Source organism: Hordeum vulgare, chromosome 6H (genome assembly GCF_904849725.1).
Source record: "Hordeum vulgare subsp. vulgare chromosome 6H, MorexV3_pseudomolecules_assembly, whole genome shotgun sequence".
NCBI lineage: Eukaryota > Viridiplantae > Streptophyta > Magnoliopsida > Poales > Poaceae > Hordeum > Hordeum vulgare.
Window position 1 is genome coordinate 526,434,604 of NC_058523.1, and position 288,358 is coordinate 526,722,961.

The 288,358-nt window shown below is 44.5% G+C and overlaps 3 protein-coding genes, 2 long non-coding RNA genes and 2 pseudogenes across 6 annotated transcripts; all 7 read right to left on the reverse strand.

Moving 5' to 3' along the window:
• Positions 1–71,734: 71,734 nt before the first annotated feature.
• Positions 71,735–75,304, reverse strand: LOC123401853 (replication protein A 70 kDa DNA-binding subunit A-like). The gene is made up of 2 exons (XM_045095710.1): positions 74,909–75,304; positions 71,735–73,719 (listed from the first exon to the last, which is right to left on the reverse strand). Exons 1-2 carry the CDS (start codon positions 75,187–75,189, stop codon positions 72,036–72,038), a joined length of 1,965 nt encoding a protein of 654 aa, XP_044951645.1. The 5' UTR covers positions 75,190–75,304; the 3' UTR covers positions 71,735–72,035.
• Positions 75,305–79,148: 3,844 nt separating this feature from the next.
• Positions 79,149–80,703, reverse strand: LOC123405751 (annotated as a pseudogene).
• A 12,453-nt stretch (positions 80,704–93,156) lies between these two features.
• On the reverse strand, positions 93,157–93,962 carry LOC123401720. The gene is made up of 3 exons (XR_006611173.1): positions 93,836–93,962; positions 93,642–93,706; positions 93,157–93,204 (listed from the first exon to the last, which is right to left on the reverse strand). It is a non-coding gene; the product is annotated as an uncharacterized LOC123401720 (long non-coding RNA).
• Positions 93,963–96,242: 2,280 nt separating this feature from the next.
• LOC123401722 lies at positions 96,243–101,301 on the reverse strand. Of its 2 annotated transcripts, none has more exons than XR_006611175.1 (9): positions 101,070–101,301; positions 100,139–100,331; positions 99,721–99,933; positions 98,932–99,623; positions 98,131–98,385; positions 97,788–98,032; positions 97,387–97,609; positions 97,131–97,294; positions 96,243–96,794 (listed from the first exon to the last, which is right to left on the reverse strand). It is a non-coding gene; the product is annotated as an uncharacterized LOC123401722 (long non-coding RNA). The 2 variants fall into 2 exon arrangements; XR_006611174.1 differs by having other exon boundaries at positions 97,183–97,294; positions 101,070–101,292.
• Positions 101,302–102,015: 714 nt separating this feature from the next.
• LOC123401721 (ubiquitin-like protein ATG12) lies at positions 102,016–103,893 on the reverse strand. The gene is made up of 5 exons (XM_045095577.1): positions 103,730–103,893; positions 103,579–103,637; positions 102,944–103,012; positions 102,794–102,856; positions 102,016–102,278 (listed from the first exon to the last, which is right to left on the reverse strand). Exons 1-5 carry the CDS (start codon positions 103,755–103,757, stop codon positions 102,219–102,221), a joined length of 279 nt encoding a protein of 92 aa, XP_044951512.1. The 5' UTR covers positions 103,758–103,893; the 3' UTR covers positions 102,016–102,218.
• An 8,512-nt stretch (positions 103,894–112,405) lies between these two features.
• Positions 112,406–173,281, reverse strand: LOC123405752 (annotated as a pseudogene).
• A 1,607-nt stretch (positions 173,282–174,888) lies between these two features.
• Positions 174,889–176,847, reverse strand: LOC123403172 (growth-regulating factor 1-like). The gene is made up of 3 exons (XM_045097129.1): positions 176,449–176,847; positions 175,361–176,362; positions 174,889–175,276 (listed from the first exon to the last, which is right to left on the reverse strand). The coding sequence occupies exons 1-3, from the start codon at positions 176,678–176,680 to the stop codon at positions 175,269–175,271; spliced, it is 1,242 nt and encodes a 413-aa protein (XP_044953064.1). The 5' UTR covers positions 176,681–176,847; the 3' UTR covers positions 174,889–175,268.
• Between the last annotated feature and the right edge of the window lie 111,511 nt (positions 176,848–288,358).

A 288,358-nucleotide genomic window follows, 5' to 3' on the forward strand; every position in this document is an offset into this window, starting at 1 on the left:
ATATTTTGTAGAAATAAAAACTCTCGACTTCACTTATATCATTTTGAGAGTGCTCTCTCTAAGTAACTTGGTAATTGGCGTATGTTATGAAATTAGTCCTAAATATGATAGGCATCCAAATAGGATATAATAGAAACTTTCATATTCAAGTGCATTGATTAGTAAGAGAAGTTTGATTCCTCACAATTAGTTTTTAGATATGGATATGGTAATATTAGAGTTATATTAGTAGGGTGTTGTGTTTCTAGAAATACTTGTGTTGAGGTTAGTGATTCCCGTAGCATGCACGTATGGTGAACCGCTATGTTAGGAAGTTGGAGCATAATTGATTTATTGATTGTCATCCTTTGTGTGGCGGTCGGGAACGCGCGATGGTTAACACCTACCAACCCTTCCCCTAGGAGTATGCGTTTAGTACTTTGTTTTGATTACTAATAAAACTTTCGTAATAAGTATATGAGTTGTTCATGACTAATGTGAGTCCATGGTATAGATGCACTCTCACCTTCCACCATTGCTAGCCTCTCTAGTGCCGCGCAACTTTCGCCGGTGCACAAACCCACCATATACCTTCCTCAAAACAGCCACCATACCTACCTATTATGGCATTTTCATAGCCATTCCGAGATATATTGCCATGCAACTTCCACCGTTCCGTCTCATGACATGTGTCTTCATTTTCATATTGCCATTGCATGATCGTAAGATAGCTAGCAAGATGTTTCAACGTCAAACGCTAAGCTAGATTGTTGCACATCCCGGTACACTGCCGGAGGCATTTCATATAGAGTCATTATTGTTTTAAGTATTGAGTTGTAAGTAAATAAAAGTGTGATGATCATCATTATTAGAGCATTGTCCCATGTGAGGAAATAAAAAAGGCCAAAGATGCCCACCAAAAAAAAGAAAAAAAAGAGGCCAAAGAGCCCAAACAGAAAAATGATGAGAGAAAAAGAGAGAAGGGACAATGCTACTATCTTTTTTCACACTTGTGCTTCAAAATAGCACCATGTTCTTCATGATAGAGAGTCTCTTGTTTTGTCACTTCCTTATACTAGTGGGAATTTTCATTAGATAACTTGGCTTGTATATTCCAATGATGGGCTTCCTCAAAATTGCCCTAGGTATTCGTGAGCAAGCAAGTTGGGTGCACACCCACTAGTTTTCTTTTTTAGGTTTCACACTTATAGCTCTAGTGCATCCGTTGCATGGCAATCCCTACTCATTCACATGGATATCTATTGATGGACATCTCCATAACCCATTGATACGCCGAGTCGATGTGACCAGCTCCTCCTTTTTGCCTCACAACCTCCACCACACTCTATTCCACCTATAGTGCTATATCCATGGTTCACGCTCAAGTAAGAGTGTGAAAACAATTACTTAGCCAATACCGGGGTTGTGCATGATTTAAATTCTTTGTGTGCGGATGATGGAGCATAGCCAGACTATATGATTTTGTAGGGATAACTTTCTTTGGCCTTGTTATTTCAAAAGTTCATGATTACTTTGCTAGTATGCTTGAAGTATTATTGTTTTCATGTCAATACTAAACTATTGTTTTGAATCTTATGGATCTGAACATTCATGCCGCAATAAAGAAGTTACAAGGACCAAATATGTTAAGTAGCATTCCACATCAAAATTTCGGTCTTTATCACTTCCCTACTCGAGGACGAGCAAGAGTTAAGCTTGGGGATGCTTGATACGTCTCCAACGTATCTATAATTTTTGATTGTTCCATGCTATTTTACTATAAACTTGGGATGTCTTATATGCATTTATATGCCATTTTATATCATTTTTGGGACTAGCCTATTAACTCAGTGCTTAGTGCCAGTTTCTGTTTTTTCCGTGTTTTTGGCCTTTTTCAGAAAAGAATATTAAACGGAGTCCAAATGGAATAAAATTGCGGGATGATTTTTTCCATAACAGAAGATACGCACAGGACTTGAGAACCAAGGCAGGAGGTCTTGGGGGAAGTCACGAGCCCCCTAGGCGCGCCCTAGGGGGGCCGTGCCTAGCAGGCTCGTGGCCCCCCATGGCTCCTTTGCCCTACCTCTTTCGCCTATAAATTCCCAAAAATCCCGAAACCACCAGGAAGAGCCATGAAAATACTTTTTCGCCGCCGCAAGCTTCTATCTCTACGAGATCCCATCTGGGGACCGTTCTGGTGCCCTGACGGAGGGGGATTCGGACACGGAGGGCTTCTTCATCAACACCATTGCCTCTCTGATGATGCGTGAGTAGTTCACCACAGACCTATGGGTCCATAGCTAGTAGCTAGATGGCTTCTTCTCTCTCTTGGATCTTCAATACAAAGTTCTCCATGATCTTCATGGAGATCTATCCGATGTAACTTTCTTTTGCGGTGTGTTTGTCGAGATTCAATGAATTGTGGATTTATGATCAGATTATCTATGAATATTATTTGAGTCTCCTCTGATTTCTTATATGCATGATTTCGTTTCCTTGTAATTCTCTTTGACTTATGGGTTTCATTTGGCCAACTTGATCTATAATTCTTGCAATGGGAGAAGTGCTTGGTTTTGGGTTCATACCGTGCGGTGTCCTCACCCAGTGACAGAAAGGGTAGCGAGGCATGCATCGTGTTGTTGCCATCAAGGCTAAAAATATGGGGTTTATATCATATTGCATGAATTTATCCCTCTACATCATGTCATCCTGCTTAAGGCGTTACTCTGTTTGTTATGAACTTAATACACTAGATGCAGACAATATCGGTCTACTTGTCTTGGACGTGATGCCTATATGTATGATCATTGCCTTAGATATCGTCATGACTTTGCGCGATTCTATCAATTGCTCGACAGTAATTCGTTCACCCACCGTAATACTTGCTATCATGAGAGAAGCCTCTAGTGAACACTATGGCCCCCGAGTCTATTTTACACATCATATATTCATATCTACAAAAATACCCAAAATACTTTGCTGCACCTTTATCTTTTTACCTTTCATCACTATCACATCTCACCTTGCAAGTAATCGCGAAGGGATTGACAACCCCTTTATTGCGTTGGGTGCAAGTTTGTTTGTTTTTGCGCAGGTTCATTGGTGCCTCATCTTGATAGTCCTACTGAATTGATACCTTGGTTCTCAAACTGAGGGAAATACTTATCGCTACTTTGCTGCATCACCCTTTCCTCTTCAAGGGAAAAACCAACGCAAGCTCCAGAAGTAGCAGGGACATGGATGCCCATATTGGATCCTACATATTCTCCGAAGATCTTATCGGTTGAACCTCAGTGCCAAGGATTCATATAATCCCATATGACATTCCCTTTGTCCTTCGGTTTGTTACTTGCCTGAGATTCGATCGTCGGTATCCGCATACCTATTTCAATCTTGTTACCGCCAAGTCTCTTTACTCGTTCCATAATACACGCTCACGTGACTTACACTTAGTCACATTGCTTGCAAGGCTTGTGTGTGATGTTGTATTACCGAGTGGGCCCCGAGATACCTCTCCCTCACACGGAGTGACAAATCCCAGTCTTGATCCATACTAACTCAACGGACACCTTCGGAGATACCTATAGAGCACTTTTATAGTCACCCAGTTACGTTGCGACGTTTGATGCACACAAGGTATTCCTCTGGTGCTAGTGAGTTATATGATTTCATGGTCATAGGAATAAATACTTGACACGCAGAAAACAATAGCAATAAAACAACACGATCAATATGGTATGTTCATAGTTTGGGTCTAGTCGATCACATGATTCTCCTAATGATGTGATCCAGTTATCAAGCGCCAACACTTGCACATAGTCAGAAAATCTTTACTATCATTAATCAACTGGCTAGCCAACTAGAGGCTTGCTAGGGACATTGTTTTGTCTATGTATCCACACATGTATCTATGTTTTCATTCAATACAATTATAGCATGGATAATAAACGATTATCTTTTAACAGGAAATATAATAATAACTCTTTATCATTGCCTCTAGGGCATATTTCCAACAAGAGGTTTTTATTATATCCCTCTTGTATACCTATCCTCTTTCGATTAAACATATAACAAGTGCAAAATACTGATATGTCTCCAATGTATCGACAATTTATGAAGTATTCATGCCATGATTGCCTATGTTTACAATACTTTTATATGGTTTTGTTGCATTTTATATGATTTATTTAGAACTAACCTGTACTAACGTTGTTTTGAGCAGAATTACCGTGGTGTTGTTTTTGTGCAGAAAATAAAAGTTCTCGCAATCGACCGATACTTCTTTATGATTTTTATAGAGGAAATGATAAATACCGGAGCGAAGAACCACCGGAGGGGATCCAACTGTGGGCCACAATCCAACAAGGAGCGCCCACCCCCTGGGCGCGCCCTGATGGCTTGTGGGCCCACCTAGCTCCGTTTAGCATGATTCCAACGCCAAAAAATCATATATATACAGAAACCCTTACTAATAAAGAGAATTTTTTTGCTCTGCCGCCACAACTCTTTGTATCAATGAAAAACCCCAAGTGGGGCCTTTTCAGTACCGTGTCATAGGGGGGAATCATCTCCAGTGGCCATCTTCATCATCCCGGTGGAGGTCATAACGAGGAGGGAGTAGTTCACCCTCAGGGTTGATGGTATGTACCACTAACTATGTGTTTGATCTCTCTCTCTCTCTCTCGTGTTCTTGAGATGGCACGATCTTGATGTATCGCGGGCTTTGTTAATATAGTGGGATCATATGGTGTTCGTCCCTTGCTATCTTGTTGTGATGAATTGAATCTTTTCCTTTGAGATCTCGTTATGTTGGATTGAATATTGGGTTTGGGAACACTTGATGTATGTCTTGCATGTGGGTACCCGTGGTGACAATGGGGTATTGATTCACTTGATATATGTTATGGCATCAACTTGCGGATTCCAGTGACCTTGGGTATCTATGCATAGGGGTTGATTGCACGTTTTCATACTACGTTCTCTGATAGAAATCTTGGGATACTCTTTGAAGTTCTTTGTGTTGGATTGAATCTGATGAATCTGAAATTGTTTGATGCATGTCATATAGTTAGCCCACGGATACTTGCGGTGACATTGTAGTATCTAGGTGACATTAGGACTTGTTGTTATGTAGCATGAGTGTTATTATAATACAAACTCTAGGGTTGTTTGTGACACTTATAGGAATAACTCAAAAGATTGATCGAAAAGAATAACTTTGAGGCGATTCTACTACCTACACCAATTTCATCTTATGTTCTCTGCTACTTATGAACTTTGGAGTGATTGTTTGTTGCGCCTTGAGGGATGATCATATGATCCTAGTATGTTAGCATTGTTGAGAGACTCCACTAATGAAGGTATGAACCCTAGGCCTTATTTCCAAGCATTTATACAATGTTTTGCTCGTTGTTTTCTACTTGCTACCTTGCTATTTTTTAATTTTCAGATTACGAAAACCTATATCTACTATCCATACTACACTTGTATCACCATCTCTTCGCCGAACTAGTACACCTATACAATTTGCCATTGTATTGGGTGTGTTGGGGGCACAAGAATTTCTTGTATTTGATTGCAGGATTGTTTGAGAGAGACCAACTTCATCCTACACCTCCCATGGATTGATAAACCTTAAGTCATCCACTTGAGGGAAATTTGTTGTTGTCCTACAAAACTCTGCACTTGGAGGCCCAACAACATCTACAAGAATAAAGTTGTTAGTAGACATCAATTACCACTTCCTATTTCAGAGACTCTCAAAAATATTTAAGTGAAGAATGATACTAGTAAGGATTTCTACAAATTATGATTTCCGCCGTGTTCTAAAGATATAAGCGAAGCACATGAGCATAATTGCCTTAACTCAAAAGATATAAACGAAGCATAAAGAGCATTATAATAAATGGTGATGTGTGTGCATGTCTATCAATAGATGTATCCAGCAAGCAATGATTGTGGCAAACTAAAAAGCAACAAACTATAATACACGATAGTCCAAGCAAAACTCATATCATGTGATGAATAAAAATATAGCTCCAAGTAACATATCGATGGACTGTAGACAAAAGAGGGGATGTTTAGACGCTTGGGTCTTCCTTGAATATTACCTTGGGGTGCATTAGGCATCCCCAAGATTAGGGTCTTCATGCTTCTTATTCCTTTATCCATCGTGATCTCACCCAAAACTTCCTATGTAAAAGAAACATGTTGTTGGTTGGTGACCCCCCTCGATGATAAAAGGAGAAAGGAAGACGCCACATCAGTTGTCACCAATGGTTATATTTTTGAGTCATAGGTATGTCGTACTATTAAGAGGTGATGAGCTCTGGATCTTGTGTGGATTTTTGAACTCAAAGCTGAATACCACCACACCACATGTGAGAAAAGAGTACCCAACAATCCTTCTATGCCCCCCTAGTCCGAGGTATTATCTTACTTGTGTCTAGTGTCATCTGGACTAAGTCGGATGCTACCTTGGATTATTAGTTAGAACATCCGACTTGTTCGACTATCCATCTTGGGTTGAAATATCTAACGCTACCGCGTAGGCTCAACGTGTAGATTCTAGGGTTGAGTATAAATAGGGTATTCTTCCACCTTTGGCGGTTGACAAACACAGCTCAACTCCCACCATTGATCCAAAAGTTTCAACCTTAGATTCATGCATCTCTAGCCAACCAATCCACCTCATATTTTAGGTAGAACAAGAGGAGCATCTAATCTTGTGTGGAATCTTCGAACTCGAAATTGAATACCACCACACCGCATGTGAGAGAAGAGTACCCAATATTCCTTCTATTTCCCCCTGGTCTGAGGTATTATCTTACTTCAGTCTAGTGTCATCTGGACTAAGTTGGATGCTACCTTGTAGTATTAGTCAGAACATCCGACGTGTCAGATGCTACCTCTTGAGCTTGCGTTGGTTTTTCCCTTGAAGAGGAAAGGGTGATGCAGCACAGTAGCGATAAGTATTTCCCTCAGTTTGAGAACCAAGGTATCAATCCAGTAGGAGTATCAAGATGAGGCACCAATGTACCTGCGCAAAAACAAACAAACTTGCACCCAACGCTATAAAGGGGTTGTCAATCCCTTCACGATTATTTGCAAGGTGAGATCTAAAGGCGAAAAGTGCAACAAAGTAAGTTTGAGGATGTAAATAAATGATGTGAAGTAGACCCGGGGGCCATAATGTTCACTAGAGGCTTCTCTCATGATAGCAAGTATTACGGTGGGTGAACGAATTACTGTCGAGCAATTGATAAAATTGCGCAAAGTCATGATGATATCTAAGGCAATGATCATACATATAGGCATCACGTCCGAGACAAGTAGACAGATACTTTCTGCATCTACTAGTATTACTCCACACAGCGACCGCTATCCAGCATGCATCTAGTGTATTGAGTTCATGACAAACAGAGTAACGCCTTAAGCAAGATGACATGATGTAAAGGGATAGCTTCATGCAATATGATATAACCCCATCTTTTTACCCTTGATGGCAACAACACAATGCGTGCCTCGCTACCCCTTCTATCACTAGGTGAGGACACCGCACGGTATGAACCCAAAACCAAGCATTTCTCCCATTTTAAGAATTATAGATCAAGTTGGCCAAACGAAACCCACAACTCGAAGAGAATTACAAGGATACGAAATCATGCATATAAGAGATCAGAGGAGACTCAAATAATATTCATAGATAATCTGCTAATAAATCCACAATTCATCAGATCTCGACAAACACACCGCAAAAGAAAGTTACATGAGATAGATCTCCATGAAGATCATGGAGAACTTTGTATTGAATATCCAAGAGATAGAAGAAGCCATCTAGCTACTAGGTATGGACCCGAAGGTCTGTGGTGAACTACTCACGCATCATCGGAGAGGTAATGGTGTTGTTGAAGAAGCCCTCCGTGTCCGGATCCCCCTCCGGCAGGGCACCAGAACATGCCCTAGATGGGATCTTGCGGAGAAAGAAGCTTGCGGCGGCAGAAAAGTATTTTCGTAGCTCTCTCTAGTGGTTTTGGATTTTTAGTGAATTTATAGGCGAAAGAGGTAGGGCAAAGGAGCCACGTGGGGCCCACAAGCCTGCCAGGCGCCCCCCCAGGCCGCGGCTAGGGGGCTTGTGACCTCACACGAGGTCTCCTGCCTTGGTTCTCAATTCCCATGCATATCTTCTATTATGGAAAAAATCATCCCGCAGGTTTTATTCCATTTGGACTCCGTTTAATATTCTTCTCTGGAAAAGGTCAAAAACACGGAAAAAACAGAAACTGGCACTTGGCGCTGAGTTAATAGGTTAGTCCCAAAAAAGATATAAAATAACATATTCATGCATATAAAACATCCAAAGTTAACAAGATAATAGGAGGGAACCATCAAAAATTATAGATACGTTCGAGACGTATCAAGCATCCCCAAGCTTAACTCCTGCTCGTCCTCGAGTAGGGAAGTGATAAAGACCGAATTTTTGATGTGGAATGCTACCTAACATATTTGTCCTTTGTAAGTTATTTCTTGTGGCATGAATGTTCAGATCCGTAAGATTCAAAACAATGGTTTACTATTGACATGCAAACAATAATACTTCAAGCATACTAGCAAAGTAATCATGAACTTTTGAAATAACAAGGCCAAAGAAAGTTATCCCTACAAAATCATATAGTCTGGCTATGCTCCATCATCCCCACACAACGAATTTAAATCATGCACAACCCCGGTATTGGCCAAGTAATTGTTTTCGCACTCTTACGTTCTCAAACTTTTTCAACTCTCACGCAATACATGAGTGTGAGCCATGGATATAGCACTATAGGTGGAATAGAGTGTGGTGGAGGTTGTGAGGCAAAAAGGAGGACATGGTCACATCGACTCGGTGTATCAACGGGCTATGGAGATGCCCATCAATAGATATCAATATGAATGAGTAGAGATTGCCATGCAACGGATGCACTAGAGCTATAAGTATGTGAAAGCTCAAAAAGAAAACTAGTGGGTGTGCACCCAACTTGCTTGCTCACGAAGACCTAGGGTAATTTTGAGGAAGCCCATCATTGGAATATACAAGCCAAGTTATATAATGAAAATTTCCAATAGTATAAGGAAGTGACAAAACAAGAGACTCTCTATCATGAAGAACATGGTGCTATTTTGAAGCACAAGTGTGGAAAAAGATAGTAGCATTGTCCCTTCTCTCTTTTCCTCTCATTTTTTTGTTTGGGATCTTTGGTCTATTTTTTTTTGGTGGGCATCTTTGGACTCTTTTTTTTATTTCCTCACATGGGACAATGCTCTAAGAATGATGATCATCACACTTTTATTTACTTACAACTCAATACTTAGAACAATGATGACTCTATAGGAAATGCCTCCGACGGTGTACCGGGATGTGCAATGATCTAGCTTAGCGTATGACATTGAAACATCTTGCTAGCTATCTTACTATCATGCAATGGCAATATGAAAGTGATGGCACATGTCATGAGATGGAACGGTGGGAGTTGCATGGCAATATTGTCGGTGAATACTCACAACATATGCCATAGGTAGGCTAAAGTCGGTGAGAACCGAAGGGACAAAGGTGGGCGCTGGGAACGAGGTTGGTACACGCATGGGACGCACGATGTACCCAGGTTCAGGGCTCTCCGTAGAGATAATACCCCTAATCCTGCTGGTGTGTTTGATGTATGGGAACAGAGTACAATGTCGCTCCTCGAGCTGTGTTGGGAGGAGGAAGAGGGGAGCAGTCGGCTCGTCTCAACCTCTCTCTATGCGGTTGGTGAGTGTGTAGTGTATAATGACTGGTGAATGATCGAACCCTCTGCATGGGGGGCGACGGGGGGGTTTTATAGACGAACCCGCCAGCCTACAATATGGATAAAGGGTACAGGCGTGGGACTCGGCTGGCCAGGAGCCCACAAGGGTCTTGTCTTGTCGAGGAGGGGCCCGTCGGCTGCATGGTCTCGATTGGTTGTGGGACCCGCCGGCTGGCCAATGGGACTCTCGCGTAAGGCTAACGCTGAGCACGCATTGTACGTCCAGCGTCGCCCCGCGAGATTCTTCATGGGCAGGTAGTACGACTGCCTCCAATGTTCCCCACGCTGAGTGTAGTAATGGAGTGGGAGTATGACGGTTCAACACTATGCTAGGTGATGGATCAGAGCCGGGGTAGGTCAGCGGCGTGGCCGCCGACGCTCGTACCTGTCGGGCGCCCTGATCCCATACCTTTGTTGACGCGTAGCTACCTTTAATCGAGAGGTCTCTTCCTGACCTACGATCTGATGTGACTTGTGATCCTCGGCCGGCTAGCCTGCTTGGTCAGCCGGCTTGAGTGTGGCCGGCTCCTCCTCAGCCCGGCTGGCAGGACCAGGCCGGCTCTGAAGGGGAGGCCGCCTGGATTCTAGCCGGCAGGGGTTGCCTGGCTGGCCAGAAAGGTGGCCGCCTCGTCTTCCAGCCGGCAGGTGATGCCTAGCCGGTCAGAAGACTTGGGCCTTGGGAATCTTCATACGTTCATGTCCATTGGGCCGGAAATGAAGGAACAAGCTTGATGAGCCTACCCCGGGGTTATCCCCCCGACAGTAGTCCCTGAAGCTGGCGAGGTCTGCCGCCTGCGGGCGGCCGGCCTCACCGGCTTGTTGATTTGTCTTGATATTTTGGTTGTTGTTCGCGGCGAAGGACGCCGGCTTCGGAACCGGGTAGCTTCGAAGCGACGCCTCGGTCCAGTCGTAACCTGCCCGGAGAACGCCACGTGCTAGGTCCCGCCTGGCGTAATGATGGCGATTACTGCTGACGGGACCGGGCCTGGGCCCTGGTCCCCGCCACGACGCCCCCTCGGCCTCCGCGTGGGAGATCCTCTGCGGATTTACTCCGCGACGGTTGGGCTTAGGGGAGCGTTACCGCCTGTAATACATGGAATTAATGGGGCTCGGCGCGCACCGGATCCCCTCCCCACGACGCTTCGTGGGGTTTAAATGGGATGCGAGGGTTTCGAGGAGGCCATTCGCCCCCTCTTCTCGCCCTGCTCCGTGCTCTCCTCCTCCTTGTGTCCTCAGAAAGAAGAGCTCGCGCCCTTCATCTTCTTCGTCTTCGCCGTCGAGACCTCCGTCGACCGCTTCGAGCTCTCGCCACCCGCAGCCATGGCCGGCGGATCTTCCTCGAAGAAGTCGTCGGCGCAGCAGGCGTCCTCGCAGGGGGCCTGGCTGGGCAGCGACGTCGACGAGGGGCACATCGATGCGCTTCGTCACCAGACTGCTGCCCCGGGCCTCCCAAGTGTCGGTGCGCCTTCCTAGCTCCAAGACCGCTCCCGCACCCGCCGCGGGAGAGGTTGTGGTCTTCGTCGAGCACTTCTACCAGGGCTTCGGGCTCCCGGCTAGCTCCTTTTTCACCGAATGGCTCCAGTTCTTCGGCTTGCAGCCGCATCATCTGGCGCCGAACGGCATACTGCAGCTGGCCGCCTTCGTGGTCCTATGCGAGGGCTTCGTGGGGATCGAGCCTTGCGTCGATCTATGGCGCAGCCTATTCTTCTTCAAGCAGCAATCCATCGCCATGGAGAAATTCGAGGTGGAGAAGCTCAAGGGGCCGCGCCCCATGACGTCGTGCGGGGCCGCGCTGGTGCATCGCCGCCTGAAGTCCGTCTTCCCCCAGATGCCTCTGCAAGACTCCATCAAGCATTGGCAGAAGGGTTTCTTCTACGTGAAGAGCGCCGACCCGGCCTAGGACGCCCTCAACATGCCCCCGTTCGCCATCGCTCCTCCGACGCGGCGGAACTGGGATGCGAAGACTCCCAGGCCGCATCCTGAGGTGGCGCTTATCTGCGCCCACCTCGATATCTTGGGGAAGAGTGGCCTCCTCGGCCGCAACCTTCGCGCCACCATGGTGGTCCACCGGATTCTGCCTCTGGAGAGGCGGCCGCATCTGGTGTGCCAGATGAGCGGCCGACTTGATCCATGCCGACTGTCCACCAAGAGGTTCACCCCGGGCGCTATAGCACGACGGGTGAACCTGATCTCCACCGCCCGCATGGATGAGGGCGGGGAATGGACATGGGGGATGCCCCCGTTCAACCGGGCTCACCCGCCTCCGATGGTAGCCTTACTCTGTTCTTCTCTGTTGTTTTGTCTTGGAGCCGGTGGCACTGCTGAGCCTGGTTGAATTCCTTTTTTTGTAGATGTTCAAGACCCTGCAGGGGTCCCTCCGTCAGCCTGCTCCTGACGTGGGGGTGTCTGATGCCTCCGAGATGGAGGACGAGGGTGCGATGGAGCCCTGCTCAGACTACTCCGCCGGCTCGGAAGATCCCCTGGAGTCGGAAGGGACCGAGCCGTTTGGTGAGTACCCGCGGCACGCCGTAGTGGACTGGACGAACGACGATTAGGAAGCCTCATTCTGTTCTGATGCAGCCTTCAAGGAAGACTCCGACGATGTGGAGGAGGTCACCAGCTCACTACTGACGCGTGGCCGGCGTCAAGGTGGCGGAGCGACCGCTACTGACGAGGCAGCCGGGAGGAAGGGCAAGGGTTCCACAGCTTCCCGGACGGCCTCTAAGCGACCGACGCCGGGTCCTCCAGCCGGGCAGTGAGCAGACGGCGCCAAGAGGCACCGTGGCAGTGGCCGGAGGCAGGTCCCGGTAGTTGCAGGGTATGGTTTCCTCCTCTTTTCCCTTCCCCACCTTGAGATGAGCTTTGTTCCTGAGAAGCTTGGCTTGACAGGGAGGCGGAGGATGCGGATGAAGACACCGCCTCCGCAGCCGAGCGGGCCGGCTGGGCAGCAGCTGATGCTGCCGAGAGGGAGCTCGAGATAGAGTCCAAGCGCCGATGGGACACGGCTGCGGGGAAGGCCGCCGTGGGTCAGCCTCGCCCCAGCCGGGTCGAGAGGCCGGCGGAGAAGCGTGCGAAGGCTAGACAGGACCCCTACGCACATGCCCGTGTGGAGGAGCCAGCTAGCGAGGCCGTCTCCAGGCTGGCCCCAAGGACCGAATGGGCCCAGCCATCTGAACCGACAGCCTTGGAGCACGTGGACCTGGAGACGATCCCTGTTTCTCCCAGGGCCGAAGCGACTCCTGACGCGCCGGTGTTGGACCTGACAGCGCCGAACGCGGCCCGTGATGCCCCAGGGGAGACCATGGATGCGCCGGACGCGGCTCATCTGCCTCCTGCGGGGGAGGTAGGGCCGGTCGGGACGGCGCCTGAGCCGGCTGTCGAGCCGACACCAGGAGCCGGTGCCATCGTCGTTCCCCAGCACGGCCCTGTTGCGCCAAGGGCCGGGGGCCGGGCTGGGAGCCGGCCCATGAAGACATGGTGGGCGGCGAACTTGGCCCGCCTGCGACTGCCCGTCGGTACCGTTCTTTCCGGCGTACCGGAGCTGGTGACGTTGTTTAGTAGCAGCCGGTCGAAGGTGGAGCAGGCGGCCCGCGTGGTATGCGGTGACATGGAGTGCCTGGAAGCCTGCACCCAGGTAGGCACTGCCTTCTTTGGTTTTTCTTTGTACTTTTTTCTCTTCTCTTGGCGTCAGTGGGGGCGCGACAGCGCACCCATTGGGTGTAGCCCCCGAGAATCGGGCGGGTTGATTGCCAACCGGTCCGAGTCTCTTGGAGGCCTTTTCCCTGCACATTTTTCTTCAGTGGGGGCGTGCAAGCGCACCAATGGGTGTAGCCCCCGAGAATCGGGCTGGTTAGGCTTCTAACCAGGTCGAATCTTAATCCTATTCCCTTTCTCTCCCCTTTGGCAGGCACTTTATGATGCTCGGGTATAGGCGTACAACAAGCTACGGGACCAGCACGTGGGGGCTGATAGCCGGATTGCCGAGCTTGAAGCCCGGCTGGGTGAGGCTGCCACGAAGCGTGATGCCCTGCGCGACACCGGCGGCCGGCTCCAAGAGCAGCTGGACCTTCTTCGGGCAGAGAAGAAGGAGCTCGAGGCGGCTGGCCGGGTCGAGTTGGAGCGGCTGCGGGCCATGCTGCAGGAGAAGGAGGCCTCCTACTCTGTCGACGTGGACCGCCTCGCGTCGCTTCACCTCAAGGAGATGGACCTCAAGGACGCCGCCTTGAGGGAGAAGGATGAAGCCCTTACCCAGAAGCAAACACAGCTGGCCAAGGCGCTGGAGTCTGCCGTGACCCTCCAGGAGGAAATCGCCCGCCTTACTCATGCGAGTAAGGTGCGGGAGCGCGAGGTCCTCGAGGTCTCTCATGAGACCGACGACGCCTTCCAGCGTGGGTCTCTTTTCCTTGTTTTGTGTTTGGTCTTTTTGCCGTCTCCTCCTCTTGCTGTGTTCTTACGTCCTGGTTGCCGTTACTCCAGATCTCTTCCCCGAGACCCAGGTCGCAGCCGACACCGCCATTGAGGTGTGCCGTGAGGAGCGTCGCGCGGCCGGGTAGGAGGTAGATACTACCTCCAGCTGGAGCGTGGAGGAGATCGGGGTGGGCTTTCGGGCCCGCCTGCATGCCCTAGGCGAGGTTGTGGCTCAGCTCTAGGTTGCAGGTTCGTTGATGGTGGCGGCCCTGTGGCCGGAGGGCGTGGAGCCGGCGTCCATGAGCCGGCTTTCCCACTGGCTCGCAGTGGGTGGAGAGCGCCTGGATGCCTGGCGTGCATCCGCAACACGGTCTGGGGCTTATATGGCCCTGCGCTTCGCCAAGTCATGGTATCGGAACCTGAACTTGGGCAAGCTGGCTGCCTAGCGCGACGGCTCAGAGGCGGAGCTACAAGGCTTGGAGGAGGAGCTCCGTGTGAGAGACAGCACCGTCGCCGAGTATGCAGCCTGGGATGACTTCGTCTTGGAGCGGGGTGAAGATGGCGGTGTGATCGCTGAAGATCTGCACGGCCTTCAGCCCTATGACGCCGACGGCAGCTCCGACGAGGCGGTCCGGGCTGCGGAATCTACAGCCGCCTCCAACGGTGGGGCGTATGCCGACTCCGGGATCAGCGGAGCCGGGGGCCTCAGCGGGGGAGACGACGCAACCACCTCAGGAGGAGCCGGAGGCGGTGATGCCACCACATCAGGAGCAGCGGCCGAGATGACCACTGAGGCCGTTGTCCCGTAACCGGTGTCCTTCTGTGTTTTTGGTTCTACCCCCGAAGGGATGTAACGAACGTGGGCCGTGGGCCAATGCTTTTGTGAATGTATATATTCAGCATTATATTCGTCACCAAGCGTGTTGTCTTATGATCCCGTCTTTTGATTCCTGGTTGACTTCTCTTATCCGAAGCCATCAAGACATAAAGAACAGGACATAAGCCAATCAGAGGCCGGCTTGAATGAGCCAACTCGAGCCGGTCGTCCCAAGTATAGCCGGACTTTGGATGTATTCGACCTGACCTGGCGTCACTTTGCAAGCCAGGCGACCGGAGCCAGCCCGCAAGCTAGTACGAAGGATGAGGAGTCAGCCGGTACACTATGTGCCCGTCTACAAGGGTGGACCGTCCGAGCGGCTGGCGAGCCCCCGAGCTTGTTTAAAGCTAGCAAGGGGCCGCGCTGCGTAGCCTCCGAGCTTGATTAAGCCAGCAAGAGGTGGTACGCGGTGTAGCCCGTACACTGAGTGAAAACTCTTTAATCAAGAAGAAGCATGGAGCATGCTCTTTTTATCGTATTTGTCGTTCCCGGCAGTCAGAGGCCGTCTTGAGTCTTGAATGAGATCATATATACGATCGAGCCAGCCCGAGCTGGTCGTCCCAAGTATAGCCGGACTGTGCATGTATTCGACCTGACCTGGCGTCACTTCGTGAACCGAGCGACCGGAGCCAGCCCGCAGGCTCGAGCGAAGGACCAGGAGTCAGCTGGTACACTATGTGCCCGTCTACAAGGGTGGACCGTTCAGGCGGCTAGCGATCCCCCTAGCCTGTTTATGGCCAGCAAGGGGCCGCGTTGCGTAGCCTCCGGGCTTGATTTAGCCGGCAAGAGGTGGTACGCGGTGTAGCCCGTACACTGAGTGAAAAAGTCTCAATAAAAAGAAACATGGAGCATGCTCTTTTTATTGCCTTCATTGTTCCCTGAAGAGGGAGGAAGATACATGTGCATGCTCTTTCCTTTGCTTGACTTCTGCCTTTTAGAAATAGAACGGGCGAAGTAACGCCGCATTCCATGGGCGTTCCGTTTCTTGGCCGGAGTCGTCCCTCTTGCGCTTCCTTGGCTTCTGGGCGTCAATCAGGTAGTAAGCGTTGTTGTGCAGCGCCCTACTGATGATGAAGGGTCCCTCCGAGGGGGTGAGAGCTTGTGCTGGCCGGCAGTGCGCTGGATTCTTCTGAGGACCAAGTCTTCCTCCCTAAAAGAGAGAGGCCTGATCTTTTTGCTGTGGTAGTATCTCAGCTTCTGTTGGTAGATGGTCGCCCGGCTCAAAGCCAAGTCCCTTGCTTCTTCGAGGAGATCCACACCGTCTTCTGTGGCCTACTTCGCCTCCGTTTCTGTGTATAGGGTGACCTGAGGCAAGTCGAATTCGACATCCGTGGGGATAATTGCCTCAGACCCATATACCAGAAAGAATGGAGTCAAGCCGGTCGATCGGTTGGGCGTGGTGCGGAGGCTCCATGGCACAGCCGGCAGTTCTTCAATCCAGCAGCCGGCTGACCTGACCAGTGGTGCCACCAGCCTTGGCTTGATGCCGGCTAGAATCAGGTCGTTGGCCCTCTCTGCTTGGCCGTTTGACTGAGGGTGTGCCACTGAGGCCAAGTCGAACTGGATGCCTACCTTGGAACAGTAGAGCGCCAGGGCGCCCTTGGCAAAGTTGGTGCCATTGTCGGTGATGATGCTGTGGGGAACGCCATATCGAACAAAGATGTCTGTGATGAACCTGACAGCAGTGGGGCCGTCAAGCTTCTTGATAGGTCTGGCTTCGATCCACTTGGTGAACTTGTCGACGGCTACCAAAAGATGTGTCATCCCTCCGCGAGCCGTCTTGAAGGGCCCAACCATGTCCAGTCCCCAGACGACGAACGGCCATGATAAGGGAATGGTTTTCAGCACTGAAGGCGGCATATGGCTTTGTGCACTGAAGCGTTGGCAGCCTTCGCATTTGTCCACCAGATCCACGGCCTCCTCGAGGGCCGTGGGCTAGTAGAATCCATGGCGGAATGCTTTGGCCACCAGGGTTCTGGAGGCGGCATGATGCCCACACTCCCCCTGGTGGATGTCTCTGAGGATCTCCTGCTCTTTTTCTGATCCGACACAGCGTTGGAACACGCCGGTCGTGTTGCGTCGCACCAGTTCACGATTGATGATGGCGTAGGCGGCGGACCTGTGCTGGGTCTGTCTCGCCTCCGCCTTGTTCTGAGGAAGTTCGCCGCGAAGAAGGAAGGCCACAATGGCCTGAGCCCATGATGGAGCCGACACAAGGGTCGCCTGTGCTTCATTTTGACTGTTGGAGGCTTCTGCAGCCCCCGAGCTTGATGGTGTGTCCGGTGTTATTACTGCAGCCGGCTCATCGTCTATCTCCATGATGTCCACCCACTGGGAGGATTCGAGCCCGGATAGAGCCGGGGATGTCGTTGTAGCTGGTGCCGCTATTGGAGTCGGTTCGACCAATGGAGCCGGATTAGGATCCGAAGCCGGCGTAGTTGGTGGAGCCAACGGCGCTTGCACCGTAGACTCAGTCGGTGCCGCATTTGGAGCCGGTGTCGTTAGTGCAGCCGGCGTGGGGTCCATAGCCGGCATGACTGGCGGAGCCAGCGGCGCTTGTATCGTAGAGTCGGCCGGTACGAAGATTGATGCCGACTCAGGAGATGGCTTAATAGACGGCTTCTGGAGTTGCTCGAGGGAGACGCCGGCTAGAATGGCCTGTCTCGTGGAGCCAATTTTCGCCAGCGTATCGGCCGCCTCATTTTCCGCCCTGGGAACATGGTGGAACTCACAACCCTCGAAGGGGCCGCCGAGCTGCTGGATGAGGAAGCGGTAGCTCGCCATGTTGGCGTCCCTGGCGTCCCATTCGCCAGAGACCTGCTGCACCACCAAGTATGTATCGCCGAAGCATATGAGCCGCCGGATGCCGATCTCCTTGGCAAGCCGGAGGCCATGAGCCAGTGCTTCGTACTCGGCAACGTTGTTGGAGGCGGCAAAATGGATCTGGAGAGCGTACTTGAGATGGTCCCCTTTCGGAGACGTCAAGATGATGCCAGCTCCCAGCCCTGTCCGCATCTTCGAGCCGTCGAAGTGCATCCGCCAATGCGTGGAGTCTGGAGGGAGTGGCTCGAACTGGGTCTCGGCCCAATCGACTAAGAAGTCGGCCACCACCTGTGATTTGATGGCGGTGCGAGGCCCGTACCGAATGTCATGGTCCGCCATGGCGATGGACCATTTGGCAATTCTGCCCGTGGCATCACGGTTACCCATGATCTCTCAAAGCGGAGCAGTGCTCACCACAGTGATGGCATGTTCTTGGAAGTATTGTTTCAATTTATTTGCAGCAAGGTAAACACCATAACACATTTTCTGATAATGAGGGTAGTTCTGCTTAGAGGCGGACAAGACCTCGCTAAGGTAGTAGACAGGGCGCTGCACTGGCAGGGCCTTGCCTTCCTCTTTGCGCTGAACTACCAACACTACGCTGACCACATGAGTGGTCGCCGCGATGTATATGAGTATGGGTTCCCTTTCAGATGGGGCTGCCAAGATTGACAGGCTCGAGATTACCCGCATGAGGTCGCGGATGGCTTCGTCCGCCTGGTCGTTCCACTCGAACTTCGTCGTCTTCTTCATGAGCTGGTAGAGTGGAAGGGCCTTCTCGCCAAGCCGGTTGACGAACCGGCTGAGGGATGCCAAGCAGCCGGCGAACTTCTGGACGTCGAGGATCCGAGCCGGCCGCACCATCCGCTCGATGGTGCTAATCTTCTCAGGGTTCGCTTCGATGCCGCGGGCGGATACGAAGAACCCCAAGAGTTAGCCGCCTAGGACCCCAAAGACCCACTTCTCAGGGTTGAGCCGGATCTTGTATTCGCGCAGATTGGCGAATGCCTCCCGCAGGTCGTCGAGGAGGCTGAAGTGCTGCTTCGTCTTGACGACGATGTCATCCACATAGACGTGGATGTTTCTGCCAATCTGTGGCAGTAGGCACTGTTGCATGTAGCGTTGGAATGTCACACCTGCGTTCTTCAGACCGAGCGTCATGGTGGTGTAGCAGTAGGCCCCGAAGGGCGTGATGAAGGAGGTCTTCAGGCGATCAGCTAGATCCAGCTTGATTTGATGGTAGCCCGAATAAGCATCCAGAAACGACAGCAGATCGCAGCCTGAAGTGGAGTCGATCACTTGATCTTTCCTAGCAACGCGAAAGGGTCTTTCGGACATGCCTTATTCAGGCTAGTGTAGTCGATACACATTCGCCATGTGTTGTTCTTCTTCAGCACCAGGACTGGGTTCGCCAGCCAGTCCGGGTGGAAAACCTCCATGATGAAGCCGGCTGCAAGGAGCCGGGTGATCTCTTCTCCGATTGTACGCCGCTTCGCCTCGGCGAAGCGGCACAAAGGTTGTTTCACCGGCTTTGCATCCGGTCGCACGTGAAGTTTGTGCTCGGCGTACTTCCTCGGAACACCCGGCATGTCCTTGGAGGACCATGCAAAGATGTCCCGATTCTCACGGAGGAAGTCGACGAGCACGCCTTCCTATTTGGGGCTGAGGCCGGCCCCAATGGTGATGCACTGCTTCGGGTTGGCAGGGTCGAGTGGGACCTGCTTGGTCTCTTTAGCCGGCTTGAAAGAGCCTTCGCCGGCCGAGTGGGACGGAGGAGAAGGAATCGTCGGCTGCTCGGTAGCCTGGGCCATGAGCTGGTCGATCTTCCGCTTCTCCTCAGCAATCACCAAGGCGTCGGCGAGGCGGCTGCTATCTTGGGCACTCTCGAGCGACTTCTTGTAGTCCCCAACAACAGTGATGATGCCCTTGGGACCCGACATCTTCATTTTCAGGTAGGCATAGTGTGGAATAGCCATGAACTTGTCGAGAGCCGGTCTTCCCAACAGCGCGTGATACGGGCTACTAAGGTCCACTACCTCGAACCATATGGACTCTCGGCGGAAGTGGGCCTTGTCGCCGAAGAGGACGTCCAGCTGGATCTTGCTGATGGGCGAGCAGGACTGCCCAGGCACGATGCCATGGAAAACAGTGTTGGTTGGCAGGACGTCCGTCTCCTTGAGCCCGAGCTTGAGGAGAGTGTCGAGGTAGAGGATGTTGATGCTGCTGCCGCCATCGACCAGCACCCGGGAGAATCGGCAGGTGAGCCTTTTGGAGGCGAAGGTGGGGTCGAGGACGAGTGCGTATGACCCCGGGTTGGGCATCACCGCAGGGTGGTCCACCCGGCCCCATGTGATTGGTTTGTCAGACCAATGCATGTACTGAGGAACCGGGGGGACGGTGGTGTTTACATCGCGTCGTCTTTGGCGCAGGTTGTGCTTGTCGTCGCCTTCGCTGGTGAAGACGACGAACGCTCTGTCTTGATGAGGATAATCATCAGGGTGAGGACTGTCATCGCGAGACGGTGGCGGCGGAAGCGGAGCGTGGTTGGGAGCCGGGGCACGGTGCGCCGCCTGCGCACCCGGAGGAGCCGGCAGGCCATCCCCTTGCGACAGCCGGCATGCGATGCTGCACTGTCGAAGGGTATGGGTAGACGGTGTCACCCCAGAATGTATCTTGCAGGGGGTGTCGAGCATCTTCTCGAGGGACTGCCTGGGCAGCCAGTTGGGGTTGCCCCGATTGGGACGCTTTCGTGGAGGGCCGGCTTGAGAAGCCGACGCCTCGCCCTCCACATTGGCCACTAGCTTGTTGTTCGAGTGGGGATCCATCTGATCCGCCTTGCGCTTGTAGTTGTTCTGGCCGCCTCGGTTGTCCCCAGCCGGCTTGGAAGTAGCCGGCGCGGGAACAACCTTGTCCAAGGCGGTCACCTTGATGCGCATTGCAGAGTCCACCGTGGCGTACTTGTCCGCCTTGGCCATAAGCACCGCCAAAGAGGTGGGCTCGGCGCACAAGAGCTTGTGCTTGAGGAGGGTGCCATCTCGGCATCCGTCGATGAAATACTGGATGGCTTGTACCTCATGCACCCCCTTACAGGAGTTGCGGAGCTTAGTCCACCGGGTGACGTAGTCGCGAAGGGGTTCGTCGGCCTTCTGGACGCACATGGCCAGCTCGTGGGGCCGGCCAGGGCGCTAGTATGTGCTAGTGAAGTTGCTGATGAACGCCTCCTCGAAGTGCACCCAGGAGTTGACGCTGCCGGCCGGGAGGGTGTTAAGCCAAGTCCGGGCCGAGCCAGCCAGCATGAGTGGCACGTAGCGAACCTCTACGCGCTTGTTGCCCCTGGCGATGCCTACGGCCCTCGTGTAATCGATCGGCCAGTCTTCTGGCTTGGCCGTGCCGTTGTATTTCGGCGTATCCCCAGGCAGGGTGAAACCTCGGGGGAACGGCTCCCCTCGGATCCGGGGGCCGAAGCATGCCGGACCGACGGGTTCGTCCTCCTCTAGGAGGGCCGCATGGGCCAGTGCGACGATACGCCGGCGGGCGTCCCGCAAATCCTGGGTGACGGGGGCGCCAGCCCTGGTGGCGAGAGGGGAGGCACCTCGGGAGCAGGAGGCGTGAGTTCTTCGCGGGCGAAGATCCCCATACTCCGAATCACCCTCGTCGCCTCCGCAACGCAAGCCCGAAGTGTGCTCGCTCTAGCACTGAGAGCGCCGGTCTTGGCTTCCCTCGCCCCTCCAGCCGGAAGGGCGATGCGAGGAAGATCCTTTGGCATGGTGGTGGCCGCTAGGGTGGCGGCGTGCCCCTGAGTTCGGTCCCGGGGACTCTGATTGAGCCTGACCGGGGTCAAACCGAGCGTGCTGTTGGTTAGCGGCGTCAAGGAGATCCTTGACACGCTTTTCCTGGAAGACGCGCTCCTCGCCTTCCAGGTTTTCCATCTCCTCCATGGCCGCCTGCGCCGCCCGCATGTTGGCCACAGGAGTCTCGTAGGTGGGCAGGTCCCCGCCTAGAACCTCGGCGATGAACCGGCCGCGGCTAAGGACCGATCCAAGCCACCTAGGGGCCTCGGAAATCGGAGTGAGACCGTATGCAGAGTTATACTCGCGCTGCGTAGCCTCCAACAGACGTTTCGCCGAGGCCACGGCGATGCCCTCCTCCAAGATACACTTGCGATCCTCCTCCAGCGAGGCCCGAGCGTCTGCAAGGTCGGCGGAAGCGGTGACCGGTATCTTCAGGCCGGGGATGGCGTCCCGAAGAGTATCAGCGGCGGTCGCAGCGGGCTCGCCGACGCCTGCGGAGGCCTTGCCGGGAGCCGTGCTGGTGCCAACGCCGGTAACCATCACCTCCACGGTATTGGAGACGGCAGCAACGTGGTATGGGGTGAAGAACCCCACTGACGGCGGAGGGCCGTCGAAGATGAGGACGTTACTGGGGTAAACGTCGTGGGCAGGCATCTCAGCGATAGAGAGCCTGCTGAACTGGCGCAGAGCGCCTCAACGTCGTAGTCCTCGCCGAAGTAGCGTGGACCGTCGTTGAGACGAAGGTCGTTGAAGAGGACCCTGAGGTTCTCCCTGGCAGCGACGACGACGCTAGGGAGTGCCTCGTCATCAGAATCGTCGTCCGAATCCGCATGGCGGACGGGGACGTTGATCATCATGGGTGTTGCCTCGTCGAAAGCAGGCTCCACGGGCATGCAGACTGATCCGGACGCGATGCATCCGGTGGTGTAGGTGCGGGGCCCCGCCCAGCGTGTAAAGCCAGCCGATGCCGCGACCGGCCCCAAGGTGGGTGCCAAATGTCGGTGAATACTCACAACATATGCCATAGGTAGGCTAAAGTCGGTGAGAACCGAAGGGACAAAGGTGGGCCTGGGAACGAGGTTGGTACACGCATGGGACGCACGATGTACCCAGGTTCAGGGCTCTCCGTAGAGATAATACCCCTAATCCTGCTGGTGTGTTTGATGTATGGGAACAGAGTACAATGTCGCTCCTGGAGCTGTGTTGGGAGGAAGAAGAGGGGAGAAGCCGGCTCGTCTCTACATCTCTCTATGCGGTTGGTGAGTGTGTTGTGTAGAATGACTGGTGAATGATCGGCCCCTCTGCATGGGGGCGACCGGGGGGTTTTATAGACGAATCCGCCGGCCTACAATATGGATAAAGGGTACAGGTGTGGGACCCGGCTGGCTGCTTCGCCGGCTGGCCAGGGGCCCACAAGGGTCTTGTCTTGTCGATGAGGGGCCCGCCGGCTGCATGGTCTCGATTGCTTGTGGGACCCACCAGCTGGCCAATGGGACTCTCGCGTAAGGCTGACGCTGAGCACGCGTTGTACGTCCAGCGTCGCCCTGCGAGATTCTTCATGGGCAGGTAGTACGACCGCCTCCACTATTCCCCATGCCGAGTGCAGTAATGGAGTGGGAGTGTGACGGTCCAACACTATGCTAGGTGATGGATCAGAGCCGGGGTAGGTCAGCGGCGTGGCCACCGACGCTCGTACCAACCGGGTGCCCTGATCCCATACCTTTGCTGACGCGTAGCTACCTTTAATCGAGAGGTCTCTTCCTGACCTACGATCTGATGTGACTTGTGATCCTCGGCCGGCTAGCCCGCTTGGTCAGCCGGCTTGAGTGTGGCCGGCTCCTCCTCAGTCTGGCTGGCGGGACCAGGCCGGCTCTGAAGGGGAGTCCGCCTGGATTCTAGCCGACAGAGGTTGCCTGGCCGGCCAGAAAAGTGGCCGCCTCGTCTTCCAGCCGGCAGGTGATGCCTAGCCGGTCAGAAGACTTGGGCCTTGGGAATCTTCATACGTTCATGTCCATTGGGCCGGAAATGAAGGAACAGGCTTGATGAGCCTACCCCGGGGTTATCCCCCCGACAAATATATTTCGGAATAGCTATGAAAATGCCATAATAGGTAGGTATGGTGGCTGTTTTGAGGAAGTTATATGGTGGGTTTGTGCACCGGCGAAAGTTGCACGGCACTAGAGAGGCTAGAAATAGTGGAAGGTGAAAGTGCATCTATACCATAGACTCACATTAGTCATGAAGAACTCATATACTTATTGTGAAAGTTCTATTAGTAATCGACACAAAGTGCTAAACGCATACTCCTAGGGGAAGGGTTGGTAGGTGTTAACCATCCCGCGATCCTGACCGCCACACAAAGGATGACAAACAATAAATAAATTATGCTCTGACTTCCTAACATAGCGGTTCACCATACGTGCATGCTATGGGAATCACTAACTTCAACACAACTATTTCTAGATTCACAAGATCCTACAAACATAACTCTAGTATTACCATATCCATATCTCAAAACTAATTGTTAGGAATCAAACTTATCTTACTAATCAATGCACAAGAATATGGAAGTTTTTATTATATCCTCTTTGGATGCCTATCATCTTTAGGACTAATTTCATAGCACACGCCAATTACGAAGTTACTTAGAGAGAGCACTCTCAAAAGGATATAAGTGAAGATCGAGAGTTTTTATTTCTTCAAAATATGACACCGCCGTGCTCTAAAAATATATAAGTGAAGCACTAGAGAAAAATCATCTAGCTCAAAAGATAAAAGTGAAGCACATGCGAGCTAAATTGCCTAACTCAAAAGATATAAGTGAAGCTCATTGAGTATTCTAGCAAATTCACGATGAGTGCATGTCCCTCTCAAAAATGTGTGCAGCAAGGATGATTGTGACAAAAAAACAAAATACTCCTATAATACACGACGTTCCAAGCAAAACACATATCATGTGGTGAATAAAAATATAGCTCCAAGTAACGTTACCGATGGATTGAAGACGAAAGAGGGGATGCCTTCTCGGGGCATCCCCAAGCTTAGGCTTTTTGGTGTCCTTTAATTTTTCTTGGGATGCCTTGGGTTTCCCTAAGCTTAAGCTCTTTTCACACTTTATCCCATTATCCATGAGAACATCACCCAAAACTTGAAAACTTCACAACACAAAACTTAAACAGAAACTCGTGATATCATTAGCATAAGAAAACAAACTACCAACTCTTTAGGTACTGTAGTAAACTTGATTTCCATTCAGATTGATGTTATATTACTGTATTCTCACTTCTCCAGGGCTAGTACCCCCCGATACTAACCATAGTTTCATCAAAATATGCAATCAACACAACAAAAACAGAATCTGTCAAAAACAGACCAGTATGTAACAATCTGTATATTTCGTATACCTCTGGTATCCCAAAAAATCTGAAAAATTATGACAATTAGGGAAATTTGCATATCAATCAGAAGCAAAAAATAATCAACTCATAAGCTCTTTCTGGATAGGAATTAATAATAATTTCATGAGCATGAAGTTTCTGTATTTTTCAGCATGATTAAACAACCATCACCAAAACTAATCATAAAGGTTCTACTTGGCACAAACACTAAAAGAAACATAACAAAACACAATCATAACAGAATTATGATGGTGTGGACACAAAAAAACAGAAAGCAAAAAAGCAAAGATAAATTGATTGGGTTGCCTCCCAACAAACGCTATTGTTTAACGCCCTTAGCTAGGCATTGATAATTCAATGATGCTCACATAAAAGATAGCAATCGGACACGAAGAGAGCATCATGAAACATGTGAAAAACATATCTAAGTCTAACATACTTCCTATGCTTAGGAATTTTATAGGAAAACAAATTATCAAGACAAGCAATAACTACCATATGCAAGGAAGAAGAAAGAGACAATAGCAATCTCAACATAACGAGAGGTGAATTAGTGATATGAAAATTTCTACCACAATATTTTCCTCTCTCATAATAATTACATGTGGGATCATATTCAAATTCAACAATATAACTATCACATAGGATATTCTTTTCATGATCCACATGCATGCAAAGTTGACACTCTTCAAAAATAGTGGGATTATCATCAACTAAAGTCATGAGTTCTCCAAACCCATTTTCAATATTATTGCAAACATTATTATAAATATCATATTCATCATGAGGCTTAAACAAATTTTCAAGATCATAGGAAAAATCATCACCCCAATCATGATCATCGCAACAAGTAGTGGACATAGCAAAACTAGCATCCCCAAGCTTAGGGTTTTGCATATTTTTAGCATGATTGACATTAATAGAATTCATAGTGAAATCATTCAATCATGCTTTTCATTCAAGGAGCCCTCGTGAATCACTTCATAAATTTCTTCATCACAATTTTCAGATTCACGCATCTCAAGCAAAACTTCATAAAGATAATCTAGTGCGCAAAAATCACTAGCAACTGGTTCAACATAATTGGATCTCTTAAAGAGATTAGCAAGTGGGTGAGGATCCATATCAATAGATTTTTAGCAAGCAAAGATGCAATCATATTGAAGGCACATAGCACACACGCAAAGGAAAGGCAAACGAAAAAGGCAAATAAAGTAAATGCAAGAGATGAGTTTGCGATAGTTACTTGGATATGCTTCACTTTGAATACTCCCCCACAACGGCGCCAGAAATCCTTCTTGCTACCTCTTGAGCTTGCGTTGGTTTTCCCCTTGAAGAGGAAAGGGTGATGCAGCACAGTAGCGATAAGTATTTCCCTCAGTTTGAGAACCAAGGTATCAATCCAGTAGGAGTATCAAGATGAGGCACCAATGTACCTGCGCAAAAACAAACAAACTGGCACCCAACGCTATAAAGGGGTTGTCAATCCCTTCACGATTATTTGCAAGGTGAGATCTGAAGGAGAAAAGTGCAACAAAGTAAGTTTGAGGATCTGAATAAATGATGTGAAGTAGACCTGGGGGCCATAATGTTCACTAGAGGCTTCTCTCATGATAGCAAGTATTACGGTGGGTGAACGAATTACTGTCGAGCAATTGATAGAATCGTGCAAAGTCATGATGATATCTAAGGCAATGATCAAACATATAGGCATCATGTCCGAGACAAGTAGACCGATACTTTCTGCATCTACTACTATTACTCCACACATCGACCGCTATCCAGCATGCATCTAATGTATTGAGTTCATAACAAATAGAGTAACGCCTTAAGCAAGATGACATGATGTAGAGGGATAGATTCATGCAATATGATATAAACCCCATCTGTTTACCCTTGATGGCAACAACATGATGCGTGCCTCGCTACCCCTTCTGTCACTAGGTGAGGACACCGCACGGTATGGACCCAAAACCAAGCACTTCTCCCATTGCAAGAATTATAGATCAAGTTGGACAAACGAAACCCACAACTCAAAGAGAATTACAAGGATACAAAATCATGCATATAAGAGATCGGAGGAGACTCACATAATATTCATAGATAATATGATCATAAATCCACAATTCATCCGATCTCGACAAACACACCGCAAAAATAAGTTACACCGGATAGATCTCCATGAAGATCATGGAGAATTTTGTATTGAAGATCCAAGAGAGAGAAGAAGCCATCTAGCTACTAGGTATGGACCCGAAGGTGTGTGGTGAACTACTCACGCATCATCGGAGAGGCAATGGTGTTGATGAAGAAGCCCTCCATGTCCAGATCCCCCTCCGGCAGGGCACCAGAACGCGCCCAGATGGGATTTTACGGAGACAGAAGTTTGCGGCGGCGGAAAAGTATTTTCGTGGCTCTCTCTGGTGGTTTTGGATTTTTAAAGAATTTATAGGCGAAAGAGGTAGGGCAAAGGAGCCACGTGGGGCCCACAAGCCTGCCAGGCGTCCCCCCCCCAGGTCGCGGCTAGGGGGCTTGTGAACTCCCCCGAGGTCTCCTGCCTTGGTTCTCAAGTCCCGTGCGTATCTTCTGTTATGGAAAAAATCATCCCGCGGGTTTTATTCCGTTTGGACTCAGTTTAATATTCTTTTGTGGAAAAGGTCAAACACACGGAAAAAATAGAAACTGGCACTTGGCACTGAGTTAATAGGTTAGTCCCAAAAAAGATATAAAATAGCATATTCATGCATATAAAACATCCAAAGTTGACAAGATAATAGCATGGAACCATCAAAAATTATAGATACGTTGGAGACGTATCATGAGACCATCCTGCTTGGGGTGAAGAAACATCTAACTCTATTGTGTAGCCTCAACGGGCAGATTCTAGGGTTGAGTATAAATAGGGTCTTCTTCCACCTTTGGCAGTTGACGAACATAGCTTAACTCCCACCACTCATCCAAATTTTTCAAACTTCGATTCCTCGATCTCTATCCAACCAATCCACCTCATATTTTAGGGAGAACAAGAGGAACACATGACCTACACGTCCATCCAATTAAAATCTCAGTCCTTTGATTCATTGCAAGATCCTTGTAACTCTTGTTACTCTTGGGTGTTTGGGCATCCTAGATGGTTGAGGTCACTTCAGAGCCACATTTCATTGTGGCGAAACTTTGTGGTGATGTTTGAAGCCTTGAATTAAATTGTGTAGAGAGCCCCAACCTTGTTTGTAAAGGTTCCAACTATTGCCTTCAAGGGCACCACCAGCGGATTCACAACACCTTACATCATGCAAAGGTGTGAGGAGAATAGAGTAAGTCCTTCATATGCTTGGGAAGCATTGTTCCCCCACACCCCTCCGATGGAGATGTACCTCCCCGAAAGGAGGGATCTTCGAAAACCCATCGTTATTTTTAACAACTCCACTTGTGGTTATCTCGTCCCTTTACTTTGTGCAAGTTTATTATCTTGTCATTGTTGTGCTTTTCATATAGGTTGTCCATCCAGTTGCATATCTAGATATATAACCTATTATTTTGTTGAGCCTAAAATTTCCAAAAGAAGTTAAACATGTATTGGTTGCCTAATTACACCCCCTCGGTCTAGTCGACCATAACAATCCTTTCAACCACGCAGATGTCGTCGACCCGGAATGAGCATCGCATTGTACGGACAATCGTGTCAGTTTGGTCTTGGTGTCGCCAGATTTCCTCTCCACATTAAACATCCTCGTTGTCATCGTATTATCTCTATCTATGACCTCATGTTGGTCTCGTTTGTGTGGCGCGCCATTGCAAAGGATCGGGGCTTCTCACACATGTAATGCCTTGGCATTGGCCTTGTGTTGTCCTTGCTCGACATGACCTACTCGATGTCAGTCAATACGAGGCGGCTGGCAGCCGCCAGAGTCGTCCTGAGCATGAACATCATGTGACTCGCGTCGTCTTACGTTGTGCTCGATGTGGTCAGCATCATCGAGTTCTTTTGCAACGAGTCCCCAAAGTCCATGAAGATCATGGGTGCAATGCTGTCCCAACTTGCCATCGTCGGTTATGGGGTGTGGCAGCACACCAGAGTGGATCCCAGATGACCTCAACGAGGGCCACCTCGTGTTGGTCTCACCATGCTCAATCTGTTGCTATTCACTTACTTCTCTATTAGATATAAATGACAGAGATTGTGCGTGTATTCATCCTTTCATCTTGAGGTAATTACAGTAGGGTGCATAAACTTTTGCGGTGGAATCGATTCCTCTAAGAACTTGCAAAGGAAAATGAAGTGTCCCTAAGACTTGTGGTGCATGATTTGACTCATATAAAATCATCAACACATGGCACTTTTTTCTCTTACAAGTATGTGTGTGTTTTTTCTAAACCTATTTTATTTCCCTCATCTTTACCATCGTGGTGAACGTTTAGTTTTTCGATAGATGGTGGATTTTCTTAGAGAAAATGAAGCATCAAGTGGGGGTACAAACACAACGAGCACATACCCAACCTCTATATAATTAGAACACACACGACCAACACAAACGCACACATAAAAAAGATCACAACGGTAGAAAAAACAAATAAAAAAACTTGAAACGGACAAAACAATCTACAAGAGCAACCATATCCGCACAAGCCATCTCCTGACATCACCAATACAATGGGAAGGAATCTTCAATAGCAAAGCCTTCAGGAAGGGAATGACACTCCTATGCAACCATCGCTGGATCCAACCACCAAAGGCCACATCATTGGTTTTCACCCTCAAGAACAAGTCCAAACAATGCATTCAACAAGTAAACCATACAAGAAAGATCGTCATTGCCAAATATAACTAATAAGGGCGAGACCTCAAGTTTTGACCACAGAGCAGCTCGAGGCTGATGCTTGAGAAGAACCATCAAATTGAAGTCATCTTTGGATGTCGCCGCCATTTTTTGTGATCCTAGCATCTTCATGCATAGAATGGTCTTCACGTGAGGTGCCACACAAGTTCGACTATGCTCGCACAAGCAGACAGTCAATCCACACCAAGAAACGGTCGCCGCCAACAACTCTCAATAGTGAAGGTCGTTGTTGCACATTGAAACGAAGATTGAAGGAGCAAGGTCACGTAGCTGTCAGACCTTGTGTTTGTACCACTTTGCTATGCTATGACTTTACAAAAATTTGGACCAAATAAAAAAAATTGTGTGCTTGTGATGCTTGAATTGATTGTTATTTGCTCGTTTGCATATTTGGGTTTTTATTCTCAAAAATTCTCCTTCTCTCAAGCCTCATCTTATTGCTCCAAATCCTTGTCCAATAACAATACCATGTGTATAGGATATAAAAATATTTTTACAATTTTTTTACCATAAAGCATTTATTTAATTTAAACTTTCAAAAAACCCTGAATTGAGGTTTGTACTACAGTTCTCAAATAAGGAACATGTTTTGCCCCAAATATTGTATTTGGATCCTATTATTCAAATGACTTCCCAAAACCACAAAATAATTATTTTAAAAGTTATTTTCTTATTTTATCTATATACCTTTTTCTGAGGCCAGAAATGGTATTTTATAAAGAAAAATTATTCATTGCTTCCAAAATATTCGAGAAAAAATAGGGAAACTCACTCGACATATATTTTCCATATATAAGAGTTTACACACATGGTCATGTTCAAAATATTGGACAAAACCCTTCAAATCCTTTTCTGTCTATTTCAAGTATTTGAAATATTTTTATAGGAAATATTCTCAAATGATTCTAGGAAATTTTTGTAAAGTCACACATGATATATGTGATGATCTTGCCAAGTTTCATATCAATCCAAATTGGTTTTATTCACCAAAATATTCCAAAACCCTCTCTATCTAGAACCAAATTTGAGCAACTTTGCATTGCCAAGTTTGTGCAATTGATCCCAAACTTTTGGGGCATGCTTTAATCACTAAATAATGCCTCCACGCCAAGTGGTGTATTGTGAGGAATTGTTTTGCATGGTTAGATTTACAGAAACCCATTTTCAGTTAATTTTTAGGGTTTTCCAAGTCTACATTGGCAACTATCTTCAAATAGGCTCAAATCATGTGATCAAGCTTATTTTTACTCATCATTAGATCCTATTAAATCTAAATGTAAGTGGGCAAAGTTATCTTTCCCAAAACTACATTTAACACCTCCTGGTGATTTGGTAAAACCCATGTTTTCACCCCTTCCATTGTTCTCCTTCACCCCCAATTTTTACCACAGCTTCATCTAGTCACCATGCACTCTGGGTAACTCTCCCCTAGCCTCTGCTTAATCATTGATGGGGTAAACCCTCATTTCTACCTCTCGACAACCAAGACCATCACCATTTCTACCTCTCCTCCTTTATTACCCCTACTTCTCTTAGCCCGCATAGCCTCTAGAGCATCTCCAGAACCCCCATGTACTAAGGGACAAGTCGGGACACGTACAGGGCACGCAAAGCATGCCATGGCATGCCAAAAGCATGCTCTGGAGCATGCTACAGTTCCTCCTCGCACTATAGCTAGAGCATCCCGAGGCCCTCGACCACATTGGCACGAGGGAGCTTATCCCCTGGCCCTCCTCGATGTCTGCAAATGCCCAACGATCGGCACCCTCCTATCTCCCCCTCTGATGACCTCTGCAGCGCACGCCCACGGTCGCCCGGCTCGGCCAACAGGCTGCTTCACACGCGCGATGCCTCTGACCTCTCCCCGCTCCCTCTCTCTCTTCTCCTAGGCATGGTAGAACCCCACAAACGCCCCTGACCCAACCCAGGCCGTCCCTGAGGCCGTCATGGTCAGTTCCGCGGACGCCCGTGAGCTCAGCTCAAGGTGCACCCCTGGACGCCTATATAAAGCCCCCCGGGCCTCTCCATTGACCTCCTTCCACTCCCTATCCACCTTAATCGCGCCCCTTCCCACCAATTCTTCTCCCCGAGCTCTCTGCGCTCAGGATTGAGCCGAGCACCGCCGTCGCTGGTCGCATGCATTTGCATGGTAAGGGTCTCCTCTGACCCTGCTCTTTCTCGATCTGGAACAGTGGCATCGCGCTGACGCGATTCCTTTGTAACACCCTGGATTTTGCCCATTTCTTTTTCCTTCGATTTTGGTCTGGTTTTGCTTTTCTGTGGCTTGATAGTTTTGAAACCTAAAGGGATCACCCTCGATTTCTTTTTCCTAGTGGCTTGCCAACCTTCAAACCATCCCAAGACCTTGCCATTTCCATCTTGAGCCAATCCCAATATTCTTTTCTCTGGGAATATTCCTTTTTCTTTTAAAGGAATAACCTTCGTTGCCTTGGGTTGTGAAGCAACCCCATTTCTATCATTCCAAGAATTCCCAAATAATTCTCATAAATCTCTTGGGTCATATCTTCCTCAGATATGACAAAATCTTTCTTTGCCATGTTCAAAAATATTCCTCAAATATTCCTTTTCTGATTTTGCCCTATCTGTCAAGTTGTGAAGCAAGTACCCTTTTTATTTGCTTTATTTCTCTAAAAACTTGTGGGCACTCTTTCCTATCCATATAATTGCCTCATGCCAAAATTCAACTCAATTTAGCTAGTGAATATTTCTTGGCAAATTTCCAAAGTTTCTGATCCAGAGGAAGCTTTGTGAAGCAAGTGCTAGCTAGGAGTGTTAAAATGATTTGAAACTTTGCCATCATCTCAATATGCTCAAATTATGCCTCTCCACAAAATTTGAGCATCACTCCTTCAACCATGTGACCATATGTCACGCCCAAGATGCGACCCTATCCTCAATTTGGCACGAGGGCCTCGTCAGGGATAGAAGCGCATCTCGTCGTGTCGCAAGAATGGATATCGTTACAAGTACATGTACTGAAAAGAAGAGATATATAGAGAGTTGGCTTACACTCGCCACAAGCTACATCAGAGTCACATCAGTACATTACATAATCATCAAGAGTAAGAGCAGGGTCCGACTACGGACGAAAACAAACGACAAAAGAAGAACGACGTCCATCCTTGCTATCCCAGGCTGCCGGCCTGGAACCCATCCTAGATCGAAGAAGAAGAAGAAGAAGCAACTCCAAATGAACAATCAACGCGCTCGCTCAAGTGACCTCTACCTGTACCTGCAACTGGTGTTGTAGTAATCTGTGAGCCACAGGGGACTCAGCAATCTCATTTCCAAAGGTATCAAGACTAGCAAAGCTTAATGGGTGAGGTATGGTTAAGTGGTGAGGTTGCAGCAGCGGCTAAGCATATGTTTGGTGGCTAAACTTAAGAGTACAAGAATAAGAGGGGGAAGATCTACGCATAGCGGACGTGAACTACAGATGATCGAATGAATGATCCTGAACACCTACCTACGTCAGACATAACCCCGCTGTGTCCTCGATCGGAGTAAGAACTCGCGAAGGAGACAGTCACGGTTACGCACACAGTTGGCATGTTTTAATTAAGTTAACTTCAAGTTATCTAGAACCAGTGTTAAACAAAGTTTCCATGTTGCCACATAACCGCGGGCACGGCTTTTCGAAAGATTTAACCCTGCAGGGGTGCTCCAACTAGTCCATCACAAATTACCACAAGCCGCATAGAAATCCTCAATCATGAAGCTCGCGATCTCGTCGGATTCCCTAGTGGAAAACCTCAACTCTGAGATTACCCAAAGCATCACCGGAATCCCGATGCACAAGATATCTCGTCAAAGGTAAAACTAATCCAGCAAGGCCGCGCGACGTGTTGACGAACCCGATAGGAGCCGCGTATCTCGTTCTCAGGACACGACGGATGGAACTAGCTACAGGTGCCAAATCTCGAGTTTCCTCGTGGTGGCCCCGCAGGCAGACCGTTTGGGACCAACACCATCAGCACTGGCCCCCCATGTTTATGTAAAATTACTCCTCGGGTAGCGCTAACTCCCTATGCATTTCAATTTATCAAAATTATTATGTTGGGAAAATATAGAACCAAAGTTGGGCCTTGCCAGACCAGCTTTAATCTAAAACGAATTATCAAGGGGGTCCCCATAACAACCCCGATCGTGTTAGGAGCGCTCGTTTATGGAACATAACACCGGTAGCCGATACTAAGGGGGCAAAGGTGGAACAAAACACCAGGCTAGAAAGGCCGAGCCTTCCACCTTTTACCAAGTATATAGGTGCATTAAATTAAATAGCAATTAATATGGTGATATAACAAGGAACCCATGTTTTCACATAGAAGCAACTGCACCTGCAACTAGCAACGCTATCAACAGGGTTAAGCAAGCAGTAACATAGCCAATCAGTGGTTTGCTAGGTCGAACAGGTTGAAGGTTTCATGGCATTGTTGAGAGGCTGATATTTAACATCTGGTAGGAAACGAGACATAACGATAGAGACGGTAAATTTAGCATGGCAATGATAGTAATGGTATCTGGGGAAATGATCATCTTGCCTGAGATCCCGCTTGGAAGAAGAATGCCTCCGTGAAGCAGACGAACCGAGTAGTCGAACGGGTCATCACATCCGACACGCTTGCGGAACTCTATCGAGACGGGGAAAACCGGAAACAAGCATCAACACACGAAATTCACCACACGATGCACAACACAAATGATGCATGAGCAGCTGAAAACATGCAAGTCACGGCATGACAATCCACACAATCAAACACTACACATTAAGTGAAGTTCAATATGCAACGAGTTGCATATTGACGAAACTCCACGCTAATTATTTAGTTCTATCCCGATTAGATACACGGCAATATTAAATGTGGTTAAACATGGCATGAGGTGAAGCGGAAATTAAACTACATATCTAGGCATTTTAAATAAGGTCGGAAATGTCATATAGCATCTCCGAGACGACATCACATGTTAACTTACAATTATGTCCAGATCAGAACTAACACGTTTAATTAGTTGTTAAACAGCAAAACAAATAGGTTCACGTGATTCTACGCATCCAGGCAAGCAATCTACACATAGGAACATCTCCAACGGAGCTACGGAACAAAAGTTACAAGCATCGCAAGATATGATGGCATGAATGCAACATGTGTGCAACGTCGGTCACGAGCACGTCAAAACATACAAACAGCAAGAGAAAATGAAACTACACGAGATTCTAAGCAAGTTTCATCTAGGACACGATCAAATCGGAGCTACGGTTCAACATCTACGAGCAAAACAAGAAAACACTACAATCTGCCAAAATCAGCCACATAGCATATTCTACGCCCCACAACTACGGCTACACAACTCCGATATGCACAAGCAAGGCATGGCACGGAACAGGGCAAGGAGCACTACTACGAACAACTAACAACAACTAGCATGGCAGCAAGGATCACTAGAGAAAGAAGTCACAAAATGGCATCTCACACACTATTTCAGACTTAGTGAAAATTACACCTCATGAAAGTGCAGTTTTCGATCTGAAGCCATATTGACAGCAGCAAAACCTATAGATACAGGACTCCAAATGGCATGAAACTTTACAGCATGCTAGACAAACACAAGGGCTACAACTTACTCCATTGGACCAACCTCAAAAGAGCTACAGATCAAAAGGAAGAAGCAAGACAAGACAGCAACAAAATAATAACAGATTCCAGACTTAGAAATATTTCAGCTCCTCCAAATCAGCACTATTTCTATCAACTTGAGAGCAAGCAAACAACACCTAAACATGCATTTCTATTGCAACTAAAAATACCAGGGGCTAAACAAAACATCCAATATCAACTCTCTAGTTGACAACTCCGTCAAACGACGCACGGAATAAATCCTACGAATTAAACAAAAGGGCAACTTAGCAAAATATCGCACGAACTAACTTCCTCAAAAGCTAAAACTAATTGCACAGAAAAATCCAATGAATTATTCTACCCCGGAAACATATAAAATATGTGGGGTTTGCAACACAAAATAATGCCACACATTAATGCGAGATAAACACCTAGATACGGGAAAATAAACTACCAGCAATCCATACACGCAAAAATACAAATGACTGGTCTAAAATACATGGATAAATAGTCCCTGAAACATAGGCATTTTATCTAAGACACTCGAGCAACCCGGTCTTGCACGAAAAATAAATACGAATCGAAACCTATTAGGACAGCACGCTAAACAAAGCATTTGGCACGTTAAACTACGTCAAATAAATGTGCAAGTTTCAAATTCGGATTCTACGCGAAATTCTACCCCGATTACATATATAAAACGCTCCGATCCGATATACGGGTAAATATCTACGGACGTTCTAAGATATGCCTATTTTCTGGAATTTAGCTAATTCGAAAAGAAACCCTAAAATAAAAATACTACCGGGCCGAAACTACTAACAGGCCGAAAGTCAAAGGCGTAACATTGGCAAAAAAATGCCACGGGCGGGGAATACCTTGGGAAAGGCCACTAGGCCGGAGGTCGGTGGAGCTGAGGCAGGCCTGCTGGAGGAGGCGGCCCACGAGCGGAGGCCGGCCTGGCGCGGCGCTGAGCTGGGCCACGGGGCGCTGGAGGCGAGGTCGGCCCAGGAACGGAGGGGCAGGCCCGCGCGCTGGCGAGGCCCAGCTGGGGCTGGCTCGGTCACGGGAGGGATCTCCTCGTCCTCCCATGCGGGACCCCCTGGCGGCGGCGGCTACCGGGGCGCGGCGGCGCATGGCGGCGCAGAGGCCGGAGGCGGCTGGGAGGCGGCGGCCGGAACCGGGCGGCGGCTCGCCGGATCTGGCGGAAGGCGGGCGCTGCAGGGGCTGGCAGCGAGCGGCTACCACGGGGGGTTCCTGGCCGGCGAGGAAGGCAAGGCGGCTGGGTTGCCGCGGCAAGGTTGCTGGCCAGCGGCGGGGAAAGGAGCTGCGGCTCGGGCTCCTTCGGTGAGCTGCAGGGACGCGGCGGCGGCACTCTGGCTACCGGCGAGGGAGCCGCTCCGGCGAGGGCTGGAGGGAAGCTTCGGGCAGGGAGCCTCGGGCAAGGCGGGGGCGCGATGGTTCCGGGCCCGGCGGGCCCGATCTGGGCTTGCGGGCCCGCGGCGGCTGGGGGAGGAGAGAGGCTGCGGCTAGGGTTTCAGGCGCGGAAAACGAGGCAGGATTAGGGGGAGGCTGTCTGAAAATTAGAAGGGGTCTATATATAGACAAGCGGGGGGGGGGGGGGGGCTCGGTTAACCGGAATCGCGCTCCGGATCCAACCGCGGGGTCGGATTCAGACGATTCCGAACGCGGGTATGGGTACGCGGCCGTGTAGAGGGGATATCCGGGGACGAGAGGGAGAACGGGCGGCGCGGCAACGAATTAAAAACACCGACAGACGTCCAACGGTAGACCGAATACGATGCCGCTACGGTCGACCGTTCGGGTACCAGACGGTCTCCGATCGCGACGAAATTCGACAGGCGGCCTAGCTATATCTAATCGCGACCGCGTGCCAAGTTTCACCTCGATCAGAGAAAGTTTTAAATGCACTTTAAAAACAGGGTTTCGACGGTGCCGCGGGCGCGTGCGAGTGCGGTCTTGCTCAGAACGAACAACGACGAGAACCGGCAACTAACAACGGATGCAAGTTTTGAAAACGGGCGGCAACGGAGACGCCGATGCAATGCAGATGATGCGCATGATGCGATGATGATGCGACAAATAAAATAAATCACACGGCGAAAACGGAAAGAAAAGGGGAATCTTCTGGAACGTCGGCATCGGGCTGTCACAACTCTCCTACACTACAAGAAGATCTCGCCCAGAGATCCAAGAATGAAAGGGGGGAGGATGAGAAAGAACAAGAGGTAAAAACTTAGTCGCTTCTTTGACAACGAGTGAAAACAACAATCCTTGAAGGTTGCAAAGAGATGAGGACTGATATGAGAAAGAAGCAAGAATTCACGAAAAAATTCGGCAGCACTTCGGTAGGAGAATGGGACTAAAAATTCGAAAAGGTAGGAGAAATAGACAATAATCACAACAAACAAGTAAATAGAGCAAGGGGACACCATGATCTTGATAGAACAACAAGATTGACCCAAAAGAGCAACATCACAAAGCCTCCGGAACAATAGAATAGGAACTAGCTCAAGCGGAAGAAGAGAATGAAGAAAAGAATGACAACTACTAACTCCAATGAACTTGACAAGCACCCTTGCGAGAAGAATTGAACGGAGTTGTTGGAAAAACAACAACGAAAAGAACAAGATAGTAGTGGGCTTAAGGAAATCATCTCACATTTATGAGGTGACAACCAACCACTAAAAGGAACAAGGATAGATTGGGAGAAACAAGACATGAACAATTACTTGCACCAAGAGGATACATTGAGAACTTGGATTAATGACAAGCACCATGATAGCACAATCCATAGGAAAAGCTTTAGGTGAAATCCAAACCAAGATAGCTCAAAGAAGAAATCATGGGTTGCAAATATCTCATGATCATAGAATCGATGGATTTAATTATCTAATTCTTGAAAGGAATACTCTTCGAGGCTCCTACACTAACAAGAATGCTATAATACCACCTCAAAGGATAAAGGAGGAACAATTGAGAATGGATTGAAACCTTGATGAATCACCAAGAAGGACCTCCATATACAAATGAATGATGCAAACATATGAAGGTAGAAAAGAATAAGATTAAGACCTTGCCAAGATTTAGATGAAGCAACACGAAAAGATACTTGAGAAAACTTGGAACTCCGGAAAAGAAAGATAAGAACACTAGAGAAAAAGAATTGATATCGAGAGCCACTCCGGACGAAGAATTGAAATCATTTGATGAAACAAGAATAAGAATTATGTTATGCTTATCCTTCATCAAGTTTAATTGATGACAAGCAACGGATTAAGCATACAACTTATTCCTCTAGAAATGAATCTTGGAGAAACAGAGAGAAAAACACCACTGAAGAAAAATTGAAGGAAGCACCGGTAAGAATTCACAATTGAATGCGAAAACCAAGAATTAATGGAGATACAAGAGAATGAGGAGATCATGATCCACCTAAGATAAAAACTTACACAAAACACCGGATAATCGAGAGACGAACGAAGAGACAACAATTGAGAAGAATTGAGGATGAAAGCTGAAAGCTGAGAACGAAGAATCTTCTAAAATGATGGTCTTCGGAGGAACGAGAAATAAAAACAACTCAGAAATGCACCGGATAGCACGAAAGGGATTACTCATTATTGGAAATAATGAGAGGGTAACACGAAGCTGAGATGACAATCTTCACAAGAACGGAGCAAGATTTATGAGGAACACTCCTTCGAATCTTCAAAGGAGAGAATGACGAGAAAAACATCACCAAGAATACTGAGACACTCCGGAATAAAGAAAAATGCAAGGTTGAGCCAATATGAGAATTAATTCAAATAGATCTTCAAGAAGGCATATGACTGATGAAAATCATACTTACATCATAGTTGAAAATAATTAGAGATCTCTGGAAAGATTAGAAGAGACATATAAGATCCTGGGAAAAACCTGTGGGTTATGGGCCCACTCAAAGAACCACTGTTAGAAAAGATTGCTTAGAAGAGAGATATTGCACCGGTATGAAGAGAACTAGATGAGGTTAGCACCCCGAAATAACTGAAGGATCGAGAATCAGGACTTCTGAAATATCTTCAACACTCCGGATAGAAAAAAGAGGAATGAATAGCAAGATAGGCTCATAAGAATTTCCAACGTCGGAAAGAATTTAATGGTTGAAAAGGATGTGATGACCATGGATAACTGAAATGAATTCACCGGAAAAGATGACAAGAATGAATAAAGATGAACACGACGCTCCTGAGAATAATCACAATGAATCACCGGCTACGAAAGGAAGAACAGATAGCGGAAGCACAATGAAATGAATGCGCTTGAATGAAATCCAATCACCGAAGAAAAAGGGCGGGAGGGCGGGGAAAAACAAAGACAACTTAGGACGGATGAGATGAACTCCGGAATAAAATGAGATACTGATCTGCAAGAATTGGGGAGGATTCAATCCACTTGGAGAGAACACACCGGTTGGAAAATAATTAACATGACGACTCCGGTTGACAAAATTGATATGACAATTGATTGAGCAAAAGGATTAGCATTCACATAAAAAATTATGAGAACACCTCTTAGGAAAGATCTGAAATCACCACTTGACATCGAAGCAACTGAATTACCATATTCCAACAAAAAAAAGGGTGCGGCTTGCAATTAGCCAGAACAAACTCATGAGAAAGATTTCGTCCGATATTTTCGTGGACAGGATCGCACGGGCTCGATTTTACAGTAGCCATCAAGTGCAAGGCAGTACACCCGACATCCGAAGCATCCCCGAGTCGTAGCAAGCTACAAGGACTCTTTAAGACATAACGTGTACCGCTATAAGTCGACCGTGAATAAACGAATCCACTAGATGTCGAACCCCAACCTAACATCAAGAATTTGTTGGAAGATTATCCTATAAGCAACTACTTGAATTCCTACTTATAAATTCCCGAAATATCTGGTCATGCAATCTGGTACACGGATACAAGGAGTAATATCACACAACTCCTATACTAACCCGTCACTTGTATCACATCCATCAACACATGACCAGAATCTCGGACCTTCATCTACAACAGATCCTCGTGATCACAACGATACAAAGTATGGCAGTACTCCCGAACAATCTGCACCAGTACTGGGGACATCGGGGTTATCTCACCACTTCTAGTATTGAAGCAATTACGAACATCCTTCGTCCTGAGATACTAAGAAATCTGAATGATAACGATGTGCTCAAGAAACCCCTGGAGCTCAACTCCCCGGAAGAAAATCAAGTCAGACAGGAGGCACCAAGACAGAACTCCGTCACATCGGCATCATATAGATTCCAAAAATATCCACGTGATCCTAAAAAAAATTGAGTGGGAAGAGGAGTAGAGTAAATTATTACGTCAAGATTCCTCACAGAGCATAGAAGAGGAGAAAAAAGAATCCTACTCTCCATATATAACTAGACTCAAATCAGTTTTTTCACTAGACTCGACTCGGCCAAGTTCGATCAATCAAGGGGGCTCCTAGGTCGGTACGGCTCTGATACCAACTTGTCACGCCCAAGATGCGACCCTATCCTCAATTTGGCACGAGGGCCTCGTCAGGGATAGAAGCGCATCTCGTCGTGTCGCAAGAATGGATATCGTTACAAGTACATGTACTGAAAAGAAGAGATATATAGAGAGTTGGCTTACACTCGCCACAAGCTACATCAGAGTCACATCAATACATTACATAATCATCAAGAGTAAGAGCAGGGTCCGACTACGGACGAAAACAAACGACAAAAGAAGAACGACGTCCATCCTTGCTATCCCAGGCTGCCAGCCTGGAACCCATCCTAGATCGAAGAAGAAGAAGAAGAAGCAACTCCAAATGAACAATCAACGCGCTCGCGTCAAGTGACCTCTACCTGTACCTGCAACTGGTGTTGTAGTAATCTGTGAGCCACAAGGGACTCAGCAATCTCATTTCCAAAGGTATCAAGACTAGCAAAGCTTAATGGGTGAGGTATGGTTAAGTGGTGAGGTTGCAGCAACGGCTAAGCATATGTTTGGTGGCTAAACTTACGAGTACAAGAATAAGAGGGGGAAGATCTACGCATAGCGCACGTGAACTACGGATGATCAAATGAATGATCCTGAACACCTACCTACATCAGACATAACCCCGCCGTGTCCTTGATCAGAGTAAGAACTCACGAAGGAGACAGTCACGGTTACGCACACAGTTGGCATGTTTTAATTAAGTTAACTTCAAGTTATCTAGAACCAGTGTTAAACAAAGTTTCCACGTTGCCACATAACCGCGGGCACGGCTTTCCGAAAGATTTAACCCTGCAGGGGTGCTCCAACTAGTCCATCACAAATTACCACAAGCCGCATAGAAATCCTCAGTCACGAAGCTCGCGATCTCGTCGGATTGCCTAGTGGAAAACCTCAACTCTGAGATTACCCAAAGCATCACCGGAATCCCGATGCACAAGATATCTCGTCAAAGGTAAAACTAATCCAGCAAGGCCGCCCGACGTGTCGACGAACCCGATAGGAGCCGCGTATCTCGTTCTCACGACACGACGGATGGAACTAGCTACAGGTGCCAAACCTCGAGTTTCCTCGCGGTGGCCCCGCAGGCAGACCGTTTGGGACCAACACCATCAGCACTGGCCCCCCTGTTTATGTAAAATTACTCCTCGGGTAGCGCTAACTCCCTATGCATTTCAATTTATCAAAATTATTATGTTGGGCAAATGTAGAACCAAAGTTGGGCCTTGCCAGACCAGCTTTAATCTGAAACGAATTATCAAGGGGGTCCCATAACAACCCCGATCGTGTTAGGAGCGCTCGTTTATGGAACATAACACCGGTAGCCGATACTAAGGGGGCAAAGGTGGAACAAAACACCAGGCTAGAAAGGCCGATCCTTCCACCTTTTACCAAGTATATAGGTGCATTAAATTAAATAGCAATTAATATGGTGATATAACAAGGAACCCATGTTTTCACATGGAAGCAACTGCACCTGCAACTAGCAACGCTATCAACAGGGTTAAGCAAGCAGTAACATAGCCAATCAGTGGTTTGCTAGGTCGAACAGGTTGAAGGTTTCATGGCATTGTTGAGAGGCTGATATTTAACATGTGGTAGGCAACGAGACATAACGATAGAGACGGTAAATCTAGCATGGCAATGATAGTAATGGTATCTGGGGAAATGATCATCTTGCCTGAGATCCCGCTTGGAAGAAGAATGCCTTCGTGAAGCAGACGAACCGATGTAGTCGAACGGGTCCTCACATCCGACACGCTTGCGAAACTCTATCGAGACGGGGAAAACCGGAAACAAGCATCAACACACGAAATTCACCACACGATGCACAACACAAATGATGCATGAGCAGCTGAAAACATGCAAGTCACGGCATGACAATCCACACAATCAAACACTACACATTAAGTGAAGTTCAATATGCAACGAGTTGCATATTGACGAAACTCCACGCTAATTATTTAGTTCTATCCCGATTAGATACACGGCAATATGAAATGTGGTTAAACATGGCATGAGGTGAAGCGGAAATTAAACTACATATCTAGGCATTTTAAATGAGGTCGGAGATGTCATATAGCATCTCCGAGACGACCTCACATGTTAACTTACAATTATGTCCAGATCAGAACTAACACGTTTAATTAGTTGTTAAACAGCAAAACAAATAAGTTCACGTGATTCTACGCGTCCAGGCAAGCAATCTACACATAAAGAACATCTCCAACGGAGCTACGGAACAAAAGTTACAAGCATCGCAAGATATGATGGCATGAATGCAACATGTGTGCAACGTCGGTCACGAGCACGTCAAAACATACAAACAGCAAGAGAAAATAAAACTACACGAGATTCTAAGCAAGTTTCATGGAGGACACGATCAAATCGGAGCTACGGTTCAACATCTACGAGCAAAACAAGAAAACACTACAATCTGCCAAAATCAGCCACATAGCATATTCTACGCACCACAACTACGGCTACACAACTCCGATATGCACAAGAAAGGCATGGCACGGAAGAGGACAAGGAGCACTACTACGAACAACTAACAACAACTAGCATGGCAGCAAGGATCACTAGAGAAAGAAGTCATAAAATGGCATCTCACACACTATTTCAGACTTAGTGAAAATTACACCTCATGAAAGTGCAGTTTTCGATCTGAAGCCATATTGACAGCAGCAAAACCTATAGCTACAGGACTCCAAATGGCATGAAACTTTACAGCATGCTAGAGGAACACAAGGGCTACAACTTACTCCATTGGACCAACCTCAAAAGAGCTACAGATCAAAAGGAAGAAGCAAGACAAGACAGCAACAAAATAATAACAGATTTCAGACTTAGAAATATTTCAGCTCCTCCAAATCAGCACTATTTCTATCAACTTGAGAGCAAGAAAACAACACCTAAACATGCATTTCTATTGCAACTAAAAATACCAGGGGCTAAACAAAACATCCAATATCAACTCTCTAGTTGACAACTCCGTCAAACGACGCACGAAATAAATCCTACGAATTAAACAAAAGGGCAACTTAGCAAAATATCGCGCGAACTAACTTCCTCAAAAGCTAAAACTAATTGCACAGAAAAATCCAATGGATTATTCTACCCCGGAAACATATAAAATATGTCGGGTTTGCAACACAAAATAATGCCACACATTAATGCGAGATAAACACCTAGATACGGGAAAATAAACTACCGGTAATCCATACACGCAAAAATACAAATGACTGGTCTAAAATACATGGATAAATAGTCCCTAAAACATAGGCATTTTATCTAAGACACTCGAGCAACCCGGTCTTGCACGAAAAATAAATACGAGTTGAAACCTATTAGGACAGCACGCTAAACAAAGCATTTGGCACGTTAAACTACGTCAAATAAATGTGCAAGTTTCAAATTCGGATTCTACGCAAAATTCTACCCCGATTACATATATAAAACGCTCCGATCCGATATACGGGTAAATATCTACGGACGTTCTAAGATATGCCTATTTTCTGGAATTTAGCTAATTCGAAAAGAAACCCTAAAATAAAAATACTACCGGGCCGAAACTACTAACAGGCCGAAAGTCAAAGGCGCAACATTGGCAAAAAAACGCCACGGGCGGGGAATACCTTGGGAAAGGCCACTGGGCCGGAGGTCGGTGGAGCTGAGGCAGGCCTGCTGGAGGAGGCGGCCCACGAGCGGAGGCCGGCCTGGCGCGGCGCTGAGCTGGGCCACGGGGCGCTGGAGGCGAGGTCGACCCAGGAGCGGAGGGGCAGGCCCGCGCGCTGGCGAGGCCCAGCTGGGGCTGGCTCGGTCACGGGAGGGATCTCCTCGTCCTCCCGTGCGGGACCCCCTGGCGGCGGCGGCTGCCGGGGCGCGGCGGCGCAGAGGCCGGAGGCGGCTGGGAGGCGGCGACCGGATCCGGGCGGCGGCTCGCCGGATCTGGCGGAAGGCGGGCGCTGCACGGGCTGGCAGCGAGCGGCGACCACGGGGGGTTCCTGGCCGGCGAGGAAGGCAAGGCGGCTGGGTTGCCGCGGCAAGGTTGCTGGCCGGCGGCGGGGAAAGGAGTTGCGGCTCGGGCTCCTTCGGTGAGCTGCAAGGACGCGGCGCCGCCACTCCGGCTACCGGCGAGGGAGCCGCTCCGGCGAGGGCTGGAGGGAAGCTTCGGGCAGGGAGCCTCGGGCAAGGCGGGGGCGCGACGGTTCCGGGCCCGGCGGGCCCGATCTGGGCTTGCGGGCCCGCGGCGGCTGGGGGAGGAGAGAGGCTGCGGCTAGGGTTTCGGGCACGGAAAACGAGGCAGGATTAGGGGGAGGCTGTCCGAAAATTAGAAGGGGTCTATATATAGACAAACGGGGGGGCTGGGTTAACCGGAATCGCGCTCCGGATCCAACCGCGGGGTCGGATTCGGACGATTCCGAACGCGGGTATGGGTACGCGGCCGTGTAGAGGGGATATCCGGGGACGAGAGGGAGAACGGCCGGCGCGACAACGAATTAAAAACACCGACACACGTCCGACGGTAGACCGAATACGGTGCCGCTACGGTCGACCGTTCGGGTACCAGACGGTCTCCAATCGCGACGAAATTCGACAGGCGGCCTAGCTATATCTAATCGCGACCGCATGCCAAGTTTCACCTCGATGAGAGAAAGTTTTAAACGCACTTTAAAAACAGGGTTTTGACGGTGCCGCGGGCGCGTGCGAGTGCGGTCGGGCTCAGAACGGACAACGACGAGAACCGGCAACTAACAACGGATGCAAGTTTTGAAAACGGGCGGCAACGGAGACGCCGATGCAATGCAGATGATGCGCATGATGCGATGATGATGCGACAAATAAAATAAATCACACGACGAAAACGGAAAGAAAAGGGGAATCTTCTGGAACGTCGGCATCGGGCTATCACACCAAAGCTTCAAATCTTTGTCTCTGGTCATTATTTTGGATTGTGAAGCAACTATATTTTATGTTTCTCCATAAATTCTGAAATTTTTACGAGGACATTCTCCTGTCTATAAAACCTTGCTAAACCAATTTTCAGCTCATTCTATTTAGCCAATTATTCCCAATAATTCTCCTAAGTTTGTGTCCAGTAGGATATTGTGTGAAGGAAGTGCCACTTTGGCTGATCAAGATGGCATGAAATTTATACAACATCTTCATAAACCCAAAATATTCATCTCCTCCAAGTTTCAGCTCCATCCAAGCCAGAATGTGAGTGCCACATCAAAATCTCTATTCTGGACCAGATTAGCTAGTTCCAAAGCAACCCTATCAAATATTGCTCCTGTGCTCCTCAAATTTCACAGGATCATAGTCCTTACTACCCTAAACCTCCCAGACATGGTGCTTTGCCCTTATCCCTTCTCTGTTGACCTCAGTAATAGGGCCAAGTCTGCAACAGGAAACTTCCAGTGAAGTTTCCCATCAACTCGTGGTATCTTTTAGTGATATATCAGCTTAGTTGGACCCCTCTTTGGATGGTCTATCTGCTAGACATAGTGTACCAGCCTCTCTTGTCCTCTCAGTGCCAGTGCACGCGGTGACCACGCCTTTGGCATGCCAAACGCACGTTGTGTGCATTGGGGCCCTTGATTTTGCCGATTCCCCCTCTCCCTCGAGCTCTAGTCATGTCTAGCAGCTCCGCCTCGTCGTCCCCTTCTTCCTGGAGCCCTCTCCCCCTCCGGATTCTGCCTTGCCGCGCCGTGATGAGCTCCGTCCTGTTTCTGGAGTAGCATCCATGTTGTTTTCTTCTCTCAAGCTCTCCCGAGCCGTCCCCTCCCCTCCTCGAAGCTGCTCGACGCCGCTACCGGCCAGCCACGCCACCCCCATAGCTCCAGTGTTCGACTAAGGTTGTCGTGGCGGCCGTCCTCATCGCCTCCCCATGGCCGGCTATAAATAGCCCGTACGGAGCCCTCCCCGAGCACACCCAACACCGGCAGTAACGCCTCTCTCTCCCAGCTACCACCCTGGCCTCCCATCACCGCTCGTAGCCGCCATGACCGCCACGGCACTCAGCTAAAATTCGAGCTCCGTGGTCTCTCCCTCTCCACCTAACCACCACCGAAGACCCTCACCACCACCACGACGAGACCCCCACCTCCAGTTCGCTCCGGGAAGGCCCATGGCCTCGGGTTCAATCTAGCCAGTGCCGCCGTCCGCCGCCGCCCATGCTCCGCTCAAGTCCGAGCTCCTCGGCACCCGGATCCTACGCCAATGGATGCGCCTCTTCGCGGGGAACCCATCCCTAGGCCGAGCGCCGCCGGAGATGGCCTGTAGCTCCAGCAATCGCCGTCGGGAGCCATCCCTCTTCTCTGCCAGGCAGGCGCGGGAGGAAGACGAAGGCCGTGTGGGCGGGCCCGACCAGGCAGTGGCTCAGTGCCCTCCCTCCGTTTTTTAGCGATAGGGGGTACAGGTGGGCCAGCCCACTGGCAGCAGTAGTAGTGCACAGCATCAGCGGCCGCTTTCGGCCCAGAGCAGCCCAAGAGCATAGTGCTCTTTTTCTTTATCGGTGGAATAACTGGTTAGGACCAGTACGCAAATAAAATAATTGCAGAAAGGCCCCTGGAAGAAAAAACACCATATCTTTTTGCTCGGGACTCCGATTCCAGTGATTCCAAAGCCCACGTCTTCGTATCGTCGAGCCCGTCAATATGGTATCATTTCCACCATGTGATCACACAGTGGAAATGACCATGTTGCCCTTGCCATAAACAGCCCCTCCTCCTCCGAGAGAACTGTTTCCGGCAATTCCTTCCGTGAGCTTCTCGCCCTTCTTCCCGGTGGTTCCATCATCCCAGGCAAGCCACAACTCTCATTTGCTTAATCGCACTTCAATACCATAGCTCAGTTAACTATTTTAATCACAAGTATATTTGTTTATAGTCTGGAGTTTGAGTATGCAACGGTTGAATAGATGACTACCGTGTTGAGTACAAGACTGTTAGTAACTAATATTTTTACCCACTAATTTACACTATATTGTTGAGATTACTGTCTATGATTACTTTGTGAATATGGATCAACAGCAATGGCTTGAGATTATTATTTATCAGATTACTGTAATGTGGGAGCGTCAGCTATAACAGACATATTATTCGGGATAAGATACCTAGTTGGTTGATCAGAGTCACCTGCCCGGTCTCATCAGTGCAACCACATTTGCCGATATGGGATGGCCTTGACTTGGTCTGATCGCGTGATCTTTCACCGGTACCTCCAAAGAGGGAGGGTTATGCACGCGTGCTACCTTGGCCCCGTAGGCGGTGATAACCATGTGATCCCAGTTGAGTTGTTTGGGCCCATCCCCGGTTGGGACAGTTTAGTTTGGCCACGACGGTGGCAGGTGTCAGAAGGACACAGGGCCACCCATGGCAGGACTCCGGGGTAGGATGAATGTCGGGGGTACGATGAAAGAGTCACGGGTCAGGCAAGTTTTGTTGGAGCAACACTGGTCCACCCGAATGGGATCACGAGGTCAGTGCTCCATAGTGTGGGTAAAGTGTGCAACCTCTGTAGAGTGTCAAACCTATTCGAATAGCCGCGTCCACGGTATTGGACAGCCCGACCAGACCTCAGTAGGTGGTCAACCGTAACTATGATAGTAATGATGGAAGAACTCGTCTGAGGATGATAAAAGTTGGGCATCGTGCCGATGATAAGTCTTGGTATCCGTCTTGAGGATACTCGCTAAAGGTTCTTGGTAAGAACACAAGAGTTGGTATCCCCTGAGTATGGTGAGAGTAGCCTGGTATAGTTAGTTATCTACCACTCCCTTAGTAATAACAACCCTTTACTTAATCCTGATTGTTATGATGTTGTCTTGCCTTAATGCTAATGTTTGTTGTGAGCTTGCGAGTACATTCAAAGTACTCACCTGGCTTGCCATGCCAGTTTGCAGGTCATGCCTTGATTGCTTAGTTGTCAAGGATTCCGAATTGCGAGCTAGGATATGTGTTCCAGCCAGAGTCCCTGTGGAGTGGAGTTCATCACATCGGTCATTGTTCCGCTTCTAGTGTAGGATTTACCAAGGCGATGTAATCCATGTATCCTTGTAATCTTTTCGATAGTAATAAAGAGTTGATTTGTTCTATTCCAACGGTTCCGTATTCCAGAAGACTTGTCCTTGGGCTGGAATACGGGGTGTTCCGGTTTCCTCTGAGCCGGGGTGCCACATCCCTCTCCTCCCCGGTCGTTTTGCAGCTCCGGACGGCCCCGTCGTTCACCTCCCGAGCTCCTTCATCACGGCCTCCTCGTTGCCGGCAACCTAGGGCGCCCGGGTGACCAACTCCACCTCCTTCCGGTTGGCGACGTCACCCTGGTTCCATTCCTGCAGTTAGCTCGCCTCACCGTGCCCCAGAGTGTCGCCAGTGAATCCGTGCTCCTCTCTGGTTGCAGGGTTAGGGATGACACCTGGGGCCCACCTGTCATCCTCTCCCCCTCACGTTCCCCTTAGTGTGGCTGGCGTTGGGCCCCACCTGTCAGGTTTAAAACCCATGCAGGCGCGTGCCTCAGCTCGTCTGGCTTGGATGGCCTTTGGGCCGGCCCAGTTGTGGGTCGATCTCGCCCATGCACATAGCCCCTTCTTTTTCTTTTCCTTTTATGTCATTTTCTTCCAAATTTTCTACAAGAATAAATATTCCTCCAAGTCCAATGATTCCAATTTGAAAAATCTTGTAAAAATACCACCTATTTTATTATGCCACTTGTGCAATTTTTTAAAAAAGTTTCATGCACTGTTTTTTAACCCTGTTTTAAATATTCAAAGCCACTGTTAAAATGCTTTCCACCACTTTTTACACCCCAAAGCAAAACCTAATAATTTTCTCAATGCTAGTATTCACTCTAGTATTTTACGAAAATAGTTTGACATTTTCAGGTGTGATTTATTTTTCCTGTTTTTTTCGTGGCCTTATTTTTGCCCGTTATATTGTGACAGATTGCGTTGTTAACGAATAGCTTGGACAAGAAGGATTTGAAGAGCCTGAGAACTTTGTTGAGTCAGGCAAGCAACCCTTTGATCATGTCTAAGAAACCATTTTATACATGGCATATAGCACTTTATTCCGTTGCATTGAATCATGATGAAGTGGTGACCACTTTGATGGGTTTCCCATGTTACTTTATCGTTGATACTTGCATTAGGATAAATCTAATTTCTACTTAGAGTTCTGTGGGTGGGAAGTAGACAGGCTGCTTGGGACGGGAATATGCATGGTGTTGGGAAAGAAATGATTTCAAGAACCTTTCAAAAGCATTGTTAGGTGCCATTAATGCCCGATGAAGATGGTGTTGAGATAACCACTTGAGAAAGAAGTGGTGTACGGAGGCAAGTGAGTGTATTGTTTTCGAAAACAGATTGGTTTAAGTAGCGACCGTTACTCCAACCATGCATGTACAACCACAATATCCATTATGGAATGAGGCTTTGTTGATTACTTTGGTCGATACTAGCAGAGAGCCCGCATTATTAGTGGCGGGAGCAGGGACGGAGCTCCCGTGTAGCCATTGGTTTCAATTGACACCAATGTGTTCTGGTTTTTCAGCTAATAGTATTAACAAAAAGTGTGTCTGATCCCAGCCCAAAAATCTCATTGACCCGAGCCCAGCAGCTAAGGCTGCTAATCCCTAAAGCTTTAGCCCATAATGACCATAAAATTTTAAGAAAAAATAACAACCTGCGGCAGCAAACAATGACACAATGCTTGTCCCATTGCATAGGCACGTTTTTATGGGTGTATCGATTAGTCAATGTACACTGTCGTACGCCCAAGCTGTACCTGTACGTGAACAGACGTACGCCCTCGTAACCTCATCTCTTCGCCTCCTCATCTGGTTCCCTAATCCCGCCGCAGCGAACGCCGGCGAACTCGACGTCGTTTCATCTCGTCTCAAGAATGGTGACATCGGCCGACTGTCTGCCACTGCATAATATTTAATCTGCAAATATTTCGCATCCGAGGTAATTAATCTGCACCCACTTTGATCTCTCGGTCTCTATATTGTCTACAAATCATCGTGTTTTGGTTTCGTAATGGCTGTTGGTAGGTAATTTTGATTAGTTTCTCTTATTTGAATCCCCTAGGATCACGAGGATATGGATATTTTTTTGTTGAAAGGGAAACGAACAACACCAGATAGTAATGTGACAAGGACTTCAAGGCCAGCTAGACCAAGACAAGATCTTGCATCAAATAGGCCAGTACACAAAGAATAGATGAAGTTCCTTCGCCTCCGGTAGAAATTAACTTAGATGAAGTTCCTCATGATCCAGCTGATCGAAAAAGAATAGGCCAGTACACAAAGAATCCTAAGAAGCAAGATGAGATTGGAAGAATGTATATAAACCAAAAGAAGGCTGTAAATATCCTCTAAAAACCATCGGACGAGCTGAACGGAGATTTAATCCGAAATAGTATAAAGACAAGCATTGAATAGAGTATAGTGATAAGGTGCATAAGGCATTTTTCTGTGTTGCTATCTATTTAGAGATTACATCGACGGCCAAGGTGGTAATGATGCATTTGTTGTTAAAGGTTTCTCTTGTTGGAATAAGAGACATAGACTACATACTCATGAGGGTGAAGTTAATAGCTTTCACAATGTAGCGGTTAAAAGATGTGATGCTTTAATGAATCAAAATCAGTCCATTAAGGTTGCCCTCAACAATCAAACCGATATCACAAAGAAGCAAAATCGTATTTGGCTGAATACTTCGGCTGAATCGGATAGATACTTGCTACATCAAGGTTTAGCTTTCCGTGGAAATGATGAATCGAAGGATTCAAAAGATAAGAGGAATTTTCGAGAGTTGGTACAAACATTAGCAAATCAGAATGAGGATGTAAGGAAGGTAGTCCTTCAGAATGCTCCAAAAAATTACAAATGAGTGTCTACAGATATTCAAAAGGAACTTGTGAGTTATTTTGCAAAGGTGAATAACAACCATCACTATTGAGTACTATATATTTATTTCATGTAATTTATCTCTATAAGCACTCATAGTGACATTCTCCCTTGCTTTGCACAGATAATGCTGGATTCTATTCTTGAAGAGATTGGTGGTGATGTTTTCAGTTTATTGATTGATGAGGCTTTAGATGTGTCAGATAAAGAACAAATGGATGTTTTCTTGAGATAAGTTGACAAGCTTGGACTAATCCTGGAACGTTTAGTTGGAATTGTACATGTGAATGAAAGATCTGCAACGTGTTCAAGTCAACCCTTGAAAAATTGCTTGCTAATATTAGATTAAGCTTCAAACAACTCAGAGAGCAATGCTATGACGCTGCAAGCAATATGGGCGATGATTTTAATGGCTTGAAAGCCAAAATTCTAGAAGACAATTGGTCAGCATATTATGTGCATTGTTTTGCTCACCAACTTCAATTGGTTATAGTGGCAATTTCAAAGAAGAATGAAGATACTGCAGATTTCTTTTATATGATCTCTCTTCTATTTAATGTGGTTGGATCTTCTTGCAAAAGAAAAGACATGATCGGAGAGAGTAATCAAAAAATGTAAAAAAGACCATAAGTAGTGGACGAATTAGTACCGGCAGAGGGCTAAATCAAGACCAGTCACTTCAAAGGGCAGGAGACACCCGTTGGGGTTCTCACTATAGAACCCTTTCAAGCTTAATCCAGTTGTTCCCGTCAATTGTTAGTGTCCTGAATTATGTAGCAAAAGAAGGCAAGAAGGATTCCAAGAAAAGTGAAGCACGGGGCCTTCTATCATATTTTGGAACCTTTGATTTTGTGTTCTATTTGCACATGATGTTGTTGGAAATGTTCCCTAGAGGCAATAATAAATTAGTTATTATTATATTTGCGTGTTCATGATAATTGTTTATTATCCATGCTAGAATTGTATTGATTGGAAACTCAAATACATGTGTGGATACATAGACAACACACTGTCCCTAGTGAGCCTTTGAAGGACTAGCTCGTTGATCAAAGATGATCAAGGTTTCATGGCCATAAAGATGAGATATCGTTTGATAACGGGATCACATCATTAGGAGAATGATGTGATGGACAAGACCCAAACTATGAACGAGCATATGATCGTGTTAGTTTATTGCTACTGTTTTCTGTATGTCAAATTATCTGTTCCTATGACCATGAGATCATGCAACTCCCGCACACTTGAGGAATACCTTGTGTGTATCAAACGTCACAACGTAACTGGGTGACTATAAAGGTGCTCTATAGGTATCTCTGAAGGTGTCTGTTGGGTTGGCATGGATCAAGACCGGGATTTGTCACTCCGTATGACGGAAAGGTATCTTAGGGCCCACTCGGTAATGCAACATCACAACAAGCCTTGCAAGCAATGTGACTAAAGAGTTAGTCACATGATTTTGTATTACAGAACGAGTAAAGAGAGTTGCTAGTAACGATATTGAACTAGGTATAGAGATGCCGATGGTCGAATCTCGGGCAAGTAACATACCGATGGACAAAGAGAACAACATACGGGATTAACTCAATCCTTGACATAGAGGTTCAACTGATAAAGATCTTCGCGGAATATGTAGGAGCCAATATGAGCATCCAGGTCCCGCTATTGGTTATTGACCAGAGAGTGTCTCAGGTCATGTCTACATAGTTCTCGAACCTGCAGGGTGTGCACACTTAAGGTTTGGTGACGTTTTGGTATAATTGAGTTATGTATATTGGTGACCGAAGGTTGTTCACAGTCCCGAATGAGATCACAAACATCATGAGGAGCTCAGGAATGATCCGGAGGTAAAGATTGATATATAGGAAAGTGGTTTTTGAACTCCAGAAAAGTTTCGGGCATTTCCGGCAGTGTACCGGGAGTGACGAATGGGTTCTGGGGGTCCACTAGGTGGGCCCACCCACCCCAAAGGGTCTCATGGGCTGTGTGAGGACGTGAACGAGCCCCTAGTGGGCTGGCCAAAACACCCACTAAATCCCAATGTGGCTAGGAGGTGGGAAGGAAGAAACCCAAGTGGCGAAGGGAGATCAAGTCGAATCCTACTAGGAGTAGGATTGGAGGTGGACTTCCACCTCCTCCCACTTTGGCTGAACCCTTGAGGGTTTGAGGTTGCCTCCTCCCCTCCCTTCCTCCTATATACACTAGAGGATTTTAGGGCAGCCCTAACCCGAATAAGCCACGTGCTACCCTTTCTCTCTAGGTCATTTTCTCCTCTAAATTAGTTCAGTAGAGCTTGGCGAAGCCCTGCTGGATTAGTTCACCACCAACACCACCACTCCGTCGTGTTGGAGAACTCATTTACCTCTCCGCCCCTCTTGCTGGATCAAGAAGGCGGAGATCGTCATCGAGCTGTACGTGTGCTGAACGCGGAGGTGTCATCCGTCCGACACTAGATCGGGATGGATCGTGATGGGATCGCGGGACGGATCGTGATGAGATCGCGGAGCGGACTGTGATTTGGATCACAAAGATGTTCCACTATATCAACCGCGTTATATGTTGGGGAACGTCGCATGGGAAACAAAAAATTTCCTACGCGCACGAAGACCTATCATGGTGACGTCCATCTATGAGGGGGGTTTCAAATCTACGTACCCTTGTAGATCGCACAGCAGAAGCGTTAATAAACGCGGTTGATGTAGTCGAACGTCCTCATGTCCCTCGATCCGCCCCGCGAACCGTCCCACGATCCGCTCCGATCTAGTGCCGAACGGACGGCACCTCCGCGTTCAGCACACGTACAGCTCGACGATGATCTCGGCCTTCTTGATCCAGCAAGAGAGACGGAGAGGTAGATGAGTTCTCCGGCAGCATGACGGCGCTCCAGAGGTTGGTGGTGATCTAATCTCAGCGGGGCTCCGCCCGAGCTCCGCAGAAACGCGATCTAGAGGAAAACCCGTGGAGGTATGTGGTCGGGCTGCCGTGGAAAAGTTGTCTCAAATCAGCCCTAAAACCTCCGTATATATAGGTGGGAGGGGAGGGGCCTTGCCTTGGGGCTCAAGGAGCCCCAAGGGGTTCGGCCGAAGGGGGGGAGGAGGAGTCCTCCTCCAATCCTAGTCCAACTATTGCTTCTTCATAATTCGCAGGCTCATTGTTGTCTAACAACATAATTGATAAGACGGGATTACCGTACCACTCTGGAGTAGCACGCGGTCTCGCCGACCTGCGAGGTCCGATAGGAACTTGATCTGGAATTTCATGATCATCATCATTAATTTACTCCTCAACCGGCGTTGCAACGACAGGGGTTTCCCCTTGCCCTGCGCCACCATCCAGAGGGATAAGAGGTTCGACAACCTCATCAAGTTCTATCTTCCTCCCACTCAATTCTCTCGAGAGAAACTCCTTCTCGAGAAAAGCTCCATTCTTAGCAACAAACACTTTGCCCTCGGATTTGAGATAGAAGGTATACCCAATTGTCTCTTTCGGGTAACCTATGAATATGCACTTTTCCGCTTTGGGTTCCGGCTTTTCAGGCTGAAGCTTTTTGACATAAACATCACATCCCCAAACTTTAAGAAATGACAACTTTGGTCTTTTGCCATACCACAGTTCGTATGGTGTCATCTCAACGGATTTTGATGGTGCCCTATTTAAAGTGAATGCAGTTGTTTCTAATGCATAACCACAAAACGATAACGGCAAATCGGTAAGAGACATCATAGATCGCACCATCTCTAATAAAGTACGATTACGACGTTCGGACACACCATTACGCTGTGGTGTTCCAGACGGTGTCAACTGTTAAACAATTCCACATTGTCTTAAGTGAGCACCAAACTCGAAACTCAGATATTCACCCCCACGATCAGACCGTAGGAATTTGATCTTCTTGTTACGATGATTTTCAACTTCACTCTGAAATTGCTTGAACTTTTCAAATGTTTCAGACTTGTGCTTCATCAAGTAGACATAACCATATCTACTCAAATCGTAAGTGAAGGTGAGAAAATAACGATATCCGCCGCGTGCCTCCACGCTCATCGGACCACACACATCGGTATGTATGATTTCCAACAAGTCACTTGCACGCTCCATTGTTCCAGAGAACGGAGTTTTAGTCATCTTGCCCATGAGTCATGGTTCGCACGTGTCAAGTGAATCAAAGTCAAGTGGCTCCAAAAGTCCAACAGTATGGAGTTTCTTCATGCGTTTTACACCAATATGACCTAAGCGGCAGTGCCACAAAAACATGGCGCTATCATTGTTAACTCTAACTCTTTTGGTCTCAATGTTATGTATATGTGTATTATCACTATCAAGATTCAATATGAACAATCCTCTCACATTGGGTGCATGACCATAAAAGATATTACTCATAGAAATAGAACAACCATTATTCTCTGACTTAAACGCGTAACCGTCTCGCAATAAACAAGATCCAAATATAATGTTCATGCTTAACGCAGGCACTAAATAACAATTATTTAAGTTCATAACTAATCCTCATGGTAACTGAAGTGAAACTGTGCCGACGGCGATTGCATCAACCTTGGAACCATTTCCCACGCGCATCGTCACTTCATCCTTGGCCGGCCTTCGCTTATTCCGCAGTTCATGTTCTGAGTTGCAAATATGAGCAACAGAACCGGTATCGAATACCCAGGCACTACTACGAGAGCTGGTTAAGTACACATCAATAACATGTATATCAAATATACCTGATTTTTCTTTGGCCGCCTTCTTATCAGCCAGATACTTGGGGCAGTTGCGCTTCCAGTGACCCATACCCTTGCAATAATAGCACTCCGTTTCACGCTTAGGTCCAGCTTTGGGTTTCTTCGTCGGATTGGCAACAGGCTTGCCGCTCTTCTTTGAATTACCCTTCTTTCCTTTGTCGTTTCTCTTGAAACTAGTGGTCTTATTCACCATCAACACTTGATGCTTTTTACGGAGTTCTGACTCTGCGACTTTCAGCATCGCGAACAACTCCTCGGGTGACTTGTTCATCCCTTGCATGTTGTAGTTCAACACAAAGCCCTTATAGCTTGGCGGCAGTGATTGAAGAATTCTGTCAGTGATAGCTTCTTGCGGGAGTTCAATCCCCAGCTCAGCTAGACGGTTTGAGTACCCCAGACATTTTGAGCACATGTTCACTGACATACGAATTCTCCTCCATCTTGCAAGCATAGAATTTGTCGGAGGTCTCATACCTCTCGATCCGGGCGTTCTTCTGAAAGATAAACTTTAACTCCTGGAACATCTCATATGCTCCATGACGCTCAAAGCGACGTTGAAGTCCCGGCTCTAAGCCATACAAGACTGCACATTGAACTACTGAGTAGTCCTCCTTACGTGTTAACCAAGCGTTCTTAACATCTTGGTCAGCCGCAGCGGGTGGTTCATCTCCTAGCGCAGCATTAAGGACATAATCCTTCTTCCCAGCTTGCAAGAGCAACTTAAGATTACGAGCCCAGTCTACAAAGTTGCTTCCATCATCTTTCAACTTAGCTTTCTCTAGGAACGTATTAAAATTCAGGGTGACTGTCGCGTGAGCCATGATCTACAACAGAAATATATTCAAAGTGGACTTAGACTATGTTCAAGATAATTAGAGTTTAACTTAATCAAATTACTTGCTAAACTCCCACTCATAAAGTACATCTCTCTAGTCATTTGAGTGGTCTATGATCCAATTCCACTAGCTCAAGTCCGATCATCACGTGAGTTGAGGATAGTTTCAGTGGTAAGCATCCCTATGCTAATCATATCAACTATATGATTCATGATCAACCTTTCGGTATCATGTGTTCCGAGGCCATGTCTGCACATGCTAGGCTTCGTCAAGCTTAACCCGAGTGTTCCGCGTGTGCAACTATTTTGCACCCGTTGTATGTGAACGTTGAGTCTATCACGCCCGATCATCACGTGGTGTCTCGAAACGACGAACTATAGCAACGGTGCACAGTCGGGGAGAACACAATTTCGTCTTGAAATTTTAGCGAGAGATCACCTCATAATGCTACCGTCGTTCTAAGCAAAATAAGGTGCAAGAAAGGATTAACTTCACATGCAATTCATAAGTGACATGATATGGCCATCATCACGTGCTTCTTGATCTCCATCACCAAAGCACCGGCACGATCTTCTTTGTCACCGGCGCCACTGTTGGGGAACGTCGCAAGGGAAACAAAAAATTTCCTACACACACGAAGACCTATCATGGTGATGTCCATCTACGAGAGGGGATGAGTGATCTACGTACCCTTGTAGACCGTACAGCAGAAGCGTTAGAGAATGCGGTTGATGTAGTGGAACGTCCTCACGTCCCTCGATCCGCCCCGCGAACAATCCCGCGATCAGTCCCACGATCTAGTACCAAACGGACGGCACCTCCGCGTTCAGCACACGTACAGCTCGACGATGATCTCGGCCTTCTTGATCCAGCAAGAGAGACGGAGAGGTAGAAGAGTTCTCCGGCAGCGTGACGGTGCTCCGGAGGTTGGTGATGACCTTGTCTCAGCAGGGCTCCGCCCGAGCTCCGCAGAAACGCGATCTAGAGGAAAAACCGTGGAGGTATGTGGTCGGGCTGCCGTGGAAAAGTCGTCTCAAATCAGCCCTAAAACCTCCGTATATATAGGTGGGAGGGAGGGGGCCTTGCCTTGGGGCTCAAGAAGCCCCAAGGGGGTCGGCCGAGTCCAAGGGGGAGGACTCTCCCCCCCCCCAAACCGAGTTGGACTAGGTTTGGTGGGAGGGAGTCCCCCTTCCTTCCCACCTCCTCCCTTTTTTTTCTTTCTCTCTTGATTTTCTTCTCCTTGGCGCATAGGGCACTTGTGGGCTGTCCCACCAGCCCACTAAGGGCTGGTGTGTCTCCCCAAAGGCCTATGGGCTTCCCCGGGGTGGGTTTTCCCCCCGGTGAACTCCCGGAACCCATTCGTCATTCCCGGTACATTCCCGGTAACTCCGAAAACCTTCCGGTAATCAAATGAGGTCATCCTATATATCAATCTTCGTTTCCGGACCATTCCGGAAACCCTCGTGACGTCCGTGATCTCATCCGAGACTCCGAACAACATTCGGTAACCAACCATATAACTCAAATACGCATAAAACAACGTCGAACCTTAAGTGTGCAGACCCTGCGGGTTCGAGAACTATGTAGACATGACCCGAGAGACTCCTCGGTCAATATCCAATAGTGGGACCTGGATGCCCATATTGGATCCTACATATTCTACGAAGATCTTATCGTTTGAACCTCAGTGCCAAGGATTCGTATAATCCCGTATGTCATTCCCTTTGTCCTTCGGTATGTTACTTGCCCGAGATTCGATCGTCAGTATCCGCATACCTATTTCAATCTCGTTTACCGGCAAGTCTCTTTACTCGTTCCGTAATACAAGATCCCGCAACTTACACTAAGTTACATTGCTTGCAAGGCTTGTGTGTGATGTTGTATTACCGAGTGGGCCCCGAGATACCTCTCCGTCACACGGAGTGACAAATCCCAGTCTTGATCCATACTAACTCAACTAACACCTTCGGAGATACCTGTAGAGCATCTTTATAGTCACCCAGTTACGTTGCGACGTTTGATACACACAAAGCATTCCTCCGGTGTCTGTGAGTTATATGATCTCATGGTCATAGGAATAAATACTTGACACGCAGAAAACAGTAGCAACAAAATGACACGATCAACATGCTACGTCTATTAGTTTGGGTCTAGTCCATCACGTGATTCTCCCAATGACGTGATCCAGTTATCAAGCAACAACACCTTGTTCATAATCAGAAGACACTGACTATCATCGATCAACTGGCTAGCCAACTAGAGGCATGCTAGGGACGGTGTTTTGTCTATGTATCCACACATGTAAATGAGTCTTCATTCAATACAATTATAGCATGGATAATAAACTATTATCTTGATACAGGAATTATAATAATAACTATATTTATTATTGCCTCTAGGGCATAATTCCAACAGTCTCCCACTTGCACTAGAGTCAATAATCTAGCCCTCACATCACCATGTGAATTACATTGTAATAAATCTAACACCCATACAGTTCTGGTGTCGATCATGTTTTGGCCGTGGAAGAGGTTTAGTCAGCGGGTCTGCTACATTCAGATCCGTGTGCACTTTGCATATATTTACGTTCTCTTCCTCGACGTAGTCGCGGATGAGGTTGAAGCGTCGTTCAATGTGTCTGGTCTTCTTGTGAAACCATGGTTCCTTTGCTAAGGCAATAGCACCAGTGTTGTCACAGAACAAGGTTATTGGATTCAGTGTGCTTGGCACCACTTCCAAGATCCGTCATGAACTGCTTCATCCAGACACCCTCCTTAGCCGCCTCCGAGGCAGCCATGTACTCCGCTTCACATGTAGAATCTGCTACGACGCTTTGCTTGGAACTGCACCAGCTTACTGCACCCCCATTAAGAATAAATACGTATCCGGTTTGCGACTTAGAGTCGTCCGGATCTGTGTCAAAGCTTGCATCGACGTAACCTTTTACGGCGACCTCTTCGTCACCTCCATACACGAGAAACATCTCCTTAGTCCTTTTCAGGTACTTCAGGATATTCTTGACCGCTGTCGAGTGATCCACTCCTGGATTACTCTGGAACCTACCTGCCATACTTATGGCCAGGCTAACATCCGGTCTAGTGCACAGCATTGCATACATGATAGAACCTATGGCTGAAGCATAGGGGACGGAGCGCATATGCTCTCTATCTTCATCAGTTGCTGGGCACTGAGTCTTACTCAATCTCGTACCTTGTAAAACTGGCAAGAACCCTTTCTTGGACTGTTCCATTTTGAACCTCTTCAAAACTTTATCAAGGTATGTGCTTTGTGAAAGTCCTATCAAGCGTTTTGATCTATCCCTATAGATCTTAATGCCTAGAATGTAAGCAGCTTCTCCTAGGTCCTTCATAGAGAAACTTTTAATCAAGTAACCTTTTATGCTCTCCAAAAGCTCTACGTTGTTTCCAATCAGTAATATGTCATCCACATATAATATTAGAAACGCCACAGATCTCCCACTCACCTTCTTGTAAATACAAGATTCTCCAACCACTTGTATAAACCCAAATGCTTTGATCACCTCATCAAAGCGTTTGTTCCAACTCCGAGATGCTTGCACCAGTCCATAAATGGATTGCTGGAGCTTCCACACCTTGTTAGCACTCTTAGGATCGACAAAACCTTCGGGTTGCATCATATACAACTCTTCCTTAAGGAAACCGTTAAGGAACGCCGTTTTGACATCCATCTGCCAGATTTCATAACCGAAAAATGCAGGTATTGCTAACATGATTCTGACGGACTTAAGCATCGCTACGGGTGAGAAAGTCTCATCGTAGTCAACTCCTGGAACTTGTGAAAAACCCTTTGCCACAAGTCGAGCTTTATAAACGGTCACATTACCGTCAGCGTCCGTCTTCTTCTTAAAGATCCATTTGTTCTAAATAGCCTTGCGGCCCTCAGGTAGTATCTCCAAAGTCCACACTTTGTTCTCATACATGGATCCTATCTCGGACTTCATGGCTTCTAGCCATTTGTTGGAATCTGGGCCCACCATTGCTTCTTCATAATTTGCAGGTTCATTGTTGTCTAACAACATGATTGATAAGACGGGATTACCATACCACTCTGGAGCAGCGCGTGATCTCGTCGACCTGCGTGGTTCAACAGAAACTTGAACTGGAGTTTCATGATCATCATCATTAACTTCCTCCTCAACCGGCGTCGCAACGACAGAGGTTTCCCCTTGCCCTGTGCCACCATCCAGAGGGATGAGAGGTTCGACAACCTCGTCAAGTTCTATCTTCCTCCCACTCAATTCTCTCGAGAGAAACTCCTTCTCGAGAAAAGCTCCGTTCTTAGCAACAAACACTTTGCCCTCGGATTTGAGATAGAAGGTGTACCCAACTGTCTCTTTTGGGTAACCTATGAAGACGCACCTTTCCGCTTTGGGTTCCAGCTTTTCAGGCTGAAGCTTTTTGACATAAGCATCACATCCCCAAACTTTAAGAAACGACAACTTTGGCCTTTTGCCATACCACAGTTTGTATGGTGTCGTCTCAACGGATTTTGATGGTGCCCTATTTAAAGTGAATGCAGCTGTTTCTAATGCATAACCCCAAAATGATAACGGCAAATCAGTAAGAAACATCATAGATCGCACCATCTCTAATAAAGTACGATTACGACGTTCGGACACACCATTACGCTGTGGTGTTCCAGGCGGTGTCAACTGTGAAACAATTCCACATTTTCTTAAGTGATCACCAAACTCGAAACTCAGATATTCACCCCCACGATCAGACCGTAGGAACTTGATCTTCTTGTTACGATGATTTTCCACTTCACTCTGAAATTGCTTGAACTTTTCAAATGTTTCAGACTTGTGCTTCATCAAGTAGACATAACCATACCTACTCAAATCGTCAGTGAAGGTGAGAAAATAACGATATCTGCCGCGTGCCTCCACGCTCATTGGACCACACACATCGGTATGTATGATTTCCAATAAGTCACTTGCACGCTCCATTGTTCCGGAGAACGGAGTCTTAGTCATCTTGCCCATGAGGCATAGTTCGCACGTGTCAAGTGAATCAAAGTCAAGTGACTCCAAAAGTCCATCAGCATGGAGTTTCTTCATGCGCTTTACACCAATATGACCCAAGCGGCAGTGCCACAAAAATATGGCGCTATCATTGTTTACTCTAACTCTTTTGGTCTCAATGTTATGTATATGCGTATCGCTATCAAGATTCAATTTGAACAATCCTCTCACTTTCGGTGCATGACCATAAAAGATGTTACTCATAGAAATAGAACAACCATTATTCTCTGACTTAAAAGAGTAACCGTCTCGCAATAAACAAGATCCAGATATAATGTTCATGCTCAACGCAGGCACTAAATAACAATGATTTAAGTTCATCACTAATCCCGACGGTAGCTGAAGTGACACTGTGCCGACGGCGATTGCATCAACCTTGGAACCATTTCCTACGCGCATCGTCACTTCATCTTTCGCCAGCCTTCGTCTATTCCGCAGTTCCTGTTTCGAGTTGCAAATATGAGCAATAGAACCGGTATCGAATACCCAGGCACTACTACGAGAGCCGGTTAAGTACACATCAATAACATGTATATCAAATATACCTGATTTTTCTTTGCCCGCCTTCTTATCTGCCAGATACTTGGGGCAATTGCGCTTCCAGTGACCCATACCCTTGCAATAGTAGCACTCCGTTTCAGGCTTAGGTCCAGCCTTGGGTTTCTTCGGCGGATTGGCAACAGGCTTGCCGCTCTTCTTCGAATTGCCCTTCTTGCCTTTGCCGTTTCTCTTGAAACTAGTGGTCTTATTCACCATCAACACTTGATGCTCTTTACGGAGTTCAGACTCTGCGACTTTCAGCATCGCAAACAACTCGCCGGGAGACTTGTTCATCCCTTGCATGTTGTAGTTCAACACAAAGCCTTTGTAGCTTGGCGGCAGTGATTGAAGGATTCTGTCAGTGATAGCTTCTTGCGGGAGTTCAATCCCCAGCTCAGCTAGACGGTTTGAGTACCCAGACATTTTGAGCACATGTTCACTGACAGACGAGTTTTCCTCCATCTTGCAAGCATAGAATTTATCGGAGGTCTCATACCTCTCGATCCGGGCGTTCTTCTGAAAGATAAACTCCAACTCTTGGAACATCTCAAATGCTCCATGACGCTCAAAGCGACGTTGAAGTCCCGGTTCTAAGCCATACAAGACTGCACATTGAACTATTGAGTAGTCCTCCTTACGTGCTAACCAAGCGTTCTTAACATCCTGATCAGCCGTAGCGGGTGGTTCATCTCCTAGCGCAGCACTAAGGACATAATCCTTCTTCCCAGCTTGTAAGATTAGCTTAAGATTACGAGCCCAGTCTACAAAGTTGCTTCCATCATCTTTCAACTTAGCTTTCTCTAGGAACGTATTAAAATTCAGGATGACTGTCGCGTGAGCCATGATCTACAACACAAATATATTCAAAGTGGACTTAGACTATGTTCAAGATAATTAGAGTTTAACTTAATCAAATTATATGCTAAACTCCCACTCAAAAAGTACATCTCTCTAGTCATTTGAGTGGTTCATGATCCACTTACACTATCCCAAGTCCGATCATCACGTGAGTTGAGTATAGTTTCAGTGGTAAGCATCCCTATGCTAATCATATCATCTATATGATTCATGATCGACCTTTCGGTCTCATGTGTTCCGAGGCCATGTCTGCACATGCTAGGCTCGTCAAGCTTAACCCGAGTGTTCCGTGTGCGCAACTGTTTTGCACCCGTTGTATGTGAACGTTGAGTCTGTCACACCCGATCATCACGTGGTGTCTCGAAACGACGAACTGTAGCAACGGTGCACAGTCGGGGAGAACACAATTTCGTCTTGAAATTTTAGTGAGAGATCACCTCATAATGCTACCGTCATTCTAAGCAAAATAAGGTGCATAAAAGGATTAACATCACATGCAATTCATAAGTGACATGATATGGCCATCATCACGTGCTTCTTGATCTCCATCACCAAAGCACCGGCACGATCTTCTTGTCACCGGCGCCACACCATGATCATCCATCAACGTGTTGCCATCGGGGTTGTCGTGCTACTCATGCTATTACTACTAAAGCTACTTCCTAGCAAAATAGTAAACGCATCTGCAAGCACAAACGTTAGTATAAAGACAACCCTATAGCTCCTGCCGGTTGCCGTACCATCGACGTGCAAGTCGATATTTCTATTACAACATGATCATCTCATACATCCAATATATCACATCACATCGTTGGCCATATCACATCACAATCATACCCTGCAAAAACAAGTTAGACGTCCTCTAATTTTGTTGTTGCATGTTTTACGTGGTGACCATGGGTATCTAGTAGGATCGCATCTTACTTACGCAAACACCACAACGGAGATATATGAGTTGCTATTTAACCTCATCCAAGGACCTCCTCGGTCAAATCCGATTCAACTAAAGTTGGAGAAACCGACACTTGCCAGTCATCTTTGAGCAAAGGGGGTTACTCGTAACGATGAAACCAGTCTCTCGTAAGCGTGCGAGTAATGTCGGTCCAAGCCGCTTCAATCCAACAATACCGCGGAATCAAGAAAAGACTAAGGAGGGCAGCAAAACGCACATCACGCCCACAAAAACTTTTGTGTTCTACTCGAGAAGACATCTACGCATGAACCTAGCTCATGATGCCACTGTTGGGGAACGTCGCAAGGGAAACAAAAAATTTCCTACGCGCACGAAGACCTATCATGGTGATGTCCATCTACGAGAGGGGATGAGTGATCTACGTACCCTTGTAGACCATACAGCAGAAGCGTTAGAGAACGCGGTTGATGTAGTGGAACGTCCTCACGTCCCTCGATCCGCCCCGCGAACAATCCCGCGATCAGTCCCACGATCTAGTACCAAACAGACGGCACCTCCGCGTTTAGCACAAGTACAGCTCGACGATAATCTCGGCCTTCTTGATCCAGCAAGAGAGACGGAGAGGTAGAAGAGTTCTCCGGCAGCGTGACGGCGCTCCGGAGGTTGGTGATGACCTTGTCTCAGCAGGGCTCCGCCCGAGCTCCGCAGAAACGCGATCTAGAGGAAAAACCGTGGAGGTATGTGGTCGGGCTGCCGTGGAAAAGTCGTCTCAAATCAGCCCTAAAACCTCCGTATATATAGGTGGGAGGGAGGGGGCCTTGCCTTGGGGCTCAAGGAGCCCCAAGGGGGTCGGCCGAGTCCAAGGGGGAGGACTCTCCCCCCCCCCCCCAAACCGAGTTGTACTAGGTTTGGTGGGAGGGAGTCCCCCTTCCTTCCCACCTCCTCCCTTTTTTTTCTTTCTCTCTTGATTTTCTTCTCCTTGGCGCATAGGGCACTTGTGGGCTGTCCCACCAGCCCACTAAGGGCTGGTGTGTCTCCCCCAAGGCCTATAGGCTTCCCCGGGGTGGGTTGCCCCCCCGGTGAACTCCCGGAACCCATTCGTCATTCCCGGTACATTCCCGGTAACTCCGAAAACCTTCCGGTAATCAAATGAGGTCATCCTATATATCAATCTTCGTTTCCGGACCATTCCGGAAACCCTCGTGACGTCCGTGATCTCATTCGGGACTCCGAACAACATTTGGTAACCAACCATATAACTCAAATACGCATAAAACAACGTCGAACCTTAAGTGTGCAGACCCTGCGGGTTCGAGAACTATGTAGACATGACCCGAGAGACTCCTCGGTCAATATCCAATAGCGGGACCTGGATGCCCATATTGGATCCTACATATTCTACGAAGATCTTATCGTTTGAACCTCAGTGCCAAGGATTCGTATAATCCCGTATGTCATTCCCTTTGTCCTTCGGTATGTTACTTGCCCGAGATTCGATCGTCAGTATCCGCATACCTATTTCAATCTCGTTTACCGGCAAGTCTCTTTACTCGTTCCGTAATACAAGATCCCGCAACTTACACTAAGTTACATTGCTTGCAAGGCTTGTGTGTGATGTTGTATTACCGAGTGGGCCCCGAGATACCTCTCCGTCACACGGAGTGACAAATCCCAGTCTTGATCCATACTAACTCAAGTAACACCTTCGGAGATACCTGTAGAGCATCTTTATAGTCATCCAGTTACGTTGCGACGTTTGATACACACAAAGCATTCCTCCGGTGTCAGTGAGTTATATGATCTCATGGTCATAGGAATAAATACTTGACACGCAGAAAACAGTAGCAACAAAATGACACGATCAACATGCTACGTCTATTAGTTTGGGTCTAGTCCATCACGTGATTCTCCCAATGACGTGATCCAGTTATCAAGCAACAACACCTTGTTCATAATCAGAAGACACTGACTATCATCGATCAACTGGCTAGCCAACTAGAGGCATGCTAGGGACGGTGTTTTGTCTATGTATTCACACATGTAAATGAGTCTTCATTCAATACAATTATAGCATGGATAATAAACTATTATCTTGATACAGGAATTATAATAATAACTATATTTATTATTGCCTCTAGGGCATAATTCCAACAGCCACACCATGATCTCCATCAACGTGTCGCCATCGGGGTTGTCGTGCTACTCATGCTATTACTACTAAAGCTACATCCTAGCAATATAGTAAACGCATCTGCAAGCACAAACGTTAGTTTAAAGACAACCCTATGGCTCCTGCCGGTTGCCGTACCATCGACGTGCAAGTCGATATTAACTATTACAACATGATCATCTCATACATCCAATATATCACATCACATCGTTGGCCATATCACATCACAAGCATACCCTGCAAAAACAAGTTAGACGTCCTCTAATTGTTGTTGCATGTTTTACGTGGTGACTATGGGTATCTAGTAGGATCGCATCTTACTTACGCAAACACCACAACGGAGATATATGAATTGCTATTTAACCTCATCCAAGGACCTCCTCGGTCAAATCCGATTCAACTAAAGTTGGAGAAACCGACACTCGCCAGTCATCTTTGAGCAACGAAGTTGCTCGTAGCAATGAAACCAGTCTCTCGTAAGCGTACGAGTAATGTCGGTCCGAGCCGCTTCGATCCAACAATACCGCGGAATCAAGAAAAGACTAAGGAGGGCAGCAAATCGCACATCACCGCCCACAAAAACTTTTGTGTTCTACTCGAGAATACATCTACGCATGAACCTAGCTCATGATGCCACTGTTGGGGAACGTCGCATGGGAAACAAATATTTTCCTACCCGCACGAAGACCTATCATGGTGATGTCCATCTACGAGGGGGATTTCAGATCTACATACACTTGTAGATCGCACAGCAGAAGCGTTAATAAACGCGGTTGATGTAGTGGAACGTCCTCACGTCCCTCGATCCGCCCCGCGAACCGTCCCACGAACCGTCTCGCGATCCGTCCCACGATCCGCTCCGATCTAGTGCCGAACAGACGGCACCTCCGCGTTCAGCACACGTACAGCTCGACGATGATCTCGGCCTTCTTGATCCAGCAAGAGAGACAGAGAGGTATATGAGTTCTCCGGCAGCGTGACACCGCTCCGGAGGTTGGTGGTGATCTAATCTCAGCAGGGCTCCGCCCGAGCTCCGCAGAAACGTGATCTAGAGGAAACACTGTGGAGGTATGTGGTTGGGCTGCCGTGGAAAAGTTGTCTCAAATCAGCCCTAAAACCTCTGTATATATAGGTGGGAGGGGAGGGGCCTTGCCTTGGGGCTCAAGGAGCCCCAAGGGGTTCGGCCGAAGGGGGGAGGAGGAGTCCTCCTCCAATCCTAGTCCAACTAGGATTGGAAGGTGGAGTCCTTCCCTTCCTTCCCACTTCCCTTTTTTTCTCTTTGGTTTTCTTATCTCCCTGCGCAGGGGCCTCTCTAGGCTTGCCCACCAGCCCACTAAGGGTTGGTGCGGCACCCTTAAGGCCTATGGGCTTCCCCGGGGTGGGCTGCCCCCCCCCCCCCCGGGTGAACATCCGGAACCCATTCGTCATTCCCGGTACATTCCCAGTAATTCCGAAAACCTTCCGGCAATCAAATGAGGTCATCCTATATATCAATCTTTGTCTTCGGACCATTTCGGAAACCCTCGTGACGTCCGTGATCTCATCCGGGACTCCGAACAACATTCGGTAACCAACCATATAACTCAAATACGCATAAAACAACGTCGAACCTTAAGTGTGCAGACCCTGCGGGTTCGAGAACTATGTAGACATGACCCGAGGGACTCCTCAGTCAATATCCAATAGCGGGACCTGGATGCCCATATTGGATCCTACATATTCTACGAAGATCTTATCGTTTGAACCTCAGTGCCAAGGATTCATATAATCCCGTATGTCATTCCCTTTGTCCTTCGGTATGTTACTTGCCCGAGATTCGATCGTCAGTATCTGCATACCTATTTCAATCTCGTTTACCGGCAAGTCTCTTTACTCGTACCGTAATACAAGATCCCGCAACTTACACTAAGTCACATTGCTTGCAAGGCTTGTGTGTGATGTTGTATTACCGAGTGGGCCCCGAGATACCTCTCCGTCATACGGGGTGACAAATCCCAGTCTTGATCCATACTAACTCAGCGGACGCCTTCGGAGATACCTGTAGAGCATCTTTATAGCCACCCAGTTACGTTGTGACATTTGATACACACAAAGTATTCCTCCGGTGTCAGTGAGTTATATGATCTCATGGTCATAGGAATAAATACTTGACACGCAGAAAACAGTAGCAACAAAATGACACGATCAACATGCTAAGTCTATTAATTTGGGTCTAGTCCATCACATGATTCTCCCAATGATGTGATCCAGTTATCAAGCAACAACACCTTGTACATAGTCAGAAGACCCTGACTATCCTTGATCAACTGGCTAGGCAACTAGAGGCTTGCTAGGGACAGTGTTTTGTCTACGTATCCACACATGTATCTAAGTCTTCATTCAATACAATTATAGCATGGATAATAAACGATTATCTTGATACATGAATTATAATAATAACTTATTTATCATTGCCTCTAGGGCATAATTCCAACATTATATACGCTTTCGCTTAGCGATCTACAAGGGTATGTGGATCCGATCTCTCCTCTGGTAGATGGTCATCACCATGGATAGATCTTATGTATGCGTAGGAATTTTTTTGTTTCCCATGCGACGTTACCCAACAGATGTTCCATATACTAGGGAGTGCATGATGAATATGTTGATCGGCATAAACCAAGAAAAAGAACCAATATTACAGACCTTCATCATTACCAAATAGAGTGCCTTAATTTTGTTATTGATTGGCAACTTAGAGAGTTTGATGATAGATTCAATGAAGTTAATCATGCACTGCTTATCGACATGGCTTATTTCAACCCAAAAAAACTCATTCGCTGCTTTTTACTTGAAGAATTTATTGAAGCTAGCTTAGTTTTATCCCGATGATTTCAATTCAACACAATTGGTGGATCTTGATCATGAATTTCGAATTTTCGTTGACAATGTCTGAGTGGACCAAAGATTCGCCAATTTGGATGGTATTGCTGATCTTGCTAAAGTGTCGGTGGAAACTAAAAAGCACCTTGCTTTTTCTTTGGTGTATCAACTTCTCAAGTTGGTGCTAAGTTTGCCAGATGCCACAGCATCAATGGAGAGATACTTTTCAGCAATGAATATCATCAAGAGTGTTGTGAGGAACAAAATGGGTGACGAGTTCATGAGTGATTGCCTTATTTGCTATGTGGAGAAAGACATATTTTCTACGATAACAAATAATGATGTGATTGGTCTATTAAAGAAGATGAAAGATCGAGAACGAAAGTTACAAAATGTGAGTCTCATTTCACTTTTTTTTGCTTAATGATACTTATTTTCTGCATTATTTGTTTCTTACTATTGTTGTGAATATATTATATTCTTTTGTTCATCCTTTTCACGAAGTTACAAGTGAAACGTTCCAAAGTCATATTTTTGCTTTTTTCCAGAATATGTAAACAAGTGTTGTTTTATGACTTCGCTCAACCAATACTAGGTATGAATGTTTTATGTAGTAATAATACCACTGGCTCATTGCATATTTTTGCTATTTATATCGCTCTCAGTCATTATCTATGTTGTTGCACCACTATAATTTCCCCTAGAGGCCTATTGTGGGCAGCGGTTGACACCAGTGCCCATTTTCTTCTAGCTTCGTTCCTGTGCGGGAGTGATGTGGCCACTCGATACAGAGTCATGCCGGAAAGGACGACCATGGGTTGTTTCTACAGACACCAGGCACAACGTTGCGTGTTCTCATGGATGATACTAGTGATGTACATCATGAGGGATGGCACCAGGAGAGTGCTCCGCGTCCATGGCGGGCGAGTTCAATGTCAGTGTAAAATTGTTTTAACCAGAACAAAAGCTATTTTAACTCTAGTGTAAAATAATTTAAATTAGGACGTAGAGTTGAACTTGCTTAAGAATTAGTTCAACTTTAATGTAAAATTATTTGAATTAGAACTAAGGCTATTGCAACTCTAGAATAAATTTATTTAAACTAGGATAAAATGCTAATTCAACTCTAGTGTACAATCATTTAAATCCTAATGTAAAATTTATTTGAACTAGGACATGAGCAATATCAGTAAAACTATTTCGACAAGTGTATATGAGTTAGTTCAAATCTAACGTAGAACTATCTGAAACAGGACAAATAGGTAGTTCAAGTCTACAATGAAATTATTTTAATCATGACATGAGCTAGTTCACTTCTGCTTTAAAATATTTAAACTGGTGATAAATTCAAATAGCTTAGAACCGCCGAGATGGACACGCTTCTGGATGAAGTTGTGACAGTATTCTCCGCGTTGGATGTTAAATAGTCTCTACGCTTCCACTCCAGTGCCCAGCTGAACATTCCTGCACAGTTGAAGCTACACAGCTGAACATTCCTGCACAGTTGAAGCTACACAGCTGAACAAGTTGTCATGTCTATGCGGTGGATGGTTAGCTGTGTGAGCCGGATGCCTGCAGTGTGGTGCAATCAAGCTGGAAAGAACAATATACAAGACTGAACAAACGAAAGATTAATAAGTACCCATGTTCTTTCATGGACAGATGTATTCAAGCTGGATTAGAGAGCCTTCACAAACTGTGTCCACCAGCTATACTGGAACTGCATTGCTCGGTTGAAAAAAGCAGGGATGCCATAACACAGACATCAATATTATTCAGTAGCTACATCCGAATTGATCCGTTAAAATTAACACAATGACATAGAGTCTGCATAGATCCGTTAAAATTAACACAAGGACATAAGGTCTACATAGGCAGAGACGTTGGCATGCTTACTATTACTATCACATCAAAAACATCGGTATGAACTGAATAGATCCTGAATCTCTAATATGGTAAGTAAACCTTGGGCCTTGTGAGCAAAAGAGAACATGTTATGGACACCGGCACACCTCTTCGGGTGAAACTCGCAGCTCAATATGATGCCATCGACCTTGAAAGTAAATCGAGCAGATGTCTGCTTTCGGCAGCAGGATCAAACCTCTCCACTTTGACTAATGTGTTCTTCACTCTCCGCTCGTCGCTGTACGTTTCTTCTTTGACTTTCAGCCTGAGCAGATAATCCTGGAACAGACAGCTGAGCATGATCTCTGCAAAGCGAGGATCCCCGTTCTCTTTGTATGTAATGAGATCTAGCGCCGAGCAGCCTAGTAACTCTTGCGCGGTCTCCTGAAACGCTGTCACCCAAGCTGTTCCCGAGTGATCTTGAATCTGAAGCTGCAAAAGATACCTGTAATCACACTCTGGAAACTCCTTGTCGCATCTGTCACACACCCACAAGCCAGAAGTCCCCTTTGTCACTTTCTTATTGCACTGCCGGTCACCTTCCTTGGTAGGGCAAGCTGTGTAGCAGAAGTTGTCGCTCTTGAAGAATATAATGGAGGCTTTCACCGTAACCCAATCAGGTTTGTCTCCCATTCCAAGACCTTCATCCTTGATTTTAGCAATTGTCATTCGGACCTCGTTCCTTGATGCTGCAGGAGTGTGATCCCTAGATATGGACTGAGTAGAAGCATCCCTTCCTCCACCGTCGAACCATTGCCTCAGAGTATGAGCTTCAGAGAGATCAGGGTCGATGAGGAGTTGAGAGGAAGAAATTGTGCCGACACACTTGCCATTGAAATCATTCACTCTTCCTGTTTTGACACCCAGCACGGGGAAGACCCCGCGTTCAACCATTTCTTGCAGCTGTGAGCCTTCTCTGTTGCAAAAGTCACCCCACATGGTTAGATCAACACTTCGACCAGACATATCCTTCAGGCCAATAATTCTTTTCAGAGTTTCCGTGCCATTTTTCTTCTGTACTGTGGTGGAAGGGCTGACAGAGATAGCAACACCTATGATGTCAAGTACAGTACCGGTCGGAGTATCCTCAATTTCACTGATCGGTCTGAAGTTAAACTGCTGAGAGGGAATTGAGCTATCCTCATCAGGACAAAGATCCACTGATGAATCTCTCTCCAATGTGATCTCCCACTCACTGTTCAGATGGTTATAGTTCCTCTGTGCAGGTTTCAAGTTTCCTCTTGATACCACATAGACCTTACCAACTTCCACAACTTCATAGAAGCGATCAACGTGAGCGTTGAAACATGCTACCCGTATCTCACCCCCATCAGAATCAAGCAGGTCAAAGTTGAACACTTTGCCGTCACCTTTTGCATTGTGGTACCGCCGGATGTCTCCCTTTGCAGTAACTCTACCCTTGATAGCCCAGCGGCCCTGATAAGGATTTAAAGAAGATATGGGGATTATTCTAGCAGGGGCTTCATTTTTTGCAATTGCTCCTTGATTTTTGTAACTGGGTGCAGGACGATAAGATGGCTGTGCTGTTGGCTGGAAGACTGGAGATTTGTCACTGAGCCTGGTGGGTGTGTTCAAGGAGCTCCCTGCCACCGAAGGTTGGAAGACTGGAACATTGCCATTGGGCCTTGTGGGACTTGGGTTTCCTGCCGCCAAACCATATTGACGTGCTCCGTTAAATTGCTCCACTCTTGGGTTGTTTTGATTAGAGGATTCACTTTCTGGAGTAATCACTGGATTGCCAATGATGTCACACTCCGCGAGAAGAACTGTCAAATTCAGAACGACAATAACCCTACAGATATTCAACCAATCAGCTCAACAACAACAAATAATTTCACATACCCTCAAGACAAAAGAACTAATTTGCATTTGCACTAGTTACTTAGAAACTTGAATCATGGCACATTTCGGTTCACAAACTATGTTCCGGCAGCATTTATTGACGAGCAGATCACAAAAGACACAATGAAACAAAGTCAGTTGGCAGCTAAAATAGGTAAATGACAACTTGCATCATCAAGTATACTGCTGAACCAAGTGTGTAAAGCTGAAAGACACAAACCACTAAATGATTCAACCAGATAAAGACAGCTACATCTGTAAGCATGGCGTAAAGTACAGTGATCAAATAAACCTTCCATGCACCATATGACCCAATCAGTAAACAAGGAACCTAGCTGATGCACAGCATCACGACCAGTCGACTGGAGTATATAGCAACAACTTGCTGCATAACTAACTAAATGAACCAAAGCACACAACAAACTTCTTCTAATCATCAAAACGACCATAATGTCAGTTCTCTTTGCAGGTTTATCTCCAGTCTATTTGACGCTTATCTCTTATATTGAGTGTTTTATGAAATTCAAGGTAGAGGACCTCCGCTCCAGTTCATTCAGAAAATAACATCATTTAACCAGCCAGAAACGCACAGTGCCATAGCCAGATCTACGATTTTGCCACCATTATGAGTACCAGAAATATAATCCAATGAATTAAGTTTTACACAAACACCAAACCGTATCATGCCTCACAACACAACTTAATTACACATCCCAGTTGATACACAGATATCTTCTAGTCCTAAAAAGGAATTACAGAATCCAATTCAATCAGCAGCAGGTCAGTGGAACAAAATTTCGACGCCACTCTGGTTGAGTACTGTTATATCCTAGAGGGAAAAGACCTAGTTCACTTCTACGGATTATACTAGTACCTAAGGAAGCATAACATCTGTATCAGGATCAGCGTACACTGAATTTTCCAAGTATCAATCTAAAGCGAGACCCTCAACCAATTTGAGGGACAGCAACTCGCAGGGACCAATTAGACTACACTTACGCGCAGGAATCGCAGACCGCGACCACACGTGCCGAGCAGCGAGAATCCGCGCGCGGGCACGAACCCTAACCGAAACCGCCCGAATCGCAAGGGCAAACAACCGAGCATCGATCTACGCTAGAGGGATGCGGGAGGCGAACCTTCTTCCGCCGACCATGTTGATGACGTACTCGTCGAGCTGCACGACGGAGCCGCGGCGGATGAGCCCCGAGCGCGCCTGGTCGCTGAGCTGGCCGGCGAACATCGCGGGGCAGGTCTCGGCGCCGTCGGAGACGAGGCCGCGCCACCTGTCGCTCCGGGGCGTCCCCCTGCCGTCGACGTTGACGCAGCGCAGGTTGACGACCTGGACGATGGGCCTGAGGTTCGTGTCCCCCGCCAGCGCCGCCCCCACGCCGTTCGGGGTCAGCCTCGCCGACGCCATCGGTGGGCCGGATTCGCGGCAGGGTGGGGCGGAGAAGGTGGTGCGGATTTGAAAATCTGGGAGGTTTGGGGAGGCGTCGGAAATGGCGACGGGAGTCGAAGTGGGGGGGAAGAGGCGGTTGCGGTTGCTCGGTGGCGTCGCGGGCTCCTTCCCGGGGAAGACTGAGCTCCGATGAATCTGACCGTTGGATCGGGCCCGGATGGGATGATCGAGCGGCGGTGGACAACCCACGTAACGAGAGCGCGCGCGGCATTAACTTGGGCCTGGGCTGGGTGCTGGTGGACCCTGTGAGAACAAATCGATCACTTGCCTGAACGGCGGTGATTTCTTCTATTCTAGCCTCATTCCGAACGGGTCGGCCCATTTTTATTTTTCGTTTTTCTGTTTACTTCTCTCACCCAGTTTTTCAGCTGGTTTTTCGTCCTTTCTTTCATACTAGTAAGCTTGCACGTGCAACGCATGTTTCGATTGCCATCAAATAGTTTTAAGAATAATTGTCTTCGTGCTTTCAATTTTTTTGAAGATCCAGAACGGTTTTTGAAATTTCCAGAACATTATTTGAAAATCCAGAACATTTTTAAAATCCAGAATTTAAAAAAAAACATTTTTAGAATTTGAAGAACATTTTTTGAAAATACAAAAACAAAATTAACATTTTTCATAAATTCAAAACAATTTCTGGATTTTCAAAAGTTCTTCAAATTCGAAAAATGTTTTTTTTTATAAATATGTTCTAAATTTCAAATAGTCGTCGTTTCTCAGAAACATTCATCACTTCAAAAAATGTTCAGGATTTAACAAAAATGTTCGGTTTTTAAAAAAAATGTGCATTATTTTAAGAATATGTTTGGTACTTTCAAAAAATGTTCAGTAATTTCAAAATATGTATGGTATTTGTTTAATTTTTAATTTATGTTCATCTTCGACAATTGTTCTTAAATGTCGAAAAATGTGTTTGATTATAAAATTGTTCTAAATTTCATAAAGTTATCATTTTCCAAAGTTTGTTCATAAATTCAAAAAATGTTTTGGATTTTTTAAAAAAAATTCTTCAAATTAGAAATAAGTTTTGCTTCCAATTCTAAAAGAAAAAACGAACCAAAAAGGAAAAAGAATGGAAATATGCAGAAAAGGAAAAAAAGAAAAAAAAGGAAAAAAGGAAATTATCAGTATTTTTTTAGCCAAAAAGGGCGGACCCAGTTGAGGCGATCCCCTTTACGAGCGAGGGACTCCCTACCGCAGAATGCGGCAGTTAGAAGCTGCCGAGTTGTGTACAGTGACTGCTACAGTTCACACTGCGTTTGGGCCTCATGCCCCGGGCTTGGGCCCTGGATCCGTCCCAGGGCAGTACATCTTAAAATTGATGAAGTAACCACAGGCGCTTTCGTAGTTGACTGAAAACACCTCTCACTGAACAAGCACACCGAGAAATCTAAATAAATTCAGGAAAAGCAACGATGCAAGTCGTCTTTAATCCTGGTGGAAGCTAGTAGCTAACCATCTCAGCACTCCGTTGAGATGATATTAGGATCAAAATTTTGTGAGATGGTCAGTTTGCAGCAATAACTCCAGGTGCACATTATAAATTCTCTATTTCCCTATCTCAAAACAATATTTGCTTATGCAAAATGTGTTTTGTTCACTCTAAAAAGTGGCAATATGATCAATCAAAATATCTTCCTACTCGAGTTTTCTTCCTTGTATGTCAACACACTGAATAATCACCACATCACATAACATCCGGAATAATCATATTTTTTCACATCTGCATAATATAATATTTTTTCAACACAAATTGTCAAAGAGAAATATTTACAGCTAAACCAAGTGTGAATTACATAATCGGATTGCTAACAGAGTCGGTTCACTACCAGTTATACATTATTATGTACACAACATAGCTTTCATGAGTCAGCAGCTCTGATTACGTCTTATAACCAAACAATCACGGAGAGGTGAGAAGGGCAATGTCTGATTACCGTGAAACGTAGCACACCGATACCAACATCTTCTTTTAGTACATTTTCTAACAAAGATCTTTAATTCAGTGAGTACGAGTGTCCGCTACTCAATGCACTCCGAAGGACGTCGACGTTCCACCCAATACATAATCAGAAGAGCTGTGAACACACGTCCAAGGAAAAGGTGTCACCTGAAGATTCAGATAGTGATGAAATAATCCCAACAAATTTGCAGAGACAACTCGGTATCGAAGGAGGTTGTCCACTAAAATAATGAGGTATAAAACTATACGCACATGGGGACCAAAATCTCGTGATTGAATATTTTGTCAGAGATTGGAGGAATATGGTCTTTTTCTCATTGGCGTAGTTAATGATCTGGAAGAGGACACCCGATATTCAGTTACCATGTGTTAAAACAAAAATCCTAAAAAAACATCCCATATCGAAGGAGAGTTAATATATAACTGAACGTGCTACGCACACAGATATACCTCTTGCAATAGATTGCTTGGTCCTCGGTAGATCGACAGAAAGCCTGGGATTATTCTAACAGATCACTAACTCCAAATTCAATAGATGGTCATCCCATGTTTTAGCCGAGAGTTCATTTGTGCTTTTGGTTTTCTCCTTCGATATGGTGACAAGCTTGCATTGCAAGAGGTATATCTCTGCACATAGCACGTTCAACGATATTAACTTATCACCTTTGCAATGGACATCTCACATAACCTTTTTTAAAACCTTCAAGATTAATCTAGCTTATGTTTTGTCTCTCATAGTTATACAAAAATCATGGTGAAATGTTGAGATGTCGGGCTTGAAAGGAGGTTAATTCAATTGTTAGTTCATATGTTGGATCTTTAGTTCTTTACCATTTGTTTTATTCCAATTTGATTGGTCTGATGTTTATACTTTGTTTAGTCAATGCTCTCTCAGATTCATAATGTAGTGCATATTTTAATTTTTGTAAGTCAAACATGTCTACATTTGACCAAGTTTATAGGATAAACTATCGACATATAAAACACTAAATAAATATAAATAAAAGTACACTTCATTATGCATCTAATGATAGTGAATGTTTATATGTTTTCCATTGACCTTAGTCAAAACATAGACATGTTTAACTTTTAGAGAACCAAATATGCACTACATTGTAAAACAAAGGGAGCATATGATTGCCTAAAAAAAGAAGCAAACAAGCTAGCGCACTTAGCATCTGCATTAGGTGATATCATCTTTCTCCAGAAAATCAACAATAAAAATAGATAACCCATCTATTAAGATAAGACTTCGAGCAAAAGTTATTTTATCAACATTTTACATGCCATAAAACTGATGCCATGTATTCAGTACCAAATAAAAAAATACCTATGACTACAATGTTGTAGTACCACACAAGCTATATGAGTACAAGATTTGTCCCAACGAATCAAAACGTTCTTTTTCGTCACTCTTTATTATCTTTTTTATCAATACTTTTACTGAAATAATAGAATACATCATTTTACTGTTTACATTTGCTATTTTTCATTCGCTGATTACAACTAAGGTTCAACACAATGCAGTTTAACAATCGGCAACTGCAACAATACAAACTCAAAAGAGTAAAATGACGACTCGGGACGGATACACAAACCGAGGAGACATAGCTTTAACAGTTAGAACCGTTCAAACCAAATAATCTCATACTAAGGGAGCCCATAGTCCGGACAGAGGCGTGGCCTGAGCAGTTTCAGTCAAAGAGAATGAATTTTCATCAATTTCAGAAACAGAGGAACTCAGGCATATATGCCGGTTCGAAACGAGATTCATTCTTAGTGCTTCATTAGGGGGGTTGACTGGCCTACAACTGAACTACAACACCTAGGTATAGACACAATTCAGTTTGATCGTGACACGAGTTTAAATTGCACACATAGCATGGATCAGAGATCAAGCTGAATTGTTCAAACTACCAAGTCCCAACACAGAGGTCAACAGGCAAGTTCTATGCTAGTCAGCTTCACTTCTTCCCAGTGTCATACTCTCAGATCCACCACCGTAAGTAGTAACTGGTTTCTCATTCGAAATAAGGCTCACATGTCTATCATCTTCTGAAACTGAAACACTGCACGAGTTCACAGATCCCATATCCACTTGATGCTGCTGTCCAATTTCTGATGTGTGAGAACAATAGGAAGATTCTTTACTGGCAGGAACTGAGTCAACTTCATCATTCCCAGCAGCTGAATTCTCATCAGGGCATTCTGTCTTTACAATCTCCAGTCTTATGTCTGAAGAAGGCTCGTCAGGCATACTATTTTCTGTGGTCATGGTTGTTGGAGGAATCTCCACACAGATATCAAAGAGAGATGGAGCTTCTGATCGAGTAGTACTTGCTTCAGCTTAACAATCCATGGAAGCGGACGAATCTAGATTTCCTGCAACTCAAGATCTCCGATCTCTACGATGAGATAACTCTTCATCATCGGCATTCAGTTCCACGTTGTCGTCGTCATCCGAAGCACCATAAAGGCACTCGGTCGGTACAGTTTCCACATCTACTTCCTGTGAAGATCCATGAGGTTCAATTCCACCGGTAGACGCTAGGAGAGTATCCCTTCTGACAACATTGAATAAAATACCATTCTCAATCTTTTCAGGCTGCAGCAAGTCACCTTCAGGGACCATGATACTCGCGGAAAGACCAAATGGAGACCTAGGAACAGGTGTATCATGAGGATCACAGCCTGTATTGCCTGAGGTCCTACCAGGAGTAACATGCCTTGGATGATTATCAACTGGCTCTCTACCAATTGGGTGACCAGCAAACAAGTTACTATTCGGTGTCAAAATATCACCTTCACTTCCCTTTGGTGATATTGTTCTGAATTCTGGGTCAATCTCAAGGTTCTGAACAAAGTTGATGAATTTATTAGCCGAGGTTGTCCTCATGAGAGGGCCACCACTTCTCGTCCATGAGTTCAAGTCTATACTCTCAGATTCACTGTCACTGCTATCATGTATACTATGTTGGAGATGGTGATTTTTGTTAGATGGCCCAGCAGTTCCTCCAACTGCTTGATGGTTTGTAACAGTGGGAGATGTGAGCAACTCCTCATCGAGAGAACCAGTTGAATTTTCTCTTGCTATGAGATTCCATGACGGAATCCTTCTAGATGGACAGAGTCTAATTGTAGCACCGTATCCTTGTGAAGCGGCTGCTCTTTCTGCACTTCTCTTCAGCCTACAGATGTGGTTCAGGAGGGCAACACATTCATCTAATGCAAGCTCAATAGCACAGTTTGCCCTGATGGCAGAGAGCTTTTCCCAAGTGCATCGCCTACCCTGACTTGCTGCTTTCTGAAGCTCAGAATACGAAGGATTCTATATGATCCTCGAATACTGATGATACAGAGAGAAAACGAACATTGGTAAGACTACTGATTAATGTGGTGAAGATTTGAAATGTGCACGAAAGAATGGATTAAGGAACATTCAAAACCTGAGCAAGAGTGGCTGGCATAACAATTGTCACATGACACCTCCGTGCTCCTGAAGCCCACATGCAATGAGTGTTCAGAGAAGTAACCACATGCAAAGTGTGAGAATCCTCTCCCGTTAGCTGTCAACCCATCAGAGAACATACAGTTTGGAGTAGGATTGCCTAGTGACACACTGCAGTGCTAGTTGATAAAAAACAAGATGATAGAAGATTGGATATCACCTTTCAGCAAACGTGCAGAGCTTGATTTAATACTCTCTCTGCATCGTACAAAGCAATAGTTCCAGTAGTAAGTTCTTTGTGAAAATGCTCTATATCACCTCCAAATAGGACATAAGGTACAAGGAACATCTTAAACGTGCATGTGTGAGGTTAATTTACAAGATATTAGATCGGGAAGTAGAAAGAGTGTTGCAATTCAACATAATGAAGGGGACAACAGGGTCACATTAGTATAAAAAACAACAAAATTTTCCTAAGTCAAGACTTTAATAATGATATGCGCTAAAGGGCTATCCAAATGTGTCCCATGTTAAAACATTTTCAGAGACTCCAAATTTGAAAGCACGTCTTGGATTTTAAGTTTTATGATCTCGTAATTACGTAACAAGCAAAATATTGATGTGTAAATAATTTGAGTTGCTTTCTTCTTATACCTGGATGGATGTAACGATAGTAGCTACATCATAAGTTGGAGTACACCGATTCTATAGGATATCTAAAGCATATGCTTCCATCAGCATAAACTACAAAGCATAAGAAAAATGTTAGTGAAAAATTAAACTGAAGAGTATTTAGATTAGTATACATTCTATTGGATTTCAAGCAGCATATTATAGAGAAATAGCAAGAGCTTCGTCAGTTCAAAATCATGAGCAACACATGTACTCAAAATATGATGTAAAGGATGTAGTATCCTTGATCGAGGTAATCAGCAAGTATGTATTAACATCACAAAATTTTATAGAATGGAGGGTAGCGAACCCGAGGTAGAGCCGCACACACACCGTGTCGGGCTCGGCCACACCGGATGAGTAATGTTGTTGTTATGCTGCCAAGCAAGTATAAAATTGGTATCGGTCCTTTGCTTTTAGTTGTTTTACACTACCAGTTTCCAAATTTCGGTCTCGTATGTTCACATTGAAGAGACAAGTAGAAACTACTCAGTATAGAAACATGGCTATGCCAGTGATTAATTCTCTGATCACTAAGTATGCATCTGATCTTTCATAATATATTATCATTAATCTGTTGACTTCAAATCTTGAGAAAAGCATAAATAACCTTAAGGTATGGGGGGTAGTTTAAGGACTCAAGTATGGAATTACCAATAGCCTGGGATAAAAAGTGTTTTAAAAGCATGTATTAGCCATTCAGCTGACTCTTCTTGCATCACATCCTGAGTCACTACAACACCAACATTTTAATAGTAAGGTTGAAAAGACCTCGATGACGCCTAGAGGGGGGTGAATAGGCTATTTAAAAACTTCTTCGGATTTGGCTTGAACCTAATGCGAAAATAAACTAAGAGGGTACTTGTCAAGCACAAATCCTAAATGCACTAGGCACTGCAACGTGTATCAACAACACGATCTACCAAGATGGACACAATACAGTTACTAACAAGCACAAGTAAGTTACACAAACTTACTTGAGCTATATCACATGACAAGTAGGTGAACGACACAAGATACTAGATCACACTATATCACACGATATATCAAAAGCTGCAAGTGTGAACGTGTGGATATAGAGGGTATGCTTGAATGATTAATCTTGTACAAGAAATAGCCAACACAATATAATGAGCACAACCAATATGCAATGTATGTATGCTCAAGTAACACAAGTAAACCACAAGTAAGGAGTTAGGGTTAAGGATAACCAAGGTCACTGAGACGAAGATGTATCCCGATGCTCACTTCCTTGGAGGGAAGCTAGTCACCGTTAGAGAGGTGGATGTTACCACGAAGGCACACCAACGCCACGAAGGCTCACCCTATTCTCCCTTTGAGATAACACCACGAAGGCGTTTCTCAACCACTAGTGGTAAGCCTTTGAGGTGGCTTCCAAACCCTCACAAACTTTTCCGGGGGAAATCACACAGATTGATTCCTCTCCAAAGAACTCCTACCGCCTAGGAGTCTCCAACCTCCAAGAGTAACAAGATCACGGGGAATGCTCAAAACTTGCTCAAATCTCAAATATCTTGGGTTGAGAGGAGGAGAGGGAGACGATCTATCTTTTGATTGGAACAACTCTCAAAGGGGCTCACAAATGCTCTTGTGATCTAAGATTTGGTGTGAGCAAATGTGTGTGAGGTAGAAATGTGTTCTTATGAGGATAAGGCTGTGTTGGGGGCCCTCTCACGAAGTGGGAGGAGGGTATTTATAGTGGGGAGAGAAAAACAGCCGTTGGGGACACTTTAAGTCACACACGGGTCGGACATCCGGCAGTTCACGGATGTCCGGGCGTCCACAAGGGGTCGGACGTCTGACATGGGTCGGACGTCCGAGGGCTGTAAATATATCTGGAACCACTGTGGAGTTGAACAGGGACCGGACGTCCGGAGCAGGCCGGAAGTCCGAGTTATTCGACTCAAACTTCTCTGGTGCAAGATTCCGGATTTCCGAAAGGTGACGGGCGCCCGGCCCTCGGACGTCCGGAGGGAACCGGAAGTCCGAGTTATATGGCTCAAGTTTCTCTGGTGCAAAGCTCCGGATTTCCGAAGCTGGTCGGACGTCCGGCCCTCGGACGTTCGGAGGGAGCCGGAAGTCCGAGTTATATGGCTCAAGTTTCTATGGTGCAAAGCTCCGGATTTCCGAAGCTCGTCGAACGTTCGGCCCTCGGACGTCTGGAGGGAGCCGGAATTCCGAGTTATATGGCTCAAGTTTCTCTGGTGCATAGTTCCGGATTTCCGAAGCTGGTCGGACGTCCGGGCCTCGGACGTCCGGAGGAGGCCGGATGTCCGGGCCTCGGACGTCCGGAGGAGGCCGGATGTCCGAGGCACTGGTCCTGTTTTCTGATAACAGCAGAGCAGTGGAGATGTGGTAAGAGCAGAACAGTGGATATCTAGTTTGAGCAAGTTCATCACAAAACCTGTGATCCCCTCTTAATAGTGCGGGATCCCTAAAGACTCCAGAATTATAAAAGGGGTACCGATGATCCATACTTGAGTGTATACTTTTATTCGCTGATCATCACTCCGCACCACTAATGTCAAAGGAACTTATACCTTTGAGTTAGCCCTTTCACTTGAGCTTGATGTTGTTGTTCCTTCTTGGCTCAAGTTGAAAGCAAGACATGATGAAGTCTTCAAGCAGCTCTCCCATACACAATGTGGAAAGCCTAGCTTATGTATTCATCTTCATTTGTCCACCATGTGAACATCCACAAGAATCAAGCATGTAGTGCTCAGGAATGCTTATCTTGATCTTGTCCTTGTTAGCACATGAGCTTGTCCTTATCAACACATGATCATTAACAATAGTTTCAATGATATATTCGTGCTGATCCACTTGAACTTGCACACCACAATCTTGATGACGATCACCACTTGACGTCATCCTTCATGGGTTGTATGAGATCTTCCTTTTGACGCAAGCCCATGGAAGCACACCTAACCCCCACATAGGACTCTCACAAAGACCATGGGTTAGTACACAAACACGTAATGGACAATGCTTACCATACCATGGGATCACTTGATCCATCTCGGTACATCTTATACGTTTTGTGTGTTGATCATCTTGATTTACTCTTTGTCTGAGATCTTGATCAACCTAGTGTCTCTATGACCATTCTTTGGATAATACCTTGAATACCATCTTGGTCATCATATAAACTCCTTGAACCCAACAGATGGACTTCAAGAAGTGCCTATGGACAAATCCTATAAATATAACTTAAGGCAACCATTAGCCCATAGGAATTGTCATCAATTACCAAAACCACATATGGAGATATATGCTCTAATAATCTCCCCCATTTTGGTAATTGAAGACAACCACTTCAAGAGAGTTTATATAAGGAAATAAGCATAACCAAGCGCACACATACAAGGTAATAATGCATGCGTGCAAGATGTAAATGCTTACGCAATAAAAGCAAAACCCTCTAAACATATCCAAAGTAAACTCTCTAAACTTCTCCCCCATTGGCATCGATTGCCAAAATGGACGGAAAGTTTAGAAAGCCAATATAGTAGGTGGTCCTCTCAAAAAGTGTGTACTTCTCAGCAAATGAGTGCAGAGAAATACACAAATACAATGATAATTAGTTCGAGGAAAACAAACTATATTGAGGACCCAAAGATTGCAAATAAAAGGATCGTATGCCACAAACACATACAAAAATAGAGGCAAGCAATCAAAAGGTTCCAGATGGAACAAACAATCATATGGTCCTTCGAACCACATGAATAAAAGATATTATGATAAAGGCAACAGAGTGTTTTATCAAAAACTAGAGAAGCTCCCCATGATTAGTGCACTAATACGAGATTTTTGTATTTGATACAGGTGCACAAAATAGGATCGTTGCTCCCCAAAAATGAATAAAAACACACAACGAGTGCAAGAAGATAGATGAGACAATAAGCATATCAATTGCACAAAACAAATGGTTGAGCAATATGTAAAAGAAGCAACTTAAGAATAGGCTCAACCAAAGTAATGTGTGTGAGTCATGGCAAAGCACTTGAGAAGACTAATATAAGGATGAGCATTACTCATCAACATAGTCTTGATGAAATGAGATACAAAGTGCAAGACATATCATTCCCACACACACATACTAGAAAATGGGTTCACAAGCTTACTAATAAACAAAATAAGAACCAACGCTTGTGACAACCCATTGTGAAGATAGGAAGTAAGAACCTTGTCAATAGGAGGGATACTAGTTGAAATGGCAAAACCCTCATCAAGACAAGCATGAGAAAAAATAATCTTCACGGCCAAAGAGTGCATCAAGATGTAGGAAAATAAGATACGCACTCAAAACAAATCCTTTCACGAAGCCACCAAACACTGAAAAAGGAAATGCAACGATGGACGTGAAAGAAAAGAGGATATCAATTAGAGATGTAACTTCTCTCATGTGTAAAAGATTCTAAGTAGAAGACAATCATGATGATATATATCCACAAAGAAGGATGTACACACGAAATGGTTACAAGAAGGAACAAACTAGATATCCAAAAGGAAGTCATAAATATATCAATGAGATCGTTTGCTTGGAAGCATAGCACATGGCCTAATATTTTCTTATTGTACAATATGAACTTCCAACATACGAACATCAAAGACATCCCAACTAGTAGTAAGACATCATCGTTCGGATGCTTTGAGAAAGCAAACAAGTACTACAAGAACGAATCAAGAGATTCATGCCATGATGCAACCTGGAAAAGAAAAGACAGGTTGGGGCCTTTGCAAGAAAAGAATGCAAGAAGTGGATACTTGTTACCGAGACAACATTGGATTGATGTAGTAGATAGTTGTTCTTTGATCATCCTAACTTGGCTCCAATAATCACATGGTCTCAACACCTTCCTTATAGGTGAGCCGAGCATCCAATGCATCTCCAGTTGTTCCTGGAATAGCAAAACAAACAATGTGCCCAAACTCATTGGGACCAAAGAGTTAGAAAACCAGCAATACATAGGACAAACTCCACATACATATGTGCATATAGGTATGAATTTGAATTTCATGCACACTTTAGCCAATTTATGACAAGGTGGAGTTTCCCCTATATATTGGGTCAAAGAAGGAAAGCAAGCAAAAGAAGTTGTATATAGTAGATATGCATGCTCAAGACTCTCAAGAATCAACTCAACACAAAGTTGATAAGTCACCAAAAGACAAGGTATCAAGTGATAATAAGATCTTAAACAAAAAAGAACTATCACTTGAAGGATATCAATTAAAAGATACCTCAAGGAATGAGATATCCATTGACACATGCCAAATAAAAGGAAACAAGAAACCAATTGAAGGAAAACAAACATGAGGTATCTAATTTCCAAAAGAGAGCTAGGTTCCAACAAACCAAGCCCTCGACAAATTTTCATGATGGCACAAAGCATCATAAAGAGCAAGACTTGCCTCCCATCAACACACACTTGATGGGGATCAAAAGATTTTATGATGGGTGAATAAAGAGAGTGTTCTAAAGAAAATAGGATAGCTCCCCCAAGGGACGTGCATTATATAGAATTTGCATTTAAATACAAAATGCACACGATGGGATCATCACGTTCTCTATATTTATAAAAACACTAGACATGTTAAAATAGATCCATAAGAGGCAAGGAAGATAAACGAAACACAAAATCCAATGTAAAGACGATTAGCAATTCCTATCACATGATGGGAATACCAATTGTCAAGGACAAGAAGTATTTTGGAAGTGATACTCATTGGTAGATCGCAAATATATCCAAGATCATCTTTACCCATAAAACGCAAGCAAATGACACTTGTAGATCTAACATGCCACCTAGGAACAATATAATTTACAATATCAACACTAAGTGGCAACACCTCGAATGTACACATTTTCTAGGTTTGTAATATGCACATAGAATATTACTCCCGATAATGTGATAAACCAACAATATTAACAAGTGGCAAATTAAAACCAACAAGAGATAATTAATGGTCCATATAGAATTTGAATTTCTCATGAGTAAGACATACCACATAGAAACTAGATAATCTTAAAATATCAAAACCAAGTGGTATTCCCCATGTATACACATTTATAGGATTGTGAGGTGTGCAAAGCACATCACTCCCCCACAATGGAATAATCCATTAATCTCTCTCAAGAGCCAACAAAAATACAAACAAGATGCAAAAAGGCTCAATACAAGACTCACATGTACATGATATGCAAACCAACATACACATACTCGATTACTCAAGATAAGCAAGTTGGAAGCACAACATATACAAATGCATGCAAGGTACAAAACCACAACATGCAAAGGGGCAAGCACCTAACAATGTAAACAGTTTAAGTATAAGTTACCGTAAGGAGGCACATTGGATATAAGATAGAAACTCAATAATCCAAATGACTTGGCTTGAGATAATATGAATGATGAAGACCCCTTAATTCTTCATTATGTATCCAAGTCTCTAATGTCCTCCATAGTCACCTATTGATCAAGTTTGAGCTTGTTGGTCCCCAACTACGTTGGGTCCTAAGAGGTTAATCACAATAGGCTTGGCAACCCAAATGGTTCTTTTCTTGACACCATTTTGAGTACCAAAAAACTTGGCAAACACATTGCCAACCTTATCCTTCCCAAGGGAATAGATATCATCAATAGTGATTGGGTTGGATAAGTTACCTCTTGTGCAAGACGAAGCGACATGACCCTTCTCATGACATAAGTAGCAACATCTACCCTTTGCTTTCTTCCCAGTTGATTTCTCACCTTGAGGAGTGTTGGCTTGGGTCTTATTGGGAAGAGGCCTTCCTTCAACTTGTAGTTGAGTGTGTGATTGAGTTTGTGGCCTCTTCCCTTGTTGCTTGTGACTTTGAGACTTCGTCTTCAATGGGCAAGATCTAACATGGTGCCCTTTAACTTTGCACTTGAAGCAAATGATTTTGGCCGAATTCTTAACTCGTTCTAGGCCACTCTTGTTCTTGTTTGAGTTTACTCCAACATCATTTTTGTCATTCGGAGATGTTTGCTCACACAGGACGTTGTTGAGTGTGGACATCCCTTCATGACACTGTTCCAAGTCTTTCTTCAAAGAAGTGACTTGGGCCTTGAGCCCTTTGATTTCCTCTGCATGGTTAGTTTTAATGCAAATACTAGAGGAAGTGTAAGTTTCATTGTTAGAGCAACAAGGCAAGGAAAGTAATTCATCACACGAGGTAGCAACATTATGAGTAGACGAATTACGAGGACTAACACATGGAAATATAGTACTTTGACTAGAAGTAGTGCCATTGTCCACATGAGGCTTATTTGATGTTACCTTGGTGATGATAGCCTCATGAGCTAACTTTTGCACATTATAGGATGTTAGAAGATCGGCATGAGAGCTTGTGAGCATTACATGGTTTTATTCCAACTTCCCATAATTGCTAGTTAGTAAATCAAGTTGAGCACGTAGCTCAATATTCTCCTTCAATGTTGATACTTCAAATGAGGTAGAGTTAGATGTACAAGTATCATCAACAATATGAGAGGAGTAAGTATAAAATAGAGACTTCTCATGAGTAGATTGAAGCTCCTCATAGATCTTAGAGGTTTTGATGAGCTCTCCCTTGACATTATTGCATTCAAGGAGAAGGACCTCAAAATCCTTTTTAAGTTTATCATGAGCAACTTCAATCTCTCCTTTTGAAGATCTTAAGTCTCTACATGCTTGATGACTCTTCTCAAGTTCATGTTCAAGTTGTTCACTTTTAGCTTGTTCATGATTAAGTGAATCATTACAATTTTCAAAGTAAGCAAGAACATCTTGGAATCTTTGAAGAGCGTTATTTTTAGCTTTATGAAGAATTTTACTGATCACATAGATATTTTCGGTCAAATCATCATCATCATCCTCATCGCAAATATCATCGTTATTGCACAGGGAAGATGATACCTCATTATTACCTCTTGCCATGAGGCACATGTGAACTGGAGGAGTTGATGATGATTCTTTTGGTGAATCAGATTCTTCATTAGTCAAAGGTACTTCATATTACTTTATTTCCCCTAAATGATTAGTCATAGAGCAACTAGGGAGAAACAAGATATTTTGATCAAGAGGACACGAGGAAGCAGGCATATCACCACAGACATTTGTCGAGGGATCTTTAGGTGAAATGCATGACCTATCAACACAATAATTTACACTATGTGTGTTGCTAGATATGCTCGTGTCCATAGAGGCTATGACATTTTCATCAACATATATTTCTCCACTCACCATGTCATTACCTTGTGAGATTGAAGATGCTGAGGTGTGCAAGCAATCGGATATGGAAGTAGTGGTGGACTCTTTAAGATCGAAAAGAGTGAAGAGCTCATGCACCAACTCCTTCATCATAATACCGTCTTCATCAAGATTGGACCCACCATATATGTATTCAAGCTTAGTCCAAACTTCATGAGCTGACTTGCAAGTCGAGATAGACTTAAACACTTCAGGACTTATGGTTCGATCAATGGCAAGAAAAGCCTCACAATCAAGATATATCTCATCCCTACAAGAACAATTCATAAAGTATTTGGGCCCAGGGCCCGAAAGTGATGAAGCATACGAATTCTCCATAGGGTATAATTTGTGCCATCAAAGTCAAAGATGCCATTGTGCACTAATCCAATAGTCGACATCGATACTTTCTAGGTCGTGAAACCTAATTAAAGAGAGACCTAGCTCCGATACCAATTGAAAAGACCTCGATGACGCCTAGAGGGGGGGGGGGGGTGAATAGGCTATTTAAAAAATTCTTCGGATTTGGCTTGAACCTAATGCGGAAATAAACTAAGAGGGTACTTGTCAAGCACAAATCCTAAATGCACTAGGCACTGCAACGTGTATCAACAACACGATCTACCAAGATGGACACAATACAGTTACTAACAAGCACAAGTAAGTTACACAAACTTACTTGAGCTATATCACACGACAAGTAGGTGAATGACACAAGATACTAGATCACACTATATCACACGATATATCAAAAGCTGCAAGTGTGAACGTGTGGATATAGAGGGTATGCTTGAATGATTAATCTTGTACAAGAAATAGCCAACACAATATAATGAGCACAACCAATATGCAATGATGTATGCTCAAGTAACACAAGTAAACCACAAGTAAGGAGTTAGGGTTAAGGATAACCAAGGTCACTGGGACGAAGATGTATCCCGATGTTCACTTCCTTGGAGGGAAGCTAGTCACCGTTAGAGAGGTGGATGTTACCACGAAGGCACACCAACTCCACGAAGGCTCACCCTATTCTCCCTTTGAGATAACACCACGAAGGCGTTTCTCAACCACTAGTGGTAAGCCTTTGAGGTGGCTTCCAAACCCTCACAAACTTTTCCGGGGGAAATCACACAGATTGATTCCTCTCCGAAGAACTCCTACCGCCTAGGAGTCTCCAACCTCCAAGAGTAACAAGATCACGGGGAATGCTCAAAACTTGCTCAAATCTCAAATATCTTGGGTTGAGAGGAGGAGAGGGAGACGATCTATCTTTTGATTGGAACAACTCTCAAAGGGGCTCACAAATGCTCTTGGGATCTAAGATTTGGTGTGAGCAAATGTGTGTGAGGTATAAATGTGTTCTTATGAGGATAAGGCTGTGTTGGGGGCCCTCTCACGAAGTGGGAGGGGGGGTATTTATACTGGGAAGAGAAAAACAGTCGTTGGGGACACTTTAAGTCACACACGGGTCGGACATCCGGCAGTTCACGGATGTCCGGGCGTCCACAAGGGGTCGGACGTCCGACATGGGTCGGACGTCCGAGGGCTGTAAATATATCTGGAACCACTGTGGAGTTGAACAGGGACCGGACGTCCGGAGAAGGCCGGAAGTCTGAGTTATTCGACTCAAACTTCTCTGGTGCAAGATTCCGGATTTCCGAAAGGGGACGGACGTCCGGCCCTCGGACGTCCGGAGGGAACCGGAAGTCCGAGTTATATGGCTCAAGTTTCTCTGGTGCAAAGCTCCAGATTTCCGAAGCTGGTCGGACGTCCGGCCCTCGGACGTTCGGAGGGAGCCGGAAGTCCGAGTTATATGGCTCAAGTTTCTCTGGTGCAAAGCTCCGGATTTCCGAAGCTCGTCGGACGTTCGGCCCTCGGACGTCCGGAGGGAGCCGGAAGTCCGAGTTATATGGCTCAAGTTTCTCTGGTGCATAGTTTCGGATTTCCGAAGCTGGTCGGACGTCCGGAGGAGGCCGGATGTCCGAGGCACTGGTCCTGTTTTCTGATAACAGCAGAGCAGTGGAGATGTGGTAAGAGCAGAACAGTGGATATCTAGTTTGAGCAAGTTCATCACAAAACCTGTGATCCCCTCTTAATAGTGCGGGATCCCTAAAGACTCCAGAATTATAAAAGGGGTACCGATGATCCATACTTGAGTGTATACTTTTATTCGCTGATCATCACTCCGCACCACTAATGTCAAAGGAACTTATACCTTTGAGTTAGCCCTTTCACTTGAGCTTGATGTTGTTGTTCCTTCTTGGCTCAAGTTGAAAGCAAGACATGATGAAGTCTTCAAGCAGCTCTCCCATACACAATGTGGAAAGCCTAGCTTATGTATTCATCTTCATTTGTCCACCATGTGAACATCCACAAGAATCAAGCATGTAGTGCTCAGGAATGCTTATCTTGATCTTGTCCTTGTTAGCACATGAGCTTGTCCTTATCAACACATGATCATTAACAATAGTTTCAATGATATATTCGTGCTGTCCACTTGAACTTGCACACCACAATCTTGATGACGATCACCACTTGACGTCATCCTTCATGGGTTGTATGAGATCTTCCTTTTGACGCAAGCCCATGGAAGCACACCTAACCCCCACATAGGACTCTCACAAAGACCATGGGTTAGTACACAAACACGTAATGGACAATGCTTACCATACCATGGGATCACTTGATCCATCTCGGTACATCTTATACGCTTTGTGTGTTGATCATCTTGATTTACTCTTTGTCTGAGATCTTGATCAACCTAGTGTCTCTATGACCATTCTTTGGATAATACCTTGAATACCATCTTGGTCATCATATAAACTCCTTGAACCCAACAGATGGACTTCAAGAAGTGCCTATGGACAAATCCTATAAATATAACTTAAGGCAACCATTAGCCCATAGGAATTGTCATCAATTACCAAAACCACATATGGATATATATGCTCTAACAAAGGTCAAATACAATTGATATGAATCCCTTGTGCAATGGTAGACACAAAAACAGTAGTATTTTACCAAACAGGAGACATGAATAAGTGAAGTTAATACCATATCCATGTCAGAGAGGTTAGTATATGAAAATTGCAATCTATGAGTAATATCTACTGAGAATGGCTTGTACAAATATGGAGAGCTTAGTTTATCGCTGACAAACATGGAGGTTAGTAGATGAAAATTGCAATCTATGAGTAATATGTACTGTGAAATTTTAACTTTTACCACATAATACATGCAGTGGTAAACTGTCATCCCACATTATTTTCCTTTAATTTGCCACATTATCCCGTTGAGCATTGCGTGAAGATATCTACTAACCTGCACATTCAGAAGAAAAAAAATGTTAAAAGCCAGTATCAAAAATAAATCTTCTAGCCATCTTTTCTAATGAGACGGATTAAACTAACACCCAGAGGAACCGCAAAAGTTTTTCATAGAAAACACTGAGTAAAAAGGGGCAAAAAAATGCTACTAACATGCCCTATGTATAAACTTTGTACAACCTGTCCCCCATGGATCAATACAAGCTGGAACCAATGTCCGGACCAATGGGAACCAATGTCTGGGCTGTCAAGATCTAAATGGTACTACTATATGGGAGGTGGAAGCCCTGAAACAAAAAACATACAAAATGAATTGATTAATCAAGATGTACATCAGAGTCAGTATGAATTTAACTTCTTAACTCGTGCCAAAGAAGAACAAGAAACAACTTATTGTCTCAAGACTAAAACGCCATATTAATTCTCAACAGCTTTGGGTGAACTGGTTCGCGCATGTAAGTTCAGTGCTCTGTGAGAACATGAATGTCAGTATGATTTTGCCCCTTTTTCTGTAGCAATGCCTCCACTTTAATCCTCAATCTAAACAACTACTCGTATTTTGTAATGCCACAGTTCACACGGTAGGCAACATGTCTAGCAATGAGCATCTCGACAAGAAGAACATAGAATGCAAAGCCATACTTCACACAGTAGATAACATTCCTAGCAATGAGCATCTCAACAAGAAGAACATAGAATATTGGAACAGAGAACTGCAAGTCACCTCATGACAATATAACCAGTCCAAGATATATCGATGCACAGAGAAAAATAAATGAGATGAAGCCCCTGAAAGAAAAAGAATATCAATTGTTAATGAATACAAACGCTTTTAGTGTCAGGATTACCTTCATACAATATCATGAAAACATGCTCCCGAAAATGAAAACAAGGAAAAAGCTGAATCGCATAGCATACCATATAACACCCCATCCAACGCCATTGCAAGGACAAGGGCAGATTTCAGCAAATTTCTCAGCATCACTTGAATTAACTCTTCGGGATATGGTGTCATCATAGATATCTAGAAAATTCAACCACATTTAACTTATATATACAGTCTGCAACTCACTGATTATTCTAACATGAAATTACAAGGAAAAGATGAATCCCCACAAAGAAACAAACAGTTTAAAGAACTGAAGGCCATGTTGATCTATTACATGTATATGCTAGAAAATAAAAATTGACAGAATTTAATCAAGAAATCTGTAGGTTAATGTATAACATGAAAGAATGGAGGGGGCAGACCAACCATTACATAGACAAAGAAATTGGATGTTGGGGATGTCTATGACTGCGTCGGGGGCGGAGGGTGGCGGCGTCGGGGCGGCTGTCATCAGGGGTGGAGGATGGCGGCGTCAGGGGCGGCCGCCGTCGAGGGCGGAGGTTAGCGGCGTCGGGCGCGGCCGCCGTCAAGGGCGGAGATTGGAGGCGTCGGGCGCGGCCGCCGTCAAGGGCGGAGGTTGGAGGCGTCATGTGCGGCCGCCGTCAGGGCGGAGGTTGGAGGCGTCGGGCGCGGCCGCCGTCAGGGCGGAGGTTGGCGGCGTCGGGTGTAGCCGCCGTCAGGGGCGAAGGTTGGGGGCGTCAGGGCGAAGGTTGGTGGCGGCGGAGAGTGCGGGCGGGCCGAGCGAGGCAGGACGACGTGGGGTGGCAATTAGCGCTAACGAAAACTGTCAGTTTCGTTAACGACGTTTGTAGACCCTTGATGAGGTAACTAAATGATTTAGATTAAGAGTTGGATATGCCCTCTCGTACTTTTATTAGTAGATATATTTTTTCAGTTTCTGGTTAATTTTTGAATATTATCTTGTAAATGAATATAAAGTTAGTCGTGCATGCATGACCACTTTTCCAAATCATAAAGTTTTTTTCTAAAATTACATGAATATTTGGACAGTTTTTCAAACTACATTGATTTTTTAACACATGGACATTTTTGTAACACGAAGCCAACATTATTTTCAGAACATATGGATATTTCACACCTGCGTGAACACTTTTCTAAGATCTATGAACTTTTTATGAAAACAAATATGAACTTATATAAGAATGTATTATTAATGCATGATGAATATTTTATTTCACACGTATTAACATATATATGTACGCAAATAATTTCACTTTTTGCATCATACTTTTTACCAAATTTAGAAAATTGATTTTTTGACATTATTATTTTCAAACATATTATTACTTTTTTGAAGTAAAAAATCGGGCTTAATGGTTGTGCTCTGGGATCTATGATAGATGTTTATCTGTGTATTTGACACTTAAGGCATTAAGCATCAAACAGGAGGGTTGAGGAGAGGGGGCTCCAATCTTTAAATGCTTGATGTTCTTCATCAGTGTGTAGTGGTAGTCTTGATGTGTTTTTAATGAATTTACTTCAGTTTCTTCTTTGACGGTGTCATGAATGTAGAGAGATTTGTGTCCTTGCATATCAAAATTTTCAGATCTGATGATGAGTTTATGCTATCGTGTCATTTTTTGGGGTTGGTTTTATTCTTTGTGTGAGTTAGAATTTTCATTCGCATTATGGTGAAGAACTTGTTATTCGATGACCTGCAGTTCTAGGGGTTCATCCCAACCCAAGTTCGTTCATCCTTTAATGCTTCCCATCTTATTGGATGGGTGACTCAATGGGCTTTCATAAACCACTATTGGTAATCATGTTTTGTGTGGGTGAAGGCATGGTTGTATCACCGCGCCAATTTAATTACAATGTCTTTACTAAAGTTTTGGAAGTATTTCGTGTTATAGATATTGATACCACAGAGCAAAGTCTTCAAGTGATATTATTGTAGTTCTTAGTGATAGGAGTTTTCTTCTGTTCTCATATTTTTTTCATCAATTTAACTATCGAGCTATGTCCCAGGCATATGCTACCTGCTCCACCGGTTCATGGCAACACACATAAAAAATTCGTAAATATCCATTTTTAAGGGGTCAAAGCGCATTCGATGTGGAAATGCTCCAAGTTGCAGCTTGCATTTTTTCAAGCATAGAAGCACACATATCATAATGGGCAATACACAACCAACAACAGATCATTGGCCCCAAAACTACGGCCCCAAGGAAGTAACGACAATGATATCTGGAACTCTTCCACCCACGGAGGAATTGAGATCAACCGAACGTGAAGTTCATCTAAAACATTAATCACTTATAACTGCCAAAAATAACAATTTATACAATGTTTTATTAGGTTATAAAGAAGATCCATTAATTTAATGACTGGCCGATCAATGGCCATATGTTTTTTCGTTTCTAATGGGATTTTCTAGCATTTTTTTTTCTGGTTAACCCATCACATACTTGTTACTATCTTAGAAAGATCACTGGTATATACTAGTATCATTTTTACAAAATGTTAACAGTCCAAAGAGAGCCTGGTCAGTGCAATGAAACATGAGAGCAAGCGCAAAGGCTGAATTTCAACATATTAGAATAAGTAAACAAGGGCATGAGAAACTAGAACACACTGAGAGCTTCCCTGTTTTGTCCCTGCTTCCAGTATGTGCTTTGAACCATGTGACGGGTTTTGCAGAGATGAAAATGAATGAAACAAACGAACAGACTGTTCTCTAAAATAGTGTCGCGCTGTACCCACAGTTTCTGTTTACTGTAGCGGTAGTGTCCGCGTTCTTTGCTCGTCGCTTCTCAATCGTTACCAAGTACCGTGAAGCCCACACGATTCTTGTTGTGCTTGGGTTCTCTTTTTCTTTCTCTTCTCTTGCTCATATGCTAATGACTTGGTTTCCTTGCTGACTCGGTGTCAATGCACTCCATCACTCGGAGCATATTCGTACTTGTTCCAGTTGTCTGCCTTCCAGTGATCTGTCCAGTCCAATCTATTCCTCCAAATTTTGAGTATCTGTTAAATTGCAACAGTGAGATGTGGGTTAGTGAAAGGACCAACATCTATGTAATCAGTAACTAAGTGTGTAATCTCTTGCATACGAACCCCATAAATATGATGTTAATGTGCAGACCACATAAATTGCTAAATTACAGTATCAAACTAAAAACAATTTTACAAATAGAAATAACTGTAGTATTAAAGAATGTGTTCATTTTACCCCCTTTGCATAACTATAGGTTTACATTACAATAAGTCTGTTGTGTCTTTTGCAGCTAATTTGTGCTTAGGGCTGCTGAGTGTGCTTCCAACAGTATGTAAAAGTAAGAGGCATGACATCAGTAATTAAACCTTTTATCTTTGAAGGGTGATAAAAATTCATACGTAATCAACTTCAAAATACCTCTTCGTCCCCATCAATATCTCCATGATTATTGATATATAGACTAAGATTGTATATGTCTGATCTGAATGTGATTATTCCACTGAGAAAAACTTCTAGCAAATCATATCCCCTGCACGAAATGAAAAGATAATGAATACACAATTTAAAAGCGAACACTGGGAAAAAGAGCTTGAGAGCTTTCGAGAGGCTTAGCTGGCTTACATTGATCCCGTCACTTTTGAAGTAATAACACGGCATTGTTTTTCATCAAAACATCTTGAGATACCGAAGCCAATTATTTTTGGAACCATATTATATTCCATAAGTATATCTGCCGGTTTTAGGTCTAAGTGAACAATATGATTCTAGCGGAGATAATTTAAAGCCTCACAAATTCCTTTGACTATACTATAGCGCTCTCTCTATTCATATCCACCAGAAGCATCTACAAAGGGAAAAGGAGATATTAAAACAGGTTATTGTGTGAGATGTTTCAAGTTCTTAATCTTTAAAAGTTAGATGTAGATGAGAGGATATACTTATATACTACTAATCCAGTTGTGGATGATCAAAAGAAAGAAACACAAAGATGGAAAAGCATGTTATGTGACGTGTGATCCTACCGTAGTCATGAAAACGTCCTTCCGATAGACACTCAAAGCAGAGCAACCTTTGTTGTACATCTGTCATGGAAATTGTTCCCTCATAGGAAGCCATTTCCCCATGTGCATAACCAAAATAACCCAGAAAGTATACTTTTTGTGCTTCGCCTTCATCAAACATTTAACCTCTCACTGGAATTCGCTATCATGAATATAAGACATGAGGAAAACTTCTTCACAGCGATTGCCCCATTTTGAAGAATTCCCTTTAGCCAAAACATGTTTTGTTAGAATAAACTCAACTTTTCTACTAATAAAGTATAAACTCAGCTATCAGACCAAGAGTAGTTGAGAGTTAGCGTACCTTATAAACCACTGCAAATCCACCCGTTGATGAGCTTTGAGAGACTTAACTGGCTTACATTGATCTGACTTTGATTTTCATCATAACGTATTAAGAGACCAAAGTCTGTAATTTAAAAAAAATTGTTGTCCATCGATATATTGACCGCTTTCAGATCTAGGTGAATGATACTTTTTTGGTCAAGGTAATATAAGCCCTCACAAATTCCTTTAATAATTTGATACTGCTTTCTCCATTCAAGTCCACAAGATGCATCTATAATACAGGGAGATGAAAGTATGTTTAGTATTTGAGATACTTAAAATCTGTAAAATAGTAGAGTGTACAACACAACAACTTCTGTTATATGCTGCTGATGCTTGAACCAAATCTCCATTATGATGGTAAAGGAGATAGCAAGAAAATGCAAGGAAAGGACAAAACATTTGACCATGGTGGACCATCTTATAAATTAATGGCCATATGTTGATACAACATTGTGTGTATGTATAGAGCATCATGACTACATTTGAACATGCCGCAAATGATAATAGTTGAACTTATGTCATGTACAATTGTGGGCTCTTTACAAATGGATGAGTGTTCAACTCGTGATCTGAACTTAAATTACACATATTAATCTAAGATCTCATAGAAACAACACATCTGGCTGACGTCTAGTTAATGTTCTTACAAAAGCATGTTGTTACACCACAGTGTCTCAAAAGGATTGAAAATGATTAAAGATATTTCCCACACGGTTACATGAGATAATGTGCTAGTTTTAAATTGATAAAAAGGGAGATGGTATTGTGATCATACCAGCGATATAATCATGAAGACTCCCTTTAGATACATACTCAAAGCAGAGCAATCTTGATATATCACATATGTCATATTAGTATCTCTATGTTTATAACACCCAAACTGTATATGTCTGACTTGAATGTGATAAGTGGTATAATCATATAGACTCCCTTTAGATACATACTCAAAGCAGAGCAATCTTTGGTAGATCCCATATGTCATATTAGTATCTCTATAATTATAACACCCAGACTGTATATGTCTGACTTGAATGTGATCGGTGATATAATCATATAGACTCCCTTTAGGTATATACTCAAAGCAGAGCAATCTTTGGTATATCTCATATGAGATATTAGTATCTCTATGATTATAACGCCCAAACTGTATATGTCTGACTTGAATATGACCAATGATATAATCATAAAGACTCCCTTTAGGTATATACTCAAAGCAAAGCAGTCTTTGGTATATCTCATATGAGGTATTAGTATCTCTATGATTATAACGCCCAAACTGTATATGTCTGACTTGAATATGACCAATGATATAATCATAAAGACTCCCTTTAGGTATATACTCAAAGCAAAGCGGTCTTTGGTAATATCTCATATGACATTAATATCTCTATGATTATAACACCCAAACTATATATGTCTGACTTGAATGTGCTTTTTTCACCGTAGAATTCTGGAGCCAAATAACCCCTGCAAGAAAATTGATGGATGAATACTAAATAAAATGCAGTATGATTCATATAGGCCTAAGAAAAAGATCAAGATTTCCGAGGCTTGGCCAACTTACGATGTTCATCCAAATTTTGAAATGATAATCCGGCACGAAAGTACTTTGAGAGACCAAAGTCAGCTATTTTCGGTACCATATTATCATCCAACAATATATTATCAGGTTTTAGGTCCAAGTGAACAATATGATTACGGTGAAGGTACCCTAAGCCCTTGTGATTTCCTTTGATTATTTGATGGTGCCCTCTCCATTCAACTCCACTGTGTGTATCTATACACGAAGAGAAGAAAGAGGAGTTAGTATTCAAGATAGTTGAAGTACTTAAGTTCCATATGCTATAGAGTACATGTCACTATAGTAATTGTCGTTGTCAAATGGGAACCAACTAGCAACACAGGTTTCATCCACATAGTCATCATCATCATTGATAAACAATAATTAAGACCCCCAAAAAGATGTCATCACATGTTCTTACCTTTGTGACGATACTTAAAACAGAGGAACTGTCTTTGTACATCTGCCATCACAAAGCTTCCCTCAAAGTCTACCACTCTCCCTTGTGCATCTGCACAATATCCTAGAAACCGTATGACGTTTTTGTGCTTCACCTCCATGAGGCATTTCATCTCTTCCTGGAACTTATCCCCCTCCATATGTTCTAGGTCACCCTGCAAACAAAGGTGGAGGAAACATACACGGTTTGTCAGGCTACTAAACCCAACTCCTGAATCACTCAAGTATTATATACTCCTCTGATCTGCACATAGAAGAGATTCCATAACAAAACTCTTTTTTCCACGGGGATGGCCTGGATACACTCAAATACACCTCGATGTGAACCGATAGGCTGATCATATGTTGATCAGAGGCTCAGCTCACCGCCCCACACAAGGCCACAGGCACCGGAGAAAACAGAAAAGAAGCTCCCAGCTCGGCCTACACCGATGGCAGCACAGTCGGCGTATCTAGCCCATATTGTGGGAGCAGCATGAGGTGTTGACCATCTCTGAAGAGAACGATCCCCAAACAAAGCCCTAGATCCTCACAAAGCTAGGCACCTTGCAATAACAAAACAATAAAATCTGAACATCACATCTGCGAAATAGATGGAGCGAGCATATCTCGTCCCCACACCAAGCAACAATTTTCATTTCGTCTGCTATCGCTCCCCACCGCAACTAGATCTGTCGAGGTCCTTGAGGCGTTTGACATCTTATTTGGAGGGGATGACAAAGCAGAGAAACTGGTGGTGACCAGTTCACATAGGGCTAGGAGGCTAGGACAAGGACACAGGCAAAAGCATACGGAGGATTCTACCAAAACATCCTAACTTGATTAACACAGCCTGCAGCAACACCGAACTTGATCTTCTGATATGATCTTAGCAAGGGGAATATCCTAGTTACCTGCAGATGCGCAGCGACGGCGAGCTTCAGATGATGCTGGAGCCCGCGGCGGGATAAGGGATAAGGGATGTGGTTGCTGGAATGAGTTCACCGACGGGAGGAACGGGGCTGTGATATAGGGACGTGCATGCACCTCCACGGAGCTGATTAGATATTTTCTTTTGCTCTGAGCTGATTAGATCTAGACTAGATCGTGCATCCATAGTAGCAGTAATATAATTTAAACGCGTCACGAGATCATTAATTATGCGGGAATCGTGCTGTTGCAAACATTTCAATAACAATAAGCCCACCATTTTCTTTTTTACAGAGAGTGTGACACCCACTCGTCCACACCCGACCGCGACCCAAGATCTACCGAGATGGATGCTTCAGGGCATCTGTCGTATGATCATCGTTGGTAAAATTGTCACATAGATGATTTTAATGACATGACACATAATAAAAAAAAAAATGAAATCGTATGAACTTGAAGCAACGGTTCAGGCACAAGCTTCGAGGCAAGCATGATCATTTCTTTAATATTTAGTAGGCCTGCTTGGTTATTTTAACTATAATTAACATACACTCTATTGAAGAACTTGTATGATGTGCTGTTGGCTGCTGACGTGGACACTTATACCAACGATAAAACATACAGACTATTGGAGATGCTCTCATGGATTTTCTTCTGTCTACTGGTAATATGGACTTATTAATACAACTGTTTGAATTTATGTGAAGATTCATGTAAGTAGATTTTTTTTATTTGAGTTTGCCTCATACTCCGTACATAGTTGGGCTTGGCTCATGAGTACGTTCTTTTCTTGGTGTTTTAAAATTTATTTCCTTTTTGCACAGTTGTCAACTTCATCCTTGTGTACGCAACTACGGTTGCACACACAGCCTGGCTATGCGATATTAAAGCTATATGCAACAAGGGAGGTGAATAGATCATGCGAAAAAATACCACCACCAACACTTGGATACTTCCATGCCGGAAAAAGCAGTCTCGCAAAGCCATGAACCTTTACTTTCATCATCAACATATGTGAGAGCTAGTGCCTCTTTGACTGACCAAAACTACAACTCCAGCTATATACACAGTAAAACAGTCAAATTTCAAACGGCCTTTTCGATCCATTCGATTCTCCCCACAAATCCATTTTTTTAACCCCACGCTGCCGATAAAGCATAGTTTACCACAAGCTTTCCGTCTATTGCAAAATTCTGCAGAGTTAATAACATAAGAACATGATCAGCATTCTTCTTCATTAATATGCCTTCTGAAATAACAGAAAATTAATGGCAACAACAAATGATGCTTGGTAACTCAGGAATAAATGAAAAAAATAGTATATGCATATGAACCATACATTCTTGGGCAGAGATAAATCTTGTTAGCAGGCCTCAAGATCCTAGATTTTGTATGTAAGTTTGCCAAGTAGAGATTTAAGAAAGAATACAGCTAGTGGCTAATTTACCAAGACAGCAATAGACACTCTACGAGTTATAACCCCGTGTCTCATTAACAAAAAGGGTGAGAGTCACACAAAAAGGGTAACAAATCCTAGAGTGTCAATCTTTGAGGTGATTGTAAATACTAAATGATTTCCCGTGGAAGGAATTATTCAGTTGCTAATTGATGACATAAAAGCACATACATGAGTGTACACATTTATGGTCACTAAAGGATGGAGATGTAACAAAATATGTTTATAAGTAGACAGAATCCAGAATCTTACATTATACAAGTCAATTACCAGCTCGTCTGGGCTTGGAGAAAACGAACTGTTGACATAGACAAACTGTAGGCAACATAGAAAACTGTCAGTGAATGGATACCTAGGGTTTCATGGATTAAATTTGCATCAAACCCAGGACTATATTCCTACCAGCGTATCCTGATGAAGTTGTCGGCGAAGAAACTCAATAACCCTCAAGAATTTATCTCGTCCTGAAATCTAGCAGGAGACACGGACACACAGGTTAATGGAGTTCATGCCGTGCAACACAAGGTAAACAGTTCATATTCCAATTCCAAGGACAAACACAAATGATAGCAGGATTTCAGTAAAGCCAACAAATTGAAGTAGTGGTATATCAACGAATTGAACTACTGTAACTCAGGCTAGGTTAACATTGGATACTTAGGACTAGGCGAAGTACTCAATTTCATGTCGAAGTTGCTCTTCTGGTTGGTTACAACCAAATAGCAGGTCCTAGCAAGGCTTCCAGCTTGCGACATTCGTCAAGTACATTATCTTCCAAAACCAGCTAGCAGACCCAAACTGCTGCAGGAAACCGTCAACCAAGGGGTGAAGAATCTGCCCGGTTTCAATGTCCCCATCTACGCAGAGATAGTACCCCAAACATCCGGCGGCTACTAGCCTACCAACTAGAAAAGCTTTCATCAGCCTATCTGAATCCTCTGACAAAATTCACCAGAGAAAACCCCAAGATCCGTGCAGAACCGAAACCTCGATTCCACCAAGCAGGGGCTGTTTGCGGGGAGGAACGAGAGCCGCACCTTGAACTTGTCTTGCTTCAGGATCGGCGCGTTGCCGGTCGAGCGAACGTGCACCACGACTGCAAGATCCCACGCGAACAAGGAGAAATTAAGCCCGCGGAGAAAAGAGCAGCGCCGGAGAGGATGGAACCCATGGGCGGGGGTGGCAAACCTTTCTGCTCAGCCTCGGAGCCGGCCATCGGAGCAGCTGTGAAGGCCGAGGAGGGGGGATTCAGGAGGTCCTGCTCGGCGACGCGACGAACTGTCTGACGAACCACCCGTCTCTTCTCCGTTGGGGTTGGGGATTAGCACACCGGGCGTAAGCAAACCCGGTGCCAGGAGAAGGTATCAATCAGGGCCGACGGGCGCGTCTAGGACACCCGCTTCGGGGAAGCTCCATACTTGGCCGGCCCATTAAAATGTTATATATACGTTCGTTCGTTTCTTTCTTGTTTGTTTTCGATCCATTATTTTTCTGTTTATCTATATATTTAATATTCTAAATATGTGTATTTAGAAATAATTTGAAAATTTAAATATTTAGCATGCATTAAAAAATGTTCATGTAATGTACAAAACGCGCATGTATTTCGCAAAGAATCTTCAAGCCATTAAAAAAGTTGTCCATTGCACTTCAAAAATGTGTACGCATTTTCAAAAATATGTTTGTGACATTGCAAAAAACTAGCAAAAGAAGCTGCGTGTTGTGACGAGAGAAAAGAAATACCATACTCCCCTAACCCCTCTCTCTCTCTGTGCGCGTGCGCGCGCATAAGATAAGAAACATGTTTTCTCTGTAAGGTTTTAGTGAGGCATGCTTAGGTGGTTATGAATGATTTTTTGTCTTCAATCATGATTTTGTTGAGGTGTTCATTTCAAAACTGAATCGGCGCCGGTATGAAAAAAAGACGGACCATGCACTTTTTATTTAGGTTACACGTTTAATAGTATTTTTTTAATGGTTAACAGGTAAAATAAAATCATATTCATATTCTACATATTTATCTAATCAAAATCCATATATAACATGTTAAATTCGAAGTTAGGGTTTAAAAATATGGATGTATTCTTTTAGAGTTGATATATATTGTGAGTTGATTAATTCAATTATCAAGGGTTTCCTACAAAAGCAAAAAAATCTAAGTTCAAACTGGCATGCAGGTTCATTACCAGAAACGGATTCCATGACGCATAATTCATCTGTCCATATATATTCCTAATTTCATATTCATCACCATTTCAAATCGGGCAAGGAGAAGTCGTCGGTTCTAGGATGGAATGATCTTTTGATCCAAAGATGCCGATCAAAGTTTTTTTGTAAAGAAAAAATCTGATTAAAAACTGGATCGTGGGCTGATTACCAGATACAATTACCAGATACAACAAAGGCTTTTCTATAAAATAGCACGACGGATAAAGAATATATATTTCCTTTACAAGTAAGCTTAGTTATTATAGATGTTGATACAATGTAAAATTGCGTTCCCATAGTTTTGCAAAAAATGTTTTGTGCTACTCAAAAGAAAGTTTGTCACATCTAACACATTTACAAGATATTTCGCGTGATTTTAAAAATGTTCACCGCATTTTACGAAAGATAATGAATAAACTTTAAAGGAAACATGTTAAAAAAAACATTAAAAAATAATAACCAATATACTCCCTTCATTCCTAAATATAAGTCTTTTTTTAGAGGTTTTACTAGGGACTATATACGGATGTATATAGACATACTTTAGAATGTAGATTCACACATTTTGCTCTGTATGTAGTCTCTTAGTGAAATCTTTTAAAAAACTTAGAGCATCTCCAACAGCCGCGCTTCGCGCCGCGTCCAAAAAATGTTTTTACAGCGCGCGCGCCGGCTGGTTTAGCGTAGGGATAGGCGCTGGCTCCAACAGCCGCGCTATAATGCAGCGCGCGCGCCGCTCCAGCAGTGCCCAAAAATGCAGCGCTCGCGGCAGGCACAAACCACATATACATTTCAAAAAATAGAAAAAAACGATCAAACAAACAAATAAATCAACAATAAATAGTTATTACAACTCAAACAAATAGTTTATCATTCAGTACAACAAATAATGCAATAAACACAACCAATAGTTCATGAACAATACAATACAAATAATGCAATCAAATCATGCTCTTTGTCGTCCATGCCATGCCCACCACTCTTCAATCAGATCCTTCTGAAGATCATACGACGAACTCATTTACAATGTTCAATACTATACTATAAAAACTACAATTCAAAACATGCACCAAATTCATAAATTTGAAACAATACATACCTTGTAGGCGTTTTGTCGAACACCTTGCGGGCGCGGCACGGCAGCGAGCGCTCGGGCGCTGTTCCTCGGACGTCGGAGGCCGGGGAAGCGCCGGCGGGCGCGGGCGGCGACGGCGGCTTGGGGATAGGCCGGGGCAGCGCCGAACGGTGGCGCGAGCGGCGCGGTCGGATGGGGACGGTCGCGAGAGTGCAGAGCGAGCGCAGAGAGTGCAGAGCCAGCGCAGGAGAGAGCAGGAGAGAGCGCAGAAGAAAGCAGGAGCGAGCGCGGGAGAGTCGCGCGCGCGGGAGCCGGCGCAGCAAATAATGGACGCGGGATTGCGTATCGGCCAGCGCGCTGAATTGGGAACGGCGCGCGTCGTTTTTTCGCATCCGCTGAAGCTGCCGCCGCGTTGCGCGCGCGCTAAAAAACGACTTTTTTTACGGCGCGGCGCTTGTATAACGCGGCTGTTGGAGATGCTCTTATATTTAGGAACCGAGGGAGTAGAAAACACACATAAAAACGTGCTAAAGCTTCTAAAACTGCTCCAACAAACACGCACCTATCGGGCCATTCCGCTAGCAAAAGCATGAAAGGCGAGGCGGTATTCGATCTATTTTCTATCAATACACGAGATACAACCTTGGCGCGTAAGGAAACCCAATGAAAGGAGAAGGTACCGATCAGTGCACTCACGGGTACGTCTAAAGCGGTCCTATCTTGCCCACTAGGGCGTGGAAAGCAACTCGCATTGCAAATGGATTGTCATAAACTACTTTCTCATGAAACCTTTTAGGGGTGCTGAACATTGGTCAATCAACACATTGTCCACTGCTAAGCGATAAGGCCACTTTCAATGCATTGATGTTAAGATGAGGTGCTAAGCATATTAAATAGTTTAGCAACTAAAGTCCCTAATGCATAGTTGCTTAGCTTATTGTAGATAAGCCTCCTTATTTAATGTTTTTGTAACTAAAGTTATGCATGCATTGATGCATTTCCTTCATTTAATTATTTTACCTAGGTTCACGCGCTTAGCATTGTTTCTTTCTGGGGTCATCACACTTATCTCTTTCCTATTAATTAATATGCCACATCAGATTTTTTGTCTATGTGACAGCCTTAGCACCTGTACAAGGTGGAGCATTGGGAGTAGCCTAATGCCCGCTTTGAAACCCACATCCACCCCCACCCCCACCTCCATCCCCACCCCGAGTGCTGGCATGGCATATGGGATAATCCATATTTGGGATTTGTGACGTGTCTTTCTACCTCTGTTTTAGGAAGGTTCTACTACCTTCTTCGAATTGGTTTAATTTTTCTATATTTCCTTCTGTTTTTCTTTTCATTTTTTAATATTTTTCTAATTTTCTTGTTGAGATCATGAATATTTTTTTGAATGTGTGAACATTATTAGAAGTAAGGAATATTCCTTTTAATTCATGTACATCTTATAAAATTCGTGAATAGTTTCTGAAATCTTAGATTTTTATTTTGAGTTCATGCAAAATTTGTGAATTCGCAAACACTTTTCCTATTTCGAGAATATTTTTAAACTCATGAACATTTCCTGAATTCTCTGTCTTTTTTTGAATTCATGGACATTTTATGAATTTGCGACCATTTTTGGAATTTATGGACATTTTTAGAATCATAAGATTTTTTAAATTCTTTGGTACATTGAATTCACATTTTTAAATTCAGGACATTTGTTAAATCATAACCATTTTCCAATCTTTTTTCAAATGAAAAACAGATTTAAAATTCACAAACATTTTTTATTCATTAACATCTTTTTTAATTTTGCAAACATTTTTTGAAAATTGACAAGTATTCTGGAATTCACGAACATTTTCAAACTTATTAGCGGTTTTCATATTCATGACCAATTTTTTGAATTGATTAACATTTTTCAAATTCATCAAACAATTTTCAAATCTTTTACTTTTTAAGAAAATCATTTATTGTCAAAAAGTCTTTCAAAATAAAGAAAAACAAATAGGAACAAACGCGGAAAACCGCTGTGAAAATATTACATATGTTATACAACCGAAGACTGGTCATAGAAGGATAGAACGAACCATAGGCTAGCGAACTAAACCCAACACCGGTCGTGCAGCGTAAGGTGCGTGTTGTTTTCTTTCTATTCCAAGCGTGCTGATTAAGAGCTTCCAAAACTCAATGACCTGAAATGCAATAGATAACGAATATACCTTTCAACGATTACTCTTACCTTCACCGGTTGTGACAAGTGGCGCACTGCATGCGTGCCACTTGTCGTAACCTGGAAGTTTTTTTTTTCGTAGATCTGTATTTTTGAAATGTTTTATCTCCTAAACCGTGTGTTTAAATCTCAACCCGTTTTCACCGTTGGCTTTTTCGCGTCGAGATCTTCAAAACTAGATCCCATGTTGATAGGTTTTGACGAACTTTTTTTCATGAAATAACCGGACAAAAAAACCGTACCTCACGCAATAGAAAAAAACCAAAAAATGCGGTTTTTTTCCTTTTCGAGAGGCACGGGTCGTGCCTCTCGCGAAGGCAAAACCGAGCTTCTCGCAGAAAATAAAGAGAGCACAAAACGCATTTTTTCCCTTTTCAGGAGGGCGTGCCTCTCGCAAAGGCAAAACCGTGCCTTTCGCGGAAGCAAAACCCGTGTCTCTCATAAAAAAACAGAAAACGCGTATTTTCCCTTTCGGGAAGGCAAAACCATGCCTTTCGCGAAAGCAAAACCGTCCCTCTAGTAAAAAACTTAAAACGCGTTTTTTTTTCTTTTCGAGAGACACGGGCATGCCTCTGAAGGCAAAACCGTGCCTTTCGTAAAAGCAAAACCGTGCCTCTCGCAGAAAATGAAAAAACATTTTTTTCTTTTCCGAAAGGCACGGTCGTGCCTCTCGCGAAGGCAAAATTGTGCCTCTTGCTGAAGCAAAACCGTGCCTCTCGCAAAAAAACAGAAAACAAGTTTTTTCGCTTAAAATAAAGAAAACCCAAAAGTTACGAAAGACCGTAAAAAACCATAACATCAAAAAAATCGGAAAAAGCCACTCAAAAAAGGCAAAAACGTCTGTGAAAAATAAAAACAACAAAATCCGAAGGGAACACTCAGAGCACGACACGTGATGACGGCACGTGGGAGCGAACGCTGAAAGGCTCTTCAGGGAGCGCTCGCTAACTAGTTGCTCCCCATGAAAAAGTACAAATGAGTACTCCAACCGAACGGGGCCGATGTGATTGTCTAAAGCGGGCCTCTCGGGCCCACTAAAGCCTGGAAGTAGATACGCATTGCAAATGGCTTGCTATGCGCTACTTCTAGGAGCTCCTATAGGGCGCTGCAGGCGCCTGCCCCCTCGGCCGGCCCATAAAACATCTCCTGTTGTCCTGTTGCAGGCCCTGAAAAAATTCATTGATTTTTAAAACGTGAATTACAAAACGTATATTAAAATTTTATTGTATCAAAAAGCACTAAATCAGATTTGCAAAAAGTTCAATGATTATGAAAAAATATTCACAGATTTTTAGAATATATTCATGGATTTTCAAAAAAAATACAAAATTTGAAAACATCGTCAATTTTGGAAAAACAATTCATAAATTTTTAAAAATAGTTCATTGATTTTTAAAAAAGTTCATGAATTTTAAAATATCTTCACCGATTTTTTTTAAAAGTTCACCGACTTCAAAATAAAGTTCATCAATCTTTCAAAATAGTTCATTGAATTTGATAAAAAAATCAGGAATTTAAAATATGTTCACCGGTTTCCAAAAAATGTTCACCGATTTTAAAAAAAACTTCATACTTTACAAATAGTTCATTGATTTTGAAAAAGTTCACAAATTTTCAAATATGTTCACGATTTTCAGAAAAACGTTCACCGATTTCAGCAAAAAGGTTCATAAATTTTAAAAAATGTTTATTTATTTTTTAAAAAACACTAATTTTAAAATATGTTCATAAAAATTGAAAAAGTTCATAGATTTTGAAAAAAAATTCAGCAAATTTTAAAAAGAGTTCATCGAATTTGAAAAAGAAAAAGAACAAAAACCAAAAAAATGTTCCAAATAAAAAAGAAAAACGAACAAATCAAATAGTAAAAAACAGAACAAAACCCCTCCAAATAAGAAAAGAAAGTCGAAAAAAGAAAATGAAAAAGAAATGAAAAAAAGAAAAAGGCGTGCTAGGAGAAAACATGGAAGAAGTAGTAGTAGAACAACTAATAGTCGATGGTCGGATGGTTGTTGCATCGTGGGGATCTCTGAGAGATCTCAGGATCGAATCCTGGTCGCCCTCTGGAGGTGCCGGTTAGGAAAATTGCACTATAACTGACGCGTGCAGCGTCAAATAGGGTAGAAAAACAAACAAGAGATTGAGATAAAACCAACTAACCTAGGCACGCCCAATCCTTGTTCTGTTAAAGGCTTCCAGTCTGTCACAGCAACAGTGATGGCACTCAAACTATGAGCAAGCCATTGTAGTCACCTCCAATATCTTGTCAAGCTGAAGGGCTCTACCGAGGGCCTAGGCTTTTGGGTTACAAAGTGATTGCCAAAATCAACTACGTCATATCCTTTTTTGCCAGCCAACCAAGAGCATCTTCAATAACAACTTAATATAGCAAATCAAAAAGTTATTTTAGGGTACTATTTTTTCTTGTTAATAATAAGTTTTTGTTGACATATGTATAATCCAAAAGGGGAGCCTTTAGGGCAGCTGTTGGAGCGTTTTCTTTGACAGAAAGTGATGTAAAACAAAAGAAAATGGTAATGCGTGGTTCGCTGCCCTAAAAATTTAAGGCAGACACGCGCAAGAAGTAAATATACCTCATTAGGGGTTATTTTTCGAGCTACCCAAAAATGAGATCACGCAATTTTACATATTGAGCAACGCCTAAAAAGAAGGGACCACAACCGCCGCCCTATTATAGAGCTGTTGTTCGGGATGCTCTAACCCTCATAAGAATTATCCCTCTTTTTTTTCAAAACGAGCTCAAAGCTCATGATTAACAACGAGTACATCATAACTCACACCAAAATAGAAGATCACAAAGCAGAACAAGCAGAACATCACAAACTCAAACTCCAGGGTAACCTGATGGCGTGCAATATCACTATTGCTCTATAGTCAGAGCCAATTTTAGTTGGTGGTATGCTTTAAAAATGCATATCATTGTGCACCGATTTCTCCATGGGCATGCCTTCTTTTATTTTTTGAATTATTTAAAATATGAATTCAACTTCATAATCACATGAATTTCACGTGCATTGTCCGAGACATGTGTTGCATGCGAACCTTCACTAATGAATGACTGAGGTGAGCCAAGTCCGAACTTTAGTTTCGACACACGGACACAACATGTCTTCTTACATACAAAATACTAACCAATAGACTGGCAATTTGAACTTTGCATGTCTTTTTATTTTAGAAAAACACTGTAGATCTAATGAATATATTTAAAGCATAATACATAAGACATAGAGTTAGGCTAGAAGTTGGTACAAATAGTAAAGTAGTGATAATGAACAAGCAAAATAAAAACAATCTAAACAATGAAAACCCTATTGGGTAATCGCGGAAAACCGAAGCCATGTATACCACACTAAGAAACATTCAGTACTACAATATCAGTTCATACAATAGTTTGACTCATGTACATTGGTTCAGATTAAACCCTAAATTTCATTACATCTAACAAGAGCTCTCAAACTTAATTATAATTATAATTATAATTATAATTATAATTATATATATATATATATATATAATATACTATTAAGTCAATTCAATTTCAAGATCCATTAACATAGTTGTTCGCCATACATTTGTATGTAAGAGATTGCTAGTTTTTTCTTGTGAATTAGATATTTAAGAGTTCAAGTACTCCCTCCAATCTGAATTAATTGACGCGTCCTTTATAAATTTCATTTTATATTGTATTGTGGTTTTGTCAATTAATTCAGAGAGGTTTTGTCATTTAATTCGGATTGGAGGGAGTACCTTTTTTGAGTCAAAGGATATGATATGATAATATTTTAGATTTTTGTTGTAACATTTCACTTGGGCAATGACACGCTAAATCTTTATATCTATGCATCTAGGTTTGATTTTGTATAGCCTCAAAAGTTATGTACTTTTACTTCATATAAGAAGTTGAATAACAAAAATAACTGTGAACTAAAATGTTGCCCAAGAACATGTTATTTTAGTTCAAGACAAAGTGAAACTACTCAATGAAAAACTTCAAATTTATAATAGCAAGAGGGAATACATGCCCAATAGGTCCAAGAAGAAACTACTAATTTTGTTGCAAATTTTAGTTAAAAGTTTATGGGCCTATGTGTTTGAGCATCACATGATTTATTTTTACATGTTTGTGATGTATTGGCAGAACTAGATGCCTAATATGGGGGAAGTATGCATTAGATATATTTTGGCACAAGCCATGAACCTTTACTTTCATCAATACATGCAAGGAACTTTACAGTGCCTCTTGGACTGATCAACACTACAACTCCAACTATTCACAACCAGACAAATTTCAAACGTCCTTCTTAATCCACTCAATTATTCCCGCAAGTCCAACTTTTTAACCCCACGCTGCCCATAAAGCATACGATACAACAAGATGATTCCCGTCAATTGCAAAATTCTGCAGAGTTAACACAAAGAACATTAGCAATATCCTTCTCTAATATGCATGCCCCCTCAAATAACATAAAGTCAATGGCAATGACAAATGATGCTCGATGACTAAGAAATCCATTAAAAGATAGTATATATGTACGAAATATATATTCGTAGGCAGATATAAATCTAGTTAGGAGGTCTCAATATTCAAGACTTTGTATCTAATGTTGTCGACTAGAGATTTAAGAAAGAATCCACTATTCACCAATTTAATAACCCATCGAATATGTTTCTCACTGAAATGTGGCTCATTAACACAAAGGGTGACAAGTCCTAGTGTGTCGATTGGGGTGATAAATAAATGATTACCCAAGCAAGGAAATTATCAAGGTGCTAATTGATGGTGTAAACACACATCATATGCAAATGTACACTAAGGATGAGGATGCAAGTGGGAGACTGTTGGAATTATGCCCTAGAGGCAATAATAAATGTATAGTTATTATTATAATTCCTGTATCAAGATAATAGTTTATTATCCATGCTATAATTGTATTGAATGAAGACTCATTTACATGTGTGGATACATAGACAAAACACCGTCCCTAGCATGCCTCTAGTTGGCTAGCCAGTTGGTCGATGATAGTCAGTGTCTTCTGATTATGAACAAGGTGTTGTTGCTTGATAACTGGATCACGTCATTAGGAGAATCACGTGATGGACTAGACCCAAACTAATAGACGTAGCATGTTGGTCGTGTCATTTTGTTGCTACTGTTTTTCTGCGTGTCAAGTATTTATTCCTATGACCATGAGATCATATAACTCACTGACACCGGAGGAATGCTTTGTGTGTATCAAACGTTGCAACGTAACTGGGTGACTATAAAGATGCTCTACAGGTATCTCCGAAGGTGTTAGTTGAGTTAGTATGGATCAAGACTGGGATTTGTCACTCCGTGTGACGGAGAGGTATCTCGGGGCCCACTCGGTAATACAACATCACACACAAGCCTTGCAAGCAATGTAACTTAGTGTAAGTTGCGGGATCTTGTATTACGGAACGAGTAAAGAGACTTGCCGGTAAACGAGATTGAAATAGGTATACGGATACTGACGATCGAATCTCGGGCAAGTAACATACCGAAGGACAAAGGGAATGACATACGGGATTATACGAATCCTTGGCACTGAGGTTCAAACGATAAAGATCTTCGTAGAATATGTAGGATCCAATACGGGCATCCAGGTCCCGCTATTGGATATTGACCGAGGAGTCTCTCGGGTCATGTCTACATAGTTCCCGAACCCGCAGGGTCTGCACACTTAAGGTTCGATGTTGTTTTATGCGTATTTGAGTTATATGGTTGGTTACCGAATGTTGTTCGGAGTCCCGGATGAGATCACGGACGTCACGAGGGTCTCCGGAATGGTCCGGAAACGAAGATTGATATATAGGATGACCTCATTTGATTACCGGAAGGTTTTCGGAGTTACCGGGAATGTACCGGGAATGACGAATGGGTTCCGGGAGTTCACCGGAGGGGGGCAACCCACTCCGGGGAAGCCCATAGGCTTTTGGGGGACACACCAGCCCTTAGTGGGCTGGTGGGACAGCGCCAAGGGAGCCTATGCGCCAAGATAAGAAAATCAAAGGAAAAGAAAAAAAAAGAGGGAAGAAGTGGGAAGGGAGGGGGACTCCTCCCACCAAACCAAGTCCAACTCGGTTTGGGGGGGGGGAGTCCTCCCCCCCTTGGCTCGGCCGACCCCTTGGGAGTCCCTTGGACCCCAAGGCAAGGTCCCCCTCCCTCCTCCTATATATATGGGGCTTTTAGGGCAGATTTGAGACGACTTTCTCACGGCTGCCCGACCACATACCTCCATAGTTTTTCCTCTAGATCGTGTTTCTGCGGAGCTCGGGCGGAGCCCTGCTGAGACAAGATCATCACCAACCTCCGGAGCGCCGTCACGCTGCCGGAGAACTCTTCTACCTCTCCGTCTCTCTTGCTGGATCAAGAAGGCCGAGATCATCGTCGAGCTGTACGTGTGCTGAACGTGGATGTGCCGTCCGTTCGGTACTAGATCGTGGGACTGATCGCGGGATTGTTCGCGGGGCGGATCGAGGGACGTGAGGACGTTCCACTACATCAACCGCGTTCTCTAACGCTTCTGCTGTACGATCTACAAGGGTACGTAGATCACTCATCCCCTCTCGTAGATGGACATCACCATGATAGGTCTTCGTGCGCGTAGGAAAATTTTTGTTTCCCATGCGACGTTCCCCAACAGTGGCATCATGAGCTAGGTTCATGCGTAGATGTCTTCTCGAGTAGAACACAAAAGGTTTTGTGGGCGGTGATGTGCGTTTTTCTGCCCTCCTTAGTCTTTTCTTGATTCCGCGGTATTGTTGGATTGAAGCGGCTTGGACCGACATTACTCGTACGCTTACGAGAGACTGGTTTCATCGTTACGAGTAACCCCCTTTGCTCAAAGATGACTGGCAAGTGACGGTTTCTCCAACTTTAGTTGAATCGGATTTGACCGAGGAGGTCCTTGGATGAGGTTAAATAGCAACTCATATATCTTCGCTGTGGTGTTTGCGTAAGTAAGATGCGATCCTACTAGATACCCTTGGTCACCACGTAAAACTTGCAACAACAAAATTAGAGGACGTCTAACTTGTTTTTGCAGGGTATGATTGTGATGTGATATGGCCAATGATGTGATGTGATATATTGGATGTATGAGATGATCATGTTGTAATAGAAATATCGACTTGCACGTCGATGGTACGGCAACCGGCAGGAGCCATAGGGTTGTCTTTATACTAACATATTTGTGCTTGCAGATGCGTTTACTATTTTGCTAGGATGTAGCTTTAGTAGTAATAGCATAAGTAGCACGACAACCCCGATGGCAACACGTTGATGGATGATCATGGTGTGGCGCCGGTGACAAGAAGATCGTGCCGGTGCTTTGGTGATGGAGATCAAGAAGCACGTGATGATGGCCATATCATGTCACTTATGAATTGCATGTGATGTTAATCCTTTTATGCACCTTATTTTGCTTAGAACGACGGTAGCATTATGAGGTGATCTCTCACTAAAATTTCAAGACGAAATTGTGTTCTCCCCGACTGTGCACCGTTGCTACAGTTCGTCATTTCGAGACAGCACGTGATGATCGGGTGTGATAGACTCAACGTTCACATACAACGGGTGCAAAACAGTTGCGCACGCGGAACACTCGAGTTAAGCTTGACGATCCTAGCATGTGCAGACATGGCCTCGGAACACATGAGACCGAAAGGTCGATCATGAATCATATAGTTGATATGATTAGCATAGGGATGCTTACCACTGAAACTACTCTCGACTCACGTGATGATCGGACTTGGGATAGTGTAAGTGGATCATGAACCACTCAAATGACTAGAGAGATGTACTTTTTGAGTGGGAGTTTAGCATATAATTTGATTAAGTTGAACTCTAATTATCTTGAACATAGTCTAAGTCCACTTTGAATATATTTGTGTTGTAGATCATGGCTCACGCAAGTGTCATCCTGAATTTTAATACGTTCCTAGAGAAAGCTAAGTTGAAAGATGATGGAAGCAACTTTGTAGACTGGGCTCGTAATCTTAAGCTAATATTACAAGCTGGAAAGAAGGATTATGTCCTTAATGCTGCGCTAGGAGATGAACCACCCGCTACGGCTGATCAGGATGTTAAGAACGCTTGGTTAGCACGTAAGGAGGACTACTCAATATTTCAATGTGCAGTCTTGTATGGCTTGGAGCCGGGACTTCAACGTCGCTTTGAGCGTCATGGAGCATTTGAGATGTTCCAGGAGTTGAAGTTTATCTTTCAGAAGAACGCCCGGATCGAGAGGTATGAGACCTCCGATAAATTCTATGCTTGCAAGATGGAGGAAAACTCGTCTGTCAGTGAACATGTGCTCAAAATGTCTGGGTACTCAAACCGTCTGGCTGAACTGGGGATTGAACTCCCGCAAGAAGCTATCACTGACAGAATCCTCCAATCACTGCCGCCAAGCTATAAAGGCTTTGTGTTGAACTACAACATGCAAGGGATGAACAAGTCTCCCGGCGAGTTGTTTGCGATGCTGAAAGTCGCAGAGTCTAAACTCCGTAAAGAGCATCAAGTGTTGATGGTGAGCAAGACCACTAGTTTCAAGAGAAACGGCAAAGGCAAGAAGGGAAATTCGAAGAAGAGCGGCAAGCCTGTTGCCAATCCGCCGAAGAAACCCAAGGCTGGACCTAAGCCTGAAACAGAGTGCTTCTATTGCAAGGGTATGGGTCACTGGAAGCGCAATTGCTCCAAGTATCTGGCAGATAAGAAGGCGGGCAAAGAAAAATCAGGTATATTTGATATACATGTTATTGATGTGTACTTAACCGGCTCTCGTAGTAGTGCCTGGGTATTCGATACCGGTTCTGTTGCTCACATTTGCAACTCGAAGCAGGAACTGCGAAATAGACGAAGGCTGGCAAAAGACGAAGTGACGATGCGCGTAGGAAACGGTTCCAAGGTTGATGCAATCGCCATCGGCACCGTGTCACTTCAACTACCATCGGGATTAGTGATGAACTTAAATCATTGTTATTTAGTGCCTGCGTTGAGCATGAACATTATATCTGGATCTTGTTTATTGCGAGACGGTTACTCTTTTAAGTCTGAGAATAATGGTTGTTCTATTTCTATGAGTAACATCTTTTATGGTCATGCACCGAATGTGAGAGGATTGTTCATATTGAATCTCGATAGCGATACGCATATACATAACATTGAGACCAAAAGAGTTCGAGTAAACAATGATAGCGCCATGTTTTTGTGGCACTGCCGCTTGGGTCATATTGGTGTAAAGCGCATGAAGAAACTCCATGCTGATGGACTTTTGGAGTCACTTGACTTTGATTCACTTGACACGTGCGAACCATGCCTCATGGGCAAGATGACTAAAACTCCGTTCTCCGGAACAATGGAGCGTGCAAGTGACTTGTTGGAAATCATACATACCGATGTGTGTGGTCCAATGAGCGTGGAGGCACGCGGCGAATATCGTTATTTCCTCACCTTCACTGACGATTTAAGTAGATATGGTTATGTCTACTTGATGAAGCACAAGTCTGAAACATTTGAAAAGTTCAAGCAATTTCAGAGTGAAGTGGAAAATCATCGTAACAAGAAGATCAAGTTCCTACGGTGTGATCGTGGGGGTGAATATCTGAGTTTCGAGTTTGGTGCTCACTTAAGACAATGTGGAATTGTTTCACAGTTAACACCGCCTGGAACACCATAGCGTAATGGTGTGTCCGAACGTCGTAATCGTACTTTGTTAGAGATGGTGCGATCTATGATGTCTCTTACTGATTTGCCGTTATCGTTTTGGGGTTATGCATTAGAAACAGCTGCATTCACTTTAAATAGGGCACCATCAAAATCCGTTGAGACGACACCATACGAACTGTGGTATGGCAAAAGGCCAAAGTTGTCGTTTCTTAAAGTTTGGGGATGTGATGCTTATGTCAAAAAGCTTCAGCCTGAAAAGCTGGAACCCAAAGCGGAAAAATGCGTCTTCATAGGTTACCCAAAAGAGACAGTTGGGTACACCTTCTATCTCAAATCCGAGGGCAAAGTGTTTGTTGCTAAGAACGGAACTTTTCTCGAGAAGGAGTTTCTCTCGAGAGAATTGAGTGGGAGGAAGATAGAACTTGACGAGGTTGTCGAACCTCTCATCCCTCTGGATGGTGGCGCAGGGCAAGGGGAAACCTCTGTCGTTGCAACGCCGGTTGAGGAGGAAGTTAATGATGATGATCATGAAACTCCAGTTCAAATTTCTATTGAACCACGCAGGTCGACGAGATCACGCGCTGCTCCAGAGTGGTACGGTAATCCCGTCTTGTCAATCATGTTGTTAGACAACAATGAACCTGCAAATTATGAAGAAGCAATGGTGGGCCCAGATTCCAACAAATGGCTAGAAGCCATGAAATCCGAGATAGGATCCATGTATGAGAACAAAGTGTGGACTTTGGAGATACTACCTGAAGGCCGCAAGGCTATTCATAACAAATGGATCTTTAAGAAGAAGACGGACGCTGACGGTAATGTGACCGTTTATAAAGCTCGACTTGTGGCAAAGGGTTTTTCACAAGTTCCAGGAGTTGACTACGATGAGACTTTCTCTCCCGTAGCGATGCTTAAGTCCGTCAGAATCATGTTAGCAATAGCTGCATTTTTCGATTATGAAATCTAGCAGATGGATGTCAAAACGGCGTTCCTTAACGGTTTCCTTAAGGAAGAGTTGTATATGATGCAACCCGAAGGTTTTGTCGATCCTAAAAATGCTGACAAGGTGTGCAAGCTCCAGCGATCCATTTATGGACTGGTGCAAGCATCTCGGAGTTGGAACAAGCGCTTTGATGAGGTGATCAAAGCATTTGGGTTTATACAAGTGGTTGGAGAATCTTGTATTTACAAGAAAGTGAGTGGGAGCTCTGTGGCGTTTCTAATATTATATGTGGATGACATATTACTGATTGGAAACAACGTAGAGCTTTTGGAGAGCATAAAAGGTTACTTGAATAAAAGTTTCTCTATGAAGGACCTAGGAGAAGCTGCTTACATTCTAGGCATTAAGATCTATAGGGATAGATCAAAACGCCTGATAGGACTTTCACAAAGCACATACCTTGATAAAGTTTTGAAGAGGTTCAAAATGGAACAGTCCAAGAAAGGGTTCTTGCCAGTGTTACAAGGTACGAGATTGAGTAAGACTCAGTGCCCAGCAACTGATGAAGATAGAGAGCATATGCGCTCCGTTCCCTATGCTTCAGCCATAGGTTTTATCATGTATGCGATGTTGTGCACTAGACCGGATGTTAGCCTGGCCATAAGTATGGCAGGCAGGTTCCAGAGTAATCCAGGAGTGGATCACTGGACAGCGGTCAAGAATATCCTGAAGTACCTGAAAAGGACTAAGGAGATGTTTCTCGTGTATGGAGGTGACGAAGAGCTCGTCGTAAAAGGTTACGTCGATGCAAGCTTTGACACAGATACGGACGACTCTAAGTCGCAAACAAGATACGTATTTATTCTTAATGGGGGTGCAGTAAGCTGGTGCAGTTCCAAGCAAAGCGTCGTAGCAGATTCTACATGTGAAGCGGAGTACATGGCTGCCTCGGAGGCGGCTAAGGAGGGTGTCTGGATGAAGCAGTTCATGACGGATCTTGGAGTGGTGCCAAGTGCACTGGATACAATAACCTTGTTCTGTGACAACACTGGCGCCATTGCCTTAGCAAAGGAACCAAGGTTTCACAAGAAGACCAGATACACCAAACGACGCTTCAACCTCATCCGCGACTACGTCGAGGAGGAGGACGTAAATATATGCAAAGTGCACACGGATCTGAATATAGCAGACCCGCTGACTAAACCTCTTCCACGGCCAAAACATGATCGACACCAGAACTGTATGGGTGTTAGATTTATTACAATGTAATTCACATGGTGATGTGAGGGCTAGATTATTGACTCTAGTGCAAGTGGGAGACTGTTGTAATTATGCCCTAGAGGCAATAATAAATGTATAGTTCTTATTATAATTCCTGCATCAAGATAATAGTTTATTATCCATGCTATAATTGTATTGAATGAAGACTCATTTACATGTGTGGATACATAGACAAAACACCGTCCCTAGCATGCCTCTAGTTGGCTAGCCAGTTGATCGATGATAGTCAGTGTCTTCTGATTATGAACAAGGTGTTGTTGCTTGATAACTGGATCACGTCATTAGGAGAATCACGTGATGGACTAGACCCAAACTAATAGACGTAGCATGTTGGTCGTGTCATTTTGTTGCTACTGTTTTTCTGCGTGTCAAGTATTTATTCCTATGACCATGAGATCATATAACTCACTGACACCGGAGGAATGCTTTGTGTGTATCAAACGTCGCAACGTAACTGGGTGACTATAAAGATGCTCTACAGGTATCTCCGAAGGTGTTAGTTGAGTTAGTATGGATCAAGACTGGGATTTGTCACTCCGTGTGACGGAGAGGTATCTCGGGGCCCACTCGGTAATACAACATCACACACAAGCCTTGCAAGCAATGTAACTTAGTGTAAGTTGCGGGATCTTGTATTACGGAACGAGTAAAGAGACTTGCCGGTAAATGAGATTGAAATAGGTATACGGATACTGACGATCGAATCTCGGGCAAGTAACATACCGAAGGACAAAGGGAATGACATACGGGATTATACGAATCCTTGGCACTGAGGTTCAAACGATAAAGATCTTCGTAGAATATGTAGGATCCAATATGGGCATCCAGGTCCCGCTATTGGATATTGACCGAGGAGTCTCTCGGATCATGTCTACATAGTTCTCGAACCCGCAGGGTTTGCACACTTAAGGTTCGATGTTGTTTTATGCGTATTTGAGTTATATGGTTGGTTACCGAATGTTGTTCGGAGTCCCGGATGAGATCACGGACGTCACGAGGGTTTCCGGAATGGTCCGGAAACGAAGATTGATATATAGGATGACCTCATTTGATTACCGGAAGGTTTTCGGAGTTACCGGGAATGTACCGGGAATGACGAATGGGTTCCGGGAGTTCACCGGAGGGGGGCAACCCACTCCGGGGAAGCCCATAGGCTTTTGGGGGACACACCAGCCCTTAGTGGGCTGGTGGGACAGCCCCAAGGGAGCCTATGCACCAAGATAAGAAAATCAAAGGAAAAGAAAAAAAAAGAGGGAAGAAGTGGGAAGGGAGGGGGACTCCTCCCACCAAACCAAGTCCAACTCGGTTTGGGGGGGGGGAGTCCTCCCCCCCTTGGCTCGGCCGACCCCTTGGGAGTCCCTTGGACCCCAAGGAAAGGTCCCCCTCCCTCCTCCTATATATATGGGGCTTTTAGGGCAGATTTGAGACGACTTTCTCACGGCTGCCCGACCACATACCTCCATAGTTTTTCCTCTAGATCGTGTTTCCGCGGAGCTCGGGCGGAGCCCTGCTGAGACAAGATCATCACCAACCTCCGGAGCGCCGTCACGCTGCCGGAGAACTCTTCTACCTCTCCGTCTCTCTTGCTGGATCAAGAAGGCCGAGATCATCGTCGAGCTGTACGTGTGCTGAACGCGGAGGTGCCGTCCGTTCGGTACTAGATCGTGGGACTGATCGCGGGATTGTTCGCGGGGCGGATCGAGGGACGTGAGGACGTTGCACTACATCAACCGCGTTCTCTAACGCTTCTGCTGTACGATCTACAAGGGTACGTAGATCACTCATCCCCTCTCGTAGATGGACATCACCATGATAGGTCTTCGTGCGCGTAGGAAATTTTTTGTTTCCCATGCGACGTTCCCCAACAATGTACACTAAGGATGAGGATGCAAGAACATATTCATAAGTAGCTAGAATGTAGAATCTTACATTATATAAGTCGATTACCAGCTCGTCTGGATTGGTGAAAATGGGATTGATGAAAATGCACTGTTGACATAGACAAACTGTGGGCACCATAGAAAATTGTGAGTGAAAATTCAGTGCTATGGATTCCATCAAACTCGCGACTACGTACCAGTATATCCTTGTGAAGTTGTTTGTGAAGAAATTCGATAATCTTTGAGAATTTCTCTCTTCCTGAAATCTAGCAGTAGATACACATACACAAGCAACAAATTAATGGAAGTTCATTGTGTGCAACACAAGGTAAACAGTTTATAGTCCAATTTGAAAGAGAGCAGAATTTCAGTGAAGCCAGCGAATTGAAGTAGGCTACTAATGAATCCCCGGGACTACTGTATCTCTGGCTAAACATTAGATCCGCTATGAAGTTCATATATCTATGAGTCAGTCTCATGTTAGAGTCGCCATTTTAGTTAGCTACAACCAATTGTAGGTCATAGCAAGGTTTCCAACCTGCGACATTCAGTTCATCGAATAGAATATCTTCCAGGACCAGCAAGCAGACGAGATCGCTACAATTAACAATCAAGGGATGAAAAATATGCCTGGTTTATTGGCCTCCCCCTAGCAAACCTCCCCTGGTACTTTACTACTGCTGAAAAAAGAAACCAACAGACGAAGGAAAACTCACCACTAGGGGGATGGACGACACGGGTCCGCTGCGGGCGACGCCAGAGCATGCCGAGACCGCCATTAATGGCCACCTACCCCCGCACCTACCCACGCGCCATAGTTATTCCGCCCACCGCATCGAGTGCGCAAGGGATTCGCAGTCTCTGCCGCTCCCCACACATCGCAATCCCTCCTCGTGTCGCGCAGATGACGAACTCGCGATGGAGGAGACAAACTCGTCGACTGCGACCACAGGCGCAGGTGGCGTCACCGGTGGCGATCCGGGAAGTGGTGCCGATGCCGGTGGAGATGCGCCCGCAGATCGACTCGCACTCGCCAGAGGCGAGGGAGGAAATCCTGCGGGTGGTGAGGGAGAGGTTCCCGATCCGCGAGGCGTGGCCGGAGATCTGCATCGAGGTCATTAGGAGCAGCTTGTTCGCGGAGCGCTACCGGTTCGCCGGCGATGATGGAGGGATGGATTACGACATCATATTATGGGCCATCCAGGAGGCGGAGTTGTCCGATCCAGTACATGCGAAGAGATGGAGTCGCTTCAAGTCAACAAGGCCGTCCAGGCTCAACATCCGGCCGCCGTCAATCGTGGAGCTGGCCAACATCCCACTGGAGCATCTGCCTCCGGGGGTCAGCCCACCTCGTCTTCCCTGATGGGTGGCGCCCGTGGGCGTGGCCATGGAGCACGTCGCGGGCGTCCTATGGGGGCTCAGATTGGTGAGCCTCCCCATGGATGGGGATTCGGGCTGAGATCTCACTGGAACCAAACAAGGTACACAAATTTTCTGTGAAATATAGTTTTCCTGCTTGTGCAGAAGTTGGGGTTGATGGACTTAGGGTTAGAGATTCGAGGATTGTTCCTCGGGTTCATCTTAGGGGGGCTGAGGAGATGGTTTTGGCATCAGGAGATGGGGATGTTTTTCTTATTCATCCTACAGAAACTCATGGACGTGTGTCCAGTTCCACGTACCTGGTCAACCTACATACGAATTCCAATCCTGTATGTGCAGGGGAATCTAGTAAGGTTTATGGTATTAGAGTTGATCAAGTTGAGAAGGTTAAAGTAGGGGTTCCAGATTCGGGGATTTGTGTGAATTCTCAGACTAATTCTCTGGTTGTTGATGGATGTGTGTCCATTGCTCAACCGTTGGTGAGATCACGTCTAGTTAGTGGTGGGACTTTTTCAAAGGTAAACAGTGAAGATACAGAAAATTTTTGGACACCTTTGAGGGCCCAGGGTAACACTATACCATTGATCTTTGGATCAGTGGTGGAGGGGGAGACGGTATAGAGAAAGATGCCTTCTGGCTCAGTTGACAGAAAAGAAGAAGAGGTGGAGGAGTTTTATGGACAACTGTGGGTTAATCCCTCCCCCAGCCACCGCCAGCCCAGCCACAAATATCGCCCCCCAAAAAAAACCTAGATCGGCCATAGGCAGTCACCTGTTCTGGATCAAGAAATCTCTGCTAAGATGTGGGTGCTTCTCTGTAGAAGAGTGCCACCCTATTGTTCGTCCTGGCCGGTTTGATCCTATCCCCACAAGGTTCTGGATCAGTGAGGAAGGTGGAGCTAGGGGAGCTTATTTTGCATCTGTGGTGAACGGGATCATGGATCCTCAGGGGCAACAGAGACCCAAGAAGACCCCCCCCCTAAGAAAGGTGGTCAGGGAGTCCCTCCTCCACCTCCTAGGGCTCCTGTAGCTAAGGGGACAGTGGCAGTGCCGAAGCAATCAGGTAACACTGTTAAGAGTGCTCCAGTTGTTCAAAATGCAGCCCCTGCTCCAGTTCCAACCCCAAATCCAGTTTCTGTTGTGCAAGCCCTTGACCCAAGATATAAGGACATGATATGCTTCAATTGTAGCTGGCCTGGGCACTATGTGGGCAATTGTGTGGAACCAAAAAGATGTTTTATCTGTTCTGGTACACATAATGTCAATAATTGTATTGCATGGGCACGTCTGCAACCCACTGCTGAGTACTTTGGTAGTGCAGCAGTGGGCCTGTGATTTTATCATATTGATATCCCTGTTGCAGCTGAGTCCAATTGGTTAAATTACAAGAGTTGTGCAGTCCTGAAGGTGCTTAAGGGAGAGGTTTATGCTTCTGATCTGGTAGTGCAACTGAATGGGATATTCTATGAAGGAAAAGAGTGTCCTTGGCAAATTAGTGAGTTAGAAGAGAAGAAGTTTTTGTTGAGATTCCCACCTTGGAAGAAAGTGGAGGATTTCATTGAATTCCCTGCCTTTGACCTTCCCATTGATGGAGTTTATGTTAAGATATGTGAATGGGCTGGGATGTTGGAACCTTATGGTGAGCTGACTGAAGTCTGGATCCAAGTGGAGGGTATCCCACCAAGATCGTGTGCATGGAAGGTGTTTTCCCAAATAGACTCTTGCTTTGGTATCCTGGTTGATGTGGACTGGAATGGAATTTTCAAGAGCTTCTATGAAAAAGTCAGAATCAAGGTAGCTTATAGAGACCCTACCAAAATTCCTTATGAGAGATTGGTGGAGATGAAAAAGAAGTTGTACATCTTGTTCTTTACTGTGGAAGGATTTGATCAAGAGGGAGAAGGTTCTCAGGGAGATGGGGATGACCCTGATTTGGATGTTGAAGATGAAGATAAGGGGGATGAAGAGTTTGATCAAACCAGGGAGTATATGGATGGGGATGCCGATGAACCCATTGATGAACTAGATAAAGAAAATTTCTCCAAAGGCAAATGTGTTGGTTCTGGGAACAAGGTGGAAATGGCTTGCACATCTGCTGCCAGCTTTCATCCTGAGATGATGAAGGATGGGATACATGAACAGTTTTTGGTGGAAGCTGAAGTCAAAACTCATGTTGCTCAAATGGAAGTGTCTGAGGATGATGTTGAGGATATGAACCAATATATGGACATTGGCTCTCATATGGAATACTGTTATGCCGAGCTGAGGAAGATTGAGGTGGCTAATTCTGAAGGTGAAGATGAAATCATCCTTCTTGAGATGGTATGTCTTCTTGAGAATATAGCAACAAGCTTTGGATCAGCTAAGAGATCCCTGCTGGAGTCCTTAGAGATGGAGGAGATGGATAAGAGGAGGAAAGAAGATTCAGATAAAGAGAAGAAATGGGGGCATGTGCTCTCCACCAGACCTACTACAAGGCACCATGGTAATATCAAGATCATGGAAAAAGCTACTGCATACCTACAGAAGAAGAATCTGGAAATTCCTGCTTCCTTCCAAGGTAAATCTTTTGCTACTAATGATACACAAATACTTGTTGATCAAATTGCTAGAGTTGATATATGTGTAGGGGATAGTAATGAGGAACAGGGGAATATCATTCAGGATTTGATTCTTAGAGAGAGTCTTAGGTGTATGGAATTTGCAGATTCCAACTCTGAAATTGTGTTACCTGATAATCTTTACACTCCAACACATAAAAATGATAAGGGTTCTCCCTGTGGTGAAGACATGGTACAAACCAGACCAGTTGGTGTTGATGAATCTGGTAATACATGTCCAAACCTGATTAATCCCACGAGGCTTTGTAGCATGTCCCACCCTTTTAGAATATCATGATAGGGGATTTTTGGAACATACGTGGTCTAGGACAACCTGGAAAAAGTCAACGCCTTCAAGAATTTTTGAGGGTTAATAATGTGGATTTTGTGGGTTTCTTTGAAACCAAGAAGGAGAACATTGATAGTAATATGCTGGATAGGATTGCGGGTAATAAATGTTTTTCGTGGCACCAGCTGCCTGCTCGAGGTATAGCTGGTGGTGTCCTTGTGGGCATTAATGGGGATCTTTTTGAGATTGTTGGTTTTGTGGACCAAGAATTTTGTGTAACAACTAGAGTGAGGAATAAATCTGAAAATTCTATTTTGCAGTTTGTTGCTATTTATGGCACTGCTTATAATGAGCGCAAGATAGATTTTATTGCAGAATTACATGAGGTTATGGAGAAAGCCTCTTATCCAATTATTTTGGGTGGGGACTTTAACCTGATCAGATTTGACTCTGATAAAAGTAGTGCTAATGTGAACCATTCCACTTCTTTCCTGTTTAATGACTAGATCAATAAGTGGGGGCTGATGGAAATCAATGTGGCAAATAGGAAGTACACCTGGTGTAATAATCAGGAGGACCCCATATATTCCACTATTGATAGAGTGTTTGTTTCCCCTTCTTGGGATGCTCTATTTCCTTTATCAATTCTTAGGGCTTTACCTAGAATTGGCACTGACCATACCCCCCTCTTACTCGATACATTGGCTCGGAGGGTTACCTCCCCAAAAATGTTCAGGTTTGAAAAATGGTGGCTGGAGCAACCTGATTTTAAAGGTATGGTTGAAACTGTGTGGAATGCCCCAATTTTGGGTGGATCTGCTATTGATATTTGGATTGCTAAATCTAAACACCTTAGAAAAAAGATTAAGGGTTGGAGTGTGAATATTGAAGCAGCTATTAAAAAGAAAAAGAAGGACCTTATAATGGAATTTGATATCTTAGATGTCTTTGCAGAGTCTAACCGTACTACAAATGTTGATATTAAGCGTATGAGAGATATTAAAGTGGAACTGGAAAATATTATGAGGAAGGAGGAGATTGCCTTGTGGCAAAGATCCAGGGATCGTAGAATTAGGGAGGGGGATAAAAATAATGCTTATTTTCATGTGTTAGCAAACCACCGCCACAAGAAGAATCATCTTTTTGAACTTGTTGGTGAACATGGACCTGTTTATTCTTCTGAGGAGATGTTGGAGGTGGCGACATCCTTTTATAAAAGGTTATTTTGCCATGAAGAAAGACATAATATTCATCTTGGTCCTGCCTTTTGGGAGGAGGTTGAACTAATTACATTATGTGAAAATGAAAATCTCCAGAAAAACTTCTGAGAGTCTGAGGTGAAGGAAGCCATTTTTGGCTCAAATTCCAATGGTGCCCCGGGCCCGGATGGCCTCTCGTTCCCGTTTTACCAAACCTTTTGGGACCTGATCAAAGCTAATTTTATGGCTATGGTTAGGGACTTTGAGGAGGATAAGTTGGACATTCATAGACTAAACTTTGCTTTGATCATTTTAATCCCAAAGGAGCCTGATGCCAATGTTATGAAGAAATTCAGACCAATTAGTCTTAATAACTGTGGTGTTAAGATTTTCTCCAAAGTTTTGACCAATAGGTTGTCCCGTATTAGTGATAGATTTCCTAATCAAACTGCCTTTATTAAAGGTAGGTATATCCTGGAGAGTGTGGTACTGGCGCATGAAGTGATTCATGAGGTGAAGAAAACCAATAATCCTGGGCTTGTGCTCAAACTGGATTATGAAAAAGCATATGATCGGGTTAGTTGGGAATTTTTGTTTGAAATGCTTGAATCCCGAGGCTTTGGCTCTAAATAGATTTCCTGGATTAAAAGACTATTGTTCCAGGGGACCTTTAGTGTCTGGATTAATGATACCACAGGTCCCTACTTTGTAGGAGGGAAAGGTCTCAAACAATGGGGTCCCATATCCCCAATTCTCTTTAACCTAGTGGCTGATGTATTCACTAAGATGCTTACTAAAGCTACCAGCCAGGGGTTGATATCAGGGTTGCTGAATAATGTTATTCCAGGAGGGATTGTCACTCTTCAATATGCAGATGATACTCTCCTCTTTCTAGAGGATTCCTATGAAAAAGCAAAGAATTTTAAATGGATCATGTCATATTTTGAAAGTATATCTCGTATGAAAATCAATTTCCATAAAAGTGATTGTAGCAGTCCCCGACAACGACACTAGAAAAATGTTGTTGATGTGATCCTGACTTGATGCCTCCACGGCAACGGAGACAGAACTCCTCCCAGTTGCTCAACAATTAGCAATTGTCTTGCAATGGCCCACCAGCGCGTGGGTTCGCGGCAGTTTTCGAGGGTAGATTATTCAACCCAAATTTGTTGGTTCGCCCAACAGGAAGTGGAAGGATACTCTCAAGTATTAGCAGTTGAATGTGTCTGATTCAACCACACCTGAAAGATTAGTATCTGGAAACAAAGTATCAGTAGCAAAGTAGTATGATAACAACGGTGCCAGAAACGATCTGTTGATGGCAGACTATTCCTAACGGTTGTATCAATGGCGCCAGAAGCTGCCCGTGGACGGGAAATATTCTTTCCCGGCAACGATGCGAGAAAAAGTATTGTAGCAGGTAGCAGAAGTGTAACGAGTAACAGCAGTGGCAAGGAACAACAGTAGTGACAGCAGTAGCAAGTAGCAACAGTAGCAAGTAACAGCAGTAGCAAGTAACAGCAATAGCAAGTAGCAGCAGAGCAAAGCAAGTAACAGCAGCAGCAACAGTAGTAACAGCAGCAGAGCAAAACAAGTAACAACAGCAGAGCAAAACAAGAACAACAGCAAAGCAAAACAAGTAACAACAGTAGTGGGACAAACTCGTAGGCAATGGGTCGATGATTTGTTTGGATGACATTCATCATGCAACAGTTATAACACAGAGAGATATGTGGCTAGCTCCCGTTCGTCAATGTGATGTAGGCATGCATTTCGTGTGTCGTCATACGTGCTTAGGGAAAAGAACTTGCACGACATCTATTGTCCATCCCTCCCGTGGCAGCGGGGTCCAAAAGGATACTATGGGATATTAAGGTTCTCCTTTTAATAAAGAACCGGAACAACACATTAGCACTTGGTGAACACATGAACTCCTCAAACTATGGTCATCACCGGGAGTGGTTCCGGTTATTGTCACTCCGAGGTTGCCGGGTCATAACACATAGTAGGTAACTACAACTTGCAAGATCGGATCTAAAACACACATATATTGGTGACAACATAATAATTTCAGATCTGAAATCATGGCACTCGAGCCCTAGTGACAAGCATTAAGCATGGCAAAGTAGTAGCAACATCAATCTCAGAACATAGTAGCTACTAGGGATCAATCCCCATCAAAACTAACTCGATTACATGATAGATCTCATCCTACTCATCACCGCCCAGCGAGCCTACGAATAGATTACTCACGAACGATGATGAGCTTCATGGAATTGGAGAGGGAAGAAGGTTGATGATGACGATGGGGACGATTTCCCCTCTCCGGAGCCCAAAACAGACTCCAGATCTGCCCTCCACTTGAAGAACAAGATGTGGCGGCGTCTCCGTATCACAAACGCGATGAAATCTTCTCTCTTGATTTTTTTCGGGACGAAAGTGAATTTGTAGAGCTGAGTTTGGGGGCGGCAGAGCCACGTGGGCCCCACAAGCTTGGTAGCCACCACCAGGGGGGCGGCGGCTATAGGGCTTGTGGCCCACTCGCCCATCCCCTCCGGTGGATCTTTGCGCAGGTATTTTTCATATTTTCCAGAAATATTCTCTGTAAATTTTCAGGACGTTCCGAGAACTTTCATTTCTGCACAAAAACAACACCATGGCAATTCTGCTGAAAACAACGTCAGTCCAGGTTAGTTCCATTCAAATCATGCAAATTAGAGTCCAAAACAAGAGCAAAAGAGTTTGGAAAAGTAGATACGATGGAGGCGTATGAACTCCCCCAAGCTTAAAACCTTGCTTGTCCTCAAGCAACTCAGTTGACAAACTGAAAGAGAAAGAAAAACTTTGACAAACTCTATTTGATCTTGTTGTTGCAACTATGTCTAACTCATAACCAGAATTTTAGCAAGATCACAAGTTAACCACATAAGCAAGTGACACAAGGGTCTCACCGTAAAACTAATATCAATGGCATAATCAGCTAAGGAGCAAATAATAATGAGTTTCAGATACCAACAATTCAATCAAAACAAGCATGAAGCAATATGAATAGGTGGTATCTCGCTAGCTCTTTCTCAGACCGCAAAACATAAATGCAGAGCACTTTCAAAGATCAAGGGCTGACTAAACATTGTAATTCATAGCAACGAAGGTCCAGTCATAGTCATACTCAATATCAATCAAAAGCAAAGCATAAAAATGACAGAGGTGCTCTCTAATTGGTGCTTATACAAGAGGAGGATGACTCAACAGGAAAATAAATAGACAGGCCCTTCGTAGAGGGAAGCATTGATTTGCAGAGGTGCCAGAGCTCAAGCTTTGGAAACAGAGATAATAATTTTGGGTGGCATGCTTCCATTGTCAACGAAATGACCAAGAGTTCTCAATATCTTCCATGCTACTCATGCTATAGGCGGTTCCCAAACAGAAAAGTAAAGTTTTAACTCCCCCACCACCAATCAATCACACTCCACGGCGAGCCGAATCCTCGGGTACCGTCCATACTAACATCAATCCGGGGGGAGTCTTGTTTTAAAGTTATGTTTTCGATTTAAGCGTGGAACTGGGCATTCCAGTTACCGGCCCCTTTCTCGTGAATGATAGTGAATAAACACATGTCGAGGATAACACGCCTAACATGGAAGATATCAATAGCCCCCTGTCACCACATGAGCGGTTCGGGCATGCAAAACAAATTATTTCTTGAAGGTTTAGAGAATGGCACATGCAAATTTACTTGGAATGGCAGGTAGATACCACAAATAGGTAGGTATGGTGGACTCTCATGGAAAAACTTTTGGGTTTATGGAAGTGGATGCACAAGCAGTATTTCACTTAGTACAAGTGAAGGCTAGCAAAAGACTGGGAAGCGACCAACTAGAGAGCGACAACAGTCATCAAGATGCAATGAGTTTGACTAACATTGAGTGCAAGCATGAACAGGATATAAATCACCACGAATACGAACATCATAGAGGCTATGTTGATTTTGTTTCAACTACATGCATGAACATGCGCCAAGTCAAGCCACTTGAATCATTCAAAGGAGAATACCATCCTATCATACTACATCATAGTCATCTCAAAATCTATGTTGGCATTCAAGACAAACCATTATAAGCTCTCAGCTAATTAAGCATGGCATCAGAAACTATGATCTCTAAGTTGTCATTGCAAACATGGTCCTCTCACAACAAAGCTGAATCTGGGACGACAAGCTAGTCATATTTACAAAAACAAAATAGATAGAGTTCATACCAGCTTTTCCAGTCTCAATCACTTCATCATATATCATCATTATTGCCTTTCACTTGCACGATCGAACAATGTGAACAATAATAAAAGTGCTCATGCATTGGATTAAGCTGAATCTGCAGGCAAACACAAAGGAGAAGACAAAGTAATATGGCTCTGCTACGGCAACAAAAGTCCTTCCAATGGCGCCAGAAATAAGCGTGTTGATGGGAGACTATTCAAGCGATCCCCCCCCCCCCGGCAACGGCGCCAGGAATCCTTCTGCTACGGGCTACGCCTTTAGGGACTTCCTTGGCAAATATGCAAATGATTCCCCCGTGGCCTTGGAGCCTTGCGTTGGTGTTCCCTCAAAGCGGAAAGGGTGATGTAGCACAACGGCGGTAAGTATTTCACTCAGTTTTGAGAACCAAGGTATCGATGCAGTGGGAGGATCGCGTCAAGTCACAAGTACCTGCACAAACACAAAGAGCTTGCACCCAACGCTATGAAGGGGTTGTCAATCCCTTATAGATTGTTTGCAAAGTGAGAACTGAAAGCAAAAAAGTAAATGAAGCAAAGTAAAAGTGAAAGTGGAGACGATAGTTGTGAATAGACCCAGGGGCCGTAGTGTTCACTATTGGCTTCTCTCATGAAAGCAAGTAGACGGTGGGTGAACGAATTGTTGGAAATATGCCCTAGAGGCAATAATAAATTAGTTATTATTATATTTCTTTGTTCATGATAATCGTTTATTATCGATGCTATAATTGTATTGATTGGAAACACAGTGCATGTGTGGATACATAGACAAAACACTGTCCCTAGTAAGCCTCCAGTTGACTAGCTCGTTGATCAAAGATGGTCAAGGTTTCCTGACCATAGGCAAGTGTTGTCACTTGATAACGGGATCACATCATTAGGAGAATCATGTGATGGACTAGACCCAAACTAATAGACGTAGCATGTTGATCGTGTCATTTTGTTGCTACTGTTTTCTGCGTGTCAAGTATTTGTTCCTATGACCATGAGATCATATAACTCAATGACACCGGAGGAATGCTTTGTGTGTATCAAACGTTGCAACATAACTGGGTGACTATAAAGATGCTCTACAGGTATCTCCGAAGGTGTTCGTTGAGTTAGTATGGAATCAAGACTGGGATTTGTCACTCCGTATGACGGAGAGGTATCTCGGGGCCCACTCGGTAATACAACATCACACACAATCCTTGCAAGCAATGTGACTTAGTGTAAGTTGCGGGATCTTGTATTACGCAACGAGTAAAGAGACTTGCCGGTAAACAAGATTGAAATAGGTATGCGGATACTGACGATCGAATCTCGGGTAAGTAACATACCGAAGGACAAAGGGAATGACATACGGGATTATATGAATCCTTGGCACTGAGGTTCAAACGACAAGATCTTCGTAGAATATGTAGGATCCAATATGGGCATCCAGGTCCCGCTATTGGATATTGACCGAGGAGTCACTCGGGTCATGTCTACATAGTTCTCGAACCCGCAGGGTCTGCACACTTAAGGTTCGACGTTGTTTTATGCGTATTTGAGTTATATGGTTGGTTACTGAATGTTGTTTGGAGTCCCGGATGGGATCACGAACGTCACGAGGGTTTCCGGAATGGTCCGGAGACGAAGATTGATATATAGGATGACCTCATTTGGTTACCGGAAAGTTTTCGGGCATTACCGGAAAAGTTTCGGGCTCATCGGTAGTGTACCGGGAGTGCCGGGAGGGGTGACGGGGACCATCGAGAGGGGTGTCACGCCCCAAGGGGTCTCATGGGCTATGGGAAGAGATAAACCAACCCCTAGTGGGCTGGAATAAATTCCCACTAAGGCCCATAAGGTTTGAGAAGGGAAAAACACAAGGTGGAAAGAGTTTTCAAGTGGGAAGGTGGAATCCTACTCCAAGTAGGATTGGAGTAGGACTCCTCCACCTCAAATTTCGGCCAAACCTTGAGGGTTTGAGGCTTCCTCCTCCCCTCCCTCCCTCCTATATATACTGAGGTATTAGGGCTGATTTGAGACAACTTTTGCCACGGCAGCCCGACCACATACCTCCACGGTTTTTCCTCTAGATCGCGTTTCTGCGGAGCTCGGGCAGAGCCCTGCTAAGATTAGATCACCACCAACCTCCGGAGCGCCATCACGCTTCCGGAGAACTCATCTACCTCTCCGTGTCTCTTGCTGGATCAAGAAGGCCGAGATCATCATCGTCGAGTTTTTTGTGGTCGGTGATGTGTGTTTTGCTTCCCTCCTTAGTCTTTTCTTGATTCCGCGGTATTGTTGGATCGAAGCGGCTCGGACCAACATTACTCGTACGCTTACGAGAGACTGGTTTCATCGCTACGAGTAACTCCGTTGCTCAAAGATGACCGGCGAGTGTCGGTTTCTCCAACTTTAGATGAATCGGATTTGACCGAGGAGGTCCTTGGATGAGGTTAAATAGCAATTCATATATCTCCGTTGTGGTGTTTGCGTAAGTAAGATGCGATCCTACTAGATACCCATGGTCACCACGTAAAACATGCAACAACAATTAGAGGACGTCTAACTTGTTTTTGCAGGGTATGCTTGTGATGTGATATGGCCAACGATGTGATGTGATATATTGGATGTATGAGATGATCATGTTGTAATAGTTAATATCGACTTGCACGTCGACGGTACGACAACCGGCAGGAGCCATAGGGTTGTCTTTAAACTAACGTTTGTGCTTGCAGATGCGTTTACTATATTGCTAGGACGTAGCTTTAGTAGTAATAGCATGAGTAGCATGACAACCCCGATGGCGACACGTTGATGGAGATCATGGTGTGACGCCGGTGACAAGAAGATCGTGCCGGTGCTTTGGTGATGGAGATCAAGAAGCACATGATGATGGCCATATGATGTCACTTATGAATTGCATGTGATGTTAATCCTTTATGCACCTTATCTTGCTTAGAACGACGGTAGCATTATGAGGTAATCTCTCACTAAAATTTCAAGACGAAATTGTGTTCTCCCCGACTATGCACCGTTGCGACAGTTCTTCGTTTCGAGACACCACGTGATGATCGGGTGTGATAGACTCAACGTTCACATACAACGGGTGCAAAACAGTTGCACACGCGGAACACTCGGGTTAAGCTTGACGAGCCTAGCATGTGCAGACATGGCCTCGGAACACATGAGACCGAAAGGTCGAGCATGAATCGTATAGTTGATATGATTAGCATAGAGATGCTTACCACTGAAACTATTCTCGACTCACGTGATGATCAGACTTGAGATAGTGGATTTGGATCATGTACCACTCAAATGATTAGAGAGATGTACTTTTGAGTGCGAGTTCTTAAGTAATATGATTAATTGAACTAATTGTCATGAACATAGTCTAATGGTCTTTGCGAATTACGATGTAGCTTGCGCTATAGCTCTACTGTTTTTATATGCTCCTAGAGGAAATTAGTTGAAAGTTGATAGTAGCAAACTTTGCAGACTCAGTCTGTAGAACCAAGGATTGTCCTTATTGCTGCGCAGAAGGCTTATGTCCTTAATGCACCACTCGGTGTGCTGCACCTCGAGCGTCGTCTGTAGATGTTGTGAACATCCGACATACACGTTTCTGATGACTACACGATAGTTCAGTACAAAATACTTAATGGCTTAGAAGCAAGGCGCCGAAGATGGTTTGAAACGTCACGGAACATAAGAGATGTTCTAAAGAGATGAAATTGTGATTTCATGCTTGTGCCCTTGTTAAGAGGTATGAGACCTCCGACAAGATTCTTTGTCCACGAAGTAAAGGAGAAAAGCTCAATCGTTGAGCGTGTGCTCAGATTATCTGAGTACGAAAATCGCTTGAATCAAGTGGGAGTTGATCTTCCAGATAAGATAGTGATGGTTCTCCAAAGTCACTGCCACCAAGCTGTGAGAGCTTCGTGATGAACTATAACATATCAAGGGTAGATACAATGATCCTTGAGCGATTCGCGATGTTTGACACTGCGAAAGTAGAAATCAAGAAGGAGCATCAATAGTTGATGGTTAGTAAAACCACTAAGTTTCGAGAAAGGCAAGGGCTAGAAGGGATACTTCGTGAAACGGCAAAGCAGTTGCTGCACTAATGAAGAGACCCCAGATTAAACCCAAGCCCGGGACTAAGTGCTTCTGTTATGAGGGGAACGGTCACTGAGGCGGAGCAACTCTAGATACTTGGTAGATAAGAAGGCTGGCGAAAGTCGAAAGAAGTATATTTGATATACATGATGTTGATGTGTACTTTACTAGTACTCCTAGTAGCACAAGGGTATTAGATACCGGTTCGGTTGCTAAGTGATTAGTGACACGAAATGAAAGCTACACCATAAACGGAGACTAGCTAAAGGCGAGGTGACGATACGTGTTGGAAGTATTTCCAAGGTTGATATGATCAAACGTCGCACACTCCATCTACCATCGGGATTGGTGTTAAAACTAAATAATTGTTATTTGGTACTTGCGTTAAGCATGAACATGATTGGATCGTGTTTATTTTAATACGATTATTCATTTAAAGAGAATAATGGTTACTCTATTTGCTTGAATAAATCACCTTCAATGGTTTATTGAATCTCGATCGTAGTGTTACACATGTTCATAATATTGGTGCCAAAAGATACGAGGTAATGATGATAGTACCACTTACTTGTGGCACTGCCGCTTGAGTCATGTTGGTGTAAATTGCATGAAGAGGCTCCATGCTGATGGATCTTTATACTCACTTGATTTTGAAATCACTAGTGACATGCAAATAATACCACATGAGCAAGGCCTTGTTTTCATTGAGATGAAACAAGATAGTAACTTGTTGGAAGTGATACATTTTGATGTATGCAGTCCAATGGGTGCTGAGGCACGCAGTGGATATCATTATGTTCTTACTTCAATGACGATTTGAGTAGATACTAGAGTATTTACTTAGTGAATCACAAGTCTGAAATATTGAAAAGTTTAATTCTGTTTTGGAGTGAAGTTCGTCGTAACAAGAGGATAAACTGTCTACGATATGATCATAGAAATGAATATCTGAGTTACGAGTTTTGGTACGCAGATAAGACAATGTGGAAATTGTTTCTCAGTTCATGCCACCTGGAACATCATAGTGTGATGATGTGTCTGAACGTCATAGCCACGCACTAATTGGTATGGTGCATGCTATGATGTCTCTTATCGAATTACCACTATCATTTATGGGTTATGCATTAGAGACAACCGCATTCACTTTAAATAGGGCACCGCGTATTTCCGTTGAGATGACACAATATAGACTGAGGTTTAGAGAAATATAAACTGTCGTTTCTTGAAAGTTTGGGGCTTCGACACTTATGTGAAAAAGTTTCAGTCTGATAAGCTCGAACCCAAAGCGGATAAATGCATCTTCATAGGATATCCAAAACAGTTGGGTACATCTCCTATCTCAGATCCTAAAGCAAAGTGTTTGTTTCTAGAAACGGATCCTTTCTCGAGGAAAGGTTTCTCTCGAAAGAATTGAGTGGGAGGGTGGTAGAACTTGATGAGGTTATTGAACCATCACTTCAACCAGTGTGTAGCAGGGCGCAGGAAGTTGTTCCTGTGGCGCCTACACCAATTGAAGTGAAAGATGATGATGGTGATCATCGAGCATCAGATCAAGTTACTACAAATCTCATAGGTTGACAAGGTCGCGTACTGCTGCAGAGTGGTACGGTAACCCTGTCTTGGAGGTCATGTTGTTGAGCAACAGCGAACCTACGAGTTATGGAGAAAGCAATGGTGGGCCCGGATTCCGAAAAATGGATGGAGGCCATGAAATCCGAGAGAGGATCCATGTATGAAAACAAAGTGTAGACTTTGGAAGTACTACTTGATGGTAGTAAGACTATTGAGTAAAGATGGATCTTTAAAAGGAAGACAGACGATGATGGTGATAAGTCACTATTAAGAAAAGCTCAACTTGTCGCAAAGATGTTTCCGACAAGATCAAACAGTTGACTATGATGAGACTTTCTCACTCGTAGCGGTGCTAAAAGTCTGTTAGAATTATGTTAGTAGTTGCTGCATTATTTATGAAATATTGCACATAGGATGTCAAAACATTGTGTCCTCGACGGTTTCCTTGAGCAAACATTGTATGTGATACAACCAGGAGGTTTTGTCGATCCTAAAGATACTAGCAAGTATGCAAGCTCTAGCGATCCTTCAATGGACTGGTGCAAGCATCTCGGAGTTGGAATATACACTTTGATGAGATGATCAAAGATTTTGGGTTTGTACAAGGTTTATGAGAAACTTGTATTTCCAAAGAAGTGAGTGGGAGCACTATAGAATTTCTGATAAGTATATGTGGTTGACATATTGTTGATCAGAAGTAATGTAGAATTTCTGTAAAGCATACAAGGTTGTTTGAAAGGACTTTTCAAAGGAGTACCTGGATTGCGCTACTTGAACGTTGAGCATCAAAGATCTATGGGGATAGATCGAAATCACTTAATAGAAGTTTCAACAAGATGCATGCCTTGACAAGTTTTTGAAGGAGTTCAAAATAGATCAGCGAAGAAGGAGTTCTTGGTTGCGTTGTGAGGTGTGAATTTGAGTAAGACTCAAAACCCGACCCCGGCAGAATAAAGAGAATAGACGAAGGTCATCTTCTATGCCTTAGCCGTAGACTCTAAAGTATGCCATGCTGAGTACCGCACCTGATGTGTGCCTTTCGGCAAGTCTGTTAAGAGGTACACAGAGTGATCCAGGATTGAATCACCCATCAGCGGTCAAAGTTATCCTTAGTAACTAAATAGACTAAGGAATTTTTCACGATTATGGAGGGTGTTAAAGAGTTCGTCGTAAAGGGTTACGTCGATGCACGCTTTGACACTAATCCGAATAACTATGAGTAGTGAAACGGATTTGTATAGTAGAGTAGATATTTGGAGCATTTCCGAATAGCACATAGTAGCAACATGTTGGAAATATGCCCTAGAGGCAATAATAAATTAGTTATTATTATATTTCTTAGTTCATGATAATCGTTTATTATCCATTCTATAATTGTATTGATTGGAAACACAATACTTGTGTGGATACATAGACAAAACATTGTCCCAAGTAAGCCTCTAGTTGACTAGCTCGTTGATCAAAGATGGTCAAGGTTTCCTGGCCATAGGCAAGTGTTGTCACTTGATAACGGGATCACATCATTAGGAGAATCATGTGATGGACTAGACCCAAACTGATAGACGTAGCATGTTGATCGTGTCATTTTGTTGCTACTGTTTTCTACGTGTCAAGTATTTATTCCTATGACCATGAGATCATATAACTCACTGACACCGGAGGAATGCTTTGTGTGTATCAAACGTCGCAACGTAACTGGGTGACTATAAAGATGCTCTACAGGTATCTCCGAAGGTGTTAGTTGAGTTAGTATGGATCAAGACTGGGATTTGTCACTCCGTGTGACGAAGAGGTATCTCGGGGCCCACTCGGTAATACAACATCACACACAAGCCTTGCAAGCAATGTGACTTAGTGTAAGTTACGAGATCTTGTATTACGGAACGAGTAAAGAGACTTGCCGGTAAACGAGATTGAAATAGGTATACGGATACTGACGATCGAATCTCGGGCAAGTAACATACCGAAGGACAAAGGGAATGACATACGGGATTATATGAATCCTTGGCACTGAGGTTCAAACGATAAGATCTTCGTAGAATATGTAGGATCCAATATGGGCATCCAGGTCCCGCTATTGGATATTGACCGAGGAGTCACTCGGGTCATGTCTACATAGTTCTCGAACCCGCAGGGTCTGCACACTTAAGGTTCGACGTTGTTTTATGCGTATTTGAGTTATATGGTTGGTTACCGAATGTTGTTCGGAGTCTCGGATGAGATCCAGGACGTCACGAGGAGCTCCGGAATGGTCCGGAGGTAAAGATTGATATATAGGAAGTCCTGTTTTGGTCACCGGAAAAGTTTCGGGCTCATCGGTAGTGTACCGGGAGTGCCGGGAGGGATGCCGGGGACCATCGGGAGGGGTGTCACGCCCCAAGGGGTCTCATGGGCTATGGGAAGAGATAAACCAGCCCCTAGTGGGCTGGAATAAGTTCCCACTAAGGCCCATAAGGTTTGAGAAGGAAAAAACACAAGGTGGAAAGAGTTTCCAAGGGGGAAGGTGGAATCCTACTCCAACTAGGATTGGAGTAGGACTCCTCCACCTCCAATTTCGGCCAAACCTTGAGGGTTTGAGGCTGCCTCTTCCCTCCCCATCCCACCTATATATACAGAGGTTTTAGGGCTGATTTGAGACGACTTTTCCACGGCAGCCCGACCACATACCTCCACGGTGTTTCCTCTAGATCGCGTTTCTGCGGAGCTCGGGCGGAGCCCTGCTGAGACAAGGTCATCACCAACCTCCGGAGTGCCGTCACGCTGCCGGAGAACTCTTATACCTCTCTGTCTCTCTTGCTGGATCAAGAAGGCCGAGATCATCGTCGAGCTGTACGTGTGCTGAACGCGGAGGTGCCGTCCGTTCGGTACTAGATCGTGGGACTGATCGCGGGATTGTTCGCGGGGCGGATCGAGGGACGTGAGGACGTTTCACTACATCAACCGCGTTCACTAACGCTTCTGCTGTACGGTCTACAAGGGTACGTAGATCACTCATCCCCTCTCGTAGATGGACATCACCATGATAGGTCTTCGTGCGCGTAGGAATTTTTTTTGTTTCCCATGCGTCGTTCCCCAACAGTGGCATCATGAGCTAGGTTCATGCGTAGATGTCTTCTCGAGTAGAACACAAAAGTTTTTGTGGGCGGTGATGTGCGTTTTTCTGCCCTTCTTAGTCTTTTCTTGATTCCACGGTATTGTTGGATCGAAGCGGCTCGGACCGACATTACTCGTACGCTTACGAGAGACTGGTTTCATCGCTACGAGTAACTCCGTTGCTCAAAGATGACTGGCGGGTGTCAGTTTCTCCAACTTTAGTTGAATCGGAATTGACCGAGGAGGTCCTTGGATGAGGTTAAATAGCAATTCATATATCTCCGTTGTGGTGTTTGCGTAAGTAAGATGCGATCCTACTACATACCCATGGTCACCACGTAAAACATGCAACAACAAAATTAGAGGACGTCTAACTTGTTTTTGCAGGGTATGCTTGTGATGTGATATGGCCAACTATGTGATGTGATATATTGGATGTATGAGATGATCATGTTGTAATAGTTAATATCGACTTGCACGTCGATGGTACGGCAACCGGCAGGAGCCATAGGGTTGTCTTTATAACTAACGTTTGTGCTTGCAGATGCGTTTACTATTTTGCTAGGACGTAGCTTTAGTAGTAATAGCATGAGTAGCACGACAACCCCGATGGCGACATGTTGATGGAGATCATGATGATGGAGATCATGGTGTGACGCCGGTGACAAGAAGATCGTGCCTGTGCTTTGGTGATGGAGATCAAGAAGCACGTGATGATGGCCATATCATGTCACTTATGAATTGCATGTGATGTTAATCCTTTTTGCACCTTATCTTGCTTAGAACGACGGTAGCATTATGAGGTGATCTCTCACTAAAATTTCAAGACGAAATTGTGTTCTCCCCGACTGCGCACCGTTGCTACAGTTCGTCGTTTCGAGACACCACGTGATGATCGGGTGTGATAGACTCAACGTTCACATACAACGGGTGCAAAACAGTTTCGCACGCGGAACACTCGGGTTAAGCTTGACGAGCCTAGCATGTGCAGACATGGCCTCGGAACACATGAGACCGAAAGGTCGAGCATGAATCATATAGTTGATATGATTAGCATAGAGATGCTTACCACTGAAACTATTCTCGACTCACGTGATGATCGGACTTGAGATAGTGGATTTGGATCATGTACCACTCAAATGACTAGAGAGATGTACTTTTTGAGTGGGAGTTCTTAAGTAATATGATTAATTGAACTAATTATCATGAACATAGTCTAATGGTCTTTGCGAATTACGATGTAGCTTGCGCTATAGCTCTACTGTTTTTATATGTTCCTAGAGAAAATTTAGTTGAAAGTTGATAGTAGCAAACTTTGCAGACTAAGTCTGTAAACGAGGATAGTCCTTGTTGCTACGCAGAAGGCTTATGTCCTTAATGCACCACTCGGTGTGCTGCACCTCGAGCATCGTCTGTGGATGCTGTGAACATCCGACATACACGTTTCTGATGACTACACGATAGTTCAGTGCAAAATCTTAATGGCTTAGAAGCAAGGCGCCGAAAACGTTTTAAAACGTCGCGGAACATACGTGATGTTCTAAAGAGATGAAATTGTGATTTCATGCTTGTGCCCTTGTTAAGAGGTACGAGACCTCCAACAAGATTCTTTGTCCACAAAGTAAAGGAGAAAAGCTCAATCGTTGAGCGTGTGCTCAGATTGTCTAAGTACGACGATCACTTGAATCAAGTGGGAGTTAATCTTCCAGATGAGATAGTGATGGTTCTCCAAAGTCACTGCCACCAAGCTGTGAGAGCTTCGTGATGAACTATAACATATCAAGGATATATACAATGATCCTTGAGCGATTCGCGATGTTTGACAGTGCGAAAGTAGAAATCAAGAAGGAGCATCAATAGTTGATGGTTTGTAAAACCACTAAGTTTCAAGAAAGGCAAGGGCTAGAAGGGATACTTCGTGAAATGGCAAAACAGTTGCTGCACTAATGAAGAGACCCAAGATTAAACCCAAACCCGAGACTAAGTGCTTCTGTAATGAGGGGAACAGTCACTGAGGCGGAGCAACTCTAGATACTTGGTAGATAAGAAGGCTGGCAAAAGTCGAAAGAAGTGTATTTGATATACATGATGTTGATGTGTACTTTACTAGTACTCCTAGTAGCATGAGGGTATTGGATACCGGTTCGGTTGCTAAGTGATTAGTAACACGAAATGTAAGCTATGGCATAAACGGAGACTAGCTAAAGGCGAGGTGACGATAAGTGTTGGAAGTGTTTCCAAGGTTGATATGATCAAACGTCGCACGCTCCCTCTACCATCGGGATTGGTGTTAAACCTAAATAATTGTTATTTGGTGCTTGCGTTAAGCATGAACATGATTGGATCGTGTTTATTGCAATACGATTATTCATTTAAGGAGAATAATGGTTACTCTATTTTCTTGAATATTCACCTTCAATGGTTTATTGTATCTCGATCGTAGTGTTACACATGTTCATGATATTGGTGCCAAAAGATACGAGTTAATGATGATAGTACCACTTACTTGTGGCACTGCCGCTTGAGTCATGTTAGTATAAATTGCATGAAGAGGCTCCATGCTGATGGATCTTTGTACTCACCTGATTTCGAATCACTAGTGAATTGCATATCATACCACATGAGCAAGGCCTTGTTTTCATTGAGATGAAATAAGATAGTAACTTGTTGGAAGTGATACATTTTGATGTATGCAGTCCAATGGGTGCTGAGGCACGCAGTGGATATCATTATGTTCTTGCTTCAATGACGATTTGAGTAGATACTAGAGTATTTGCTTAATGAATCACAAGTCTGAAATATTGAAAAGTTCAATTCTGTTTCGGAGTGAAGTTTGTCGTAACAAGAGGATAAGTCTATGATATGATCATAGAAATGAATATCTGAGTTACGAGTTTTGGTACGCAGTTAAGACAATGTGGAAATTGTTTCGCAGTTCATGCCACCTAGAACATCATAGTGTGATGATGTGTCTGAACGTCATAGCCACACACTATTTGGTATGGTGCATGCTATGATGTCTCTTACCGAATTACCACTATCGTTTATGGGTTAAGCATTAGAGACAACCGCATTCACTTTAAATAGGGCACCACGTATTTCCGTTGAGATGACACAGTATAGACTGAGGTTTAGAGAAATCTAAACTGTCGTTTCTTGAAAGTTTGGGGTTTCGACACTTATGTGAAAAAGTTTCAGCTGATAAGCTCGAACCCAAAGCGGATAAATACATCTTCATAGGATATCCAAAACAGTTGGGTACATCTCCTATCTCAGATCCGAAAGCAAAGTGTTTGTTTCTAGAAACGGATCCTTTCTCGAGGAAAGGTTTCTCTCGAAAGAATTGAGTGGGAGGGTGGTAGAACTTGATGAGGTTATTGAACCATCACTTCGACCAGTGTGTAGCAGGGCGCAGGAAGTTGTTCCTCTGGCGCCTACACCAATTGAGGTGAAAGCTGATGATGGTGATCATCGAGCATCGGATCAAGTTACTACAAACCTCGTAGGTTGACAAGGTCACGTACTACTGCAGAGTGGTACGGTAACCCTGTCTTGGAGGTCATGTTGTTGAGCAACAGTGAACCTACGAGTTATGAAGAAAGCAATGGTGGGCCCGGATTCCGACAAATGGATGGAGGCCATGAAATCCGAGATAGGATCCATGTATGAAAACAAAGTGTAGACTTTGGAAGAACTACTTGATGGTCATAGGACTATTGAGTAACGATGGATCTTTAAAAGGAAGACAGACGATGATGGTGATAAGTCACTATTAAGAAAAGCTCGACTTGTCGCAAAGATGTTTCCGACAAGATCAAACAGTTGACTATGATGAGACTTTCTCACTCGTAGCGATGCTAAAAGTCTGTTAGAATTATGTTAGTAGTTGCTGCATTATTTATGAAATATTGCACGTAGGATGTCAAAACATTGTTTTCTCGACGGTTTCCTTGAGCAAACATTGTATGTGATACAACCAGAAGGTTTTGTCCATCCTAAAGATACTAGCAAGTATGCAAGCTCCATTGATCCTTCAATGGACTGGTGCAAGCATCTCGGAGTTGGAATATACACTTTGATGAGATGATCAAAGATTTTGGGTGTGTACAAGGTTTATGAGAAACTTGTATTTCCAAAGAAGTGAGTGGGAGCACTATAGAATTTCTGATAAGTATATGTGGTTGACATATTGTTGATGAGAAGTAATGTAGAATTTCTGTAAAGCATACAAGGTTGTTTGAAAGGAGTTTTCAAAGGAATACCTGGATTGCGCTACTTGAACGTTGAGCATCAAAGATCTATGGAGATAGATCAAAAGCGCTTAATGAAAGTTTCAATAAGATGCATGCCTTGACAAGTTTTGAAAGAGTTCAAAATAAGATCAGCAAATAAGGAGTTCTTGGTTGCATTGTGAGGTGTGAATTTGAGTAAGACTCAAAACCCGACCCCGGCAGAATAAAGAGAATAGACGAAGGTCGTCTTCTATGCCTTAGCCGTAGAATCTCAAGTATGCCATGCTGTGTACTGCACCTGATGTGTGCCTTGACTCAAAGTCTGTTGAGAGGTACAGAGAGTGATCCATGATTGAATCACTAGCAGCGGTCAAAATTTATCCTTGGTAACTAATGGACTAAGGAATTTTTCTCGATTATGGAGGTGGTTAAAGAGTTCGTCGTAAAGGGTTACGTCGATGCAAGCTTTGACACTAATCCGAATAACTATGAGTAGTGAAACGGATTCGTATAGTAGAATAGATATTTGGAGTATTTCCGAATAGCACATAGTAGCAGCATCTATAAGATGACATAAAGATTTGTAAAGAACACACGGGTCTGAAAGTTTCAGAACCGTTGACTAAAACCTCTCTCACCAGCAAGACGTGATCAGACCCCATAACTATATGGGTGCTGGATTCGTTGGAATCACATGGTGATGTGAACAAGATTATTGACTCTAGTGCAAGTGGGAGACTGTTGGAAATATGCCCTAGAGGCAATAATAAATTAGTTATTATTATATTCCTTAGTTCATGATAATCGTTTATTATCCATGCTATAATTGTATTGATTGGAAACACAATACTTGTGTGGATACATACACAAAACACTGTCCCTAGTAAGCCTGTAGTTGACTAGCTCGTTGATCAAAGATGGTCAAGGTTTCCTGGCCATAGGCAAGTGTTGTCACTTGAGAACGGGATCACATCATTAGGAGAATCATGTGATGGACTAGACCCAAACTGATAGACGTAGCATGTTGATCGTGTCATTTTGTTGCTACTGTTTTCTGCGTGTCAAGTATTTATTCCTATGACCATGAGATCATATAACTCACTGACACCGGAGGAATGCTTTGTGTGTATCAAACGTCGCAACGTAACTGGGTGACTATAAAGATGCTCTACAGGTATCTCCGAAGGTGTTAGTTGAGTTAGTATGGATCAAGACTGGGATTTGTCACTCCGTGTGACGAAGAGGTATCTCGGGGCCCACTCGGTAATACAACATCACACACAAGCCTTGCAAGCAATGTGACTTAGTGTAAGTTACGAGATCTTGTATTACGGAACGAGTAAAGAGACTTGCCGGTAAACGAGATTGAAATAGGTATACGGATACTGACGATCGAATCTCGGGCAAGTAACATACCGAAGGACAAAGGGAATGACATACGGGATTATATGAATCCTTGGCACTGAGGTTCAAACGATAAGATCTTCGTAGAATATGTAGGATCCAATATGGGCATCCAGGTCCCGCTATTGGATATTGACCGAGGAGTCACTCGGGTCATGTCTACATAGTTCTCGAACCCGCAGGGTCTGCACACTTAAGGTTCGACGTTGTTTTATGCGTATTTGAGTTATATGGTTGGTTACCGAATGTTGTTCGGAGTCCCGGATGAGATCCAGGACATCACGAGGAGCTCCGGAATGGTCCGGAGGTAAAGATTGATATATAGGAAGTCCTGTTTTGGTCACCGGAAAAGTTTCGGGCTCATCGGTAGTGTACGGGGAGTGCCGGGCGGGGTGCCGGGGACCATCGGGAGGGGTGTCACGCCCCAAGGGGTCTCATGGGCTATGGGAAGAGATAAACCAGCCCCTAGTGGGCTGGAATAAGTTCCCACTAAGGCCCATAAGGTTTGAGAAGGAAAAAACACAAGGTGGAAAGAGTTTCCAAGCGGGAAGGTGGAATCCTACTCCAACTAGGATTGGAGTAGGACTCCTCCACCTCCAATTTCGGCCAAACCTTGAGGGTTTGAGGCTGCCTCTTCCCTCCCCCTCCCACCTATATATACGGAGGTTTTAGGGCTGATTTGAGACGACTTTTCCACGGCAGCCCGACCACATACCTCCACGGTTTTTCCTCTAGATCGCGTTTCTGCGGAGCTCGGGCGGAGCCCTGCTGAGACAAGGTCATCACCAACCTCCGGAGCGCCGTCACGCTGCCGGAGAACTCTTCTACCTCTCCGTCTCTCTTGCTGGATCAAGAAGGCCGAGATCATCCTCGAGCTGTACGTGTGCTGAACGCGGAGGTGCCGTCCGTTCGGTACTAGATCGTGGGACTGATCGCGGCATTGTTCGCGGGGCGGATCGAGGGACGTGAGGACGTTCCACTACATCAACCGCGTTCACTAACGCTTCTGCTGTACGGTCTACAAGGGTACGTAGATCACTCATCCCCTCTCGTAGATGGACATCACCATGATAGGTCTTCGTGCGCGTAGGAAATTTTTTTGTTTCCCATGCGTCGTTCCCCAACACAGCATCTATAAGATGACATAAAGATTTGTAAAGAACACACGGATCTGAAAGTTTCATAACCGTTGACTAAAACCTCTCTCACGAGCAAGACATGATCAGACCCCAGAACTATATGGGTGTTGGATTCGTTGAAATCACATGGTGATGTGAACTAGATTATTGACTAGTGCAAGTGGGAGACTGTTGGAAATATGCCCTAGATGCAATAATAAATTAGTTATTATTATATTTCTTTGTTCATGATAATCGTTTATTATCCATGCTATAATTGTATTGATTGGAAACACAGTGCATGTGTGGATACATAGACAAAACACTGTCCCTAGTAAGCCTCTAGTTGACTAGCTCGTTGATCAAAGATGGTCAAGGTTTCCTGACCATAGGCAAGTGTTGTCACTTGATAACGGGATCACATCATTTGGAGAATCATGTGATGGACTAGACCCAAACTAATAGACGTAGCATGTTGATCGTGTCATTTTGTTGCTACTGTTTTCTGCGTGTCAAGTATTTGTTCCTATGACCATGAGATCATATAACTCACTGACACCGGAGGAATGCTTTGTGTGTATCAAACGTCGCAACGTAACTGGGTGACTATAAAGATGCTCTACAGGTATCTCCGAAGGTGTTCGTTGAGTTAGTATGGATCAAGACTGGGATTTGTCACTCCGTATGACGGAGAGGTATCTCGGGGACCACTCGGTAATACAACATCACACACAAGCCTTGAAAGCAATGTGACTTAGTGTAAGTTGCGGTATCTTGTATTATGGAACGAGTAAAGAGACTTTCCGGTAAACGAGATTGAAATAGGTATGCGGATACTGACGATCGAATCTCGGGCAAGTAACATACCGAAGGACAAAGGGAATGACATACATGATTATATGAATACTTGGCACTAAGGTTCAAACGATAAGATCTTCGTAGAATATGTAGGATCCAATATGGGCATCCAGGTCCCGCTATTGGATATTGACCGAGGAGTCACTCGAGTCATGTCTACATAGTTCTCGAACCCGCAGGGTCTGCACACTTAAGGTTCGACGTTGTTTTATGCGTATTTGAGTTATATGGTTGGTTACTGAATGTTGTTCGGAGTCCCGGATGGGATCACGGATGTCACGAGGGTTTCCGGAATGGTCCGGAGACGAAGATTGATATATAGGATGACCTCATTTGGTTACCGGAAAGTTTCCTGGCATTACCGGAAAAGTTTCGGGCTCATCGGTAGTGTACCGGGAGTGCCGGGAGGGGTGACGGGGACCATCGAGAGGGGTGTCACGCCCCAAGGGGTCTCATGGGCTATGGGAAGAGATAAACCAGCCCCTAGTGGGCTGGAATAAGTTCCCACTAAGGCCCATAAGGTTTGAGAAGGGAAAAACACAAGGTGGAAAGAGTTTCCAAGTGGGAAGGTGGAATCCTACTCCAAGTAGGATTGAAGTAGGACTCCTCCACTTCAAATTTCAGCCAAACCTTGAGGGTTTGAGTCTGCCTCCTCCCCTCCCTCCCTCCTATATATACTGAGGTATTAGGGCTGATTGGAGACAACTTTTGCCACGGCAGCCCGACCACATACCTCCACGGTTTTTCCTCTAGATCGCGTTTCTGCGGAGCTCGGGTGGAGCCCTGCTAAGATTAGATCACCACCAACCTCCGGAGCGCCATCACGCTGCCGGAGAACTCATCTACCTCTTCGTCTCTCTTGCTGGATCAAGAAGGCCGAGATCATCGTCGAGCTGTACGTGTGCTGAACGTGGAGGTGCCGTCCGTTCGGCACTAGATCGGAACGGATCGTGGGACGGTTCGTGGGACGGTTCGCGGGGCGGATCGAGGGACGTGAGGACGTTCCACTACATCAACCGCGTTCACTAACGCTTCTGCTGTGCGATCTACAAGGGTACGTAGATCGAATATCCCCTCTCGTAGATGGACATCACCATGACAGGTCTTCATGCGCGTAGGAAATTTTTTGTTTCCCATGCGACGTTCCCCATCACGAATTACTGTCGAGCAATTGATAGAACCACGCAAAGTCGTGACGTTATCTATGGCAATGATTATATCTATAGGCATCACGTCCAAAACAAGTAGACCGATAATTTCTGCATCTACTACTATTACTCCACACGTCGACCGCTATCCAGCATGCATCTAGTGTATTAAGTTCATAAGAACAGAGTAACGCCTTAAGCAAGATGACATGATGTAGATGGACAATCTCATATCTATGATAAAAGCCCATCTTGTTACCCATGATGGCAACAACACGATGCGTGCCTTGCTGCCCCTTCTGTCACTGGGAAAGGTCACCACACGGTATGAACCCAAAACCAAGCACTTCTCCCATTGCAAGAATCATAGATCTAGTTGGCCAAACAACACCCAAGACTCGGAGAGACTTACAAGGATATCAAATCATGCATATAAGGAATCAGCAAAGACTCAAATATAAATCATAGATAATCTGATCACAAATCCACAATTCATCGGATCACGACAAACACACTGCCAAAGAGGATTACATCGGATAGATCTCCATGAAGATCATGGAGAACTTTGTATTGAAGATCCAAGAGAGAGAAGAAGCCATCTAGCTACTAACTACGGACCCGTAGGTCTGAAGTGAACTACTCACGAGTCATTGGAGGGGCGATGATGTTGATGTAGAAGCCCTCCAGCTCCAAAGTCCCCTCCGGCAGGGCACCGGGAAGGGTCTCCAGATGAGATCTCATGGAAACGGAAGCTTGCGGTGGCGGAAAAGTGTTTTCGTGGATGCCCTGAATTTTTTCTGGATTTTAGGGAATATATAGGCGAAAGAGCTAGGGCAGGGGAGCTCTAGGGGGCCACAAGCCTGGTAGCCGCCGCCCCCCTGGTGGCGACTACAGGGCTTGTGTGCCCCCTGTGGCCCTCCTGCATTGGCCCTCAAGTCCCCTAATCTTCTTCTGTTCTGGAAAAATTTATTTTGGGGATTTTATTCCGTTTGGACTCCGTGCCAAAATCAGAACTGAAAAGAGTCAAAAACACAGAAAATATAGGAAGTGGCACTTGGCACTGAATTAATAAGTTAGTCCCAAAAAAGATATAAAAGGTACATAAAACTTCCAAAGTTGACAAGATAACAGCATGAAAGCATAAAAAATTATAGATACGTTTGAGACGTATCAGGCTCTTTGAAAGCTAAACAGGTATGCATGCAAGAGCCACTAAACGTTGTAACCAATATCTTCTACCTTGACCCAAAGAAAAAGAAAACTATTTACACGGGAAAACTCCCAACAAGCAAAAGAAGAAAGGAAAATCTTTTTGGGTTTTCTCAAAAGGACACAAATCAAGAAAATGAAAATAAACTAGCATGGATAATACAGTGGCAAAGTGTAAACACCGACTAACAAAGTGAAAGCATAATCATGAATGCAAGGTCGGTGGGAACACGTACTCCCCCAAGCTTAGGCTTTTGGCCTAGCTTGGTCTACTCCCAAGGCAAGAAATAACCAGCTCCGGGATACTCTGGAGCGGACTGTGGATGCCACTGTTGTGTGAGCTCCTCTGGCTCCCACTGATAAACTGGCGTCTGGTACTCGACTGGCGGCTCGGGCACGGGCACGTGTGGTTGGGCCAAGCCCCAATATGCGTAGATGTCCGAGGGAATAATAATATACCTGCCTGCATGAAGATCGAACAAAGAAGGAGCAGGCAAAGTAATAGTCTCTCGAGTACCCTGACTAAATACCAGGTTATATATCATCCGTCTACTAGCATCTCTATTCAGGAAATCATGGCGAACCATGCTGTCATAATCCAGATATTTCTCAGGAAGAAGCATCTCTCCTTCCTCCCCCAGTCTAACGGGTATCTCAAAGTGTTTGGCAAGACGGGTAGAATAGATACCTCCATAGACGACACCCTTGTTTGTGTTCAACCGCTGAGCTACTATAGCACCTAGGCTATAAGTCTTATCGTTATAAAGGCCTTCGCGCAAAACCGCAAGGTCTGGAGAGCTAAGTGATCCAGCCTCCCCACGGCCAATCAAACATCTTCCCACAAATAATGAGAAGTACCGAAGCACAGGAAAATGTATGCTAGCAATTCTAGCGTGAGACACTACTCTCTCCTCTCCAACAACAATAGTACCTATGAAATCCTCCAAGTCCCGTGCACGAGGGTCATGAATATCCCCAACATAAGGTAATTTGCATACATTGCAAAAATCCTATAGTGTCATGCACTGGGGGATGTCGTATAACATGAACTCAACCATGGGAGGATTCTTCCTCGGATAAAAGTTGAAGCTTTGAACAAAAATATTGGTGAGGAGGAGGTATTGTGAGCACTTATCTTCAACAAACGCGGTAAGACCTGCATTCTCCACCAAGTAATAAAAGTCTTCATAAAGCCCGGCGGCGCGCAAAAATTCATCACTTGCCCACTCGCACGCTCGAATTTCTGTGACTCGAGGAACCACGTACTTGGGGTGATTCTTCTCATCCTCTTTGGAGTTACGGCTTGAAGAGCCTCTCAAGAACCTCCTCATCTTTTTCCTTTTCTAGCTCTGAAAAATTCTGAAATTTTTAGAGACTTCGAAAGAAAAGTGAGTAAGGATTAACCCAACTCGTAGCAACTACTCCTACTAGTGCCTAGAGACCGTATCACGCGCTAAAACTACTTGGGACCAGCTAAAATCAACATTTCAAGCTCAAGAACAGTGTCACCAAGGTAGCAAGAATACGCGAAGGATAAAGCACTAGAGCAAAAACTAATTGGACCAATGGAGGAGTCACTTACCAAGGAGTAATTTCCCCAAAACGGTTCGGAGAATGGTGCTTTGAGCAAGGAGATCGAAAATCTCAGCCAAATGAGCAAGAACACGGGTTTGAGCTGCGAAACGATTTTTTTCTGGAGGTAGAAGAAGAGGATGGGAGCTGGAATGAGTGGAGGGGGTCCCTGTGGGCCCCACAAGCTTGGTAGCAGCCACCACGGGGGCGGCGGCTACAGGGCTTGTGGCCCACTGGTGTGGCCCCCAGGCCAGCTCTCAATCCCAGTATTTTTCAAATATTCTAAAAAAAATCATACTAGATTTTCAGGACCATCGGAGAACTTTTATTTTCGGGGTATTTTTCTCCGGGACGCTAAAACAGAAAGCAGGAAAAACTAAACTAAATCTATCATTTTTCTTCTAAGCAACATAAAGTAAAAGCTTAAAACAGAGGTATGTGACTCTTTGATTCATCCATTGCATGGTCATCGAAAGAAATCCGTCAATGGGGTTGATCAAATCCTCATGACAAAACTTTTTTGAATCGCAAGAGGAAACGGAGAATTGTCGAATGGCCACTAAGTCACCTCAATGGGTATATGCATCTCCCCAACAAGCAAATCATACTTCATCTTGACACGAGGAATAGGGCATTCAAAGCTCCCAATAAGAATCGATGAAGTTTTTTCGATAGCATTGATGCAATGTACTTGATATCATTTCTTCGGAAAGTGCACTGTATGCTCATTACCGTTGACATGGAAAGTGACATTGCCTTTGTTGCAATCTATAACAGCCCCTGCAGTGTTTAAAAAGGGTCTTTCGAGGACGATAGCCATGGCATCGTCCTCGGGAATATCCAAGATAACAAAGTCTGTTAAGATAGTGGTGTTAGCAACCACATTAGGCACATCCTCGCAAATGCCGATAGGGAAAGCAGTTGATTTGTCGGCCATTTGCAGAGAAATTTCAGTGGGTGTCAACTTATCCAGTTCAAGTCTACGATAAAGAGAGAGCGGCATGACACTAACACCGGCTCCAAGGTCACATAAGGCAGTTCTTACGTAGTTTCCTTTAATGGAGCAAGGTATAGTGGGCACTCCAGGATCACCAAGTTTTTTTAGGAGTTCCACCTTTGAAAGTGTAATTGGCAAGCATGGTGGAGATCTGAAGATCTGGTATCTTCGTTTATTAGTCACAATATCTTTCATGTACTTGGCATACGGAGACATTTTGAGCATATCAATTAACCGCATCTGCAGAAAGACGGGTCTTATCATCTCAACGAAGCGCTCAAAATCCTCATCATCCTTTTTCTTGGATGGCTTAGGAGGAAAGGGCATGGGTCTCTGAACCCATGGCTCCCTTTCTTTACCATGCTTTCTATCAGTGAAGTCATTCTTATCGTATCTCTTAGGTTGTGGGTTATCAGGATTAACCGTAGGTTCAATCTCCACATCCTTATCATTGCTAGGTTGAGCCTCATTATGAACATCGCTGTCCATATTGTCACCAGGTTCATTTTCATCACCAGATTGTGTTTCTGCATCAGACGCAGAAATATCATTTGGTTCTTCAGGTGTGACGATATTTGGTGAACTGACATGTATGTTTCTATCATCCTTCTTCTTAGGATGACTGGGTGTATCAACATTAATTCCTTGAGAATCTTGATCAATTCTCTTAGGATGGCCTTCAGGATACAAAGGTTCCTCAATCATTTTGCCTCCTCTAGTAATGACTCTGACAGAGTTGTCATTTAATTCATTGAGCAAGTCATTCTGAGCTTTAAGTACTTGTTCTACCTGAGTAGTAATCATAGAGGCATGTTTACTCAGAAGCTTCAGATCATTGACATTTCTGTCTACACAAGCACTTAAATGACTAAGCATACGAGTACTTTGTTCCAAATGTCTGCTATCATAATCATTGAAACTCTGTTGTTTGGCAACAAAGTTGTCAAATTCATCAAAGCATAGGCTAGCAGGTTTATCAAAAGGAATATCACTCTCATCAAACCTACGCAGAGAATTCACTTCTACTGCTTGTATCGGGTTATCGAGACCATGGATCTCTTTGATAGGTGGTAGGTTTTTGACATCTTCAGATCTAATGCCTTTCTCTTGCATAGATTTCTTGGCTTCTTGCATATCTTCGGGACTGAGGAATAGAATACCTCTTTTCTTAGGAGTTGGCTTAGGAGGTGGTTCGGGAATAGTCCAAGCGTTATCGTTGATCAAGATGTTATTCAGTAGAATCTCAGCTTGTTCTATAGTTCGTTCCCTAAAAACACAACCGGCACAACTATCTAGGTGGTCTCTAGAAGCATCGGTAAGTCCGTTATAGAAGATATCAAGTATCTCGTTCTTCTTAAGAGGGTGATCAGGCAAAGCATTCTGTAGTTGGATGAGCCTCCCCCAAGCTTGTGGGAGACTCTCTTCTTTGAGTTGAGCAAAGTTGTATATTTCCTCCAAGGGAGCTTGCTTCTTATGGGCAGGGAAATCTTTCCCACAGAAGTAATAGACCATATCCTCGGGACTACTCACACATCCAGGAGCAAGAGAAGTGAACCAGGCTTTAGCGTCATCCTTTAGAGAGAAAGGAAACAACTTAAGGATATAGTAGTAGCGCTTCTCCTCACTAGTGAAAAGGGTGGCTATATCGTGTAGTTTGCTAAGATGGGCTACGACCGTCTCAGACTCATAACCGTGGAAAGGATCAAATTCGACTAGAGAGATTATCTCAGGTTCTACAGAGAATTCATAATCCTTATCGGTGATAAAGATAGGTGAAGTGGCAAACTTTAGGTCGTATTTCATCCTAGCTTTCAAAGATTTTTCCTTCCACTTGAGAAGTAATTTCTCAGCTCATAGGCATCCTTACACGCAAGAAAATCCTCAGCTATCTCTCCCTCCATAACATAACCCTCAGGTATATCAGACAATTCATATCTAGGAGAGCTAGATCTAGCAGGAGCAAAAGCAGGTTCTATCTCAATAGTATCGGCAGTTTCAGAAGCATCACGAGCATTGGTAGTAACTCTAGCAATATGAGCATCAAGGAATACCCCTAGTGGCATATCAGGCAAAGTAGTATCTCTAGCAGAATCAAGCATAGCATTTGTAGCAGTATCATGCATAGTATCTCTAGCAGTATAAGACATAGCATCATAAGCATCATCAAGCACATGCGACATATCAAGACTTCTAGCAGGAGGTGATGTCGCAAACTGTTGGAATTATGCCCTAGAGGCAATGATAAATGTAATTATTATTATAATTCCTGTATCAATATAATCGTTTATTATCCATGCTATAATTGTATTGAATGAAGACTCATTTACATGTGTGGATACATAGACAAAACACCGTCCCTAGTATGCCTCTAGTTGGCTAGCCAGTTGATCAATGATAGTTAGTGTCTTCTGATTATGAACAAGGTGTTGTTGCTTGATAGCTGGATCACGTCATTGGGAGAATCACGTGATGGACTAGACCCAAACTAATAGACGTAGCATGTTGATCGTGTCATTTTGTTGCTACTGTTTTCTGCGTGTCAAGTATTTATTCCTATGACCATGAGATCATATGACTCACTGACACCGGAGGAATGCTTTGTGTGTATCAAACGTCGCAACGTAACTGGGTGACTATAAAGATGCTCTACAGGTATCTCCGAAGGTGTTAGTTGAGTTAGTATGGATCAAGACTGGGATTTGTCACTCCGTGTGACGGAGAGGTATCTCGGGGCCCACTCGGTAATACAACATCACACACAAGCCTTGCAAGCAATGTAACTTAGTGTAAGTTGCGGGATCTTGTATTACGGAACGAGTAAAGAGACTTGCCGGTAAACGAGATTGAAATAGGTATGCGGATACTGACGATCGAATCTCGGGCAAGTAACATACCGAAGGACAAAGGGAATGACATACGGGATTATATGAATCCTTGGCACTGAGGTTCAAACGATAAGATCTTCGTAGAATATGTAGGATCCAATATGGGCATCCAGGTCCCGCTATTGGATATCGACCGAGGAGTCTCTCGGGTCATGTCTACATAGTTCTCGAACCCGCAGGGTCTGCACACTTAAGGTTCGACGTTGTTTTATGCGCATTTGAGTTATATGGCTGGTTACCGAATGTTGTTCGGAGTCCCGGATGAGATCACGGACGTCATGAGGGTTTCCGGAATGGTCCGGAAACGAAGATTGATATATAGGATGACCTCATTTGATTACCGGAAGGTTTTCGGAGTTACCGGGAATGTACCGGGAATGACGAATGGGTTCTGGGAGTTCACTGGGGGGGCAACACACCCCGGGGAAGCCCATAGGCCTTGAGGGTGGCACACCAGCCCTTAGTGGGCTGGTGGGTCAGCCCAAAAGGCTCTATGCGCCAAGGAGAAGAAAATCAAGAGAGAAAGAAAAAAAAAAGGAGGAGGTGGGAAGGGAGGGGGACTCCCTCCCACCAAACCAAGTCCAACTCGGTTTGGGGGGGGGGGGAGAGTCCTCCCCCTTGGACTCGGCCGACCCCCTTGGGGCTCCTTGAGCCCCAAGGCAAGGTCCCTCCCTCCCACCTATATATACGGAGGTTTTAGGGCTGATTTGAGACGACTTTTCCACGACAGCCCGACCACATACCTCCATGGTTTTTCCTCTAGATCGCGTTTCTGCGGAGCTCAGGCGGAGCCCTGCTGAGACAAGGTCATCACCAAACTCCGGAGCGCCGTCACGCTGCCGGAGAACTCTTCTACCTCTCCGTCTCTCTTGCTGGATCAAGAAGGCCGAGATCATCGTCGAGCTGTACGTGTGCTGAACGCGGAGGTGCCGTCCGTTCGGTACTAGATCGTGGGACTAATCGCGGGATTGTTCGCGGGGCGGATCGAGGGACGTGAGGACGTTCCACTACATCAACCGCATTCTCTAACGCTTCTGCTGTACGGTCTACAAGGGTACGTAGATCACTCATCCCCTCTCGTAGATGGACATCACCATGATAGGTCTTCGTGCGCGTAGTAAATTTTTTGTTTCCCATGCGACGTTCCCCAACAGTGGCATCATGAGCTAGGTTCATGCGTAGATGTCTTCTCGAGTAGAACACAAAAGTTTTTGTGGGCGGTGATGTGCGTTTTTCTGCCCTCCTTAGTTTTTCTTGATTCCGCGGTATTGTTGGATTGAAGCGGCTTGGACCGACATTACTCGTACGCTTACGAGAGACTGGTTTCATCGTTACGAGTAACCCCCTTTGCTCAAAGATGACTGGCAAGTGTCGGTTTCTCCAAATTTAGTTGAATCGGATTTGACCGAGGAGGTCCTTGGATGAGGTTAAATAGCAACTCATATATCTCCGTTGTGGTGTTTGCGTAAGTAAGATGTGATCCTACTAGATACCCATGGTCACCACGTAAAACATGCAACAACAAAATTAGAGGACGTCTAACTTGTTTTTGCAGGGTATGCTTGTGATATGATATGGCCAACGATGTGATGTGATATATTGGATGTATGAGATGATCATGTTGTAATAGAAATATCGACTTGCACGTCGATGGTACGGCAACCGGCAGGAGCCATAGGGTTGTCTTTATACTAACATTTGTGCTTGCAGATGCGTTTACTATTTTGCTAGGATGTAGCTTTAGTAGTAATAGCATGAGTAGCACGACAACCCCGATGGCAACACGTTGATGGATGATCATGGTGTGGCGCCGGTGACAAGAAGATCGTGCCGGTGCTTTGGTGATGGAGATCAAGAAGCACGTGATGATGGCCATATCATGTCACTTATGAATTGCATGTGATGTTAATCCTTTTATGCACCTTATTTTGCTTAGAACGACGGTAGCATTATGAAGTGATCTCTCACTAAAATTTCAAGACGAAATTGTGTTCTCCCCGACTGTGCACCGTTGCTACAGTTCGTCGTTTCGAGACACCACGTGATGATCGGGTGTGATAGACTCAACGTTCACATACAACGGGTGCAAAACAGTTGCGCACGCGGAACACTCGGGTTAAGCTTGACGAGCCTAGCATGTGTAGACATGGCCTCGGAACACATGAGACCGAAAGGTCGATCATGAATCATATAGTTGATATGATTAGCATAGGGATGCTTACCACTGAAACTATACTCAACTCATGTGATGATCGGACTTGGGATAGTGTAAGTGGATCATGAACCACTCAAATGACTAGAGAGATGTACTTTTTGAGTGGGAGTTTAGCATATAATTTGATTAAGTTGAACTCTAATTATCTTGAACATAGTCTAAGTCCACTTTGAATATATTTGTGTTGTAGATCATGGCTCACGCGACAGTCATCCTGAATTTTAATACGTTCCTAGAGAAAGCTAAGTTGAAAGATGATGGAAGCAACTTTGTAGACTGGGCTCGTAATCTTAAGCTAATCTTACAAGCTGGGAAGAAGGATTATGTCCTTAATGCTGCGCTAGGAGATGAACCACCCGCTACGGCTGATCAGGATGTTAAGAACGCTTGGTTAGCACGTAAGGAGGACTACTCAATAGTTCAATCTGCAGTCTTGTATGGCTTAGAACCGGGACTTCAACGTCGCTTTGAGCGTCATGGAGCATTTGAGATGTTCCAGGAGTTGAAGTTTATCTTTCAGAAGAACGCCCGGATCGAGAGGTATGAGACCTCCGATAAATTCTATGCTTGCAAGATGGAGGAAAACCCGTCTGTCAGTGAACATGTGCTCAAAATGTCTGGGTACTCAAACCGTCTAGCTGAGCTGGGGATTGAACTCCCGCAAGAGGCTATCACTGACAGAATCCTTCAATCGCTGCCGCCAAGCTATAGAGGCTTTGTGTTGAACTACAACATGCAATGGATGAACAAGTCTCCCGGCGAGTTGTTTGCGATGCTGAAAGTCGCAGAGTCTGAACTCCGTAAAGAGCATCAAGTGTTGATGGTGAATAAGACCACTAGTTTCAAGAGAAACGACAAAGGCAAGAAGGGCAATTCGAAGAAGAGCGGCAAGCCTGTTGCCAATCCGCCGAACAAACCCAAAGCTGGACCTAAGCCTGAAACGGAGTGTTACTATTGCAAGGGTATGGGTCACTGGAAGCGCAATTGCCCCAAGTATCTGGCAGATAAGAAGGCGGGCAAAGAAAAATCAGGTATATTTGATATACATGTTATTGATGTGTACTTAACCGGCTCTCATAGTAGTGCTTGGGTATTCAATACCGGTTCTGTTGCTCATATTTGCAACTCGAAACAGGAACTGCGGAATAGACGAAGGCTGGCGAAAGATGAAGTGACGATGCGCGTAGGAAATGGTTCCAAGGTTGATGCAATCGCCGTCGGCACAGTGTCACTTCAGCTACCATCGGGATTAGTGATGAACTTAAATCATTGTTATTTAGTGCCTGCGTTGAGCATGAACATTATATCTGGATCTTGTTTATTGCGAGACGGTTACTCTTTTAAGTCAGAGAATAATGGTTGTTCTATTTCTATGAGTAACATCTTTTATGGTCATGCACCGAATGTGAGAGGATTGTTCATATTGAATCTTGATAGCGATACGCATATACATAACACTGAGACCAAAAGAGTTAGAGTAAACAATGATAGCGCCATATTTTTGTGGCACTGCCGCTTAGGTCATATTGGTGTAGAACGCATGAAGAAACTCCATGCTGATGGACTTTTGGAGTCACTGGACTTTGATTCACTTGACACGTGCGAACCATGCCTCATCGGCAAGATGACTAAGACTTCGTTCTCCGGAACAATGGAGCGTGCAAGTGACTTATTGGAAATCATACATACCGATGTGTGTGGTCCGATGAGCGTGGAGGCACGCGGCGGATATCGTTATTTTCTCACCTTCACTGACGATTTGAGTAAATATGGTTATGTCTACTTGATGAAGCACAAGTCTGAAACATTTGAAAAGTTCAAGCAATTTCAGAGTGAAGTGGAAAATCATCGTAACAAGAAGATCAAGTTCCTACGGTCTGATCGTGGGGGTGAATATCTGAGTTTCGAGTTTGGTGATCACTTAAGACAATGTGGAATTGTTTCAGAGTTAACACCGCCTGGAACACCACAGCGGAATGGTGTGTCCGAACGTCGTAATCGTACTTTATTAGAGATGGTGCGATCTATGATGTCTCTTACTGATTTGCCGTTATCGTTTTGGGGTTATGCATTAGAAACAGCTGCATTCACTTTAAATAGGACACCATCAAAATCCGTTGAGACGACACCATACGAACTGTGGTATGGCAAAAGGCCAAAGTTGTCGTTTCTTAAAGTTTGGGGATGTGATGCTTATGTCAAAAAGCTTCAGCCTGAAAAGCTGGAACCCAAAGCGGAAAAGTGCGTCTTCATAGGTTACCCAAAAGAGACAGTTGGGTACACCTTCTATCTCAAAACCGAGGGCAAAGTGTTTGTTGCTAAAAACGGAGCTTTTCTCGAGAAGGAGTTTCTCTCGAGAGAATTGAGTGGGAGGAAGATAGAACTTGACGAGGTTGTCGAACCTCTCATCCCTCTGGATGGTGGCGCAGGGCAAGGGGAAACCTCTGTCGTTGCGACGCCGGTTGAGGAGGAAGTTAATGATGATGATCATGAAACTCCAGTTCAAGTTTCTGTTGAACCACGCAGGTCGACGAGATCACGTGCTGCTCCAGAGTGGTACGGTAATCCCGTCTTGTCAATCATGTTGTTAGACAACAATGAACCTGCAAATTATGAAGAAGCAATGGTGGGCCCAGATTCCAACAAATGGCTAGAAGCCATGAAATCCGAGATAGGATCCATGTATGAGAACAAAGTGTGGACTTTGGAGATACTACCTGAGGGCCGGAAGGCTATTCAGAACAAATGGATCTTTAAGAAGAAGACGGACGCTGACAGTAATGTGACCGTTTATAAAGCTCGACTTGTGGCAAAGGGTTTTTCACAAGTTTCAGGAGTTGACTACGATGAGACTTTCTCACCCGTAGCGATGCTTAAGTCTGTCAGAATCATGTTAGCAATAGCTGCATTTTTCGATTATGAAATCTGGCAGATGGATGTCAAAACGGCGTTCCTCAACGGTTTCCTTAAGGAAGAGTTGTATATGATACAACCCGAAGGTTTTGTCGATCCTAAGAATGCTAACAAGGTGTGCAAGCTCCAGCGATCCATTTATGGACTGGTGCAAGCATCTCGGAGTTGGAACAAACTCTTTGATGAGGTGATCAAAGCATTTTGGTTTATACAAGTGGTTGGAGAATCTTGTATTTACAAGAAAGTGAGTGGGAGCTCTGTGGCGTTTCTAATATTATATGTGGATGACATATTGCTGATTGGAAACAACGTGGGGTTCTTAGAGAGCAGAAAAGGTTACTTGAATAAAAGTTTCTCTATGAAGGACCTAGGAGAAGCTGCTTACATTCTAGGCATTAATATCTATAGGGATAGATCAAAACGCCTGATAGGACTTTCACAAAGCACATACCTTGATAAAGTTTTGAAGAGGTTCAAAATGGAACAGTCCAAGAAAGGGTTCTTGCCAGTTTTACAAGGTACGAGATTGAGTAAGACTCAGTGCCCAGCAACTGATGAAGATAGAGAGCATATGCGCTCCGTCCCTATGCTTCAGCCATAGGTTCTATCATGTATGCGATGTTGTGCACTAGACCGGATGTTAGCCTGGCCATAAGTATGGAAGGTAGGTTCCAGAGTAATCCAGGAGTGGATCACTGGACAGCGGTCAAGAATATCCTGAAGTACGTGAAAAGGACTAAGGAGATGTTTCTCGTGTATGGAGGTGATGAAGAGCTCGCCGTAAAAGGTTACGTCGATGCAAGCTTTGACACAGATTCGGACGACTCTAAGTCGCAAACTGGATACGTATTTATTCTTAATGGGGGTGCAGTAAGCTGGTGCAGTTCCAAGCAAAGCGTCGTAGCAGATTCTACATGTGAAGCGGAGTACATGGCTGCCTCGGAGGCGGCTAAGAAGGGTGTCTGGATGAAGCAGTTCATGACGGATCTTGGAGTGGTGCCAAGCGCACTGAATCCAATAACCTTGTTCTGTGACAACACGGGTGCCATTGCCTTAGCAAAGGAACCACGGTTTCACAAGAAGACCAGACACATCAAACGACGCTTCAACCTCATCCGCGACTACGTCGAGGAAGAGGACGTAAATATATGCAAAGTGCACACGGATCTGAATGTAGCAGACCCGCTGACTAAACCTCTTCCACGGCCAAAACATGATCAACACCAGAACTGTATGGGTGTTAGATTTATTACAATGTAATTCACATGGTGATGTGAGAGCTAGATTATTGACTCTAGTGCAAGTGGGATACTGTTGGAATTATGCCCTAGAGGCAATGATAAATGTAATTATTATTATAATTCATGTATCAAGATAATCGTTTATTATCCATGCTATAATTGTATTGAATGAAGACTCATTTACATGTGTGGATACATAGACAAAACACCGTCCCTAGTATGCCTCTAGTTGGCTAGCCAGTTGATCAATGATAGTCAGTGTCTTCTGATTATGAACAAGGTGTTGTTGCTTGATAGCTGGATCACGTCATTGGGAGAATCACGTGATGGACTAGACCCAAACTAATAGACGTAGCATGTTGATCGTGTCATTTTGTTGCTACTGTTTTCTGCGTGTCAAGTATTTATTCCTATGACCATGAGATCATATGACTCACTGACACCGGAGGAATGCTTTGTATGTATCAAACGTCGCAACATAACTGGGTGACTATAAAGATGCTCTACAGGTATCTCCGAAGGTGTTAGTTGAGTTAGTATGGATCAAGACTGGGATTTGTCACTCCGTGTGACGGAGAGGTATCTCGGGGCCCACTCGGTAATGCAACATCACACACAAGCCTTGCAAGCAATGTAACTTAGTGTAAGTTGCGGGATCTTGTATTACGGAACGAGTAAAGAGACTTGCCGGTAAACGAGATTGAAATAGGTATGCGGATACTGACGATCGAATCTCAGGCAAGTAACATACCGAAGGACAAAGGGAATGACATACGGGATTATATGAATCCTTGGCACTGAGGTTCAAACGATAAGATCTTCGTAGAATATGTAGGATCCAATATGGGCATCCAGGTCCCGCTATTGGATATTGACCGAGGAGTCTCTCGGGTCATGTCTACATAGTTCTCGAACCCGCAGGGTCTGCACACTTAAGGTTTGACGTTGTTTTATGCGTATTTGAGTTATATGGTTGGTTACCGAATGTTGTTCGGAGTCCCGGATGAGATCACGGACGTCACGAGGGTTTCCGGAATGGTCCGGAAACGAAGATTGATATATAGGATGACCTCATTTGATTACCGGAAGGTTTTCGGAGTTACCGGGAATGTACCGGGAATGACGAATGGGTTCTGGGAGTTCACCGGGGGGGGGGGCAACCCACCCCGGGGAAGCCCATAGGCCTTGAGGGTGGCACACCAGCCCTTAGTGGGCTGGTGGGACAGCCCAAAAGGCTCTATGTGCCAAGGAGAAGAAAATCAAGAGAGAAAGGAAAAAAAAGGAGGAGGTGGGAAGGGAGGGGGACTCCCTCCCACCAAACCAAGTCCAACTCGGTTTGGGGGGGGGGGGAGAGTCCTCCCCCTTGGACTCGGCCGACCCCCTTGGGGATCCTTGAGCCCCAAGGCAAGGTCCCCTCCCTCCCACCTATATATACGGAGGTTTTAGGGCTGATTTGAGACGACTTTTCCACGGCAGCCCGACCACATACCTCCACGGTTTTTCCTCTAGATCGCGTTTCTGCGGAGCTGAGGCGGAGCCCTGCTGAGACAAGGTCATCACCAACCTCCGGAGCGCCGTCACGCTGCCGGAGAACTCGTCTACCTCTCCGTTTCTCTTGCTGGATCAAGAAGGCCGAGATCATCGTCGAGCTGTACGTGTGCTGAACGCGGAGGTGCCGTCCGTTCGGTACTAGATCGTGGGACTGATCGCGGGATTGTTCGCGGGGCGGATCGAGGGACGTGAGGACGTTCCACTACATCAACCGCGTTCTCTAACGCTTCTGCTGTACGGTCTACAAGGGTACGTAGATCACTCATCCCCTCTCGTACATGGACATCACCATGATAGGTCTTCGTGCGCGTAGGAAAATTTTTGTTTCCCATGCGCCGTTCCCCAACACAAACTTACTCATAACTGAAGGTGAATCAAGAACAGAACTAGATGGCAGTGCCTTACCTCCCCTCGTAGTTGAGGGCAAAACTTTGGTTTCAGGATCTTTCAGATTCTTCATAGTGATCAGCAGATATAAATCCCAAGTGACTCAGAGAATATAGCAATCCCTTCCCCGGCAACGGCGCTAGAAAAATGCTGCTAGCAGTCCCCGGCAACGACACTAGAAAAATGATGTTGACGTGATCCTGACTTGATGCCTCCACGGCAACGGAGCCAGAACTGCTCCCAGTTGCTCAAAATTAGCAATTGTCTTGCAATGGCCCACCAGCGCGTGGGTTCGCGGCAGTTTTCGAGGGTAGAGTATTCAAACCAAATTTGTTGGTTCGCCCGACAAGAAGTGGAAGGATACTCTCAAGTATTAGCAGCTGAATGTGTCTGATTCAACCACACCTGAAAGATTAGTATCTGCAAGCAAAGTATCAGTAGCAAAGTAGTATGATAACAACGGTGCCAGAAACGATCTGTTGACGGCAGACTATTCCTAACGGTTGTACCAATGGTGCCAGAAGTTGCCCGTGGACGGGAAATATTCTTTCCCGGCAACGGTGCGAGAAAAAGTATTGTAGCAGGTAGCAAAAGTGTAACGAGTAACAATAGTGGCAAGGAACAACAGTAGTGACAACAGTAGCAACAGTAGCAAGTAACAGCGGTAACAAGTAGCAACACAACAAAGCAAGTAACAACAGCAGCAACAGTAGTAACAACAGCAGAGCAAAACAAGTAACAACAGCAGAGCAAAACAAGTAACAGCAACAGAGAAAAATAAGTAACAACAGTAGTGGGACAAACTCGTAGGCAATGGGTCGGTGATTTGTTTGGATGATATTCATCATGCAACAGTTATAACACGGAGAGATATGTGGCTAGCTCCCATTCGTCAATGTGATGTAGGCATGCATTCCGTGTGTCGTCATACGTGCTTAGGGAAAAGAACTTGCATGACATCTATTGTCCATCCCTCCCGTGGCAGCGGGGTCCAAAAAGATACTACGGGATATTAAGGTTCTCCTTTTAATAAAGAACCGGAACAACGCATTAGCACTCGGTGAACACATGAACTCCTCAAACTATGGTCATCACCGGGAGTGGTTCCGGTTATTGTCACTTCGGGGTTGCCGGGTCATAACTGTTGAGGAACGTCGCATGGGAAACAAAAATTTTCCTACGCGCACGAAGACCTATCATGGTGATGTCCATCTACGAGAGGGGATGAGTGATCTATGTACCCTTGTAGATCGTACAGCAGAAGCGTTAGAGAACGCGGTTGATGTAGAGGAACGTCCTCACGTCCCTCGATCCGCCCCGCGAACAATCCCGCGATCAGTCCCACGATCTAGTACCGAACGGACGGCACCTCCGCGTTCAGCACACGTACAGCTCGACGATGATCTCGGCCTTCTTGATCCAGCAAGAGAGACGGAGAGGTAGAAGAGTTCTCCGGCAGCGTGACGGCGCTCCGGAGGTTGGTGATGATCTTGTCTCAGCAGGGCTTCGCCCGAGCTCCGCGGAAACACGATCTAGAGGAAAAACTATGGAGGTATGTGGTCGGGCAGCCGTGAGGAAGTCGTCTCAAATCTGCCCTAAAAGCCCCATATATATAGGAGGAGGGAGGGGGACCTTGCCTTGGGGTCCAAGGGACTCCCAAGGGGTCGGCCGAGCCAAGGGGGGGAGGACTCCCCCCCAAACCGAGTTGGACTTGGTTTGGTGGGAGGAGTCCCCCTCCCTTCCCACTTCTTCCCTCTTTTTTTTCTTTTCCTTTGATTTTCTTATCTTGGCGCATAGGCTCCCTTGGGGCTGTCCCACCAGCCCACTAAGGGCTGGTGTGTCCCCCAAAAGCCTATGGGCTTCCCCGGAGTGGGTTGCCCCCTTCCGGTGAACTCCCGGAACCCATTCGTCATTCCCGGTACATTCCCGGTAACTCCGAAAACCTTCCGGTAATCAAATGAGGTCATCCTATATATCAATCTTCGTTTCCGGACCATTCCGGAAACCCTCGTGACGTCCGTGATCTCATCCGGGACTCCGAACAACATTCGGTAACCAACCATATAACTCAAATACGCATAAAACAACATCGAACCTTAAGTGTGCAGACCCTGCGGGTTCGAGAACTATGTAGACATGACCCGAGAGACTCCTCGGTCAATATCCAATAGCGGGACCTGGATGCCCATACTGGATCCTACATATTCTACGAAGATCTTTATCGTTTGAACCTCAGTGCCAAGGATTCGTATAATCCCGTATGTCATTCCCTTTGTCCTTCGGTATGTTACTTGCCCGAGATTCGATCGTCAGTATCCGTATACCTATTTCAATCTCGTTTACGGGCAAGTCTCTTTACTCGTTTCGTAATACAAGATCCCGCAACTTACACTAAGTTACATTGCTTGCAAGGCTTGTGTGTGATGTTGTATTACCGAGTGGGCCCCGAGATACCTCTCCGTCACACGGAGTGACAAATCCCAGTCTTGATCCATACTAACTCAACTAACACCTTCGGAGATACCTGTAGAGCATCTTTATAGTCACCCAGTTACGTTGCGACGTTTGATACACACAAAGCATTCCTCCGGTGTCAGTGAGTTATATGATCTCATGGTCATAGGAATAAATACTTGACACGCAGAAAAACAGTAGCAACAAAATGACACGATCAACATGCTACGTCTATTAGTTTGGGTCTAGTCCATCACGTGATTCTCCTAATGACGTGATCCAGTTATCAAGCAACAACACCTTGTTCATAATCAGAAGACACTGACTATCATCGATCAACTGGCTAGCCAACTAGAGGCATGCTAGGGACGGTGTTTTGTCTATGTATCCACACATGTAAATGAGTCTTCATTCAATACAATTATAGCATGGATAATAAACTATTATCTTGATACAGGAATTATAATAATAACTATACATTTATTATTGCCTCTAGGGCATAATTCCAACAATAACACATAGTAGGTAACTACAACTTGCAAGATTGGATCTAAAACACACATATATTGGTGACAACATAATAATTTCAGATATGAAATCATGGCACTCGGGCCCTAGTGACAAGCATTAAGCATGGCAAAGTAGTAGCAACATCAATCTCAGAACATAGTGGATACTATGGATCAATCCCCGTCAAAACTAACTCGATTACATGATAGATCTCATCCTACTCATCATCGCCCAGCGAGCCTACGAATAGATTACTCACGAACGATGAAGAGCTTCATGGAATTGGAGAGGGAAGAAGGTTGATGGTGACGATGGCGACGATTTCCCCTCTCCGGGGCCCAAAACGGACTCCAGATCTGCCCTCCAAATGAAGAACAGGATGTGGCGGCGCCTCCGTATCGCAAACGCGATGAAATCTTCTCTCTTGATTTTTTTCGGGACGAAAGTGAATTTATAGAGCTGAGTTTGGGGGCGGCAGAGCCCCGTGGGCCCCACAAGCTTGGTAGCCGCCACCAGGGGGACGGCGGCTACAGGGATTGTGGCCCACTGGCCCATCCCCTCCGGTGGATCGTTGCGCAGGTATTTTTCATATTTTCCAGAAATATTCTCCGTAAATTTTCAGGACGTTCCGAGAACTTTCATTTCTGCACAAAAACAACACCATGGCAATTCTGCTGAAAACAACGTCAGTCCAGGTTAGTTCCATTCAAATCATGCAAATTAGAGTCCGAAACAAGGGCAAAAGAGTTTGGAAAAGTAGATACGATGGAGGCGTATCAGTGATCTTATTACCATTAATGTGGATGATGAGAGAGCAAAAATCTTTGCCCAGATTTTTTGCTGTAACATGGGTTCCATCCCTATTAAATATTTGGGGGTACCCTTGCATTATGATAAGCTGGGAAGAGAGCATTTACAACCTATCATTAATAGGATTATCAAGGGAATTTCTGGGTGGTAGGGTAGGTATCTGACCTATAAAGGGAAGATTATTCTGCTATGTGCATGTGTGGTTAGTATTCCTGCCTACTTGATGGCAGTGTTGAAATTTCCTAAATGGGCCATCAATGCTATCAAATCTCAGATGGCTCATTTTCTGTGGGGGAACATGGGAGACCAACACAAATATCATTTGGCACAGTGGGGGCTGGTATCCAGGAAAAAGGAATTTGGTGGGTTGGGGATACCTAATATTAGAGAATATAGTATGGCCTTGTTAGCTTCCTGGGGGAAGAGATTCTATAATAGTAGTGACAGTGACTGGAAGAAGCTCCTTGTTTATAAATACAATGTTGATAGTCCCAACATTTTTTGGTCCAGGCAACAGGGGGTCCCCCTTTTGGAAGAGTATTTCTTGGGCTTTTCAAGCTGCCAGGAATTTTTATGAATGGAAGATTGGTGATGGTAATAATATTAGATTTTGGCATGATAAATGTGCTGGGGATTGTTCCCTTAAAGTCAGATTCTGGGGCCTATTTGAAATCTGCAATCAACAAGATTGTGTGGTGTCCCAGGTTTGAGATGGGAATACTCTCAAACTCACTTTTAGAAGATGTGTGGACCAAGGGTTGATGAATATTTGGGAGAATCTTATTGAACATATTAAGAATTTCCCCTTATCTAATAACCCTGATATGCATGTTTGGGTGTTAGAGCATAATGGCATTTACTCAGTTAGATCATTCTACAAATGCACTAATTTTGGTGGGGTGAATTCTCCTTTTGGAGATACCTTATGGAAGATTATTTGCCCCCAGAACATCCATGTATTTTTATGGCTGTGTTTATATAACAAAGTTTTGACTAGAGACAATGTGTCTAAGAGAAAGAATATAGATGACTTAACTTGCCTGTTTTGTAGTGAAATGGAAACTGTACAACACTTTTTTATTGTATCAATGCTGAATATATTTGTTCTATTGTCTCTGAGTTTTTTGTGATAAGAAAGATTCAATGTTTTGATGATATATCTTCCATGTGGAAAGTAAATAAGAAGAGAATTATGCTTAATATGGGCACGGCTGCCTCCTTGTAGAGTATCTGGACATTGAGAAACGATTTTTGCTTCCAGGGACATTCATGGAGGGGTATGGGATGCGGCCTTGCCAAGCTAAGAGGGACTTTGCAAAAATGGCTGGTGCTCTGCGACGCTGCACAAGCGGGGGTGCTGAGAAGATTTATCCTGCTACTGGACAAACATCGAGGCGAGCTACTTCGAATAGCATGGACGGTTTCTGATTGATGCTTTGGCTTGTAATATGGCAGGATTGCTAAGTACTCGTTTGCAGGTTTTTTCCTGGTAGTGAGATTAGTATTTTGTGTTAGTCGCTTGCCATCTTAGGACATTACTTGTGTGTTATGCCTGGTGTGGTGGATCTTAGATTTACCGAGTGGTGGTAGTCGTGGATTATGTGGTGTTTTATTGCTTCGTTTAATAAAATGGGACAGGGGGAAACCCCTTGCGTGCAAAAAAAACGTCCCCTGGTTTATCTTTATACTACTGGAAAAGTTCTTCAGTTTATCCAAATTCGCTGACTAAATTCAGCAGAGAAAACCGCGAGATCCGAGTAAAACCGAAACCTCGATTCCACTAAAGCAGGGAACTACCGCGGGCGGGCCGTATGTACATTGAAAAATTCCACTCACACGCGGTTTGCAGGCAGGAATAAGAACTGGAAGGGAAAAAAGAAAAGAGGAAAACCGGACCTTGAACTTGTTTAGCCTCAGCATCGGCGCGTCGTCGACAAAGCGAAGGTGCACCACGACTGCAAAATTCCAGAGCAACAAGGTATAATTTATTAAGAAAAATTCCGTCGGAGCAGCGGAGGACACGGGCATGAGTCGCAAACCTTTCTGATCATCGTCAGAGCTAAACCTGAGAATGGTTATTATAAAACCGGGTGTAACGGTTCGGTTCTTAATTTGGGTTTGATTGGTTTTGGTTTTATTGGGCTGAGTTTTTTTAGTTTGGTTTTGGTTTGGGTATGTGAAGAAACTAGTTTGGTTATAGTTGGTTATGGGTTTAAACGGTTTGATTATTAGCGTTTATAAACTATGGGTCCAAACCGGTTTCTAGGCATTGGTTATATGCAATGACCAACGACAACCGAAAACGAGTATGTTTGATCCGCGTGCATGCTGTAATGCACTTTGTAATTATGTATTATGGAGAAACACTACATGAAAATCGGAAGTGTTTGCTTGTGCTTTGGCTAAGCAATTTGGTTTTAATACACTTATTAGTGAGATTTTTAGTCGTGGGCATTTTATTTTTGCCTCTTGCTGTGTGCTGACTGTATCTCACGGATAACTTTTTCCCAAACTGCTGTAGATGTACTTATGCATTTTCTATCTCATTTGCTTCTTAACATGTCAATTTGTACAATCATATGTAAATTAAAGCAAACCCATAGTTATGTACTGGGTTTAAACCCACGGTTATGTATTGGGTTTAAATTGGTTTGGGTGGAAAAAAATACTGGGTTCAATTTTGGTTGGGCTAAAAATGACATTAAATGGGTATGGTTCAAGTATGGTTTTGAGAGATAAATGAACGGGTATGGTTCAAGTATGGTTCAAGTATGAAACCATTCTCACGTTTAGTCAGAGCCGGCCATCGGAGCCGAGGACAGGGGGTTGACGCGAACCCGTAATGATCACAAGAAACGAACGGCCTGGTAGGAGACCGTGTTCATAAGCAAACCCACCAATTCCCGGGAGAAGGGTACCAATCAGTATTCCGTTGGGACCTGCGATGAACTGACGGACAATCAGTTCTCCGTTGGGAACTAGCAGACCGTGTTCATAGGCCCTGTTTGGATCCCAGGGTTAGAGTTAGATTGGGTTAGAGTTGAGCTATCTAACCCTTAAAAATCCAAACAGGTAGGGTTAGATTGGGTTAGATGCATCTAACCCACCCAAAAACTCTAACCCACCCAAGAGGTGCTTTTTTGGGTTAGAGTTAGGTGGGGACAAAAAAAAAGAAAAAAAAATCACTTCTTACCGCATCCACCCGCACCGGATCCTCCCACCAACCCCCGTCCCTCCCGTCGCCCTCCCTCCTCACCGTCCCAGCCGCCGCACCCTGCCGCGGCCAGCCCCGCCCCGCCGTGCCCTGCCGCCGGCCGCCCCAGTCTCTGCCGCACGCCGAGCCTTCTGGCGCGGCTCGCCCCGCCGCGCCCTGCCGTTGGCCGCCCCGCCCCGCCCGCCCTGCAGCCGGCCCGCCCTGCAGCCGGCCCGCCCCGCCCCGCCCCGCCGCCGACCTGCCCCGCCCCGCCCCGCCGCGCCCTGCCGCCGGCCGCCCCAGCCTCTGCCGCACGCCCAGCCTTCTGCCGCCGGCCTGCCCCGCCCCGCCCCGCCGCGCCCTGCCGCCGGCCGCAGCCCCCGCAGGTACGTATGTGTGCGTGTGTGTGTCTTTTTTATACTTGATTTGTGAGCGAGAGCAGGCCACACAACGATCGGCCATACCAAATCCGGCAGTGAATATGGACAAAAGTAACCAAATGATTAAGAAAGGGCATTTATTGCCAATCTAACCCTCTCATCCAAACACCTCTTGGGTTAGAGTTAGTTTAGGGTTAGTTGAGGGTTAGAATCTAACTCTAACCTCTAATCCGGTTAGAGTATCCAAACAGGGCCATAAGCAAACCCACCAATTCCCGGGAGCCCCTCAAAAAAAAAATCCCGGGAGAAGGGTACCAATCAGTACTCTGGGCCGAAGGATCAACGGGCACGTCTAGAGGGGGCCTGGCAGGCCCACTAAGGCCTTGAGGCGGCCACACACACACAAACGGGCTGTTACACGCTACTTTCATTTTGGATTGCCTCAAAAAAAAAAGACGGTACATTCATTTTGGCAAAGAAAGAAAGGAGCAAAGCAACACACTGTCTGCTGTCGAGCTGCGGTGCTGCCTGCACAAGACATGCTTGGAGGAGCAGTGAAAACAGGCATGAGGCTGAGATTGAGGTAAACCAACTAGGCAGGCTACGCCCTAATCCTCGTTCTGTCAGAGGCTTTAAGCCTGCCACGGCCACACAGTAACAGCAGCGATGCTAGAAGCAAAGCCATTGGAGCCACCTGCAGCATCTCGTCAAGTTGGAGTGCACCACTGACTTAGCTGACAGTGTGCAGGTGTAGGAGCAGGTGCTGCGTACGTGTCTGAACATCGATTGATACTCCTGCACTGCACTGCACTGCACCCAGAGCCCCAGGCCCGATCGATGCAGCTTAATACAGTACACAGTATTAGTTAGATTATTAGGACGTTTAGTTTAAGCTCCCTGACGAGCCGCGACACTGGCGATGGAGCACGGGAAACCGAGATAAATACATCCTCTGCCCGCATCGGATCCCCCTGGACTGACAAAATAACCCAAAAAAACAGGCACAGAGGGTTCAAATCAAAATCTAAATTAAACTGATGTACAGTACGTCCTACTGAACTAACACTAACTACCGCATGCGGTGACGACGCGGCGAGGCAGGCATCTCGGCGCCGCACCGACCTCCTGACCCGAGTATTCAAAAGGAGGCAAGCGTGGTGAGTGGTGACCGCGAGCGAGCTACCGGCTCTCCTGCGCCTGCGGCGACCACGTTGCAGGGCTCGCTATCCCGAGGCGTCAGACTGCGCAACCGGGTTAGTTAAATCGGCATGTCTAGCCTAGAGCTAGCTAGTTAAGCACTGCGCATGACGGTTGTTTAGCCGGTTTGCCCCTGACAGGATCCCAGAGTTCTAGGTTGCCCATCAACATGACAGTCGCTTTTCTAGCTCATCTCCGTTGTTTTCTTGCTTGCCGTTGATCTGACTGTCGCCCTTTGACCTCAGAATCATCTACCCTTAGCGCCTTGCTAATCAGTGCACGTAGCCTCACACGTGTTCTGCCATGATTTGTACACGCGAGGAGGAACACCTGCGCTGCTCAAACCGAAAGAACATAGTAATGGTGCTGCTACACCAAGCACCATAGAAAACCGTAACAGCTTTCTGATTACAATCATCAAAGGAGGCAGACATGCCCTCCCGTCGATCTGCTCCTGGGCTTCTCGCAACCGTGTCGCGGGCAGCCGGTGCAGGTGCCTGCCCATACCATGATACAGGCATGCAGCAGCGCCATTGAACCACCCGCCCGGAACAGGGAAAATAAAAGAGAATCAGTGGTCACCAGTCAGTCACCACCGCAAATATACTAGGCGCCACAACGGGGCAGGGCCAGACACCAGCCCAGCACATGCTGAAGCTTACACGGAAATGGCAGCCAGGACCTGCCCGTCCACCGCAGCTGGGGACAGTGTCAGTGCTACAATAATGCCGTCGCTTAAGCGGCTGCAGAGCGAGGGCGCTCCGCTTTCTATCCCGATTCAATTAACACGGCGACACGGGCGGAGACACGGCGCCGTACGCCCACCAGTCACCACCACCGCCCTGACCACGGACCCGTCGTCGAGCACCTCTCCTCGTGCGCCCTCACGTGAACCCTGCAGCCTGCAGATTCGCCGCTGCGCTGCAGGCGGTGGCGCGCGCACGGGTCGGTCTCGGCTCGGTGTTGAACGGACCATGCGTGCGTGCGTGCGTGCGTGGCAGCGGCGCCCAGTGCGCGGTGACCGTGCGCGGCCTTGTTTAATCGGCGCCGCTGGAGCAGAGATGCGGCTACCCACTGGCCACTGGGGCATCGACTAAATTTCTACCGGCCGCGTGTGTACGGACGACTGACGAGCACTGACCGGTCTCTTGGCCGCTTCGGCCAACAAACTCGTGATTACGCACTGAAATCAATTTAACCTCTAGCTTAGCTCGGGTCGTACGACCTGCCGGCCGGAAGAACACGGCTCGATCCATTATTAACCCAGGTTGAGGTGCGCTTGAAAGTTTCGCCGTGCCGCTACAGTGTCTACAATAAACGTGCGACTTGCCTGGCCTGGCCCACGCGGCAGTGGCGCGTAGAGCTCAGACCGGTACTTGCGCCCATGACTCGGGACACTGTCACGGCGCACCGCTACGGCAGGCAGACAGCGCCCTACCAAAAGCCACTGTGGAGCGCATGCATGCATGCAGCGCGCAGGGCAGGCATGCGATGCGATGCGATGCATGCAGCGCTGGCGGTCAGCAGTCAGCAAATCTGGGCCTAGATCGGTCAATCCGTCCAGCTGCTCGCATGGGCGCAGCGCCTGACACACGCTCTGACATCGTCTCAGGGGCTGGCTGGCCGGCCGGACGGCCGGCAGCAATTGCACTGCGGCTGCCACTGCCATTGCCAGCCATTCAATTCGCCCAGCCCAGCCCAGCCCAGGAGTCGTTGTCAGTCTCCCCCCCCCCCCCCCCTGCAGCTCGGCCAGTGACACTGCACCCGGCCAGCTTCTTGCAGTGAGTGAGAAACGGCTGAATGGAGCTTGGACTTGCCATGCAGTGTGTAGAGCACTGAAACCTAGCTCTAGCTAGCTAGGAGTGACGTGACATCACGAAAGAAACGGTAGAGACCAGAGAGCGCAGGAGGCTTGCTCTTGACCAAGCCAAAAGGTCAGTCATGGAGGAGAAAAGTAACAGTATGTTTAGTGCTTATCAGAGGCATGGCGTGACCAAGTTGGAGTACTGTATTGTCCTAAATAAGTACTGTACTGTACGAGCGTCACAGGCAGCATAAAGTAAAGCTGGTGATGCTGAGCAGTGTGTGGTGTGGGCGGCCGGGCTTCTCAGCTTTGAGCAGAATCAACAGATGTGACAAACCATCTCACACAGAGGAATCAGAAAGAGAAAAGAAAAAGGACGTTAACAAAAGCGAACACGCTCGGCTCAGCTCAGCTCAGCTCGCAAGCTAGCATCTCATGATATCACAGGTGTACTGCAAGGAAAGAGGAAGATCTATTCCCTGATGAAAGATTCAGATTGCCTCACCCCTACTGATTAACATAGTAGCCTCGCCACCCCCATGGATGTCGTGGAAATGTTACACTCGACCAAAGCAAACATTACAAATTAATAAAGAGAAGGAAGGAAGAAGAAATGAAAATGATGGTCGTGGTAGGTTCCGGCGTTTCAACATCTTCAGCGCTAGAACTGTGCATGCATGCCTCGAGATAGCTGGTCCAGGGCACGTCGGCATGCAGCTCGAGTAGCACGCCGGGAAAGCACCAATCGATTCGCTCCGTACGTGCGTGTTCGTGGAGATGGCCTCTCGTTGCAGCAATCCAACACTTCGTACTTCTTCTCGTTGGGACTTGGATCATTCACCTGCAGATCGTGAAAAAGAACCATTCAGCCAAGGAAAACAATGGCTTCGTTTCGAAGTGAAAGAGAAGAAGATACGTGACGTACCGTGGTGGTAACGGGAGGTGGTGGTGATGGGGAGGTCGTTGGCGGTCATGGGGATGGAGATGGAGAGCTGGGTCTCACCCTCGAGCCCCATCCATGACCCCTTGTTCCCGGTCTTCTCGTGCGGCCACTCGTCGAAGAACGGCCGGAGAGGCTTCTGGTCGGCGGAGTCGCCGTGCCCCGACGACGGCTTGTCGAGCCTCAGGTCAGCGCCCAGCAGGAAGCAGTGCTGCTGCTGCTGCCGCCTCTCCTTCTCCTCGGCCTCTTCTTTGCCGGACAGGTCGATGGCGTACGCTGCGTTGTTGCCGTAGCCGCCGCACCCGGGGAAGAGCGACGTGGGGTTGTGCTGCTTCGGCTCCATGCCGCCGAGCTGCTTGAACTGCCACTGGCCGTGGCCGCCGGCGCTGCCGTGGTGTTGGTGGTGCTGGTGGTCCCTGTCGGTGGTGACGTCGGAGGAGAAGAAGGCGTGCTCGCCGCCGCCGTGCACCTCCTTGACGCTGTGCCCGTAGGCGTAGCTGTCCTTGCTGTGGTCCATGGTGGAGTAGTAGGACGGCGGCGGGTGCGGGTGGGTGGTGTCGAGGTGCAGGTGGAACGGGCTGACCTGCGCGGCGTGGTGGTAGGCGCTCCCGTGCTGCTGGCGGCCGGCGGAGGCGTAGGGGCCGCCGTAGAGCGCGTGGTAGGGTGCCGCGTCGTGAGTCGTGGCGGCGTGGCGGTGGTAGGACGGCGCGGGGGAGGTGGTGGTGGTGGCGACGGTGACGGCGGAGTGGACGTTGGAGGAGGAGGAGGAGGCCGAGGAGGAAGGCGGCGGCGGGGGCGTGGCCAAGGACATTTCCACAGGCTTTCTTGAACGGTTCTTGCCGCGGTGCATGTGCTTCTCGCAGTACTTGGAGTCTGGGTACGCCTCCCTGGAGCAGCGCCACTTCTTGCCGTCCGTCCGCCGGCACCGCCCCGGCTCCGGGTCCTCCGGCTTCCGGCCGAACCCCATCCCGAAGCAACCCCAGCCCACTGCAACACCGTTAGTAAGCACGTCGGTACAGAGTACGGAAGGGCACGTAAATGGAAGGAAAATTATGGAGGCGGTGAACACTTACGTGCGGCCTGCGGAGGGAAGGCGAGGGAGGGGGAGGTGGCGAGGGCGGAGTCGAGGAGGAAGCTGCGGCGGAGCGGGAGGAGGAGGTCGGAGGGGATAGGCACGCCGGAGGCCATGTACTTGTAGATGAGCGCCTGGTGCTCCAGCTCCTGCCACTGCGTCGCCGTGAACGGGCACCGCCCCCCGCCTGCCCCCACGCCGCCGGCCCCCGCGCGACCGCCCATCATCATCATCGTCTCCGGCTCGTACCCCACTGCGGCTGCCCGAACACAGCAACCTAGCTAGCTAGCTACGCTGTGGTTGTGAGGCACGGACCTTGGCGATCGACGTGGTGCGGTGGGTTCAGAATGGCGATGCTCTTGTGAGGGGAGAGAGGTGGTGAGTGGAGGGGAGCACTCTCTGAGGATGGGAGGCTGGGGGGTTTTGTAGTGGGACGGAGGAAGCAGGAGGGCTGACGGGCGCAGTCACGGTGACCGTTCCCGTCCGGTGGCTAACCAAAAGTTGGAGGGTCCGCTAACGTGGGATTCTACAGTACGGTGGCTTCACCGTTGGTGGTATGTGTCGCCGAGGAACCCATTCAAACGATCCACAGTTCTAGTCGTCCTATTGCCAGAAAGTATCTACGACAGTGCATCTCGTGTGCACGTCAGCCGTATCTAGGCTCTTGTGTGTCGAGTTGAGTTTTTTAAAAGTGTGATTTAGTTTCATGCAAAAAATGCAACTTGTACTTTTTCATCAAAGTGCAAGTTGCACTTAAAAGTTCTTAGCAGACAACCCCAGTTCCCCCGAAAAGAGTCCATTTTAAACCTTGAATTCATAGAGGTTCGGCGAATCAAACCCTGAAGTATAAATCCCTGTTGTTTGCACCCTAAACTATATGATTCCGGTCTAAATCGAACCCTGAAACATAAAAATGCTCACGTGAGAAATGTTAACGAGGATTCGGTTGGCTGATGGGCCACGGAGCGCGTTGGGTCGGCCCATTTTATTTTTTTGGTTAGACTGCTAAAAAAAGGCTGCCACATAGTCTAAAAAATTTAAAACAAAAAAATGAACACAAAAGGTTTATAAAAGCAAAAAAAGTTAATAAAAGAATGCAGTACAAACTTTTCTGTTGTGTAATTTTCCGTGTGGCATTTCCAAATTTATTTAAATATTATAAAAACATTACATGGCATTTTAAAATATATTTAAATATTATAGAAATAGTACATGACATTTCAAAATATAATTAAATATTATAAAAATACTACTTTGCATTTAAAAATATATTTAAATATTATAAACATAGTACGTGGCATTTTAAATATTATAAAAATAGTACATGGCACTTTAAAATATATTTAAATATTATAAAAACAGTACGTGCCATTTCAAAATATATTTAAATATTATAAAAGTAGTACGTGGCATTTCAAAATATATTTAAATATTGTGAAGTCCGAGAGCGAGATGGGCTTGAGTGGGCTGGTCCAGTCATTTTCGTGCATGTCCCTCGCAGCGCAGCCCAATTCTGATCAAATGAACAATCCTGATTTGCCAAATGAACTTAGGGTTCTTTTTAGACCAGGATTGCATAGTTTATGATGCAATCGACACGGATTTTGAGTTGGAGGTTCATTTCGCCGAACCTCTATAAATTCAGGGTTCAAAATGGACTTTTTCCATTCCCCCTCCCCATTACCACGATACACCGTGTGCATGCGTCTCGGGGCCAAACTCAGCTTGGGACGCTCTTCCTCTCCTCCTCGCCGCCGCTTGTGGGCGTTCGTTGCGCGAAGCCCATGCGACGCACACGGCGGCGGGCCCTCTCCTTACCTCTCGTGGATGAGGTCGAGGCGGGCGCGACTCAACCACTCGTGGGGTCGCTGGGTACCGTGGGGACGCTCAGATCCGGTGGATGTCCGGCCCCATGACGCTGGTGGCGGAGGCTAGGTTGTGGTCATTGTCAGCGTCAAAGCTGGCTGATCTCGAGTAGGGGGTCCGTGTTGGGGAACGTCGCATGGGAAAAAAAAAAATTCCTACGCGCACGAAGACCTATCATGGTGATGTCCATATACGAGAGGGGATTTCCGATCTACGTACCCTTGTAGATCGCACAGCAGAAGCGTTAAGAAACGCGGTTGATGTAGTGGAACGTCCTCACGTCCCTCGATCCGCCCCGCGAACCGTCCCACGAACCGTCCCGCGATCCGTCCCACGATCCGCTCCGATCTAGTGCCGAACGGACGGCACCTCCGCGTTCAGCACACGTACAGCTCGACGATGATCTCGGCCTTCTTGATCCAGCAAGAGAGACGGAGAGGTTGATGAGTTCTCCGGCAGCGTGGCTGCGCTCCGGAGGTTGGTCGTGATCTAATCTCAGCAGGGCTCCGCCCGAGCTCCGCAGAAACGCGATCTAGAGGTAAAACCGTGGAGGTATGTGGTCGGGCTGCCGTGGCAAAAGTTGTCTCAAATCAGCCCTAAAAAACCACTATATATAGGAGGGAGGGAGGGGAGGAGGCAGCCTCAAAACCTAAAGGTTTGGTCGAAATTGGAGGTGGAGGAGTCCTACTCCAATCCTACTTGGAGTAGGATTCCACCTTCCCACTTGGAAACTCTTTCCACCTTGTGTTTTTTCCTTCTCAAACCTTATGGGCCTTAGTGGGAACTTATTCCAGCCCACTAGGGGTTGGTTTATCTCTTCCCATAGCCCATGAGACCCCTTGGGGCGTGACACCCCTCCTGATGGTCCCCGGCACCCCTCCCGGCACTCCCAGTACACTACCGATGAGCCCGAAACTTTTCCGGTAATGCACGAAAACCTTCCGGTAACCAAATGAGGTCATCCTATATATCAATCTTCGTTTTCGGACCATTCCGGAAACCCTCGTGAAGTCCGTGATCTCATCCGGGACTCCAAACAACATTCGGTAACCAACCATATAACTCAAATACGCATAAAACAACGTCGAACCTTAAGTGTGCAGACCCTGCGGGTTCGAGAACTATGTAGACATGACCCGAGTGACTCCTCTGTCAATATCCAATAGCGGGACCTGGATGCCCATATTGGATCCTACATATTCTACGAAGATCTTGTCGTTTGAACCTCAGTGCCAAGGATTCATATAATCCCGTATGTCATTCCCTTTGTCCTTCGGTATGTTACTTACCCGAGATTCGATCGTCAGTATCCGCATACCTATTTCAATCTTGTTTACCGGCAAGTCTCTTTACTCGTTGCGTAATACAAGATCCCGCAACTTACACTAAGTCACATTGCTTGCAAGGATTGTGTGTGATGTTGTATTACCGAGTGGGCCCCGAGATACCTCTCTGTCATACGGAGTGACAAATCCCAGTCTTGATCCATACTAACTCAACGAACACCTTCGGAGATACCTGTAGAGCATATTTATAGTCACCCAGTTACGTTGCGACGTTTGATACACACAAAGCATTCCTCCGGTGTCAGTGAGTTATATGATCTCATGGTCATAGGAACAAATACTTGACACGCAGAAAACAGTAGCAACAAAATGACACGATCAACATGCTACGTCTATTAGTTTGGGTCTAGTCCATCACATGATTCTGCTAATGATGTGATCCCGTTATCAAGTGACAACACTTGCCTATGGTCAGGAAACCTTGACCATCTTTGATCAACGAGCTAGTCAACTAGAGGCCTACTAGGGACAGTGTTTTGTCTATGTATCCACACATGCACTGTGTTTCCAATCAATACAATTATAGCATGGATAATAAACGATTATCATGAACAAAGAAATATAATAATAACTAATTTATTATTGCCTCTAGGGCATATTTCCAACAGTCTCCCACTTGCACAAGAGTCAATAATCTAGTTCACATCACCATGTGATTCCAACGAATCCAACACCCATATAGTTATGGGGTCTGATCACGTCTTGCTCGTGAGAGAGGTTTTAGTCCACGGTTCTAAACTTTTAGATCCGTGTGTTCCTTACAAATCTTTATGTCATCTTATAGATGCTGCTACTATGTGCTATTCGGAAATACTCCAAATATCTACTCTACTACACGAATCCGTTTCACTACTCATAGTTATTCGGATTAGTGTCAAAGCTTGCATCGACGTAACCCTTTATGACGAACTTCTTAACCACCTCCATAATCGAGAAAAATTCCTTAGTCCATCAGTTACTAAGGATAAATTTTGACCGCTGCTAGTGATTCAATCATGGATCACTCTCTGTACCTCTCAATAAACTTTGAGTCAAGGCACAAATCAGGTGCGGTACCCAACATGGCATACTTCAGATTCTACGACCAAGGCATAGAAGATGACCTTCGTCTATTCTTTTTATTCTGCCGGGGTCGGGTGTTGAGTCTTACTCAAGTTCACACCTTACAACGCAACCAAGAACTCCTTCTTTGCTGATCTATTTTGAACTCCTTCAAAAACTTGTCAAGGCATGCATCTTGTTGAATCTTCTATCAAGCGCTTTCGATCTATCTCCATATATCTTTGATGCTCAACGTTCAAGTAGCGCAATCCAGGTATTGCTTTGAAAACTCCTTTCAAACAACCTTGTATGCTTTACATAAATTCTACATTACTTCTGATCCACAATATGTCAACCACATATACTTATCAGAAATTCTATAGTGCTCCCACTCACTTCTTTGGAAATACAAGTATCTCATAAACCTTGTACAAACCCAAAATCTTTGATCATCTCATCAAAGTGTATATTCCAACTCCGAGATGCTTGCACCAGTCCATTGAAGGATCGCTGGAGCTTGCATGCTTGCTAGTATCTTTAGGATCGACGAAACCTCCTGGTTGTATCACATACAATGTTTGCTCAAGGAAACCGTTGCGGAAACAATATTTTGACATCCTATGTGCAATATTTCATAAATAATGCATCAACTACTAACATAATTCTAACAGACTTTTAGCATCGCTACGAGTGAGAAAGTCTCATCATAGTCAACTGTTTGATCTTGTCGGAAACATCTTTGCGACACTTTTCTTAATAGTGACTTATCACCATCATCGTCTGTCTTCCTTTTAAAGATCCATATTTACTCAATAGTCCTATGACCATCAAGTAGTTCTTCCAAAGTCTACACTTTGTTTTCATACATGGATCCTCTCTCGGATTTCATGGCCTCCAGCCATTTGTCGGAACCCAGGCCCACGATTGCTTTCTTCATAACTCGTAGGTTCACTGTTGCTCAACAACATGACCTCCAAGACAGGGTTACCGTACCACTCTGCAGTAGTACGCGACCTTGTCAACCTACAAGGTTTGTAGTAACTTGATCCGATGCTCGATGATCACCATCATCAGCTTTCACTTCAATTGGTGTAGGCGCCACAGGAACAACTTCCCGTGCCCTACTACACACTGGTTGAAGTGATGGTTCAATAACCTCATCAAGTTCTACCACCCTCCCACTCAATTCTTTCGAGAGAAACCTTTCCTCGAGAAAGGATCCGTTTCTAGAAACAAACACTTTGCTTTCGGATCTGAGATAGGAGATGTACCCAACTGTTTTGGATATCCTATGAAGATGCATTTATCCGCTTTGGGTTCGAGCTTATCAGACTGAAACTTTTTCACATAAGTGTCGAAGTCCCAAACTTTCAAGAAACGACAGTTTAGATTTCTCTAAACCTCAGTCTATACTGTGTCATCTCAACGGAAATATGCGGTGCCCTATTTAAAGTGAATGCGATTGTCTCTAATGCATAACCCATAAACGATAGTGGTAATTCGATAAGAGACATCATAGCATGCACCATACCAAATAGTGTGTGGCTATGACGTTCAGACACATCATCACACTATGATGTTCCAGGTGGCATGAACTGCGAAACAATTTCCACATTGTCTTAACTGCGTAACAAAACTCGTAACTCAGATATTCATTTCTATGATCATATCGTAGACAGCTTATCCTCTTGTTACGACGAACTTCACTTCGAAACAGAATTGAACTTTTCAATATTTCAGACTTGTGATTCATTAAGTAAATACTCTTGTATCCACTCAAATCGTCATTGAAGTAAGAACATAATGATATCCACTGCGTGCCTCAGCACCCATTGGACTGCATACATCAAAATGTATCACTTCCAACAAGTTACTATCTTGCTTCATCTCAATGAAAACAAGGCCTTGCTCATGTGGTATGATTTGCATGTCACTAGTGATTCAAAATCAAGTGAGTATAAAGATCCATCAGCATGGAGCCTCTTCATGCAATTTATACCAACATGACTCAAACGGCAGTGCCACAAGTAAGTGGTACTATCATCATTACCTCGTATCTTTTGGCACCAATATCATGAACATGTGTAACACTACGATCAAGATTCAATAAACCATTGAAGGTGATTATTCAATAAAATAGAGTAACCATTATTCTCTTTAAATGAATAATCGTATTGCAATAAACACGATCCAATCATGTTCATGCTTAACGCAAGCACCAAATAACAATTATTTCGGTTTAACACCAATCCCGATGGTAGAGGGAGCGTGCGACGTTTGATCATATCAACCTTGGAAACACTTCCAACACGTATCGTCACCTCGCCTTTAGCTAGTCTCCGTTTATGCCGTAGCTTTCATTTCGTGTTACTAATCACTTAGCAACCGAACCGGTATCCAATACCCTCGTGCTACTAGGAGTACTAGTAAAGTACACATCAACATGATGTATATCAAATATACTTCTTTTGACTTTTGCCAGCCTTCTTATCTACCAAGTATCTAGAGTTGCTCCGCCTCAGTGACCGTTCCCCTCATAACAGAAGCACTTAGTCCCGGGCTTGGGTTTAATCTGGGGTCTCTTCATTAGTGCAGCAACTGCTTTGCCGTTTCACGAAGTATCCCTTCTAGCCCTTGCCTTTGTCGAAACTTAGTGGTTTTACTAACCATCAACTATTGATGCTCCTTCTTGATTTCTACTTTCGCAGTGTCAAACATCGCGAATCAATCAAGGATCATTGTATCTATCCTTGATATGTTATAGTTCATCACGAAGCTCTCATAGCTTGCAGGCAGTGACTTTCGAGAATCATCACTATCTTATCTGGAAGATCAACTCCCACTTGATTCAAGCGATTGTCGTACTCAGATGATCTGAGCACACGCTCAATGATTGAGCTTTTCCCCTTTACTTCGTGGACAAAGAATCTTGTCGGAGGTCTCATACCTCTTAACAAGGGCACAAGCATGAAATCACAATTTCATCTCTTTAGAACATCTCTTATGTTCCATGACGTTTCAAAACGTCTTCGGCGCCTTGCTTCTAAGCCATTAAGTATTTTGTACTGAACTATCGTGTAGTCATTAGAAACATGTATGTCGGATGTTCACAATATTTACAGACGACGCTCGAGGTGCAGCACACCGAGTGGTGCATTAAGGACATAAGCCTTCTGCGCAGCAACGAGGACAATCCTCGGTTTTACAGACTCAGTCTGCAAAGTTTGCTACTATCAGCTTTCAACTAAATTTTCTCTAGGAACATATAAAAAACAGTAGAGCTATAACACAAGCTACATCGTAATTCGCAAAGACCATTAGACTATGTTCATGACAATTAGTTCAATTAATCATATTACTTAAGAACTCCCACTCAAAAAGTACATCTCTCTAGTCATTTGAGTGGTACATGATCCAAATCCACTATCTCAAGTCCGATCATCACGTGAGTCGAGAATAGTTTCAGTGGTAAGCATCTCTATGCTAATCATATCAACTATACGATTCATGCTTGACCTTTCGGCCTCATGTGTTCCGAGGCCATGTCTGCACATGCTAGACTCGTCAAGCTTAACCCGAGTGTTCCGCGTGTGCAACTATTTTGCACCCGTTGTATGTGAACGTTGAGTCTATCACACCCGATCATCACGTGGTGTCTTGAAACGAAGAACTGTCGCAACGGTGCACAGTTGGGGAGAACACAATTTCGTATTGAAATTTTAGTGAGAGATCACCTCATAATGCTACCGTCGTTCTAAGCAAGATAAGGTGCATAAAGGATTAACATCACATGCAATTCATAAGTGACATGATATGGCCATCATCATGTGCTTCTTCATCTCCATCACCAAAGCACCGACACGATCTTCTTGTCACCGGCGTCACACCATGATCTCCATCAATGTGTCGCCATCGGGGTTGGCGTGCTACTCATGATATTACTACTAAAGCTACGTCCTAGCAATATAGTAAACGCATCTGCAAGCACAAACGTTAGTTTAAAGACAACCCTATGGCTCCTGCCGGTTGCCGTACCATCGACGTGCAAGTCGATATTAACTATTACAACATGATCATCTCATACATCCAATATATCACATCACATCGTTGGCCATATCACATCACAAGCATACCCTGCAAAAACAAGTTAGACGTCCTCTAATTGTTGTTGCATGTTTTACGTGGTGACCATGGGTATCTAGTAGGATCGCATCTTACTTACGCAAACACCACAACGAAGATATATGAATTGCTATTTAACCTCATCCAAGGACCTCCTTGGTCAAATCCGATTCAACTAAAGTTGGAGAAACCGACACTCGCCGGTCATCTTTGAGAAACGGAGTTACTCGTAGCGATGAAACCAGTCTCTCGTAAGCGTATGAGTAATGTCGGTCCGAGCCGCTTCGATCCAACAATACCGCGAAATCAAGAAAAGACTAAGGAGGGCAGAAAAACGCACATCACCGCCCACAAAAACTTTTGTGTTCTACTCGAGATTACATCTACGCATGAACCTAGCTCATGATGCCACTGTTGGGGAACGTCGCATGGGAAACAAAAATTTCCTACACGCACGAAGACCTATCATGGTGATGTCCATCTACGAGAGGGGATTTCCGATCTACGTACCCTTGTAGATCGCACAACAGAAGCGTTAAGAAACGCTGTTGATGTAGTGGAACATCCTCACGTCCCTCGATCCGCCCCGCGAACTGTCCCGCGATCCGTCCCACGATCCGCTTCGATCTAGTGCCGAACGAACGGCACCTCCACGTTCAGCACACGTACAGCTCGACGATGATCTCGGCCTTCTTGATCCAGCAAGAGAGACGGAGAGGTATATGAGTTCTCCGGCAGCGTGACGGCGCTCCGGATGTTTGTCGTGATCTAATCTCAGGAGGGCTCCGCCCGAGCTCCATAGAAACGCGATCTAGAGGTAAAACCGTGGAGGTATGTGGTCGGGCTGCCGTGGCAAAAGTTGTCTCAAATCAGCCCTAAAATCCCACTATATATAGGAGGGAGGGAGGGGAGGAGGCAGCCTCAAAACCTAAAGGTTTGGCCGAAATTGGAGGTGGAGGAGTCCTACTCCAATCCTACTTGGAGTAGGATTCCACCTTCCCACTTAGAAACTCTTTCCACCTTGTGTTTTTTCCTTCTCAAACCTTATGGGCCTTAGTGGGAACTTATTCGAGCCCACTAGGGGCTGGTTTATCTCTTCCCATCGCCCATGAGACCCCTTGGGGCGTGACACCCCTCCTGATGGTCCCCGGCACCCCTCCCGGCACTCCCAGTACACTACCGATGAGCCCGAAACTTTTCCGGTAATGCACGAAAACCTTCCGGTAACCAAATGAGGTCATCCTATATATCAATCTTCGTTTCGGACCATTCGGGAAACCCTCGTGACGTCCGTCATCTCATCCGGGACTCCGAACAACATTCGGTAACTAACCATATAACTCAAATACGCATAAAACAACGTCGAACCTTAAGTGTGCAGACCCTGCGGGTTCGAGAACTATGTAGACATGACCCGAGTGACTCCTCGGTCAATATCCAATAACGGGACCTGGATGCCCATATTGGATCCTACATATTCTCCGAAGATCTTATCGGTTGAACCTCAGTGTCAAGGATTCATATAATCCCGTATGTCATTCCCTTTGTCCTTTAGTATGTTACTTGCCCGAGATTCGATCGTCAGTATCCGCATACCTATTTCAATCTCGTTTACTGGCAAGTCTCTTTACTCGTTCCGTAATACAAGATCCCGCAAATTACACTAAGTCACATTGCTTGCAAGGCTTGTGTGTGATGTTGTATTACCGAGTGGGCCCCGAGATACCTCTCTGTCATACGGAGTGACAAATCCCAGTCTTGATCCATACTAACTCAACGAACACCTTCGGAGATACCTGTAGAGCATATTTATAGTCACCCAGTTACGTTGTGACGTTTGATACACACAAAGCATTCTTCCGGTGTCAGTGAGTTATATGATCTCATGGTCATAGGAACAAATACTTGACACGCAGAAAACAGTAGCAACAAAATGACACGATCAACATGCTACGTCTATTAGTTTGGGTCTAGTCCATCACATGATTCTGCTAATGATGTGATCCCGTTATCAAGTGACAACACTTGCCTATGGTCAGCAAACCTTGACCATCTTTGATCAATGAGCTAGTCAACTAGAGGCCTACTAGGGACAATGTTTTGTCTATGTATCCACACATGCACTATGTTTCCAATCAATACAATTATAGCATGGATAATAAACGATTATCATGAACAAAGAAATATAATAATAACTAATTTATTATTGCCTCTAGGGCATATTTCCAACAGTCCGAACTATGGATCTAGAATTGATGGGTAACAAGAGACGATGAAGAAAATGTTTTATCCAAGTCCTTTTAATGGAGGTAAAACACTATGTCATGTTTTTGTTGTTATTGATGGAGTAGTAGAGAGAACAGAGTTGATCTACTGCGAGGTCGGATGTTGTGGTCTAACCCTAATCGTAATGAGCTTAATGTGTCATACGAGCTATGGCTCCCTAGCTTATATAGATGCCCCGGATGTTTAGAGTTTACACAAGGTCGGTTACAACATAGAAGGAACATGTCGATTACTACGTCGCCTTGTGTTAGATCATATTTCTCCATGTGTGGTTTTGGTAATTGATGACAATCCATATAGACTAATGGTTGCCTTGAGTTATATTCGAAGAATTTGTCCATCGACACTTCTGCAAGTCCATCGGTTGGTTTCAAAGAGTTTATATGATGACCAAGATGGTATTCAAGGTTTTATCCAAAGATTGATCATAAAAACACTAGATTGATCAAGACTAAGTCAAAGAGTGAATCAAGTCGATCAACACATAAAGCATACAAGATATATCGAGAGGGATTAAGGGATCCCATGGTATGGTAAGCATTGTCCATTACGCTTTGTGTACTGACCCATGTTGTTCGTGAGAATTCTGTGTGGGGTTAGGTGTGTTTCCATGTGCTTGTGTCAAATGGAAGATCTCATATAACCCATGGAGGATGACATCAAGTGGTGATCGTCATCAAATTTGCGGTGTGCAAGTTCAGGTGGAGCATCACGAAGATATCATGCTTGAAGCTTGTCATCCATTGTGGTGGCAATGAACTTGTGAAGATGTGCTAAAGAGTGGCTCACCCATAGTGAGTATGGGGGAGCAATCAATTAATCTTCATCAAGACACCACAATCAAGAAAGGTGGTCCACCTTGAGGAAGTCAAGATCGTCGTCATCTAACTCAAGTGGACTATGTGCAAGGTATACGTTTGCCCTTGATAGGTTTTCTATTTTAGGATAGATTTGTTGGAAATATGCCCTAGAGGCAATAATAAAATAGTTATTATTATATTTCTTGTTTCAAGATAATCGTTTATTATCCATGCTATAATTGTATTGAATGGAAACATAAATGCATGTGTGTATATATAAACAAAACTATGTCCCTAGTAAGCCTCTAATTGACTAGCCTGTTGATCAAGGATGGTTAAGGTTTCCTAACCATATACAAGTGTTGTCACTTGATGACGAGATCACATCATTGGGAGAATGATGTGATGGACAAGACCCAAAATATAAACGTAGCATGTGGTCGTGTCATTTTGTTGCTATTGTTTTGTGCATGTCAAGTATTCATTCCTATGACCAAGAGATCATGTAACTCACTAACAACGGAGGAATGCCTTGTGTGTATCAAACGTGGCAACGTTACTCGGTGACTATAAAGGTACTCTACATGCATCTCCGAAGGTGTCCGTTGAGTTAGCATGGATCAAGACTGGGATTTGTCACTCCGTGTGACGGAGAGGTATCTCGGAGCCCACTCGGTAATACAACATCACATACAAGCCTGACAAGCAATGTGACTAAAGAGTTAGTCACAGGATCTTGTATTGAGGAACGAGTAAAGAGACTTGCCGGTAACGAGATTGAAATAGGTATGAGGATACCGACGATCAAATCTCGGGCAAGTAACATACCGAAGGACAAAGGGAATGATATACGTGATTGTTTGAATCCTTGACATAGAGGTTCAACCGATAAGATCTTCGTAGAATACGTAGGATCCAATGTGGACGTCCAGGTCCCGCTATTGGATATTGATCGGAGAGTGTCTCAGGTCATGTCTACATAGTTCTCGAACCCGCAGGGTGTGCACACTTAAGGTTCGGTGACGTTTATGTATAGTTGAGTTATAGGTGCAGGTGACTGAAGTTTTATTCGGAGTCTGGGATGAGATCCCAGATGTCACGAGGAGTTCCGTAATGGTCTGGAGACGAAGATTGATATATAGGATTGTTGCATTTGGCTTCCGAGAAGATTTCAGGCATTTCCGGTAAAGTACTGGGAGTGACGAATGGGTTTTGGGGTTTTACCGGGAGGGGCCACCCACCCGGGAGAGAACCTAATAGGCCCATGGGTGGCGCACCAGCCCTTAGTGGGCTGGTGAGGCCAGCCCAATAGGGCTATTTCAGCCAAAGGAGAAAAACAAAGGAAAAGGAAAAAAAAGAGGAGGTGGGAAGGAAGGAAGGGACTCCTCCTTCCAAACCGAATTGGAGGAGGTTTCCTTCCTTCCTAGCTCGGCTGAAGCCCTCCTAGTTCGAGTAGGAGGCAAGCCACCACCCCTTGGTTCCTCCTATACATACTAGAGGTTTTAGGGTTTTTGAGACACAACTTTGCCACGTGCAACCCTAAACCTCTACTTCGTAGTTCTTCCTCTAGATCGGATTTCTGCGATGCTTAGGTGAAGCCCTGCAGGAATAGATCACCACCACCACCGGCGCACCGTCACGCTGCTGGAGAACTCATCTTCTTTCCTGCCTCTCTTGCTGGATCAAGAAGGCGGAGATCGTCATCGAGCTGTACGTGTGCTAAACGTGGAGGTGCCGTCCGTTCGGTACTAGATCGGGATGGATCGTGGGACGATGATGATTTGGATCGCGAAGACGTTCCACTACATCAACCGCATTTCTTAACGCTTCCCGCTTAGCGATCTACAAGGGTGTGTAGATCCAATCTCCCTCTCGTAGATGATCATCACCATGGTAGGTCTCCATGTGCGTAGGATTTTTTTTGTTTCCCATGCAACGTTCCCCAACAAGATTGTCATACTCTCAAGGGGCTCTTTCAAGTGAGTAGTTTGATCGTATTGTTTCTGGAGAGCTCAAACCATTTGCATCCTTGCATCATATTTCTTGGTACTTTTTTGGGGGTTTTCTTTGTGTGTTTTAGAGCTTATGGTCATCTTCATGACAAGCTCGAGTTCATCGAAAATGGAGTCCATATGCACCTTCTATGATGTTTTCGATGATTGGAGTGTTTGTCGGTTCTTCATCCATAGACGTTTCACATTTCTATATCATTGGCATTTTCATAACTGCATGTTCTTAAGATAACCAACAAGCTTGAGTTTTCTCAATTCGAAACTCGTATGCGAACGTTAGGGCAGTTTAGGGCAGGTTTTCTCTCTCAAGCGGAAGTACTGCTGGGGCAGAGTGGTAGTACCGCTCTGGCGGTATTGCCGCCCTCCCGTGTTGGCCTCTCTTCCAGTTATAATTTTTCTCTGGCTTCATCGGTGCCTTTTCCCACTTTGAGCATAAGTAACGTTGTTGGATAGCCCTTCTCGTCCTCAATCTAACAAGCTTGAGTTTGCTCAATTCGGAGCTCGTATGCGAAAGTTATGGCAGTTTTAGTGGCAGGGCAGTTTATCTCTCTCAAGCGGAAGTACCGCTCAGAGTTGGGCGGTACTACCGCTTGGGCGGAAGTACCGCTGAAGTTGAGCAGTACTACCTCTTAGGTGGTACTGCCGCTCCCTACTTCCGGCCTCACTTCCCCTTATGTTTTCAGTTTTTCGATTCTACTTAACAATTATTTTGGAGTGAAAGTTTGTAGCGGAAGTACCGTCCTGAGCGGTACTTCTGCTTTGTTTCTTCCTTGTTAGTGAGTAGCGGTAGTACCGCTCTAGCGGAACTATCGCTCCCCGTGTCGCATGTTTGTTGGCTGCCCGACCTATAATTCCGTGCAAGCAGAAGTACCGCTCGGGGCCGCTCCTGCACGACTTATGCGCAGAAAACAGTGAGATTTGCTACCTCTATATAAGGGGTCTTCTTCCCCAATGGTCTTTATCTCTTGAGCTCATATTCTTCCCCCATTGTTAACCTTCTTAGAGCTTGCTAATTCTCAATCCCTGCAATAATTCCTACTAGTTTTTGAGGGAAAAGAGAGAGTAGATCTAGATCCACATTTCCACCAATCACTTTGTCCTCTATGTGAGGGGAACCACTTGGATCTTGATCTTGGAGTTCTTTGTGAGCTGCTTGTTCTTTCTGTCATATTCCTCCATAGCTTTTGTTGTTGTGGAGGGATTTGAGTGTGAGGGACTTGACCACCTCGTGTGTTCTTGCCATTGCATTAGTTGCATCGGTTTGAGTTCTCCACAGTGATACGTGAAAGTGAAAAGTTTAAGAAGCTTATTACCCTTGGGTACTTGGTATCCTAGAAATTGTTCGTCGTGGATGCTTTGGCGTACTACAAGCTTGGTGGTGCCTCAGAGCTCAATCATTGTGGTGTAAAGCTCCGGGCAAGCTTCGCGGTCTCCAATTAAGTTGTGGAGATTGCCCCGAGCATTTGAGGTCATCTTGGATCCACATTCCATTGTGGAGCAGCTTCGTGGTGTTGTTGGGATCCTCCAATTAAGTTGTGGAGATTGCCCCAACCTTGTTTGTACGGGTTCGGTGACCATATTCAAGGATCCCTTAGTGGAATCACGACATCTTGCATTGTGCAAGGGCGCGAGGAGATTAAAGTGACCTTAGTGTCATCTTGGGGAGCATTGTGCCTCCACATCGCTCCAAACGGAGATTAGCATCCACAAGGGTGTGAACTTCGGGATACATCATCGTCTTTGTGTGCCTCGGTTATCTCTTACCCGAGCCCTTTACTTTGTGATAGCCATATTGTTTCTTGTTATATATCTTGCTATTACTTAGTTGTTTATCTTGCTTAGCATAAGTTGTTGGTGCACATAGGTGAGTAGTTTTAGGTTTTGTTCTTGAAAAATTAAATGATAGTTCTATTCCGCATTTGTTCAAGATTAAACCGTAATTATTTTCAAGCGCCTATTCACCCCCCTCTAGGCGACATCCATGTCCTTTCACCTTTGATTGCACACCAAGTCTTCGGAAGAGTCCATCTTAAGTCTGATGCTTCTACTAGCGATTGAACATGGCCCGGGAGGCCAGCCCATGAGAATAGGAAGACGGCCCAAGAAACCCTCAATCCTGGACTCTCTCACTAGCCCCCGAACTAGCCTCCAACGCCGAAATCTTCTTCCTTTGATGATGTCATAGGATCTCTGGCTTGCGAGGCGAGTTGCTTTCTTCCTTTAACCGGTGATAGCTCGATTATCGATGACTCCTTATCCTTTAAATGCATAGAAAAGATGTCTATATATATATAATTTTTGATTTACAGGCCGACCATTTGACAATGAGTAGTATCTCTACTTATTCGAGAGGTCATGGTTGGTCAAGGCCCGTAGCCTTTCACGAAAGAGCGGTTCGAGACCATTTTACTGACACGTTCTATCATGGAGATTGTGCCCCTCTTTTTGAGGGACATGGGTTATGGTTTGGGTTTATCCCACACGCCCATAAGCACGCAATTTCATTGGGAAGTTGAGGAGTTTATGGCGCAGTGGTGGGGCCTTCGGTATTCTGGCGAGCCATAAAAGGTAAAACCGTCACCTCGGCCTCCTTACGAACCTCAGATCTCGCACACCATCACCATTCCCTGCTCCCAAAGCTCCAGCGCCCCGGCTCCCCTCCTCCTCCCAGTCTTTAGAATCCCCTCATCAGTCCGGCTATGGCAAGCACTGGTTCCAAGGGAAAGTGGGAGGCCTTCTATCTTACTGAGAAGGACATCCTAGAGTTGAAGAGCTCTAGCTACATGTCTGAGAAAATTGCCCATCATGCTCCGGAGAAGGTTCAGGTCATCCCCACACCCAAAGATAGGGAAAGAGTAGTTTTCGTCCCTCATTTTCTGGGGTTTAAGTTTTCCCCTTCACTCATTTGTTCGGGGGGTCATGTTCTATGATAACCCACAAGTATAGGGGATCGCAACAGTTTTCGAGGGTAGAGTATTCAACCCAAATTTATTGATTCGACACAAGGGGAGCCAAAGAATACTCTCGAGTATTAGTAGTTGAGTTGTCAATTCAACCACACCTGAAAGACTTAGTATCTTTAGCAAAGTTTTAGTAGCAAAGTAGTATGATAGTAATGGTAGCGGCGGTAATAGTAGTAGTAGTAATTTGTATAGCAAGTGTAAAAGCAGTAGCGGTAAAGTAACTTAGCAAGGACCAGCATATGAAAAGCTCGTAGGCATTGGATCGATGATGGATAACTATGTCGGATGGCATTCATCATGTAACAGTTATAACATAGGGTGATATGTAACTAGCTCCAGTTCGTCAATGTAATGTAGGCATGTATTCCGTATTTAGTCATACGTGCTTATGGAAAAGAACTTGCATGACATATTTTGTCCTACCCTCCCGTGGCAGCGGGGTCCTAATGGAAACTAAGGGATATTAAGGCCTCCTTTTAATAGAGAACCAGAACAAAGCATTAGCACATGGTGAATACATGGGATCCTCATACTATGGTCATCTCCGGGAGTGGTTCCGGCTATTGCCACTCCGGGGTTGCCGGGTCATAACATATAGTAGGTGACTACAACTTGCAAGATAGGATCAAGAACACACATATATTGATGAAAACATAATAGGTTCAGATCTGAAATCATGGCACTCGGGCCCTAGTGACAAGCATTAAGCATAGCAAAGTAGTAGAAACAACAATCTTAGAACATAGAGGATACTAGGGATCAAACCCCATCAAAACTAACTCGATTACATGATAGATCTCATCCAACCCATCACCGTCCAGCAAGTCTACGATAAGATTACTCACGAACGATGGAGAGCATCATGTAATTGGCGATGGAGGATGGTTGATGATGACGACGACGTCGATTTCCCCTCTCCGGAGCCCAGAACGGACTCCAGATCTGCTCTCCCGAGTAAGAACAGGCGGTGGCAGCGGCTCCGTATCGTGAAACGCGATGAACTCTTCTCTGTGATTTTTTTCTGGGCGAGAGAGGTTATATAGAGTTGGATATGAAGTCGGAGGAGCCACGTGGGCCCCACGAGCCTGCTAGCCCTAGGGGGCGCCTACACGGCTCGTGGCCCACTGGCAGCGTATCTTCAGTTGATTCTTTCTCTGATATTTTTTATATATTCCATAAAAAATCCTCGTAAGTTTCCAGGTCATTCCGAGAACTTTTATTTCTGCACAAAAACAACACCATGGCAGTTCTGCTGAAAACAACATCAGTCCGGGTTAGTTTCATTCAAAGCATGCAAATTAGAGTCTGAAACAAGGGCAAAAGAGTTTGGAAAAGTAGATACGTTGGAGACGTATCATTCTACTATGGGCTTGATTTCCACGATCTCCCCCCGAACTCCATCACCCATCTTCCCACCTTCATCACAGTCTGCGAGGCCTTCTTGCGGGTCCAACCACATATCGACCTGTGGTTAAAGGTTCTTAAAGTCAAGCCCAAGGTCGTTAATGGCGAGCAGACTGACTATGGAGGGGTGATGATCAACAAGCTCGACGGGGCCACTTGGCCCAAGGGCACATTCATCGACACCATCAAGTCATGGCAGGAGGAGTGGTTCTATATCAGCAAGCCGTGTAACGCACGCGAGGCAGACCCTCTCGCATTTTGATCTGGCCCTCCCACCCGTCTCATGTCATGGTCGGAGAAGGCCCTAGATTAGGGGGAGGTAGTGGACGTGAAGGAGCTTACAAAGAGGATCTGCGGTCTAATGGAGAAAATCGATCTGACTAATGTAATCCACGTGATGCTATGATGTCTACTACACAACCTTCTTCTTGTCAAAGGCCGACTGAAAATTGTAATTCATGGCAAAGAAGATCCAGTCATATTCATACTCAATATCAATTAATAGCAAAGCATATAAATGACGGAGGTGCTTTCTAACTGGTGCTTTTTAATAAGAAGAGGATGACTCAACAGAAACGTAAATACATAGGCCCTTCATAGAGGGAAGCATTGATTTGCACACGTGCCTGATACGTCTCCAACGTATCTATAATTTTTTATGGTTTCATGCTATTATCTTGTCAAACTTTGGATGTTTTGCATGCCTTTTATATATTTTTTGGGACTAACTAATTAACTCAGTGCCAAGTGCCAGTTCCTGTTTTTCCATGTTTTTGACCCCTTTCAGAGGAGATTTTGAAACGGAGTCCAAACGGAATAAAATCCCCGAAAAGAATTTTTCTGGAACGAAGAAGATCAGGAGACTTGAGAGCCAAGGCAGGGGAGCCCCAGGGGCCCCACAAGCCCCCACCCCGCGACCAGGGGGGAGGCTGCGGCCCACAGGCTTGTGGGCCCCCTGGGTGCCCTTTGCCCTAGGTTTTGCGCCTATATATCCCCAAAAATTCCACAAAAAATCAGGAGATCACCGAAAGTACTTTTCCGCCGCCGCAAGCTTCTGACTCCACAAGATCCCATCTGGGGCACGTTCTGGTGCCCTCCCGGATGGGGGATTCATGGAGATCTATCCGATGTAGTCTTCTTTTGCGGTGTGTTTGTCGAGATCGGATGAATTGTGGATTTATGATCAGATTATCTATGAATCTTATTTGAGTTTCTTTTGATCTCTCTTATGCATGATTTCATATCCTTGTAATTCTCTTCGAGTTGTGGGTTTTGTTTGGCCAACTAGATCTATGATTCTTGCAATGGGAGAAGTGCTTGGTTTTGGGTTCATACCGTGCGTGACCTCACCAAGTGACAGAAGGGGTAGCGAGGCGCGCATCATGTTGTTGCCATCAAGGGTAAAAATATGGCTTTTTCATCATTGGTTTGATATTATCCCTCTACATCATGTCATATTGCTTAAGGCGTTACTCTGTTCGTCATGAACTCAATACACTAGATGCATGCTGGATAGTGGTTGATGTGTGGAGTAATAGTAGTAGATGCAGAAAGTATCGGTCTACTTGTCTCGGACGTGATGCCTATATGTATGATCATTGCCTTAGATATCGTCATGACTTTGCGCGGTTCTATCAATTGCTCGACAACAATTTGTTTACCCACCGTGATATTTGCTATTTTGAGAGAAGCCTCTAGTGAACAATATGGCCCCCGGGTCTACTCCACATCATATTTTCAGCATTACACTTTTTACTTCGTTGCACTTTCCGCCTTCAGATCTCACTTTGCAAACAATGTTGAAGGGATTGACAACCCCTTTGAAGAGTTGGGTGCAAGCTCATTTGTGTTTGCGCAGGTACTCTGGACTTGACGAGTCCCTCCTTTTGGATCGATACCTTGGTTCTCAAATTGAGGGAAATACTTACTGCTCCTATGCTGCATCACCCTTTCCTCTTCAAGGGAAAAACCGACGCAAACAAGAGAAGTAGCAAGATGAATTCCTGGCGTTGCTTGGGAAGGACTTTTATTGCCGTAGCTGAAGAATTTCTGGCACCGTTGCCAGGGAGGAAGATCAAGTCAAGAATTCATCCAAGTACGTGTCGCAAACTCATCTCTTGCATTTACTTTGTTTGCCAGTTGCCTCTCGTTTTCCTCTCCCCCACTTCACCAATTTTCCTTTTTCGTTTGCCTTTTTCCGTTTGCCTTTTCGTTCACCTTTTCTCGCTTGCTCTTTGTTTGCTTGTGTGCTTGCTCGCTTGCCGAAGTCACCATGAATGAAAACACCAAACTTTGTGACTTCTCGAATACTAATAATAATGATTTTATTAGTACTCTGATTGCTCCCGCCGCTAGTGTGGAGTCATACGAAATCAATGCCGCTTTGCTGAATCTTGTTATGAAAGAGCAATTCTCCAGCCTTCCTAGTGAAGATGCCGCATCCCATCTCAATACCTTCATTGAACTTTGCGACATGCAAAATAAGAAAGATGTGGATAATGACGTGATTAAATTGAAGCTTTTTTCCTTTCTCGTTGCGAGATCGCGCAAAAACTTGGTTTTTCTTCTTTGCCCAAAAATAGTATCGATTCTTGGGATAAGTGCAAAGATGCTTATATATCCAAGTATTTTCCGCCGGCTAAGATTATCTCTCTCCGTAATGATATCATGAATTTAAAGCAACTTGATCATGAACATGTTGCACAATCTTGGGAGAGAATGAAATTAATGATTCAAAATTGTCCCGCTCATGGCTTGAGTCTTTGGATGATTATTCAAATCTCTTAGGCTGGCTTGAATTTCGCTTCTAGAAATATCTTGGACTCCGCCTCAGGTGGAACGTTCATGGAAATCACGTTAGGGGAAGCCACAAATCTCTTAGACAACATCATGACGAACTATTCTCAGTGGCACACTGAAAGGTCACCTACTAGTAAGAAGGTACACGCTATAGAAGAAATTAACTCGTTGAGTGCTAAGATGGACGAGTTAATGAATTTGGTTGCTAGTAGAAGTGATCCTTTGGACCCTAATGATATGCCCTTCTCTTCTTTGATTGAGAGTAGAAACGCTAGCTTGGACGTTAATTCTGTTGGTAGGAATAACTTTGGCAACAACAATGCTTTTGGAGGAAACTATGTTCCTAGGCCTTTTCGTAGTAACTCCTCTAATAATTTTGGCAACTCCTACAAGAATACCCATGGAAATTGCAATAGATTATCCTCTGATCTAGAGAGTAATATCAAAGAGTTCATCAACTCTCAAAAGATTTTCAATGCGTCCATAGAGGAAAAGCTACTCAAAATTGACGATTTGGCTAAGAGCGTTGATAGAATGTCTAGTGATGTTGATGCTTTGACAGTTAGATGTGCTCCTCCCAAAATCAACATGGATGAAACTTTGAAAGCTATGCATGTTTCCATGATTGATAGCCAAGAAAGAACCGCCCAAATTCGTGCTAGACATGAATGGATTCAAAAGGCGTGTTCTCGTGATAAGAATCACGAAGATCTTAAAGTGCTTGGTGTGACTCCCATTTAATCTTTGTTTTCTTGTGTCAAACCTAATGATTATGGGGCTGTATATGAAACCACTTTAGTTGAAAAGTGCCCCAATGATTCAGAGTACATCTATCTTGATGCTAAAAGCATTGAAAGTGGAGTATAAGATGTTAAAACTTTGAGTAGTAATGAAATTACTACCGTGGATTTCAAGGAATTCAATTATGATAGTTGCTCCTTGATTGAATGCATTTCTTTGATGCAATCCATGTTAAACTCTCCACACGCTTATAGCCAAAACAAGGCCTTTACCGATCATATCATCGAAGCTATGATAAAATCTCTTGAAGAGAAACTTGAATTGGAAGTCTCTATCCCTAGAAAGCTTCGTGATGAGTGGGAACCTACCATCAAAATCAAAATCAAAAACTATGAATGCAATGCTTTGTGTGATTTGGGTGCTAGTGTTTCTGCGATTCCAAAGTCTTTATGTGATGTTCTGGGTTTTAATGAGATTGAAGAGTGTTCTCTTAATTTGCATCTTGCTGATTCTACTATCAAGAAACCCATGGGAAGGATCAATGATGTTCTTATTATTGCAAATAGGAACTATGTACCCGTGGATTTCATTGTGCTTGACATTGATTGCGATCCTACATGCCCTATTATTCTTGGTAGACCTTTCCTAAGGACTATCGGTGCTATCATCGATATGAAGGAATGGAATATTAGATTTCAATTCCCTTTAAGGAAGGGCATGGACCACTTCCCTAGAAAGAATATAAGATTGCCTTATGAATCCATGATGAGGGCCACTTATGGTTTGAGCACCAAAGACGACGATACGTGATTCTATCGCTTTTATGCCTAGCTAAGGGCGTTAAACAATAACGCTTGTTGGGAGGCAACCCAATGAATTTATCTTTTTATTTATGTTTTGTTGCATCCACACCATGATAGTTCTGTTGTGATTGTGTTTTTTGTGTTTGAGCCAAGCAAAACCCTTATGACTAGTCTTGGTGACGGTTGTTTGATCGTGCTGGAAAAAGACAGAAACTTTTCGCTCACGAGATGATTTGTCATTTTTATTCAGAAAGAGATTTTGAGTTTATTCTTTTTGCTGCTGGTTGATATGCCTTTTTCCCACGCAGTCGTATGTTTTCAGATTATTTGAGGTACCAGAAGTATACGAAGTATACAGATTGCTACAGACTGGTCCGTTTTTGACAGATTCTGTTTTTGTTGAGTTGGTTGCTTGTTTTGATGATACTATGGTTAGTATCGGGGGGGGGGGGTACTAGCCATGGAAAAGTGAGAATATAGTAACACAACACCAATATAGATGGAATTCAAGTTTGCTACAGTACATAAGGAAGTGGTAGTTTGTTTTCTTGTGCTAATGTTATCATGAGTTTCTGTTTAAGTTTTGTGTTGTGAAGTTTTCAAGTTTTGGGTGATGTTGTCATGGACGATGAGATAAGGATTGGAAATAGCTCAAGCTTGGGGATGCCCAAGGCATCCCAAGTCAAATTCAAGGACACCAAAAAGCCTAAGCTTGGGGATGCCCCGGGAAGGCATCCCCTCTTTCGTCTTCAATCCATCGGTGACATTACTTGGAGTTATATTTTTATTCACCACATGATATGTGTTTTGCTTGGAGCGTCTTGTATCTTAGGAGTCTTTTGTTTTTGTTGTGTCACAATCATCCTTGCTGCACACCCTTTTTGAGAGAGAGAGAGACATGCACTCATCATGATTTTGCTCGAATGCTCATAGTGATTCACTTATATCTTTTGAGCTAGATACTTTTGCTCTATGTGCTTCACTTATATCTTTTAGAGCACGGCGGTGCATGACTTGGTAGTTGGCTTATTCTACGAAAGTAGTCCCAATTGTGATAGGTACCCAAAGAGGATGCAAAAACCTCCATCTTCATGTGCATGGAGTATAAAGAGAAGTTTTGATTCCTCTCAATTAGTTTTGAGACGTGGATTCGGTAATATTGAGAGCTATGTTAGTAGGGTGTTGTGAATCTAGAAATACTTGTGTTGAAGTTAGTGATTCCCGTAGCATGCACGTATGGTGAACCGCTATGTTAGGAAGTCAGAGCATAATTGATCTATTGATTGTCATCCTTTGTGTTGAGGTCGGGATCGCGCGATGGTTAACACCTACCAACCCTTCCCCTAGGAATATGCGTTTCGCACTTTGTTTCGATTACTAATAAAAACTTTCACAACAAGTATGTGAGTTCTTCATGACAAATGTGAGTCCATGGTATAGATTCACTTTCATCCTCCACCATTGCTAGCCTCTCTAGTGCCGCGCAATTCTCGCCGGTACACAAACCCACCATATGCCTTCCTCAAAACAGCCACCATACCTACCTACTATGGCATTTTCATAGCCATTCCGAGATATATTGCCATGCAAGTCCCACCGTTCCGTCTCATGACTTTTGCCGTCACTCTCATATTGCCATTGCATGATCGTAAGATAGCTAGTGAGATGTTTTCAACGTCATACGCCATGCTAGATCGTTGCACATCCCGGTACACTGCCGGAGGCATTTTCTATAGAGTCATCATCATCTTGAGCTTTGAAGCTATGAGTAAATAAAAGTCTGATGATCATCATTATTAGAGCATTGTCCCATGTGAGAAGTAAAAAAAAAAGAGGCCAAAGAGCCCAAAAAAAAGAGGAGAAAAAAGAGGAGGCCTAAGAGCCCAAATGAAAAAGAGAAAAGAGAGAAAAAGAGAGAAGGGACAATGCTACTATCTTTTTCCACACTTGTGCTTCATAATAGCACCATGTTCTTCATGATTGAGAGCTTCTTGCTTTATCACCACCATATGCTAGTGGAAATCTTCATTATAAAACTTGGCTTGTATATTCCAATGATGGGCTTCCTCAAAATTGCCCTAGGTCTTCGTGAGCAAGCAAGTTGGATGCACACCCACTAGTTTACCTTTTGAGCTTTCACATACTTATAGCTCTAGTGCATCTCTTGTATGGTAATCCCTACTCATTCACATTGATATCTATTAATGGGCATCTCCATAGCCCTTTGATACGCCGAGTCAATGTGACCATCTCCTTCTTTTTTGTCTCACGACCACCACCACACTCTATTCCACTTATAATGCTATATCCATGGCTCACGCTCATGTACTGCGTGATAGTTATAAAAGTTTGAGAAAGTAAGAGTGCGAAAACAATAACTTGGCCAATACCGGGGTTGTGCATGATTTACATTAGTTGTGTGAGGATGATGGAGCATAGCCATACTATATGATTTTGTAGGGATAACTTTCCTTGGCCTTGTTATTTTGAAAGTTCATGATTACCTTGCTAGTTTGCTTGAAGTATTATTGTTTTCATGTCAATAGAAAACTATTGTTTTGAATCTTATGGATCTGAACATTCATGTCACATGAAAGAAGTTGCAAAGGAAAACTATGCTAGGTAGCATTTGTTGGAAATATGCCCTAGAGGCAATAATAATTAGTTATTATTATATTTCTTTGTTCATGAGAATCGTTTATTATCCATGCTATAATTGTATTGATTGGAAACACAGTGCATGTGTGGATACATAGACAAAACACTGTCCCTAGTAAGCCTCTAGTTGACTAGCTCGTTGATCAAAGATGGTCAAGGTTTCCTGACCATAGGCAAGTGTTGTCACTTGATAACGGGATCACATCATTAGGAGAATCATGTGATGGACTAGACCCAAACTAATAGACGTAGCATGTTGATCGTGTCATTTTATTGCTACTGTTTTCTGCGTGTCAAGTATTTGTTCCTATGACCATGATATCATATAACTCACTGACACCGGAGGAATGCTTTGTGTGTATCAAACGTCGCAACGTAACTGGGTGACTATAAAGATGCTCTACACGTATCTTCGAAGGTGTTCGTTGAGTTAGTATGGATCAAGACTGGGATTTGTCACTCCGTGTGACGGAGAGGTATCTCGGGGCCCACTCGGTAATACAACATCACACACAAGCCTTGCAAGCAATGTGACTTAGTGTAAGTTGCGGGATCTTGTATTACGGAACGAGTAAAGAGACTTGCCGGTAAACGAGATTGAAATAGATATGCGGATACTGACGATCGAATCTCGGGCAAGTAACATACCGAAGGACAACGGGAATGACATACGGGATTATATGAATCCTTGGCACTGAGGTTCAAACGATAAGATCTTCGTAGAATATGTGGGATCCAATATGGGCATCCAGGTCCCGCTATTGGACATTGACCGAGGAGTCACTCGGGTCATGTCTGCATAGTTCTCGAACCCGCAGGGTCTGCACACTTAAGGTTCGACGTTGTTTTATGCGTATTTGAGTTATATGGTTGGTTACCGAATGTTGTTCGGAGTCCCGGATGAGATCACGGACGTCACGAGGGTTTCCGGAATGGTCCGGAAACGAAGATTGATATATAGGATGACCTCATTTGATTACCGGAAGGTTTTCGGAGTTACCGGGAATGTACCGGGAATGACGAATGGGTTCCGGGTGTTCACCGGGGGGGGGGGGGGGGGGCAACCCACCCCGGGGAAGCCCATAGGCCTTGGGGGTGGCGCACCAGCCCTTAGTGGGCTGGTGGGACAGCCCAAGAAGGCCCTATGCGCCATAGGAAGAAAATCAAAGAGAAAAAAAGAGGAGGTGGGAAAAGGGGGAAGGACTCCTCCTTACAAACCTAGTTGGATTCGGTTTGGAAGGGGAGGACTCCCCCCCTTGGCTCGGCCGACCCCCTTGGGGCCCCTTGAGCCCCAAGGCAAGGCTCCCCTCTTCCCCCTATATATACGGAGGTTTTAGGGCTGATTTGAGACAACTTTGCCACGGCAGCCCGACCACATACCTCCACGGTTTTTTCCTCTAGATCGGGTTTCTGCGGAGCTCGGGCGGAGCCCTGCTGAGATCAAATCACCACCAACCTCCAGAGTGCCATCACGCTACCTAAGAACTCATCTACCTCTCCGTCTCTCTTGCTGGATCAAGAAGGCCGAGATCATCGTCGAGCTGTACGTGTGCTGAATGCGGAGGTGCCGTCAGTTCGGCACTAGATCGTAGCGGATCGTGGGACGGATCGCGGGACGGTTCGTGGGACGGTTCGCGGGGCGGACCGAGGGACGTGAGGACGTTCTACTACATCAACCGCGTTTCTTAACGCTTCTGCTGTGCGATCTACAAGGGTACGTAGATCGGAAATCCCCTCTCGTAGATGGACATCACCATGATAGGTATTCGTGCGCGTAGGAAATTTTTTGTTTCCCATGCGACGTTCCCCAACAGCATTCCACATCAAAAATTCATTCTTTATCACTTGCCTACTCGAGGACGAGCATGAGTTAAGCTTGGGGATGCTTGATACTTCTCCAACGTATCTATAATTTTTGATGGTTTCATGCTATTATCTTGTCAAACTTTGGATGTTTTGCATGCATTTTATATATTTTTTGGGACTAACTTATTAACTCAGTGCCAAGTGTCAGTTCCTGTTTTTTTCCATGTTTTTGACCCCTTTCAGAGGAGATTTTGAAACGGAGTCCAAACGGAATAAAATCCCTGAAAAGAATTTTTCCGGAATGGAAGAAGACCAGGAGACTTGAGAGCCAAGGCAGGGGAGCCCCAGGGGCCCCACAAGCCCCCACCCCGCGGCCAGGGGGAAGGCTGCGGCCCACAGGCTTGTGGCCCCCCTGGGCGCCCTTTGCCCTAGGTTTTGTGCCTATATATCCCCAAAAATGCCACAAAAAATCAGGAGATCATCGAAGTACTTTTCCGCCGCAAGCTTTTCTCTCTGCGAGATCCCATCTGGGGCACGTTCTGGTGCCCTGCCGGAGGGGGGATTCGGACACGGAGGGCTTCTTCATCAACACGATGACCTCTCTAATGATGCGTGAGTAGTTCACCATAGACCTACGGGTCCATAGCTAGTAACTAGATGCCTTCTTCTCTCTCTTGGATCTTCAATACAAAGTTCTCCATGATCTTCATGGAGATCTATCCGTTGTAATCTTCTTTTGCGGTGTGTTTGTCAAGATCTGATGAATTATGGATTTATGATCAGATTATCTATGAATCTTATTTGAGTTTCTTCTGATCTATCTTATGCATGATTTCATATCCTTGTAATTCTCTTCGAGTTGTGGGTTTTGTTTGGCCAACTAGATCTATGATTCTTGCAATGGGAGAAGTGCTTGGTTTTGGGTTCATACCGTGCGGTGACCTCACTCAGTGACAAAAGGGGTAGCGAGGCACGCATCGTGTTGTTGCCATCAAGGGTAAAACGATGGGGTTTTCATCATTTGTTTGAGATTATCCCTCTACATCATGTCATCTTGCTTAAGGCGTTACTGTGTTCATCATGAACTCAATACACTAGATGCATGCTAGATAGCGGTCGATGTGTGGAGTAATAGTAGTAGATGCAGAAAGTATCGGTCTACTTGTCTCGGACGTGATGCCTATATGTATGATCATTGGCTTAGATATCGTAATGACTTTGCGCGGTTCTATCAATTGCTCGACAGCAATTTGTTTACCCATCGTGACATTTGCTATTTTGAGAGAAGCCTCTAGTGAACACTATGGCCCCCGGGTCTACTCCACACCATATTTTCAGCCTTACACTTTTTACTTTGTTGCACTTTCCGCCTTCAGATCTCATTTTGCAAACAATCTTGAAGGGATTGACAACCCCTTTGAAGCGTTGGGTGCAAGCTCGTTTGTGTTTGCGCAGGTACTCTGGACTTGACGAGACCCTCCTTCTGGATCGATGCCTTGGTTCTCAAACTGAGGGAAATACTTACTGCTCCTGTGCTGCATCACCCTGTCCTCTTCAAGGGAAAAACCGACGCAAACAAGAGAAGTAACAAGAAGAATTCCCGGCGTTGCTTGGGAAGGACTTTTGTTGCCGTAGCAGTGCTGGAGCTCAAGCTTTTTAAAATAGAGATAAATAATTTTGGGTGGCATGCTTTCATTGTCAACGTGATGACCAAGAGTTTTCACCATCTTCCATGCTACACATATTATAGGCAGTTCCCAGACAGAATAGTAAAGTTTTGACTCCCCCACCACCGATCAATCACACTCCACGACTAGGCGAATCCTCGAGTGTTGTCCATACCAACAACAATCCAGGGGGAGTTTTGTTTGCAATTATATTTTTGATTTGATTTGAGCATGGAACTGGGCATTCCGATTACCGGCCCCTTTCTCGTGAGTGATAGTGAATAAACACGTATCGAGGATAACACACCTAGCATGGAAGATACTGACCGCCCCTTGTCACCACATGAGCGGTTCAGGCATACAAAACAGATTATTATTTGAAGATTTAGAGAGTGGCAGATGCAAATTTACTTGGAACGACAGGTAGGTATGGTGGACTCATATGGAACAACTTTGGGTTTATGGAAGTGGATGCACAAGCAGTATTCCCGCTTAGTACAAGTGAAGGCTAGCAAAAGACTGGGAAGCGACCAACTAGAGAGCAACAATAGTCATCAAAATGCATTGAAATTAACCAATGTTGAGTGCAAGCATGTCACGCCCAAGATGCGACCCTATCCTCAATTTGGCACGAAGGCTCGTCAGGGATAGAAGCGCATCTCGTCGTGTCGCAAGAATGGATATCGTTACAAGTACATGTACTGAAAAGAAGAGATATATTTAGAATTGGCTTACACTCACCACAAGCTACATCAGAATCACATCAGTACATTACATAAACATCAAGAGTAAGAGCAGGGTCCGACTACGGACGAAAACAAACGAGGAAAATAAGAACGACGTCCATCCTTGCTATCCCAGGCTGCCGACCTGGAACCCATCCTAGATCGATGATGAAGAAGAAGAAGAAGCAACTCCAAATGAACAATCAACGCGCTCGCGTTAATTAACCTTTACCTGTACCTGCAACTGGTGTTGTAGTAATCTGTAAGCCACAGGGGACTCAGCAATCTCATTTCCAAAGGTATCAAGACTAGCAAGGCTTAATGGGTGGGACATGGTTAAGTGGTGAGGTTGCAGCAGCGGCTAAGCATACATTTGGTGGCTAACTTACGAGTACAAGAGATAAGAGGGGTAAGATCTACGCATAACGGACGTGAACTACTGATGATCAAATGAATGATCCTGAACACCTACCTACGTCAGACATAACCCCACCGTGTCCTCGATCGAAGAAGGAACTCAAGAAAGAGACAGTTACGGTTACGTACACAGTTGGCATATTTTAATTAATTAACTTCAAGTTATCTAGAACCAGTGCTAAACAAAGTTTCCACGTTGCCACATAACCGCGGGCACGGCTTTCCGAAAGATTTAACCCTGCAGGGGTGCTCCAACTAGTCCATCACAAATTACCACAAGCCACATAGAAATCCTCAATCACGAAGCTCGCGATCTTGTCGGATTCCCTAGTGGAAAACCTCAACTCTGAGATTACCAAAGCATCACCGGAATCCCGATGCACAAGATATCTCGTCAAAGGTAAAACTAATCCAGCAAGGCCGCCCGGCGTGTCGACGATCCCGATAGGTGCCGCGTATCTCGTTCTCAGGACACGACGGATGGAACTAGCTACGGGTGCCAAACCTCGAGTTTCCCCGTGGTGGCCCCGCAGGCAGACCGTTTGGGACCAACACCATCAGCACCGGCCCCCCTGTTTATGTAAAATTACTCCTCGGGTTCATGACGCCCTATGCATTTCAGTGTTAACAAATTATTATGTTGGGCAAATGTAGAACCAATGTTGGGCCTTGCCAGACCAGCTTTAATCTAAAACGAATTATCAAGGGGGTCCCCATAACAACCCCGATCGTGTTAGGAGCGCTCATTTATGGAACATAACACCGGTAGCGGAAACTAAGGGGGGCAAAGGTGGAACAAAACACCAGGCTAGAAAGGCCGAGCCTTCCACCTTTTACCAAGTATATAGGTGCATTAAATTAAATAGCATTAAATATGGTGATATGACAAGGAACCCATGTTATCACATGGAAGCAACTGCACCTGCAACTAGCAACGCTAACAACATGGTTAAGCAAGCGGTAACATAGCCAATCAATGGTTTGCTAGGTCGAACAGGTTGAAGGTTATCATGGCATGATTGAGAGGCTGATATTTAACATGTGGTAGGCAACAAGACATAAACGATAGAAGCGATAAAACTAGCATGGTAATGATAGTAATGGTATCTGGGGAAATGGTCATCTTGCCTGAGATCCCGCTTGGAAGAAGAATGCCTCCGTGAAGCAGACGAACCGACGTAGTCGAACGGGTCCTCACAATCCGACACGCTACGGAACTCTATCGAGACGAAGCAAACCGGAAACACAAATCAACACACGGAATTCACCACACGATGCACAACACAAATGATGCATGAGCAGCGGAATACATGTAAGTCACGGCATGACAAATCACACAATCAATCACTACACATTAAGTGAAGTTCAATATGCAACGGGTTGCATATTGACGAAACTCCATGTTTAATTATTTAGTTCTATCCCGATTAGATACACGACAATATTAATGTTGTCAAACATGCAAGAGGTGAAGCGGAAATTAAACTACCTATCTAGACATTTTAAGTGAGGTCGGAAATGACATATAGCACCTCCGAGACGACCTCACATGTTAATTTACAATTCTGTCCAGATCTGAGTTTACACATTTAATTGGTTGTTAAACAGAAAAAAATAGGTTCTCGTGATTCTACGCGTCATTTCAAGCAACCTACACATAAAGAACATCCCCAACGGAGCTACGGTTCAAAAGATACAAGCACCGCAAGATATGATGGCATGAACGCAAAATGTGTGCAACGACGGCCACGAGCACTTCAAAACATACAAACAGCAAGAGAAAATGAAACTACACGAAATTCTAAGCAAGTTTCATGTAGGGCACGATCAAATCGGAGCTACGGTTCAAAAACTACGAGCAAAACAAGAAATGACTACAATCTGCCAAAATCAGCCACATAGCATTTTCTACGCCCCACAACTACGGCTACACAACTCCGATATGCACAAGCAAGGGATGGCACAGAAGAGGGCAAGAAGCACTACTACGAACAATTAACAACAACTAGCATGGCATCAAGGAACACTAGGGAAAGAAGTCACAAAATGGCTTCCCACACACTATTTCAGACTTAGTGAAAATTACACCTCACGAAAGTGCAGTTTTCGATCTGAAGCTATATTGACAGCAGCAAAACCTATAGCTACAGAACTCCAAATGGCATGAAACATCACAACATGCTAGAGAAACACAAGGGATACAACTTACTCCATTGGATCAAGCTCAAAAGAGCTACAGAACTCAAGATAGAAGCAAGACAAGACAACAACAAAATATAACAGATTCCAGACTTAGAAATATTTCAGCTCCTCTAAATCAGCACTATTTCTAGCAACTTGAGGGCAATCAAAACACACCTAAACATGCATTTCTATTGCAACTAAAAATACCAGGGGCTAAACAAAACATCTAAGAAGAACTCCCTAGTTGACAACTAATTCAAACGAGGCACGTAATAAATCCTACGAATTAAACAAAAGGGCATCACGGCCAAATATCACACGAACTAACTTGCTCAAAAGCTAAAACTAATTGCACAGAAAAATCCATGGGATTTTTCTACCCCGGATACATATAAAATATGTGGGGTTTGCAACACAAAATAATGCTGCACATAAATACGAGAAAAAAATAACATATATACGGGAAAATAAACTAGAGGCAATTCCCTATACGCAAAAATACAACTGACCGTTCTAAAATACATGCAAAAATGATCCCTAAAACATGAGCATTTAATCTACGGTATACGGGCAGCCCGAACACGCACGAGAAATAACTACGGAACGGTTCCTATTGAAACATCACACAAAACGATGCATTAGGCACTTCAAACTGCCTCAAATAATTATGCAGGTTAGACATTCGGAATCTACACGGAAAAATACACAAGATACATATGATACACATCGCGATCTGATATACGGTTTAGAAACTACGGTCATTTTAAAATCTAGCATTTTTATCTAAAAAAAATAAATAAATCCAAAAACCTAAAAAAATCTAACGGGCCGGATCCTAACTACTGCTGCACCGATCAGAGCAGCGCTAAATAACTATGCAGTTCCTCGGGCAGAGTATTGCAGAGAGGCCGGCTGGCTCACCTTTCGGCCCTTGGGCCGGCTAGAGGAGAAGGCGAGGCAGAGGGCGAGCTGCGCCTGGGCGACGTATAGCGGCACTGGCCCGCTCGAGCCTCGATCGGAGCTGGGCGTGGCGAGCTGGGCCGAGGGGAGGTGGGCCTCGATCGGAGGCCAGCCCAGGAGCGCTGGAGGTCGTCATCCTCCTCCCGTGCGGGCGTTCCAGGGAGGCGCCCATGGCTGCCGGCAGCACCCCGGGCGAGGGAGCGATGAGGGAGGGCGCCGGACTAGGGGGAACCGGCTGATCCCACCAGATCCGGCCGGTTCGGATCCATTCTCGGCCGCGTCGAGGCTTGAGGCGGCGGCGGCAAGGTCAGGCGGCGACGCGAGGGGTTGCAGTGGCGTGGATCTGCCTCGGGGCGGCGCTGCATGCAGAGGACTGGGCAGTTAGGCGGCGAGGAGCCGCAGGCTCGGCTCTCCGGCGAGTGCAGCCGGTGGCGGGGCACGGGGGGAAGCCTCGGGCGGCGCGGGCAGCCCGGCGGCTCGCCACCAGAGGCACGGGCACGGGAGCAGAACGGGCGGCGGCGGCGGCGGGGGTTTCGGGCCTGCCCGGGCCCGATGTGGGCTCGTCGGGCCTTGGCGGCGGCTGAGGGACCGAGGGGAGGAGAGAGAGGGTGCGGGAGGCTAGGGTTGGCACGGTTTTCGAGGCAGTGGAGAGGGGGCTGTCTAAAAAATGTGGTGGAGGGGTATTTATAGAGAAAAGAGGGGCTCGGTTAACCGGAATCGTGTTCCGGATCCAACCGCGGGGTCGGATTCAGACGATTCCGTATGCGGGAACGGTTACGAGGCCGTGTAGAGGGGATATCCGGAGACGAGATGTAAAACGGGCGGCTCGGCAACTATTTTAAAACACCAACAGACGTCCGACGGTAGACCGAATACGGTGCCGCTACGGTCGACCGTTCGGGTACCAGACGAACCCCAATCGCGACGAAATTCGACAGGCGGCCTAGCTATATTAAAATAAGACCGCACGTCAAATCTCAACCCGATCAAAGAAAGTTTTAAACGCACTTTAAAAACAGGGTTTCGACGATGCCGCGGGCGTGTGCGACTGCTGTCGGGCTTGGAACGAACAACGACGATAACCGACAACTAACAACGGATGCAACGTTTGAAAACGGGCGGCAACAGAGATGCCGATGCAATGCAGATGATGCGCATGATGCGATGTTGATGCGACAAATAAAAATAGACACACGACGAAAACGGAAAGGAAAGAGAATCTTCTGGAACGTCGGCATCGGGCTGTCACAAAGCATGAGTAGGATATAAATCACCATAAACATGAATATCGTAGAGGCTATGTTGATTTTGTTTCAACTACATGCGTGAACATGTGCCAAGTCAAGCCACTTGAATCATTCAAAGGAGGATACCATCCTATCATACTACATCAAAATCATCTTGAAATTCATGTTGGCATCCAAGACAAACCATTATAAGCTCCTAGCTAATTAAGCATGGCATCAAAAACTATGATATCTAAGTTGTCATTGCAAACATGTTTCTCTCATAACAATGCTGAATTAGGAACTATGAGCTAGTCATATTTACAAAAACAAAAAAGGTCGAGTTCATACCAGCTTTTCCAGGCTTAGTCACTTCATCATATATCGTCATTATTGCCTTTCACTTGCACGACCGAATGATGTGAATAATAATAATTGTGTTCATGCATTGGACTAAGCTGGAATCTGCAAGCAAATTGAGAGAAGAAGACAAATTAATATGGCTCTTTGACGGATAAACAATAATGCATATGAGAGCCACTAATCATTTTAATCATGGTCTTCTACCCCGACCCAAAGAAAAAGAAAACTATTTACACGAGAAAGCTCCCAACAAGCAAAAGAAGAACGGGAAATACTTTTGGGTTTTATTTTTAATTACCACTAAGCGCGCTGGAAAGTAAACTTACAACTATTTTGTTTTTGTTTTTCTCATTTTTAAACAAACACACGAGAAGAATGCAAGAAAAAGAAATAAACTAGCATGGATGATACAATTGAAGAGTGTGAACACCGACTATCAAAGTGAATGTGTGAGCATGAATATAAAGTCGGTGAGAGACACGTACTCCCCTAAGCTTAGGCTTTTGGGCCTAAGTTGGTCTAGTTCCACGGCTGGTCCGGGCGATATCCAAAATCATAATGGGGGTTCTAATGGGACGCGACAGCTACCGCCTGAATAGCTGCCTCACGGAGGCGAGCAGCCTTCACCTCCCTCTCATACTCCTCTACCTCTCCTCTGGTTATGTAATATCTCCGTTTCCCGTGAAAGTCAAAGAAGGCAGGAGCAGGAAGGGTAATATGGAAAGCACGCTGTCGGTTAAATATTAACCAGTATAGGAGGGATTCATTATCCCTCTCAAGGAACTGATAACGTATCATAGCGGAGCGATCAAGGAAAGTTGTGTGGAGCGGGGGATATCTTGTGCGGATGGGTATTCCAAGAGAATTTGCTATGCAAGTGGCATAGATCCCACTGAAGAAATCCCCTTCATTAGCATTATTATTTAGCCTCCTAGCAATTATAGCTCCCATGTTGAAACTTCTATCATCCGTTAGTGCGCTCTTAAGAATACTAAGGTCAGGTGCGCAGAGGTGACTATGGTCATGCTTGTCGTTAATGCGTCTACCTATGAAGAGGGCAAAATAATGTAAGGCAGGAAAATGAATGCTCCCCATGGTAGCCTGCGTAATATCTCTAGTTTCTCCAACAATTATACTAGAAATAAAATCTCTAACCGAAGACTTAGGAGGGCCATTGGGACTACCCCAATCAGGTATCTTGCATATTCTATTAAAATCCTCTAAATCCATAGTATACGATTTGTCATAAAGATCAAACAATATGGATGTGTCATGGCCAATTGAAAATTTGAATCTACGAACAAAAGAGGTAGTGAGTGTAGTATACTGTTCACATTTACTGGAGATGAATGATACGTCTCCAACGTATCTATAATTTTTTATGGTTCCATGCTATTATCTTGTCAACTTTGGATGTTTTATATGCATGAATATGCTATTTTATATCTTTTTGGGACTAACCTATTCACTCAGTGCCAAGTGCCAGTTTCTGTTTTTCCGTGTTTTTGGCCCATTTTCAGACGGAGTCCAAATGGAATGAAACTTTACGATGATTTTTTTGGACCAAAAGAGACCCCCGAAGCATTGGAAGAAGGCCAGATGGGCCATGAGGGAGTCACAAGCCCTCATGCCGCCACCACCCACCTAGGTGGTGGCGACGAGGCTTCTGACCTCATCGTGGGCCCAACCGATGTAATTCCACCGCCATATATTCCTATAAATTCAGAAACCCCCCAAAAGAAACCTAGATCGGGAGTTCCACCGCCGCAAGCCTCTGTAGTCACCAAAAACCAATCTGGAGCCCGTTCCGACACCCTGTCAGAGGGGGAATCCATCTCCGGTGGCCATCTTCATCATCCCGGCGATCTCCATGACGAGGAGGGAGTAGTTCTCCCTCGGGGCTGAGGGTATGTACCAGTAGCTATGTGTTTTATCTCTCTCTCTCTCGTGTTCTTGAGATGTCTTGATCTCGATGTACCATGGGCTTTGCTACTATAGTTGGATCTTATGATGTTCTTCCCCCTCTCCCTCTTGTAATGAATTGAGTTTCCCCTTTGGAGTTATCTTATCAGATTGAGTCTTTGAGAACACTTGATGTATGTCTTGCACGTGTCTATCTGATGTGATCAACTTGCGGTTTTGTGACAATTGGGAACCTATGCATATGGGTTGGCACACGTGGATTCATGTGAGTACTTGATGTATGTTTTGGTGATCAACTTGCGGGTTCCTGACATTGGGGACCTATGCACAGGGGTTGGCACATGTTTTGACTCTCTGGTAGAAACTTTGGGGCACTCTTTGAAGTTCTATGTGTTGGTTGAATAGATGATTCTAAGATTGTGTGATGCATATCGTATAATCATGCCCACGGATACTTGAGGTGACAATGGAGTATCTAGGTGACATTAGGGTCTTGGTTGATATGTATCTTAAGGTGTTATTCTAGTACGAACTCTATGATGGATCGAACGGAAAGAATAGCTTCGTGTTATTTTACTACGGACTCTTGAATAGATCGATCAGAAAGAATAACTTTGTGGTGGTTTCGTACCCGACAATAATCTCTTCGTTTGTTCCCCGCTATTAGTGACTTTGGAGTGACTCTTTGTTGCATGTTGAGGGCTAGTTATATGATCCAATTATGTTATCATTGTTGAGAGAACTTCACTAGTGAAAGTATGAACCCTAGGCCTTGTTTCCACGCATTGCAATACCGTTCATGCTCACTTTTACCATTTGTTACCTTGCTGTTTTTGTAATTTCAGATTACAAAAACCTATATCTACCATCCATATTGCACTTGTATCACCATCTCTTCGCCGAACTAGTGCACCCATACAACTTACCATTGTATTAGGTGTGTTGGGGACACAAGAGACTCTTTGTTATTTGGTTGCAGGGTTGTTTGAGAGAGACCATCTTCATCCTACGCCTCCCGTGGATTGATAAACCTTAGGTCAGCCACTTGAGGGAAAATTGCTACTGTCCTACAAACCTCTGCACTTGGAGGCCCAACAACGTCTACAAGAAGAAGGTTGCGTAGTAGACATCAAGCTCTTTTCTAGCGCCGTTGCCGGGGAGGTTAGCGCTTGAAGGTATATCTTTAGGTCTTGCAATCGAATCTTTTTGTTTCTTGTTCTTTCGCTAGAAAACTACAAAAAAAATGGAATTGAGGATGCCTCATATGCTTCATCTTTTCAATGTCTTTCGTGAGCATGAAGGGAAGGAAAATTGTGCCCAAGTGCTGAAAGAAGAATTACATAGAATGCTTGACATAGAATACGTGAATGATGAGCATGATTGCAATGTTGTTAGCATGAATTCTTTGAATAACCATGATGCTAATGATATGCAAAGCCACAAGATTGGGGATGCTATATTTGATGAAGATGATCTTTTTAGTTCTTCCACTTTGAATGATCAAAACCATTTTGATGAAAGCATGCCCCCTATCTATGATGATTATTGTGAGGATACTTATGCTTTAAAGAAGAGGGATGATAAAACTTGTCATACTCTCGAGAACCCTTTTGCTAAACCTTGCTTTTTCATTGTGGACACAATTTGTAGTGCTCAAGTCTTTTACGATACTCCCACTACTATTCTTGAGAATAGATTTCCTTATGTGGAGAGTAGTAAAATTTCTATGCTTGTAGATCATGAAAAGAATGCTTTAGGTGCTCGTTATATTGTTGAATTCATTCATGATGCTACTGAAAATTACTATGAGGGAGGATCATATGCTTCTACTTATTGCAATAGTATCAAGCTTCCTCTCCATATGTTGAAATTTTTGAAGCTATGCTTGTTTTGCCTTCCTATGCTAGTTGATTCTTGCTCCAATAAATTGTTTGATCAAAAAATCCCTATGCATAGGAAGTGGATTAGACTTAAATGTGCTAGCCATTTGCTCCATGATGCTCTCGTTGTGTGTAAATCCTTACCTTTTATGTGAGCATCATTGAAATCAATGCCTAGCTAAGGGCGTTAAACGATAGCGCTTGTTGGGAGGCAACCCAATGAATAAATTTTTCTTTTCTTTTTTGCTTCCTGTTTTGTTTTCTCCACACCATCATAATTATGTTATGATTGTGCCTTTTGTGTTTATTTTTGTGTTTGTGCCAAGCAAAACCGTTATGATTAGTCTTGGTGATGATTGTTTGATCATGCTGGAAAAAGACAGAAACTTTCTGCTCACGAAAAGAATTTTCATTTTTTTATGTAAGAGCTTTTGAGTTGATTCTTTTTGCTGCTGATGGCTACGCAAATTCTTCAGAATTTCGTAATTTTTCAGATTTTTTGAAGTACCAGAAGTATACGAAGTATACAGATTGCTACAGACTGGTCTGCTGTTAACAAATTCTATTTTTGTTGAGTTGGTTGCTTATTTTGATGAAACTATGGATAGTATCGGAGGGTAGTAGCCATGGAAAAGTGAAAATACAGCAACCCAACACCAACATACGTAGAATTTAAGTTTGCTACAGTACCTAAGGAAGTGGTGATTTTCTTTCTTATAGTAATGATATCACGAGTTTCTGTTTAAGTTTTGTGTTGTGAAGTTTTCAAGTTTTGGGTGAAGTTCTTATGGACAAAGAGATAAAGAGTGGCAAGAGATCAAGCTTGGGGATTCCCAAGGCACCCCAAGAGATTCAAGGATGCCGTAAAAGCCTAAGCTTGGGGATGCCCCGGGAAGGAATCCCCTCTTTCGTCTTCAATCCATTGGTAACGTTACTTGGGGCTATATTTTTATTCACCACATGTTATGTGTTTTTGCTTGGAGCGTCTTGTATCGTAGGAGTCTTTTATTTTTGTTGTGTCAAAATCATCCTTGCTGCACACCTAGAGAGAGAGACATGCACTCACCGTGATTTTGTCGAGCTTCACTTATATCCTTTGATAGACAATTCAGCTCACATGTGCTTCACTTATATCTTTTGAGCTAGATACTTTTGCTGTATGTGCTTCACTTATATCTTTTAGAGTGCAGCGGTGCGTGGCTTGGTAGTTGATCTCTGCTTTGAAAGTAGTCTCAAAAGGGGTAGTTATCCAAAGGGATACGAAAACTTCCACCTTCATTTGCATTGAATAGTTAGAGAAGTTTGATTCATCTCAATTAGTTTTGAGTTGTGGTTTTGGTAATATTGAAGTCATGCTAGTAAGGTGTTGTGGATCTAGAAATACTTGTGTTGAAGTTAGTGCTTCCCTTAGCATGCACGTATGGTGATGTTGGGGAACGTCGCAAGGGAAACAAAAATTTTCCTACGCGCACGAAGACCTATCATGGTGATGTCCATCTACGAGAGGGGATGAGTGATCTACGTACCCTTGTAGATCGTACAGCAAAAGCGTTAGAGAACGCGGTTGATGTAGTGGAACGTCCTCACGTCCCTCGATCCGCCCCGCGAACAATCCCGCGATCAGTCCCACGATCTAGCACCGAACGGACGGCACCTCCGCGTTCAGCACACGTACAGCTCGACGATGATCTCGGCCTTCTTGATCCAGCAAGAGAGACGGAGAGGTAGAAGAGTTCTCCGGCAGCGTGACGGCGCTCTGGAGGTTGGTGATGATCTTGTCTCAGGAGGGCTCCGCCCGAGCTCCGCAAAAACGTGATCTAGAGGAAAAACTATGGAGATATGTGGTCGGGCAACCGTGAGAAAGTCGTCTCAAATCTGCCCTAAAAGCTCCATATATATAGGAGGAGGGAGGGGGACCTTGCCTTGGGGTACAAGGGACCCTCAAGGGGTCGGCCGAGCCAAGGGGGGGAGGACTCCCCCCCCAAACCGAGTTGGACTTGGTTTGGTGGGAGGAGTCCCCCTCCCTTCCCACTTCCTCCCTCCTTTTTTTTTCTTTTCCTTTGATTTCCTTCTCTTGGCGCATAGGCCCCTTTGGGGCTGTCCCACCAGCCCACTAAGGGCTGGTGTGTCTCCCCAAAGCCTATGGGCTTCCCCGGGGTGGGTTTCCCCCCCGGTGAACTCCCGGAACCCATTCGTCATTCCCGGTACATTCCCGGTAACTCCGAAAACCTTCCGGTAATCAAATGAGGTCATCCTATATATCAATCTTCGTTTCCGGACCATTCCGGAAACCCTCGTGACGTCCGTGATCTCATCCGGGACTCCGAACAACATTCGGTAACCAACCATATAACTCAAATACGCATAAAACAACGTCGAACCTTAAGTGTGCAGACCCTGCGGGTTCGAGAACTATGTAGACATGACCCGAGAGACTCCTCGGTCAATATCCAATAGCGGGACCTGGATGCCCATATTGGATCCTACATATTCTACGAAGATCTTATCGTTTGAACCTCAGTGCCAAGGATTCGTATAATCCCGTATGTCATTCCCTTTGTCCTTCGGTATGTTACTTGCCCGAGATTCGATCGTCAGTATCCGCATACCTATTTCAATCTCGTTTACCGGCAAGTCTCTTTACTCGTTCCGTAATACAAGATCCCACAACTTACACTAAGTTACATTGCTTGCAAGGCTTGTGTGTGATGTTGTATTACCGAGTGGGCCCCGAGATACCTCTCCGTCACACGGAGTGACAAATCCCAGTCTTGATCCATACTAACTCAACTAACACCTTCGGAGATACCTGTAGAGCATCTTTATAGTCACCGAGTTACGTTGCGACGTTTGATACACACAAAGCATTCCTCCGGTGTCAGTGAGTTATATGATCTCATGGTCATAGGAATAAATACTTGACACGCAGAAAACAGTAGCAACAAAATGACACGATCAACATGCTACGTCTATTAGTTTGGGTCTAGTCCATCACGTGATTCTCCCAATGACGTGATCCAGTTATCAAGCAACAACACCTTGTTCATAATCAGAAGACACTGACTATCATCGATCAACTGGCTAGCCAACTAGAGGCATGCTAGGGACGGTGTTTTGTCTATGTATCGACACATGTAAATGAGTCTTCATTCAATACAATTATAGCATGGATAATAAACTATTATCTTGATACAGGAATTATAATAATAACTATACATTTATTATTGCCTCTAGGGCATAATTCCAACAGTCTCCCACTTGCACTAGAGTCAATAATCTAGCCCTCACATCACCATGTGAATTACATTGTAATAAATCTAACACCCATACAGTTGTGGTGTCGATCATGTTTTGGCCGTGGAAGAGGTTTAGTCAGCGGGTCTGCTACATTCAGATCCGTGTGCACTTTGCATATATTTACATCCTCCTCCTCGACGTAGTCGCGGATGAGGTTGAAGCGTCATTTGATGTGTCTGGTCTTCTTGTGAAACCTTGGTTCCTTTGCTAAGGCAATGGCACCAGTGTTGTCACAGAACAAGGTTATCGGATCCAGTGCACTTGGCACCACTCCAAGATCCGTCATGAACTGCTTCATCCAGACACCCTCCTTAGCCGCCTCCGAGGCAGCCATGTACTCTGCTTCACATGTAGAATCTGCTACGACGCTTTGCTTGGAACTGCACCAGCTTACTGCACCCCCATTAAGAATAAATACGTATCCGGTTTGCGACTTAGAGTCGTCCGGATCTGTGTCAAAGCTTGCATCGACGTAACCTTTTACGGCGAGCTCTTCGTCACCTCCATACACGAGAAACATCTCCTTAGTCCTTTTCAGGTACTTCAGGATATTCTTGACCGCTGTGTAGTGATCCACTCCTGGATTACTCTGGAACCTACCTGCCATACTTATGGCAGGCTAACATCCGGTCTAGTGCACAACATCGCATACATGATAGAACCTATGGCTGAAGCATAGGGGACGGAGCGCACATGCTCTCTATCTTTATCAGTTGCTGGGCACTGAGTCTTACTCAATCTCGTACCTTGTAAAACTGGCAAGAACCCTTTCTTGGACTGTTCCATTTTGAACCTCTTCAAAACTTTATCAAGGTATGTGCTTTGTGAAAGTCCTATCAGGCGTTTCGATCTATCCCTATAGATCTTAATGCCTAGAACGTAAGCAGCTTCTCCTCGGTCCTTCATAGAGAAACTCTTATTCAAGTAACCTTTTATGCTTTCCAAAAGCTCTACGTTGTTTCCAATCAGTAATATGTCATCCACATATAATATTAGAAACGCCACAGAGCTCCCACTCACTTTCTTGTAAATACAAGATTCTCCAACCACTTGTATAAACCCAAATGCTTTGATCACCTCATCAAAGCGTTTGTTCCAACTCCGAGATGCTTGCACCAGTCCATAAATTGATAGCTGGAGCTTGCACACCTTGTCAGCATTTTTAGGATCGACAAAACCTTCGGGTTGCATCATATACAACTCTTCCTTAAGGAAACCGTTAAGGAACGCCGTTTTGACATCCATCTGCCAGATTTCATAATCGAAAAATGCAGCTATTGCTAACATGATTCTGATGGCCTTAAGCATCGCTACGGGTGAGAAAGTCTCATCGTAGTCAACTCGTGGAACTTGTGAAAAACCCTTTGCCACAAGTCGAGCTTTATAAACGGTCACATTACCGTCAGCGTCTGCCTTCTTCTTAAAGATCCATTTGTTCTGAATAGCCTTGCGGCCCTCAGGTAGTATCTCCAAAGTCCACACTTTGTTCTCATACATGGATCCTATCTCGGATTTCATGGCTTCTAGCCATTTGTTGGAATCTGGGCCCACCATTGCTTCTTCATAATTTGCAGGTTCATTGTTGTCTAACAACATGATTGATAACACGGGATTACCGTACCACTCTGGAGCAACGCGTGATCTCGTCGACCTGCGTGGTTCAACAGAAACTTGAACTGGAGTTTCATGATTATCATCATTAACTTCCTCCTCAACCGGCGTCGCAACTATAGAGGTTTCCCCCTGCCCTGCGCCACCATCCAGAGGGATGAGAGGTTCGACAACCTCGTCAAGTTCTATCTTCCTCCCACTCAATTATCTCGAGAGAAACTCCTTCTCGAGAAAAGTTCCGTTCTTAGCAACAAACACTTTGCCCTCGGATTTGAGATAGAAGGTGTACCCAACTGTCTCTTTTGGGTAACCTATGAAGACGCATTTTTCCGCTTTGGGTTCCAGCTTTTCAGGCTGAAGCTTTTTGACATAAGCATCACATCCCCAAACTTTAAGAAACGGCAACTTTGGTCTTTTGCCATACCACAGTTCGTATGGTGTCGTCTCAACGGATTTTGATGGTGCCCTATTTAAAGTGAATGCAGCTGTTTCTAATGCATAACCCCAAAATGATAACGGCAAATCAGTAAGAGACATCATAGATCGCACCATCTCTAACAAAGTACGATTACGACGTTCGGACACACCATTACGCTGTGGTGTTCCAGGCGGTGTCAACTGTGAAACAATTCCACATTTTCTTAAGTGAGCACCAAACTCGAAACTCAGATATTCACCCCCACGATCAGACCGTAGGAACTTGATCTTCTTGTTACGATGATTTTCCACTTCACTCTGAAATTGCTTGAACTTTTCGAATGTTTCAGACTTGTGCTTCATCAAGTAGACATAACCATATCTACTTAAATCGTTAGTGAAGGTGAGAAAATAACGATATCCGCCGCGTGCCTCTACGCTCATTGGACCACACACATCGGTATGTATGATTTCCAACAAGTCACTTGCACGCTCCATTGTTTCGGAGAACGGAGTCTTAGTCATCTTGCCCATGAGGCATGGTTCGCACGTGTCAAGTGAATCAAAGTCAAGTGACTCCAAAAGTCCATCAGCATGGAGTTTCTTCATGCGCTTTATACCAATATGACCCAAGCGGCTGTGTCACAAAAATATGGCGCTATCATTGTTTACTCTAACTCTTTTGGTCTCAATGTTATGTATATGCGTATCGCTATCAAGATTCAATATGAACAATCCTCTCACATTCGGTGCATGACCATAAAAGATGTTACTCATAGAAATAGAACAACCATTATTCTCAGACTTAAACGAGTAACCGTCTCGCAATAAACAAGATCCAGATATAATGTTCATGCTCAACGCAGGCACTAAATAACAATGATTTAAGTTCATCACTAATCCCGATGGTAGCTGAAGTGACACTGTGCCGACGGCGATTGCATCAACCTTGGAACCATTTCCTACGCGCATCGTCACTTCGTCTTTCGCCAGCCTTCGTCTATTCCGTAGTTCCTGCTTCGAGTTGCAAATGTGAGCAACAGAACCGGTATCAAATACCCAGGCACTACTACGAGAGCCGGTTAAGTACACATCAATAACATGTATATCAAATATACCTGATTTTTCTTTGCCCGCCTTCTTATCTGCCAGATACTTGGGGCAATTGCGCTTCCAGTGACCCATACCCTTGCAATAGAAGCACTCTGTTTCAGGCTTAGGTCCAGCTTTGGGTTTCTTCGGCGGATTGGCAACAGGCTTGCCGCTCTCTTCGAATTGCCCTTCTTGCCTTTGCCGTTTCTCTTGAAACTAGTGGCCTTGCTCACCATCAACACTTTATGCTCTTTACGGAGTTCAGACTCTGCGACTTTCAGCATCGCAAACAACTCGCCGGGAGACTTGTTCATCCCTTGCATGTTGTAGTTCAACACAAAGCCTTTATAGCTTGGCGGCAGTGATTGAAGGATTCTGTCAGTGATAGCTTCTTGCGGGAGTTCAATCCCATGTTCAGCTAGACGGTTTGAGTACCCAGACATTTTGAGCACATGTTCACTGACAGACGAGTTTTCCTCCATCTTGCAAGCATAGAATTTATCGGAGGTCTCATACCTCTCGATCCGGGCGTTCTTCTGAAAGATAAACTTCAACTCCTGGAACATCTCAAATGCTCCATGACGCTCAAAGCGACGTTGAAGTCCCGGTTCTAAGCCATACAAGACTGCACATTGAACTATTGAGTAGTCCTCCTTACGCGCTAACCAAGCGTTCTTAACATCCTGATCAGCCGTTGCGGGTGGTTCATCTCCTAGCGCAGCATTAAGGACATAATCCTTCTTCCCAGCTTGTAAGATTAGCTTAAGATTATGAGCCCAGTCTACAAAGTTGCTTCCATCATCTTTCAACTTAGCTTTCTCTAGGAACGTATTAAAATTCAGGATGACACTCGCGTGAGCCATGATCTACAACACAAATATATTCAAAGTGGACTTAGACTATGTTCAAGATAATTAGAGTTCAACTTAATCAAATTATATGCTAAACTCCCACTCAAAAAATACATCTCTCTGGTCATTTGAGTGGTTCATGATCCACTTACACTATCCCAAGTCCGATCATCACGTGAGTTGAGTATAGTTTCAGTGGTAAGCATCCCTATGCTAATCATATCAACTATATGATTCATGATCGACCTTTCGGTCTCATGTGTTCCGAGGCCATGTCTGCACATGCTAGGCTCGTCAAGCTTAACCCGAGTGTTCCGCGTGCGCAACTGTTTTGCACCCGTTGTATGTGAACGTTGAGTCTATCACACCCGATCATCACGTGGTGTCTCGAAACGACGAACTGTAGCAACGGTGCACAGTCGGGGAGAACACAATTTCGTCTTGAAATTTTAGTGAGAGATCACCTTATAATGCTACCGTCGTTCTAAGCAAAATAAGGTGCATAAAAGGATTAACATCACATGCAATTCATAAGTGACATGATATGGCCATCATCACGTGCTTCTTGATCTCCATCACCAAAGCACCGGCACGATCTTCTTGTCACCGGCGCTACACCATGATCATCCATCAACGTGTTGCCATTGTGGTTGTCGTGCTACTTATGCTATTACTACTAAAGCTACATCCTAGCAAAATAGTAAACGCATCTGCAAGCACATATGTTAGTATAAAGACAACCCTATGGCTCCTGCCGGTTGCCGTACCATCGACGTGCAAGTCGATATTTCTATTACAACATGATCATCTCATACATCCAATATATCACATCACATCATTGGCCATATCACATCACAATCATACCCTGCAAAAACAAGTTAGACGTCCTCTAATTTTGTTGTTGCATGTTTTACGTGGTGACCAAGGGTATCTAGTAGGATCGCATCTTACTTACGCAAACACCACAACGGAGATCTATGAATTGCTATTTAACCTCATCCAAGGACCTCCTCGGTTAAATCCGATTCAACTAAAGTTGGAGAAACCGTCACTTGCCAGTCATCTTTGAGCAAGGGGGGTTACTCGTAACGATGAAACCAGTCTCTCGTAAGCGTACGAGTAATGTCGGTCCAAGCCGCTTCAATCCAACAATACCGCGGAATCAAGAAAAGACTAAGGAGGGCAGCAAAACGCACATCACCGCCCACAAAACCTTTTGTGTTCTACTCGAGAAGACATCTACGCATGAACCTAGCTCATGATGCCACTGTTGGGGAACGTCGCAAGGGAAACAAAAATTTTCCTACGCGCACGAAGACCTATCATGGTGATGTCCATCTACGAGAGGGGATGAGTGATCTACGTACCCTTGTAGATCGTACAGCAGAAGCGTTAGAGAACACGGTTGATGTAGTGGAACGTCCACACGTCCCTCGATCCGCCCCGCGAACAATCCCGCGATCAGTCCCACGATCTAGCACCGAACGGACGGCACCTCCGCGTTCAGCACACGTACAGCTCGACGATGATCTCGGCCTTCTTGATCCAGCAAGAGAGACGGAGAGGTAGAAGAGTTCTCCGGCAGCGTGACGGCGCTCCGGAGGTTGGTGATGATCTTGTCTCAGCAGGGCTCCGCCCGAGCTCCGCAGAAACGTGATCTAGAGGAAAAACTATGGAGATATGTGGTCGGGCAACCGTGAGAAAGTCGTCTCAAATCTGCCCTAAAAGCTCCATATATATAGGAGGAGGGAGGGGGACCTTGCCTTGGGGTCCAAGGGACCCTCAAGGGGTCGGCCGAGCCAAGGGGGGAGGACTCCCCCCCAAACCGAGTTGGACTTGGTTTGGTGGGAGGAGTCCCCCTCCCTTCCCACTTCCTCCCTCCTTTTTTTTTCTTTTCCTTTGATTTCCTTCTCTTGGCGCATAGGCCCCTTTGGGGCTGTCCCACCAGCCCACTAAGGGCTGGTGTGTCTCCCCAAAGCCTATGGGCTTCCCGGGGGTGGGTTGCCCCCCCCGGTGAACTCCCGGAACCCATTCGTCATTCCCGGTACATTCCCGGTAACTCCGAAAACCTTCCGGTAATCAAATGAGGTCATCCTATATATCAATCTTCGTTTCCGGACCATTCCGGAAACCCTCGTGACGTCCGTGATCTCATCCGGGACTCCGAACAACATTCGGTAACCAACCATATAACTCAAATACGCATAAAACAACGTCGAACCTTAAGTGTGCAGACCCTGCGGGTTCGAGAACTATGTAGACATGACCCGAGAGACTCCTCGGTCAATATCCAATAGCGGGACCTGGATGCCCATATTGGATCCTACATATTCTACGAAGATCTTATCGTTTGAACCTCAGTGCCAAGGATTCGTATAATCCCGTATGTCATTCCCTTTGTCCTTCGGTATGTTACTTGCCCGAGATTCGATCGTCAGTATCCGCATACCTATTTCAATCTCGTTTACCGGCAAGTCTCTTTACTCGTTCCGTAATACAAGATCCCGCAACTTACACTAAGTTACATTGCTTGCAAGGCTTGTGTGTGATGTTGTATTACCGAGTGGGCCCCGAGATACCTCTCCGTCACACGGAGTGACAAATCCCAGTCTTGATCCATACTAACTCAACTAACACCTTCGGAGATACCTGTAGAGCATCTTTATAGTCACCCAGTTACGTTGCGACGTTTGATACACACAAAGAATTCCTCCGGTGTCAGTGAGTTATATGATCTCATGGTCATAGGAATAAATACTTGACACGCAGAAAACAGTAGCAACAAAATGACACGATCAACATGCTACGTCTATTAGTTTGGGTCTAGTCCATCACGTGATTTTCCCAATGACGTGATCCAGTTATCAAGCAACAACACCTTGTTCATAATCAGAAGACACTGACTATCATCGATCAACTGGCTAGCCAACTAGAGGCATGCTAGGGACGGTGTTTTGTCTATGTATCCACACATGTAAATGAGTCTTCATTCAATACAATTATAGCATGGATAATAAACTATTATCTTGATACAGGAATTATAATAATAACTATACATTTATTATTGCCTCTAGGGCATAATTCCAACAGGTGAACCGCTATGCGATGAAGTCTGAGCATGATTAGTCTTTTGATTGTCATCCTTTGCGTGGCGGTCGGGATCGTGCGATGGTTTATACCTACCAACCCTTCCCCTAGGAGTATGCGTTGAATGCTTTGTTTCGATCACTAATAAAACTTTTGCAACAAGTATATGAGTTCTTCATGACTAATGCTGAGTCCATGGTTTAGATGCACTTTCACCTTACACCATCACTATCTTCTTAGTGCCGTGCAACTTTCGCCGGTGCACAAAACCCACCATTAGCCTCCCTCAAAACAACCACCATACCTACCTACTATGGATTTTTCAAAGTCATTCCGAGATATATTGCCATGCAACTGCCACCATGACATGTGCCACCACGTCTACATTGCCATTGCATGATCGTACGATAGCTAGCATGATGTTTCCATGAATGTCTATGCCATGCTAGATCATTGTCATGGTACACTACCGAAGGCATTCCATATAGAGTTTTTGAGTTGAAAGTGTGATGATCATCATTGATGGAGCATTGTCCCATGTGAGGAAATAGAAGAGTCCAAATAAGCCCACCAAATTAAAAATAAAAAAAATAAAAAAGAGGCCAAAGAGCCCACCCAAAAAAATGAGAGAAAAAGAGAGAAGGGACAATGCTACCAGCTTTCCACACTTGTGCATATTAAGCACCATGATCTTCATGATTGAGAGTCTCTCGTTTTGTCACCACCATATAGCTAGTGGGAAATTTTCATTATATAACTTGGCTTGTATATTCCAATGATAGGCTTCCTCAGAATTGCCTTAGGTCTTCGTGAGCAAGCAAGTTGGATGCACACCCACTAGTTTTCTTTAAGAGCTTTCACATACTCTTAGCTCTAGTGCATCATTTGTATGGCAATCCCTACTCATTCACATTGATATCTATTGATGAGCATCTCCACAGCTCATTGATATGCCTAGTTAATGTGATCATCTTCTCCTTATTTTTGTCTTGCAACCTCCACCACACTCCACACCACTTATAATGCTAAAACCATGGCTCACGCTCATGTATTGCGTGAGAGTTGAAAAGGTTTGAGAAAGTAAAGGTGTGAAACAATTACTTGGCCAATACCGGGGTTGTGCATGATTTAAATTCGTTGTGCAATGATGATAGAGCATAGCCAGACTATATGATTTTGTAGGGATAACTTTCTTTTGGCCTTGTTATTTTGAAAGTTCATGATTACCTTGCTAGTTTGCTTGAGTTATTATTGTTTCCACGTCAATAGCAAACTATTGTTTTGAATCTAACGGATCTGAACATTCATGTCACGTGAGAGAAGTTACAAAGGACAACTATGCTAGGTAGCATGCAACATAAAAAGTTCACTCTTTATCACTTCCCTACTCGAGGACGAGCAGGAGTTAAGCTTGGAGATGCTTGATACGTCTCCAACGTGTCTATAATTTTTGATGGTTCCATGCTATTATCTTGTCAACTTTGGATGTTTTATATGCATGAATATGCTATTTTATATCTTTTTTGGGACTAACCTATTAACTCAATGCCAAGTGCAAGTTACTGTTTTTCCGTGTTTTTGGCCCATTTTCAAACAGAGTCCAAATGGAATGAAACTTTACGATGATTGTTTTTGGACCAAAAGAGGCCCCCGAAGCTTTGGAAGAAGGCCAGATGGGCCACGAGGGAGTCACAAGCCCTGACGCCGCCACCACCCCCCTAGGTGGTGGCGACCAGGCTTGTGACCTCCTCGTGGGCCCAACCGACATAATTCCACCGCCGTAAATTCCTATAAATTTAGAAACCCCCCAAAAGAAACCTAGATCCGGAGTTCCGGCGCCCCAAGCCTGTGTAGTCACCAAAAACCAATCTGGAGCCCGTTCCGGCACCCTGCCGGAGGGGGAATCCAGCTCCGGTGGCCTTCTTCATCATCCCGACGATCTCCATGACGAGGAGGGAGTAGTTCTCCCTCGGGGCTGAGGGTATGTACAAGTAGCTATGTGTTTGATCTCTCTCTCTCTCTCTCTCTCTCGTGTTCTTGAGATGTCTTGATCTCGATGTACCATGGGATTTGCTATTATAGTTGGATCTTATGATGTTCTTCCCCCTCTCCCTCTTGTAATGAATTGAGTTTCCCCTTTGGAGTTATCTTATCGGATTGAGTCTTTGAGAACACTTGATGTATGTCTTGCACGTGTCTATCTGCTGTGATCAACTTGCGGGTTTGTGACAATTGGGAACCTATGCATATGGGTTGGCACACGTGGATTCATGTGAGTACTTGATATATGTTTTGGTGATCAACTTGCGGGTTCGTGACATTTGGAACCTATGCACAGGGGTTGGCACACGTTTTGACTCTCTGGTAGAAACTTTGGGGCACTCTTTGAAGTTCTATGTGTTGGTTGAATAGATGATTCTGAGATTGTGTGATGCATATCGTACAATCATGCCCACGGATACTTGAGGTGACAATGGAGTATCTAGGTGACATTAGGGTCTTGGTTGATATGTATCTTAAGGTGTTATTCTAGTACGAACTCTATGATGGATCGAACGGAAAGAATAGCTTCGTGTTATTTTACTATGGACTCTTGAATAGATCGATCAGAAAGAATAACTTTGTGGTGGTTTCGTACCCGACAATAATCTCTTCGTTTGTTCCCCGCTATTAGTGACTTTGGAGTGACTCTTTGTTGCATGTTGAGGGCTAGTTATATGATCCAATTATGTTATCATTGTTGAGAGAACTTCACTAGTGAAAGTATGAACCCTAGGCCTTGTTTCCACGCATTGCAATACCGTTCGTGCTCACTTTTACCATTTGTTACCTTGCTTTTTTTGTAATTTCAGATTACAAAAACCTATATCTACCATCCATATTGCACTTGTTTCACCTTCTCTTCGCCGAACTAGTGCACCAATACAACTTACCATTGTATTAGGTGTGTTGGGGACACAAGAGACTCTTTGTTATTTGGTTGCAGGGTTGCTTGAGAGAGACCATCTTCATCCTACGCCTCCCACGGATTGATAAACCTTAGGTCACCCACTTGAGGGAAAATTGCTACTGTCCTACAAACCTCTGCACTTGGAGGCCCAACAACATCTACAAGGAGAAGGTTGCGTAGTAGACATCAATGAATTCTTCGAGCCCGGCGTTGCGAACAAATGTATCAAACTCGTCCTTGAAACCTGCATCAATCATGAATTCATCGGAAGGCCATTCACATGGTTGCACCGATGCGTTCCTCGGCTGATAAGGATCGGGCTCCCGAATCGCGAGACGGGGACCCCTTTTGCTTGAGGAACCACCATGATAGTTCTTCATGGACATCTTCCTTTCCTGAAATAATTCTGAAATTTTGAGTGACTCAAAATAAAAGTGAACAAAGTTTAACAAAATTCATAGCAACTACTCCTAGAAGTGCCTAGAGGCCATATCATGCATCAAAACTACTTGGGACCAACTAAAATTAACATGCAAAGCTCAAGAATAGGGTCACCAAGGCAACAATAATATGCAATGAATAAAGCACTAGAATAAAAACTAATTGGACCAATGGAGGGGTCACATACCAAGGAACAATTCCCCAAAAGAGTTTGGTGATTGGGGCTTTGCACAAGGAGATCGAAAAATGCAGCAAAATGAGCAAGAACACGGGTTTGAGCTGTGGAATGATTTTTTTCTGGAGGTAGACGAAGAAGATGGGTGCTGGAATAAGTGGAGGGGGGACACGTGGGACCCACGAGCCTGCCACGCGCGCCCAGGGGGGTGGGCGCGCCTCGTGGGCTCGTGGCCCACTGATACGTCTCGAACGTATCTATATTTTTTGATGGTTCCATGCTATTATCTTGTCAAACTTTGGATGTTTTGTATGCCTTTTATATCTTTTTTGGGACTAACTTATTAACTCAGTGCCAAGTGCCAGTTCCTGTTTTTTCCATGTTTTTGACCCTTTTCAGAGGAGGATTTTAAACGGTGTCCAAACGGAATAAAACTTCTGAAAAGATTTTTTCCGGAACAGAAGATACGCACCAAACTTGAGAACCAAGGCAGGGGCTAGCATGGGACCCCACAAGCCCCCTAGGCGCGGCGAGGGGGGCCCGCGCCTACCAGGCTTGTGGGCCCCCTGTGGCTCGTTTGCGCAACCTCTTCCGCCTAGAAATTCACAAAATTTTCAAAACTACGCGAGAGATCCACGAAAATACTTTTCCGCCGCCGCAAGCTTCTGTCTCTGCAAGATCCCATCTGAGGCACATTCTGGTGCCCTGCCGGAGGGGTGATTCGGATACAGAGGGCTTCTTCATCAACACCATGACCTCTCCGATGATGAGTGAGTAATTCACCATAGACCTTCGGGTCCATAGCTAGTAGCTAGATGGCTTATTCTCTCTCTTGGATCTTCAATACAAAGTGCTCCATGATCTTCATGGAGATCTATCCGATGTAATCTTCTTTTGCAGTGTATTTGTCGAGATCCGATGAATTGTGGATTTATGATCAGATTATCTATGAATCTTATTTGAGTTTCTTCTGATCTATTATATGCATGATTTCATATCCTTGTAATTCTCTTCGAGTTGTGGGTTTTGTTTGGCCAACTTGATCTATGATTCTTGCAATGGGAGAAGTGCTTGGTTTTGGGTTCATACCGTGCAGTGACCTCACCCAATGACAGAAGGGGTAGCGAGGCACGCATCGTGTTGTTGCCATCAAGGGTACAAAGATGGGGTTTTCATCATTGGTTTGAGTTTATCCCTCTAGATCATGTCATCTTGCTTAAAGCGTTACTCTGTTCATCATGAACTCAATACACTAGATGCATGCTGGATAGCGGTCGATGTGTCGAGTAATAGTAGTAGATGCAGAAAGTATCGGTCTACTTGTCTCGGACAGGATGCCTGTATATATGATCATTGCCTTCGATATCGTCATGACTTTGCGCGGTTCTATCAATTGCTCGACAGTAATTTGTTCACCCACCATATTATTTGCTATTTTGAGAGAAGCCTCTAGTGAACACTATGGCCCCCGGGTCTACTTCACACCATATTTTCAGCCTTACACTTTTAGTTCGTTGCACTTTCCGCCTTCAGATCTCACTTTGCAATCAATCTTGAAGGTATTGCAACCCCTTTATAGCGTCGGGTGCAAGCTCTTTTGTGTTTGCGCAGGTACTCTGGACTTGGCGCGATTCTCCTACTGGATTGATACCTTGGTTCTCAAACTGAGGGAAATACTTACTGCTTCTGTGCTGCATCGCCCTTTCCTCTTTAAGGGAAAAACCAACGCAAGCTCAAGAGGCAGCAGAAGGATTTTTGTTGCCGTAGCAGAAGAAATTCTGGCGCCGTTTCCGGGGAGGATCAAGTCAAGAACTCATCCAAGTAAGTGTTGCAAACTCATCTCTTGCATTTACTTTTTTACCTCCCATTTCCTCTCCCCCACTTCTGAAAAACAAAAATTTACAAAAATATTTGCCCTTTTCTTCGTTTGCCTTTTTCGTTTGCCCTTTTCTCTCGCTTGCTTTCTGTTCACTTGTGTGCTTGCTTGCTTGCTGACGTCACCATGACTGAAAACACCAAACTTTGTGACTTCTTGAATACTAATAATAATGATTTTATTAGTACTCCGATTGCTCCCGCCACTAGTGCGGAATCATATGAAATCAATGCTGCTTTGCTGAATCTTGTTATGAAAGAGCAATTCTACGGCCTTCCTAGTGAAAATGCCGCATCCCATCTTAATACCTTCATTGAGCTTTGCGATATGCAAAAGAAGAAAGATGTGGATAATGATGTGACTAAATTGAAGCTTTTTTCCTTTCTCGTTGCTAGATCGAGCAAAAACTTGGTTTTCGACTTTGCCCAAAAATAGTATTGATTCTTGGAATAAGTGCAAAGTTGCCTATATATCCAAGTATTTTCCGCCGGCTAAGATTATCTCTCTCCGTAATGATATTATGAATTTTAAGCAACTTGATCATGAACATGTTGCACAATCTTGGGAAAGAATGAAATTGATGAATAGAAATTGTCCCGCTCATGGCTTGAGTGTTTGGATGATTATACAAATCTTTTACGCTGGCTTGAATTTCGCTTCTAGAAATATCTTGGACTGCGCCTCAGGTGGAACGTTCATGGAAATCACGTTAGGAGAAGACACCAAACTCCTAGACAATATCATGACGAACTACTCTCAGTGGCACACTGAAAGGTCACCTAATAGTAAGAGGGTACACGCTATAGAAGAAATTAACTCGTTGAGTGCTAAGATGGATGAGTTAATGAATTTGGTTGCTAGTAGAAGTGATCCTTTAGATCCTAATGACATGCCCTTGTCTTCCTTGATTGAGAGTAGCAACGCTAGCTTGGACGTTAATTTTGTTGGTAGGAATAATTTTGGCAACAACAATGCTTTTAGAGGAAACTATGTTCCTAGTCCTTTTCCTAGTAACTCCTATAATAACTTTGGCAACTCCTACAACAATACTCATGGAAATTACAATATATTACCCTCTGATCTAGAGAGTAATATCAAAGAGTTTATCAACTCGCAAAAGATTTTCAATGCGTCCATAGAGGAAAAACCACTCAAAATTGACGATTTGGCTAGGAGTGTTGAAGAATGTCTAGAGATATTGATGCTTTGGAAGTTAGATGTGCTCCTCCCAAGATAAATATGGATGAAACTTTGAAAGCTATGCGTGTTTCCATGAGTGAGAGCAAAGAAAGAACAGCCCAAATTCGTGCTAGACATGAATGGCTTAAAAGGGTGTGTTCTCGTGATAAGAATCACGAAGATCTTAAAGTGCTTGGTGTGACTCCCATTGAATCTTTATTTTCTTGTGTCAAACCTAATGATGATGGGGCTGGATATGAATCCACTTTGGTTGAAAAACACCCCAATGATTCGGAGTCCATCTATCTTGATGCTAAAAGCATTGAAAGTGGAGTAGAAGATATTAAAACCTTGAGTAGTAATGAAACTACTACTTTGGATTTCAAGGAATTCAATTATGATAGTTGCTCCTTGATTGAATGCATTTCCTTGATGCAATCCATGCTAAATTCTCCACACGCTTATAGCCAAAACAAGGCCTTTATCGATCATATCGTCGATGCTATGATAAAATCTCTTGAAGAGAAACTTGAATTGGAAGTTTCTATCCCTAGAAAGCTTCATGATGAGTGGGAACCTACTATCAAAATCAAAATCAAAAACTATGAATGCAATGCTTTGTGTGATTTGGGTGCTAGTGTTTCCGCGATTCCATAGTCTTTATGTGATGTTCTGGGTTTTAATGAGATTGTGGAGTGTTCTCTTAATTTGCATCTTGCGGATTCTACTGTCAAGAAACCCATGGGAAGGATCAATGATGTTCTTATTATTGTAAATAGGAACTATGTACCCGTGGATTTCATTGTGCTTGACATTGATTGCAATCCTACATGCCCTATCATTCTTGGTAGACCTTTCCTAAGGACTATCGGTGCTATCATCGATATGAAGGAATGGAATATTAGATTTCAATTTCCTTTAAAGAAGGGCATGGAGCATTTTCCTAGAAATAAAATAAGAATGCCTTATGAATCCATGATGAGGGCTACTTATGGTTTGAGCACCAAAGACGACGATACGTGATTCTATCGCCTTATGCCTAGCTAAGGGCGTTAAACAATAGCGCTTGTTGGGAGGCAACCCATTGAATTTATCTTTTTCTTTCTGATTTGTTGCGTCCATGCCATCATAATTCTGTTATGATTATGTCTTTTGTGTTTCTTTTTGTGTTTTAACCAAGCAAAACCTTTATGACTAGTCTTGGTGATGGTTATTTGATCCTGCTGGAAAAAGACAGAAACTTTTCGCGCACGAGATTATTTTTCGTTTTTATTCACAAAGAGATTTTGAGTTGATTCTTTTTGCTTCTGGTGGATATGCCTTTTTCCCAGGCAGTCGTAATTTGTCAGAATTTTTCAGGTACCAGAAGTATACGAAGTATACAGATTGCTACAGACTGGTCTGTTGTTGACAGATTCTGTTTTTGTTGAGTTGGTTGCTTGTTTTATGAAACTATGGATAGTATCGGGGGGGGGGGGGGGTACTAGCCATGGAAAAGTGAGAATAGAGTAATCTAACACCAATATGAATAGAATTCAAGTTTGATACGATACCTAAAGAGGTGGTAGTTTGTTTTCTTGTGCTAATGATATCACAAGTTTCTGTTTAAGTTTTGTGTTGTGAAGTTTTCAAGTTTTGGGTGATGTTCTCAAGGACAAAGGGAGGGCATCCCAAGCCAAATTCAAGGACACCAAAAAGCCTAAGATTGGGGATGCCCCGGGAATGCATCCCCTCTTTCGTCTTCAATCCATCGGTAACATTACTTGGAGCTATATTTTTATTCACCACATGATATGTGTTTTGCTTGGAGTGTCTTGTATCGTAGGAGTCTTTTCTTTTTGTTGTGTCACAATCATCCTTGCTTCACACCTTTTGATAGAGACATGCACTCATCGCGAATTTGCTAGAATGCTCATCGTGCTTCACTTATATCTTTTGAGCTAGATAATTTTGCTCTATGTGCTTCACTTAGATCTTTTAGAGCACGACAGTGCATGACTTGGTAGTTGGTTTGTGCTATGAAAATAGTCCCAAAGGTGATCGGTACCCAAAGAGGATACACAAACTTTCATCTTCATGTGCATTGAGTAGAAAGAGAAGTTTGATTCCTCTCAATTAGTTTTGAGACGTGGATTTGGTAATATTAAGAGTTATGTTAGTAGGGTGTTGTGGATCTAGAAATACTTGTGTTGAATTTAGTGATTCCCGTAACATGCACATATGGTGAACCGCTATGTTAGGAAGTAGGAGCATAATTAATCTATTGATTGTCATCCTTTGTGTTGCGGTCGGGATCGCGTGATGGTTAACACCTACCAACCCTTGCCCTAGGAGTATGCGTTTAGCACTTTGTTTCGATTACTAATAAAAACTTTCGCAACAAGTATGTGAGTTCTTCATGACTAATGTGAGTCCATGGTATAGATGCACTTTCACCTTCCACCATTGCTAGCCTCTCTAGTACAGCGCAATTTTCGCCGGTGCACAAACTCACCATATGCCTTCCTCAAAACAGCCACCATACCTACCTACTACGGCATTTTCATAGCCATTCCGAGATATATTGCCATGCAACTCCCACCGTTCCGTCTCATGACTTGTGGCATCACTCTCATATTTTCATTGCATGATCGTAAGATAGCTAGCGAGATGTTTCAACATCATACGCCAAGCTAGATCGTTGCACGTCCCGGTACACTATCGGAGGCATTTCCTATAGAGTCATCATCGTTCTAAGCTTTGAGCTGTGAGTAAATAAAAGTGTGATGATCATCATTATTAGAGCATTGTCCCATGTGAGGAGAAAAAGAGGCCAAAGTTGCCCACATAAAAAAGAGAGGCCAAAGATCCCAAAAGAGAGAGAGAGAGAAAAAGAGAGAAGGGACAATGCTACTATCTTTTTCCACACTTGTGCTTCATAATAGCACCAGGTTCTTCATGATTGAGAGCCTCATGTTTTGTCACCACCATATGCTGGTGGGAATTTTCATTATAGAACTTGGCTTGTATATTCCAAGGATGGGCTTCCTCAAATTGCCCTAGGTCTTCGTGAGCAAGCAAGTTGGATGCACACCCACTAGTTCTCCTTTTGAGCTTTCACATACTTATAGCTCTAGTGTTTCCTTTGTATGGCAATCCCTACTCATGCACATTGATATCTATTAATGGGCATCTCCATAGCCCTTTAATACGCCAAGTCAATGTGACCATCTCCTCCTTTTTGTCTAACAACCACCACCACACTCTATTCCACCTATATTGCTATATCCATGGCTCACGCTCATGTATTGCGTGAGAGTTGAAAAAGGTTTGAGAAAGTAAGAGTGCGAAAACAATTACTTGGCCAATATCGGGGTTGTGCATGATTCAAATTAGTTGTGTGGGGATGATGGAGCATAGCCAGACTATATGATTTTGTAGGGATAACTTTCTTTGGCCTTGTTATTTCGGAAGTTCATGATTACCTTGCTAGTTTGCTTGAATTATTATTGTTTTCATGTCAATAGCAAACTATTGTTTTGAATCTTAGGGATCTGAACATTCATGTCACAAGAAAGAAGTTACAAAGGACAACTATGCTAGGTAGCATTCCACATCAAAAATTAAGTCTTTATCACTTCCCTACTCGAGGACGAGCAGGAGTCAAGCTTGGGGATGCTTGATACGTCTCCAACGTATCTATAATTTTTGATGGTTCCATGCTATTATCTTGTCAAACTTTGAATGTTTTGTATGCCTTTTATATCTTTTTTGGGACTAACTTATTAACTCAGTGCCAAGTGTCAGTTCCTATTTTTTCCGTGTTTTTGATCCTTTTCAGAGGAGGATTTTAAACGGTGTCCAAACGGTATAAAACTTTCAAAAACATTTTTTCCGGAACAGAAGATACACACCAGACTTGAGAACCAAGGCAGGGGCCAGCAGGGGACCCCATAAGCCCCCTAGGCGCGGCCAGGGGGGCCCGCGCCTAGCAGGCTTGTGGGCCCCTTGTGGCTCGTGTGCCCTACCTCTTCCGCCTATAAATTCAGAAAAATTACAAAACTGCGCGAGAGATCCACGAAAATACTTTTTCGTCGCCGCAAGCTTCTGTCTCTGCAAGATCCCATCTGGGGCACGTTCTGGTGCCCTGTCGGAGGGGGGGGGGTTAGATACGGAGGGCTTCTTCATCAACACCATGACCTCTCTGATGATGCGTGAATAGTTCACCATAGACCTTCAGATCCATAGCTAGTAGCTAGATGGCTTCTTCTCTGTCTTGGATCTTCAATACAAAGTTCCCCATGATCTTCATGCGGTGTGTTTGTCGAGATCCGATGAATTGTGGATTTATGATCAGATTATCTATGAATCTTATCTGAGTTTCTTCTGATCTCTTATATGCATGATTTCATATCCTTGTAGTTCTCTTCGAGTTGTGGGTTTTGTTTGGCCAACTTGATCTATGATTCTTGCAATGGGAGAAGTGCTTGGTTTTGGGTTCATACCGTGCGGTGACCTCACCCAGTGGCAGAAGGGGTTGCGAGGCACACATCATGTTGTTGCTATCAAGGGTAAAAAGATGGGGTTTTCATCATTGGTTTGAGTTTATCCCTCTACATCATGTCATCTTGCTTAAAGCGTTACTCTGTTCGTCATGAACTCAATACACTAGATGCATGCTGGATAGCGATCGATGTGTGGAGTAATAGTAGTAGATGCAGAAAGTATCGGTCTACTTGTCTCGGACGTGATGCCTATATGTATGATCATTGCCTTAGTTATCGTCATGACTTTGCGCGGTTCTATCAATTACTCGACAGTAATTTGTTCCCCCATTGTATTATTTGCTATTTTGAGATAAGCCTCTAGTGAACACTATGGCCCCCGGGTCTACTTCACAACATATTTTTTGTTGGAATTATGCCCTAGAGGCAATAATAAATGTATAGTTATTATTATAATTCCTGTATCAAGATAATAGTTTATTATCCATGCTATAATTGTATTGAATGAAGACTCATTTACATGTGTGGATACATAGACAAAACACCGTCCCTAGCATGCCTCTAGTTGGCTAGCCAGTTGATCGATGATAGTCAGTGTCTTCTGATTATGAACAAGGTGTTGTTGCTTGATAACTGGATCACGTCATTGGGAGAATCACGTGATGGACTAGACCCAGACTAATAGACGTAGCATGTTGATCGTGTCATTTTGTTGCTACTGTTTTCTGCGTGTCAAGTATTTATTCCTATGACCATGAGATCATATAACTCACTGACACCGAAGGAATGCTTTGTGTGTATCAAACGTCGCAACGTAACTGGGTGACTATAAAGATGCTCTACAGGTATCTCCGAAGGTGTTAGTTGAGTTAGTATGGATCAAGACTGGGATTTGTCACTCCGTCTGACGGAGAGGTATCTCGGGGCCCACTCGGTAATACAACATCACACACAAGCCTTGCAAGCAATGTAACTTAGTGTAAGTTGCGGGATCTTGTATTACGGAACGAGTAAAGAGACTTGCCGGTAAACGAGGTTGAAATAGGTATACGGATACTGACGATCGAATCTCGGGCAAGTAACATACCGAAGGACAAAGGGAATGACATACGGGATTATACGAATCCTTGGCACTGAGGTTCAAACGATAAGATCTTCGTAGAATATGTAGGATCCAATATGGGCATCCAGGTCCCGCTATTGGATATTGACCGAGGAGTCTCTCGGGTCATGTCTACATAGTTCTCGAACCCGCAGGGTCTGCACAGTTAAGGTTCGACGTTGTTTTATGCGTATTTGAGTTATATGGTTGGTTACCGAATGTTGTTCGGAGTCCCGGATGAGATCACGGACGTCACGAGGGTTTCCGGAATAGTCCGGAAACGAAGATTGATATATAGGATGACCTCATTTGATTACCGGAAGGTTTTCGGAGTTACCGGGAATGTACCGGGAATGACGAATGGGTTCCGGGGGTTCACCGGAGGGGGGCAACCCACTCCGGGGAAGCCCATAGGCATTTGGGGGGGGTCACACCAGCCCTTAGTGGGCTGGTGGGACAGCCCACCAATCCCCTATGCGCCAAGCGAGAAAAAATCAAAGGAAAGGAAAAAAAGGGAGAAGTGGGAAGGGGGAAGGACTCCCTCCCACCAAACCAAGTAGGACTCGGTTTGGGGGGGGGGGAGAGTCCTCCCCCCCGGCTCGGCCGACCCCTTGGGGATCCCTTGGACCCCAAGGCAAGGTCCCCCTCCCTCCTCCTATATATATGAGGCTTTTAGGGCAGATTTGAGACGACTTTCTCACGGCTGCCCGACCACATACCTCCATAGTTTTTCCTCTAGATCGTGTTTCTGCGGAGTTCGGGCGGAGCCCTGCTGAGACAAGATCATCACCAACCTCCGGAGCACCGTCACGCTGCCGGAGAACTCTTCTACCTCTCCGTCTCTCTTCCTGGATCAAGAAGGCCGAGATCATCGTCGAGCTGTACGTGTGCTAAACGCGGAGGTGCCGTCCGTTCGGTACTAGATCGTGGGACTGATCGCGGGATTGTTCGCGGGGCGGATCGAGGGACGTGAGGACGTTCCACTACATCAACCGCGTTCTCTAACGCTTCTGCTGTGCGATCTACAAGGGTACGTAGATCACTCATCCCCTCTCGTAGATGGACATCACCATGATAGGTCTTCGTGCATGTAGGAAATTTTTTGTTTCCCATGCGACTTTCCCCAACAGTGGCATCATGAGCTAGGTTCATGCGTAGATGTCTTCTCGAGTAGAACACAAAAGGTTTTGTGGGCGGTGATGTGCGTTTTGCTGCCCTCCTTAGTCTTTTCTTGATTCCGCGGTATTGTTGGATCGAAGCGGCTTGGACCGACATTACTCGTACGCTTACGAGAGACTGGTTTCATCGTTACGAGTAACCCCCTTTGCTCAAAGATGACTGGCAAGTGACGGTTTCTCCAACTTTAGTTGAATCGGATTTGACCGAGGAGGTCCTTGGATGAGGTTAAATAGCAACTCATATATCTCCGTTGTGGTGTTTGCGTAAGTAAGATGCGATCCTACTAGATACCCTTGGTCACCACGTAAAACATGCAACAACAAAATTAGAGGACGTCTAACTTGTTTTTGCAGGGTATGATTGTGATGTGATATGGCCAATGATGTGATGTGATATATTGGATGTATGAGATGATCATGTTGTAATAGAAATATCGACTTGCACGTCGATGGTACGGCAACCGGCAGGAGCCATAGGGTTGTCTTTATACTAACATATGTGCTTGCAGATGCGTTTACTATTTTGCTAGGATGTAGCTTTAGTAGTAATAGCATAAGTAGCATGACAACCCCGATGGCAACACGTTGATGGATGATCATGGTGTGGCGCCGGTGACAAGAAGATCGTGCCGGTGCTTTGGTGATGGAGATCAAGAAGCACGTGATGATGGCCGTATCATGTCACTTATGAATTGCATGTGATGTTAATCCTTTTATGCACCTTATTTTGCTTAGAACGACGGTAGCATTATAAGGTGATCTCTCACTAAAATTTCAAGACGAAATTGTGTTCTCCCCGACTGTGCACCGTTGCTACAGTTCGTCGTTTCGAGACACCACGTAATGATCGGGTGTGATAGACTCAACGTTCACATACAACGGGTGCAAAACAGTTGCGCACGCGGAACACTCGGGTTAAGCTTGACGAGCCTAGCATGTGCAGACATGGCCTCGGAACACATGAGACCGAAAGGTCGATCATGAATCATTAAGCTGATATGATTAGCATAGGGATGCTTACCACTGAAACTACTCTCGACTCACGTGATGATCGGACTTGGGATAGTGTAAGTGGATCATGAACCACTCAAATGACTAGAGAGATGTACTTTTTGAGTGGGAGTTTAGCATATAATTTGATTAAGTTGAACTCTAATTATCTTGAACATAGTCTAAGTCCACTTTGAAAGTATTTGTGTTGTAGATCATGGCTCACGCAAGTGTCATCCTGAATTTTAATACGTTCCTAGAGAAAGCTAAGTTGAAAGATGATGGAAGCAACTTTGTAGACTGGGCTCGTAATCTTAAGCTAATCTTACAAGCCGGAAAGAAGGATTATGTCCTTAATGCTGCGCTAGGAGATGAACCACCCGCTACGGCTGATCAGGATGTTAAGAACGCTTGGTTAGCACGTAAGGAGGACTACTCAATAGTTCAATGTGCAGTCTTGTATGGCCTAGAACCGGGACTTCAACGTCGCTTTGAGCGTCATGGAGCATTTGAGATGTTCCAGGAGTTGAAGTTTATCTTTCAGAAGAACGCCCGGATCGAGAGGTATGAGACCTCCGATAAATTCTATGCTTGCAAGATGGAGGAAAACTCGTGTGTCAGTGAACATGTGCTCAAAATGTCTGGGTACTCAAACCGTCTAGCTGAACTGGGGATTGAACTCCCGCAAGAAGCTATCACTGACATAATCCTTCAATCACTGCCGCCAAGCTATAAAGGCTTTGTGTTGAACTACAACATGCAAGGGATGAACAAGTCTCCCGGCGAGTTGTTTGCGATGCTGAAAGTCGCAGAGTCTGAACTCCGTAAAGAGCATCAAGTGTTGATGGTGAGCAAGACCACTAGTTTCAAGAGAAACGACAAAGGCAAGAAGGGCAATTCGAAGAAGAGCGGCAAACTTGTTGCCAATCCGCCGAAGAAACCCAAGGCTGGACCTAAGCCTGAAACAGAGTGCTTCTATTGCAAGGGTATGGGTCACTGGAAGCGCAATTGCCCCGAGTATCTGGCAGATAAGAAGGCGGGCAAAGAAAAATCAGGTATATTTGATATACATGTTATTGATGTGTACTTAACCGGCTCTCGTAGTAGTGCCTGGGTATTCGATACCGGTTCTGTTGCTCACATTTGCAACTCGAAGCAGGAACTGCGGAATAGACGAAGGCTGGCGAAAGACGAAGTGACGATGCGCGTAGGAAACGGTTCCAAGGTTGATGCAATCGTCGTCGGCACAGTGTCACTTCAACTACCATCGGGATTAGTGCTGAACTTAAATCATTGTTATTTAGTGCCTGCGTTGAGCATGAACATTATATCTGGATCTTGTTTGTTGCGAGACGGTTACTCTTTTAAGTCTGAGAATAATGGTTGTTCTATTTCTATGAGTAACATCTTTTATGGTCATGCACCGAATGTGAGAGGATTGTTCATATTGAATCTTGATAGAGATACGCATATACATAACATTGAGACCAAAAGAGTTAGAGTAAACAATGATAGCGCCATATTTTTGTGGCACTGCCGCTTGGGTCATATTGGTGTAAAGCGCATGAAGAAACTCCATGCTGATGGAATTTTGGAGTCACTTGACTTTGATTCACTTGACACGTGCGAACCATGCCTCATGGGCAAGATGACTAAGACTCCGTTCTCCGGAACAATGGAGCGTGCAAGTGACTTGTTGGAAATCATACATACCGATGTGTGTGGTCCAATGAGCGTGGAGGCACGCGGCGGATATCGTTATTTTCTCACCTTCACTGACGATCTAAGTAGATATGGTTATGTCTACTTGATGAAGCACAAGTCTGAAACATTTGAAAAGTTCAAGCAATTTCAGAGTGAAGTGGAAAATCATCGTAACAAGAAGATCAAGTTCCTACGGTCTGATCGTGGGGGTGAATATCTGAGTTTCGAGTTTGGTACTCACTTAAGACAGTGTGGAATTGTTTCGCAGTTAACACCGCCTGGAACACCACAGCGTAATGGTGTGTCCGAACGTCGTAATCGTACTTTATTAGAAATGGTGCGATCTATGATGTCTCTTACTGATTTGCCGTTATCGTTTTGGGGTTATGCATTAGAAACAGCTGCATTCACTTTAAATAGGGCACCATCGAAATCCGTTGAGACGACACCATACGAACTGTGGTATGGAAAAGGCCAAAGTTGTCGTTTCTTAAAGTTTGGGGATGTGATGCTTATGTCAAAAAGCTTCAGCCTGAAAAGCTGGAAGCCAAAGCGGAAAAGTGCGTCTTCATAGGTTACCCAAAAGAGACAGTTGGGTACACCTTCTATCTCAAATCCGAGGGCAAAGTGTTTGTTGCTAAGAACGGAACTTTTCTCGAGAAGGAGTTTCTCTCGAGAGAATTGAGTGGGAGGAAGATAGAACTTGACGAGGTTGTCGAACCTCTCATCCCTCTGGATGGTGGCGCAGGGCAAGGGGAAACCTCTGTCATTGCGACGCCGGTTGAGGAGGAAGTTAATGATGATGATCATGAAACTCCAGTTCAAGTTTCTGTTGAACCACGCAGGTCGACGAGATCATGCGCTGCTCCAGAGTGGTACGGTAATCCCGTCTTATCAATCATGTTGTTAGACAACAATGAACCTGCAAATTATGAATAAGCAATGGTGGGCCCAGATTCCAACAAATGGCTAGAAGCCATGAAATCCGAGATAGGATCCATGTATGAGAACAAAGTGTGGACTTTGGAGATGCTGCCTGAGGGCCGCAAGGCTATTCAGAACAAATGGATCTTTAAGAAGAAGACGGACACTGACGGTAATGTGACCGTTTATAAAGCTCGACTTGTGGCAAAGGGTTTTTCACAAGTTCCAGGAATTGACTACGATGAGACTTTCTCTCCCGTAGCGATGCTTAAGTCCGTCAGAATCATGTTAGCAATAGCTGCATTTTTCGATTATGAAATCTGGCAGATGGATGTCAAAACGGCGTTCCTTAACGGTTTCCTCAAGGAAGAGTTGTATATGATGCAACCCGAAGGTTTTGTCGATCCTAAAAATGCTGACAAGGTGTGCAAGCTCCAGCGATCCATTTATGGACTGGTGCAAGCATCTCGGAGTTGGAACAAACGCTTTGATGAGGTGATCAAAGCATTTGGGTTTATACAAGTGGTTGGAGAATCTTGTATTTACAAGAAAGTGAGTGGGAGCTCTGTGGCGTTTCTAATATTATATGTTGATGACATATTACTGATTGGAAACAACGTAGAGCTTTTGGAGAGCATAAAAGGTTACTTGAATAAAAGTTTCTCTATGAAGGACCTAGGAGAAGCTGCTTACATTCTAGGCATTAAGATCTATAGGGATAGATCAAAACGCCTGATAGGACTTTCACAAAGCACATACCTTGATAAAGTTTTGAAGAGGTTCAAAATGGAACAGTCCAAGAAAGGGTTCTTGCCAGTGTTACAAGGTACGAGATTGAGTAAGACTCAGTGCCCAGCAACTGATGAAGATAGAGAGCATATGCGCTCCGTCCCCTATGCTTCAGCCATAGGCTCTATCATGTATGCAATGCTGTGCACTAAACCGGATGTTAGCCTGGCCATAAGTATGGCAGGTAGGTTCCAGAGTAATCCAGGAGTGGATCACTGGACGGCGGTCAAGAATATCCTGAAGTACCTGAAAAGGACTAAGGAGATGTTTCTCGTGTATGGAGGTGACGAAGAGCTCGCCGTAAAAGGTTACGTCGATGCAAGCTTTGACACAGATCCGCACGACTCTAAGTCGCAAACCGGATACGTATTTATTCTTAATGGGGGTGCAGTAAGCTGGTGCAGTTCCAAGCAAAGCGTCGTAGCAGATTCTACATGTGAAGCGGAGTACATGGCTGCCTCGGAGGCGGCTAAGGAGGGTGTCTGGATGAAGCAGTTCATGACGGATCTTGGAGTGGTGCCAAGTGCAAACTGGATCCAATAACCTTGTTCTGTGACAACACTGGTGCCATTGCCTTAGCAAAGGAACCAAGGTTTCACAAGAAGACCAGACACATCAAACGACGCTTCAACCTCATCCGCGACTACGTCGAGGAGGAGGACGTAAATATATGCAAAGTGCACACGGATCTGAATGTAGCAGACCCGCTGACTAAGCCTCTTCCACGGCCAAAACATGATCGACACCAGAACTGTATGGGTGTTAGATTTATTACAATGTAATTCACATGGTGATGTGAGGGCTAGATTATTGACTCTAGTGCAAGTGGGAGACTGTTGGAATTATGCCCTAGAGGCAATAATAAATGTATAGTTATTATTATAATTCCTGTATCAAGATAATAGTTTATTATCCATGCTATAATTGTATTGAATGAAGACTCATTTACATGTGTGGATACATAGACAAAACACCGTCCCTAGCATGCCTCTAGTTGGCTAGCCAGTTGATCGATGATAGTCAGTGTCTTCTGATTATGAACAAGGTGTTGTTGCTTGATAACTGGATCACGTCATTGGGAGAATCACGTGATGGACTAGACCCAAACTAATAGACGTAGCATGTTGATCGTGTCATTTTGTTGCTACTGTTTTCTGCGTGTCAAGTATTTATTCCTATGACCATGAGATCATATAACTCACTGACACCGGAGGAATGCTTTGTGTGTATCAAACGTCGCAACGTAACTGGGTGACTATAAAGATGCTCTACAGGTATCTCCGAAGGTGTTAGTTGAGATAGTATGGATCAAGACTGGGATTTGTCACTCCGTGTGACGGAGAGGTATCTCGGGGCCCACTCGGTAATACAACATCACACACAAGCCTTGCAAGCAATGTAACTTAGTGTAAGTTGCGGGATCTTGTATTACGGAACGAGTAAAGAGACTTGCCGGTAAACGAGGTTGAAATAGGTATACGGATACTGACGATCGAATCTCGGGCAAGTAACATACCGAAGGACAAAGGGAATGACATACGGGATTATACGAATCCTTGGCACTGAGGTTCAAAAGATAAGATCTTCGTAGAATATGTAGGATCTAATATGGGCATCCAAGTCCCGCTATTGGATATTGACCGAGGAGTCTCTCGGGTCATGTCTACATAGTTCTCGAACCCGCAGGGTCTGCACACTTAAGGTTCGACGTTGTTTTATGCGTATTTGAGTTATATGGTTGGTTACCGAATGTTGTTCGGAGTCCCGGATGAGATCACGGACGTCACGAGGGTTTCCGGAATAGTCCGGAAACAAAGATTGATATATAGGATGACCTCATTTGATTACCGGAAGGTTTTCGGAGTTACCGGGAATGTACCGGGAATGACGAATGGGTTCCGGGAGTTCACCGGAGGGGGGCAACCCACTCCGGGGAAGCCCATAGGCATTTGGGGGGGTCACACCAGCCCTTAGTGGGCTGGTGGGACAGCCCACCAATCCCCTATGCGCCAAGAGAGAAAAAATCAAAGGAAAGGAAAAAAAAGGGAGAAGTGGGAAGGGGGAAGGACTCCCTCCCACCAAACCAAGTAGGACTCGGTTTGGGGGGGGGGAGAGTCCTCCCCCCTGGCTCGGCCGACCCCTTGGGGATCCCTTGGACCCCAAGGCAAGGTCCCCCTCCCTCCTCCTATATATATGAGGCTTTTAGGGCAGATTTGAGACGACTTTCTCACGGCTGCCCGACCACATACCTCCATAGTTTTTCCTCTAGATCGTGTTTCTGCGGAGCTCGGGCGGAGCCGTGCTGAGACAAGATCATCACCAACCTCCGGAGCGCCGTCACGCTGCCGGAGAACTCTTCTACCTCTCCGTCTCTCTTGCTGGATCAAGAAGGCCGAGATCATCGTCGAGCTGTACATGTGCTGAACGCGGAGGTGCCGTCCGTTCGGTACTAGATCGTGGGACTGATCGCGGGATTGTTCGCGGGGCGGATCGAGGGACGTGAGGACGTTCCACTACATCAACCGCGTTCTCTAACGCTTCTGTTGTGCGATCTACAAGGGTACGTAGATCACTCATCCCCTCTCGTAGATGGACATCACCATGATAGGTCTTCGTGCGCGTAGGAAAATTTTTGTTTCCCATGCGACGTTCCCCAACATTTTTAGCCTTACACTTTTAGTTCGTTGCACTTTCCGCCTTTAGATCTCACTTTGCAACCAATCTTGAAGGGATTGACAATCCCTTTATAGCGTTGGGTGCAAGCTCTTTTGTGTTTGCGCAGGTACTGTGGACTTGGCGTGATTCTCCTACTGGATTGATACCTTGGTTCTCAAACTGAGGGAAATACTTACTGGTCCTGTGCTGCATCGCCCTTTCCTCTTCAAGGGAAAAACCAACGCAAGCTCAAGACGCAGTAGAAGGATTTCTGTTGCCGTAGCACCCACTGGTGCATCCCCCTGACTAGTTATCTATCTCAGAAATTCTTAAATATTCCAGAAAAAATCATACTTGCATTTCAGGGCATTTGAAGGATTTTTATTTTCAGGTCATTTTTTATTGAACGGATAATGCAGAAAACAGGAAAATAATGATATATTTATTATTTTTCTACTAAATAACAGAAAGTAAAAGTTGGGAACATAAGGTTGTGACTTCTAGATTCATGCATCTCATGGTCATCAAAAGAAATCCGTCAATGAGGTTGATCAAGTCTCCTTGACAAACTTTTTTTTTTGAATCACATAAAACCGGAGAATTTTTGAATAATCACTAGGTTACCTCAACGGGGGTGTGCATATCCCCAATAACAAGTATATCATATTTTATCTTGACAGTAGGTATAGGGAATTCAAAGCTTCCAATAATAATTATTGAAGACTTTTCAGTAGCATTAATGCAATGAACTCGATATTGTTTCTTCGGAAAGTGCACCGTGTGCTCATGACCATTAACATGGAAAGTGACATTGCCTTTGTTGCAATCTATAACAACCCATGCAGTGTTTAAAAATGGTCTTCCAAGGATGACCGCTGATGTCAGTTGTGCTTCCCCGGCAACGGCGACAGGAATAGTCGGGTCGACGGCACCAGGAATCCTCGTGCTACGGCTATGGAGCCTTGCGTTGGTGTTCCCTCGAAGCGGAAAGGGTGATGTAGCACAGGGGTGGTAAGTATTTCCCTCAATTTGAGAACCAAGGTATCAATCAAGTGGATGAGTATCACAAGATCCTGCACAAACACAAAGAATCTGCTCCCAACGCTATGAAGGGGTTGTCAATCCCTTATAGATTGTTTGCCAAGTGAGAACTGAAAGCAACAAAGTAACAAAGCAAAGTAAAAGAGGAGGTGTAAACGATGGATGTGAATAGACCCGGGGGCCGTAGTGTTTACTAGTGGCTTCTCTCATGAAAGCAAGTAGACGGTGGGTGAACAAATTACTGTCGAGCAACTGATAGAACCGCGCAAAGTGGTGACGATATCTATGGCAATGATTATATCTATAGGCATCACGTCCAAAACAAGTAGACCGATATTGTCTGCATGTACTACTATTACTCCACACGTCGACCGCTATCCAGCATGCATCTAGTGTATTAAGTCCAAAAGAACAGAGTAACGCCTTAAGCAAGATCGCATGATGTAGATGGACAATCTCATATCAACGACAGAGCCCATCTTGTTACCCTTGATGGCAACTACTTAATGTGTGCCTTGCTACCCCTACTATCACTGGGAAAGGTCACCACATGGTAGAACCAAAACCCAAGCACTTCTCCCATTGCAAGAATCATAGATCTAGTTGGCCAAACAAAACCCAAGACTCAGAGAGACTTACAAGGATATCAAATCATGCATAAAAGAAATCAGCAAAGACTCAAATATATATCATAGATAATCTGATCACAAATCCACAATTCATCGGATCTCGACAAACACACCGCTAAAGAAGATTACATCGGATAGATCTCCATGAAGATCATGGAGAACTTTGTATTGAAGATCCAAGAGAGAGAAGAAGCCATCTAGCTACTAACTACGGACCCGTAGGTCTGAAGTGAACTACTCATGAGTCATTGGAGGGGCGATGATGATGATGAAGAAGCCCTCCAACTCCAGAGTCCCCTCCGGCAGGGTGCCGGGAAGGGTCTCCAGATGAGATCTTGCGGAAACGGAAGCTTGCGGCGGCGGAAAAGTATTTTCGAGGCTCCCCGGATTTTTTGCTGTATTTTAGGGAATATATAGGCCAAAGATCTACGTCAGGGGGCGGCCAGGGAGGCCACAAGCCCTGCCACCGCCGCCTCCCCTGGTGGCGGAGTGAGGGCTTGTGGGCTCCCTTGAGCCCTCCTGGCTTGGCCCACAGGCCCCCTGATCTTCTTCCGTTCGGGAAAAATCATTTCGGGGATTTTATTCCGTTTGGACTCCGTTCCAAAATCAGATCTGAAAATAGCCAAAAACACAGAAAAAAGAGGAACTGGCATTTGGCACTGAATTAATAAGTTAGTCCCAAAAAGATATAAAAGGTACATAAAACATCCAAAGATGACAAGATAACAGCATGAAACCATCAAAAATTATAGATACGTTTGAGACGTATCAAGCATCCTCAAGCTTAACTCCTGCTCGTCCTCGAGTAGGGAAGTGATAAAGAATGAATTTTTGATGCTTTCATGCTACCTAGCATAGATATCCTTTGTAACTCCTCTTATTTGATGTGAATGTTCAGATCCATTAGATTCAAAACAATAGTTTGCTATTGACGCGGAAACAATAATAATTCAAGCAAACTAGAAGGTAATCATGAACTTTCAAAATAACAAGGCCAAAAGAAAGTTATCCCTACAAAAGCATATAGTCTGGCTATGCTCTATCATCATTGCACAACGAATTTAAATCATGCACAACCCCGGTATTGGCCAAGTAATATTTTCACACCTTTACTTTCTCAAACCGTTTCAACTCTCACGCAATACATGAGCGTGAGCCATGGTTTTAGCACTATATATGGTGTGGAATGTGGTAGAGGTTGCAAGACAAAAAAGGAGAAGATAGTCACATTAACTAGGCATATCAATGAGCTGTGGAGATGCTCATCAATAGATATCAATGTGAATGAGTAGGGATTGCCATACAAATGATCCACTAGAGCTAAGAGTATGTGAAAGCTCTTAAAGAAAACTAGTGGGTGTGCATCCAACTTGCTTGATCACGAAGACCTAAGGCAATTTTGAGGAAGCCTATCATTGGAATATACAAGCCAAGTTATATAATGAAGATTTTCCCACTAGCTATATGTTGGTGACAAAACGAGAGACACTCAATCATGAAGATCATGGTGCTTAATATGCACAAGTGTGGAAAAAGTGGTAGCATTGTCCCTTCTCTCTTTTTCTCTCATTTTTTTGGTGGGCTCTTTGGCCTCTTTTCTTTATTTTTATTTTTATTTTGGTGGGCTTCTTTGTCCTCTTTTATTTCCTTAAATGGGACAATGCTCCATTAATGATGATCATCACACTTTCAACTCAAAACTTAGCGCAACAATGACTCTATAAGGAATGCCTTCGGTAGTGTACCATGCCAATGATCTAACATGGCATAGACATTAATGGAAACATCATGCTAGCTATCTTACGATCATGCAATGGCAATGTAGACGTGGTGGCACATGTCATGGTGGTAGTTGCATGGCAATATATCTCGGAATGACTTTGAAAAAGCCATAGTTGGTAGGTATGGTGCAGGTTTTGAGGGAGGCTAATGGTGGGTTTTGTGTACCGGCGAAAGTTGCACGACACTAAGAAGATAGTGATGGTGGTAGGTGAAAGTGCATCTAAACCATGGACTCAACATTGGTCATGAAGAACTCATATACTTGTTGCAAAAGTTTTATTAGTAATTGAAACAAAGCATTCAACGCATACTCCTAGGGGAAGGGTTGGTAGGTATAAACCATCGCGCGATCCCGACCGCCACACAAAGGATGACAATCAGTATAGTAATCATGCTCAGATTTCATCACATAGCGGTTCACCATACGTGCATGCTACGGGAATCACTAACTTCAACACAAGTATTTCTAGATCCACAACACCTTACTAGCATGACTTCAACATTACCATAACCACAACTCAAAACTAATTGAGATGAATCAAACTTCTCTAACTATTCAATGCACATGAAGGTGGAAGTTTTCGTATCCATTTGGATAACTACCCGTTTTGAGACTACTTTCAAAGCATAGATCAACTACCAAGCCACGCACCGCTGTGATCTAAAAGATATAAGTGAAGCAGATAGAGCAAAAGTATCTAGCTCAAAAGATATAAGTGAAGCACATGTGAGCTGAATTGTCTACCAAAAGATATAAGTGAAGCTCGACAAAATCACGGTGAGTGCATGTCTCTCTCTCTAGGTGTGCAGCAAGGATGATTGTGACACAACAAAAATAAAAGGCTCCTACAAGACAAGTGTTGGGGAACGTCGCATGGGAAACAAAAATTTTCCTACGCGCACGAAGACCTATCATGGTGATGTCCATCTACGAGAGGGGATATTTGATCTACGTACCCTTGTAGATCGCATAGCAGAAGCATTAGTGAACGCGGTTGATGTAGTGGAACATCCTCATGTCCCTCGATCCGCCCCGCGAACCGTCCCGCGATCAGTCCCATGATCTAGTGCCGAACGGACGGCACCTCCGCCTTCAACACACGTACATCTCGATGATGATCTCGGCCTTCTTGATCCAGCAAGAGAGACGGATAGGTAGATGAGTTCTCCGGCAGCGTGACGGCGCTCCGGAGGTTGGTGGTGATATAATCTCAGCAGGGCTCCGCCCGAGCTCTGCAGAAACGCGATCTAGAGGTAAAACCGTGGAGATATGTGGTCGGGCTGCCGTGGCAAAGTTGTCTCAAATCAGCCCTAAAACCTCCGTATATATAGGGGGAAGAGGGGGAGCCTTGCCTTGGGGTCCAAGGACCCCCAAGGGGTTCGGCCGAGCCAAGGGGGGGAGTCCTCCCCTTCCAAACCGAATCCAACTAGGTTTGGAAGGAGGAGTCCTTCCCCCTTTTGCCACCTCCTCCTTTTTTTCTTTTCTCTTTGATTTTCTTCCTATGGCGCATAGGGCCTTCTTGGGCTGTCCCACCAGCCCACTAAGGGCTGGTGCGCCACCCCCAAGGCCTATGGGCTTCCCCGGGGTGGGTTGCCCCCCCCGGTGAACACCCGGAACCCATTCGTCATTCCCGGTACATTCCCTGTAACTCCGAAAACCTTCCGGTAATCAAATGAGGTCATCCTATATATCAATCCTTCGTTTCCGGACCATTTCGGAAACCCTCGTGATGTCCGTGATCTCATCCGGGACTCCGAACAACATTCGGTAACCAACCATATAACTCAAATACGCATAAAACAACGTCGAACCTTAAGTGTGCAGACCCTGCGGGTTCGAGAACTATGTAGACATGACCCGAGTGACTCCTCGGTCAATATCCAATAGCGGGACCTGGATGCCCATATTGGATCCCACATATTCTACGAAGATCTTATCGTTTGAACCTAAGTGCCAAGGATTCATATAATCCCGTATGTCATTCCCTTTGTCCTTCGGTATGTTACTTGCCCGAGATTCGATCGTCAGTATCCGCATACCTATTTCAGTCTCGTTTACCGGCAAGTCTCTTTACTCGTTCCGTAATACAAGATCCCGCAACTTACACTAAGTCACATTGCTTGCAAGTCTTGTGTGTGATGTTGTATTACCGAGTGGGCCCCGAGATACCTCTCCATCACACGGAGTGACAAATCCCAGTCTCGATCCATACTAACTCAATGAACACCTTTGGAGATACCTGTAGAGCATATTTATAGTCACCCAGTTACGTTGCGACATTTGATACACACAAAGCATTCCTCCGGTGTCAGTGATTTATATGATCTCATGGTCATAGGAACAAATACTTGACACGCAGAAAACAGTAGCAACAAAATGACACGATCAATATGCTACGTCTATTAGTTTGGGTCTAGTCCATCAGGTGATTCTCCTAATGACGTGATCCAGTTATCAAGCAACAACACCTTTTTCATAATCAGAAGACCCTGACTATCTTTGATCAACTGGCTAGCCAACTAGAGGCTTGCTAGGGACAGTGTTTTGTCTATGTATCCACACATGAATATAAGTCTTCATTCAATACAATTATAGCATGGATAATAAACGATTATCTTGATATAGGAATTATAATAATAACTATATTTATTATTGCCTATAGCGCATAATTCCAACAGTCTCCCACTTGCACTAGAGTCAATAATCTAGCCCTCACATCATCATGCGAATTACATTGTAATAAATCTAACACCCATACAGTTCTGGTGTTGATCATGCTTTGCCCGTGGAAGAGGTTTAGTTAGCGGGTCTACTACATTCAGATCCGTGTGCACTTTGCATATATTTACGTGCTCCCCTTCGACGTAGTCGCGGATGAGGTTGAAGCGTCGTTTGATGTGTCTGGACTTCTTGTGAAACCGTGGTTCCTTTGCTAGGGCAATGGCACCCGTGTTGTCACAGAACAAGGTTATTGGATTCAGTGTGCTTGACACTACTCCAAGATCCGTCATGAACTGCTTCATCCAGACACCCTCCTTAGCCGCCTCCGAGGCAGCCATGTACTCCGCTTCACATGTACAATCTGCTACGACGCTTTGCTTGGAACTGCACCAGCTTACCGCACCCCCATTAAGAATAAATACGTATCCGGTCTGCGACTTAGAGTCGTCCGGATCTGTGTCAAAGCTTGCATCGACGTAACCCTTTACGATGAGCTCTTCGTCACCTCCATACACGAGAAACATCTCCTTAGTCTATTTTAGGTACTTCAGGATATTCTTGACCGCCGTCCAGTGATCCACTCCTGGATTACTCTGGAACCTGCCTGCCATACTTATGGCCAAGCTAACATCCGGTCTAGTGCACAGCATTGCATACATGATAGAACCTATGGCTGAAGCATAGGGACAATGCTCATATGCTCTCTATCCTCATCAGTTGCTGGGCACTGAGTCTTACTCAATCTCGTACGTTGTAAAACTGGCAAGAACCCTTTCTTGGACTGTTCCATTTTGAACCTCTTCAAAACTTTATCAAGGTATGTGCTTTGTGAAAGTCCTATCAGGTGTTTCGATCTATCCTTGTAGATCTTAAAGCCTAGAATGTGAGCAGCTTCTCCTAGGTCCTTCATAGAGAAACTTTTATTCAAGTAATCCTTTATGCTCTCCAAAAACTCTACGTTGTTTCCAATCAGCAATATTTCATCCACATATAATATTAGAAATGCCACAGAGCTCCCACTCACTTTCTTGTAAATACAAGATTCTCCAACCACTTGTATAAACCCAAATGCTTTGATCACCTCATCAAAGCGTTTGTTCCAACTCCGAGATGCTTGCACCAGCCCATAAATGGATCACTGGAGCTTGCACACCTTGTTAGAATTCTTAGGATCGACAAAACCTTCGGGTTGCATCATATACAACTCTTCCTTAAGGAAACCGTTAAGGAACGCCGTTTAGACATCCATTTGCCAGATTTCATAATCGAAAAATGCAGCTATTGCTAACATGATTCTGACGGACTTAAGCATCTCTACGGGTGAGAATGTCTCATCGTAGTCAACTCCTTGAACTTGTGAAAAACCCTTTGCCACAAGCCGAGCTTTATAAACGGTCACATTGCCGTCAGCGTCCGTCTTCTTCTTAAAGACCCATTTGTTCTGAATAGCCTTGCGGCCCTCAGGTAGTACTTCCAAAGTCCATACTTTGTTCTCATACATGGATCCTATCTCGGACTTCATGGCCTCTAGCCATTTGTTGGAATCTGGGCCCACCATTGCTTCTTCATAATTTGCAGGTTCATTGTTGTCTAACAACATGATTGACATGACGGGATTACCGTACCACTCTGGAGCAGCACGTGGTCTCGTCGACCTGCGTGGTTTGACAGGAACTTAAACCGGAGTTTCATGATCATCATCATTAACTTCCTCCTCAACCGGCGTCGCAATGACAGAGGTTTCCCCTTGCCCTGCGCCACCATCTAGAGGGATGAGAGGTTCGACAACCTCATCAAGTTCTATCTTCCTCCCACTCAATTCTCTCGAGAGAAACTCCTTCTCGAGAAAAGCTCCGTTTTTAGCAACAAACACTTTGCCCTCGGATTTGAGATAGAAGGTGTACCCAACTGTCTTTTTTGGGTAACCTATGAAGATGCACTTTTCCGCTTTGGGTTCCAGCTTTTCAGGCTGAAGCTTTTTGACATAAGCATCACATCCCCAAACTTTAAGAAACGACAACTTTCGCCCTTTACCATACCACAGTTCGTATGGTGTCGTCTCAACGGATTTTGATGGTGCCCTTTTTAAAGTGAATGCAGCTGTTTCTAATGCATAACCCCAAAACGATAACGGCAAATCGGTAAGAGACATCATAGATCGCACCATTTGTAATAAAGTACGATTACGACGTTCGGACACACCATTACGCTGTGGTGTTCCAGGCGGTGTCAACTGTGAAACAATTCCACATTGTCTTAAGTGAGCACCAAACTCAAAACTCAGATATTCACCCCCACGATCAGACCGTAGGAACTTGATCTTCTTGTTACGATGATTTTCAACTTCACTCTGAAATTGCTTGAACTTTTCAAATGTTTCAGACTTGTGCTTCATTAAGTAGACATAACCATATCTACTCAAATCGTCAGTGAAGGTGAGAAAATAACGATATCCGTCGCGTGCCTCTACGCTCATCGGACCGCACACATCGGTATGTATGATTTCCAACAAGTCACTTGCACGCTCCATTGTTCCGGAGAACGGAGTTTTAGTCATCTTGCCCATGAGGCATGGTTCGCACGTGTCAAGTGAATCAAAGTCAAGTGACTCCAAAAGTCCATCGGCATGGAGTTTCTTCATGCGCTTTACACCAATATGACCTAAGCGGCAGTGCCACAAAAATATGGCGCTATCATTGTTAACTCTAACTCTTTTGGTATCAATGTTATGTATGTGTGTATCACTATCAAGATTCAATATGAACAATCCTCTCACATTGGGTGCATGACCATAAAAGATGTTACTCATAGAAATAGAACAACCATTATTCTCTGACTTAAAAGAATAACCGTCTCGCAATAAACAAGATCCAGATATAATGTTCATGCTCAACGCATGCACTAAATAACAATGATTCAAGTTCATAACTAATCCTGATGGTAATTGAAGTGAAACTGTGCCGACGGCGATTGCATCAACCTTGGAACCATTTCCTACGCGCATCGTCACTTCATCTTTCGCCAGCCTTCGTCTTTTCCGCAGTTCCTGTTTCGAGTTGCAAATATGAGCAACAGAACCGGTATCGAATACCCAGGCACTACTACGAGAGCCGGTTAAGTACACATCAATAACATGTATATCAAATATACCTGATTTTTCTTTGGCCGCCTTCTTATGAGCCATATACTTGGGGCAGTTGCGCTTCCAGTGACCCATACCCTTGTAATAGTAACACTCTGTTTTAGGCTTAGGTCCAGCTTTGGGTTTCTTCGTCGGATTGGCAACATGCTTGCCGCTCTTCTTTGAATTACCCTTCTTGCCTTTGCCGTTTCTCTTGAAACTTGTGGTCTTATTCACCATCAACACTTGATGCTCTTTACGGAGTTCAGACTCTGCGACTTTCAGCATCGCAAACAACTCGCCGGGTGACTTGTTCATCCCTTGCATGTTGTAGTTCAACACAAAGCCTTTATAGCTTGGCGGCAGTGATTGAAGGATTCTGTCAGTGATAGCCTCTTGCGGGAGTTCAATCCCCAGCTCAGCTAGACGGTTTGAGTACCCAGACATTTTGAGCACATGTTCACTGACAGACGAGTTCTCCTCCATCTTGCAAGCATAGAATTTATCGGAGGTCTCATACCTCTCAATCCGGGCGTTCTTCTGAAAGATGAACTTCAACTCCTGGAACATCTCAAGTGCTCCATGACGCTCAAAGCGACGTTGAAGTCCCGGTTCTAAGCCATACAAGACTGCACATTGAACTACTGAGTAGTCCTCCTTACGTGTTAACCAAGCGTTCTTAACATCCTGGTCAGCCGTAGCGGGTGGTTCATCTCCTAGCGCAGCATTAAGGACATAATCCTTCTTCCCAGCTTGTAAGATTAGCTTAAGATTACGAGCCCAGTCTACAAAGTTGCTTCCATCATCTTTCAACTTAGCTTTCTCTAGGAACGTATTAAAATTCAGGGTGACTCTCGCGTGAGGCATGATCTACAACACAAATATATTCAAAGTGGACTTAGACTATGTTCAAGATAATTAGAGTTTAACTTAATCAAATTGCTCGCTAAACTCCCACGCAAAAAGTACATCTCTCTAGTCATTTGAGTGGTTCATGATCCACTTACACTAGCTCAAGTGTGATCATCACGTGAGTTGAGTATAGTTTCAGTGGTAAGCATCCCTATGCTAATCATATCATCTATCTGATTCATGATCGACATTTGCGTCTCATGTGTTCCGAGGCCATGTCTGCACATGCTAGGCTCGTCAAGCTTAACCCGAGTGTTCCGCGTGTGCAACTGTTTTGTACCCGTTGTATGTGAACGTTGAGTCTATCACACCCGATCATCACGTGGCGTCTCGAAACGACGAACTGTAGCAACGGTGCACAATCGGGGAGAACACAATTTCGTCTTGAAATTTTAGTGAGAGATCACCTTATAATGCTACCGTCGTTCTAAGCAAATAAGGTGCATAAAAGGATTAACATCACATGCAATTCATAAGTGACATGATATGGCCATCATCACGTGCTCCTCGATCTCCATCACCAAAGCACCGGCACGATCTTCTTGTCACCGGCGCCACACCATGATCTCCATCAACGTGTCGCCATCAGGGTTGTCGTGCTACTCATGCTATTACTACTAAAGCTACATCCTAGCAAAATAGTAAACGCATCTGCAAGCACAAACGTTAGTTTAAAGACAACCCTATGGCTCCTGCCGGTTGCCGTACCATCGACGTGCAAGTCGATATTATCTATTACAACATGATCATCTCATACATCTAATATATCACATCACATCGTTGGCCATATCACATCACAAGCATACCCTGCAAAAACAAGTTAGACGTCCTCTAATTTTGTTGTTGCATGTTTTACGTGGTGACCATGGGTATCTAGTAGGATCGCATCTTACTTACGCAAACACCACAACGGAGATACATGAATTGCTATTTAACCTTATACAAGGACCTCCTTGGTCAAATCCAATTCAACTAAAGTTGGAGAAACTGACACTTGCCAGTCATCTTTGAGCAACGAGGTCACTCATAGCGATGAAACCAGTCTCTCGTAAGCGTACGAGTAATGTCGGTCCAAGCCGCTTCAATCCAACAATACCGCGGAATCAAGAAAAGACTAAGGAGGGCAACAAAACGCACATCACCGCCCACAAAAACTTTTGTGTTCTACTCGAGAAGACATCTACGCATGAACCTAGCTCATGATGCCACTGTTGGGGAACGTTGCATGGGAAACAAAATTTTTCCTACGCGCACGAAGACCTATCATGGTGATGTCCATCTACGAGAGGGGATATTTTATCTATGTACCCTTGTAGATCGCACAGCAGAAGCGCTAGTGAACGCGGTTGATGTAGTGGAACGTCCTCACGTCCCTCGATCCGCCCCACGAACCGTCCCGCGATCAGTCCCACGATCTAGTGCCGAACGGACGGCACCTCCGCGTTCAGCACACGTACAGCTCAACGATGATCTCGGGCTTCTTGATCCAGCAAGAGAGACGGAGAGGTAGATGAGTTCTCCGGCAGCGTGACGGCGCTCCAGAGGTTGGTGGTGATCTAATCTCAGCAGGGCTCCGCCCGAGCTCCGCAGAAACGCGATCTAGAGGTAAAACCGTGGAGATATCTGGTCGGGCTGCCGTGGCAAAGTTGTTTCAAATCAGCCCTAAAACCTCCGTATATATAGGGGGAAGAGGGGGAGCCTTGCCTTGGGGTCCAAGGACCCCCAAGGGGTTCGGCCGAGCCAAGGGGGGGAGTCCTCCCCTTCCAAACCGAATCCAACTAGGTTTGGAAGGAGGAGTCCTTCCCCCTTTTCCCACCTCCTCCTTTTTTTTCTTTTCTCTTTGATTTTCTTCCTATGGCGCATAGGGCCTTCTTGGTCTGTCCCACCAGCCCACTAAGGGCTGGTGCGCCACCCCCAAGGCCTATGGGCTTCCCCGGGGTGGGTTGCCCCCCCGGTGAACACCCGGAACCCATTCGTCATTCCCGGTAACTCCGAAAACCTTCCGGTAATCAAATGAGGTCATCCTATATATGAATCTTCGTTTCTGGACCATTCCGGAAACCCTCGTGACATCCATGATCTTATCCGGGACTCCGAACAACATTCGGTAACCAACCATATAACTCAAATACGCATAAAACAACGTCGAACCTTAAGTGTGCAGACCGTGCGGGTTCGAGAACTATGTAGACATGACCCGAGTGACTCCTCAGTCAATATCCAATAGCGGGACCTGGCTGCCCATATTGGATCCCACATATTCTACGAAGATCTTATCGTTTGAACCTCAGTGCAAAGGATTCATATAATCCCGTATGTCATTCCCTTTGTCCTTCGGTATGTTACTTGCCCGAGATTCGATCGTCAGTATCAGCATACCTATTTCAATCTCGTTTACCGGCAAGTCTCTTTACTCGTTCCGTAATACAAGATCCCGCAACTTACACTAAGTCACATTGCTTGCAAGGCTTGTGTGTGATGTTGTATTACCGAGTGGGCCCCGAGATACCTCTCCGTCACACGGAGTGACAAATCCCAGTCTCGATCCATACCAACTCAACGAACACCTTCGGAGATACCTGTAGAGCATCTTTATAGTCACCCAGTTATGTTGCGACGTTTGATACACACAAAGCATTCCTCCGGTGTCAGTGAGTTATATGATCTCATGGTCATAGGAACAAATACTTGACACGCAGAAAACAGTAGCAACAAAATGACACGATCAATATGCTACGTCTGTTAGTTTGGATCTAGTCCATCACGTGATTCTCCTAATGACGTGATCTAGTTATCAAGCAACAACACCTAGTTCATAATCAGTAGACCCTGACTATCTTTGATCAACTGGCTAGCCAACTAGAGGCTTGCTAGGGACAGTGTTTTGTCTATGTATCCACACATGTATATAAGTCTTCACTCAATACAATTATAGCATGGAGAATAAACGATTATCTTGATACAAGAATTATAATAATAACTATATTTATTATTTCCTCTAGGGCATAATTCCAACAACAAGACGCTCCAAGCAAAAACAAATAACATGTGGTGAATAAAAATATAGCCCCAGGTAACGTTACCGATGGATTGAAGACGAGAGAGGGGATGCCTTCCCGGGGCATCCCCAAGCTTAGGCTTTTACGACATCCTTGAATCTCTTGGGGGTGCCTTGGGCATCCCCAAGCTTGACCTCTTGCCACTCTTTATCTTTTTGTCCATAAGAACTTAACCCAAAACTTGAAAACTTCACAACACGAAACTTAACCAGAAACTCGTGATAACATTAGTATGAGAAAGCAAACCACCACTTCCTTAGGTACTGTAGCAAACCTAAATTCTACTTATGCTGATGTTGGGTTACTGTATTTGCAATCTTCTATGGCTAATACCCCCCGATGCTATCCATAGTTTCATCAAAATAAGCAACCAACACAACAAAAACAGAATCTGTTAACAACAGACCAGTCTGTAGCAATCTGTATATTTCGTATACCTCTAGTACTTCAAAAATTCTGCAAAAATTACGACAATCTGAAGAATTTGCGTAGAAATCAGCAGTAAAAAGAATCAACTCAAAAGCTCTTACACAAAAAAAAATTCTTTTCGTGAGCAGAAAGTTTCTGTCTTTTCGAGCATGACCAAACGATCATCCCCAAGACTAATCATAATGGTTTTTCTTGGCAAAAACGCAAAAAGAAACACAAAACACAATCATAACAGAATTATGAAAGTGTGGAAAACACAAAACAGAAAGAAAAAGGATATCACGCTACTATTTAACGCCCTTAGCTAGGCATAGGAGCGATAGAATCTAAGTCTAACATACTTCCTATGCAAAGGCATTTTATCGGAAAACAAATTGGCAAGACAACCAATAGTTACCAAATACAAGGAATAAGAAAGAGACAATAGCAATCTCAACATAACGAGAGGTAATTTGGTAACATGAAAGTTTCTACCACAATATTTTCCTCTCTCATAGCAATTACATGTGGGATCATATTCAAATTCAACGATATAGCTATCCCAAAGGATATTCTTTTCATGATCCACATGCATGCAAAGTTGATGCTCTTCAAAAATAGTGGGATTATCAGAAACTAAAGTCATGACGTCTCCAAACCCACTTTCAATAATATTGCAAATATCATATTCATCATGAGGTTTGAACAAATTTTCAAGATCATAAGAAAGATCATCACCCCAATCATGATTATTGCAACAAGTAGTGGACATAGCAAAACTAGCATCCCTAAGCTTAGGGTTTTGCATATTTTTAGCATGATTGTCACTAATAGAATTTATAGTGAAACCATTGCAATCATGCTTTTCATTCAAGGAGTCCTCGTGAATCACTTCATGAATTTCATCACGATTTTCAAATTCACGCATCTCAAGCAAAACTCCATAAAGATAGTCAGGTGCACTCAACTCACTAGCAATTGGATCAACATAATCAGATCTCTTAAAGAGATTAGCAAGTGGATGATGATCCATATCAATAGATTTTCAGCAAGCGAAGATGCAAGCATATTGAAGGCACATAGCACACAAGCAAAGGAAAGGCAAGCGAGAGAAAAGGGCGAACAAAAAGGCAAACGAAAAAGGCAAAGGATAAAGGCAAATGAAAACGACAAATGTGAAGTGGGGGAGAGGAAAGTGAGAGGCAACTGGCAACAAAAGTAAATGCAAGAGATGAGTTTGTGAGACCTACTTGGATAGATCTTGATCTCTCCTCCCCGGCAACGACGCGAGAAATACTTCTGATGTCAGCTGTGCTTCCCCGGCAACAGCAACAGGAATAGTCGTGTCGACGGCACCAGGAATCCTTCTGCTACGACTATGGAGCCTTGCGTTGGTGTTCCCTCGAAGCGGAAAGGGTGATGTAGCACAGTGGTGGTAAGTATTTCCCTCAGTTTGAGAACCAAGGTATCAATCCAGTGGAGGAGTATCACAAGATCCTGCACAAACACAAAGAACCTGCTCCCAACACTATGAAGGGGTTGTCAATCCCTTATAGATTGTTTGCCAAGTGAGAACTGAAAGCAACAAAGTAACAAAGCAAAGTAAAAGTGGAGGTGTAAACGATGGATGTGAATAGACCCGGGGGCCGTAGTGTTTACTAGTGGCTTCTCTCATGAAAGCAAGTAGACGGTGGATGAACAAATTACTGTCGAGCAACTGATAGAACCGCGCAAAGTGGTGACGATATCTATGGCAATGATTATATCTATAGGCATCACGTCCAAAACAAGTAGACCGATATTGTCTGCATCTACTACTATTACTCCACACGTCGACCGCTATCCAGCATGCATCTAGTGTATTAAGTCCAAAAGAACAGAGTAACGCCTTAAGCAAGATCGCATGATGTAGATGGACAATCTCATATCAACGACACAGCCCATCTTGTTACCCTTGATGGCAACTACTTAATGTGTGCCTTGCTGCCCCTACTATCACTGGGAAAGGTCACCACATGGTAGAACCAAAACCCAAGCACTTCTCCCATTGCAAGAATCATAGATCTAGTTGGCCAAACAAAACCCAAGACTCAGAGAGACTTACAAGGATATCAAATCATGCATAAAAGAAATCAGCAAAGACTCAAATATATATCATAGATAATCTGATCACAAATCCACAATTCATCGGATCTCGACAAACACACCGCCAAAGAAGATTACATCGGATAGATCTGCATGAAGATCATGGAGAACTTTGTATTGAAGATCCAAGAGAGAGAAGAAGCCATCTAGCTACTAACTACGGACCCGTAGGTCTGAAGTGAACTACTCTCGAGTCATTGGAGGGGCGATGATGATGATGAAGAAGCCCTCCAACTCCAGAGTCCCCTCCGGCAGGGCGCCAGGAAGGGTCTCCAGATGAGATCTCGTGGAAACGGAAGCTTGCGGCGGCGGAAAAGTATTTTCGAGGCTCCCCTGATTTTTTGATGTATTTTAGGGAATATATAGGCCAAAGATCTAGGTCAGGGGGCGGCCAGGGAGGCCACAACCCTGCCACCGCCGCCTCCCCTGGTGGCGGAGTGGGGGCTTGTGGGCATCCTCGAGCCCTCCTGGCTTGGCCCACAGCCCCCCTGATCTTCTTCCGTTCGGGAAAAAATCATTTTGGGGATTTTATTCCGTTTGGACTCCGTTCCAAAATCAGATCTAAAAAGAGCCAAAAACACAGAAAAAACAGGAACTGGCACTTGGCACTGAATTAATAAGTTAGTCCCAAAAGATATAAAAGGTACATAAAACATCCAAAGATGACAAGATAACAGCATGAAACCATCAAAAATTATAGATACGTTTGAGACGTATCAACCGCGATGGCATCATCCTTGGGAATATCAAGAATACCAAAGTCCGTTAAGATAGTAACGTTCGCAACCACAACAGGCACATCCTCACAAATGCCGATAGGTAAAGCAGTTGATTTGTCGGCCATTTGCAAAGAAATTTCAGTAGGTGTCAACATATCCAATTCAAGTCTACGATATAAAGAGAGAGGCATAATACTAACACCGGCTCCAAGATCACATAAAGCAGTTCTAACATAATTTCCTTTAATGGAGCAAGGTATAGTGGGCACTCCTATATCACCTAGTTTCTTAGGAGTCCCACCCATAAAAGTGTAATTAGCAAGCATGGTGGAAATCTCAACATCAGGTATGTTTCTTTTATTAGTCACAATATCTTTCATGTACTTAGCATAAGGAGACATTTTAAGCATATCACTCAAACGCATTTCCAAAAAGATAGGTCTAATCATTTCAACAAAGCGCTCAAAATCCTCATCATCCTTTTTCTTGGATGGTTTGGTAGGAAAGGGCATGGGTTTCTGAACCCATGGTTCTCTTTCTTTCCCATGCTTCCTAGCAATAAAATCATTCTTATCATATCTCTTGTTCTTAGGTTGTGGGTTATCAAGATCAACAGCATGTTCAATCTCCACATCATTATCATTACTAGGTTGAGCATCAACATGAACACCATTATCAATCTTATCACTCTGCTCATGTTCATCACCAGATTGTGTTTCAGCATCAGAAATAGAAACATCATTTGGATTCTCAGGTGTAACAGAAACATGTTTACTAGCATGCAAGTTCCTATCATCTTTCTTTTTCTTCCTATTACGAGGATGACTAGGTGCATCAGTATTAACTCCTTGAGAATCTTGTTCAATTCTCTTAGGATGGCCCTTAGGATACAAAGGTTCCCGAGTCATTCTACCACCTCTAGTAACAACTCTAACAGAATTATCATTCAATTCATTAAGCAAGTCATTTTGAGCCTTAAGTACTTGTTCTACTTGAGTAGTGACCATAGAAGCATGTTTACCAATAAGCTTAAGATCATTAACATTTCTATCCCCACAAGCACTTGTATGATTAATCATACAAGCATTTCGTTTCAGTTGTCTGCTAACATAATCAATAAAACTTTGTTTTTTGGCAACGAATTTATCAAATTCATCTAAGCATAAGCTAGCAGGTTTATCATAAGGAATATCACTCTCATTGAATCTACAAAGAGAATTTACCTCTACTACCTGTGTCGGGTTATGAAGACCATGTATTTCTTCAATAGGTGGTAGATTCTTAACATCTTCAGATTTAATACCTTTCTCTTGCATAGATTTCTTGACTTCTTGCATATCTTAAGGACTGAGGAATAGAATACCTCTTTTCTTCGGAGTTGGCTTTGGAGGTGGTCCGGGAATAGTCCAAGCAATATCATTGCTCAAGATATTATTCAATAGAATTTCAGCTTGTTCCATAGTTTGTTCCCTGAAAACACAAACAACACAACTATCTAGGTGGTCCCTAGAAGCATCGGTTAGTCCATTATAAAAGATATCAAGTATTTCATTTTTCTTAAGAGGGTGGTTAGGCAAAGCATTAAGTAACTGGACAAGCCTCCGGCAAGCTTGTGAGGGACTCTCTTCTTCAATTTGCAGAAAGTTATATATATCCTGCAAGACAACTTGTTTCTTATGGACAGAACAATATTTCTCAGAGAAGTAGTATATCATATCCTCGGGACTATGCACACAACCAGGAGCAAGAGAAGTAAACCAAGTTTTAGCATCACCCTTTAGTGAGAAAGGAAACAACTTAAGGATATAGTAATAGCGAATTTTTCCCTCATTAGTGAATAGGGTGGCTATATCATTCAGTTTAGTAAGATGTGCTACAACAGTTTCAGATTCATTACCATGAAAAGGATCAGATTCAACCAAAGTGATTAACTCAGGATCGACAGAGAATTCATATTCCTTATCAGTAGCAAAGATGGGTGACGTAGCAAACTTAGGATCATATTTCATTCTAGCATTTAGAGATTTTTTTCCACTTGCGTAATAAATTCTCAAGATCATAGCTATCCATACAAGCAAGAAAGTCTTCAGCTATCTCTCCCTCCATAACATAACCCTTAGGTATATTAGGCAATTCATATCTAGGAGAGCTAGGTCTAACAGGTGTCACATCAGGTTCAACTTCAATAATTTCATCAGTTTCAGAAGTATCATCAGATTCAGCAGTAACCCACTGGCATATCATTATCAAGAAAAGCATCATCATAAGCATCATGGGTAGAAGAAGTAGCATTATCAAGCACATGCGACATATCAGAATTACTAGTAGGTGGTGGTGTCGCAAATTTACTTATAACAGAAGGTGAATCAAGTGCAGAGCTAGATGGCAGTTCCTTACCTGTCCTCGTAGTTGAGGTCAAGACTTTAGTTTTTGGATCTCTCGGATTCCTCATAGTGATCAACACATATAAATACCAAGTAACTCAGAGAATAGAGCTATGCCCCCGAGCAACGGCGCCAGAAAAAGGTCTTGATAACCCACAAGTATAGGGGATCGCAACAGTTTTCGAGGGTAGAGTATTCAACCCAAATTTATTGATTCGACACAAGGGGAGACAAAGAATACTCTCGAGTATTAGCAATTGAGTTGTCAATTCAACCACACCTGAAAGACTTAGTATCTGCAGTAAAGTTTTAGTACCAAAGTAATATGATAGTAACGGTAGCGGTGGTAATAGTAGCAATAGTAATTTGTATAGCAAGTGTAACAGTAGTAGCGGTAAAGTAACTTAGCAAGGACCAGTATAGGAAAAGCTCGTAGGCATTGGATCAGTGATGGATAACTATGTCGGATGGCATTCATCATGAAACAGTTATAACAAAGGGTGATATGTAACTAGCTCCAGTTCGTCAATGTAATGTAGGCATGTATTCCGTATTAATCATACGTGGTTATGGAAAAGAACTTGCATGACATCTTTTGTCCTACCCTCCCGTGGCAGTGGGGTCCTAACGGAAACTAAGGTATATTAAGGTCTCCTTTTAATAGAGAACCGAAACAAAGCATTCGCACATGGTGAATACATGGGATCCTCATACTATGGTCAGCTCCGGGAGTGGTTCCGGCTATTGTCACTCCGGGGTTGCCGGGTCATAACACATAGTAGGTGACTACAACTTGCAATATAGGATCAAGAACAGACATATATTGATGAAAACATAATAGGTTCAGATCTGAAATCATGGCACTCGGGCCCTAGTGACAAGCATTAAGCATAGCAAAGTAGTAGCAACATCAATCTTAGAACATAGTGTATACTAGGGATCAAACCCCATCAAAACTAACTCGATTACATGATAGATCTCATCCAACCCTTCACCATCCAGCAAGCCTACGATAAGATTACTCACGAACGACGGAGAGCATCATGGAATTGGCGATGGAGGATGGTTGATGATGACGACGACGTCGATTTCCCCTCTCTGGAGCCCAGAACGGACTCCAAATCTGCTATCCCGAGGAAGAACATGCGGTGGCTGCGGCTCCGTATCGTGAAACGTGATGAACTCTTTCTCTGGTTTTTTTCTGGGCGAGAGAGGTTATATAGAGTTTGAGATGAAGTCGGAGGAGCCACGTGGGCCCCACGAGCCTGCTAGGCACGCACTAGGGGGGGGCGCCTGGAGGGCTCGTGGCTCACTGGCAGTGTATCTTTAGTTGATTCTTTCTCTGATATTTTTTATATATTCCATAAAAAATCCTCGTAAGTTTCCAGGTCATTCCGAGAACTTTTATTTCTGCACAAAAACAACACCATGGCAGTTTTGTTGAAAACAGCGTCAGTCCGGGTTAGTTTCATTCAAATCATGCAAATTAGAGTCCAAAACAAGGGCAAAAGAGTTTGGAAAAGTAGACACGTTGGAGAAGTATCATTCTACTATGGGCTTGACTTCCACGATCTCCCCCCGAACTCCATCACCCATCTTCCCGCCTTCATCACAGTTTGCGAGGCCTTGTTGCGGGTCCAACCACATTTCGACTTGTGGTTAAAGGTTCTTGAAGTCAAGCCCAAGGTCATTAATGGCGAGCAGGCTGACTATGGAGGGGCGATGATCAGCAAGCTCGAGGGGGCCACTTGGCCCAAGGGCACATTCATTGACACCAGCAAGTCATGCCAGGAGGAGTGGTTCTATATCAGCGAGCCGCGCAACGCACGTGAGGCAGACCCTCTTGCATTTAGATCTGGCCCTCCCACCCGTCTCATGTCATGGGCGGAGAAGGCCCTAGATTAGGGGGAGGTAGTGTACGTGAAGGAGCTTACAAAGTGGATCTGCGATCTAATGGAGAAAATCGATCTCACCAATGTAATCCAGGTGATGCTATGATGTCTACTACACAACCTTCTTCTTGTAGACTCGTGTTGGGCCTCCAAGCATAGAGTTTTGTAGGAGAGTAGAAAATTTCCCTAAAGTGGATGACCAAAGGTTTATCAATCCGTGGGAGGCATAGGAAGAAGATGGTCTCTCTCAAGCAACCCTGCAATCAAATAACAAAGAGTATCTTGTGTCCCCAACACACCCACTACAATGGTAAATTGTATAGGTGCACTAGTTCGGCGAAGAGATGGTGATACAAGTGTAATATGGATGGTAGATATAGGTTTTTGTAATCTGAAAATATAAAATAAGCAAGGTAAAAAATAGTAAACATCGAGCAAAATGTTGTATAAATGCTTGGAAACAAGGCCTAGGGTCCATACTTTCACTAGTGCAAGTTCTCTCGACAATACTAACATAGTTGAATTATATATAAATCCCTCACGTGCGACAAAGAATTCACTCCAAAGTCACAAATAGCGGAGGACAAACGAAGAAATTATTGTAGGGTCCGAAATCACCTCGAGTTATCTTTTGTGACCAATCTTACGAGCTATCCCTATAACTGTCACGAACAACCCTAGAGTTCGTACTAAAATAACAACTTAAGATACACATCAACCAAAACCCTAATGTCACCTAGATACTCCAATGTCACCACAAGTACCCATGGGCATGATTATACGATATGCATCACATAATTTCAGATTCATCATGTTCAATCCAACACAAAGAACTTCAAAGAGTGCCCCAAAATTAATACGGGAGAATCAAGACGAAAACATGTGCCAACCCCTATGCATAGATTCCCAAGGTCACGAAACCCGCAAGTCGATCACCAAAACATACATCAAATGGATCAATAGAACATCCCATTGTCAGCACAGATATCCCATCACAATACATACATCAACTGTTCTCAAATCCTTAAAGACTCAATCCGATAAGAAAACTTCAAAGGGAAAACTCAATTCATCACAAGAAGATAAAGAGGGGAAAACTCCATATAATTCATCTATATTAATAAAGCGCGCGATACATCAAGATCGTGTCATCTCAATAACACGAGAGAGAGAGAGAAATTGAACACACAGATACTAGTACATACCCTCAGCTCCGAGGAGGATTACTCACATATTATCATGGTGAGAAAGAGAGATTTGTTGATTGAGAGGTGCATCCCCGAAGAGATGGAGGCGATGGCGGCCACGACATCGGCGACGGCGGCAACCCCTTGCTCCTTATTCTTCCTTGGTCTTGGTGCTGCAATGGAGGAGCCTCTCCCCTTGTTGGTGTCTGCCAAGGGAGAGGCAAATTCGTGGCTCTTGGTGGCTCTACCAAAATTAGGATTTTTCTGTCCTTATATATGCCTATTTGGTGCTCTATTGCCCTAAGATGGATGGACCCTTGATACAATGGCTCTTGGGCACCTATAGCACCTTCCTAGGGGCTCCTCACAGCCCTCACGAGTCGTCAAAGTAGTGGCTTGACCGAATATATGAGATATGTTAAGAGTTGGACTCAATCACGACAACAATTATGTTTAGTAAAACGGGTCACCAGATCGTATACGAACTCCGTTTTGCACTAATTTGTAGTCTAGAATCATTGCCATAAAATGCCCCACACTTTCCTAATTTTAGTTTTTTCTATTTGACGCCGTCTTCGGGGATAAAACTGACGATCTCTTACAACTGTTTGTGGACAGATTTCAGGAGAGATATAGTCCTCCTCCAACAAAGCTCCTTTTGCGTTAATTCGTCAATTTCTAATTAATTCCTACAAATCAAAGTGTGAAACAAGAACTTGTGCAATTTTTCAACCATTAATAGGTTAGTCCCAAAAATAATATAAAGTTGTAGTAAAATAATATAATACTTGTGTTGTATTGTTGGATTGAAGTGGCCCGGACCAACATTACTCGTACGCTTACGAGAGACCGGTTTCATCGACTAACATGCAACTTGTTGCATAAATATGACTGGCGGGTGTCTGTTTTTTCAACTTTAGTTGAATCGGATTTGACCGAGGTGGTCCTTGGAGAAGGTTAAATAGCAATTTGCGTATCACCGTTGTGGCTTTGCATAAGTAAGATGCGATCATACTAGATACCCATAGCAACCACGTAAAATTTGCAACAACCAATTAGAGGACGTCTAACTTGTTTTTGCAGGGTATGCATGTGATGTGATATGGATAAAGACATGACATGATATATTGGACGTATGAGATGATCATGTTGTAATAGTTAAATATCGACTTGCACGTCGATGCTACGGCAACCGGCAGGAGCCATAGGGTTGTCTTTATTTTTTTTGCTTTTGGAGATGCTTTGCTTTATCGCTAGTAAGTAGCTTTAGTAGTAATAGCATAGTTAGCGCCACAACCTCGATGGCAGCACAATGATGGAGATCATGGTGTGGCGTCGGTCATGATGGAGATCATGTCGGTGCTTTGGTGATGGAGATCAAGAAGCACAAGTTCATGGCCATATCATGCCACTTATGATTTGCATGTGATATTAATCCTTTTATGCACCTTTTTTTTCTTAGGACGACGGTAGCTTTATAAGGTGATCCCTCACTAAAATTTCAAGATAAAATTGTGTTCTTCCCGACTGTGCACCGTTGTGATAGTTCCTCGTTTCGAGAACCACGTGATGATCGGGTGTGATAGACTCTACGTTCACATACAACGAGTGCAAAACAGTTGCACACGCAGAACACTCGGGTTAAACTTGACGAGCCTAGGATGTACAAACATGGCCTCGGAACACAAGAGACCGAAAGGTCAAGCATGAGTCATATAGTGGATATGATCAACATGGAGATATTCACAACTGAAGCTAAACTCAACTCATGTGATGATCGGACTTGTGTTAGTGAATTTGGATCATGTACCACTCGAATAACTAAAGGGATGTCAATTTGAGTGGGAGTTCTTAAGTAATATGATTAATTGAACTTATTATCATGAACATAGTCAAAAGGTCTTTGCAAATTATGTTGTAGCTTGCGCTGTAGCTCCATTGTTTTTGATATGTTCCTAGAGAAAACTTAGTTGAAAGATGATAGTGGCAATTATGCGGACTGGGTCCGTAAACTCAGGATTGTCCTCATTGCTGCACAGAAGGCTTATGTACTTAATGCACCGCTCAGTGTGCTACCCCCCAAGCGTCGTCTGTGGATGTTGCGAACATCTGACATACACGTTTTTGATGACTACGTGATAGTTCAGTGCGTAATGCATAACAGCTTAGAATTGAGGCGCCTAAGATGTTTTTGAACGTCACGGAACATATAAGATGTTCCAGGAGCTGAGATTTGGATTTCAGGCTCGTGACTGTGTTGAGAGGTATGAGACCTCCTACAAGATTCTTTGTCTACAAAGTAAGGGAGAAAAGCTCAATGGTTGAGCATGTGCTCAGATTGTCCGAGTACTACAATCGCTTGAATCGAGTGGGAGTTGATCTTCCACACAAGATAGTGATTGACATAGTTCTCCAAAGTCATTGCCACCAAGCTACTGGAGCTTCGTGATGAACTATATCATATCGGGGATACACAAGATGATCCCTGAGTTATTCGCGATATTTGACACCGCGAAAGTAGAAATCAAGTAGGAGCATCCATTGTTGATGGTTAGTAGAACCACTAGTTTCAAGAAGGGCAAGGGCAAGAAGGGATACTTCATGAATGGAAAACCTGTTGTTGCTCTAGTAAAGAAACCCAAGGATGAATATAAACCCGAGACTGAGTGCTTCTGTGATGAGGGGAACGGTCACTGAAGTGGAACTACCAAAGGTACTTGGTAGATAAGAAGGCTGGCAAGTTCGACGAAAGTATATTAGATATACGTGATATTGATGTGTACCTTGCTGGTACTCATAGTAGCACCGGGGTATTAGATATCGGTTCAATTGCTAAGTGTTAGTAACTCGATATTATAGCTACAAAATAAACGGATACTAGCAAGGGTGAGGTGATGATGTGTGTTGGAAGTAATTCCAAGGTTGATGTGATCAAACATCGCACGCTCCCTCTACCATCGGGATTAGTGTTGAACTTAAATAATTGTTATTTGGTCTTTGCGTTGAGCATAGACATGCTTAGATTGTGTTTATCGCAATACGAATATTCATTTAAAGAGAATAATGGTTACTCTGTTTACTTGAATAATACCTTCAATGGTCTTGCACCTAAATGAATGGTTCATTGAATCTCGATCGTAGTGATACACATGTTCATAATATTGATGCCAAAAGATACAAAGTAGTAATGATAGTACCACTTACTTGTGGCACTGTCGCTTGAGTCATATTGGTATAAAACACATGAAAATGCTCCATGCTAATGGATCTTTGGACTCACTCGTTTTTGAATGGTTTGAGACATGCGAACCATGCCTATTGGTGTAAAGGCATGAAGAAACTCCATGCAGGTGGATTGTTTAGACTCACTTGATACATTCAAATCATGCCAACATGGGCAAGATGACTGAAGGCCTCGTTTTCAGTGAGATGGAATACGCAAGTGACTTGTTGGAAATAATACATTTTGATGTATGTAGTCCAATGAGTGCTGAGGCACGCATTGGATATCGTTATGTTATTACTTCACTGATGATTTGAGTAGATACTAGGGTATTTGCTTGACGAATTATAAGTCTGAAATATTGAAAAGTTCAAGCTATTTCAGAGTGAAGTTGAAGATCGTCGTGACAAGAGGATAATATGTCTACAATGTGACCGTGGAGGTAAATATATATCTGAGTTGCGAGTTTGGTAAACATTTAAGACAATGTGAAAATTGTTTCACAACTTATGCCACCACGAAGTGCCGGCAATGCCCGAAATTCTTCCGGAATCCAAATACCAACTTCCTATATATCAATCTTTGTTTCCGTACCATTCCATAAACCCTCGTGACATCCGGGATCTTATCCGGGACTCCGAACAAAACTTCGGTCACCAACACCTATAACTCAAGTATACCAAAACGTTATCGAACCTTAAGTGTGCAGACCCTGCGGGTTCAAGAACTATGCAGACATGACCTGAGACACTCCCCGGTCAATATCCAATAGCGGGACCTGGATGTCCATATTGGATCCTACATATTCTATGAAGATCTTATCGGTTGAACCTCTATGCCAAGGATTCATATAATCATGTATAACATTCCCTTTGTCCTTCGGTATGTTAGTTGCCCGAGATTTGATCGTCGGTATCTCTATACCTATTTCAATCTTTTACCGGCAAGTCTCTTTACTCGTTCCATAATACAAGATCCCATGACTAACTATTTAGTCACATTGCTTGCAGGCTTATATGTGATGTTGTATTACGGAGTGGGCCCCGAGATACCTCTCCGTCACACGGAGTGACAAATCCCAGTCTTGATCCATGCTAACTCAACGGACACCTTCGGAGATACCTGTAGAGCACCTTTATAGTCACCTAGTAACGTTGCGACATTTGATACACACAAGGCATTTCTCGGTGTGAGTGAGTTACATGATCTCATGGTCATAGGAATGAGTACTTAACATGCAGAAAACAATACGAACAAAATGACACGATCAGATGCTACGTTCATAGTTTGGGTCTTGTCCATCACATCATTCTCCTAATGATGTGATCCCGTCATCAAGTGACAACACTTGTCTATGGCTAGGAAACTTTAACCATCATTTGATCAACATGCTAGTCAACTAGAGACTCACTAGGGACACCGTTTTGTCTATATATCCACACATGCATTTATGTTTCCATTCAATGAAGTTATGGCATGGATAATAAATGATTATCCTGAAACAGGAAATATAATAATAACTATTTTATTATTGCCTCTAGGGCATATTTCCAACAGTCTCCCACTTGCACTAGAGTCAAGAATCTAGTCTCACATCTTCATGTGATTTACAATGTAATGAATCTAACACCCATACAGTTCTGGTGTTGTTCATGCTTCGCTCGTGGTAGAGGTTTAGTCACCGGATGTGCAACATTCAGATCCATTGCACTTTGCAAATATGTAGTGACCCAACTTAAAACGAGTCAAGCCTCTGTGTTTCTGTGCCATCCCTGGATCGGTATGCTGGCACACACAGTACATCAATGTATATATCAAAGTGCAATCACATGTAAATTACGTAAAACTGATATATACCTTAAATATCTCAGCGGAAGTAGTCAAGGGAGTGGAGTCCCAATAAACACCAACGACAAGTTGAGTGTAGACTGTAACCCTGAATCGTACTCTTACTCGTCGAAGAAAAATATCTGCAACATAAGACGTTGCAGCCGTGTAGGTCAGCATATTGAATATGCCGGCAAGTCACATAAGAGAGGGGTGAAAGGTAATCATCTATACTATAGGCATATATGGCAGGTGGGGCTATAAGTTTTTAGCGAAAAGCAAGTTTTCTCCTACATCAAGAGAGGGCTAAAAGCAAAATGTTACTACATTGTTGGTTGTTAACGAGATGGTTCCACCAACCAATTCTCGTACCCATGTTGTCAATAATACCCACATCAATATTATTATTTGTGTTGAGAATTTCAGATAACTTCAGTTCCTTTGGCTCAAGTTGTCCATGACCGTGGACACGGCTAATCGATTAGGTTTGAGTACTCTGCAGAGTTTGGCACACGTTCCCCACAAGATTTGATCGCCTCCGTGTATGTCCTCGCACTTCAGGGTGTTTGAAGACCGGATGATCAAAACATGGTCTTTCAACGGGTCCCTCTGAATCCCTGTCGGTGCCCATCCAATCCTACGGTTCTTCTACATCTGCTAGCACCGCCTGTCCAGAGTCGCCGCGTTGTCCAACCAAGCTAGAGCCCATAATGACTTGTGGCTGTGCAGGTAAGCCTTGGGTCTTGAAAATATCCGGCCGTCTCTTTGAGCCTGGGTGAAGCTTTCCGCAAGATGTCATGGCCGTCTCCAGCATCCCGGGTCATCCACTGGTTTCTCCAGGGAGCCGATCAACCGTCCTTCACCCAGAGTTGTTGACTTAACCGGTCTTGGTTATTAAATTCTTGACTTAACCTCTCAACTTAACCGGTCTTGGTTATTAAATTATTCTCGCATCACTCGTGATAAACTATCAACCAGAATCCCGTCTACTCAAGCATAGCAATATGAAATTTGTCGTCCCAGACAAAGTAACGGGGTTGTTGGGTGCCTACCACATGATACTACAATATGTAACCATAATTTCCAAGTACCTAGTCAGCATGCAAATTGGGCATAGGATGCTAGAACTACGATGCATAAAACATAGGTGATACATGATCAAATGACTTGCCTGGCGATGTTGACGAAGAAGAATTTCTCGAGAAATAACTTGATAGACTACTCGTCACTCCCCGATGAAATATATATAACAAACATATCGTTCACATAAGCACTCATACTAGCAATCTTTCTAGCAATCATAACAAAAGAGAGAGTGAATAAGAATCCAAATAAACTTCAAATAAGACTAGTGAGTCTTCTACTACATCAACACTAAATAATTTTTTGTTCTAACAGAAAAATAATATAGTTAAATAACAGGGAACTAAGATATGAATTTTAACTAAGATAAAATAAAGTATTTTTCACAAAACTATTTGAAAGTATTTCCGAACGGGATTTGAAACAGTGGAGAAACCAATTGCAAGTTATTACAGAACTAGAATTGCTTTCATGATTACATATAAAAATAAAATCAAAACTTGTTGCAAACCTACAGTTAACTAATAGAAACAAAACTTAATATTTCTGAAATATAAAAGAAAATAATTTAAAAGCGACTAAAGAAACAGAATTAGTCACAATCCTAAAAGAGGTGAAACAGAAATTGTTTCACAAAACACAATGCGTTAAAATGCTCAAATTATTCTGAAATATTTACCACTGATAAATAAGATCACTAGTGATCAGTACCAAAAAGAATTAAATTACAAGCTATTTTTAAACTCTCAGAATAAGCAAAACAAGGTTTAAACTGAATCTGATTTTATTCAAATTTGAAAACTTCAAACATAGACAAATTATATGTTTTTAAAAACTACAGAAAAATTGTGATCTACTGGAAAAAGAATCAACCTCATTGGATCTCTAGATCAAAAGTTATGGGCCAAACAAAATTAGAACTTTCTCTGTTTCAGAATTAAAATAGAAAAGAGAACCGATGACATGGCACGATCTGATTTGATGAAGACCGTTCACTGCTACAGCTTAACTAGCAAATGGCCGCTATATAACAAAAGTCCTCCGGCTAAACTATAAGTAAATAAAAACCGTTTCGGTTTTTGGCTAAAAACCGAAGAGGTATTTCGATCTAATCGAACACGTTGATTAAAGATCTAACGTTAGAAAAAGCAAAAAAGAAACAGAGAGTGAGAGATGAATCTCACCGTTGCTGGCAGAGGGAAGATTTCCTTCGGCGTGGCGGCTGCTCCGGCGAGGTGGCGAAGTCGCCGGCGGGGTGGGGCGGTGGAGGAGGGGGCGGTCGGCGGTGGGGTTCTCTGGCGTCGTGGGGGGCGCTGGGGCGGCCGAGGCGATGGAGGCGCGGGTAGGGGAGTTCCTGGATGGCTCAGCCTGCCGGCCTGGCAGTGTCTCCGGCGATGGGGCGGCGAGGGGAGGTGGCTCCGGTGCAGGCGGCGGGGTGGTGCGGCAGATGGAGGAGGTTCCCGTCGGGGCAAGGGGCGCTGGGGTGGCGCGGCAGGGGCGGCCAAAAGGCTCCTGGAGCTTCGGCTCCGGCGAGGTTTGGGGCGGGCGGCGCGGTGACGTGGGGCAGGGGCGGTCAACGGTGGTGGGGAAAATGGAGTGCGGAGGCCGGTGGGGTTCTTATAGGTGCGACGGGAGGAGCTAGGAGGGAAAGGAATCCGCGAAATCCGGCGAGGAAGTTTCCTAGAGGCGCTGGCCATGGCCATTGATGGAAGGCGCTGGAGGTAGGGGATGACGGGATCCCTGGGCCGGATCTGATTTCCTTTTGGGCCCAGATGCCTTTCCTAAATAAAAGTTGTTTCCTTTTTATTAAAACTAGGAAAGAAAAACATGTAATAGGAAATAGTTTAAGCACGGAATATAGGGGTATTATATACCAAAATTTTCAGAAAAATAATCTCTACACGATGAACATTTTTCCACGGCCAAAATAAAAACTTCAAAAAAATGTTTTTTCAGAAAAACCCATAAAGGTTTTATTTTCTTTTGTAATTATTTTCTCAATAAAGATCTGGTTTTCTTGGCTCAAAAATATTTCCAAGATGCCCCTGATTTAGGGAGGGTCATGTTCCTCCTCTCTTTTCTGTTTGACGGCATATTATTCCCCGGCATTTCTTGAGTGAAGAAGAAAAAAAATGCAAAGGAAAAATCGAAAGGAAATTCAAGTGCCACCTTGGTCCAAATTCTTTGTAGTTGAAGAAGACATGTTATCTCCTCTCGCTGGTTTTAAAAAGATGAATTTGAACTCACAGGAAACGGGAAAGTCATTTTATTCCCTCTCATTCAAAAGTTCTTGAAAAGTTTCAAATTTCACTCAAGTTTCAATCACTCAAACAAACAAACAGTCAGTCTAATAATTTTACTAACATTCCAAAATTTGGGATGTTACAAAATATTTACGTCCTCTCATTCGACATAGTCACGGATGAGGTTGAAGCGTCGTTTGATGTGTCTGGTCCTCTTGTGAAACCTTGGTTCCTTGGCCAGAGCAATGACACCAGTGTTGTCATAGAACAGAGTTATTAGATTTAGTGCGCTCGACACAACTCCAAGATCTGTCATGAACTGCTTCATCCACACACCCTCCTTACCCGCCTCCGAGGCTGCTATGTACTCTGCTTCGCATGTAGAATCAGCTACAACGCTTTGCTTGGAACTGCACAAGCTTACCGCACCCTCCTTAGAACATATACGTATTCGGTTTGTGATTTAGAGTCATCCGAATCAGTGTCAAAGCTTGCATTGACGCAACCCTATACGACGAGCTCTTCGTCACCCCCATATACGAGAAACATTTCCTTAGTCCTTTTCAGGTACTACAGAATATTCTTGACCGCCGCCCAGTGTTCCACTCCTGGATCACTTTGAAACCTGCCTGCCATAATTATGGCCAGGCTGACATCCGGTATTGTGCACAACATTGCATACATGATAGACCCTATGGCTGAAGCATAGGGGACGACACTCATCTTTTCTCTATCTTCTGTAGTTACTGGACACTGAGTTTTACTTAACTTTATGCCTTGTAACACAGGCAAGAACCCCTTCTTGGATTGTTCTATTTTGAACTTCTTCAAAACTTAATCAAGGTATGTGCTTTGTGAAAGTCCTATTAGGCGCCTCGATCTATCTCTATAGATCTTAATGCCTAATATGTAAGCAGCTTCTCCTAGGTCTTTAATTGAAAAACTTTTGTTCAAGTAATCCTTTACGCTCTCCAAAAACTACACATTGTTTCCAATCAGCAATATGTCATCCACATATAATATTAGAAACGCTACAGAGCTCCCACTCAATTTCTTGTAAATACAAGCTTCTCCTACAACTTGTATAAACCCAAACACCTTGATCACCTCATCAAGGCGCTTATTCCAACTCTGAGATGCTTGCACCAGTCCATAAATGGATCGATGGAGCTTGCATACTTTGTCAGCATTCTCTGGATCGACAAAACCTTCGGGTTGTATCATATACAACTCTTCCTTAAGAAACCCGTTAAGGAACGCCGTTTTGACATCCATCTGCCAGATTTCATAATCGAAAAATGCAGCTATTGCTAACATGATTCAGACGGACTTAAGCATCGCTATGGGTGAGAATGTCGCATCGTAGTCAACTCCTTGAACTTGTGAAAAACCCTTTGCCACAAGTCGAGCTTTATAAACGGTCACATTACCGTCTGCGTCCGTCTTCTTCTTAAAGATCCATTTGTTCTGAATAGCCTTCCGACCTTCAGGTAATACTTCTAAAGTCCACACTTTGTTTTCATACATAGATCCTATCTCGGATTTCATGGCCTCTCACCATTTGTTGGAATCTAGGCCCACCATTGCTTCTCCATAACTCGCAGGCTCATTGTTGTCTAACAACATGATAGACAAGACAGGATTCTCGTACCACTCGGGAGCAGTACATGCTCTTGTCGACCTGCGAGGTCTGATAGTAACTTGATTTGAAGCTTCATGATCATCATCATTAGCTTCCTCTTCAACTGGTGTTGCCCCGACAGAAATTTCTTTCTGCCCTGCGCCACGGCTGATAGTAACCTGATACGTCCATTTTGCATCCTGCTTTGATGTTGATGTTTATCGCTTCTTGGGCTGTTATTTCACTTCACGGTACAATACTTATGCCTTTTCTCTCTTATTTTGCAAGGTTTACATGAAGATGGAGAATGCCGGCAGCTGGAATTATGTCCTGAAAAAGGAGCAAGCTTGAGATGCCTATTCTGCGCAACTCCAAAAGCCGTGAAAATCAACGTGGATTTTTTTGGGATTTATAAAAAATACTGGGCCGAAGAAGTGCCAGAGGGGCGCGAGCAGGTAGCCACAAGCCTGCTAGGCGCGGCCACCCCCTGGCCGCGCCTAGGGGGCTTGTGAGCTCCCTGCTGGCCCACTGCCCCCCTCTTTTTATACAAGAAGGGTTTTGGTCTGGAACAAATCAAGAGGAGGCTTTTCGGAGGATTCGCCGCCGCCACGAGCCGGAACTTGAGCAGAACCAATCTAGAGCTCCGGGAGGACGAAACTTCCCTCCCGGAGGGGGAAATCGTCGCCATCGTCATCACCAACACTCCTCTCATCGAAGGGGACTCATCACCATCGACATCTTCTTCAACACCATCTCATCTCCAAACCCTAGTTCATCTCTTGTAACCAATCTTCGTCTGGCGATTCCGATTGGTACTTGTAAGGTTGCTAGTAGTGTTAATTACTCTTTGTAGTTGATCCTAGTTGGATTACTTGGTGGAAGAGTTTATGTTCAGATCTTTGATGCTACTCATTACCTCGCTGGTCATAAATATGATTATGCTTTGTGAGTAGTTACTTTTGTTCCCTAGGACATGGGATAAGTCATGCTATAAATAGTCATGTGGATTTGGTATTCGTTCGACATTTTGATGTGTTGTATGTTGTTTTTCCTCTAGTGGTGTTATGTGAACGTCGACTACATAACACTTCACGATTATTTGGGCCTAGAGGAAGGCATTGGGAAGTAGTAAGTAGATGATGGATTGCTAGAGTGACAGAAGCTTAAACCCTAGTTTATGCGTTGCTTCGTAAGGGGCTGATTTGGATCCACTAGTTTAATGCTATGGTTAGACTTTGTCTTAATTCTTCTTTCGTAGTTGAGGATGCTTGCAAGAGGGGTTAATCATAAGTGGGATGCTTGTCCAAGTAAGGGAAGTAACCCAGCGCCGGTCCACCCACATATCAAACTATCAAAGTAACGAACGCGAATCATATCAACATGATGAAAACTAGCATGACAGAAATTCCCGTGTGTCCTCGGGAGCGTTTTTCCTCCTATAAGACTTTGTACAGGCTTGTCCCTTGCTACAAAAGGGATTGGGCCACTTTGCTACACCGTTGTTACTTTTGTTACTTGCTACTTGCTACGAATCATCTCACCACACAACTACTTGTTATCGAGAATTTCAGTGCTTGCAGATATTACCTTGCTGAAAACCACTTGTCAGATCCTTCTGCTCCTCATTGGGTTCAACACTCTTACTTATCAAAAGGACTATGATAGATTCCCTATACTTGTGCGTCATCAAGACTCTTTTCTGGCGCTGTTGCCGGGGAGTGCAGCGCCTTTGGTAAGTGGAAATTGGTAAGGAAACATTCATATAGTGTGCTGAAATATATTGTCACTTGTCACTATGGAAACTAATCCTTTGAGGGGCTTGTTCGGGGTATCTTCACCTCGAACGGAAGCACAGAGAGTTGCTCCTCAACCTTATGCACCTACTAAAATTTTTTCTTTGAATTTCCTTCGGGTATGCTTGAGAAACTGCTGGCTAATCCTTTTATAGGAGATGGAACATCACATCCAGACTTGCATCTAATCTATGTAGATGAAGCTTGTGGTTTATTTAAGCTTGCAGGTTTTCCCGAGGATGAGGTCAAGAAGAAGGCCTTTCCCTTATCTTTGAGGGATAAGGCGTTGACATGGTATAGGCTATGTGATGATACTGGATCATGGAACTACAATCGGTTGAAATTGGAATTTCATCAAAAGTTTTATCCTATGCATTTAGTACATCGTGATCGGAATAAGATTTATATTTTTTGGCCTCATGACACAGAAAGCAGCGCTCAAGCTTGGGGGAGCCTTAAACCAATATTATATTCATGCCCCAATCATGAGCTCTCGAGAGAAATTATCATTCAGAACTTCTATGCTCGGCTTTCTCATGATGATCGCACCATGCTTGACACTTCTTGTACCGGTTCTTTTATGAAGAGAGATATTGACTTCAAATGGAATTTATTGGAAAGAATTAAACGCAACTCTGAAGATTGGGAGCTTGATGAAGGTAAGGAGTCAGGTATGAATTTCAAGTTTGATTGCGTTAAATCCTTTGTTGAAACAAATACTTTTTGTGATTTTAGCGCTAAGTATGGACTTGACTTTGAGATAGTAGCTTCATTGTGTGAATCATTTGCTGCTCATATTGATCTCCCCAAAGAGAAGTGGTTTAAATATCATCCTCCCTTAGAGGTCAATGTAGTTAAACCCAATCCAGTTGAAGAGAGAGTCATTGCCTATAATGATCCTATGGTTCCCAGTGCTTACATTGAGAAACCACCTTTCCCTGTTAGGATAAAGGATCATTCTAAAGCTTCAACTGTGATACGTAGAGGCTACATTAGAACACCTACACCCCCTGACAAAATTAGAGTTGAACCTAGCATTGATATTATCAAAGATCTCCTGTCTAACAATGTTGATGGCCATGATATTCACTTCTGTGAAGATGCTGCTAGAATTGCTAAACCACACGCTAGAGACAAACATAGGCCTGTTGTTGGCACGCCTGTTGTTTCTGTTAAGATAGGAGATCATTGTTATCATGGTTTATGTGACGTGGGTGCTAGTGTTAGTGCAATACCTCAATCCTTATATGATGAAATCAAAGACGAGATTGCACCTATTGAGATAGAACCTATTGATGTCACTATTCAGCTTGCCAATAGAGATACTATCTGCTCTGTGGGAATTGTTAGGGATGTTGAAGTCTTGTGTGGTAAAATGAAGTATCCAGCTGATTTCCTCGTTCTTGCTACCACCCAAGATATCTTTTGTCCCATCATATTTGGCAGACCTTTTCTCAATACTGTCAATGCTCATATTGACTGTGAGAAGAAACTGTCACTATTGGCTTTGAAGGTGTGTCACACGAGTTCAATTTCTCTAAGTTTCGTAGACAACCTCATGAAAAAGAGTTGCCCAGTAAGGATGAAACTATTGCCTTAGCCTCTATTGCCGTTCCCCCTACTGATCCTTTGGAGCAATACTTGCTTGAGCATGAAAATGATATGCATATGGATGAAAGGGATGAGATAGATAGAGTTGTCTTAGAACAATATCCTATCCTTAAGAATAATTTGCCTGTTGAACTGCTTGGTGATCCACACCCACCAAAGGGTGATCCTGTGTTCGAGCTTAAACAGTTGCCAGATACTCTTAAGTATTCTTATCTTGATGAAAAAGAGATATATCCTGTCATAATTAGTGCTAGCCTCTCAGAGCATGAAGAAAAGAAGTTACTAAAAACTCTGAGGAAGCACCGTGCTGCTATTGGATATACTCTTGATGATCTTAAGCCATTAGTCCCACTCTATGCCAGCACAAGATTAAAACCAATCCTGATTCCAAACCAGTTGCTGATCATCAATGAAGATTAAATCCTAAGATGAAAGAGGTAGTAAGAAAAGAAATACTAAAGCTCCTGGAAGCAGGTATTATCCATCATGTTGCTCATAGTGATTGGGTGAGTCCGGTGCATTGCATCCCTAAGAAGGGAGGCATTACCGTTGTCCCTAATGATAAGGATGAATTGATCCTCTTACTAGCTATAGGATGGTGATCGATTTTAGGAAATTTAATAAAGCCACTAGGAAAGATCATTACCCTTTTCCTTTTATTGACCAAATGCTAGAGAGACTGTCTAAACACACACACTTCTTCTTTCTAGACGGTTATTCTGGTTTCTCCCAAATACCTGTTGCACAATCTGATCAGGAGAAAACCACTTTCACCTGCCCTTTTGGCAACTTTGCTTATAGACGTATGCCTTTTGGCTTATGTAATGCACCTGCTACCTTTCAAAGATGCATGATGGCTATATTATTTGACTTTTGTGAAAAGATTGTCGAGGTTTTCATGGATGACTTCTCAGTCTACGGGTCTTATTTTGATGATTGCCTCAACAACCTTGACCGAGTCTTGCAGAGATGTAAAAACACCAATATTGTCTTGAATTGGGAGAAGTGCCACCTTATGGTTAATGAAGGCATCGTCTTAGGACATAAAATTTCTGAAAGAGGTATTGAAGTCGATAAGGCTAAGGTTGATGCAATCGAGAAAATGCCATACCCCACAGATATCAAAGGTATAAGAAGTTTCCTTGGTCACGTTGGTTTCTATAGAAGGTTCATTAAAGACTTCTCTAAGATTTCTAGGCCTCTTACCAATCTCTTGAAAAAGGATATTCCTTTTGTTTTTGACGATGATTGTGAGGAAACCTTCGAAATACTTAAGAAGGCTTTGATAACTGCACCTATTGTTCAACCACCTGATTGGAACTTACCTTTTGAAATCATGTGTGATGCTAGTGATTATACTATTGGTGCTGTCCTAGGGAAAAGAGTTGATAAGAAGTTGAATGTTATTCACTATGCTAGTAAAACTCTAGACAGTGCCCAAAGAAACTATGCTACTACGGAAAAGAAATTTTTAGCAGTCGTGTTCGCATGTGAAAAGATCACGTCTTACATAGTTGATTCCAAAGTCACTATTCACACTAATCACGCTGCTATTAAGTACCTCATGGAGAAGGAAGACGCTAAACCAAGACTTATCAGATGGGTTCTCTTGCTACAAGAATTTGATTTGCACGTTGTCGACAGGAAGGGTGCTGATAACCCCGTAGCAGATAACTTTTCTAGGTTGGAGAACGTTCTTGATGACCCACAACCTATTGATGATAGCTTTCCTGATGTGGAATTGAATGTCCTCAATGCTTCACGTAGTGCACCGTGGTATGCTGATTATGCAAACTATATCGTTGCCAAATATATACCACCTAGTTTCACATACCAGCAAAAGAAGAAATTCTTCTTTGACTTGAGACATTACTTTTGGGATGATCCTCACCTTTATAAGGAAGGAGTAGATGGTGTTATTAGACCTTGTGAACCAGAACATGAACAGGGACATATCATATAGAAGTGTCACTCTGAGGCCTATGGAGGACACAATGCGGGAGATAGAACTACACACAAGGTATTGCAATCAGGTTTCTATTGGCCCACTCTCTTCAAGGATGCCTGTAAGTTTGTCTTGTCTTGTGACGAATGTCAAAGAATAGGTAATATCGGTAAATGTCAGGAAATGCCTATGAACTATTCACTTGTCATTGAACCATTTGATGTTTGGGGCTTTGATTATATGGGACCTTTTCCAAAATCCAACGGGTATACTCATATCCTAGTTGCTGTTGATTACGTCACTAAGTGGGTAGAAGTTATCCCCACTAGTAGTGCTGATCACAACACTTCTATCAGGATGCTTAAAGAAGTTATTTTCCCTAGATTTGGAGTCCCTAGATATCTAATGACCGACGGTGGTTCACATTTCATTCATTGCGCTTTCCGTAAAACACTTGCTAAGTACGATGTCAACCATAGAATTGCGTATCCCTATCACCCTCAGTCAAGTGGTCAAGTAGAGCTAAGCAATAGAGAGATTAAACTGATTCTGCAAAAGACTGTCAATAGGTCTAGAAAGAATTGGTCTAAGAAGCTCGATGATGCACTGTGGGCTTATAGAACTTCCTATAAGAATCCCATGGGCATGTCTCCGTACAAAATGGTGTATGGTAAAGCATGTCATTTACCTCTTGAGCTAGAGCATAAAGCTTATTGGGCAATCAAAGAGCTCAACTTTGATTTCAAACTTGGTGGTGAGAAGAGGTTATTTGACATTAGCTGGCTTGATGAATGGAGAACTCAGGCATATGAAAATGCCAAGTTGTTCAAAGAAAAGGTTAAGAGGTGGCATGATAAGAGGATACAAAAGCGTGAGTTCAATGTAGGTGATTATGTCTTGCTATATAATTCTCGTTTAAGATTTTTTGCAGGCAAGCTTCTCTCTAAATGGGAAGGTCCCTATATTGTTGAGGAAGTATATCATTCTGGTGCTATCAAGATCAACAACACGGAAGGTAATTTTCTGAGGTACTCCCATAAATGTTGAAAGCAATATTATCAATACCATAGCTCCGGAGGAGTACCTAAGGGATATTTATTAGCCTGATTCAGACTCCGAAAACGAAGAGGTATGTGTTTCAGTAAGTAAACAGACTCCAAAACTTTTCCAGTAGGAATTTTTCTCCGTTTTGGAATATTTAGAAAAATAGAAAAAATTGAAGTAGTCCGGAAAGCGCACGAGGAGGCGACAAGCCTGCGAGGCGCGGGCCACCCCCTGGCCGCGCCTGGTGGGCTTGTGGCCACCTCGTGTGCCTCCCGGACTCCGTTTTCGTGCGGAGTACTCCTTCTGGTCTGGAAAAAATCATTATATATTCTCCCGTAAGGTCTGACCCTTGTATCACGCAAATTTCCTCTGTTTTCGTTTCGAGCATGTTTTCTACCGCAAATTTAGGGCAAGATGTCTTCTCAAGATTCAGAGGGGGAGAGCTATGTGGCCGATTACCTTGCTAACCCCAAGGTCTATGGGGACTTGGATCGTTATGGCTGGACCACTGATGAGGAAGAAGATTATGATCCCAAGGGGAAGGAACAAACAAGTTCCGATAAGGAGGAAGCTCCTCTACCTCAACTTGGACACATGCATGTGGAGTTCAAGAAGTCAAGCCTCCCTGACTCAAGGAAGAAGCCTAAGACTTTGTTTATCCCTTATCGTTTCTTGCACGAGAGTAAGCATGGATTATGCCAAAGGGTGTTGAGGCTTGAAGAGGAAATTAAACAAGTTCAAGAGTAAGCATGATCTGCGGGAACAACATTTTATGCTCAAGTGGAAATTAAACAAGCTCAAGACCTGTGCAGCAACTCCACCACCATCACCTCCAAAGGAAGACAACTAAGCATGGGTATGAGCAATCCCCTTGGCTTGTGCCAAGCTTGGGGGAGTTGCCCCGGTATCGTATCACCATCACATATTTTGCCTTTACCTTTGTTTTAGTTTGTTCCTTTTCAGTTTTCTCTTTCTCTAGTAGAATAAAGGTCTTAGTGTTTTAGGCTTGAGTTTTTCTTTGTGTCACCCCCGATGTATTCGAGCTCGTGAGCCATATAATAAAGAGTGTTTTAGTTAAGGGCTTTGTCTCTTGTCATGATCAAAAGATTGAGAAAAGAACAAAAGCATGAAAGATCATGTAATGATCTTGTGGGAAGTGATGGCTTCACATATACAAACAATGATGATTGAAACTTGTTGAGGGTATACAAACGTAGACCTTGGTCATTGTTGCAATTAATAGGAAGTGATAAAGAAGGAGAGGTTCACATATAAATATATCATCTTTGACACCATCTATGATTGTGAACACTCACTAAACTATTACATGCTTAGAAGTAGATGTTGGACAAGGAAGACAACATAATGAATTGTGTTTGCTTGGTTCCAAACAATGTTATATGACTAGAGATCCCTTAGCATGTGACGATTGCTTCCACCTCATATTAGCCAAAATTTCCGCACTAAGTAGAGATACTACTTGTGCATCCATAAACCTTCAACCCAATTTTGCCATGAGAGTCCACCATACCTACCTATGGATTGAATAAGATCCTTCAAGTAAGTTGTCATCGGTGCAAGCAATAAAAATTGCTCCCTAATATGTATGATCTATTAGTGTGTGGAAAATAAGCATTGTACGAACCTGTGATGAGGAAGGCATAAAAGCGACATACTTCATAATAAAGTTCTTTATCACAGGAGGCAATATAAAGTGACGTTCCTCCGCACTAAGAGGACACGCATCCAAACCTCAAAAGCGCATGACAACCTCTCCTTCACTCTGCGAGGGCCTATCTTGTACCTTGACTTTTTTCCCTTGAAAGAGTCATGGTGATCTTCACCAATTCCTTATTTCGCCTTTATCTTGGCTAACGTCATATGCTTTGGAAAGATCAATATTCATATGTCAACTTGGAAGTAAGTATTCATGAATTATTATTGTTGACATTTCCCTTGAGGTAAATGGTTGGGAGGCATAACTATAAGCCCCTATCTTTCTCTGTGTCCAGCTGAAACTTTGATCTGATGAGTACCACGTGAGTTGTAGCAATTGTAGAGAACGAAAGGATGATTGAGTATGTGGATTTGCTTTACAAGCTCTTATTTGACTCTTTCTGATGTTGTGATAAATTGCAATTGTTTCAATGACTAAAGGCTATCAGTTGTTAATTCTCGGTAAGGTTCTTGATCCATACTTTACTTTGTGAAGGAATTGTCACTTTAGCATGAGTGATTATATGTTGGTATTGCTATTCTGATCATGATCATGATGGCTGCATGTTTGTATCTTGTTTTGTCGACACCTCTCTCCCTAAACATGTGGGCATGTTTATTGATCTAGGCTTTCGCTTGAGGACAAGCGAGGTCTAAGCTTGGGGGAGTTGATACGTCCATTTTGCATCATGCTTTCATGTTGATATTTATCGCTTCGTGGGTTGTTTTTTCACTTCACGGTACAATACTTATGCCTTTTCTCCCTTATTTTTCAAGGTTTACATGAAGAGGGAGAATTCCGACAACTGGAATTCTGGCCTGCTAAAGGAGACCATTTGAGATGCCTATTCTGCGCAACTCCAAAAGCCGTGAAAATCAACGTGGATTTTTTTTTGGGATTTATAAAGTATACTGGGCCGAAGAAGTGCCACAGGGGCGCCAACAGGTAGCCACAAGACTGCTAGGCGCGGACACCCCCTGGTCGTGGCTAGGGGGCTTGTGAGCTCCCTACTGGCCCACTAGCCCCCCTCTTTTGCTACAAGAAGGGTTTCGGTCTAGAAAAAATCAAGAGGAGGCTTTTCGGAGGATTCGCCGCCGCCACGAGGCGGAACTTGAGCAGAACCAATCTAGAGCTCCGGCAGGACGATCCTGCTAGGGAAACTTCCCTCCCGGAGGGGGAAAACGTCGCCATTGTCATCACCAACACTCTTCTCATAGGAGGGGACTCATCACCATCAACATCTTCATCAGCAACATCTCATCTCAAAACCCTAGTTCATCACTTGTAACCAATCTTTGTCTCGCGACTCCGATTGTTACTTGTAAGGTTGCTAGTAGTGTTAATTATTCTTTGTAGTTGATGCTAGTTGGATTACTTGGTGGAAGAGTTTATGTTCAGATCTTTGATGCTACTCATTACCTCTCTGGTCATGAATATGATTATGCTTTGTGAGTAGTTACTTTTGTTCCCGAGGACATGGGATAAGTCATGCTATAAATAGTCATGTGAATTTGGTATTCGTTCGATATTTTGATGTGTTGTATGTTGTTTTTCCTCTAGTGGTGTTATGTGAACATCGACTACATAACACTTCACCATTTTTTGGGCCTAGAGGAAGGCATTGGGAAGTAGTAAGTAGATGATGGGTTGCTAGAGTGACAGAAGCTTAAACCCTAGTTTATGCGTTGCTTCGTAAGGGGCTGATTTGGATCCACTAGTTTAATGATATGGTTAGACTTTGTCTTAATTCTTCTTTCGTTGTTGGATGCTTGCGAGAGGGGTTAATCATAAGTGGGATGCTTGTCCAAGTAAGGGCAGTACCCAAGCGCCGGTCCACCCACATATGAAACTGTCAAAGTAACGAACGCGAATCATATGAACATGATGAAAACTAGCATGACACAAATTCCCGTGTGTCCTCGGGAGCGTTTTTCCTCCTATAAGACTTTGTCCAGGGTTGTCCCTTGCTACAAAAGGGATTGGGCCACTTTGCTGCACCGTTGTTACTTTTTTTACTTGCTACTTGCTACGAATCATCTCACCACACAACTACTTGTTACCGATAATTTCAGTGCTTGCACATATTACCTTGCTGAAAACCACTTGTTAGATCCTTCTGCTCCTCGTTGGGTTCGACACTCTTACTTATCGAAAGGACTACGATAGATCCCCTATACTTGTGGGTCATCATAACCTCGTCAAGTTCTATCTTCCTCCCACTCAATTCTTTCGAGAGAAACTCTTTCTCAAGAAAAGCTTTGTTCTTAGCGACAAACACTTTGCCCTCGGATCTGAGATAGAAGGTGTACCCAACTGTCCCTTTTGAGTAACCTATGAAGACGCACTTTTACGCTTTGGCTTCCAGCTTTTCAGGCTTAAGCTTTTTGACATAAGCATCACATCCCCAAATTTTAAGAAATGACAACTTTGGCTTCTTGCCATACCATATCTCATATGGTGTTGTCTCAACGGATTTTGATGGTGCCCTATTTAAAGTGAATGCACCTATCTCTAATGCATAGCCCCAAAACGATAATGGCAAATCGGTAAGAGACATCATAGATCGCACCATATCTAACAAAGTACGATTACGACGTTCGGATACACCATTACGGTGTGGTGTTCCACGTGGTGTCAATTGTGAAACGATTCGACATTGTCTTAAGTGAGCACCAAACTCGTAACTCAGATACTCTCCTCCTCGATCAAACCGTAGGAACTTGATCTTCTTGCTACGATGATTTTCAACTACACTCTGAAACTGCTTAAACTTTTCAAACGTCTCATACTGGTGCTTCATCATGTAGATATCGCCATAACTACTCAAATCGTTAGTGAACGTGAGAAAATAATGATATCCGCCGCGCGCCTTTGTGCTCATTGGTTCGCACACATGAGTATGTATAATCTCCAATAAGTCACTTGCACGCCCCACTGTTCCAGAGAACGGAGTCTTAGTCATCTTGCCGATGAGGCATGATTCGCATGTGTCAAGTGATTCAAATTCAA

Bases quoted from the DNA above. Each gene is read 5' to 3' on its own strand.
- LOC123401853 (XM_045095710.1), bottom strand. From the start codon at position 75,189: ATGGCGTCGGCGAGGCTGACCCCGAACGGCGTGGGGGCGGCGCTGGCG. The intron at 73,720-74,908 runs GTTCGCCTCCCG...GAATATCTGTAG, and splicing joins AACATGGTCGGCGGAAGAAG to GGTTATTGTCGTTCTGAATT.
- LOC123401721 (XM_045095577.1), bottom strand. From the start codon at position 103,757: ATGGCCGGCTCCGAGGCTGAGCAGAAAG. The intron at 103,013-103,578 runs GTGCGGCTCTCG...GTCTCCTGCTAG, and splicing joins TGAAGCAAGACAAGTTCAAG to ATTTCAGGACGAGATAAATT. The intron at 102,857-102,943 runs GTAGGAATATAG...TGTTGCCTACAG, and splicing joins AACTTCATCAGGATACGCTG to TTTGTCTATGTCAACAGTTC.
- LOC123403172 (XM_045097129.1), bottom strand. From the start codon at position 176,680: ATGATGATGATGGGCGGTCGCGCGGGGGCCGGCGGCGTGGGGGCAGGC. The intron at 176,363-176,448 runs GTAAGTGTTCAC...ACGGTGTTGCAG, and splicing joins CTTCCCTCCGCAGGCCGCAC to TGGGCTGGGGTTGCTTCGGG.